The 288358-nt window shown below is 47.1% G+C and overlaps 4 protein-coding genes and 1 non-coding gene across 14 annotated transcripts in view; 2 read left to right on the top strand and 3 right to left on the bottom strand.

The window, feature by feature from the left end:
• The window catches only part of ACACA (acetyl-CoA carboxylase alpha), a 279886-nt gene extending 235424 nt beyond the window's left edge, over positions 1-44462 (top strand). For all 9 annotated transcript variants that reach the window (XM_032428663.1, XM_032428660.1, XM_032428658.1 and 6 more), the window contains 11 exons: positions 1509-1652; positions 2219-2339; positions 5493-5589; positions 8845-8941; positions 9810-9945; positions 16759-16936; positions 18820-18932; positions 31721-31875; positions 32559-32729; positions 39710-39846; positions 41551-44462. In XM_032428663.1, coding sequence (XP_032284554.1) covers positions 1509-1652; positions 2219-2339; positions 5493-5589; positions 8845-8941; positions 9810-9945; positions 16759-16936; positions 18820-18932; positions 31721-31875; positions 32559-32729; positions 39710-39846; positions 41551-41674 — 1473 coding nt within the window. In that variant the 3' untranslated portion in view covers positions 41675-44462. The remainder of the gene's footprint in view (positions 1-1508; positions 1653-2218; positions 2340-5492; positions 5590-8844; positions 8942-9809; positions 9946-16758; positions 16937-18819; positions 18933-31720; positions 31876-32558; positions 32730-39709; positions 39847-41550) is intronic.
• On the top strand, positions 24895-25086 carry LOC116647751. The gene has a single exon (XR_004302363.1). It is a non-coding gene; the product is annotated as a U2 spliceosomal RNA (small nuclear RNA).
• A 10185-nt stretch (positions 44463-54647) lies between the features above and the next one.
• On the bottom strand, positions 54648-55254 carry LOC116647251 (cytochrome c oxidase subunit 6C). The gene is given in 1 exon segment (XM_032428420.1): positions 54648-55254. A coding segment is annotated over 1 exon segment (228 nt). The 3' UTR covers positions 54648-55026.
• A 15710-nt stretch (positions 55255-70964) lies between these two features.
• On the bottom strand, positions 70965-170884 carry AATF (apoptosis antagonizing transcription factor). 2 transcript variants are annotated; one of them, XM_032428592.1, is made up of 12 exons: positions 170634-170884; positions 169491-169682; positions 166865-167296; positions 166283-166420; positions 138123-138237; positions 135891-136092; positions 134775-134939; positions 132956-133039; positions 105446-105513; positions 103515-103595; positions 94656-94727; positions 70965-71316 (listed from the first exon to the last, which is right to left on the bottom strand). In XM_032428592.1, exons 1-12 carry the CDS (start codon positions 170716-170718, stop codon positions 71253-71255), a joined length of 1698 nt encoding a protein of 565 aa, XP_032284483.1. In that variant the 5' UTR covers positions 170719-170884; the 3' UTR covers positions 70965-71252. The 2 variants fall into 2 exon arrangements, with proteins under 2 accessions (XP_032284483.1, XP_032284484.1); XM_032428593.1 differs by lacking the exons at positions 103515-103595; positions 105446-105513.
• Positions 170885-176730: 5846 nt separating this feature from the next.
• On the bottom strand, positions 176731-181685 carry LHX1 (LIM homeobox 1). The gene is made up of 5 exons (XM_032428424.1): positions 181516-181685; positions 179348-179574; positions 178974-179251; positions 177452-177617; positions 176731-177110 (listed from the first exon to the last, which is right to left on the bottom strand). The coding sequence occupies exons 1-5, from the start codon at positions 181683-181685 to the stop codon at positions 176731-176733; spliced, it is 1221 nt and encodes a 406-aa protein (XP_032284315.1).
• Positions 181686-288358: the final 106673 nt, after the last annotated feature.

Genomic DNA, 288358 nt, shown 5'->3' with positions numbered 1-288358 from the left:
GCCACAGTGCCTGGGCTGAGATTAAAGACAGACTGAGAGGAGGAGGGGGAGCCCAGTGGTCACCTACAGTCTCCCCTGTGCCTGGGGCTCCTTCAGAGCAGTTGCCGGCTTGTCGCTCAGCTCAGGGCTGTCTGCAAAGACTGGTTCTCTGCACTTCCTCACCAAGGAAGGCAGTTTTGCTTTCCATATTTCTTTCAGAAGAGTCTCTTCCTCCCTTCCTAGCTGAAGTTATGTGGAGCGAAGACCAGCTGGGTCACACTGAGGTGATGACTTTGGTCGCCAACTTCCTCGTCCTTTGCAGGGACTTGATGTGGGGGCTGATCCAGCATGGAGGCGAATATCTCAATGCTCCTAACAGGAAGGGGCAAGATGGGAATATACAGGTAGAACTTGCTGGCCTTCCCTTTATTAGGTTCTTCCCAGAGACTGAAAATGAATGAAAGTTACTAAGGAAGCAAATTTGTGTTGTGGTTATTTTCTGAAGGAGGAGGGGAGAGAGAAGAGAAAAGGCAAAACATAGTAAGCGCTCTACAACTGTTTAGAGCTCTCCAGGGCTACCCTAGATGACTGGCAATTACTACACACTCAGCAGTTTGCAATAGTCAGTGATCAGGCTGTCCGGCTTCCATTGCTGGGTTAGAAAACCTCCCTCCCCGAAAGAAATTATTAACTAGTCTTCTAAGGAAAAAGAAACCCTACAATTTCCAAGTCTACGAATATTTTTTCCTTCCTATTTTTTGTCCGTCTTTAAAGGAAACTTTGTGGTTTCCAATTGCAGGTGCCTTTCAACCTCACACGGGTTAAACTCCTCCAGGGACACACCAGGGATAGAGGCCCTCTGTATTCCCTGGAACCTTGGGAGAGAAGGACACAGGAGAGGTGGGCTTGGGTATAAATCACTGCCCTCCACCCAGCACACAAAGACAAATTTAGACTCAAGGGTTTATGTATGTATGAGTTGCTTCAGGATTTTGCCCGCCTTAGGACTTGTGTGTGGGGACCAGCTTGAAAAATCAAATGTAAGGGGAAAAGTAATCTTTAAAAAAAAATTAGGGACCCAAACCTCACAGCATTTAAGTGAGACTTGTCACTAAAGACTGTCAAGAGACAGGCATATTACCTCTTTGTGTATCTATGCAGCAGTCCACTGGCCTGCAGACGTAGGCATAGCCTGCACTTCCGGGTCACAGCCTCAACACCCCCCCCCCCCCGCCCCGGTTCTGGCTGAGTCGAAGCATGCTAACACCTGTCTGTGGCAGCTAGGAGAGAGAGGGAGATGCTTTTGCTGGTTTTTAAATTGCAATGGTATATATGATTGTTCACAAAAAGCCTTTTTGATTTTCTCAGCTTTCTTTTTAAGACAAAGGTCCAGAGAGTCCCTCTGAACAACCCACAGAGGCTGGAATCTGTCTGGTGGAGAAAAGAACCCATTTTAGTGAGAATCACAAAATAGACTTTGCCTTTATTTCTGTCAAGACAAATGTGTTTTCTCCTGCTTGTTTCTCCAGGTCCTTGGGCGGGAGGTATATACCTCCAATAACCAGCTTGGGGGCATCCAGATCATGCACAACAATGGGGTGACCCACAGCATCGTTTGCGATGACTTTGAAGGGGTTTTCACTGTCCTGCACTGGCTGTCTTACATGCCTAAGGTGAGCCCTTCCCACCCAGCAGACAAAGCCCACAGAACCCGGCCTTCCCACCACAGCTCACACGGCCTCTGTGTTTGAGGTCTCCTCTTTATGGTGGAGAAGCTGTTTTATGAAATATTCCTCTGGAAGTTACTGGTTTCTCTTTTTCTTGCAGCCATCTTTGGGCTTCTACCTTTAAAATGCCTTTGGATTTCATTGGTTAGGCCCCTTTCTGGTGTTTTCCTCAGTCACAGAAGCCTTCATGGCCTATCTGGGCTCAGGTCACTGTGGGTTTTCTCTTTCGTAATAGCCATCTATCCCCCCAGGAAGCTTCCCATAAAGTGTGGGTACACGGAAATCAAGAGTCAGAACGTACCTCTTTTTGCCAGGCTCCTACATGAGACTTGAGACCTGTGCATGTTCTCAGGGCTTGGCATACAGTTAGGATGCCTGTAGCTGATGACTGGGACAGATGGGTATGATTCTGTATTTGGTCCCTACTGTCTTTGTAACGATCGTGGCTGAGTCGGGATCATGGGCCTGCTGTTCACTGATTGCTGTGCTCTTTCCTCCCAACCACCTTTTAGAACGTGCGCAGTTCAGTTCCTCTCCTGAACTCCAAGGATCCTATAGATAGAATCATCGAGTTTGTTCCCACGAAGGCCCCATATGATCCTCGATGGATGCTAGCCGGCCGACCTCACCCAAGTAGGTATATATTTGAGGGTCCGGTAGTACCCTGGCCCTCAGGCTGTCAGTCTTCCTTTTAATCACTACCCAATTCCTGCACAATAGTATGTGGCATAACAGAGCTATTAAAGTAACTGTGGAAATGAGACAAATCTTTAAAATAGCTCTCTGAAGATCAAGGTGGAAAATCCTTCAAGAACAAATGAGAACCGAATGAAATTAGATGTATAAGTCAGTCACTGAGGCATACGCAGGGCAGTCACTAATACATTTCTTCTGTTAATTCTGTTCTTAAAGCTCTTATTACTTAATGGGTTCAAAGACTTCAGAACAGTTAAATCTAAGCAATAAAGTCATAGAATCTTTGACCGTCCAGTCTCTGTAAACAGAGATCAGTCAGATCAGTTTTAGAAAAGATATTTGACCCTTTAGTGTGGAACGTGACTACACTCTTCTCGTCAAGCTATTTCTGAGCATCCACCCTGCATTGTACCCTTCATTTCTTATGATATTGGTAAAAGTACTGGTACTTGCTTTAGTTATTAATTTAAGGTTACTTTGTAAGATCATTATTCATGAAGAGATTGTCCAGCACTCTTTAATTTTATAAATATATCAAGTGAGAACAAACCCTCACCCCATACTTATCTAATATATCCCTCTGTCTTATGGCTGATTTTACCTATCTTTAAAACAAAAACAAAACAGAAAAAAAGTGGTGGCTTCAGGTAAGGTTGAATGTACATTCTTGTTTGTCAGTCCATTAGGCTGTTTTAACAAACCTTACTTATCAGGAGGTTCTTTTGTGAAGCCCCAAATCCCCCAGCTACCTTTTGAATCTATTTTTTTTCAGGTTGTTTGAGAAGATGTTTGTTCTTTTTTGCATGTTTATTGCAACTATTTCAAAGAAAGCGAGTGCAGAAGATAATTCATTAAATTTAAGAGTCACTGTGATTTTGTTAAAAGAAAAAAGAGGTCTGCATAAGGAAGACTTAAACCTTTGTCAGTACCCACTCTGAGCTAGGTGGGACAGCAAAGCACTTCCATATACATTATCTTATTTGGGCTTACTACTTCTCAGAGATGAAAAGAAATTACCACTTTACAAGCTCAGAGAAGTTAAGTGATTTGTGCAAGGTCACACAGCTATTACTTAGAAATTAGGGCTAAATCTGCAGCCCAACTATAGATTGTATAGAAAAATCACCAGAGGAATTTTAATTTAAAATTTTACCTGTTGTCTTCAATGCCTTTTCTTGTTGCTCTTAATAAAACTAGTTTTTCTTACATAGCAGAAAAATCACCATAGTAATCTCCCTACCTCTCATTTGTATACCATGATTATGATAAGAACTATGAACCTAAGATATCTGTCAGCCTTAAAATCCAGGACTTTTCTGGGAGAATTCAGAACAAGACTCCATGAGTCCTCCTGGGAATCATGTGGGGAGGAGGGGGTTGCATCTTAGCTGGCTTCTAAGTTCTGCATCTGAACTGAACACAGCCTGCTCTTTGGGGGATTGGGGGGTGAAGCCTACCTACGCTAGCCATAGCCCACCAGTGAGTCCCCTCCCCCAATCAACATAAATAGCCAGGAGGGTTTTTAAAGAAGAAAGTCTTTCCATTTTGATGAATTCTGTTGTTCCAAATCATTGTTACTGAAGTAAGAATCCTAAAATGATCCAAGCATATGAGGTTAAAATTTCAGTATCCTGATGCACTTAGAAGTTTGATTTAGAACCTTCATCAAAATTTGAGCCCTCTTTCATGGGGTGAACAGATGTGTGTGTATGTAAGTGGGGCATTATCCTGGCTATTATTAATGCGACCCACAGAATAAAATGAAATTTGTGATAAACCAAGTTTTCTGTTTTTTGGATAATATTTTTTCATTGACTCCCTAGTAATTCATCCTGCTGTCTATGTGCAGCTAACACTCGCTCCCAAATCGAGTGACTTCAGATTTTAATTTAGTGGAAGCGTTAAAGAAAGCAGATGATTCCCTGTGATAAGTTAAAGCAGATATCTTCTAGGTGAAAAGTTAAAGTCATTTATTAGAGGAGATAGTGCTGTGATATTCTTCAAACTGACGCCCAACACGAGACCAGAATCTAAACGATCGGCTTTGGGCTCACGATAGAGAGATAATTTTGAAATGGATGATCACATTTTACACTGGGGCCATAGAGGCAAGGAATGTAGAACACAGTAATTACAAATTTAGTCTTGATAAAACACTCTCCATCCTGTTTAAGTCAGCAGAGGTTAGCTTGCTCGGATCTCCACTTTTAATTGGTTTTGGACTTGGGTTTTTAGGGGGCGGAGGGCCATGTTCAAATTAGAAGGATCACTGAGAAACCGTGAGCTGAGGGGCAAGCTAGGAAACAGTTATTTGCAGAAGCTTTTATGGGGCCTTGGTCAAACACGGATACCTGTGGAACAAAAGTTTTTTTCTTAACCTAAGATGTCAAAAGTTACCTGTCTTGCCAGTGAAGGAAATTCTGTGTGCAGGGGAGGTTAATGACATTAAGTGTGTGCATCTTAACCATTATATTTTTGCTATGTGTTAAGAGTATATGGGCATGGCCCTTTCTTGTAGAAAGATTATACTTTCTGAGCTGTAAGTAAAGTGGATGTATCTTGTTGCTTTTCTAGCAGAGAAGCCAAGTCCCTTTTCTTTTCCCCAAATTTGGGTCCTCATCTGGTCATTAGTACTTATCATTGGTGTCTTCAGCTTTCCATTAAAAAAAGTCAGTGGAATCAAACAAATTGTAAGCTAAGTTTTAAAATAGAAATAGACATTTTGAAAACACTTCAATGACTTGGCTGCCTTTTGACAAATGTTTGTAGTGTTTTGAAAAAAGCCAAGTTATTTATTTAAAAGCATGCAAACTCTCTGCTAGCTGAACCCCATCGTTTAACAATAAATGATGCTTTTGCTGATAAATGATTCTTTTTATGCAGACTAGCAAATGAAATAGGAGATGATGTCTGAAGGCAGATGAGCATTCAGCTGCCTAATGCGTGCATCTATTATAATATGGTTAAAAACAACAACAAACTCCCCAAAACAATCCCGCAAATCCAACCTTAAATTTGCCAATTCCAGTGCATTTTCAATGGATTGATGGTCTTTATTCTCTCTTTGTTCTCTTTCTTTCCCTTCTGTAGCCCAGAAAGGTCAGTGGTTGAGTGGATTTTTTGACTATGGATCTTTCTCAGAGATCATGCAACCTTGGGCACAGACTGTGGTGGTTGGCAGAGCCAGGTAAGAGCTCTTTTGTTTTGGAAGCTCTTCTTCCTCCCAACTAAAAATGAGAAAGGAAAGGGCCAGGGCTATAGAGATTTTGGGGGGTGGGGTGGTTTGGGGTTATTTTGTTTTGTTTTACCAATAATGCTCTCTTTGTCTAAACTTTCTAAGAATATTGGATTATAGTCATGCCCATGGCAGCATAACTAGAGCACTGGTTCCCAGTAGTCATTTACTGTGTCTCTCCAACGATGCGTTTAATCTGAAGTCTGGTTTTGACATTTCCTTTCTATAATACTGAAAGAAAAGCTCTTTGAGGGCTGTAAAGCCCAAATACAATAGCCGTAGCCCACCAGTGACCTTCCCCTTCCCCAAAGACCATTTTCTTCCCGAAGTAGGTGACAAATGAATCAGACTCATCTACTTTGCCATGTAACCCCAAAGATCTATGTAACCTAGAAGAAGTTCCTTCCTGGCATCAAGATTATTTAAGTATAACAAATGCACGATATTGGCTTATCATCAGCTTTGAATTGCAAAGAAAAAAGTTTACCTGAAACAGGAATGAGTAAAATAAACTGGAATAGATTTGCCGGGCTACCTATATTTTTCAAATGGGAAATTGAAGTTTCTATTAAATTTTAATACCCACTCTAAGAAGTGCTTCACTCAACAGCAAGCTCTGCACGAAATAATCTGTAGCGCTCACTATAACAAGCACCTGCCAAGGCTGATCTTAATCTCGTTCTGCACTGCAGAGACATGCTGCCTTAGGGACCCACATCTGGAGCTCACCTTCCTCTCGGGGGCAATCAGTTTTCCTTATCTTGGTGAAAAGTGGCACCTGCTCAAGATTCTCAAACATGCCACATTGGGTTGAGATTTAGATTCTAGCCTTGAAAATAATTCTAGGCTTTGTGGTTCTCTCAGTACAGGAGGTCAGCATGTCTCATGCTGCCAGTGACGAGGAGCCATCAGATGGCAAATCCAACAGACACGATCTTCCACTGTGACACTGAATAAGAGTCAGGCCTGGAGTCAGCCCAGACTGAAACTCACAGGGGCTAGCTCCCATTTTCTCTCACATCTCAGGTCTTCTACCCTCACCACAGGCTTCTGGGGCCCAGTGAGAACTATTCTTTGTGCCTGGTAAAATTCCTACTGGGGGATGCATTAGAGAGAGAGCCTTCCTACCCAGGATCTATCGGTTTGTTATGGAGGGCCTCACATCACACTCAGACCAACTTTTCTGAAAATTTGTCTGTTACCTATGCTGCTTCAGTCTTCCTGTCTGTTAAAAACATGACAGGCTTTAAGCCTCAGAAAGCGAAACCTTTGTTAAGGTCTTTAAGATCCTCCCACGGGAAACAAGAGAATAATGCTTTACACTTATGATTGGAAGAAAAGGGATTGTTCTGTGAGCAAGATCAGTCAAGCTTGGCTTTAGTTAGCTCTGCCATTGTTTATTGCAACACTCACTCTGACTTCTTCCTTTCTTTCCATCTGATGAGTTCTGGGCTTCTTTCTCCAAACACATACACATGCTCACAAGTATATAAAACACAAATGGAGCTAGCTTCTTTCAAAAGCAATGGCATTTCGAGAAATAAATATAAATGTATTCTTCTGGGATTGTTACTGTAAGTGCTGCCAAAACTCATCTTTGGTATGTATGTTTGGAATATGTGTGCTATTGGCTGTAAATTGTCTTTTATTATTCCATGGCACCTTGTCCAGGGACACACTATAAAACAAGATGTAGCATCTTCATGTGCTAGCCTGATAAAATTTATATGAAGTATAATAGAAAACAGAAGTTGTTCTGAGCTGTTTTCAAGTTCAATAAATAACTGTAATACTCGGATAAAGATGTTCTTTATTAGGTCACATGGGCCCTAATATATAAGTTATAAGTTACCGATTTAGGGTGGCTTTTGCAATTACAAGTTTCCAGTTGGATTGTTAATCATTGTGAACAGAAATATTTCTAAACCCTCCTGTGTACCTCCTGCTCGTTGTCTGGTTGTCTAGAGGGCTTTTGATTCTGATTCAGTGCAGGCAAGTGACAAGGGGGTGGGTGGTCCCCACTCAGGTCCCTGTCAGGCCTCTTGTGATGACAAGAATCCATTTTCAGTAGCCACTGTAACAACCAAAGACCATCCTTCATGGAAAAGTTTGTTATGGAGATGCTGGGGGAATGAGAGACTATAACCCATCCCAGCCTCGGCCCCAAGGCATGCAGCTGAGAAAGTGAAGATTGAATCACATTTTCCAGAGTAAGGACTCATCCTGTACCTGCAGCAGCTGCCACCCCTCCCCCCACTTTCACTCACCCTCTCTTTCTTCCTGATTTTTACCAGGACATCTTTGGAGGACGAAGTTGAGAGGGTATCATGCAGCCTAGATGCAGAGGCTTTGAGCTCCTGAAGAGTTTTTTTAAATTAACATATGTTGGAGATGAAATGCATACTTTCAATATAGATCGCCTATTTCACCAAGAGTAATGGCTGCAAGTTATCCCTGTGCCACTGCTCTTTTCCAGTGAAAGAGAAAGTTCAGGGCTTATTTAACCACCTCTGTACCCTTGGCACGTATTTTTCATCATTTCCATAACACACCTGCACATCCCACCCCCCCCAAAAAATACTCTGGACTTTTTATTAAAATAAAACTATTGTTGTGGTAATAGTATAGTGGTCTTTATCTTTCAGATACTGAAATATTTATAGACAAAATTATGCATTTAATATTTGCTTCAAAGTAACATGGGACTCATGGAGGAGAAACTAGATAGAAATGAAGATGAAACAAGACTGGCCAGGGGTTGATTATTGAAGATAGGTATTGGGTATATGGGATTCATTGTATTGCCCAGTGTAAATTTCAGGTGCCTCCTCCCTTTCAGACCTTTTCCCTCTGTCTTCACCAAAGACATGCTCTAGAGTGAGCTGAGAAATTTCATTTGGCATCCACAGAAAAAGGTGTGTGCGTGCGTGCCTATGTGTGCACACACACATCTAGACTGTTGTTGGGTCTAACTGCTGAGGCTCGCCTAGTACAACCCTTGGTTTGAATGTGGTAGAGAACAGGAGTGATTCTGAGAGCAGTCTTCTACCCCTAGAAGAGTCAGATTTCCCCCTGTTCTCTGTATTTGCAGTTTCCAGCCCCCCCTCCACACACACACTCCACAATCTTTTGATATGGGGCTGGAAAAGAAATGACTAACTGTACTATTTACATACATTGCGTTCTTCTTTGGCTCATTTTTATCAGGCTAGGAGGAATACCTGTGGGGGTAGTTGCCGTAGAAACCCGAACAGTGGAACTAAGTATCCCAGCCGATCCTGCAAACCTGGATTCTGAAGCCAAGGTTAGTAACCTCGAGTACCCTGTGCTCTTGTGCTCAGAGCTGGCTTTCCCTTCTGCAGAACCTGTAGAAATACTGGGGGCATTGCCAACCATCATGTGCTCACTTTTAAGATGACTCTAAATGGACTACAAGCTAAATTCTAATTGAAAAATTACTCAGGCCTTTAGAGTGGTCTTGTTGATGCTAGTAGAGAACGGTCTATGTTCGTTGGGGAGGTGGTCTTACAGAAAGGCAGCTGAGGGCTCTTTGGTCCCAGATTCTCTGAACACATACATGGATGAGCTATTACTAGAATTAAGAAGAAGTCTGCCCTAATGGCAAATGTGAACACCACCACTCACCTTTGTTTTAAAAGGGTAGATTATATTTTCACATCCGGACAAGAGTCAGAAAATGAGGGGTGGGAGAGGCCAGGGAAGAGGTTACTCATCAGTGTCACATCAAGTGTCTGTTGACCAACCATAGTACAGAGAAAGCTTGTACTAAGCACAGAGAGAGGACTGGGAACTATGTACAGTTGGCTTGTTGTGAGGACTAGTGTAGTCGAGTGGCTTAAAATTGCCTTCAGGAAGCCTATAGTGAGGATTCATTCCCAAGACGGCATTCTTCCATTAGAAGCAGTAAGGTTTCCTCCTTCTGACTGAGGAGTGGTGGTGTAATCAGGACTTAGGAATATTTAACAAAGTCAAAGATCCAGGATCCTTTCTTCTTTTTGAATTCAAAGATGATCCTCTTGATGAACAACAACAGTTTTTGTTTGTTTGGTTTGAGTTTTTAAAGTAAACAAGTAAAACCTTGTTCACCTTGCAGAAATTCCCCCTCAAACTCTGTTGTTAACTGTGTCTTCCTTTTTGACTTTCCCCAATAGATAATCCAGCAGGCTGGCCAGGTTTGGTTCCCAGACTCTGCATTTAAGACCTATCAGGCTATCAAGGACTTCAACCGTGAAGGGCTGCCTCTGATGGTCTTTGCGAACTGGAGAGGCTTCTCTGGTGGGATGAAAGGTGACTGGCCTGGCTCTGGGCTGGGGGGGCGTAACTGTTTCCCCAGAACTTTACAGCACAGGGAGGGAGGGTTTATACGGGGCAGAACCAATGGGTAGCCTTACAGTCCGTCACCCTAAGCTTTTTGGGGATTATACTTTCTCTGAAATATATCTTCTGAGTTGCAACTTGAGTGGAAAAATACTGTGTGGTTTTCAATTCTGTACAAAATTTCAGAATAGTCTACTAGTGTGATCTAGATGGGCTGCTGTTGTGGATCTGGCTTTCATAGGTGAATGATAGACTGTTCTGATGGTCCCGGGGAATTGTGATTGTGCTAGCTATCCTCTGTCTCTCTTTTCTGGGCATATTCTCTGTGGATGCTATGCTCAAACGCTCTATCATGCCTGAGGTAGATACCGAAATTAGCCTTCACCAGAAGAAAACCAACAAATTCTGTATCAGAAGCTGTTCTTTGTGGTAATTTGTGGTGTATTTTATTATTATCCAACAACAGCCCTGGTGGGCCCGTGGCTCCAGCGTATCAGGCCATTATTATACAGGCTCCGTTCTGTGCTATGGGAATCGCTTAGTGATGTAGGCAGCTAGTATCACCATTTACTGAGAATCCTCCCTGTGCAGAGCCACCATGGATGGTTCAAGAGAGCCAAAGGAAACTCGTTCTCCCTCTTATAGCAGCGAAGTTCTCTCTCCAATGACCAGAGATTCGTGGCCATGCTGAGACCAGAGACTCCTTACCAGGAGGGGATGAATACACTGGTCAAAGTCAACTTTGTTCACTGGGGGAGAACTCAGGGTTCTGAAGTAGTAGAATGAGTTAGGGGAATGGAAGGAGGGAGGAGTTGACAATGCTGGAGTAGAGTGGTGAGAGAGAAGGACATATAAATGTGAAACAGTGAACCCAGAAATAGCTTGGGGCAGGAGCATCTCTCCCTCTGAGGGAGGAAAAGCCTGAGACAGTTACCCTTTTATAGATTATCAGCTGTGTGTGAAGAGAGATTAGAGCCCCGTGCCAACAACTTTCCCTTAACCTGGCTCAGAAGAGCCCTGGACGGCCAGGCTTCCTTGGTGAAATATGGAAGACTAGGCTGGTTTTTCTTTTCTTTTTTTAAGCTGTAAAGTTCCCCTTTGCCCATATTTGCTGGAGAACTACCACATTTTGCACTTTTCTTGGGGGAGACTTGGACTGTACATGCAAATTAATGTTTGTATACTTTTATAGACTCTCAGGTGAATTATTTTATGACGAAGAGACTAAATCAGTGAAAATGCCGTGCGATGTTGAAAGTATAGGTTAAACAAGTCAATCCTGCACGTTTTTATTGAGTTCCTATGTGCAAGGAATTCTGCTAGCTACTTCTGAGAAAACAAAACTGAATCAGAGACAGACATTGCCTCAAGGAGTCAAGAAAAATGTCTTGAACAAAATACTACAGTGTTCAAAAGAGTATGATACTATACTGAAGTGGTTTTTTCTGGGGGAGGAGCCTGAAAGCCCTTTCATTCATATGTTTGAGGTTTATTTAGCATCCAGTTTCACTTGATCCCAGATTTCTTGGCTGTAAGATTTACATTAAGATGGCGCACCTGGGTGACTCAGTTAAGCGGCTGCCTTCGGCTCAGGTCATGATCCCAGGAGGGATGGAGCCCCTTATTGGGCTTCCCGCTCAGCAGGGAGTCTGCTTCTCCCTCTCTCGCTGCCCCTTCCCCCAACTTGAGCTCTCTCTTTCTCTCTTTCTCTCTCTCTCGCTCTGCTCTCAAATAAATAAGTAAAATCTTAAAAAAAAAAAAAAACAAAGAACAACAACAACAACAACAAAAAGATTTACATTAAGACTTAGATAAGGCAGTGCCAGTACTCCTTAGTTACCTCTCTCCCCAGGGGCCGTTGAGAATTCACTCTTCCTGACATTACTTAGGAGTAAGCCAGCCTGGCTCATTTGTCCTGAGGAGTTCAGAGTTCAGGAGTTTGCTGCTTGTAGGAAAAGCTTCAACTCTGCTGCATGTTCTGGCTCAGGCCCAGATTGGCTGCTAGCCGTGTAACAGTAAGAACAACAATTAAGATTTGTTGAGCTCCTTTCACCAGAAACCGTGCTAACCATTTTACATGCGTCATCGTACATAATCATCACAACAAGCACTTCTAAGGGGTAGGCTATATTATTTATCGGTGTTTTATACACATTGAGACTTAGGTTAAGTAAATTTCCCAAGATCATTTAGCTAAAAAAATGACAGAGCTGGGAGAGGAGCGCAGATCTGTCTGGCTTCCTGTAGCACAGTTGGGTGAGTTTAGAGCCTAGGACCAAGCCAGCTCTACTAGAACATCTCTAGAATAAACTGTGTAGATTCCTGAGAAAGTTATTAGCCACCTACCTGCCCTCTGCTTTGAAGTTGTCCTTGGTTATTATGACAAGAAATTTCAAGAGTTCAGATAGGAGTTGTATATTTTTTTATTGCAGCAAAATACACATAATATTTATCATTTTAACCATCTGTAAGTGTACAATTCAGTGGCATTAAATGTATACACAGCGTTATGTAACCGTCAGCACTAAATATACCCCAAACCTTTTCATCATCCCTGACATAAAATCTGTACTCATTAAACAATAATTTCCCCCATCCCCCTTGCCCCTGCCCTTGGTCAAAAATGAGTTACTGGCCTGACACAGACCAGGGCCAGTTCTGCCTTCTGAATTTTGGTGCTGCTGCATCCGTTCACACGTCACTTAAGGTAAATAAGCTTTAGGGAAGATAGAGATCAGTGTGAACATAGAGGGAAGAACATCGCCTTTCATATTTACATACAGGTCAGGATGTTTTCTACATATTATCTCATGTAAAGGGACCTAAGCTGAGAGTCATTCCATATCCCTTGGGGAGATGTTTGCAGTTTTGGTTTCAGTACTGGCTGGGGATTATGCAGGGAGGGAAAATAAACAATTATGCCATCCCTCAGTGCACACAAACACACAGCCAGGAGCCGACTGCACTGTGGGTAAAATGACTCCAAAATTGTGTGTAATGAGTAGGAAAAGATTAGAGACAGCTCTTGCTATGCTGAAAATTGACATTAGTGGAGGGAAAAAAAAAAACTCTTTACTAGTCAGCCTAGGAGGTCTAATTCGAGCAGTAAAAATATAAATAAATAAATAAAAGTATGTCAAGATGGTATTGGTGCTTTTTTCCCAGTGAGTTCTATCTGGCCGGAAGGCTATTCAGCATAATGCAAAATTAAATTATAAAAACTGGCTGAATATTTAGATGGAAGAGCCATTTGGAAGCAGTTTATTTAGACGAACCGGCAATGACCCACAACAGGGAGACATCAAGCGTGAAATTTACTAGAAATTAGCACCAGGGTCCCAGCCTCAGCATGAATAGCTTGATAGGATGCAAATCCCAGTGATACTAAGCTGCCTTTACTGCTGGTGCTACCAGGTCACTCTCAGTTGGCTTTTCATGTTATACTTATTATTTTTTCCTGGGACAGGTTATAAATAACAATAAAAAAACATTTATTGGAAACTTTAACTGGAATGAAAGTCTATTTTAAAGTCTCTGATTACTTGGTTGTCGAAATACTGTGTCAGCCGGCCCTAATGAACTGATGAGACACATTATGTATATGCAGCTTGTGTATGTCCAATGTTTACCTTCAGCTTCTAACAGATAATCTCGCCCCAAGCCAGTAGGATCTATTCCAGTTTCAAGAGAATGGGGCCCTGTGGAAACACCCTACCACCCTGCACCGTGGCTGCCACAGTTTATCCATGTTGTGTAACAATGAAGGCCCTAGGCAGGGTTGGTGCCTGGATGCTGAGAACACACTGGAAAGGCTGTGTGATCATATGCAGATGTGCTTTGCTCACGGTGCTTAGGAAGTGCCAAGCCCCCGCCTTTCCACTGAAGAACCTATCAGTATTTTCCATTCTCAGTTGCTTTTCTCATGGCCTGAGAATTGACAGTCAGCATATGCATAGCTTTAAAATTCCCTAGACTGATGTCTAGCCTAAACCCTTGGGAGTACACTCTCCCCTGCTACTCTTGGCTGTGCTTTTGCTCTGTCTCAGAAACGAAGGGATTTCAGACAAATGTATGTCAGACTGTTGCCAGGTGCTTCAACCTGCCTTTCAGAATGTGTGGTTTGGGGCTGCTGTGATTCATCATGAGCATGTTGTTTGTACGGTTTGTTTTGTGTGTGTCCGTTCACATTTTAATAGCCTTTGTTGCTTTTTGGGTGTTTTGATGGTTGGATTGTGGGTCTGTTGGTGTTGCAGGTTAGAGGGAGGCATTGTTTTCAGTCCCAAGCTTGTCAGCTTTAATGAAGCCTGATGCCCCTTCGTTACTCACAGTCATGGGGCCTGAAGATAATTGCTCGGCAGTCAGATCCAAGCCCTTCACATAGCTGGTAGTGTCATCAGTACAATTTCTGACTTTTCTGAACATAACAAAAAATCCAGGCAAAATTTACAAATCTTCATTTATTCCAGTCTCTTTTCTGGTTTTTGCTTTACTCAGCCATTGTGTCAGATGCTGGAAAGCAGGTTACCTTGGCCTCATGCTCTTTCCTCCCAGTAAGAACGAGGTCACAGAAAGCGGACTTCAGAGCCCTAAGGATCTGCGTTTGAATTTTACCTCTGCCATTTATTCACTTATTTAACTACCTCAATTTACTCACCTATAACATGGATGTAAGAACATGGTTTTCTGATGATTAAATGATTCATATGTGTGTGTATATATGAAATCATGCTCCGTGGTACACAGCAAACTAGCCATGGTGATGAAAAGGAGAGACCAAAGTTCATTTCAAAAACTGCACACACACTCCGCTTCCTCCCAAACAAACTGCATATCCTATGAACTTGAGTTTTTACAACTTAAATAAGTGGGCATACATTTTAAATACAGTCCTTCCTTTCTTTCTGGGGGCTGGATCTGTTCATCATAGGTAGTATGGGCAGATTTTAATATAGATAGATCTTTAACAAACAGAAGTGACACACTCTCTTCATTTACCTCTACCTTACTTTTTCCTCTTTCACATAGGATGACTGTGTGTGCTATTTTCTGCTGTTTCGCTTTCTCCTTTTATCCACCTTCCATTTCTTCTCTCCGCACGAGACCACCGAGGGCCACTCCTTTCTGTTACTTGTTCAGAGACTGAGACTGTACTCTTGGCAGCACTGAAAAATGTACTGCTAATTACACAATTATTTTATTATGTAGCACTAGTTGAAATACCCACTAAAGAATTAATTTAGTTAAAATAATTTGAACTGAGCAATTATTTTCATAACCACAGAATTAGCGTAAAGCGCTTAAAGTCCTTTATTCCCTGCTCTTCATACAGCAGTTGTGTAATTAGCAGTAAATTTTTTTGGTCTTTGCTTTCCTCCCAAAGGAATAAATGTCTTTGCTCTGATCATATATACAGAGTATGTGACTGTACACATTCCTCATAGAGTAGGGAGTTCTTCCTTGGAGCAACTTCTGAATTTTTGAAGTTTCTGAAATTGTCACAGAGTGGGCAGGCCCGGCAATGGAGAGAGGCATATACTTTGCAGTGAACTGTACTCACCGATGGTTTGTATAGAGAGAGCCATTTTTACTTTGGAGAAGGTGGCAGTTTAATTTGCCAGTAACTACAATGAAAGCAATTTCTATTTGGGTTTGCTCTTAACTTTCTGAAAAATGCTTCTTTGCTTTGGATTTCCAGAATTGATTTATTCCAAATTGAGATCCTTGCTTTGATAGGAAAGTTTGAACTCCGTTGAACCTGTTATTTGGTGTTTAGAAAGGATCCATTGTGGTTCCACTGAAGTGCTCATTAAATATCTGGAATCATAAACCTAAAACTTTGGCCATGTGTAGAATTCAGGGAGCTAGGAGATGGGAAGAAGTCCATAAATTGTTGGGAAACAAATAATAACTGATCCTACTTTCCAAGGACTTTATTTATGCACCAGGGTACCTTTTCTTCAGGCTGCTCCTGGCCTTGGGGGGATTACAAAGTGTGCTCTTTAGCAAAATGAAGAGGTAGCTCTTCTTTTTATGTGGCTGTGTGATATTTCCAATAACTACATATGCATTTTAAGCTTTTTCTCTCATTGATGCCCTGATAAAAATGCAACTGTTAAAGAATTTGTTGTTCTTTCTGGTTATGTTCTTTCCAAAGTGTGTATGTGCTCATCCATTCCTTCAGCAGACACTTACCGTGCACTAACTGTGTTCGAGGCACTGGACAAGACACTGGGGATACAAAGAGGAAAGATGCAGTTTTTGAAGATAAAATTTTTGAAGGCTCCATTTCCACTAGCTGCACATTTTAAGAGCTTATCATATTCTAAGTATCACGAGAAGACTTGAAAAGAGCTTGAATCGTTCCTTCCTTCAGAAAACTTAATGTAGTGAGAGAGATCACATATTGACATGAAAAATACTCAGCATTTGTAGAGCAAGTGTGAATTAATGTGATGAGACCTGAATCCAGCAATTCAGAAAGGCTATAAAATGGATAGGCAATCCACAGGGCTTGCACATTGTGTCTTGTAAAAGACCGTACACTTCTCTTGTGCTTTTGAAGATCCCCTGGAGTCTTGAACAGAATACAGGTGGAAATACCCATCCTCTCAGTCTTCAGGGTGGCCGGACAGGACCCGGGGTGGCTGAACCCCCAGGCCTGTCGCCTCTGGTAGGAGCAGCCTCCTCGTGGAGGCACAGTGTGTTATTTTCTGTGTGTGCCATGATGTGAACAATATTTGGAAGCACTGTTTCATGATTTCTCATTTGTCTCCTTCTCCACAGATATGTACGACCAAGTGCTGAAGTTCGGTGCTTACATCGTGGATAGCTTACGGGAGTGCTCCCAGCCGGTGCTGGTCTACATTCCTCCTCAGGCTGAGCTCCGGGGGGGCTCCTGGGTTGTGATCGATCCCACCATCAACCCCCGGCACATGGAGATGTACGCTGACCGAGAGAGCAGGTAGCATTCCTTCTTTATTTCCATTCACTGTCTCTAGGGGTGCGCTAGCTGTTGGTTTCCTCCTGGAGAACATTAGAACCAAGAGATCTTTATTTGAATCTGTCTATTCCCAGAGGGCTCCCAGGTCAGAAAAAGAGATTTTCTAGATAGTGTCTGCTAGGATGAGAAGGAAAGCAGGTGGGAGTCAGGCTTTCCCAGTGTGGCCCCCCAGCCCACATTCTTGTACCAAGAAGTCCGTCCTCTATTCCAGGCACTGGGAGAAACTTGGAGGGATTCTCTCGATTGTTGTGCAGATAGGCCTGTTCGCTCTCCCTTTCTTAGACGTGTGACAGAGGGAGCTCAAGGCGAGTTGGAGTGGAAGGACTAAATTCTTAGTCTGTGGAGTTCTAGGGTCTTCACCCAGCTCTGCCACTGGCTGGCGAGGAACCTGGAGCAGTCTTACTCTCCTTGAGCTGCTGCTGCTTGTTTGTGGGACGAGCTGCTGGTCACTGAGGTCACTGAGCAGCCCCCGCATTCTCTGATTCCAAGCCGGAGCTGCTCACTCTGGCATTCTGGGAGGCTTGGAGAACACCGTGCTCACGGCACCCAGAGAACCATAAGAGAATGTCCCAGGCTTTTGTCAGGAGGTGGTCCTTGAAAATACTTAAGTAAAACAGACCACATGCAGCTTCCTTTCATAACCTGTTTTCAACCCTTTCCAAAATAGGTAAATTTCACATTGTGTTTCCTTGACATTGCCCATGCCAATTCCTGCCTCCGATCATTCTACTAGAGTACCTGTTTCTCTCTCTCTCTCTTTTTTTTAAAGATTCTATTTATTTATTTGATAGAGACACAGCGAGAGAGGGAACACAAGCAGGGGGAGTGGGAGAGGGAGAAGTAGGCTTCTGCTGAGCAGGGAGTCCAATGCGGGGCTCCATCCCAGGACCCTGAGATCATGACCTGAGCTGAAGGCAGACGCTTAATGACTGAGCCACACAGGCGCCCCACCTGTTTCTCTCTTTCCCCAAGATTTTAGCTTCCTTCTTCAACAGCTGCTTGGGAGAGCCCCGTAGTTTTATTGCAAAATCAGTAGGCTAGCAGTCTGTACTGAGGGACTTATTATTTTTAAATCCAAATCTAGCCCCTGATCTGATAGCAGATCACAGACAATTCCTCTGCAGACCGTGGAACAAGACCACCTGGTTTCAGATGCAGCTCTTTCACTTGTTAGGCTTGGACAAGTCTCTTAATGCCCTGGACCTTAGCTTCCTCATCGGCAAGATGGGGGATAATAGTTCCTTCCCTCATAGGGGATGCAGACTGGGTATAGGATTGCTATGAAGCTTTATATGTAAGCACTTAGAACAGTGCCATGTATATAGGAAGTATTAGCTACAATTTTTTTTTAATGTAAAACGTGGCTGTTGTTTTTTAAGTTGTCCAGGGTAAAGTTCCTGGTACTAGAACATCATTAGTATGCACTAGAAACTAGAAATAACACTGAGACCTCCCCATAGCAGTAGGCAGAGTGTTTTCTCCCCTGCTTGGCCTGGCCTAGCGTGTGGGAGCCCCACCAGCGACTGACGGCTGTGTGTGGGACCGCTCGGCGTCGACCCCTCATTGCACCATTGTAGATGGTGGAATCTGTATTCCTCTTTTGAGATGGAAGTAGACTGGCGTGGTGGTAATGAGAATTATTTTAATTGCTTTTTGCCTGGCCTTCACACCCCACTTAGACACTTTCTGATGCCTGCTTCCCTCCCTGGGGTTACTTCTGTGAGCCATGGGTGGCCAAAACCATAATGAAGCTATTTCCTGGTCTGCAAATTGTAACCAGCCTCATTCTGTTGTCTCCTTCCTTTAAAGTGCCTCTATTTCTGTTTTGTTTCTCTCTGATCCAGGGGATCAGTTCTGGAGCCAGAGGGGACAGTAGAAATCAAATTCCGCAGAAAGGATCTGGTGAAAACCATGCGTCGGGTGGACCCCGTCTACATTCGCTTGGCTGAGCGATTGGGTATGTCTGCTTGTCCTCCTGGCAAATCAATGAGCCATTCAGCTGATTTGTAATGAGTGCATTCATAGGCCAGGGGAGGAAGCACTGAAGCATTTGATCAAATTCATGATAATCTTTATTTACTATCCTCTATATGGTAAGAGCCCTGGTAGAATGAAATAGTATATGTAATAGGAGGGAAAGTGGGACCTTAAAAAAAGCAAAAGTCACCCAAGTTTTCTTCTGGTATTTTCTTATAATTCACAAAGCCCATCTTTCTGGCCTTGTGGGTGTCCTTGTAAAGAATGATTAGCTAGAAGTTGCTGTTGGGGGGCAGGCTGATCAGGCAGAGAACATGCCAGGCTTCAGTGTCCTGTTTCTGTCTGTGTCTTTGGACAAGCCCGCCTCATTTCTGAGGAATGTGAGAGTCAGTGTCACGGGACAGAGAGGCTGGAGACCTACCCAAGGTGGTGTTCTGGGGCCATCCTGAGCTAGAGAAACAGAAGTAAAGACTGTGCACTGTGTGCTTCCACACAGAGGCCGTGGCAGCAGTTGTCCAGGCCCGGGAACATTTGAGCATGATGCTTCCAGCCACTACTCTGTTGCTCATTTGTTTTTGGAGCTTTTGGAAGGTGCTGCAGTTTGCACATAGGACTGAACCCTGGGAGCCCTGTGTTGAGTCCAGAGACCGAATGAGTTTCAGATCCGTTTAAAACACATCTTTCTGCCCAGATCTCCCATCGAGCCCCCTTGCTATGTTGGCGAGGATAATTGCTTGAGGTTCTTTTATTTGTTGGTTTGTTTTGGTTTTGTGTTCCTAAAGGAACACAGTGATTGTCTTTAAAAGGTAGTGAAACTTCATGAATGGAAGGCATAAAAAAGAGAGATGCTAGTTCATTTATGTTTCAAATAGTAACTTAATTAATAAAACACCATTTGTGGACTCTTTATATGCTCACCATCTAGAGACACAACCTTGCGAGTGCTTGTCTACACTCGAGAGACTGCACATCCTGGCAGTTTGGAGCCCTGAGCCAAACCCAGTGACTGGGGTTCTAATAAACCCTGTGTGCGTCCCATTGTTTGCCATCAGGTAACAACCGTCAATAACTCTAGCCCATCTCGGCCTGATCCTTTTATGGGAAGTGCACACATACAACAAGAATTGGCAAAGCTGTTTCTAAAATCTATTGCCACCCAGAATTGTTGAGGTGGTATTTTTCTCTTTCTTCTCCAAACAGGATAATTACTTCTGACCGACACTATACACTTTAATTAAAGTAACTGCAGCTCAAGAGCAAGTTACTCACAACTGTATAGAGAGAGAGCTCTAAAAGCTTCAGCCACTGATAAGCATCTCACTTAGATGGCTCATAATTGCTCCCAGCATCAGGCAGTCGTCGCTGCTGTTTTTACCACTAATTCTGTACAAAGGCAGCAGTACCACAATTGCAGGACACAGTGCATTGTGTAATTTTCTCTCCTTTTTTTTTTCTTTTTCTCTTCCTTTTTTTTTTTTTTTTTTTCTTTTTTGCTGGTTTTCTTTCTGGCCAATTTAAAATTTGTCAAAGTCAGTCTTCTTCTGGATCACTGCCCTTTGATATTTCGCGCACTCCATTTGCCACAAACAAGCCGCAGGGCCGCAGTTCATGCTGACTCTAGCAGAAGCAGAGAGAGCTCCATTTATCTTACACTGCCTGCTGAATTCCTACTCATTAACTGGGGGTTCACTGCCTCTTTTTAACCCCCCAATGGCTGTTATCATCCCTTCAGAGTAACTGGGTGGTAGAAAGAGGGATCCTCTCTGACATCTGTTTGCAGAACCACTGGATGGTGAGGGGTGTGGGGCTGAAGCTTTTTTCTCTTGAAGGAAAGTAATATCGTTCCCACCTTCACCCAGCACCTTTTAACTTTTGAAATACAGGAAGGGGAGAGGGAGGAGATTCCCAAGTGATGGCCGTTTAATCATTTGTTACAAATCATCTCATTATCAATTTCCTCTCCGCATTGAAGAAAACTATATTTATTTAACCTTGACCAAAATGGCACTAGAGAAAGAATCCTTAGTCTGCTAAATGGGAAGCAGGCTCTGGCCCAGGGCAGGTCGGGAACACGAGAGTGGATCTAGAATAGAAATAATCATGTACAAGTTTCGGTTAGGTTGCGTGCAGGTAAATTGTTTTAATTACTAGTTTGTAGACGTTAGCTTCTTCATCTAAAAGTGGGGATAACGCCCCCACTTAGCCACCATGAATATCAGGTGAATGTGCATTCGCTTTGAATCTATGAAGCATTTTTCAAGCATGGGGATTGGCGTCATTTCCTTTCCACATTAATCAGAAGAAGCAGACAGCCACATTTGGTTATCTCTGTGGCATAGGTCTACTTTTGGAACAAATGGTATAGGAAAAGAAATACGAAAGAAATAGAAGAAGTGGTCTTGTCCCTCAGGCAATTGCGGTTTTTCAGGGAGATCATACATACCAAGTGTATTTGTGGGGTCACAGGCCAGTGGGGATGTAACAAGACATGCTATGAACTCAGCTCCTCTGGGGTTTGCTTTGGCTTTTGGCTCCTTTCTCGATCAGTGCCTAGAATCAAAGACTGCCAAGATGCTTTTTCACAAAGTGGGTGAAAATGACCTCATTTTCCAGATTGAGAGATTAAGGCAAAAAAAGACTTAAGTCATCCAAGACACAAAATAATGGACGCCAGAGCCCAGAACGGAATTGCGGTTCCCTCTGTTGTACTTTTCTCAGGATTTCCCCAGATTTGACCTCAGCTGAATACTGAGCCTGATCACAATTAAACAGGAATTCTTTCCCTTTGTTATCTAAAGCCAATTTCACTGAAATAAATCTGATTTAGGAGAAAGCCTGTAGGAGTGGATGTCCCCTTATGTTCTCAATCTCTTCCCAGATTGCACCGGGGAGCACGCTGTCAGATCACTTAGACAAACCAGTGCACAACTGACTGACTGTTCAAAAACGTAATTAGGATTTATTCTCTAAGGATAATGAGTAGTAGTAATTTCTGAACAGCTAACTTCATCTTTTTCAGGTTTCTTATTTTTAAAAACTGACCTTTTGTCATTTTATATAGTTCGTTTGGTTAGAAGGTGAATTACTAGTTTGTAGTTCCGTGATTATCATCGAGCGTGAAAACAGCTATTGATTCCTGATAGAGGTAAAGAGAGAAAGAATGTGATCTGAGCCCAAATACCATGGTCCTGCACTGCCAGATTCTCAGAACAGGCTTGGTAGAGTCAGTGCAGGACAGATAACATCCTACCAGACTGACTGCCTTAAGGAAATTGAATTCCTTCTCTGGAAATAGAGCCCCAGCCCTCCACGGCCTCTTCATGTCTCCCTGACATCCTTCTGCCTCCTCAGAGAGCCAGGAGCAGGGAGTGGCTGTGGGGTAGGATGGCCTTCCTAGCCTGGCCTCTTGACGCCAAGACCTGACCTTTTTCTCCTGGATCCTTACCCTTGTCTTGTGCTCAGAGGGAGATGACAAATCAGTTAAGAGAGAGTGAGAGCTGCCCAGTCCAAGTGTGAAGCAATCATAAATTCCCCTCCATCCCTCTCCCTCAACACAAATAGTCTTTAGGCAAAGGAGCCACTTCGTGAAATGTTATCCTGCTCCAGACACACCTTTTGAATGTGGCCCTGTTCCCAGCCAGCCAGGCAGCCTGCCACGCGGCAACTCGGCTGTGCCCACGTGGAGCACGCCCTGAGAGGGACGGTATGACACAGGCAGGGGCAGCTCTAGCTGAACACTGCGGCTGGCCCGCGCCTGGCCCTTCCACCCAGCACCCTCTCTGCCCAAGGCATCCTGGGTGTAGAGGGAGTATTGTGGCTTCAGGTGAGGATAAATGTGTCTGTAGACATCTGCGGGAATGCCTTCCTCTCAAGCCTTCTCTTTAGCAGCCAGATGACAGGAAAAGGACACTTCCTTGGGTTAAGGGGATTCAGGGGTTAAGCTGGTTTTCTGGCAGAAGTGATCAAAGTATCTGAGCTGTGTGTGCTTTTTCCATCACTTGTGTCCATCTTCAAGATGTTGTAAGCTGAAAAGAGCTAGAGTTGCTTGTTTCAGTCAGAAAGCAGCATCCTTGGCCAGAAAGTTGGAAGGGAAAGAAGTTCTGGTTCTAATGCATGAGAAGTGGGCTCTTGCCCTGTCACCTCTTGTACACACGCAGTGTCCTCACTTAGCACCATGGCCGTCCAAGCACTGGGCTTTGGGGTAGGCAGGTGCCTTTTCCCTGAATTAGCAGTAGCTTACCACCCATCTCATCACACTGATTCAGCAGTTCTTTGGTTTGATGCAATATGGTGCAATAGTGACAGCATTTTCTGGGAAGGACAAGGGGCTGTTTTGGTCTGTTCCATTCATCTGGTTGTATTTATAAAAGCACCTGGGCTTGCCTCATTCCAGGAAGCAGTGATTCACAGTTCTGTCAGATGGAGAGACCTGGCTGGCATTTTGTTGGACTGAACCTAAGCTTCTGCCTGCCTGTGGGCTGTCATCAGAATATGTCTGAGAGACCCTGTGCCCCGCCTGGCCCCAGCTGACCCAGAGCCCCATCCCTTGACCCTCCAGACTGGGGGGCGAAGGGGCGGCGGGGGGAGCAACTAAGGAAAGGAAAATAGTAAAGACTTTGAGACTTAACTGCCTCAAGAATTCAGAGAATTCTGTGCGGCTTCCTGACTCTTGTGTGGACTGTTTGTGTGGGGGCACAGGGCTGCAGGGGGAGTAACAGATTCTTTGATTCCTATTTGGAAATCTCTGGGTGTACTGTATTGATTTTTAAAAATATGAACAGCGGAGCACTAACACAATTGCAAGGAACCTAGGGTTAAACATCCCTGAGAGGATTGCTATTAAAATCAATATGCAAATACAGTTGTATATTTAGATAGTTGTGGCCCCCTTTGAAGAAAAGCAGATATATGAAAATGGGATTTTAAAAAAACTAGATACATTGGGAGAAATTATTCCCATTACAAAAGGATTATTTGCTTTACCAAAGGATTCACTGCAGGGTTCCTTCTAAATAGCTCCCTTAAGGCATTTAAAACAGGATCTGATTTACGCAGTTTTTCCAGAATGCTTTTATGTAAAGAAAGGCACACCTGTGATGGATACAGAAATCGTTTTGCAAGGGTTTTTTTTTTTTTCCCACCCTATCTTACTATCTTTACAGAGAAATTTCTTTCAACATCGAAAATGTGATTACACAGATCTTTTAAACAGCTACTTATGTTTGTACTTCTGAATCTTAATAAGATTCCAGTCTTTTTTATGCTGATTTTTCAGTCTCAAGGTTGAGGTACGGGTGTGTGTTCTTGTATCTGAGATATTCTGGAGCTGAGTGAGGAGGGTGGTCTGGTCCTTTTCTTTAGCTTCATAAGTATTTAACCAATCAAAGCAAATTGCTTTCTTAAGAGAAGGAAGAAGGGCCCATAAAAGTTGAAATTGGGTTTAAATTTACATAGGCTTCTTAGTGTAACTAAAAAATAAAAAACACTTTAATATCACATTCTTTTATAAAACAGTTTCCCTCTTTGCCAGCTTAGGATTGTTGTTCCATAAACGAGAAACTGAGCACAGAAAAGAGATTTCTGCAAGGTCACCTAGTGCCTTTGGCTGAGTGGAGAATTTTCAGCCTACCAGTCTGATTTTTATTCTAAGCTTTGAAGGTCTCACCCCTCCCCCGAAATCCTCCACCATAGGATGTGATCTGCCCGTCCATAGGGTGAGGGTCCCCTCCTCCTGCTCTCCTTCAGTGTCATGGCTGGGTAAAAAACACCTCCTGCTACAGAAATCAGCTCTCTCCTCGGAAGCTTCTCTCCAGCTTTGACCCCATGGAGGAGAAATGTGGCTTTTCATTATGTCCTGGCCCCAGGAACACCTGACAGGCTGCTGCCCTGTGGACACTGGTGGGTCAATTTAACTTGTTTCATTTAAAGGGCATTGGCTCTATATCACTTCTCGGCCTTTTGGCTAAGATCAAGTATAGTATCTGTTCTTATCAGTTTAATATCTGATACGTCCTCTATCCGAGGACAATATATTAAATGGATTTTTGGAATTAGGAGACGGAATAGGAGCTTGCTCCCATCCACTGCACTCGTCGACTTGCTATTGCCGTACTTCCAGGAACCGTGCACCCACTCTGGGGGAAATTTTAAAAATAAAAACTGAATTTAAAAAGAGCATGGGCTCTGAAGCCAGAGTATCTAAGCCCAGATCCCAGCTCCGTGGTTTCCTAACTTCGCAGCCTTGGGCACGTTACTTCCCTTTTTTGTGAGTTGGTTTCCTCATCTGTAAGGTAGCCATCTTTGAGGGTGTTTGCCAGGATTAAAGGAGAGGAAAGGTACTTCAACATTTCTAGCACATAGCAGCACCACGGTAATGTTAGCTCTCCTTATTTGATCAGACTAGTACTGCCCCTTCTGGATTCAGCTCTTTATGTTAAAATATTTTTAACTCTAAGGTTGGATTTTTAGGAGTTCATGGGGACTTTTTATTTGGGGAAGGAAGAGATGGGAGTAATCTACCTTTCTTCTCCCATTTCAGCCTGTTCCTAAAGTAGGATTCTAGAAAAAGAATGACTTTCCTCCCTGTAGCATATTCTTAAACACCCTCACACACGCACACAACGACTTGCTTTCCTAAAAACCCTGAGGCCCTGCAATCTGGCTAGAAAAGAAAGAAAACCATTCCAAGATATTTAATTGTACAGGGAGCTTACAGGATTGATCGAGAGCTTAGCTTTTTACAATAGTCCAGTGAATAAGAAATGCTCCTGACAAACGATCAATGATAGGATAATCACTCTTTATCCCCCTCCTCATTCTTACCTTCTTTCTTTCAGGAGAACAGGGTTCAGAAGTCAAAAATCTTTATAGACACCGCTTTTAAATTAAGCAGAAAATAGACATTGACATATTTGTTAATCTCCCCTAAATCATTACCAGGGCTGGCTGCTTTGCTGTACAAGGAGAGAGGGGCCCTCGGTGTGCTACACAAGGGTCTAACTAGCTTAAGAGCAGCCTTTTATTTTTAGAAAATAAAATTTAGCAAACCTTTTCTCGCCCCCACTTAAAGCACACAAATCCTTGACTTTCTCTTTTGCATTTTAAAATACACACATCCTCTACTTCTGTCTGTTCCTTGCTTTGATGGTTTTCTGAGATAGGTCTTGAACTGTGATCAGAGGCATTAAGGAAGGAATCAAACAAGGCAACCTTTGGGGGAATTTCTGTGATCTTCCTAGTCTCAGGAGGGCCAGAGCATTGCAGGTGTTTATTCTGTTACTCTTTTAAAGCTCTGGAATAGCTTGACTGGGTAGACAAGACCTTTGTTAGTCCAGGAGGCAGCCTTCTCTGTCCCTCCAACTTGGTAAAGCCAACACCTTGTTTCCAGGATGCTGTACTCCTGAGCCCAGAAGTCCTCCCTCTCTGCACCCAGTGCTGAGCTGTGCTCTTAACTCCTTTCCTAACACAATGAACTAAACTCTCCAATTGATCTGCCCTTCTGTGGCCACTGCCGGGATTCCTGCTTGGCCGCTGTTGGTGCCATTTCATGTGGAAGAACACAAGCTTTGGAGATAGCCAGACCCAAGTGTAAATCCTGACTGCTACTTAAGAGTTGGATGCCATTGGGCAAGTAACTTTACATTTCAGAGCCGTGGTTTTTCTCATTTGTAAAATAGATGCACTGTCTGTAAGGTTCGGTTGTTATAAGGATTAGAGACAATGTACGTGAAGCAACTTGGAAAGCGCTCAGTGACATTGAGGTCTACAGCTTGGCAGCGGTGTTAACAGCTGACCCGACCTAGGTCTGAATTGTGCATGGTGACTTACGAGCTATGTGATCCTGAAAGCAGTGTGGTGCCTGGCACATAGTAAGTGCTCAGTAAATGGTACGTGTTCTATATGGTACAGGTGTACACATATATGTACACATACAGATATACACATATGCAAGCACAGTGTTGGTTATTTACCCAGAGGGAGGATGTTCTAAAGGTCTGGAACGTCCTATTCATCCATATCCTTGCTCCTGCCATCCCTTGTCCCTGGCAGGGCTGTGATTTTACCTGCTGTTGTATTAGTTCTTGATCTCACACTAACATGAGGAGCTACCCTTAAATCTTAGGCCTGCCCAGCAGGTTTCAGGGACTCTGGGGTTGGAGCATGAGTGGGGGGGGAGTGGATGCTCAGGGTGCTCAGGGCTGTGACTGCTTGCCAACCAGTACAGAAGTGTTGTAAGACTAAAGTCCCACGGTACAACCAGTCTCCGGCCTGAACATCACTGCGCCTGAGTGTGGCTCTGGACTAGCCTATTTCTACAACACAAGAGCAAACAACGTGCTCTCCCAAGCTCAGACTTACCGTTTGATTAAGGAGTAAAACATACAGTCAGGTGACTCACAGAGGATACTAAGCACTCTGCCCTTAGTGGGAAGTGTGCATAATTTCTAAGTCATGGGCAGCCTTAGACTGAAGAGTGGAAAACAGGGAGGGTAGGGGGGCAAGTGATGTAGAGAGAAAGGCCCAGTGCCTTCCAGGTCCCGTGTCACAGAAGCCATCTACATGAACTTTTAAACACTCCCCAACAGCATCAAGAGGACGAGTTCTTGGATCACTGTAATGAGCGAGTCTAAAGCCACTGCTTTCTTGTATGATGGGGAGATGGCTCCTGACTCACAGAGTGAAGGAAACATTTCTGTTTCACCCTGGCAATCAAGGAACCAGGTCTGGGCTGGTATTAAAACTTCACTTTGGGTGTTCTGAAACAGTGCAAACAAATGACACTGTGTTCATATCAACATGAAGGTGGGTGAGTGGAATGTAAAGAAAGTTGAAGGAGGAATATTTAGTGAGTAATGCTATGGGCCACACTCTGTCTTAGGGACGTGGGATATAAAGAAACAATACAACAAACATGGCTGATTCAGGAGATAATCTCATAAACAGATGTAATGTGGTAAATATGATGATCAGTGTTTACAAAAATATTAGGACAGGGGCGCCTGGGTGGCTCAGTTGTTAAGCATTTGCCTTAGGCTCAGGTCATGATCTCAGGGTCCTGGGATTGAGCCCCACTCAGCAGGCAGTCTTTTTGTCCCTCCGCCTCTGCCCCTACCCATGCTGTCTCTTCTCTCAGATAAATAAATAAAATCTTTTAAAATATTAGGACAAAGTTTAAAAAAAAAATCTTAGGCATGCCTAGGAAACCGTGTCTGACCTACAGAGCAGGAATTATTGGAGATGTTGTCTTGGTCTCAGTTATGGAATGGGGCTAAGACGGAACTTCAGCTGTATCAGCCAGGAGCCTGCCATCATCATTTAGCCTTTTCTGAAATGAACGAGATTCTGCTACTGAAGCACTTCCTTGTCTTCTGGCCCAAGTAAGCAAGAAGAGACAAGATAACATAGTGTCCCAAATCTCTGGGGGCCACGCTGCTGTATCTGAGACCTGGCTCTGCCCCTTGCTAGTTTTGTAACCTTGGTGAGTGACATAAATTCTCAGTGCCTCAGTCTGCTCACCTGTAAGATGAGGATAGTAAGAATACCAGCTTTAAGGTGGTTGTAAGGATTAAGCGAGTTAGTAGATACAAAGCACTTAGAATAGTGCCCCGTACCCCACAAATACTAACTTTGACTTCTGATTTTAGGCATCAGGGAGCCAGGAAAAACATTTTTTTAGCTTGGCTTATTTTTTAATTTTCCATTTGATATAATTTCACCAAACAAGTTACTAGAAGAGTACAAAGGACTTCTGATGCCTTTTTCTTAGATTTACCTGTTGGTAACATCTTGTCCCATTTGTTTTATCGTTTCCGCGTGCTCATGTACATGTGCTCACTTATGCACTCTCCACACACACACTGTTTCTGCGAACCATCTGACAGTCATTTGTAGACATCATGCTCCTTTATCCATAGATGTTTAGTGTGTGTTTCTAAGGACACAGACTTTCTCTTATGTAACCCAAGACACTTATCTACATCAGGAATTATAACATTGATACAATACTACTCTCTGATTCATGATTCATATCAAGATTTTACCAGTTGTCCCAATAATGTCCTTTATAGACTTTTTTCTTTTTTTGTGGTTCAGATCTGAGATCTAACCCTAGACCACACACTGCAGCCTGTTTTCAGTTATTTAGCCTGTCATCATCTTGACTTTTTTTTTTTTTTTTTTTAAATACAGACCATGTTTTTTTGGGGGGGGTAAGATTTTCTTTTTTTAAGATCTTATTTATTTATTTGACAGAGACAGAGAGAACACAAGCAGGGGGAGCAGCAGGGAGAGGGAGAAGCAGACTCTCTGCTGAGCAGGGAGCCTGATGTCCTCGATCCCAGAACCCTGGGATCATGACTTGAGCTGAAGGCAGATGCTTAACCAACTGAGCCACCCAGTTGGTTGTGGTAATCTCCACACCCAACATGGGGCTTGAACTCACGACCCTGAGATCACGAGTCACATGCTCCACCGACCAAGCCAGCCAGGCACCACAGGCCCCTTTCTTGTAGCATGTTTCTCAATCTGTGTTTGGTTTATATTTCCCCATGGTTAAATTCAGATAACGCATTTTTGCAGGAATATTGCAGAAGTGTTATTTATGATCAGGACATCATATCAGGAGGCATATGTCAGTTTTTCCTATTCTTGATGGTAATTGTGATTACTTGTTTAAGGTTTTGTTGGCTAATAGTAATTTGTGAGGGGATACTTTGAGACAATGTAAATATTCTGTTCTTCATCAAACTCTCACCCACTAGTTTTAGTATCCATTGATAATTCTTGGCAGAATCAGTTGCTGTGACAGTGGTAAAATGGTGGTTTTCTAATTCCATCATTCCTTCTACGTATATTAATTATTATTCTGCTGGAAGGGAGGACTTTCCCTTCCCTCTTCCCCTATTTAATTATTTATATTAGGATGGACTCACAGGTTATTTCATTCCATAAATATTCTGGTAATTAATATCATCCTATTTTTGATAAATTTGATGCTCAGACTGTCCCAGATTTGGCCAGTGGGAACACGTTCAACCCGGCTCCTATGTCCTTTTAACACGTCCCAATCACTTGAGCGTGGTCTTGCTTTTTATGACCGTATGTTCCAGGCTCATCTTCTGTTTTTCCTGCCCCAGCCCTGGAATCATCCACTGTTTCTCCAAGGAGTCTGGGTTCCTCTTACTAGAGAAGGAAAAATGTTTGCTTCCCTGTCTAGGGTGTTACAACTGAGATAATCTCACCTCAGAAGAAATCAGTTGGCTCTCTTCCCATCAATTCTTTAGGCAGAGCCGCCCCGGAATTGGATGGGCCTTCATCTCATCCCATAGCCCTGCTCTGCTTGGCGTGGAAAGAAGGCTGCTGAGTGTTAGGGCCCCAGTGTGATAGGTCAACGATTGCCCTCTGTGTGAGACCCCAAGAGGAGATAGCCGGCAGCTCTCTTCCTTGTGGTTTTCAAGTAGTGATGGGCTTAAAAAAAAAGGAGGTGGAGGTGGGCATCTGAAAAACCTCATAAAAATGAAACTGGGTCCTGTGGCTACATCCCTGTTCTATTAACATGTGTTTATCTATAATACTTACGGCTCACTCAGCAGCCCAAGGCTGTTTATGGCATATGATTCATAGTGGCATAAAAAGCAAGGCCTGTTTCCAGACAGACATGCCTGAAATAGACCTTTCTCTTCTGCAACCCATCACCCGTGGTCATGTATTTATTTGTCAGCTTTGGTGACAAAGCACTTCAGGTTGTCCCCAACACCAGGGGCTGTCACCTATTGCTCCTTCAGCTAGACTTACTCCTCTTTACTAGGCAGGCAGCTAAATTTTCAGTATTGATTACAAGTCCCTTCTGAGAGTAATTAGGAAGAAAAGCATAACATAGCACCTCTACTGGGACGCCACTGACTGAAGGCAGGGGTCGGCGGGGGGGGAGGGGGGGTGTCTGGGGAGGGGGCTCCTCCCTGTTACAAGGAATTCCAGATTTCTTACAGGAATCTGTTGAATGAGGGTACTGTGTGCTTAAAAGCTTAGTGATCCAAATGGGATTTGTAGACTGCCTTTCTCTTTTCCCTTCTTCCTTCACTTTTAGCCTAAGAACTAGAATGTCTTTCTCTCTCTGGTCAGGGGTTGGCTCTGGCAGTAGCAGCCCAGCTGTAGACTAGGAAGCTGGCTAATCTAACCTGTTGAGCTGGCAGAAGACACCCAGGTCTGGCTCTAATTAGAGTACATTCTACTGGTTTCAGGTTAAGAGTTTTCAGACCTGAGATTAGAAGCCGTGGCGTAACAGCAGCTTGCAACTTTAGGAGTCCTTGGGCGGGTGACTTGTGTGGACATGGGAGAAGGGGCTGCTGGTCTGGGCCTGGAGGCGTAGCGACTGCTCCCCACCCTGCCCCGCATGCACAGTAGTCAGGCCCGGGCCTGGTGTCTCGCCTGGGGAAGGAGGGGCCTGGCTGTGACTCAGTGAGAGACACAGGCCCCCGGCGGTTGTGTGCACCTGCTCAGAGAAGGACTTGGGGAAGGGGACTCCCATAGCTGCTTCTACAGTTGTGACCTCCACAGGGAAAGGAGGACATGGTAAGATAAGGACCAGTCTGGCATCTCATAGAGTTCTGTTACTCAGCAAAGAGGTGGTGAAGACAATGGAGAGCCAGGCCACAGGCGCGCGGGTCAGGTGGGGGGGATGTTTTTGAGCTTCCCATGACTATGGCTGCTTCTGTGCAGAGAGATTCCTGGTCGTCGCAGAGTGTGACGGGCAGGTTTACTTAATTGCAGGCACCCCAGAGCTAAGCCCAGCTGAGCGGAAGGAGCTGGAGAACAAGTTGAAGGAGCGGGAGGAGTTCCTAATTCCCATTTACCATCAGGTAGCCGTGCAGTTTGCTGACTTGCACGACACACCAGGCCGGATGCAGGAGAAGGGTGTTATTAACGTAAGTACAGCAGTTGCCACTTCCCCTGACTTGTCAGAGCCCTGCGAGCAGGCAAGCGAGCGTGTGTCTCGTGCACATAGGCTCACCAGCAGGAAGCTGTTAGGGTTGGACTGAGACAGCTTGTGCAGATCAAACCATTTTCAATTTTTTTGGAGAGACTTTTCCCTTTTTTGTGTATCCGTTGTCAGCCCAAAACGATTTCTGGTTTACATGGCCATGGACCCCTCAGAAGGCAAGCTCCATTTTACTGGTGGGAAACTGAGTCTCACATGCCTCCTCTGGGGAGAGCTGCGCGGGTGGTCCTCAGGCTGTGGATTCAGTGTCAGGGTTCCAGCAGCAGCCAGTTCACATCTGACCTGCGTGCAAGTTGTTTGAGCCATTCTGCTCCAAACCAGTTCCGCACTGTCTCATTACCTGGAGATTCACAGCCGCCCTGCCAGAACATCCCAGCCTCGGGTGGGGCTCGCATTGACGGGGCCATGGCCGGGCGCAGTGCCCTGGGCCGGGGGCTGTAGCTCCCACCTGGGGAGACGGCAGCAGGTGCTCGAGCGCCGGCCAGCTGTTAAGTCTCTGAGGGGCCTGCTAGAGAGGATGGGTTTTTGTGCCGGTGGAGCTCCCTCTGGACTGGGCACCGCGCAGGGCTTGGGGCTGCGGTGGCTGAGCGTGTTCCTGTGTGTACGTAGGACATCCTGGACTGGAGGACAGCCCGCACTTTCTTCTACTGGAGGCTGCGGCGTCTCCTGCTGGAGGACCTGGTCAAAAAGAAAATCCACAACGCCAACCCAGAGCTGACTGACGGCCAGATCCAGGCCATGTTACGGCGCTGGTTTGTAGAAGTGGAAGGGACCGTGAAGGTAGGTGGATGCCCTCAGAGGAGCCTTCGTGCTCTGCTCCTTATCCCCACCTGAGGATCCCCAGGCCTCTCAAGGCAGAAGTGGAAGGGAAGCCCACAGGCATCAGCCCTGTCTCCTCCCCATACAGAGAAATGTCATGATAGAGGTCCTAGGACATTTTTTGCTGCTCATTCTGTCCTTCAGCAAACCTTTTTGAAGACTTACTATGTACCAGACACTGCATTAGGCCCCGAAAGTGACAGAGGCAGATGTTCTTCCTATCCACACCGAGCCCACCGTCTCGAGGGAGAGATGGATTGACCAAGAGGTCATGTACAACAGTGTGGCTGATATCAAACATAGCACACCCAGGACATCATGGAGCACAGAGAAGGGCACCTGAGCCACTCTGCGGGAAGGAGGAGGAGAGTTAGGACTTCCAGAAGTGGTGTCTCAGCAGACCTGAAAACAAAGTAGGAATGAACTAGCAGAAAAGGTTGGGATGGGGGTGAGGAGTAGGGGGAAGGTAGGAGGAATGTTCCAGGAAGAAGGAATGACATGTTTCAAGGCCTGATAGCAAGAGTATCATGCATCCAAAGCACTGCAGATATTTCAAGATGGCAAGAGATCCCAAGAGATTGGGATTGTGCTGGGCCATGGAAGGTGTGCTGAGGGTTTGGACTGCGGTCTGTGGGGAGCCACTGAGGTATTTAAAGCAGCAGAGTGACGTGTTCTGATTTGTGTTGCAGAAGACCACTCAGGAGGCTGGATAGGGGGTGGAACTTCAAGGGTCAGGAACAAGAAGCCTAATCGGAGGTGATGGTTATGTAGGCAGGAGGTGCTGGAGCCTCAACTGAAGAGCTTCTGGTTTCAAATCTGAGCTGGAAGGAAATTTCCCCCCTGCCTGCAGGGAACCATGAATCCGGCATCTTCTTGGGATGATCTCATGGAGAGGACACAGGGCTTGGACCAGTGCCCCCACTGAGATGGTGTCCCTGGTGCTCTGGCCCCAGGGCTGGGCTGGGCTGGGTCTGAGCCCAGGTTGACGAGACACCAGCGTTTGCCCCTGGAATTGTGGGCTGCACAAGACAGTCCATAAAAGGGTGGGAAGAAAGAGTTGGAACTTTTATTTCTCTATTTACTTTTATTAAGAAAAAGAAATTGACCTTTATTGGTAGTTATTATATGGGTTAAAAGTAAATCATATGTCATATATCCATTTTATCAGAATATCGATAGTATATGCTGAAAATGTCTTTTCCTGATAGTTGTTTTGATCAGAACATTTGGTGCCTCCTGGGTTAGCGTGCTGAAGGAGGGCAAGCCCTTGAGCCTCTTCCTGCAAAGTGTTTCTTAACGTCTCTGTCGACTGTTCTCAGGAAGGAACTCCCAGGATTTGCCGTCATTGTTAAAGCCAGTGAATCTGGGTGCTTCTAAGATTCACCTCTGTGTTAAGCCTACCCATTTCTTTACGACTGAAAAGCTTCTTTAGATAAATATTTCAGATGTGCAGCGGGCGAGCGCAGCCTTATGCGACACCTGGTTCAGGTTAAGGTCAGTCTGTGGCATCATAATTGAGTGAGACAATTTTGTCAGTGGCTACTGGCAGCTTCTAGTGGAAGTTGGCATTGAAAGTCACGCAAGTGTAAAATAAGAGGTTGTTCTCCAGTTAAGAGTGGCCGGCTAGGTAAATGGAGTGTGTGTGTGTGGCCAGGAGCAGCCCGCACCGCCTTCCTACCACATTAGTCAGTAATGGACGTGCACGGCCTCAGTAAGCACAAGGATGAGGAGAAGGAATAGCTTCCCTCCGAGCATGAAGCGAGTGGATAGGCCCTTCAGTTGATCCTTAGCATCCTGTAGCCAGGGGACAGTGCGTCTGGAGAAGCAGGTCCTTGCTGTCTCGTAGAGCTGGAGGGAACAGTGGGCTGTCTATACACAGACCCAGCTGGAAATCGAGTGCAGGAGACAACCCCAGCCCCATAGGGCAGGAGGAGGCTGCCTGAGGCACTGGGAGCCAACTGTACCCAGGCATTTAGGCTGTTCCTTCCCTCCCTCCGTCTACAAAAGACCGCATTCTCTTGAGCTCTTTAGTCCAGGAGGACAGCTGAGGAGAGAAAGGAAGGGCAGGGATGCTGGGATGTGGCTTTGAAACCTCCTTCCATATTCTGTAGGCTCAGCAGGACTAGTTGAGTGTGGGGTGGCTGATAAAATCTGTCGCGCCCTTGAGAGAAGGAAGTGTTGCACAGGTCAGAAGCGGTCTGTGCTGCCTCTGAAGGGCTGGCATGGAATCAGCTCTGTATTGGGGAATGGCCTGAAACCTTAAAAATGTCACCCCTCCGCCCCCCACTGGTTCTTCAAACAGTGATAGATATTGTGCACTGGGTCTCAAGTGCAAACACCAGCCAAGTCTAGACCTTGGCTTTGCACCAGGAAGTGACCCTCTGATCCTCTGGTTACTGGCAGGGAATGGCATTTAGTGATAGGCATCTCTGAGCCGTGCTGTGTGTTCTTTTGTCCCAGAGAATTTTTTTTTTTTTATCTCCATCCTGAAGAAACAGATTGAGGGACAGAAAATTTGAAGACACTGTGATGTTATGTGACTTGGCAGGGCAATTCTTTTGTTTCCCATAGAGGAATCTGTTCCCGGGAGTCACGGGACTCTGTGGGAACCCACTGGAACATTCCTGCTGTAGGAAATAGTAAGGTTTATGGTTCAGGGCTTCACTGCAGAGAGAAGCAAAGCATCACTGCAGCTCCCTGAAAACAGTACCAAGAATTTCAGTTTAAATTGGGTCATAGGAATACAGTGCGTGTCTGTTGTGCAGGTAGGTTCTCTGTCTCGATTCTTAGATCCACAGTCTGAGGTATGTGGAATTTCAAAGACTGGTTTTTTTCCCCCCAAGCCCCAGTAGTAGAAACTGAGATGGGAACTGTGTGGGGCCATGAGCAGAACGTGGTCTTTGGAATCTCACAAACGTGGTGCATCCCAGCCCTGCTGGCTTGGACGTGGTATTTATTTAAGCCTCCGTCCCTTCCTGTGTAAAATAGAGAAGATGTTTCTTTCACGGGGTTCGGTGAGTTTTAAATGACATGATAAAGAAGATATGAAGCACAGTGCCTGGCACTCAGTAGACACTCGAGATGCCCGTTTGCTCCTCTTCTCTCAGCTCAGCACACGTCAGAGGGTAAACTAAGAGCTACAGACGTGTGACTTTGTGATCGTGGCAGGAGTCGTGAGCACGGTCTGTTCTCAGTGCGTGTGCTTTGATGTGGTTTGCTCTAACTTACCCGTAATCTAGGGTGCCAAAATTCGTTCTTATGATTCAGATCATTTACCACCCATTCACTGTACTCTGGATTTCCAGACGAGATGGTCAGTCAGTGGAGGCCGCTGTGAGGATGACAGAGGAAAAAGCACCAATGATAGGGTTATATGATTTCCCCTGTCCCCGAGGCCCGGCCTCGAGCTACCCCTGGACGAATCTCATGCACCACACTTTTGATTTTAGGCCAGGGAAGGAGGAGGGAAGGCAGAACCTAGAAAACATGTTTTTGGCCCTGGATGGGGCTGAGACTGGAGTAGCTCTGAGGAGACGGGGTCCGCAGGCCACCCCAGCTCACATGGCTATTTGCTATTTTACTCCAAAGCCTCAGAAAAAACTCACATTGCCGGAGGTGTCTCCAGATAGCTCCCAAGATGAGTGATTTACAGGGCATGGTAATCAGGACTCACATCCATCACACAGTGCCCTGGTCATTCTCTGGTCCTCCTGTACATTGAATAAGGAGGACTTAACAGCTATCCAATACTTAGAAAGGAAACTTTCTAAACAGGTCATTTAGATTTTGTGCGATAGACTAATTACTACATACAATTAGTGAGACTGCGTAGTGCCTGAGATACTTATCCACTGATGCAGAGAAAGATAAAGCATCCGCTGAACATTTATTGTAAGGCCTAGCGTTGTGATGTTTAATTATCAATACTTTATCAGTATTAAAATGTTCTGATTGGGATGAGTGTGAGACAGGTGACTTACGAGCCCAGGCCTGTCATGAGATTAACAGTCCAGCATTTCACACTTGCTTTTAAAATCCACATTGGAACACTGGGAATAATCAGCCACGTTTTCATAATTTTAAGGAGGGAAATGATAAGGGCTTTCTTTCTGGGAATAGGGTTGGCCTGTCCTTCTGGATGGCTAGGATGATGAGTCTTACATCTTTGTTCTAGGAGGGGCAGACAAGGAACCGTAGCCTCCCTAACTCTGTGGAAGGGAGCCTTGCTCTTTCCCGGTGATCTCAGGCCACAGCAGTACCTTAAACCCTCCCAGGCCCGTTAAGAACACCCTGTGGCACTCTAGGTGCTTATGTTTGTTTATTCTTGCTACAAATGCTATTGACTAGGATTTGCGACCCCTTCACCTTGGTGTATTCTGCTGTGATGGAAACTTTACTGAGGTTTGGCTTGGTGGTTGTCATCCAGTTCTATTTTGAGCGAACAGCAAGTCTTTCATACGTGGGGCCGTTTTTGAGAGCCTCAACTCCAAAACTTGGAATGTGTTGCCTTAATCCTGTCGCGGAACTTTTTAAATGTTTAATTTAAACACCTAGCATATTCTGTGGCTACGGGAGGGGAAGGCAGAAGAGTTTTCTCTAGAGGGTAGCTGGCTTTCCAGCATAGTGTCTAAGCATCGTTAGAAGCAGGCATCTCGTTAGCTAATACATTACACCAATCAAGGAGAGTTATCTTAAGCCACAATTAATCTGCTCCCTGGCATATGTTGATAGGGAAGCATCATGCTGTTTCTTAATTAAAAGCAAACGGATTAAAAATGATTAATAAGAGTATTAAATATTCTCCTAAACTAAAGGCTTTGGGATTCTTGGGTAAATCTAGTTGTTGTTTTTTTCCCATTCTGAAACCCAAGAAGCATTCACTGTTTTGTTTTTTCCAACCCCCAAAATCTGCATAAGTAAGGGCATGTGCATAAGTCCTCAAGCCATGGAGAAGTCTATAAATTACCAATGATAGAGATGGACATGTCCGAGTTCGGTGGCAGCGGGTAAGAGTCCCGGTGTATCCAGTCCCTATGTGTGGGGTGCACAGGGCTGGGATGCCAGAGAGACCACTGCATTGTGGGGAAAACAGCACCACCCACCCACTTTGTCAGGAGAGATTGATGTAGCACCTCCTTTCCTTCAGAACAAGACGCTTCCCTGCCCCTTGCCCCAGAGATGGCAGCAGAGTCCTGACCAAGGCTCGGGCTGACACCGGCTTGGCCATCCCACCCTGACGAGGAGAGTTGATCTTTGTAGCCGCTATTCCAAACAGAGTGGGCACGTTGGGGGCCAGAAAGAGAACTGCATAAAAGAACTAGGAAGGGTGCACTGCTGACCCTTAATCCTGGGCTCCTTAATCCTTCAACTGTGACGGACTCCATAAGAATTTTTAGAAATGTGGAAGTCAGTCACATGACGTAATAAATAAGCAGTCACAGCTAACTCACCAGCGAAGTTAGAGATGAGGAAGTGAGAGTCTGCAAGAAACCATTCTTTTTGAAGGCATGAAATAGAAAGTTAGAAAACCACACCACACAGCGCTCGGTTTCTAACTGCGTGCTGCCCTTGAAGGGTGGGAAGAAGACACTCCCTCTGTGCCTCGCGGGTCCTGGAGTGACAGCCTTGCTCTGGCGCCTTGCTTGTGTACAGGTTTCCTGAGCCACATCTCAAGCCTCAAAGCCTCCGAGAGTCCCTGATGCACCCACCTATTAAATTATAGCGCCAAACTCATTGTCATTCTGACTTTGACTTCGTTAGTGATAACAGAGAAGGATAGCGCACCTTTAAATGACGAGCTTTGTGTTTAATTACCCAAACAAAATGACATAAATATGAATGAGCCCTAATGGTGGTACTTGGTTTTCCGGAAACCATTAACAAAACGATTCCTAAATGATTTGTAAAGAAAATGAGAGGAGAAGAGAGCAAGGAGAAGGCTATTAGGTTTCTAACACACTCCTGAATTATTATGTAGTCAACTACCTAGGAAATACTCAGCTAAATGATCTCGAAAAAAAGGAGGCACAAGGTGGTTTGTTGAGACTTTCAGGGTTACAGACGCCTTGCCCCTGTGGAATATTCTCATAAAAAGTAAAATGGGGGGTAGGTTTCTGACCTAGTGGCTCTCCCCTAGCAGCAAGACTCCCCCTCCATGCCTCGTTGAAAGAGCCTCCCACAAGCAGGCAACTCATCTGCCAGCTTAAGAATTGTGGCTCACTTCCTCAGAAAAGACACATTTCATTTTAATCTTTTTTTTTTTAAGATTTTATTTATTTAGAGTGCACACGTAAACGGGGGTGGTGGGGGAGGGAGAGAGAGAATCTCAAGCAGGCTCTGCGCTGAGCATGGAGCTGGACGCCAGGCTCGATTTCACGACACTGAGATCATGACCTGAGCAGAAATCAAGAGTTAGATGCTCAACCAACTGAGCCACCCGGGCACCCCTTAATTTTTTTTTTTTTAAACAGACATGGACTTTTATTTTTTAAGTTAACTCTACACCCATGTGGGTCTTGAACTCACAACCACGAGATCAAGAGTCTCACGCTCTACTGTCTGAGCCAGGCAGGTGCCCCTCAATCAGCACTTGACTAAACAACAATTTGGGTTTTTAACTGTTTCTCTCAAGTCCAGCAGCTGATTACATTCTCTCAGTCTTTGTGGAATAGGTAGAGCCCTAGAATGATAGGACTTGAGTCAGTGTGAGCACTGAGGCCTCCAGGGGCCCAAGAGGCATCTTGTCCCAAAAGAAGGAAAGAGAATGAGGACAGCTCCTGTCCTGAGGCTTCTTTCCACTACAATGCCAACAATAGTGGAGAATCGTGAATAACTATTTTACAGTGAGCAAGCTGTTGGAGTGAACTTTACAGATCATGAACAATCAGGGTGTCCAGCCTGGCCTGGCCCCTGGTGTTTGACCAAGAGTTGTCTGTCTGCAGGCCTACGTTTGGGACAATAACAAGGATCTGGTGGAGTGGCTGGAGAAACAGCTGACCGAGGAAGATGGCGTTCGCTCAGTAATCGAGGAAAACATTAAATATATCAGCAGAGACTATGTTCTCAAGCAGATCCGCAGGTGAGACCCACAGTGGGGGATTTCTGTAGGAGAAATTGGGCTCGCTTCCTTGGAAGGAGCAAAGATTTAAGAACAAATCGTGAGGTGGTGCCTTACAATCTTTGTGGGTTTTTTTTTTTTCTGTTTGAGACCACTGTAGTTGACCCTCCGATAAAAATAGAACCCTGAAACACAATTCTTTCTCAGCTCCTGGTCCCAAGGCACTTAGTAATCTCCGCTAGATGAAGGCTTAGTTCATTGTGCCCAACTATTAGCTCAAAGTGCAGATCTTCTGACTGGATGAATGATTCTGTGAGAAAAGCTGACTCCATGGCAGCATCGTGGGAAACTACCTCCTCCCCTCCTGCAGCCAAGAGTTTTCAGTATTCTCCATCGGATGAGTGGTGGGGACGGCTGGGGACATTTGTAAATGTCAGTGCAGAAGACAAATTTGTACTCAGATGGACCCATTATTTACAGTTTACCCCATTTGCTTTATCACTTGTGAGTGTGCTTGCTTTCCCATAGATACATGTTCCCATATACCTACTAAGGATAAGTTACACAGATCATGGCCCATCACGGCCCTTTACCCTAAATATTAAAGTGTGTATTTGCTAATATGGATATTCTCTTACATAACCACAGTAGGATCAATTTTAGTACATTTAACATTGATAGAAGTTTTGTTTCTTTCTTGAGACAGAGAGCAGAGGAGAGGCAGAGGGAGAAGGAGAGAGAGAATCCCAAGCAGGATCATGCTCAGCACAGAGCCTAATGCAGGGCTCAATCTCATGACCTGAGCCAAAGTCAAGAGTCGGACACTTAACCGACTGAGCCACCCAGGCGCCCCAACATTGATAGAAGCTTATATCTAACCCACCATTTGTAAAACATTGCTCGTTTTGATTTTGTCTGATGTTTTCTCATGATTAGATTCAGGTTATACATTCTCCATATACATGAATATTACATACATGAAGGGGCCTTCACAGGGCACATCTGGAGACATGTCATCTGCCCCTCCTGATGTTAGAATCACCTGGTCAAGATGTTACTCAGTTTCTCCACTGCATAATTACTGATATCCCCCATTGCACCTAATAAGCAATCAGTCAGTCTGTGAGGAGACACTTGAAGGCCATGCAGATATCCTGTTCTTCAGCAGGATTTCCACCTAGATCTAGTATCCATGGAAGGCTCTTGTCTGATCCAGTCTTTACGGCGAGGTTGCAAAAGGATAACTTCCCAACTCTGTGTCCTCCACCATACCCATTCCAGTTCTCCTGTAAGCAAAAAGTCGTCTCTCTTCCTCTAGTCATGTATGTATTCATTAGTCTACATCGATCATGAATTTCTATTTTTTTAATAATTTGCAGTTCATTATTACACTCACTTGAATGTCCAAAATGTCCCAGATTTAGCCAGTGGAAGCACCTTTGTGTGGGTTCCACTTTCTTTGTGACATGCCCCCCATTGCTTTTGTTGGGGTGTTTTGTTTTTTAAGTAATTCCTTACTTTCTGACATAGCAAAACGTGTCAGGTCCATCTTGTACTTGCCTTGCTGCTGGGGACTTGTTTCATGTAGGAGAACAGATGAGGTGAGGTGGTGGCCGAAGTGTGTGCAGTGGGTTCTGTCAGCATGTTATCAGACGGCTCTTAAGCTTCCCTCATCTAGACGCTGCTGCCTCTCTCTTCTTCACCGTCCCCCATCTTCCTCTTCAGCTTGGTACAGGCCAATCCCGAGGTTGCCATGGACTCCATCGTCCACATGACTCAGCACATCTCACCCACACAGCGAGCAGAAGTCGTGCGGATCCTCTCCACGATGGACTCCCCTTCAACGTAGGAAGAGCCTCCTGCCCGTCCCCGCCCTGCCTCTGGAGAAAAGCTGCCTCTTACCGCCGAAGGCACCGGAGACCCAGCCCTGGAATCCAAGTGGCATTTTGCTTCCCCTTGAACGTTTTCAGGTTATGCATGACATACTGGGATATAGGGTCACAGAGCCCCCTGCGGTCACACCCATCCCATTCAGTATTTATTACCTTGTCTGTGACTACAGCCCTCTGCCCCTGCCAGGACCTGAGAAGGCAATGAAGGGTACAAGCCTGTACCATGAGGTCTCACTACACAAAAGCAGGGCTGCTGCTGGCCTGACAGCTCCTTGGTCCCAGTGCAGGGAAATGGGAGGTGTTTCCAGGCAGTCAGCAGCCCTCCCTCACCCCTGGCCCCATGAGCCTGCAGCCACAGGCAGCAGAGGAGGGCTCGGGCGAGGAGGAAGCCTCAAGTCCGTTGTTTTTTTTACCTCCACCTTCAGCCCGGTACGCACTAGATACAGGAGAGTTCCCAATTTAATCACACCAAGGGACCTGTTTCTTCTTCATGGAGTGTGAAATCTGCAAGCTCCGTGGGAACTCAAAGATGAGGGCAAAACCATGATCGAAGAAGCAGACCAAGTCAATGCTGGTGATTTAGGGGCCTCAACTGTGGGTTTGATTCTCTTAGAACAAATGGAAGGATGGTTGACCCACCACTATCTTGCGTGTCCCTGCTCACCCAGCTGGTGCACCTGCTGGGAGCCACATAGGCAGTGCAGTACCTGAGCAGGGGCCAAAAAGGAGCCTGGGGGAATGGCCCTTTCCGGCGCTGATGGCAAGTAGTTACTCATGCCACAGGGAGGGGGGCCGGATAGTCTCTCTCTTTTAGGACTTAACTATTAAGCCTGGAGCTTTGATAGTTATAAAAGGTTACTAGTGCCTACGGAGTCTCTCAGCTCTATTTCCAGGGCAACTCTCCTACTCCCTTTGGGTCTCATCTCTTCCTGGAGTGTCCACAAGCAGCAGGTACAGCTGGTCTCCCCACAGCTGTTGAAAGGATCCCTGGTGAAGTGTCTGCTGTCAGCACCGGGAACTGGCCTTCCCCCGTGTGAGCAGGCTTCCAGGGAACAGAGAATCCACATGACCTTAAGATTATCTACAACTCCATCGTGGTGCTCTGTCTTCCAGGCTCACTGGTCCCTCCCTGGCCGGCAGCAGGGGCCTCCTCACCAGTGGTGGAGATAGTTTATTTTCAACAACCCGTTTATTCAAGAAGGAAAGAGTTTACGGATTCCCCCATTGGTGTTCCTAAAGCAAGAGTGGCAGGTGATCAGGGCTGGTATAGCATCTAGTTCTTACGGTGCAGCTAATCGCATTTGTCCCTGATGACCAAGGAGGAAATAAATCACTAAGACATTTTAGTGCAGTGGTATGAATACTTTTGTACAAGCTACAGTTTTGAGCCTTAACGCTAGAGTACGCACACAAGAATGAGCCCCGCCTCCCTTCTTTGGGAACCGTGTGTGCAGACGGGCACCACGTAGCTGGATGCATCACTGACCGCCCGCTGGAGCTCGGAGCCTCGGCCATGCTGCCCTGGTGCAAGGTGCGGGCGTTCGGCACCATCAAAGAGGGCAGGAAGAGGTGGGGAACAATGTTCAGTCCAGAAAGAAGCATCCACTACCGCTGCTATCGGCTTAAGTAAAAATTGGATTCGTCTTGGACCAGGTGATTCTTTTCCGTAATTAGTAAAATTCCACATACCTGTAGGTGGTACAAACCCCTCTGCTCGCCCTGGTATTTCTTCAGAGGCAGGGCGGGTCACACTTGTTTCACCTCTCCCCCTTCGCCAGATTATGACACACTAAGTGAATACGGTTCCTCTCGAGAAGTCTGTTCGGCCTACTCCCCCCCACCCCCAGAGCGCCTCACTGCAGGTCTTCCCCCGGACAGGGATTTTTCATACAGAGAAGCCAGGAACAGCCATAGAACATGAGCAATCTGATATTCCCCCAGCCCATTAATACGCAAGGTTACTGAGCTAGGAGGAGTATAAATGATGTATTGACCAAGACTTGCTTGAGCAGAGATTGCCATATTCACTTCGTTCACAAAGCAGCCTTCACTTGTCTCATTGAGAATTCGATGGACACATACCCTGATGAGCAAGGAGCATCAGTCAAATGTATTTGTTGAAATAAACCTCCACATTTGTAGAAGAGTCACTGTTTGTCATTTCAACCCGTGCCCAGCTACCTCATTCGTGTTCCACTGAGCAGGGGGCTTTCAGCAGAGGTAGGGTGAGCCTCTCTCCGTTACAGGGACAGAACAGCATGCATGCATTGCTTTTGCAAAGTGACATCATTCAGAGACTTGGGGGTTTTTCAGATAACATATACCCTTGATGGCCTGGGCAGTTTCAGGGGTGTTCCTCTTGGTTTGCATGATTTTGTGAGATTTTCTGGGTCAAGTGAATAGTGAACCATTTTCAGAGCTCACCTCAGGCCAGCTTTATGGAAAGGTTATGTATTCTCTTAATTTAGCTGCTTAATGGATTTTGTTTGGGCACAAAAAGGCAATAGGGGCAGGAATCTCATGCTTGTGTGCCTTCAACCCTCTGCCTCAGTTTCTCTCTGTAAATCCACGTGGTCGAAGCAAAGAGCAAACACCAATCCCTAAACATTTGCAAAGAAAGGTAGAAGCCACAAGACAATAGGGAAGGGAAGCACCGGCCTTTGCTGATAATTAAGCTTCGTATGCTGTGTGTGTGTCTCTCTGGGATGTTTAGCAAAGCAGCGGGTGTTTTTTTTTTCTAAAATAAAATGTTTTGTTTTAAATGTTTTTTATATATTTATTTTATATGTCTATACAATATATTGTAAATATATATCCACTTGAATCACCTTAAGGTAGATGTTCTTAGAGTAATAAGAAGGGAGATGTGAGGGAAAATTACTACTCTTTGCCACCAGCTGCCGCACTCCATGGGCAGGGAGTCCTGTTCAGCATAGAGGCCTTGGACTTTCTTCCCTCCTCCCTAAGCAGGCAGATGAGAAGCAGACCCCAAAATGTGAACTTAAAGCTGTCCCTGCTCTCAGCCCACACCTGGTGGTGGTGCTGGGGAAGGTCAGCAAGACGAATGGGAAAAGATTCTGCTCCTGCCTCCGGGAACTTTCCTTACACATAGAGTGCTTTCTTCTGTTGGGGAGTGATATTTCTTTCATTGGTCTTTTTAATAAAAGAAAATTTAAAACCTTCACTAGTATTACCGGGATAATAAGAAAAGCTAGAACAGCAGGGATTCCGAGATCTAGTCCCAGGACCACCGACATTTCCCCAACTGAAAAACAAGGACACGGTGATGAATACAAGTGCCTAATTACCATCACAGGGAGGACCCCTTCTGTGCTCCTTCCAATGTGCTGGTCTTGGCGAGAAGCCTAGAGAGGAACTGGGCTGGGAGGTGAACTCAAATGCTGGCTCCTTGGCTGAGAACTGCAAGGCCAAAAGCTGAGCCCACCTGATCCATACAGTGAGGCAGAAAGTGGTAAGGGCCACGTGAGTGGTGCAGACAATTAAGGGCCAAAGCCTCCTGGCAAAGAGCAGTTTCCAGATAGGAAAGGAAGGCAAGGTGTCTCAAGTCAGAGCACTGACATTTGCAAAGTTCTCAAGGGACACTAGGAACTTTGGAGAGGAACACAAAAAGTGCTGTGGGGTAGGATGGACAATGATATCTGGAAAAAAGCAAGCAGGTAACGGATCATGGATCCTTTTAAGTGCTAGGCCCAGGAAGAAGATACATCCTGGAGAGAGTGGGAAACCTTTGGTGGTTTGGGGGCATAGGAAGACTGGGTACAAAAGTTTAGAAAGCAGCCTGAGGGAAAAGACCACCAGGGTGTGTGCCGAGAAATCCAGCTTCAAGCCCAGCTCCATGTGTGTGTCAGTGAGCTGGGGTCACCTAGGATAGTCAGCCCAGGCCACCCCAGGAGGCCTAGAGATAATAAGCAACTGTCAGCTATTTTCAATACTCCAGAAATCCTGTGTGTGCCTCAGGCAGGCAGCTAAGGCTCACCGTGCCACTGTCTTTCTGATGACAGTTTTGCCAACCCAAGTAGTGCTGGCCAGAAGTTCCAGTTCATGATAATAAATAATGGGAACAGGACATCTTCATAAATGCAGTGTTTGAGTAGGCAAAATCTTCAAAAACAAGATTCCCTGAGGTTGCAGGGGGCCAGGGGGGTGGGTCGGGAGAGGATAATTGTGTCTCAGCTCTGAGAGGACCTGGAACCAGCCAGTGGGCTCTGCCCATTGGGCACCTTAAGGAGGAAATAGACTGGAGCTCAGAAATGGCTGAATGATGGGCCTAATCCCAAACATTCTTATCTACAACTGGTCAGAGTGAGCAAGAAGGATTGGGGGTGAGGAGAGACAGAAAGGACTAAGGACATCCAGACCCTAACTTGGGAAAAAGCTAACAGAACACTCTTGTCCATGCGAACACAGGTGGGTATTTTCAGAGCCACTTAAACGAGCATAGACTTCGGAATAAGCCTGAACTGGGTTCAAATATCTGGTCCTTCATTCCTGTTCTTTGGAAAGTTCCTGCCTCCTTAATCTGTGAAATATGGATAATAAAGAAGAACTCAAAGGGGCTTTTTGAAAAATTACCTTAAGTTAGTTAACACAAATCAAGCGATGGACATTAGTAGCAAATTCTCAATATATGTTAGGGTTCTCCATGCTCTACCCCTTCCTCATGCTCACAAGATATGGGATCTGTCATCACTCTGGAGTGTCCTCATAAAGCTTTCAGAGAACCATCCACCTTACCTGAGCAGAAATCTAGGGACTGTCTCCAGACACTAGTTCCATGGACACAATGCAAAAATGTCAATGAGGACTGCTATGCTCTGTCCCCCAAAATTGATGTGTTGAAATCCTAGCCCCTGCCAGTGATATATTAGAAGGTGGGGCTTTTGGGTGGTGCTTAAGTCATAAGGATGAATCCTTCATGAATAGGATTAGTGCCTTAAAGAGGATCCAGACCAATCCCTTCCCTTTTTCATCATGTGAGGATACAACATGAAGTCAGGGGCCCCAGGAGAGAGCCCTCACCTGACCATGCTGGCATTCTAATCTCAGACTTCCATTTTGTTGTGGCAGTCCAAATGGACTAAGACAAAAAAAAATTGGACCACAAGGGTGCTGCTGTAACAAACCTAAAAATGTGGAAGCAGCTGGATATAGAGGGAAACGGACCTCAACATAATAAAAGGACATATAGGACAAGCCCACAGCTAACACCAAACTCAAAATGTAAAGCTGAAAGCTTTTCCTCTAAGATCCAAGATCAGAAAAAAAGATAAGGATGCCCATTCTTGCCACTTCTATTCAACATAGTACTGGAAGTCCTAGCCAGAGCAGTGAGGCAAAAAAGAAAATGCATCTAAATTGGAAAGAAAGAAGTAAACTGGAAAGGAAGAAGTAAAACTCTATTTGCAGATGACATATATATCATGTCAAAGCTAAAATAAACTATATATGTGTAAATATATAAAGATTCAACCAAGAAATTGTTAGAATGAGTTCAGTAAAGTTGTAGGATACAAAAATCAATATACAAAAATCAGTTGCATTTCTATACACTAATAACAAACTATTAGAGAAGTTAAGAAAATCCCATTTGTGAGTGAATAAAAAAAAAATACCTAGGAACCAATTTTACCGAGGAGATGAAAGATCCATACACTGAAAACTGTAAGACAGACACTGATGAAAGAAATTACAGAAGACACAAATAAATGAAAAGATACTCTATGTTCATCGACTAGAAGAATCAGTATTGTTAAAATATCCATACTCCCAAAGCAATCTACGGATTCAGTGCAATCCCCATCAAAATACTCTACCAAAATGACATTTTTCATAGAACTAGAACAAATAATTCTAAAATTTGCATGGAACCACAAAAGACCCCAAATAGCCAAAGTAATATTGAAAAAGATGAAGCTAGAGGCATCATACTTCTGATTTCAAACTATATTACAAAGTTACAGTCATCAAAACATTATGGTATTGGCATAAAAACAGACATAGATCAATAGAACAGAATAGAGAGCCCAGAAATAACCCCAGGCATACAAGGCCAATTAGTTTACGACAAAGGAGCCCAGAATATACAAGGGTGAAATGATAGTCTCTTCAATAAATGGTGTTGGGAAAACTGGACAGCCACATGCAAAAGAATTAAACCAGACCCTTATACCATACAAAAAAATCAACTCAAAATGGATCAGAAATTTGAGTGTAAAACCTGAAACCATAAACTCCTAGAAGAAAACACAGGGGCTAAGTTCCTTGACATCAGTCTTGACAATGATTTTTTGAATTTTACACCAAAAGCAAAGGCAACAGAAGCAAAAATAAACAAGTGGGGCTACATCAAATTAACATGCTTCTGCACAGCAAAGGAAACCATCAACAGAATGAATGAAAAGGCAACCTATGGGAGAAAATATTTGCAAATCATCTGATAAAGGGTTAATATCCTAAATATATAAAGAACTCATAACTCACTGGCAAAATAAATAATCTGATTTTAAAAAAAGAGGAACTGAACATTTTTCCAAAGATGACCAACAAATGGCCAACAAGTACATGAAAAGGTGTTCATCATTCATCATCAGGGAAATGCAAATCAAAACCACAATGAGATATCACCTCACACCAGTCAGAATGGCTAACATCAAAGACAAGAGATAACAAGTATTGGGGAGAATGTGAGAAAAAGGAACACTTGTGCACTATTGGTGGGAATGTAAATTGGTGCAGCCACTATGGAAAACAGTATGCAGTTTCCTTAAAAATTTAAAAGTAGAACTACCATGTGATCCAGCAATCCCACTTCCAGGTATATAGCCAAAGGAAATGAAAACAATGTTGATGAGATATCTGTACTCCCACATTACAGAATTATTCACAATAGCCACCATATGGAAACAAGCTAAGTGTCCATCAGCAGATGAATGGATAATGAAGATGTGAGATACACACATATATAATGGAATATTATTCAGCTGTGAGAAAGAAGGGAATCCTGACATTTGTGACAACACAGATGGACTTTAAGGACATTATGCTATATGAAATAAGCCAAACAGAGAAAGACAAATAGTATATGGTATCACTTGGATGTGGAATCTAAAAAATAATAATAATAATAATCCTCACACTCATACAAATAGAGGGGAAAAAGTGATTGCCAGAGGCTGGGGTGGGAGGCAGGGAAGGGAGAGGTTGGGGAAAGAGTACAAACTTTCAGCTATAAGATGAATAAGGTCTGAGGATCTAATGTACAAAATGGTGACTACGGTTGATAACACTGTATGGTGTAATGGAAATGTGTTTCGACAGTAGAAATTGTGTTCTCACACACACACAAAAACAATAGTGAGGTGATGGATGTGTTAAATGACTAAATGGAAGGAATCCTTCACAATGTAACCTGTGTAGCAAATCACCACAATATACACTTTAAATATCCTACAATTTTGTATGTCAGTTATGCCTCAATAAAGCTAAATTTTTTTAAAAATGGTACCAGGAGCAAGGAGCTGTAACAAATCTAAAAATGTACATGTGGCTTTGGAAGAGTTTGGAGGTTCGGAGAAAAAGCCTACATTGCCCTGAACAGACCTTTTTTTTTTTTTTTTTAAAGATTTTTTATTTATTTATTTGAGAGAGAGAGAATGAGAGAGAGCAAGCACATGAGAGGGGGAGGGTCAGAGGGAGAAGCAGACTCCCTGCCGAGCAGGGAGCCCGATGCGGGACTCGATCCAGGGACTCCAGGATCATGACCTGAGCCGAAGGCAGTCGCTTAACCAACTGAGCCACCCAGGCGCCCGCCCTGAACAGACCTTTAAATGTGATTTGGGTGAGAGCTCAGAAGAGGAAGAGAGCTGTAGAGAAAGCCTCCATCTGCTTAGAGAATCAGAAGTGATGGCAAACTGAATGTTGATAGAAATATGGATGCTAAAGGTCATTCTGATGGGGTTTCCAACAGAAATGAGGAACGTATTATTGGAAACTCGAGGAAAGGTGATCCTTGTTAAAAAGTGGCAAAGAACTTGGCTGAATTGTGTTCATGTTCCAGTGTTTTGTGGAAGGTATAACTTGTGAGCAATAAAATTGGATATTTGTTTGAAGCTGTTTCTAAGCAAAGTATTGAAGGTGCAGCTTGGCTTCTCTTGAGTTTTTCTAGTAAAATATGAGAAGAGAGGACTTAAAGACAGAATTGTGAAAAGAAGCAGAAACATAAGGTTTGAAAAATGCTCCATCTATCCCTATTGCAAAAAATGTGGAAGGATGTTCTGAAGAAAACACAAGGGTGTGGCCAAGTGACCCTTTGATATGGAGATTAGCGTAGGTATGAAGCGTGGACTTCAGGGAAAAGAGACTGGAAGGAAAGAAGGAAGATTGTTGTACTTTTTTTTTTTTTTAAGGTTTTATTTATTTATTTGACAGAGAGAGAGACAGCAAGAGAGGGAACACAACAGGGGGAGTGGGGGAGGGAGAAACAAGCTCTCTGCAGAGCAGGGAGCCCAATGGGGGGCTCGATCCCAGGACCCTGGGATCATGACCTGAGCCGAAGGCAGATGCCCAAGGACTGAGCCACCCAGGCGCCCCCCAGATTGTTGTACTTCTTAAACTTTACAGGATGGGATCACAGAACTACTCAACTTCTAACATGCTCTTTTCTTTAAGACAAGAGAAGAAGATTGGGGTGCCTGCCTCAGTTGGTAGAGCATGTGACTCTTGATCTAAGGGTCATGAATTTGAGCCCCACACCAGGCATATAGTCTACTTAAAAAAAAAAAAGAAGAAGAAGAAGGACCCCAAAGGCAATTCAGAGATCATCAGAGCTGCCTCAGTTTCAAAAGGCAGCGTTGGGGGGGGGGGGGACCACATTGCCTGGGTTTTAATAGGCCAGATATTGAGCCCCACCCAAATCTGTGGGCACCAGACTCTTGCCCAGCAGAGCCGTGGGGGTGGGGCCCCTCCTGAAGACTCCACAGTAGTGCTGCTGACATTTTATTCTAGCCCAGGAGAGCTGCTGTGTGGACTGTGTCCAGCAAAGCCATGGGGCAGGTATACCCCAGGGGGTCCAGTGTGTCTGAAAGACAAGACCTCTACTCAGTGTACCTGGAAGGTGGCAGAGCATCAAGTTAAAGATGGTTCTCAGCCTTAAGATTTAATATTTGCCTTGTTGGGTTTTGAACTGGGTTGGGACCTGTCACCCCTTCCTTCTCTATTTTTTTTTTAAGATTTTGTTTATTTATTTGTCAGAGAGAGAGAGCACAAGCAGGGGGGCAGCAGACAGAGGGAGAAGTAGGCTCCCCGCTGAGCAGGGAGTCCGATGCAGGACTCGATCCCAGGACCCTGGAATCATGACCTGAGCCCAACGCAGATACTTAACCAACTGAGCCACCCAGGTGTCCCTCTCTCTATTTCTTTTGGAGTGGTAATGTCTACCCTGTGCCTTCCTACCATTGTATTTTGGAAGTACATAATTTGTTTGATTTCACAGGTTCATAGCTGGAAGGGAATTTACCTCAGGATGAATCATACCTTGAGTCTCGCACATATCTGACTTGGATGCTATTTAGAGGAGACTTTGACTTTTAGACTTTTAAGTTGATGCTGGAATGAGTTAAGGCTTTTGGGGTTGTTGGGATGGAAAGGCTATTTTACATGTAATAAGAACATGAATGTTGAGAGCTAGAGACAGAATGCTATGGTCTGAATATTTATCCCCCCCCAATTTATGTTGAAATCCCAACTCCCATAGGTGATGGTATTAGTAGCTGGGGCCTTTGGGAGGTACTTAAGTCATGAGAACAGAGTCCTCCTGAATAGGCTCAGTGCCTTATAAAAGAGGATCCAGAGAGATCCCTTCTCCCTTCGGCCATGGGAGGATATAACAAGAAGTCTGTGACCTAGAAGAGAGCCCTCAGCCAACCATGTGGTACCCTAATTTTGGACTTCCAGCCTCCAGAACTGTTAGAAATAAATTTCTGTTGGGGCGCCTGGGTGGCTCAGTCAATTGAGTGACTGACTCTTGATTTCAGCTCAGGTCATGATCTCAGGGTCGTGGGATGAAGCCCCGCATTGGGCTCTGTGCTCAGTGGGGAGTCTGCTTGTCTCACTCATTCCCTCTGCTTCCCCCCACCCCCGGCTGCTTTCTCTCTCAAAAAAATAAATAAAACCTTTAAAATAAAAAAAAAATAAAATAAATTTCTGTTGTTTATAAGCTATCCAGTTTGTGGTATTTTGTTATAGCAGCCCAATGGACTAAGACAGAAAAGGCTGAGCTCTAAGTCTGGGTGTGCTTACAGTGGGGTCTTGAGCAGCTCAAGGGCCTTCTGGAGTCTTGGTTTCCCTAGAGTGCATAAGGAGAGACTGAATGAAAAAATCCCTAAGATCTCTTCTATATCTAGAAGGATTCTAATCTGGGATCATGGATGAAGCTAAAGTCTGGGTAAAAATATTCCATATCCAGTGGTGTTGTCAGTAACAGTATTAATCTCAGTGGGAAACAACAGACCAGCAGCCTAGCCAAAAATTTAACAGACATGAGAAATAAGACAGCCCTAGGGGGCCTTATAAGCTCTCCCTGAAGGAAAGACCAGACGGCCCAATCTATCCCCACATCACTAACTGGCTGTGAACTTATACACATGTCTAGAGGAGATGCAAGAGGGCCCATCAGAAGGCAAAAGCCAGAGCAGACTAAAAAACTGCCTAAATTTTTAATGTGCTCCCCAACACATACACACACGCATGCACACACAGACAATTAACAGAAGGTGGAAGCCTTAGTTGGCACAAGGTCTTTGAGCACAACATCTGCCCAAACCTTTGGCTGACCATTAGGTGACTGGCTGACCATTAGTCACAAAGGTGATACCTATGAAGCTAGGCTTAAAAATAAGAATGAGTGGGGCATCTGGCCGGCTCAGTCAGAGGCGCATGCAACTTGATCAAGCCTCACATTGAGTATAAAAATTACTTTAAAATAAATTTTAAAAAATAAAAACAAGAATTTTTTTAAAGAAAAGATTTTATTTATTTGAGGGAGAGACAAAGCACAAGCAGGGGGAGGGACAGAGGGAGGACAAACAGACTCCCCACTGAGTGGGGAGCTCAATGTGGGGCTTGATCCCAGGACCCTGAGATCATGACCTGAGCTAAAGTCAGACGCTTAACCAACTGAGTCACCTAGGCTCCCCGAAAACAAGCATTTTTATATATTTTTAAAATATTTTATTTATTTGACAGAAAGAGAGAGCGAACAAGCAGGCTAAGTGGCAGGCAGAGAGGGAGAAGCGGGCTCCCCGCTGAGCAGAGAGCCAGCTGCAGGGCTGGATCCCAGGACCCTGGGATTATGACCTGAGCTGAAGGCAGACGCTTAACCAACTGAGCCATCCAGGTGCACCAAAACAAGAATTTTTGAAAAGAAAAACTGAGCAGAGACTTTAGCTTCTGCATACCATAGGGGAAACAGAATCCACAGATTTAGTCTAGTCAGGTTATTAAAAAAAAAAACCAAAAACCTTTGGGGAGAAAGTCAGAATCCATAGTTGCTATATTATAAAAAATGTACAAAAAATTATGAGACATTCAAAGAAACAGGAAAGCATAACCCATCCTCAGCTCGGAAGAAAAAAAAAAAATAGACAATAGAAGCTGTTTCTGTGTAGGTCCAGATGTTAAACTTAACAGATAAAGACTTCAGCTATTATAGAAATTTTTAAAGTAAATTTTGAATAAAATTCTGATATATGCTATAATAGTGATAAGCCTTGAAGACATTTATGCTAAAGGACACATTACTCCAAACACAAAACAGGAAATATTGTATGATTCCACTTATATGAGGTATCTAGAATTGTCAAATTCACAGAGACAAAGTAGAAAAGTGCTTACCAGATGCTGAAGGGAGGAGAAAATGGGGAGTTACCATTTTAGGGGTACAGGGTTTCAGTTAGGGATAATGAAAAAGTTCTGGAGATGGATAGTGGGGATGGGTGCATAACAATGTGAATATACTTAATGCCACTGAACTCTACACTTAAAAACTGTTAAAATGGTAAAGTTTATGTTATGTTATATTTACCACAATTTTTAAAAATCTGGAGTTGAAAAGTACAATAACAGATGAAAAATTAACTAGTGGGACTAAATAGTAGATTCAAGAAGGCAGAAGAAATAATCTGTAAACTTGAAGATAGAGCAATAGAAATCAACCAATGTGAAGAACAGAGCCTCAGAGACCCATGCAACATCAGGTATGCCAATTTATGTGTGTTGAGAATGCCAGAAACAGAAGAGAGGAAAAGGGGCAGAAAAAAATATTTGAAGATATAATGGCTAAAAACTCCCCAAATATGATGGACAACAATCTGTAGATCTAAGAAGCTCAATAAATCCCAAGGAGGATAAATACAAAGAGAGCTATACCTAGATACATTATAGCCAACCTGTTGAAATACAAAGAGAAAATCTTGAAAGGAGCTAGGAGAACTCATCACATATAGAGGAACAACAAAACAAAAACCAACTGACAAATAACAGCAATGGAAACCAGAACGCAGTGGGCTGATATATTCAAAGTGTTACAAGGAAAAAAAAACAAAAACCCAAAACCTGTCAAACAAGAATCCTATATACAGCAAAACTATCCTTAAAACAAATATGAGTGTTGCCTGGCTGGCCCAGTCGGTAGAGCATGTGACTCTTGATCTCAGGGTTGTGAGTTCAAGCCTCACACTGGGTGTAGAGATTACTTTGAAAAATAACATCTTTTTTTTTTTTTCTAAGTAGGCTTCATGCTGGATGTGGAGCCCAACATGGGGCTTGAACTTACGATCCTGAGATCAAGACCTGAGGTGAGATCAAGAGTCAGATGCTTAACTGACTGAGCCACCCAAGCTCCCCAAAAATAAAATCTTAAAAAACAAAACAAAACAAAAAAACAAAGATGAAATAAAGACATTCCCAGGAAAAAGACCTCAAGAATTTATTGCTAGAAGACCTACCTTACAAGAAATATTAAAGGTAATCATTCAAGCTATAAAGAAATGATTCCAGACAGTAATTTGAATCTGCACAAAGAAATAAACAGGCATTTAAAAAGGTAAATATATGGATAAGATTGCATAAAACATATTGTATGTTAACTACAATTTTTTTTTAATTTGGTAGTTGTTTATTTATCAAGAGAAACTATTCCATAACACAATATTCATGTTTCATAGTTCAGGAACACAGGTCAGTGACAAACTTCAATGGAACTCAACCCAAAGAAATTCTTTACATTCCAAAATCACTTGGCACTCTGAAAGATACCAGCCTTCTTCATCTCCTCAAAATCTTTCATGGAATCATAATTTCTGTAGAAATCTGCATATGCCTTCTTTCTTGGTTTAGCCACAGCAAACTTATAGAAAGCTGCAACCCCCAGGGATACAGCAAACACTCCAACAGTATGAAATCACAATCACTTGGCCAGAGGGCCTCACATCTGAGGTTTCATCAAAGCACTGGAAGTCATGGTAGTTGTTGTCCTCAACACCAACCTCAAACCCAGCATCCTTCCTAACTGATACAGAAATGGACAGCCTAACTATACTTCAATTAAAAAAAAGAAAAACATAGTTGAATAAAAAAATAAAAGGATTGCATAAAGCAATAATTATATCTTTGTATTTGGGGGTTTGTGGCATATATAAATGTAATAAATATTACAACTACACAAAGTAAGGGGAAGAAAAAGTGATCTATATTAATCTCAAATATCCCTGATGGTCTAGTGGTTAGGATTCAGTGCTCTCAAATAGACTATAATCTAATCTCTAGAACCACCAAGAAAATGATCTAATGAAGGGTTAATATGCAGAATATATAAAGAACTTCTATAATTCAACAACAAAAACCCAAATAACTTGATTTTAAAATGGGTATATGACTTGAATAGATACTTCTCTGAAGATTATAGACAAAGGGCCAACAAGCATATGAAAAGATGCTCAACATCACTAATGATTAGAGAAATGCAGAGTGAACCACGAGATATCACCTCACAACTATTAGGATAACTTCTATCAAAAAAACAAAAACCAAGCAGAAAACAGTATTGATGAGGATGTGGAGAAATTAGAATCCTTGTGCATGGTTGGTGAGATTATAAATGGTGCAACCACTATGGAAAACAGTGTGGTAGTCCCTCAAAAAGATTAAAAATAGAATTACCATATAATCCAACAATCCCAAGTCTAGGTATATATTCAAAAGAATTAAAAGCAGGATCTTGAAGAGACATTGTACATCTATATTCATAGCAGCATTATTCACAATAGTCAAGATATGGAAGCAACCCAAATGTCCATTGACTGATGAATGGATAAACAAAATGTGGTATATACATACAATGGAGTATTCAGAAAAACTGTTACATGGATCCTGATACATGCTACAACATGGATGGACCTTGAGGACATTATGCTTAGTGAAATAAGTCACAAAAAGACAAATACTATATGATTTCATTTATATGAGATGTCTAAAGAAGTCAAATTCATGGAAAAGAATGTAGAATGGTGGTCACCAGGGGCTGGGAGAGGGGGAAGTAGGGAGTGCTTGCTTAATGAGTGTAGAGTTTCAGTTCTGATTAAAAAGCTCTGGTGAGGGCGCCTGGGTGGCTCAGTCGTTAAGCGTCTGCCTTCCGCTCAGGTCATGATTCCAGGTCCTGGGATCAAGCCCCACATCGGGCTCCCTGCTCAGTGGGAAGCCTGCTTCTCCCTCTCCCACTCCCCCTGCTTGTATTCCCTCTCTCGCTGTGTCTCTCTCTGTCAAATAAATAAATAAAATCTTTAAAAAAAAAAAAAAAGCTCTGGTGAGGGGCACCTGGGTGGCTCAGTTGGTTAAGCGACTGCCTTCGGCTCAGGTCATGATCCCAGGGTCCTGGGATCGAGCCCTGCATTGGGCTCCCCGCTCTGCGGGAAGCCTGCTTCTCCCTCTCCCACTCACCCTGCTTGTGTTCCCTCTCACACTGTCTCTCTCTGTCAATTAAATAAATAAATAAAATCTTTAAAAATATATAAATAAATAAATAAATAAAAAGCTCTGGTGATCTGTTAAGCACAGCAATCGGAATAGTCTTTTTTTTTTTTTTTTAAGTAGCCCAATGTGGGACTTGAACTCATGACCCCAAGATCAAAAGTTGCATGCTCTACTGACTGAGCCAGCCAGGCGCCCCAGAATATTCCTAACACTACTTAAAATGTACACTTAAAATGTACACTTAAAAATAGTTAAGATAGGGGGCGCCTGGGTGGCTCAGTCGTTAAGCGTCTGCCTTTGGCTCAGGTCATGATCCCAGGGTACTGGGATCGCGCCCCGCATCGGGGTCCCTGCTCCGCAGGAAGCCTGCTTCCCCCTCTCCTTCTGCCCCTGCTTGTGTTCCCTCTCTCGCTGTGTCTCTCTCTGTCAAATAAATAAATAAAATCTTAAAAAAAAAAAAAAAGTTAAGATAGAAATTTTATGTATTTTTACCATAATTTTTTCAAAAGAATAAATATATGGTAAAAACAACAGTGGAATTAAAATGGCTTACTAACACAAAAGAAGTCAGTAAAGGAGGAACAAATGGACAAATCCTTATCATTAATTACATTAGATTTGGAAGGACTAAACACTCTAATCAAAAAGCAGAGACTGGGATGCCTGGGTGGCTCAGTCGTTAAGCCCCTGCCTTTAGCTCAGGTCATGATCCCAGGGTCCTGGGATTGAGTCCGGCTTCGGGCTCCTTGCTCAGCGGGGAGCCTGCTTCTCCCTCTGCCTGCCGCTCCCCCTGCTTTTGTGGTCTTGTGCGGTCTTTCTCTGACAAATAAATAAATAAAATCTTAAAAAAAAAAGAGAGAGACTGTCAGAGTGGATAAAAAACAAAATCCAACTCTGTGTGGTCTAAGAAACACACTTTAGATTCAAAGACATAAATTGGGGGAAAAAAAGACAAATTGAGGGTGCCTGGGTGGCTTAGTCAGTTGGACATCCAACTCTTGATTTTGTTCTGCTCAGGTCGTGATCTCAGGGTCATGAGATCGAGCCCACCCCCCACCCCCCTTCCAGCTCTGCACTCAGCAAGGAGTTGGCTTGAGATTCTCCCTCTGCCCCTCCCACATTCACTCATGCTCTCTCTTTAAAATAAATAAATCTTTTTTTTTTTTAAGAGACATAAATAGGTTAAAGGTAAAAGTATGGGGTGCCTGCCTGGCTCAGTCAGTAGAGCATACAATTCTTGATCCTCTGGTTGTAAGTTCAAGCCCCACTTTGGGTATAGAGACTACTTTAAAAAAATAAAACTTAAAAAAAAAAAAGTAAAAGTATGGAAAAACATATACCATATAAATAGTAACCATAAGAGAGCTAGAGTGGCTGTATTAATATTGTTAAATATATACATTGAGATAAATATCACTAGAAACAAAGAGGAACATTTATAATTATTAACATATCAATTTGTCAGGAATTTGTCTAACTATTATTAATGTATACACACCTAAAAACAGCTCCCAAATACGTAAAGCAAAAATTGACAGAAGTAGGGAGGGGGGTGGAGTGATGGGTAAAATGAGTGAAAGGGATTAAGAGGTACAGATTTCCACTTATAAAATAAGTAGGTCATGAGGATAAAAAGCACAGCATAGGGAATATAGACAATAATGTGGTAATACACTTATTGTAGTGAGCATTTTGTAATGTATGTAATTCAATCATTGTGTATACAACTGGAACTAACTTAATATATGTCCACTATACTTCAATTAACTTTTTTTTTTTTTTTTTTTTTAAACCATGGAAATGTCCTGGTCAAACCAGGAGGGTTGATCACCCGAGCAAGAGAGCAGTTCCTAGAGGCCAGCATCCTGGGCATGATGAACATTACAGAGAGTGAACTTAGAGGAGAAGTCAGAAGATACACACTATGACGCCGTGGTAAATATTTATAAATTTGAATAAAGAACCATGATTAATTATCTTAAAAATTGACAGAAGTAAACAAAAGAAGAAATAGGTAAGTCAACAGAGTAACAGGTCAGGATCAATAACTTAAACTTCCATCCTAAGAAAGTGGAAAAAAAAGAACTAAACCCAAATCAAGCACACTGGAGTAAAAAATAAAGATGAGAGTGGTAACTAATGAAACAGAAAACAAAAAGCAATAAATAAAAATTAATAAAACCCTAAATTAGTTATTTGAAAAGATCAACAAAAATCGACAAGCAAGAGAGAAAACACAAATTTCCAAAATCAGGAATGAAAGAGATCTTGCTAGTGATCCTTCTGAAATTAAAAGAATTATAAAGGAATATTATAAACAACTTTATGCCAATAAGACAACTTAAATAAAATGAACAAATTCCTAGAAAGACACCATTTACAAAAACTGACTTGAGAAGAAACAGAAAATCTGAATAGACAATAACAAGTGAAGAAATCAAGCTAATAATTAAAAATCTTCCCACAAAGAAAAGCCCAGTCCTGGAAGTCTTCGTTGATGAATTTTCTTATCAATATCTGAAAGAAGAAATACCAGTCTTTCACAAACTCAGAAAACAGAAAACATTTTCCAAGTCTTTCTCTGAGGCCAGTATTATCCTGATACCAAAGCAAACAAAGACATCACAAGAAAGGAAAACTACAGACCAATATCCCTCATGAACACAGATGCAAAAATTCTTAGCAAATATTAGCAAACCAAATCCAGCAACATATTACAAAAAATTATACATCACAGCCAGGTGGGATTTGTCTCAGGAGTGCCAAGTTAGTTTACCATCTAAATCAATTAATGTAATATACCATATTAATAGAATAAAGGGCAAAACCCACATGATCATCTCAATAGATGCAGAAAAAAACATTTGGTAAAATTCAACACCCATTCTAAATAAAAATTCTCAAACTATGAAAAGAAAGGAATTTCCTCAACCTGATAAAGGGCATCTATAAAAAAAAAACCAAACTAACATCATACTTAATGGTGAAAGATTGAATACTTTTCCCTCCTAAAATCAGGAACAAGGCAAGAATGTTGACTCTTGCCATTCTACTCATACTGGAGGTTCTAGCCAGTGCAATAATTGCTAAATAAATATTATAGGCTTGTAGATTGGAAAGAATTAAAACTATCTTTATTCATAGAGGGCATGATCCTATGTGAGGAATGGGTTTTTAAAAACCAGAATAAACATATTCAGTAAAGTCACAGGGTTCAAAATCAATATACAAAAAAAATCAACTGTGTTTCTGTATACCAGCAAGGAGCGATCCAAAAATAAAACTATAGAAATAAGCATTGACAATAGCATCAATAATGGTAGAATACTAATGAAATTTTACAAAAGAAGTGCAAGATTTATACACTGAAAATTATAAAACACTGCAGAGAGAAATTGAATATAAGTAAACAAAGAGACATTCCATGTTCATGGATTGGAAGACTCAATGTTGTTAAGATCGCAATTCTCCCTAACTTGATCTATGGAGTCAATGTCATCCCTATCAAAATCCCATTAAGCATTTTTATAGAAATTAGCAAATTTATACTGAAATTTATATGGAATTGTAAAGAACCCAGAATAGCCAAAACAATTTTGGTAAAACTTTGGCAGACTTAAACTACCCATTTTCAAAACTTCTACCAGTATAAAAACAGGCAAATAGAATGGAACAAAATTAAGAGTCTAGAAATAAATCCTCATATTTATGGTCAATTGATTTTTTACAAAGGAGTCAAGGCAATTCAATGGGGGAGAAATAGTCCTTTTCAACCAATGGTACTGGGACAACTGGATATGCATATGCAAAATTATATTTTTAGACCCTCACACCATAGGCAAAAAATAACTCAAGATAGATTATAGACCTAAATGTAAGCTCTAGGGGCGCCTGGGTGGCTCAGTTGTTAAGCGTCTGCCTTTGGCTCAGGTCATGATCCCAGGGTCCTGGGATCGAGCCCCACATCAGGCTCCCCACTCAGCAGGGAGTCTGCTTCTCCCTCTCCCTTTGCCCCTGCTTGTGTTCCCTCTCTCGCTGTCTCTCTCTCTGTCAAATAAATAAATAAAATCTTTAAAAAAAAAATAAAAAAATGTAAGCTGTAAAACTTTACAAAACTTCTGGAAGAAAGCAGAGGAGAAAATCTTTGTGACCTTGGGTTGGGCAAAGATTTCTTAGATATGTCCCCCAAAACACCCACCCATAAAAGAAAAAAAATTGATAAATTACACCATCAAAATTAAAAACATTTGTGATTCAAAAGACAGCATTAAAAAAATAAGACTAGCAGAACTACTCTGGGAGAAAATATTTTGCAAGTCTTAGCTGATAAAGGATTTTTATTTAGAATATATAAAGAATTCTTATATGCGATAATACAAGCAAGCAACTCAATTAAAAATGAGCAAAAGAGGGGCACTTGGGTGGCTCAGTTGGTTAAGCATCTGACTCTTGATTTCAGCTCAGGTCGTGATCTCAGGGTTGTGAGTCCGAGCCCTGCATCAGGCTCTGCACTCAGTGGGGAGTCTGCCTGTCCCTCTCCCTTCCCTGCCCCCCTGCCCCCCACACTCTCTAAAATAAATACATCTTTAAAAAAAATAACAATAAAAATGAGCAAAAGATTTGAATAGACATTTCACCAAGGAAGGTAGATATATGGATGACTAATAAACACAAGATAGCCATCCCACATCATCCGACACTAGGGAAATATAAAGCCACAAGAAAGTCCATTGCTTACTAGAATGGCTAGAACCCAAAGACAGACAATAACAAGTATTAGCGGGGATGTGGAGTAACTGGAACACTCACACCTTGCTGGTGGGAATGCAATGTGGTGCAGCCACTTGGGAAGACAGTTTGGCAATTTCTTAAAAAGTAAAACATAAACTTACCATATGACCTAGCAATTCCATGCCTTGGTATCCATCCAAGAGAAGTGAAAAACATGTCCCACAGAGACTTGTGTTTGTTTGGATCAGCTTTACGCCTAATAGTGGAGATCTGGAAATAACTCAGATGTTCATAAATGGGTGAGCAGATAAGCCAAATGTGGTGGAGCCACACCACGGGGACTGCAGCGGTCCGGCGAAATAAATCAGCGATGTGGGCTGTGACGTGGATGAACCTTATGCTACGTGAGAGAGGCCAGACACAGAGCCTACACAGGGTAGGATTCTTCCCGGAAACACTGAGAGAGGACAGCTCCCGAGCTAGGGAAGGCAGATCAGCTACCGTGTGGAAGGGCACACCAGCATCGAGTTATGGATTGGGCTGATGGAAATGTTCTAGAAGTCAAGTGTGTTGATGGCAGCAGAAATTTACTAAAAACATCACAGAATGGTGCATTTACAGTGGGTGAACTTTATGGTATGTAAATCACACCCCACTATGAAAACTGTGAAAGTCCCGCAAAGGGTAGGAGTACACGAACCTCACTAGCAACACCCAAAGGCCTGCCTCCCGCCTTTGCACCCGTGTCCACCAGCAGCTCCTCTAACACCCACGGTTCTCCCTGCAGGGATCCTCCCCGACGCCCAGGGTGGTGTTCACATTTAGCTCATGGCCCTGCTCGGGAGAGGACTGCCTTCCTGCCTGTCCTCCCACACGACCCAACTCCTCGGCCGGATCTTGGGACCAGAGAAGCAGGACCACCTGTGTCGGAAGCTCCTTCCGCAGGCCCCCGTGAGCTCCCGCGGACGAATCGCGAAGTCTAAACTTCTATTGGGCAGCTAAGCCCAGAAATGGACCCCAGCACCTTTCTAAGTTAATTGAGTTACAAAATGATCCTTTTAGGACCAAAGTCATTAAAACAGCTGCTTCTATGACCCAATTTATTTATTATTACCTTTCGTCAAAATCTACTCTGGTCTGCCACCCTCTGGCCTAGCCCAACCACACCCCACCCTGTGCCGAGAAAGCCTGGCGCGGAGGGTGGGGGCTCGGTCACCGGCAAGCAACCTTCACGGCAACCATACCTGGTACCCACCCACACATTTCACAGTAACGGGGAGGAGGGCTCCTTGTTCCGGGGTCATGCACGGTTTGTGTGGCCTCCAGTCCCCGCAGTTCTTCCCGATAAGCCACAGCCCCGCTCCAGGCCCAGACTGGAATGATTTACCCAGCGGGCCTGTGAGCAATACTACATCACGGATGCTCCCTCAGGTTCAGAGGCTGGCTGAGCGCGGGGCAGACCCCGAAGTAGCAAGATCCAGCTTGGCCAGCGGTGAGCTCCCCTTGAACTCACCGCCAGCAGTGAGCAGCATGCCTAAGCCCCGTCACCACGGCACAGGCTCCCCCACGCTGCAGCTGGGCCCATCGCGGGCGGAGCACCGGACAAGGGCCACCGGGTGGGGATCCTGGTCACCTCCTGGTCACCGGCCCCTGCAGCAGCACCTCCTGCAGGGGTTGGGGGGAGGCGCCTTGCTGACCACACGGGCTCCGGGCTCTGCAGCGGGCTCCTGCCCAGGAGCTGGGATGCTTTGCACTGTCCGCTGCAGGCACCTACCTCCACGACTTTCTTCACTATTCAAAAGTCACACCCCCAAACCACGGCCAGGCACACACAGAAGCACAATTAAGGGAGGCGGAAAGTACTCAACTCCAGCAACGCATCCAAAACTCTACCCTAAAATATCTGCATATTAAACTACCAAGGACAGTTAAGCTTTCAAAGGGAGAAGATCAAAGTGCTGTCATCTTTTAATTTAATCCTTTTGTTGCATCAGTGGTCTTAAGAGGGATGAGAGAGATCAAAATAAAAATGGAAACAAACTATATCTTTGTGGCTGTTGTGTTTTAGTCTTTTTTTCCCTCAATTTGGGCCACAAAATAGGTCAGCTCCATTACTGATCAGCCTTCCCACAAATATTTAAAACAAATTGAATTGCACACCCAATACCCATCACAATTACACCAGGCACAATAACTAAATTAGCAATTCAACAAAATAATTGGAAATGCGATTCTCTCTATTCCACCAGTCTCCCTCGAGGGTTTAGCCGATCTATGGGGGAAAACTCAGCTTTCCTAATTCTGCAGCTAATTAGAGACACACTTGTAAATGAAGTTGTTTGTCTTAAAGTTGAAATTCTCATCTGGGGGGTGGGGGAGAGGGAAGGAGAGAGGAGAAAGTCCTTCCACTCTGGAGCAAGTGTATAAACAGGTAGAGAGAGCACACGCCTGGGTTCTAATTAGCAGCCATATCTGCAATTAATAAAACATGGCTATTTACCATCACTTCTCTGGAAAGGAACTTCAGAAGCGCCAGGCTGGCTGGAGAGAGGCGCGCACCGGCGGCGGCCCCGGAGCCCTGGGGTGGCGGGCTGTGTGAAGCTGTCTGCGGGGAGCGGCGGGCCCACCAGGACCACCGGAGGCCCGGAGTGCAGCCGGCTCCTGTGTGGGTCCCCCGGTTCGGACCAGGGAGCCCCGGGGCCTCTCCCAGCAGGAAGCGTAGGGGAGGCTCCCAGGCCAAACAGACCGTCCCCTCCGGTGGGCGCCCCCCAGACAGAGGTGACAGTCTACTTCGGCCCACTTGCTCAGGCCACTCTTGGAGAAGCAATCTTGAGGTTTCAGTTAGGCTGTCCTTGGCCTCTTTTTGCTCCTTCAGGAAGGAAAATCTCCATTTAATTATATAACGGAGAACTAGGGCTTCCTTTTGTCCCCTCTTACCCTCCTTCAGGAAGATCGGGATGTGACTCTAAAATGCACCCCCTCCACAGGGCTCCAAAGTCTTGAGACGCCGGTCATGGTCACGGGTCGGGGGAGCGGCTCGGTGCCCACGTGGCAGCCGGGAGCTGCTCTCCCAACGCGGGGCCTGCACCGCACCGTGCGCACACCTGGGTCGCGCACCCCCGCCGGGAACAAAGGCCTGACCTTAGTGGCAAGGTCAGCACATGAAACGGTGGCCCCGGGGCCTGGGAAAGCCTCCGTTCTGAGATCCTCCCAGAACATCACAGCACCTAGGTGGGGGGTGAGGCCGGCCAAGGAGCCTGCTAAAACGCTGATAAGTACATTCAAAAGCACCTGCTCCTTACTGCTTATCTCCTCAAACAATGTGAACTCGGGAGTTATCACATTTAAAGTGTTCCGTATTAGCCTTACATTTAGCTCTTAAAACCAAGTGCAGTGCGCTACAACTTTAAAGGACACAAGAGTCAAACTGGAGAATAAGCTGAAGGCCGCGGGATGGGTGGGGCCGGGCTAGCCTCCCAGGCGCCCCCTCAGCCACTCTGGGCACCCAGGCAGGAAGCCACTGCCTCCCCATCCCTTCTTTGTACCCCAGGTCACAGCCCAGCCACCCCAAAGTCTCAAGCAGGCCCTCCTGCTCACATACCTGGCGTGTGAAGGAAGACACTGCGCCTCGCTGCCCCATCTGTTGATCGCTGACTCCATTTTCAATGTTGGTGTTTGCTGTCACTTGCAAACGGTTGGGAAATATTTGTCTCGACCCGAGCCATCCGATCTAGTAAGCCGTTAGCCACGGCGCAAGTGCCCAAAGCCACACGTGGCTAGAGATGAGGGTGTGCAATAGCTCAGAATGACAGGATTCCATCCCCATCGTCCCAGAAAGTTCTACTGGACAGCACTGTCTAGATGTTCTGCACGCAGCTAGAGCTAGAAGAGGCTTCTCCTGGGCTCCGCAGAACTCCCCACGGGAGAGTGGAAGGGACGCTGGGAGCTCGACGCTGCCCAGGCTGTGGAGGGGCAGAAATGACAGAGCGGCGGGCTAATTGCTTGGGGCTCCGTATCAGCCACACCTGCCTGCTGACGCACCTGGCCGCCGAGGCAGGACCCTGGGCCCGACCGCGGAGCCCCGGGGAAGTGCCCTCCTGCCAGGCTGAGTTCTCACCTGGGGAACCGAACCTTGGAACGTGGTGCCAAGCTCGGAAAGGGGCTCGGAGCCCGGCCTCCCAGGAGTGCCCGTCAGGATTAACAAAGGCAGTTCCAGAGGAGGTAACGGCTTTGATCGGACCCAACTTGGAGCACACGGAACTCTCCAGTGCAGGGGAACAGACATGCACCCAGAGACTGGGTCACCTGCCCCCACAGCCCTTCGCCAAGCCTCCACCAGGGCCTGGCACACAGCGGGAGGTCGACAACATCTGCGTGAATGGACATGAACAACATCCTTGCGCCTCTGCTAAACCCAAGTCTACGGAGCTGCCTTTACTTGGACGCGGCTGCCTACAAGTGTTTAGCTGAGCCGCATCTTGCTAAGTAGGAGCCTGAGGCCCAAAGGTCAACCAGCTTCCCCAAGGTCAAACCCTAGCAGATTTCATTTCTAGTCCAGGATTCGTCCCGCTTCACCTTTCGTTCCTATCTGTGCTTTGCTCGGACACCACAGGCACCCATTCCAGGACTAAGCTGTGCCCCCAAGTCTCTGTAGGAGCCGGTACCCCCGGCCCTAGATAAACCCAGCAGCCCCTACCTTGGGGAAGGGCAGGCTGCCAGCCAGAGCGGCCCCAGCTCATTTCCAATCCAGTCACAAACAGGAAGGGGGGTGGGAGGAGGGTGGGCGGGGATCTTTATGTGTTACTGTCACCATGCCTGTTGGGGCCCTTATATTCTTCTTCTGCCCTATCAGTGATGCGGGATTGTTGGTGGCTGGTTGGTTGTTGGTTTGGGGTTTTTTTTTTACACTCTTTTAAATTTTCTTTCCCGAGAATTCAGTGTCCTTGACCTCGACAAATGAACAGAGAACCCTGAACCAGGGGAAATAAAAGTAGCAAACCACTCAGGAATAGCAATGCTGCTGTAGCAGCACCCTGGAAGGAGACCCCCCGAGGGGCGCCCCCTCTGCGCTCCCGCCGCCCCTCAACTTGGCCAGGACAGCTGTGCACAAACCGGAGAGATGCAAATCAGCAGGGCGACATGGACCCCGCGGGACCTGAGAGAGAATCAGTGAATGAACTTACCAAATTGCTGGCCATTATTTTGGAGATGTTGGGAAGAAAGAGAAAGTGAAGAAAGATGGAAAGAAAATGAGGTAGATGAGCTTTAAAAAAAATGACTAAGGCAAAAGCGTAATGTGACTCCTCACACAAGTGCCCCCACGACACAAGCACATACATACATTTAAAAAGTAAGAACAGGGGGCACCTGGGTGGCTCAGTTGTTAAGCATCTGCCTCCGGCTCAGGTCATGATCGATCCCAGGGTCCTGGGATCGAGCCCCGCATCAGGCTCCCTGCTCCACGGGAAGCCTGCTTCTCCCTCTCCCACTCCCCCTGCTTGTGTTCCCTCTCTCGCTGTGTCTCTCTCTGTCAAATAAATAAATTAAAATCTTAAATAAATAAATAAATCTGTCTGAGCCTCAATTTAAAAAAAAATAAAAATAAAAATAAAAAGTAAGAACATGTAGGAAACAAGGTTCATCTGCTAGAGACGAGGCTCACTGCTTGGATTTGCCTTTAGTAAGCACGGGGACACAGGGCCGCAGCGGCAGGGCCTGGCAGAGGGGTGGCCTGCAGCCCCGCCGTGACACCCCCGCGACCGCGGGCCTCCTGGCCTTTACCTCGGCTTGTCTGCAAAGTTTTGCTGAGACAGGTGCCTTATTTGTGAGTCTGGCCCAGGGAGACTTGGATCTTGGCATCACCGCATCCCATGGACACAGTGAGTGACTGCTACGTCCCTGGGGAGTGTGGTTCCAAAGTTGATGACGAATGTCACGTTTGGATTCATTCTGTGCCTCGAACTCAGCTCCCTCCTGATGAAACGGTAAGAGGTGAAGAGGCGGTGATCTTGGAGAGCTCTTAGCAAAGTCCACGGGGACCAGGAAAACCAACCTCTCAAAGGAAACGATGTTTCTAAGCGGGGGATGCGGAGCGTGGTGTGGACTGCTTGGAGTGGACTTTTCCCAGTGTTCTGTTGGTTCTCGGGGTTTCCGAATGATGCTCCTGACGGCGACCTGTGACCCACCAAGGGCCGGACAGAGTAGCGGGGAGGAACGCACAGCCGAGGGAGGCGAGGGAAACCCACCCGAGGGGTCCCCAGGATGAAGACCCTGAAAGCAGCAAGAACCTGAAAGCTGGAGGGGAGAGTGGAGAGCAAATTATATGCGATCCAGCAGCCAGAAAAAAAGATATGGGGGCCGAGGAGGGAGATGGTGGTGCCACTTTCTATTTATCCGCCATCTTTCATGGGAGCCTCTCCAAACACATTATAGGCAGCAGCTCTTTAATCCTCCCAGAGGGGGATGCCGATTTGCAGGGTTCCCTGGGAGGCAAGAAATAAACCCCAGGATCAGGCTCCTGGGCCAGTCTCCTCTCTGCCTCTCCACACCTTTTTTTGGGGAATGGACCGGCCTACAGCGAGTGAGCAGTGAACAGGGTGCTAAAATAAGCCTCCATAATACAAACCAAGAGCCTCCCAAATAGTTGGACTCTTTCTTTCCCTTGGCTCACTTTACTCCTCAAAATGTATGCCAAGGAAAAAAATTTGTTCTTTTTTAAGATTTTATTTGAGAGGGAGAGAGCGAGCACGCACACAAGTGGGGGAGGGGCAGAGGGAGAAGCAGACCCCCTGCTGAGCAGGGAGGCTGACGTGGGGCTCGATCCCAGGACCCTGGGATCATGACCTGAGCCAAAGGCAGACGCTTAACCAACTGAACCACCCAGGCGCCCTGAAAAAAATTATTTCCAAAAGACAATAAACGAGTTTATGTACAAATATTGGACAGTAACATTATTCATAATGGCAAATAATTGTTAACAATTAAATGTTCAACTACAGGGGATTTGGCTAAGTGCTGAAGATACAGCCCCAAATGGAATTATTAATTAGCAATTAAATGACTTAAAAGGTATCTGTAAAAACATGGAAATAATCTTTTACTGTACTATTTTATTTTTTTAAAAGATTTATTTTAGAGAGAGAGTGCAAGTGGGAGGAGGGCAGAGGGAGAGGGAGAGAGAATCTCAAGCAGACCCCCTGCTAAGCGCGGAGACTGACACGGGGCTTGATCCCAGGACCCTGAGATCCTGAACTGAGCTGAAATCCAGAATTGGACGCTTAACCAACTGAACCATCCGGGTGCCCCTAAAGATTTTAAGTAATCTCTATACCCAACGTGGGGCTCGAACTCACAACCTCGAGATCGAGTCACATGCCCCTCTTTTACTGTACTATTAACATGCAGGATACTATGTATGTACCAATGGTTCCCAACCGGGGGTGTGTGTGTGTTATGTGGACGGGGAGGTGTGGCCGCATGGATAGTTTTGTTAAGAGTGAGTAGAAAATTTCAGATAGTCTGAAGTAAAAACTAAGGCTCCCCCCGCCTCCCCCAGCTGTCCCCGGGGGAGAAGAGGGGACCACTCTACCTGGTGGTGCCCATCTAGGAAAGACGGCTCTGGAGTACAGAACTGTGAATACCGAGAGGTGGATATTTCTGGGTGGTAGGGTATCGGCCGAGACTTATTTGTCCCTTCTACTTCTCTGTAGTTAGTTGTTGGTGTAAATAATGTAAGGCAAGAAAGCAGCCTCCGTCCGCTGTCGTGAGGGGAGGGGCCCACTGCCCGCTTCGCAGCCCCGGCGGGGGCGCAAACCCGGCCGCCAGGCAGCGGGCCCCGCCGGGAGCAGCTCGCCGCCTCGCTGTTCTGCGAGCTCTCCGAGGTCTGTGGCTGTGCGTGTCGTGTGTGCGGTAGTCAGCTGGGCAAAAAGAAAGTAAGCAAACTCCACACAAAAGGGAGGAATGCTTCAGTCAACACTGAAAAAGGGCCCTGGATTGAAACTCGTGATAACAGTTCTCACCTCATTTGAAAATCAGCATTAGCTACCAAAATGTAAAGTATTAGTTTTATTAAAATGCAAATCAATCAACTAATCTGTCTTTCTAGTAACAGTTGAATTGCAGTATCCGTGTCAATTAAAATAGTTTCCAATTTATTCTTGGCTGGAAGGAGGGTGGTCTTCTGAATTTTAAAATGCAAGCCTCTCTCTACTGAAAATTCTGTCCTTTCTCATCTCTCTGGATTTTAATTCATTTTAATTAAACACGTTGGACTCTAAATATCTTGAAGTACCTGTTTAAATCTTTTTCTTCATCATGTCACCAGTGACTGTGACAAAGATTCGATCTCTTTAGGAAACGGAGGTCAGCATCAGGCTCCCCGGAAGTTCGGTATTAGGAGGTTACTTACTGCTGTTCTAATGTGCATGATCCGGACTCCTCAGGCTAGGCGGACAGGATTGGATGTTCTCTACTTTTAAAAAGTGATCATTCTGAAGGGAGTAAATGTGGGGGAACTCTATTCCTGTTGATCTTTTGGGTAACTGGAGACACACCGAAAATTAAACATTTCCCTGACAGTCAAGCCCAAGAGGTAACTACTGAGACAAAAGAAACAAATCACCACGTACCAAGGTCCAATTAATGTGAGGTGGAAAAACCCTCCTCCCCCCGTCCACCCCATCCTGAGCTCAGCAGGCACTCTGATGCCCGTACCACATGCAGGACTCACTTCATCCGGAGCCCAGCCTGTAGGCACGGTGCGTGGTCCCCAGACACCAGCAGTGTGACAGGCAGGATTCCCAGGCACCCAAATCTGTCACTTGGTTCTGACATTTCAAAACAGTATCGGAACCGGACGTTAACAACAGTGACTACTTATGCACTACAACTGAATGTACGTTTCTTCTCGAATTCCACAGCTCTACATAGAGATGTGGGCAAAGGAGCCGGGCCTGGTCAGTCGCAGACGCCGGGACGCACACATTACTTATGCAAGATAATCTTCATTGCATATTGACCACAGCAGGCCAATAAATCCCCCTTATGGGGATTTAATTTCCAGCTTTTGACCTCTAGATGAAAAACAAGTGAATCATTTCCCCCTGCTAGATTTACACCACAGCTCATTTCAATAAAGTGATTTAGGAATGGTGAGAATGGAAAAGGACTCTGGAAGAATCCATGGGGGGCAAAGAGGAAACGAGAAAGAAGTCAGGGATCTGTATTTGTGACACATGGGCAAATGCCTCCGAATTATAGAGTCTCCTGGGCACGGTTCAGAGGTTTCTGGGGATTCCCTGCTCCTCAGAGCCATGATCCATCGCCAAACATGATCCGCCCAGCAAGCAGCATCCTGGCTTCTGTGAACTTTGTATCGTGAGAGGAGTCTGTGTGACTAGAAAGTGAAAACCCTCCCCACAAACCTGTCCCCCCACCAGAGCTCTAAGCCAACTTACTCCATGCTGCTTAAGACATCACGCACGCACAGCAGTGGCCGTAAGAACATGGTTTATTTGTGACGGTGAACGAGTGTGGGGCGCGGGTCCCTGGCAGACTGAAGCGTGGGGGACATGCACACTTGACTCTAGGCTTCCCGGGGCTTATTAGGCACGTGCTCTGAACCCCACACCTTCCCAGGACTCCCCAACTAGCCCAAAGCCGTGGGCCGACGGCTTCCCGCATTTGGGGCTGGCCGAGGCGATGCGCGGCGTGTCGTGGGTCCGGAGGCTCTCGGGCCTGGAGCAAGAGCCGCGGGTGCGGTCAGTCCCTTTGGCCCTCGTCAGGAGGGCAGAGCTGCCCAAAAAGAGATCGATACAACTCGGTCCTAGAAGACAAACAAAACAAATTGGTAAACACACTGGTTCCCTTTTCAAGGTTCAACAAGAACTGAGAAGCCGGCAAATGCCCCCTCGGTTTCTTCAATGGCCAACACAGCCGTGTCATTAAAAATGCATCCCACAGCCCTAACTCACAGATACAAAGGAAGGAAGAACCTAGAAGCAGCCAATCAAATAGTAAAATATGTAAATAGTCCGGTGTGGCTGGATACCTGTCTCCAGGGAATGAGTTTTCTATAAGTTTGCCCTTTACAGACAGGCTCTTCAAATAAGAAAACAAGATTGAATATTTTAATAGGATGTATGAGACCACCGCACGATGAGGAGGATTCAATCAGACATGGGATGTAGGGGGATATGATTTAGTTTTCATACATTTTCTTGGACTTGGCAGTACTTGAAAAACAATGAAAATGACCCAGAAACAAGATTCCAATTACTACCACATGTGCAGCTGTTTGGTGGTAGGACCAAGGTTCTCCCCCACTCCCCTGGCCCCTTTTATCTAGTTTCAATCTAATAAATAATTCGATTGGCTTATTTATTTCTAGAGCGGGGCTTCGAAATTTAGAAAATGATAGTAGGCCGGGGTCTTGGGTCCCTGAAAATCAAGTATCCCTTCCAACCTCTGTTTCTGCTGTGAAATGCGGCACACACCCCCCCACCCAGCCAAAGTCCTCTGTCAAGGCCTGGAAATGCAAAAAGGGGTGGGCTGGGGTCTCTCCCGCCCTCGTCACCGGAGCTCCCGAACACGGTCCCAGGTGCACGGAGCGCAGGTTCTCCCTGCGGAGATGCGAGGAGGGTGGTGAGCCACGGAAGAGACACGGCGGCCGGAGCAGGCGACCCACAGCTGCCTCTGCATGAAGGTCAGGCCACTGAACCTCACGGAGGGAGGCCGGGCGCGCAGGGTACGGTCACGTGCCAGCCACGAACGACCCCACGGGAAAGCTGTGCCTGCTGCCTCATACTTTCAAGATCTAACCTGAAAAGACAGCCCGCCATCCTGGCTAAGAAAAACCCACCTGAGAGCCATCTTCAGCAAATCTGACTCTCCAAACAGAACAAAACACCAAACCACCACCCTTCAAACAGCTATTTTGGTTTAACAAGACTTCAACACAAAAACTTACGAGTCTGTGTTTGAAGTCATCCCGCGAGGGTGGTGCGCAGGAACAGAGGTTCCATCATTAGAAAGTCCAGCAATAAAGACAGCCTATTAAGACTTCTAAAAAAGGAAAAATCCTAAAGAAGAAACTGCAGTAGCCCCGAATGCAGCCTGACCCTATCGTGCTGGGGAGCGCAGGGCCGGCAGAGGGGCGCGGGGGGAGGGGAGACGGCGGGTCTCCTGTACTATGGCAGGGATGTGACCTAAGAATTTGCCAGCAGCCGCCCCTGAATCGTGGACCAGCTCGGCGGCCTCAAGACAAGAGCCACAGCCTTACCGGGAGCTGGGAGCTGTGCTCTTCCCTTCCCTCTTCCCTTCCCGCGCACACCTGCCCGCCCGCCAGTGCCAGCCCTGCGAGCACAGGTGGGGCGAAGGCGCCTCTGAGCAGATGCAGACGAGGGGCAGGCGGCTGGGCCTCACTTCCAGAGGCGGTGGCTTCCAGATCACCAGCTCCATCACCCGCAGGACAGGAGCTCCCGCAGCCCATTTGCCCATAAGCGCAAGTCTCTCCGGTCGTTTCCACACGCGAACTGGAACGGCACGGAGGGCAGAGGGGCCAGGGCAGAAAGGGCGGTGTGGCTTTAAGGCTGCGCGGGCCCATGAGAGGGCCCCGCTCGCTGGTCCAGGCCGCTCGGACCTCCCGCGAGCGCCGGATCGAGCCCGGGCCGCACCAGTTACTGGCCGCAGCGGGGACACACGTCACACACGTCAGGAGCGCCCAGTGAAACGCTGAAACCCATGTTTTGCTAGAACATCATTTCACACTCTGGTGGACAAAGCTGACAAACATATGCAGCTGTTGGTGGCAAAGCAACCTGGAAGGCTGAGGGTCTGGGATCTTAAAACAGTTTGAGACAGAGAGAGAGACACGAAGAGGAAGGGATGATTCCAGCGTCACTGTCTCAGTGTCACTGCAGCTCGGGGCCTTCCTCAGTGACCGGCTCTACCCTCACGGCATCTCAAACTCCCCGGGCCGCCCCCACGCCCGATTCCAGTCTCACCATCGCTGACCAAGAATAAGGTGGCAGCCTCGAACAGACTTTCCTGTTCCCCCCCCCCCCCCCCGCCCCCCCCCTGTTCCCCCCCCCCACGGGGCCCCCCCCCCCCCCGGGCCCCCCCCCGGGGGAGCCCCCCCCCCCCCCCCCCCAGCACCAACTGCTCTGCTCAGCGCGGCCCTGGCGCATCCTTCCCCGCAGAGGCTCTATGCGGTGGCCCATGGGGCGGGCGGTGCGGGGGTCTGTCTGCCCTCCTCCGGCAAGAGTTCTACAAAACCACGCAGCCCCCTCACACACGGAATTTTTCTCAATAAATTTAATAGTCACAAAGGACATAATTACCAGAATCTTGTGAACCCTACCTTTTGGAATAAAACTCGCACATTTCTTTTGTAAAGCACCCAATGGAATGTACGTGCCAGACTGACTTGATACCCATCATCATTCATTTAAATAACACATAAACATACTCTTAAACTTGGAAATTTTACAGCTTTCTCTCCTTTTTATTTATTTATTTTTTTTATTTTTTTTTTTAAAGATTTTATTTATTTATTTGAGAGAGAGACTGAGAGAGAGAGCACAAGAGGGGGGAGCGGGAGAGGGAGAAGCAGACTCCCCGCCGAGCAGGGAGCCTGATGCGGGACTCGATCCCGGGACTCCAGGATCATGACCTGAGCCGAAGGCAGTCGCTTAACCAACTGAGCCACCCAGGCGCCCTTTCTCTCCTTTTTAAACTTGTATTTCCATTTGATTTTTCCCTACAGATTTTTGTTCTAATTGTTTTATGCTTGAAAGTCTTTTATTGATCACCCTATTATACTTCTTGGCCACAAAAAATAAGTATGTAAATTGAAACACTTTGAAATTTCAGAAGTTGAAATGAAAATATTTTCATTTCTTGACGCCATAAGGCTCTAAGTAATTAAAAAAGTACTTCTGGATTGTGTCATTATTACACAATTATTATCAGGACACAATCAACATATACAACAATAGTATAATAAAACATATTATAATTTTGGTGAAAATTTATTACACCTAAGTGTGTAAAACGTTACTGGAACGGCATGTCTTCGTGATATGGATGGGGCCTGTCACGTGCCCGTGGTGAACAGCATTTATCACCGGAATGAAAGAGCGCTCAGCATCCAGGCTACTCCTGTCTGTTGGTGTTTGCAGACGCAAGCGCAGAGAAACCTCGTCACGTGAACAAGCAGACGGGGACAGGGGAGTTTTGTGACAGCAGTGTCCCCCAATTCTTTTGATTCCTTCTGAATTACATGCCCCCCAAAATCACATAGTGATCTACCACCAAAAATTTGTTTTAGAGATGTGCCAGCTGACAGCTCAATTAGGCTGTCCTGCAGCTTTGTTGGAAATAAAGCCCTGGAACTCTCTGAGCCCCGGGGCCTTGTTACCAGTTCTCAATCCCCGCATCATGCCGTGAGGCACGCTCCTTCTCGGGGCCCCAGAGGGGGAACCCTCCACGTCAGAGAGAGGAGGGGCGCGGCGGGCTGCGCAGCAGGTGGGGGGACCACGGTGACAGGTGAGACCAGAGATCCCAGCCCCGGCCCAGGTGCACTCTCCAGCTGCCCCACTCGGGCAAAGAGCACACATCTGGAAATCGATTCCCAAAAAATGTGTGTGTCCTTTCCCCTTGGGGAAGTCTCTGCACACCCCAGCGTGAAGACTCAGGGCCAGGGAGCACTGCGTCTCCCCCACAGGCACACACGCATGGGACGTGGTGCCAGGGCTGAGGGAAAGGGAAAGGCATCTTCAAAGAAAAGGAACCTGTCCATATCCCTTTCCCCATCCCAAGGAAAACAAAACTAAAAATAAAACTGAGTAATAAAAAGGCACCATGGGACAGAGGGTCAGGCTGCCTTCTGCCGCACGGAACATTTTCCCCTGCAGCATCTTTCCTAACCAGGATTTAGCCATGCGGAGAAGCTCGACTATCAATCCTTCAGGTTAACCTTGTCTCCATCTGATTCTCTAGGGTAAGTGTATAGTTTAATACTTGAGGTCCCCTTAAGGCTATGCATAATGAAGTTGGTTTAAAAAGAAAAAAAAAACACCTTAATTCCTGCTCCCTATCACTTCAAGAATCAAGATCTGAATCACTGAGCTGAAACGCCTTCCCCCCTCTTACCCTTGCCCCACACTCCCGGCCTCACTGGCCAGTGGGAACGTCCACTGTGGAAAATGTATTAATGTTCCTATCATGCAGGAGAATAACCTACGGAGTAATTAACAAGACTTGGACCTAAGGTAGAAGGTCGATAGCAGGGGCCCTTCCTTGAATTAAAATTTAACTTACCCTTTATTGCACCCTACAAAAGCAAGTAATGAGCACTAACATTTTTATTTCTTTTAAACTGTCATTTAGGCTGTAGAGGGGATAATTACCTATCTCTAGTGTAGTAAGGTTTTATAACCCTTAGTGAGGCATTTTCTAATTTAATATTTTTACTATATTATCACAAAACCTGTTTCTGGAAAAAAAATGATCATGGATTAGCAGCCATTTTCCATAAAGACAGAATGTGTGTGTGTGTGTGTGTGTGTGTGTGTGTTAGGATTCGGCTTCTTTATGACCTGATTCTTCTGAAGGGACTCGCAGTCCCGCAGCTGAGGGAGCCGTGGGGTGCAGAGGCCCGAGCGGCCCCTCAGGGCGCCGGGGGCGGGAGGCGCGCGGAAGCAGCCTGCAGCCCCCTGGCCCCCCCCCCCCCCCCCGCGCTCCTTTCAGTCCTCCACGTGCTCTTCCCGCGGACCGCAACGAACCCAGCGCCTTCCCCGCTGCTGCTGGGCCCGTGGGTACAGAGGGGCCGTCACACCTGCACGGCATCTGTGCGGGGCTCTCACCGCGCTAGGTCGGGGGCCTGCAGCACCGGGCCCGGCCGCCGCACTCCCCCTCCTTCGTCCCGGAAGCCCCGAGGCTGCCGAGCCATCCCTGAGCTCTCCCGGCCTGTCCCTGCGGCCAGAGGCCGGCGCAGAGCGGGAAGGAAGCAGCAAGGCCGCCGCTCCCCGAAGAAGCCGGCCCGGCGCCCAGAGCACGTGGCGTTCTCGGGGCAAGGGCTCCGCGCCCGGAGTTCAGAGCCAGTCCCCGCCACGGGCCGCGGGGACTGACGAGAATTATACCCAACGGTTTGCCCTTGATTCATCTGAACCTGTTCATTGGTTGCTTCATGGTGCGCGGGGGGCTCTTCCTAGACACACCGGACCCGTCGCAGAGTGCGTCGTGGCCCTTCCTGCTTTTCCATCGGCTCCCTCTGCCCGCACAGCCCGCGGCCCCCCGCGCGGCCCCCAGAGGTGGCGCAGCACCTGCTCCCGCTTCGCTCCGGCCCTGGCGGAGCCACGGAAGAAGCACGCAAAGGGAAAGAGAGGCGAAGGGTTCCTCCCGGCCCGCGCCTTCCTGATCCAACCCGAATCCTTAGGGGTCAGTGCAGGAAGCGCCGGAACAGCAATTCCCTGGCCGCCAGGCTCTCGGGGGCCAGACACGTGCTCTGGGGAACCACCGGTCACGTTCCTGGCGCCTGCGTTCCGAAAACAACGTACTTCCCGGGGCTGCGGAAGCTCGCGACAGGGTTGGGGCGGCCCCTGCTCCGTGCGCACCACGTGTGCGCGCCCGCGCGACCCTCGGCAGGTTCCGTGGAAGGCTGCGAGGGCCCGGCGACAGCAGAAGCTCCTCCTCACGCTGAACGCGACTCCGCCGTTCTGTGACCGCCACCCACGGGCCCCTGGCCCTCCGGAGCCCCCGACTGCCCTTCCCTGCGGCAGCATTTCAGTGATTTGAGGTCCTCCCCTAAGCACACCTGTTCTTGGCCAGGTGAAGAGAAACCGTTCCTTCCTGCTAGGAGGAAGCCTAGACCCCCCGACGCTCAGGCCCTCACGCCCTCCACGCCAATCCTGACACGCGGCCTCGCTGGTCCAAAGTGGGCAGAACGGGGCTCTCTTCCCTCCGCCGTTCTCAGCACACACCTCCCCTGCCTTCACGGAGCTTCGGCTCTCTTCCTAATAGTGACTGAACAAGATGTCTTGCCAATTACTGCCTGACACATACCAGTGACCCTAAACAAAGGGATCCTCCGGACCCCGACCCTCTGAATGCTTTGTGGTCAGCTCCCCAAAACATGAGACACAAAATGATACCTTCCTTTAATCTTTCATCCCTTCTGCTTCCTCTGACCCAGATCCATCCTACTCTGTACCAGTGACTTCACAGGTGAGAGAAAGCTGTGTGAGAAATGCTTCTGTGACCTAACAGGGGAAATATATCGATCCACATGGCAAGCGATTGCCCTGTGCTCTTTGGGGGCTGTGGCGGAGGGTAAACCCTAGCACGTCACAGGATTGAGGCAGAGACACGTGCTGGAACCCGTCTCCAAGACTGGATCGTTAGGGACGCGAACCAAGTGAAGAGACACATGCAGCTCTTTGGACAACATACAGAAATTATGACAGCAGAAAATTTAGGATTCCTGAAGGTAGCCAGGAGGTCAGCACTTAACGCTCCCTCACTCTCCTCCCAACATCCCCTGGCAACAAAAAGTGGATCACAGCCTCCTTCCCTGAAATCTCATCACAATTCCAGACCAAAACCCAACACACACACACATCCCCCCAAGAAATATGGTAAAAAGAAAAGAAAGCAACCTTCTCTTACCTAGGACTTATTTCTTAACAGGATCAAGTTAGCAAAGTAGCAACCAGGACTCCAAGGATGCCCACATCCACCACTAATTACCTAAATCTGGAGACAAGGCCGGTCTCCACGCAGCCGCCCGAACCGGCCACGAGGTGGCGGTACACGACGCGGTTCTCAGGACTCAGGCAGCGGTGTGGTTCCCAGCAAACTGCGCCCATAAATTACCTAGTGTGTCTGCTCTCATCACCATCCTCCCCGTGCTTGAAGGAGACTCTAGAAGGTCTGTTCCAATTCACTCTTTTGGTCGGGTCAGAACTAGGTCCTTCAAACCTCTGCAAATGCTTTTAGCCCCGCAGCTTTAAATTACAGATGGTGACACGTGGCCTCTGGCCTGACTCCCAAAGATCAGACAGACTTGAGATTTATAAATGTTCAGAGAAGCAGGTTGAGGGCCCAAACAAAGGAACTGAAAGGCTCGGGAAAGGAAGGAGAGGGAAGAGGGCCAGGGAGAGACGGAATGAGGGCCGAATCGGCACAGGGTTCCTCGCTCGAGCTCCTTCCTGGTTCCCAAGTCAGCTACACTCACTTTGCTTGAACAAAGGACGAAAAATATTTGAAACTTCTGTCATCCCTACTGCTAGCTTTGAGTCTCCCAAATTCTTCTAAAGAAAAATAATTTACCTTGGTGGATTAGCAAAAAAAACGGTCGTGGTGGCCAGGGGTGGAGGACGACACTGGCACTCTAGACAAAAGGGACGTGGCCTCCTTTCCTGTGCATTAATATTCCATATTCCTGGGATGATTTCCACTTTCACAGTTTGACTGTTTTATAACAGATTTGATGCGAGAGAAGACAAATGGCCTCGCTCAGGAAAGACGACAAATCATCTCACCGCTTTTAGCAGGGTTTTCTCTTTATTTTTATTTATTTTTATTCTGTGGCTGGGCTGCAGAGCTCTCTGCCTTGCTGGAGATGTTTAATATTAACGGCAGGACCCCGCGATCCTGGCAATAGAGTTGGCCGGTGTTGTGTTTACGGTTTGGTGACTGCTGGCTTCAGGAAGATGAAGCTCCTTGTTCAAACAGCAGCTCTTCTCACAGCTCCTGTTAAAAGCCTGGGGATGCTTCACTGCTTAGACGTGACTCACTTCCTCCGGCTGCACTGAAGGGGAGACTGACACACGAGTTACGTTTGTGTCCCTATCAAGGCTGCTGCCCAGCGACCCAAGGCCTGGGGGGCGGCATGTGCTGCATCTCTCAGCTCCAGTTTAACTCCTACTTTTGGGGGTCAGAACACACGGAAATTAGTGAGCGTGTTTACTGGCAACCCACAGAGTTTCAGCAAGGCTTTCTAGTACTCCTGGTAATCAGCGGGAGGACTCGTTTAACTAGGAGCCCAATACCACTCCAAACAAAAGCAGCGACCACAGAGCACACAAACGCCTGGCACCAACCCCACCGAGGCTGTCCTGAGGGCAGGGTGGAAGGTACCAGCGGGGCCCTCAGGGCCAGGCTCCTAGCTGCTGACCCCCAAGTCCTGACACTCTCCGCCCTGGGGTGAAAGGATCTTGTGGTCTCCTTTGCTCCTCCTCCCTCTTTGTCTTTTTCATATTCCTCCTGGCTAGGAGTGTAGACCTTCTCCCAGCTTCTGTTCTTGGCCCTCCTCTCTTGCCTCTCCCACCCTCCCCTGGCAACCTCATCCATGCTCTCAGCTCTAACAATCTCCAGGCCGGGCTCCGACGCCCTCACCTAGGCACTGTGCCCCTGGCAAGGCTACGCTGGCTGTCACCTGAACTACCGTCTGTTAATAATGGCAGCAAATTCTCTGTCATTCACGTCCCACACTTAGGTGCTTAATGGCAGGAAGCTCCAAAGTTACAGGTATCGATATCACATTTTCTGATTAAAAAATAAAATACACCCTGAGACAGAGCTCTGGCTTGGACAGTTTACTTATATTAACTGATAGAATGAAAACTGATGCCCTCCATCTGTCAATCTTCTTTGATTTTTAGTAGGATCCTTCAAAGAACTTCTTCCTCTTCTCTGTAAATTGGAAATTTGGGGAAAAAAAAGGCTTGTCCCAGACATCTGCCACGTCAACTTTCCCCAGGAGTAGCAACCGGGGCCCCGTAGCCTCCGGGTGTCCGCAACAGGGCATCTCCCCCAACCTGGGTCACCAACCAGCCGCTGAAGCCAGCAGTTTGATGACCCTGGCCAGCCAGAAGACTCGGTTTAAAAAGCCTCACTGCTAAGTGCAAAAGGAGTAGTTTGCATCCCTGCCCCTGGCAGCTGGGGGGGGATCTGTTCCGCTGCATGGCTGTGCCTCCTGGTAGGACTGGGAGGTAGGCGAGGAGACGGAGCGCTGCCAAGTGCGTGTAGGAGAAAATGTGTATCGATTTCTTCTTTCTTATAAAGGAGCACAAAGCGCTGAAGAACAATTGCGCGTCTCTGCAGCATTTCACATTCCACGTGAGACAAAGGCCCAACCCCCATCAGGCTGAGAAGCAGAAAGGGGAACCACACAGAGTGGCAGTCCCCTGGGTGTCAGCGGCCACCACGCTGTCCAGGTCCACTGCTGGGACTCCAAACACCTCAGGCCACTAACGCCTCCCGTGCCTTTGATCAAGTAATTTCCCTCACTGGGCTGACGCTGCCTCATCTATATGGGAGAAGAAAGAGCCTTCAGTCTTATTTACCTTTTAAGTGGAGGTGCCCAGAGGGCAAAAGAGTTAATGTTTATAAAGTGTTCTGCTCCCCAGAGGGAGACAATGGATAAAACACAAGGTGTGGTTATGGCTCATTCAAGACCTCATTTCCAGGGTAGTTAGTAATAGCTTCCCATTACAAATGCAGCGCTTCCCAGCACCTTGAACTCAAAGTACAATGAGGCAATGCCCCTTATCTAAATATCCGTTTTTGGTTTGACACTTACTACCAACACTAAAAATAACAAAAGGTAACCAGGGACTGTTACGCCTTGCTAATGCAGGTCCAGAATCCATTCCACACTGTTCTCTTCTTAAACCAAACAAATCCGAAAGCAGTCCAAAAAACTGACCTAAAGCTGTAACTGGTCATCACAAAGCTCTGTCTATATTCTCCATGTTTCCATAGTAACTAATAATTTGTAGGAGGGCCACCAGAAACCAAACCCCGTGTAGATCCCACAGCCAAGATGGACAGGAGGAAACCTCCTACAGAATACAAAGTTCATGGTGTGTGCTCTTGGAAGTGATAGAAATACAAGAGTGTTCTTGAAAGATCTTTCCCCAAGGTTCATCCTCCATAAAAATGACTTCAAAAACTCTCTAAGTAAAGGGCTGGGAACGAGAAGTCCCAGAGCTGGACTCTTCATTTCTGGGGATCTTCCAACACGGCCAAGAGTTAAGAACAAAATACAGAGCTGACGCTCACGTGTTGTGTTTTGGCTTGGAGACGGAACCCACAGCTAACTAGGGGCACGACCGGGGGGGGGGGGGGGCGCTGCTGGGAGTGGGACGTGAATGCAGTATGCCATCTGGACAGGTACAAAGTGCTAGGGGAGCCAGGGAAAGGATATTAAAGGAGTTAGAGGATTTGGAGATTTTGGTAAAAGAGGCAAAAATGTTTGTTCACCTATCTTATAGGACTGTTTGCAAAAATAGCCCTACCAGCAAATTGTAAACAGACTTATAAGCTGAAAGCCTTATTAAAGGCATTTCAGACGGAGACCTACAGCCAACTTTTTTCAGGTTTGCACAGAAATGGATATGTTTGTGCTGCAGGTAAAAGGACAATACAATATTTACCCACTTGAAAACATACATTTTCTTTATTTAGATAATTGTACAGATTACATTTAAAATAGTCCTTCTCAGAAACAAAAAATTTAAAAGAACATTTCGTTCTCAAGACTCTCATGAGCAAGGACTATTTTGGCTTTGTCAAGAAGGAGACGAAGCCACAGAGGGAAGCCTCCTCTGGGTCGTGCCGCATGAGCGCGGGGGCAAAACATGCTCAGGTGTCCTCCTGCATTAGTTCTCTAGCTTGGAGAGGCTGACATCAACTGGGAAAAGACATTATATGGCTTTGCAAATAATACCTGTGCTACAAAATGTTATACAATAAGGCAAGATAAAACTGGAATCAAGGGGCGCCTGGGTGGCTCAGTTGTTAAGCATCTGCCTTCGGCTCAGGTCATGATCCCAGGGTCCTGGGATCGAGCCCCACATCGGCCTCCCTGCTCCACGGGAGACCTGCTTCTTCCTCTCCCACTCCCCCTGCTTGTGTTCCCTCTTTCGCTGTCTCTCTCTCTGTCAAATAAATAAATAAATAAATAAAATCTTTAAAAAAAAATTAAAAATAAAAACTGGAATCAAAATATATTATTCCAAATGTATGAGCATAGAACTTTGATACAAAACCAAATACAAGATTACAGTAAACTTTGACTTACAAGTTAAGCATTCTTTTTTTTTTCTTTTTTTCTAAAGTTTACCTATTTAAGTGATCTCTACACCCAACATGAGGCTCGAACTCACAACCCTGAGATCAAGAGTCGCATGCTCTTCGACTGAGCCAGCCAGGCACCCCATAAGTTAAGTGTTCTAAGCAAGAAGAAAATCCCCATCAAGTGCTTTTGTGAGCTGTAATAAATAGCATTAAAGAACAAATAAAGTAGGGGTTAGTAGGGGTTCAAGGAAGATCAAGCCCCCCAGCTCAGTGTGGAAGGGGGATCATAAGTCTCCCTGGAAAGGCTGGTGTTGGTCAAAGACTATGAACATCCCAACGGGCAGGGACCAAGGTGGGGAAGGGGTGAAGAGACGCCCCGGGTTAAGTGAGCAGAATGAAGAGACAGGAGTGCAAGGAGTGGTTGGAGGTGGGGGGGTATTATGGGGACAGCACAAGGGTGTACATACTGAAACGTGATGAGGGGAGAAAGGGAGCAAGGCCTTGAGGGCCAGGGTCAAGAGTACCTGTTTGATTCTATAGGCAACGAGGACTAGCATGCTCCAAGCGGTATACTAGGAAGGTCTCATCTGGCAAGACACACAGCCCTGATTAGATCAGACAGGGTGGTTAAGAGACTGTTGGTACAATAGTCCATGTGGGAAGTATAAAAAAAGTCTGACTCAAAAAGAGACAGAGACGGACAGTAGAGGCCACTGAACATATTATCAACAGGCGAGCAAAATAAAAAATCTGCAAAAAATATGAAATATAGTATATAACCATAACAGATAGAATTCATACAAATGGCAAAGAAAAACTAAAACCCAAAAGAAAAATAATGAAAGGATAAAGCAGGAGTGTGAATGATTAATAAATACACAGACTCTTCAAGTTTACTATTAAATGAGAAAATAAACATTAATTATTTAATTCAGTGCCTAACACAGTGTAGGTCTGTAAAGTGTCACTTGTTATCAACTTATAAAAAAATAAATAACTTTTAGCAAATCAAAATAGAGAATACTTTTAAAACATAACCCTCCATATTACCAAAGGCGTAATGACAAACCTCAGCTGGTAAGGGAGCAGGGGCATGTAAATTAGTATGACCTATCAAGAATCATTAGAAAGTTACACCTCTGACCCAAGAATTAGCCTTCTAAGAATCTATTCTAAAGACACAGCAAGACTTAAAATATAGATTTCTGTACAAATATGTTCATTGCAGTATTACTTAAAGAGAAATAAAAATAATCAGAAACCTAAGTGTCCAACAGTATTTCATAATTGGATATTATAAAATTATTATAATGTCTTTTAAAAACTTAATGGTGTTAAAATGCTTACAAAGTTAACCAGAAAAAGGGATTCAAACATATATGCATATCTTTATAAAACACATACACAAAAAAATCTGCAAGAAAACCTATACAAGTATTAATGTTCAACTCTCATTAGCACATAACAGATGAATTTTTCTTTCTGTATTTCCAAATTTTCTTCCATACACATGTATTGTCTTTATTACAGGAAAAAAAAAAGATATTGTCCTAAGGAAAGTAGGTGACAAGCACCCGAATATGGAAGATGTAGAACTGTAAGGGCAAGCTGACTGAATACTCTAACTCAGGTTTCAAAGCTGATTATAAGATTTAGGGTCTTTGTAACCAGAATGCTATAAGCATAAGAGCAGGTCTGGAAATTCAGTGATTCATACTAAGATGTGAATGACTTGTTAGGCACTCCCCCCCACCCCAAAGCATCTCTATTTTAAAAGAAAAAAAGGAAAAGAAAAAATCATTTTAATCCAAACAAGTCTCCCCCGCCCACCCCCAAACAAGTTTTAAATTGAGAGAAAGGTTCTTATATGTATATTGAGGATGGGGAGAAGCAGCTTCCCTCTGGCACATCATTCCCAAACATTTCTAAAAGCTTGCTGATGCCCTGGAAATAACAGCAGGTTTGAATTCACATTCCTAAATGCACAGACCAGCTCAACTACTTACTTGCTATTTAACTTGGGCCAGTCACTTAATAGCTCTATGCCTCAATATTCTTTTTCATTTTTTTAAAGATCTTATTTATTTATTTGAGAGAGAGAGAGACAGAGATAGCGACAGACAGCACGAGCGGGGAGGAGAGAGGAGAAGCAGACTCCCTGCTAAGCAGGGAGCCCAACTCAGCGCTTGAACCCAGGGCCCCAGGATCATGACCTGAGCCGAAGGCAGATGCCCAACTGACTGAGCCACCCAGGTGCCCGTTTTTTTTTTTTTTTAGAAGGTGGTTCCACACCCAATATGGGGCTCGAACTCACAACCCCAAGATCAAGAGTCACATGCTCTACTGGCTGAGCCAGCCAGGCGCCCCTATGCCTCAGTATTCTTATAAAAGGCAGACAATGTCAAGCACTTCAGTGGTTTCTTTTAAGGACTGAATGAAAAGGTACATGAAGGGCTTAATGCAGTGTCTGGCACATAGTAAGTGGAATATGATGTTATTACTCTGTGTCATTTCATTGCCAATCAGAAACAGGGTAGCAGACTAAGGGCAGATAACTCAGCACAGGATGAATGCACTTAGAAACAGAAATGGTCTACATATCTTAGCAACCTAACGTTGGCTCAGTGATCATTGTGGGAAATGTAGGACTTAATCTAAATTAAGGTGAAAAACATTTAGCTATTGCCTACCCACTTGCAAGCTGTGATTAATACAATATTATAAGATACTGTATTTTAAAAGACAGTAATAATAAAATGCCAGAACTTAAAAACAGTAAGTCCTTAAGAGAAACATTCACATCCACTTTAAAGAATATGAAAGATCCCTTTGTGGGAAAAAAAGGATTCACAATCCTTTGAAGAAATGATAGGAATTTAACCGAAATGAGAACTATAGTCAAGAAGCCCCATTTTGAGGAAAGATTTATCTGTTCAACATCTACAATCTCTTTCTAGAAGATGCGCTTTTATCACTCTACATCCTGCTTGGAACCAAGGCTTCAATTTGAGAATGCAAATTCACTAGAATTGTATAAGACCGAACAGCAGCGAATCAGGAAAAACAGAAGAAAACAATCACAGTTCCTAATCCAGTTTTAAAACTCTGGCCCACGTCTCAGCTTTGAACTTGAGAATGTTTCCTTTGTCCTTTCTGACATTACCGGAGGAGGAAGGCCCCATGCCTCCTATCTCTGTGCTGGACGCCATCTTTAATGATGATATATGGGGGTCCTTTCCCTTCAGCACTGCTGGGGGGTCAAACGTGATGCCGCCCGCCAGAGTATCAACAAGCGAATTATAAACTGTGTCAATCCGAGTTAATGCAAAGCTGTAATCCTCTTTAACAAGAGATCAAATCACTGCTGTGAGTTATGTTCATTCTGTAATCTGATAAGGAAGAGAGGGAACCTCTAATAAAAGAGTAATGGGAGCCTTTAATGACGATGGTAAAAGGCAGCACCAGTGAAAATATTGCTCTCGTTCCTGCTGATTAGATCAATGTTGCATATTTGCCCGGGCTTGTTTCACCTGTCAGAATAACCTGTGTCTTTTTAAGAGATAAGAAGCCTCAGAGAAAGCATCTGTATCTTAACCATTCTTGCTTGCAAGTTTTTAACCAACGACAGATGCTCTGTGGAGGGTACTTCTGGGGTTATTAGCTGATGTGCTCTCAAATGCCGAGCAAACTACACCAGAATCCTTCACCATGACACAGTACACACTGCTATTAAATAAAGGGGTAAAGTAGGCAAATGGAGTAAAAAATGGCCTAAGTTAACCTCTGGGTTATCAACTGGGGGGAAAAAGAATATCATCAGGAGACTGGTAGAATGTGCCCACGTTTAGGGTGCAGACCCACACACAAAAATGGCAAGCCGAAGATAAATTGCCTGTACGAATTCTATTATACCAAGGCACCTCAAGAATAACGTGGCAGTGATGTTGACAAAGCACTTTACAGGGCTGGATTACCTTTGTACATTTCCTTTCTAAAACTCCAGATGTAAAACAATAATGTATTTGGTGCTTAGTGGTTATCATTAAAGGATCCTCTCCTTGTTCTTTTTTAACACCAGCAGCTTCATAGAAGGAGTGGGAAAAGTGGTTCTTTATTGTGGGGAAGAAAATGGGGGGCTAACATGGAAATTCTTACTATTTCTATTGAGAATTTCTTCAAGTTCTTTCCAAAGGAATGGGGTACCTATAAAGTGTTAATACTGCTATCATTTTTGTAATAAGGAACAAAGCTTCTCAGGAAAACTTAATAAGCTAGCCTCAAAACGGAGGGTCCCCGAACTGGGTTTATGTAAGAGCCGTGGTCTGAAGCAGCAGTGGGTGTAAGGTGGACACCACGTTTCTTTGGTGCGCTTCCGGCCGCTAGCTGCCGCGGAGACCCTTACCGGGCCGACAGCCAAAATGCTCTGGGGGGGGACATGTCCCCCCACCCCCCGACAGAGTGCGTGGTGCATGTGGATTCCCTTCCCAAATCAGAAGCAGTGGCCACCAGTTAGGAACATATTTTGACCTGTCTCAGGTCTTACTCAGAATTTGCTTCTCCTGCTTGTCACAACAGCATTTTATATCTGACCTACATCAACACAACAAATGAGGAAGAATTAACTTCTTTTTTTTTAAAAGATTTTATTTATTTATTTGACAGAGAGAGAGAGATAGCAAGGGCAGGAACACAAGCAGAGGGAGTGGGAGAGGGAGAAGCAGGCTTCCAGCCAAGCAGGGAGCCCGATGTGGGGCTCGATCCCAGGACCCCGGGATCATGACCTGAGCTGAAGGCAGATGCTTAACGACTGAGCCACCCAGGTGCCCCAAGAATTAACCTCTTTAAAAGTCTTGCCTCAGAGCGTCTTTCAAAAACAGGCAAAAAGGAGCACCTGGGTGGCTCAGCTGGTTGAGCGACTGCCTTCGGCTCAGGTCATGATCCTGGAGTCCCGCGATCGAGTCCCGCATCAGGCTCCCTGCTCAGCAGGGAGTCTGCTCCTCCCTCTGACCCTCCCCCCTCTCATGCTCTCTCTCTCTCTCATTCTCTCTCTCAAATAAATAAATAAAATCTTAAAAAAAAGAAACAGGCAAAAAACCCAGATGATTATTTCCACAACCTCCAAATTCTTCATTTGGTTAGAACCATAATAAGAAATCATCTGAATTACTTCAGACTTTCTCTGCTCTAATAGTACCCCAGGGGATTCACACCATGTAAAGTAAGTTCTGTTTCTAAAATGTTGATAAGCGGGGCACCTGGGTGGCTCAGTTGGTTAAGCGACTGCCTTCGGCTCAGGTCATGATCCTGGAGTCCCTGGATCGAGTCCCGCATCAGGCTCCCTGCTCGGCAGGGAGTCTGCTTCTCCCTCTGACCCTCCCCTCTCATGTGCTCTCTCTCATTCTCTCTCTCTCAAATAAATAAATAAAATCTTTAAAATAAAATAAAATGTTGATAAGCTTAGAATAACTTCAGTCCTGAGAGAAGCAAACAGCAATCCTCCTGTTAACCATGTAAATATCACACTGACCTGTTCTTGGTGGTAACAATATGCTTAGAGGGATTCTCTCCCAAAGAGACACCAAGCCTTTTCTCCCCCTTAGCCCACTAATAACCCTGTCTCTATAGTATCACACGACAGTTTGCCCTCTTAGCAAAGATGACCCCAAAGGGCAAACAGCAGCCACTCTGGAGCTGAGCTGCCACGTGCCAAGAGTATCAAGGGCTTGGCAGTCAGTGGTCATCTTTAGGCTCCTGGTAATCTCCTTCCTTGCATGCAAACATGTAACACATGGGCAAAGCAGGATTTCTTTGGTTTTCTCTCAATACTGGGGATGTTCAGCAGGCCTGCAACAGAAACCACCCGCCTACCTCCTAATGGAGTAAAGATCTACTGGCCCAGCACATATAAAGTATCAGGGGTTCCATGAGACTTTCACTAACATGGGCAACCTGAAAGCACATAAATTAGTATCCAAAGTGCCCCCAAAGGGAAATGTGGTAACATGGGGACACAAACTGGCTACTCTGCATGTAAAAGGTTTTTTAAAAAAATAGATCACTTGAAGAAAATTCCTAGCATGAGAAAAGAATATATATCAGCAGAAATTAAACAGATAACACTACACAGACCACATCACAAGAGAAACGAAATGAAGATGCCATTGCCTTTTTAAAGATCCTTTTAAAGATAGCACTTCTCTCTCTACTAAGGATATTTTAATACCCCATGTTAAAGATCTCTTCTATCCTCTCCCTTAATGAGCACTATGTTCCAGTTACAATTCAATTTGACCAAGTACAAATTTTTTTTAGCTCAAATTGGATGATTTTAGCTGGGGATTCAAGAATGAGTAAATAGCACTCAGATTCTGTCCCGCTTCTCCTCCAAAAAAACCCAAGCACTGGGGAATTTAGGCACGTGTAGAACAATACACTGGAACCAAGGAACAAAGAGAAAGGGTTCTTTCTCCAGACCTGGCTAAGGTAGGAACCACAGGTGGAGCTGCCGCTGGGAATAAGAAATCAAAAGTGCTAGAAAATGTATGTGTATTTTATCACGATTAAAAAAGGGGGCAGAGGGTAATGGGAAGAGACACTAGTTCGGTACTAAAAAGCCAGTTTTATCCATATGGTCCACAGGGCGGAAACCAAAAGGAAGACATCTTTCATTCATATACTTCAATATAGAAATAATCAGCACCTTCCCATTTCCTTGGTACATTATATATATAATTTTCAAATTGAAAACGTCCTTTTTTTTTCTGTTGATAAAAGGCAGTGTAAGCTAACTGTAGAAAAATTTCGAACACTATGGAAATACATAGACTAGAAAGTAAAATGTGTTTTCTATTCCCCTCCACCCAGCAACAAATATGTGGTGTTTGATGCCCATTGTTTCAGAGCTTCTTTTTAATGTAACTTTTTTTTTTAAATGTAACTTCTATGAATGCATTCTCATGGCAAAAGATTGGACCAAAATAAAAGCATAAAAAGTAAAACACTGAGTCTCCCTCACCCCCTCTCTCATGCCATTCCTTTCCCCACAGGTAAACATTGTAAATATTATGATGTGTGGTCTTCCCAGACACTTCCCTAACCACTGTAACATATACATACATATGTGTACATATATGCCTGTTTAATCTCTATCTTCAAAACATAAGTGGATCAAGTTACAAGCACGGTTTCTTTTTCTAGTTAACAAAATAACGTGGAAATCTGACAGTATAATCAATTTTTTAAGATTCTATTTATTTATTTAAAAGATTTTATTTATTTATTTGAGAGAGAGAATGAGAGAGAGAGAGAGAGAGCACATGAGAGGGGCGAGGGCCAGAGGGAGAAGCAGACTCCCTGCTGAGCAGGGAGCCCGATGCGGGACTCAATCCAGGGACTCCAGGATCATGACCTGAGCCGAAGGCAGTCGCTCAACCGAGCCACCCAGGCGCCCAGTATAATCGATTTTTTAAAGGTAACACTTTGGGCACCTGGATGACTCAGTCATTAGGCGTCTGCCTTCGGCTGAGGTCATGATCCCAGGGTCCTGGGATCGAGCCCCGCATCGGGCTCCCTGCTCCACGGGAAGCCTGCTTCTCCCTCTCCCACTATCCCTGCTTGTGTTCCCTCTCTTGCTGTGTCTCTCTCTGTCAAATAAATAAATAAAATCTTAAAAAAAATAAAGGTATCACTTTTTTTCCTATCATACATACCTATTTACTCAAAAGGTGGATTATAATATAGTATTTCGTAGCTGAACATTATGTTATACAGCACCACTTCATCCTTCAACAGCTGTTTATAATTTCATTGAATGAATTTACTGTGATTTATTTAACAAGTTGTTTATTGAAGGTCATTCAGATTGTTTATTTTCCCCCATTATAAACCATGTTGCAAAAGATTCTTGTTTTGTTCTATATTTCCTATTTACTTATTTATTTATTTTTAAATAGTTTTTTAAGATGTATTCATTTGGGGGGGGGGGAAGAGTGGGGGCAGGGCAGAGGGAGAGAATCCCTCAGGCAGACTCCCTGCTGAGCATGGAGCCGGATGTGGGGCTCAATCTCATAACCCACGAGATCATATTTATTTATTTTTTTACTGAAGTATAGTTGACACACACTATAAAGATTCTTAATACAAATATATTTGCTGACTTGCTATACTTCCTTAGGTCAATTCCTAGAAGTAGATTTTTCTAGGTCATCAGTTAAGTATACATTTAAAATTCTGACACACATTGCCAAATAGCCCTCCAAAATCATTTTGCCAAATACATTCCCAACAATGGTATATGGAAGTCTCTGTTTCCCCACACCATCAACACAGGAGGTTACCAATCTTTTAAGTTTTATAATTTAATAGGGAAAAAAATGAAATCTCATTTTAATTTGCATTTCTTTGATTAATGAGGTTGACAGTCTGTTTCTTAGCTATTTGAGACTTTTTTTTATGATTTCTAAGTTTACTTGTTGACATGCTTTGCCCATTATTTTTACTGGGATTCTCAGAGACTTGTAAAAACTCTTTACATAGTATTTTACATAGTAAAGAAAAATGTCATATATTGAACTTTCTCTTGTCAGTCTGTCATTTACCTACTTTTTTTTTTTAAAGATTTTATTTATTTATTTGTCAGAGAGCGCGAGCGAGCACAAGCAGGGGGAGCGGCAGGCAGAGGGAGAAGCAGGCTCCCCGCTGAGCAGGGAGCCCAATGTGGGACTAAATCTCAGCACCCTGGGATCATGACCTGAGCCGAAGGCAGCCACTTAACCGACTGAGCCACCCAGGCGTCCCTGTCATTTACTTATCACTTTGTTTTCGATGTCTTTTTCAGTGTGACTTTCAGGTAGTCAGATCTATTAATTATTTTTCCTTATGGCTTCTGGCCTTGGTGTCATGCTTACAAAGTCCTTCTCTATCTCAAAATCATAAAAAAATTCTCTATTCATACATGCATACCAAGAATGACATATCTGTAACTTAGCAAAACCAAAACTATTCATTTGAGGAAAAGTACTATACACTGATACTGATATTTTAACAACTATGAAAGTTTCCAATTCCTCAGTGATATTTTGTGGTACACAAAGTAGGAGACAAAATAGTACAGTAGCAGATTGTCACCAGTTATGGAATTACCTAAAGAAAAACGAAGTAAGTCAAGCTACGACTGCCTTCTTTTGCCCTGAGAATTTGGATACGAGAAGCAGAGAAAGCTAATGCCCAGTTCCTTTACCCACAGTTAATCTGGCTTATTCAGACTATGCAGCACGAGCAGTAATGTGGATAAATGCCTCTTCTCCTTAGGAAACACAATGGGAATAGAGTGCACTGTGGTAAAAACACATGCTCAGTTCTCCAGCTACAAGACTTTTATTAAATTCCTTGTTAATGGGCTAAACGAGCTGAAGAACAATGCTGATAATAAGCAATCAGTCTACAAGGGACAGCCTTATTCCCCCCCACAAACACTGAATGCCAGAAGGACTATTACCCAACAAACATTCCCAACCCCTTCTCCCTTGCCTGCTCTACCTGAAGCAGCAACGTAGCACAGTTCTAACTAATGAGATATAAGACGTTTGGAGGGGATTCTGGGGAAGCTTTTACTTTTCTGATAAACAAAAGCAGACAGATCTGACACCACTTCTTTCCTCTCTTCTTCCTGCCATGAACACGTTTGATGGCTAAAACTGCAGCTGCCATCTTGGGACCACAAGGGAAAGACTAAGAGAAACTGGCCCTTGTATCACTGAGAAGAGAAGGGAAAACCACTGCCAATAATTGCATGCTGCCCCTAAATTTTTTCTGTCAGAAACGTAAACTCATTTGCTTATGCCTCTGTAGGCAGGTTTTAAGATTCTTGCAGACCAAGTCCAACATAATCCTAAATAATACAGTCATTTTCAAATCATCTTTGGCTAGCATTTGGTAGCAACCCTCAGAAATTACAAGTGATAAATAAGATTCAGGAAAACTAAGTGCCCCTGGGATATTAGGTGATTCAAGAAAAATGCCAACTACGAAGGACAAAAAGTTGTTTCTAAATGATCTAGTAGTAATACTGTATTCAAAAGACGCCACTAATATTATACTGGGTTTCACACTTTATGCCTGGGGTAATAATGTTTCCGTAATGGGTTTGTTTTAGTTTTTGAGCATCTAGTTTTCCTTTCCTGTTGATACAATCTTCCACGTTGTCCCGACAGGAATTTTAAGTTGCACTCAATTTACTCTGTAATTTCAAAAAAACAGACTAGATCCAGAAATAAGTGGAAACAAACAAAAAACCCCAGCCAGACGAAGGCATTCACTTGCAAAGCACAGGAGAGCATGTGAAGTCACAAAGTTCTGAGTAGACTCAGAACTACATAAGAACTACATACATAAGCTCTTTTGTACTCAAAGTACTGAACAAAAGCAAACAAAAAGTAAGTAATAATTGTGTTCACCTCAATTTGCAGATCTACTACTTTTTAGGCCAGGATAGAAAATCTCATGAGGTTTAATAGCAAACAAAATACTCTCAAATAAAAAGGTTAAGTGTACTTTGAAACATAAAGCTGGCAAAACCCTTATGTGCTTACCCTAGGACCAATAATTTCGCTTGGTAAAGATTTATGGTTACAAATGTCTACCACAGCATTATTTACAATAATTAAAATCATTTAAATGTCCAACAATTAGTGAATGACTTAAATAAGCAATATAAAAATATTATACAGTCATTAAAAATTTTTGAATGTAGTATACAAAATATTTAAAGAAAAAATTCACAATAGAATATAATTTTAATTATATTCTAAAGAAAAACAAGAACATTCTCAAAGGAAACTCATAAAGACTAAAAGGAGGGGTGCCTGGCTGGCTCAGTCAGTGGAGCATGTGACCCTTGACCTCAGGGTCACGAGTTCGAGCTCCACGTTGGGTGCAAAGATTACGAATAAATAAATAAATAAATAAATAAAATGTTTAGGAAAATTGGGGGAAAAAAAGACTGAAAGGAAACATTCAGAGATGCTACACAAGTGGCTGTCTCCTACATGTGTATATATTTACACACACACATCTCCTAGCTCCCTACACTGAAGAGAGCCCAGGAACAGTGAAACCCAGTGACAATGAACACCCTTAGCACACAGATCTTGGTTTCTAAACACCACAATCCACAAAAAAGAATCAGGGCTCCTTGGAGGAAGACTGACTCTAGGGCTGGAACAAGGAAAGTTTAAGATAAGCCTAGAACACCCCATTATGCCAGAAAGTAAGAACATATTCAAGGAATGGGGACATCTCAAGAGGACAAAAGCCAGCTTGAAAGGGCTTCCATTAACGTGGAACAACTTCAAATAAAAAATAATGACAGTAATAGGTTATAATTCATTGGATAAAATAGGAAAGCATGAGTTCATACTGATATAAATGAATAAATGAATGGCAAATAAGTGAAAGGGAAGGAATATGGCTAAATAAGTAATATAGAAATACTACAATATAGTAGAACGCTAGCTAATATAGAAGGAATGAGTCTTTAAAAAATGGCTATCTATTAATTATAATATTATAAGGATACATTGTTTGCATACATTTCTATCTTGTTTCAGTTTATAAAATGAGCATGTACTTCTTTTATAAAAATACACACACACAAAAAATCCTCAACAGCAGCCTGAACAAACACAACATAATGCACATCTCTAGAGCAGTCTCTAAAGACATTTTTAAAAAGGAGAGAATACACACAAAACCCCCAGCCACAGAAAGCAAGCACATGTGCTGTCCTGACCCACCTTTCTGTTCTAGAGAAAAGCCCAGATGTGCTAGGCAAGTAGCTAAAGTTAAAAACAAAACAGGAAAAAAAAAAAAAAAACCCACCAGAGGCAGCACTGAAATTACAAAATTACGGAAATTTTGGTTTGGTTCTACAGTAATTATGGGGTGAAGAAATGTGACAAGGACCCTTGCTATGATGCCAATGACAAATGGTTAACTGATAAGAAGAAATGGACAGGCTGTAGAACAGGTCAATATCAGGCTGTCATGGAGCCATTTGAGACACATAATTAATCTATTACTCACCTGGCATCATCATTCATTGTAGTATGGTCAATAGGTGCCATGAAGCTCAGTAGCTTGCTGAGGACATGAAACCTAAATAAAGCAGGAAACAAACAGGCAGCGACATTAGTAACTATTAACCTAGAAAAGGAAACACATTCCATGAGTTAACAAACTCCAGAACTGATCACAGGAGCATGTGACTCCTGAGCGGAATGGAGAACAATTCATAGGCACACACTAATCACAAATGTATTTCCCTCTTTTTCCTTAATATTACAGGAAAAAAGTCTCATAACAATGCATTGTAAATGACAGTAGATCCATTTACATCATAGTCTCAAAAAAGAGTAGACACACTTGTGCCCTTGAGCAATATACTAACCCTTAAACACTACTCCAGACAGAAGAGGAGGACTTGAGTACCCCATTTTCCTCCTCTAAGTACATCTTAATCATTTTTCAGTGTCATTACTAGTAGGTAGTAAGCACAGTAGTGGTAGAAACCCAAATGAAATGCCTCACACCACCATCACTCATTAGCACTGGTTCCCTGAGTCAGAAAAGGCTTCTAGAATTCCACATCATCTCTATTCACTAGATCCAGTCTTTCATTTCACCCATCTTTAAATGAATGAGTACATCTGAGTACATAACAAGTTTGATCCTTAGTCATGGTGTTATGGAAATTTAAATTATATCACTTCCATTTCCCACCAACAGAAAAAAAAAGGGTATTTTTGTACAAAGTGCTTTGAGATCCTCTGATGAAAGGAGCTGAACAACTATATGACCTTATACAGACAAAATTATACCAAAGAGAATTCACAGGAGGTAGCCCTTTCTGTTCATTATAATAGAAGAGGCTGTATGACAATATGCATATTATAAAATTCTAACCAAAAAAACTCTACTGGGGGTCGCCTGGCTGGCTCAGTCAGAAGATCACGTGACTCTTGATCTCCCGGTTGTTAAGTTTGAGCCCCATGCTGAGGGCAGAGATTACTTAAAAAATAAATAAAATCTTTAAAAAAAAACCCACAAAATTCTACTTGGGCAAAACAAAACAAAAATATGGTATTTTCATGTACATAATACTAGCTTTACAGTATTACAAACATTTTTACACATATCGAGTAATTTGATTCCCTATGGTACCACCCAGAGCTAAGCCTCCCAAATTTCATTCTTTTTTTAACAAATGAATCTTACAATAATAATAGTGATGAGATTTTCCCCATTATAAGAGTAATGGAAAAAGTATAAATTCATTATAGAAAATATGGAAAAAAACCAACAAAGCACACACACAAAATGCATCGTCCCTCACCTACAGAGAGCTGTTAACATTGATTAGTTATGTCTGTGTTTCATAGTCATCCTGTTATTTACACACACACACACACACACACACACACACACAATTTTGTATTCTCTTTTTTTCACTTTGCATTGTAAGCATTGTCCCATAACAATATCTGGGTAGCTATATACAATCCCAGGAGCGGGAATACTATAATACATTTTTGAACATTTATTATTGCTTCCCATTCTTCATGTTTCATAACATGCAAAAACAAAATCTCTGTGCGTACTTGTTTTTTTAAATGTCTGCTACCTCCTAATTATAGAAAGTAATATATAATTCTTATAAAAATGATTCAAATACAAAAATGTATAGAAAACTGATAAGCCATCTGCAGTCTTATCCCCCAGAAATAATCACTGTTAACGAAAACTCTTAAGTGTGGCTGTAGCATTTTCCATATGTAAGACCAATATAAACAACACACTTTTCACATAAAAGGGAGACTGTAATATACTTAATATTCTACATTATACTTTTTCCCACTGAACCAAGTCATATTCTATTTTTTTCATAGTTGCAAAATATTCCATTGTGTCAATATATTATAATTTATTTAATCTATTAATGGGCATTTATATAGACTGCTCCCCTTTAAAAACCATACTAAACAGTGTTAAAGTGAAGATTCTTATACATAAATTATAGCATATTTGTTCACATATTTCTTCGGGATAAATTTTGAAATGTGAAATTGCTGGTGAATCAAAAGGCACACATATTGAAAATTGAAAGACTGAACCAAAATACCCTCTCAAAGGTTATGTTAATATATGAGAATATAAATATTCACATAACCTTCTTACTTAAGTATAAAACATAAATATTATTAATAAATGCATTTTAATGTCTTTAGGCTTCACCAAACTTTGGTGTCCATCTGAAAAAAGGAATACTATTCTTGGCTGTCTCCAAAGAGAGGTTTAATCCACTCTCTGGACAAAGACTATGAGCTCTACTCCACAGCTGTATTGTCCAATTCAGTAGTCACTGGCCACACGCGGTTACGTAAGCCCTTGAAACCGTGGCTGGTCTGACTGCTGCGGATGTGCCAAAATGAGAAGTGCACCAGATTTTGAAGACTCAAGATTAAAAAAAAGAATGTAAAATATACCATTAATAATTTTAAAATAATAAATTGTTGAAATATTGGGTAATAATATTTTTGATATATTGGGTTAAATAAAATATTTTTTCAAGATTTTATTTATTTATTTGAGAGAGAGAGAGTGAAAGAGGGATGATGAGCAGAGGGGGAAGGGTAGAGGGAGAAGCAGATTCCCCAAAGAGCAGGGGGTCTGATGCAGGGCTCGATCCCAGGACCCTGGGATCATGACCTGAGCCAAAGGCAGACACTTAACCGACTGAGCCACCCAGGCACCCCTAATGAAATATATTATTAAATCCACCTGATTCCTTTTACTTTTGAAATGTGGCCACTAGAACATTTAACATTACATATGTAATGCCTGTTTTTATTGGACGGTGCTGCTCTGTGGAATACCTTTACATTATAATACAATATATTCAATAACTATTAACAGCATGACAAAAGACAGACTTTTAAGAAGTAATCACATTAAAGACGATTTAGTAATGTGTATTTAATGCAATAGATTTCATCTAATCTCAGTGCTGCTGAGGATGGATGCATGTTTTAGTATTAAAATACCTTTTAACAACCATACTAAGAAAAGATAAATGTCATTTTGCTGCAGAAGAACAGACAAACACAGTAAGACATCCTGTGTAAAAGCCTGAATTTAATTCACTTACATTATGAATTCTGATTAAATCATGATCAAATCTACTTAAATATAATGCTGAGTAAAAATACTAATAATCAACAGTTATAATTATTTCCCCAAACCCAAATATTCCTTTTTTTAATTTATTTTTATTTATTTTTATTATTTTTTTTAAAGATTTTATTTATTTACTTGAGAGAGAGAGAGAGAGAGAGCACATGAGAAGGGGAGGGTCAGAGGGAGAAGCAGACTGCCCGCTGAGCAGGGAGCCCGATGCGGGACAATATTCCTTTTTTTTTAAATAAATTATTTTCAAGCATCCAACTAACAAGCTGCCATGTCCAGTCTGACCAGGCTGATGCCATTAACCTGCTATCATTTAAACTAACGTCATCTCTGCTATGACATTTCTGGAAACCTTTTTTCAACTCTATTGCAAACAAAGAGCAGAACTTGCTCACTAGTGGAACCCAGCATCGGTGATGACGGCTGGCATACCTACCAGCTCTTCTTGAGGTCTCACTTAAGGAAGTTATTTATAATATTTTCATCTAGCCTGGCCACTTGTTTAATCCTTTGGGGCAGAACACTAAAGTATGCAACATGTCATTCTGGGGCCTGCAGAGGCCAGTAAGTCCTGCCCAGAGAAACAAAAGAGGCCACAGGTCAGAAGCACGGGCTCTGCAATCAGACCAATTAGCTCAAATCCTAACTCTGTACAGGCTGTGTGAGTTACTTCTCTTCTCAAAGCACTTCACAGGAATCAGCTCATCTAATCTGATATCAACCCTCCGAGATGTGACTTTTATGAATATATGTGTTTCACAGCTGAGGAAACGGAAGCACAGACGTAAGCTACCTTGCCCAAGGTCTCCAGGTGGGTAAGTTAAAGAGTCAGGCTTCAAACCTAGACAGGGAAGCTCCAGAGTCTGTGGTTTTTGTTCTCTCTGCACGTAAACTGCTTAGCAGTGCCTGACAGTGAGAGTTTTATAAATGTTATCACTATTGCTATTAATAAAGATCACTCTCTGATTCTGACCACATCCCTCACATTCATGGTCACAGGAAAGCCAGGTGAATATGGACAACAAAACTGCAAAACAATGCAAAACATATGACCTTTTTTTAAAACTTTTTTTTTTTTTAATGTAGGCTCCAAGCCCAGTGTGGAGCCCCAAACTTTTTTTGGGGGGAGGGAGGGAGGGAGAGAGAGAGAGAGAGGGAGAATCCCAGGCAGGCTCCATGCTCAGCACACAGCCAATGTGGGGCTCCATCTCAAAACCCCGAGATCATGACCTGAGCCAAAATCAAGAGACACTCAACTGACTGAGCCACCCAGGCGCCCCAGGCCCAAACTTTTTAATTCAATAATTAATTTGTAGTAATTTTAGTCTCGTAGAACTGCATAAAAGAGAGAGTTCAGGGCGCCTGGGTGGCTTAGTTGGTTAAGCGACTGCCTTCGGCTCAGGTCATGATCCTGGAGTCCCAGGATCGAGTCCCACATCGGGCTCCCTGCTCAGCAGGGAGTCTGCTTCTCCCTCTGACCCTCCTCCCTCTCATGCTCTCTGTCTCTCATTCTCTCTCTCACAAATAAATAAAATCTTAAAAAAAAAAATTAAAAAAAAAAAAAGTTCATGCATACCCTTGCCCAGCTTCCTCAAAGTTAACAATTTACATAAACATAGCGCAATGATCAAAATCAGGAAATTAACCCCGGTACAATACTACTACCCAAATTATACAGCTTTCAAATTTCACCCGTTTTTACCCTAGTGTCCTTTTTCTTTTCCAAGATCCAATCTAGAACCCCAAACTGTACCTACTTGCGATGTCTCCTCAGTCTCCTTCACTCTGTGACAGTTCCTCAGTCTTCCTTTGTTTTTCCATAACTCACTACAGTCTACAAAATAAAGTCCAAATTCTTAGCATGGCCACGACCTAGCACTCACCTACCCATACAGCCTCATCTCCTGCCATTCCCCCATTCACTTTAAGTTTCTGCCAAAACAAATTAAATTACAGTTCCCAAAATGGCCATGTACACTCTCAAGTCTGTGTTTTTGCAAACGTTATTCTCTTTGGCCTTTCGCTGGGCTGACTCTCCTAGTCTGCTCAGTGTGGAGTGTGGATGGTGTCTTAGACGAAGTCTTCCTGAGCAGCCTGCACTCCCTCAAGGGCACTCAGGTGACCCCTCCACCAGGAGGACCTCCACCACAGCACTTCCCACACAGCATCACTGTCTGCTTATTGCTTGCTAGCCTCTCCTTTTTTTTTTTAAAGAGAAAGAGAGCACACATGGGCAAATGGGGAGGGGGCTGTAGAGGGAAAGGGAGAGAGAATCTTTTTTTTTTTTTTTTAAGAATTTGGCAGCTGTCCTCAGACCATTTTATTTTTTTTTTAAGATTTTATTTATTTATTTGACAGAGAGAGAGAGAGAGCGAAAGAGGGAACACAAGCAGGGGGACTGGGAGAGGGAGAAGCAGGCTTCCCACCGAGCAGGGAGCCCGATGCGGGGCTCGATCCCAGGACCCTGGGATCATGACCTGAGCCGAAGGCAGACGCTTAACGACTGAGCCACCCAGGCGCCCCAGGGAGAGAGAATCTTAAGCAAGATCCACACCTAGCATGGAGCCCAACATGGGGGTCCGATCTCACAACCTTGAGATCATGACCTGAGCCAAAGTCAAGAGTCTGACACTTAACCAACTGAGCACCCCAGGCGCCCACTGCCATCCTCTCCTGAGGACAATACTCCTCAAGGGCAGAGTGGGTCTTAACTGGCACCTAATACGGTTCCTAGAACTTCAGAAGATTGATTGATTTATCTGAGAGAGAGAGAATGAGCAGGGAGGAGGGGCAGAGGGGGAGAATCCCAAGCAGATTCCCCTCTGACCAGGGAGCCCGATTCGGGGCCCAATCCCACAACCCACGAGATCATGAGCCCAGCAGAAATCAAGAGTCAGAAGCTCAACTGACTAAGCCACCCAGGCGCCCCTCCTTTTTAAATTTTAATTAACCACATCTTACATTTTAATGTTTAGTCCCATTTAAATAGAATGTCTCTCACTTGCCTGTTGCCAGAATAAGACTTTAAATGCCTCTGGTTTTATGGGCATGTGTGAATCTAAATCACTATCAAAATGCTACAAAACCAGATGTATATACTTGCAGTGACCATACCTCTAATGAACAGTTTAATGAAGTTAGTTTAATAAATTAATATAAGAAAAACACTTGCTATTAAAACAAAATCCTGTTTTTTTTCTTTCAACTTAATAAATAATAACCATGATAAGTATATTTTGATTTGGGAAACAACAGACTCATGTCCTCCTAAGTTATCTGCCATGCTAGAAAAGTACTCACTTTTCCAACACTCACCCAGACTTCTAACACTGTTTTATGTTTAAGGTTATAGCCATTTCTCCTTACCTGGTGAGCATGTTAGTTTTAATGACATAATCATTCAAAAACATCTTCTGGCTGACTAATGTAAGGTTGGAATTGTCTTAAAAAATAAGGGAGCACAATTCTTGCCCTCCAGGGGCACACACATATAACTACTTGTCCCAAGACAAAATTCGTAACAATAATGTAGAAAAGGGATTTTCTCCTCTCTCAATTCTTTTGAAGATGGTATCTTTGCAACAGCAATACCAATAGGTAAACACAAGAGAAGCCAAGGAAATTAATACTTGCTTTTTTTTTTTCTTTTAAAGATTTTATTTATTTATTTGACAGAGACACAGTGAGAGAGGGAACACAAGCAGGGGGAGTGGGAGAGGGAGAAGCAGGCTTCCCGCTGAGCAGAGAGCCCGATGCGGGGCTCGATCCCAGGACCCTGGGATCATGTCCTGAGCCGAAGGCAGCCGCTTAACGACTGAGCCACCCAGGCGCCCCGGAAATTAATACTTTCGAATGCTTACTACGTACCAGACATTTACACATCATTTTAATCCTCAAACCAAATCTATCAAGTAGGGATTATTATCGCTACTTTGTAAATGAGAAAAGTGAGCTACAGAGATAAAAGAACAACCAAAATCATACAGCCAGACAGAGCCAGAATTTGAACCCAAGCCTCCCAGGATTCCAGGGTCCTCCCTCTAGAGAACATTTATCGTCTCATAAAGCCACAATTTTAAAAACACAGCACTGGAGAAAAATCATCTCAACATTAAAGAGTAAGTTTGGCTCTCAAGTCTATGCTCTTAACCATCCCACTAAAAACAAACCTGGAGAAGTATGAAGACTTGGAAATTCCAAATATGAAAAAAGTTAAACAAATTATAACAATTTAACCTGAGATTTAAGAAAGTGACTTTGCATAAAAATATGGTGAAAAGCTGCTTTGCACTTCTGCAAAGTTAAGAGAGAAATACACATTTCTTGGTGAGTTTGTTAAAAACAAAAACAGGTTAATTAAAGCAGTTGTGAAATCTGCTTCTCTGAAGTTACTTAAGTATGAGGCAGATCCACATTTGTCTAAAGGGAATTCAATGACAGGTAGGCTCTAATAGGATGTGGAATTAGCTATCCGTCTAAAGTGTCCTAACACAATGAGCTTAAGATTTTTTTTTTTTTCACGTGCACCTCAATTATAAGTAGTTTCTTTGACATGGAGGCTTTGTGCAAATGATATTACATAACAGACATATAATAAAATATTATCTATCTGTACACCACACATAATACTCACACAGGATTGAGGGTTTTCCTATAGTCAGAAATCTGTTTTCTCATAAAAATTATATTTCTCTGGGCGCCTGGCTGGCTCAGTCGGTGGAGTGTGCGACTCTTGATCTCGGGGTTGTAAGTTTGAGCCCCATGTTGGGTGAAGAGATTGCTTAAAAATAAAGTCTTAAAAAAAATTGTATTTCTCATCTCATTTAAGCACATTGTTAACATTCTCTGGAATCCTTCATTTATATCTTCTTAGCATAGCATGTACATGTATGGCCTCATGAAAATGGACCAATATAATCCTATTTTAAATAGGCATCCAAAGTAAAATTGTTATATTGTTCTGTAGAAATTGCTTTTTAAAACTAGGACGATTTCAGGGTTCCTGGGTAGCTCGGTCAGTTGAGCATCCGACTCTTGATTTCAGCTCAGGTTGTGGTCTCAGGGTCGTGAGATCGAGCCCAGCATCGGGCTCCAGGCTGGGCGTGGAGCCTGCTTAGCATTCTCTCTCCCTCTCCCTCCCCACTCCCACCTTCTCTCGCTCTAGGAAAAAAAAAACCAGAAAAAAAAAACTAAGACAATTTAAACCATCTTATTTTCTTCTTATTTCTCTTTCACGAAAATGCAGGTGTTATTTAACCCATCCTCTTACAACAGCAGAACAAAAAGGAACTGAAACTATAGTATTTCCATTTTAGAGTAAGAAAAATTGAGTCCCCCAAAAGCCACAGATATTATTATCGTTATTTTTCTGATCCTTAAAAAGAAAGATTTTTTTTTTTTTTTTAAGATTTTATTTATTTATTTGACAGAGAGAGCAAGAGAACACAAACTCGGGGAACAGTAGGAGGGTGAGGGAGAAGCAGGCTCCCCGCCAAGCAGGGAGCCCAATGTGGGGCTCGATCCCAGGACCCTGGAATCATGACCTGAGCCGAAGGCAGACGCTTAACCATGTGAGCCACCCAGGCGCCCCTATTTTTCTGATCCTTAAAAACAGAATCATCAGAAGAAATAGAGAATTGACATAACAGCCAAAATATAAGAGCTGTAACATGTTAAAATCTTTTCTAAAAAGTAACTCACCGGAGTTTCCTTCCTTTGCTGGCTTTCCTATCTACTTTCTTGTGGATTTTGCTTCGTAACTTCTGGATCGCAAGCCACTGCCTGGGAAATTCACAAGCAATGTTATGCATCATCACTAACAGAAATAGTTATACCTATTGACAAATTGGAATTTTTCTCACTAACAACCCTGCAGAAAGACATCATCAACCCACATCAAGTTCCTCAAGATAGTCTGGGGCCAAAGCGACTAATCAATTGAAAAGGATCTGTGCAATGGTAAAAAAAACAAATAGCAGCTGGGAAATTCTACAGCGAATTTGGTTAACAATGCTCCTTAGTATCTAGAGTTGCTGTGACAGGCACTAAATCTCGCAGTCCACAGGAAAAGCCAGCAAACTGAGTAGAGCTGTTTGGGTTTGCTTTCAACGTTTTAGCTGTGCAGGATGTTCTATTGTTAATATTAAAACTGCTGTTCGGTTTGAATACAGGATTCCTTCAATTTTCCCTTTGTTAACACCGAAGTGCTTTTTCTGGCACTTTCCAATGTTTGCTAATTTTTTATAATTATCCACTACTGACATTAGTTTTGCGGCCATTTTATTTATTTAATTTTCATTTCATCTGTAGTATTTAAGAATGTGCTGCTGAGAGGTAAGGGTTCTTTCCCAATATAGTCTCAATACGATTGTCACACCTACAAAAAAGTTACCAGTAATTCTTTACTACCAAATACTGAGTCAGTCTTCAAATTTCCCAGATCATCTCACTTTTACAGTTAGTTTGTTTGAATCAGGATCCAAACAAGATTCATATATTCTGCAGTCATTTTAGATGAAAAGGAATTAATTTTTCAAATAATGGATACTAGCTAAGAAAAATCTTCATAAATTCCTCATATGAACAAATGTGAAAAAAAGGAGAAACAGCAGCAGCTAGTCATCTTACCTGACTTAGACAACGAAAACTCAACATCAGAAAAAAAATAATCTAGGGAAATCCAATTACTGTAATCTTAATATAATCTTAATTACCATAATCTATTTTATTGTAAAGCCAGATAAATGTACAATATAATCACCACTTAAATGCAATTTGCTATATCACATTAAATTTATAGTGAACAGTTCTCTATTGCATTCCAGAGATACACAAAATATCAACAATATCCTATCCTAAAACCCAAATAATGTTTTACTCAAATAAAATTATTTCATCAACACAAATTTTTCATTGCGTTCTCAGAATGCCGCTTTGCCCGCAATCCCATTCTGGCACTTGCAGCTTTTGTTTCCTTTCATGCTTTTGCAAAGTATGGCTCATGGCTATTTACATGTACACTGTTCATTAGGTAGCACTCTAAATGCCCTTTTTATTTTCCAACCACAGGAGGAAGCATACACACAAGAGCCTTCCTTCACTACTTTACATTCTACCCTGACATCTGGGTAATGCTGCCACGTTCCACTTCTAATTGTGCCGAGGCTTTTACTGAAGGGGTGCAGGTCTAAATTAGGGCAGACTCAAACAAAGCAGATTCAACTATGAGCAAGGAACCTGTTGTGCCCCGTGCCACATTCGGACAGCTGAGAGACACATTGCGGTGGTTGCTTTTTATCCAGTGGTCAGAGATTGATACAGATACAATCATAGCCCAAATCAGAAAGCAAAGAGCATAAGAAGGACTTTGAAAAACAAACTCTAAAACAAAGACATAGAGGTGTTTTATAATCTCTTATTCAACTGCACTTAAGGCAAGGTGTAGGGTAAACAGTTAGGATTTCCATCACCTTGTCTTTCTAGCTCTTATTGTCTTAACTTTTTTTGTTGTTGTTGCTTAACTTTTATAATTACGGGACCAATCACTGCCTTTGAGGCAGAATTAAGGGGACTCAAAGGGAGAAATTATTATATAGGCTGCTTTCATGAAGAGAAAGCCATATCTAAATTACCTTCCCATGGCCACCTGATCATTGGGATCCAAGGAGCTGGTCTTCCGTTCTATGAGTTCTCGAAGGAGCTATGGGAAAAAGGAAAGCAACTGATTTATTTATCATCTCCCAGCACCAAGTGACTTTAAAAGGGCACAGGAGGAATTCTGAATGGCATAGTGACAGCTCTAAAACTACAATCAATAAGGGACAACCCAGTGACAAGAGCATGACTGAATTCCCATTAACCCTTTCATATTTATATATCTTTAAAAAGGTGGCTATAGCAATAGCTGAGAACAGAAGTCCATTTGGAAGACTTATTGTACTGCAGTTCATTTCAAATGGATCAATGAGTGTGCAACATTCCCTTCACTGTTTTTATGATTAGTTTTGTCCACCTCATCGATACCATTGGAGAATCTTTAAAAGGTCAGGTGGGAAAGGCTGTATGGCAAAAAGGAAAATGCATCAGCTTCTCACCAATAGGATAATGGTACATGGTTAACTTCTGACCTATAACCTCCAATTGTCAGGAAGGTCTTCCTCAGGCAAAAGCCTTTATTACATATAATTAAAAGTGTGAACTTCATTCTCTTGCTTTCCATGGCTGGTACTCCACCATGCTTACTATGAAGAGATTTAACCACGTATGACACCAACACATTCACAGCCACGACAATTTTAAAAGGGATCCTGACAGAAATCATATGTGTGTGCTGCAAATACAACAGAGAGAACCAGTCTCTCTTCCCATACAACGAACTCCATGGGCACTCTGAATTACTCTCCTACTCTCCTCTTAGTCCTGGGCGGTCCACTGCATACGACCAGAGTGTAAATCTATACCTTTTACACAGACTTAAGAATTTGCACTGGATCTTAAAGTCCTTGGTGAAGAGAAGTAATGTTTAGAAGTTAAACATTAGGTAGGGGTGCCTGGCTGGCTCAGTCGGTAGAGCATGTGACTCTTGATCTCAGGGTCGTGAGTTTGAGCCCCACGTTGGGTGTGGAGCCTGCTTAAAAATAAAGAAAGGTTAAACATTAAAGGAAGAGAGTTTTAAATTATGATAATAAAACTGGATACATCTCTCCCATACAAGTGCTTTGGGCAGGGAAATAGCAACAGAGATTAAAATCCCAAAAGTCTTCTGAGAGAACTCTAAGGGGAGACACTAAAATAATCCTGCTCATCATCTGTCAATAATACAGATTTGACTTTAAAACTTGTTTCTTCACAAAAAAAAGGTAATGATTTTGTAGGTGAGGCATGGTAGCAATCTGTATTGCTGTATTTCACCAAATTAAACAGCTGAAGTCTGTGGGAGAATAGAGAAGGAAGAATAAATTCCTATGAAAGTAGTTCACTCTCTAATTTTCATTTGTTTATGTAAGTAGGCACTGGAAGAACTACAACAAATTTACAGAAATGTTCATTTCCATATAAGATGAATCTTTATTGCAAAAGGGAAAAGGGTATCTCAATCGCAATTAAAAACCCTCCTATGATGTTTCTTCATTTGCTTATTTTGGACATTATTACTACAGCAATTACGTTTAAAAATGCGGGGACCAGAGGCCACTGGTTTATTATCACTAGAAAACAGCCAGCTATTTCTCTACCCTGTTTATCTGATTGATTCCCAACATCTTTCTGGCAGCCAATCTATCAGTTTATCTCTGCTACTTCATCACAGTCACTTCTGGCAGCTAAATACAAGATCCAAATCCAGTGTTACACAGACAAACAACACAGTAAACCCGTGTAGCCCTGCTCCTCTGTAAACAGCTGCCCTGAAGGCTGAGCCAAAATGGGCTCCTGGTTCCCAGTCAATGTTCTGTCAGAAGCATGGCGGGGGCCGGGGGGGGGGGGGGGGGGAGGGGGGAGAGGTGGAGAAGAAAAACAGAAGAAAGAGAAGAAAAAGAAAATACAAAAAGGGACGGGAAACAATGGAGTGGCTGCATCTCATTGCCCTTACCTTGTTCCAGCCACAGAAGAAATTGGAACAACAGTTCCTGGTTTTCCTAATCGTTTCTGATCCCTTGAGACTGGGGCTGTCAAGGCCACTGGGAGCAAGTGCTCACGGAAGGCTGCCCCAGCACAACAGGGGTGATCCTCTTCAAGAAAGCCCCATATGCCCTTCCGGAAGGCTGGAAACTGGAGCCGCACGACCACCGTGGGTCTGTTATGTTTGCAGTGGTCCCGCGATTCAAACACCGAGTTGGTGCAGCATTTACTTTCAAGCACTCTGTACTTTCCATATTCTGGGCTGCATTATCTTTTTTTTTTTTTTAAAGATTTTATTTATTTATTTGACAGAGAGAGAGACAGTGAGAGAGGGAACACAAGCAGGGGGAGTGGGAGAGGGAGAAGCAGGCTTCCCGCTGAACAGGGAGCCCAATGTGGGGCTCGATCCCAGGACCCCAGGATCATGACCTGAGCTGAAGGCAGATGCCCAACAACTGAGCCATCCAGGCACCCTGGGCTGCATTTTCACTACCCAAGTGCCCTGCACAGCTACTCTTAGTCATTCGTGACAAGGAAGATGGTTTTACTGGTCAATCTGGCCAAGTCTACTTTATTCAGTCGAGTGTTGCAGATCCTGTTGTATGTAAGGTAGGAATAAGAAAGTAGCCAGAAAATACAAGTAAAGAAACTATTCCTGTGGCTATTGCTATTTCCCACAGCTAACACAATCAGTGGGTTTTAAGTTAATTAGAAAAACTGCTTTCAAAAAAGTTACTAAAAAATTAAGCTTTAGGAATATTGCTGAAGAACTTAATTTTGCTTCTCGGTTCAATTTTTATAGCTTAACTTTATGAATAAACTTTTCCATTAAAATACAGGTTTCTGTTACACTTATTGGAGCTTTTTATTTTTCGACAATAATGACATAATATTTGTAATTTTCTTTGTGACTCGGAAAATGGAGACACGCATGAAATTTTTTTGTTCTAGTCTGTTTTAATTCCAGGGTCAGCTCACAAAAGCTTGATTGTTTCTCTAGTTCTAGGGGAAAATCATAGATGTTAGGTCTCCAGGTCAGCCCACAAAAACCTATCTAACCCGTAACAACATACATGAGGAATAGCCCTGATGGTACTGTTCAGCATCTAATCAGCATTTGTAATACTTTGTCTAGAAAAATGCATGCCAGAATCAGTTAAAAATGGCAGATTGAACACATTAGTTTATCTCTTCTCCCTTCCCAACCCCTCTAAAAGACAGGAGAGGAATAAAACAAATGTATTAACCCACGAGAAAGAAGAGCAAGGGAGAGTTAATGAGAGCAGATTTTCATAAATTTTTCAAAGACAGTCAGGAGATGGAAGAGTAAGAGGCAGTTATCACCCAAGTGCCCAGAGGGAATAAAGGTGAGGGGGGACCTAATTAGGCCCACAGAGTCCCTGTGAGGAGTGGCTCTGGCAGCGGCGGCTACCACCGAAAAGGGAGAAGTGGGAGGGACAGCGCCACTGGGCCTCTCCACTATCCCACCAGTGACCATCCCCCCCCCCCCCACCACCAGGAGAAAAGAAGTTTTCTTCTCTGGAAAAACTGAGCCCCAGAAGCTCCAGACAGAGGGCTAGGAGGCACAGAAGGCTGGGATGAGGCAGAAGGGAAAGGCGCCATGCCGATCTCTGGGAACTTCTGCCTCCTTCCCTTACCCTACCCACAGAATGCCAGCAGCCTGACACAAAATCTCCCAGGCAGGAGAGCAGAGGAGTCTCTCGGAGAAACTGCATGGTTGATCCCTCCACTCCCCGGAAAATATCTCCAAGTTCTGCCCTTTGAAGAGTATTCCAAATAAGACGTTAGTTCACAGCGCAGTTATAGTTAAAGGAGCCAAAAAGCTCTGCTCAGGTTTCAGAGATACTCCGAATATTTTACTACTAAATATGAAGAGAGTTAAGGATCACTGGCACCTGAGGAAAGGCTCAGACAGACCAAAGCAGACAGAAGAGGGGACCGCAGAAAGCAATGAGGAAAACAAAAGAAACCTAAGAAAAGAAAGAAAGAAGAATGGATACCCTTAGAGAAGTGAAAAGAAGATACACTCCCATAAGAACAGGAGGATGTGAGAAAAGAGTAAAACAAGAAATTAAACACAAAACAGAAAAAAAATTAAATTTCAACAGAACTGGAAAATAAATGTACAAAAATCCTTCAACCATAAAACAAAAAGGCAAAAAGATAACATGCCCTTGCTTATTTGTAAGAGAAGAAAAAAATCTAGAGGACAATCCAGAATGTCAAACATCCGACTAAGAAAGGCTAGGAGGACATAATTAGAGAAACAGTAATGAAAATCTCCCAAATAGAAGGACAGGAATGAGCCTACAAAAATCTAGTACAATGAATGAAAAAAGACCTTTCCCAAGACACATCAGCATGAAATGTGGAACACTGGAAGTACAGAGAAGATCCTAAATACTTACAGAAAAAATAGGTCACATATAAAGAGGGTGACCGTATGTCCCAGTTTACCCCAGAGAGTCCTGGTTTACGCCTGTTGTCCTAGTATTCTTTCAGGCTAGTACCTCAAATGTCCCAGTTTTGGCAAGAAATTACATAGTCACCCTGCATATTCAGAAATGAAAACTAAGCGGGACTAGACATTTCAATAGCAATAACAAGTAGCGGAGGACTGCAGGGCAACGCCTTCAAAATTCTGAAGAAAAGGACTTTCGACCTCAAATTCCATACACAAAGGATTAACCAAGTATGAGAGTTACATAGAGACATCTTCACACGTGTAAAGAGACTCAACGATTTACTTTCCACGTGCTCCTTCACAGGAAGCTGTGCCTCAGTAAAATGAGTGCATACAGCAAGAAGGAGAAAGACGTGAGATGTCAGAAAACAGGTCTAACTCAGGTAAGCAGCAAAGGCAGGTCCCAAGACTACTGATGGCAGAAGCCCAGAGAGCAACTGTTCCAAAAAGGAACAGAGTCGAGAGCCCTAGAAATAAGGTCACCAGGGGAAAAAGGCAGAGGGAGGGGGTAAATGATAGGTTAGTTTATGTATTCAAGGCATTCGGTGTGTGTGTGGGAAAAAAATAGCAGGAGGTACATAGAACACTAAGCATATCTTTTGAAAACAGGCATTATTCGCTCTAGGAAAAAACAAGCGTGTAAGGAAATATAATCATAGTCCATTTACTTAGTCATAATATTATAAACACTGACTTTTCACAAAACTGTGACAATAAGTACACCAGAAGAACGGAGAACAGAAGTGTGGAGACAGAAAGTACAAAACGGCTAGCACCTCACTGCCGTTAAGGGAAGTCAAGAGATGATTTGATAAATGACTGAAATTGATACAATAGTAATATAAACATACTACTTGAAACCTAAATAAAGTACTGGAAGTTTTTGCCCTCCAAAACTTCTCAGCAACATAATACTTTACCATTTCTTAGATACTGCATGACCCAAGAATTGGTCAGGATTTATTTGGCAATGTCCAGAGTATACCGTAGTCCCCGCCTTATCCCCGGTTTTAGTTACCCGCCGCCAACCGCGGTGCAGAAGCAGATGACCCTCCTTCTGACGGATCATCAGAAGATCCACAGGAGCCTGACGCTATGTCACATGCCTGTGTCATTCCCCTCACTACGTCTCATCACATAGGCATCTTTTTTTTTTTTTTTTAAGATTTAATTTATTTATTTGACAGAGAGAGACACAGCGGGAGAGGGAACACAGGCAGGGGGAGTGGGAGAGGGAGAAGCAGGCTTCCCGCGAGCAGGGAGCCCGATGTGGGGCTCGATCCCAGGACCCTGGGATCATGACCTGAGCCGAAGACAGACGCTCAATGACTGAGCCACCCAGGCATCTTATCATCTCACATCATCACAAGAAGGGGGAGTACAGCACAATAAGACAGAGACCACATTCACATTTTTATTACAGTATATTGTTATAATTGTTCTATTTCATTATTAGCTATTGTTATTATTCTCTTATTGAGCCTACTTCATAAATTAAACTTTATCATAGTATGTATTTGCAGGAAAAATATGTATTTTGGGTTTGGTACTATCCATGGCTTCAGTGATCCACTGGGAGTTTTGGATCATATACCCTGTAGATGGGGGGGGGGGGGGGGCGGACCACTATAGGTATTCTGAAAAATCTTGCCAGTCTGCAAATTCACACTGAGAAATTTTGTAATTCCCACAGGGGAAAAAGGAGGATCAAGGATATATTGATTAAAGCCCTTATGAATATTTTTCTGCTCCCGAAAACAAAATATGGCAACACACTAGAAATAATACCAAGAACACTTATTTTGATTTGCTGATAATGTCAAGCAATTGTTAACAACTTTATTGAGATATACTTCACTTACTATATAATTCACCCATGCAAAATGTATATAATTCAGTGTATTTTGGTCAATTCACAGAGTTGTGCAATCACCACCATTTAATCTTAGAACATTTTCATTCCACCGAAAAGAAACCCCAAACCTATTAGTTACCATCCCCAGTAAACCCCACCCACATACTCCCATAGCCCTAAGCAATCATTAATCTTCCTGTCTTTATGATATGCCCCTTCCTGACATTTCATATAAATGCAATCATACAATTTACGGTCTTTTATGACTAGCTTATTTCACTTAACATGTGTTCTAAGGTTTATCCATGTTATAGTATATATCAGTACTTCCTTCTTTTTTACAGCTGAATGATATTCCATTGTATAGATACATATTTTACCTATTCATTAATTGAGGCATATCTGAGTTATTTCCACCTCATGGTTATTATGAATAATGCTGGTATGGATATTCATGACCAAATTTTTGTGCAGACGTGTACTTTCATTTCTCTCGGGTAAATATCTATGAGTGGAATTGCTAGGTCACATAGTAACTTTATGTTTGACATCTTGAGGAACTGCCAGCCTGTTTTCCAAAACAGGTGCACCACTTTACATTCCCACCAGCAGTGTTGGACAGGTCTGATTTTTCTACATCCTCGTCAGCACTTGTTATTATCTGACTTTTTGATTATAGCCATCCTACTGGGTATGAAATATTATTTCATTGTGGTTCTGATTTGCATTTCCCTGATGGCTAATGAGGCTGAGCATCCTCTTGTGCTTACTGATCATTTGTGTATCTTCTTTGGAGAAATGCCTATTCAGATGCCTTGGCCATTCTTTAATTAGGCTGTCTTTTTATTATTGAGCTGTAAGAGTTCTTTATATATTCTAGATACCAGTCCCTTATCAATGCCCATTCTGTGTGTTGTCTTTTCACCCTCTTGATGGTATCATTTGCAGTAGAAGAGTTTTGAATTTTGACATAGTCCAATTTTTCCTTTTGTCATTTGTGCTTTTGGGGTTGTATCTAAGAAATCATTCATGATCCACGGCCATGAATATTTACTTCTGTGTTTTCTTCTAAGAGTTTTATAACTTTAGCTCTTATATTATGATCCACTTTAAGTTAACTTTTGTGCATGCTGTGAAGTAGTGATCCAACTTCATTCTTTTGCATGTGGATATCCAATTGCACCATTTGCTGAAAGACTATTCTTTTTCCCATTGAACTGTTCTGGCACTCTTGCCAAAAAAACCAAGTAATTTTTTTTTTTTTTTTAAAGATTTTATTTATTTATTTGACAGAGAGAGAGAGAGACAGTGAGAGAGGGAACACAAGCAGGGGAAGTGGGAGAGGGAGAAGCAGGCTTCCCGCCGAGCAGGGAGCCCGATGCGGGGCTCGATCCCAGGACTCTGGGATCATGACCTGAGCCGAAGGCAGACGCTTAACGACTGAGCCACCCAGGTGCCCCAAAACCAAGTAATTTTTAAAGCATTTGGTTTTACGGCCACATATTCCCTGGCTTTCTGAATTTGTGACCTATAGTTATTGATTCCTAACCTTTCAGTCTTCCATGGTTCATAGCCACAAATGCTTGAGATGGAAAAAAGATTGGGGCAACCCTCTATTTAACTTACTTATTATTAGTCTAGCTGAGTCAGAATTTTTCAAACTCCCTCCCCAATACATAGACCGCATGGGAAGCAAGTGCAGTCAACTTCTCTTACATGTGTTTCAGTCCCTCTGTCACTGAGATACGAAAAGCAGACTCACAAGGCTTGGGTTTACTCTTCCTTCAGCTTCCTCTCTAGCTCCCACAAGAAATCCTCGTGAAGGGGTGCCTGGGTGGCTCAGTGGTTAAGCGTCTGCCTTCAGCTCAGGTCATGATCCCAGGGTCCTGGGATCGAGCCCCGCATCGGGCTCCCTGCTCGGCGGGAAGCCTGCTTCTCCCTCTCCCACTCCCCCTGCTTGTGTTCCCTCTCTCGCTGTGTCTCTGTCAAATAAATAAAATCTTTAAAAAAAAAAAAAAAAAGAAAAATCCTTGTGAAAATATATCTTTCTGCTCTGCCTCCTGCTTTACCACATTTTTTTTCTTCTCAGCTTCCCAGTCTTTCAAATTAACCCCCAAAAGAGTCACTTTCAATTTTTATATACTATATTTAAAGTATGTAAAAAAATAAATCTACATACAGTATAATTTCAAATAGTTGGGAAGGAGTTACTATAAATGCCTATAGTATAAAATTGCCATAAAGTAATCCACTCCCCATAGGTAACTAATTTTTCTGTTTTCTTTCCACATTGCCTATTCACTCCTCAACCAACTCTATAACACTAAAATTTTTGCCTCCATTGTTCTACTGAAACAACTCAAGCCAAGGTCTCAAGATCTCCATGTCTAATGGACATGTGTCATGACTCATCCTACTAGATTTCTTGAAGCAGCAAGTGACACTAGACATTCTCACCTCCCTAAAACACTTTCTTGGCATCTTTGAGGCATCTCCCTGGTTTTATTCCACAATCAGCCATCTTCTCTGCCCAAAATTACATGCTAACATTCCTCAAGACTCAGTTCTAAGCTGCCTTTTCTTCTCACTCCATATGCTTTCTCCAAGAGTTTCATTCTGTTCTCAAGACTTCAATGACCTAAGGGTTATCGCTGGAATTACTTTTCCTTTACATTCCATATCTAATCTGTCTCCAAGTCCTGTGTATGTGATCCACTCATTCATGAATCTGTCCATTTTTATCTATCTCCACTGCCTATATCCTACTATAGGCTAACATCATCTTCGTTCATTCCATAAATATGTATTGAGTACGCTGGGAAAATAATGAAAAATAAAACAGACATGGTCTCACCTGACTTAGTATGATTTCCATATATTTACTCTTGCCCCTCTTCCATTTTGCTCTCCTAATTATAGTCAGAGTAATATTTTTATTTTTATTTTTTGAGGGAGAGAGCACACGCACAAGAGTTGGGGGGTGGGGCAGAGGGAGTGAGAATCTTAAGTAGGCTCTACGCCCAGCGTGGAGCTCGATCTCACGATCCTGAGATCAGAACCTGAGTTGAAATTAAGAGTCATAGGCTTAGCTGACTGAGCCTCCCAGGCGCCCTGGTCAGAGTAATATTTTTAAAAATGCAGATACACCAGAGGATAAAATTCTTATTGCAGCCCCAAGGCTCAACAGTCTTGTCTGGTCCCTTATCTACCCTCTCCAGGCTAACCTTCCATCTCTGTGCTCCAGTCTCAACAGTCTTCTCTCTGCACCTGAAACGCTCCCAGACCTACTCCCATCACAGAACCCTTGTGCACAGGCGCTGCTGGGGGCATGCTTCCCTAACCATTTACCTGCTTGCACCCCACATCCTTCTCTACTCATTTGTTAATCTCAGTTTAATCATCTCTTCTTTAGGGAAATCTTTCTTAACTGCACCCTACACACACACACACACACACACACACACACACACACACACACACGGCTTTTGTTGTATTTAATTTACATGTTGTTAGTGGATTACCTGATTAATGCCTATCTCCTCCTCTAACCCAGAGTACCACAATCTACCTAAGCAACTGATGTCATTACCATTATCAGCAAACCTCCTTCCCAAACAATACTCTCCTTCTCACATGTTTTAGTAGGGCCCAGAGAAGTGGGTGGTTTGTTTTAAGTGGGTGAGAATTACCCTTTTTTTCTCCTTCATTTAATATATTGTTCTTGACTTATTCATTGATTTATTAATAACAGTCAACGTGCATGAATTAGGAAAATAAAACCAAGATCCTTGAAGATATGAATACATCCATGAGAGTTTATTTCCTACAGAGCTACAGAACTAGCTTTCTTTGTGCAATGCACCTCAGCATTGCAAATATGAATTGATCCATTTCCTTGCATCATCTCAAGAATTACCCTTTTTGGGGCACCTGGGTGCTTCAGTCAGTTAAGCGTCTGCCTTCAACTTAGGTCATGATTCCAGGGTCCTGGGATCGAGCCCTGTGTTGGGCTCCCTGCTCAGCAGGGAGCCTTCTTCTCCCTCTGCTTCTGCCCCTCCCCCCTGCTTGTGTGCACATGTGCATTCTCTAATAAATAAATAAAATCTTAAAAAAAAAAAAGAATTACCCTTTTTTAAAACCATCCCAAGAGTACTTGAATTAAAAAAACAAAAACAGAGTGCCTGGGTGGCTCAGTTGGTTGAGTGTCTGACTTTTTTTTTTCATTTTTAAATTTAAATTCAATTAATTATCATATAATGTATTATTGGTTTTAAAGGTAGAGGTCAGTGATTCATCAGTCTTATATAATACCCAGTGCTCATTACATCATGTGTCCTCCTTAATGTCTATCACCCAATTACCCCATCCCCTCACCCCCCTCCCCTCCAGCAACCCTCAGTTTGTTTCCTATGATTAAGAATCTCTTATGGTTTATCTCCCTCTTTGGTTTCGTCTTGTTTTATTTTTTCCTCTCTTCCTCTATGATCCTCTGTTTTGTTTCTTAAATTCCACATATCAGTGAGACCATATGATAACTGTCTTTCTCTGATGGACTTATTTTGCTTAGCATAATACCCTCTAGTTCCATCCACGTTGTTGCAAATGGCAAGATTTCATTTTTGATGGCTGAGTAGTATTCCACTTTATATATATACACCACATCTTCTTTACGAGTGTCTGACTCTTGATTTTTGGCTCCAGTCATGATCTCAGGATCATGAGATTGAGCCCTGCGTCAGGCTCTGCACTCAGTGGGGAGTCTGCTTGGGATTCTCTCTCTCTCCCCTTCCCAGTCCCTCTGCCCCTCCCCCTCTCACACTCCCCCACTAAAATAAATAAATATTTATTTTTAAAAAATATTTTATTTATTTGTTTGACAGAGAGAGACACAGCGAGAGCAGGAACACAAGCAGGGGGAGTGGGAGAGGGAGAAGCAGGCTTCCTGCAGAGCAGGGAGCCTGATGCGGGGCTCGATCCCAGGACCCTGGGATCACGACCTGAGCCGAAGGCAGACACTTAACGACTGAGCCACCCAGGCGCCCCAATAAATAAATCTTTAAAACAAAAACAAAAAATTAATGCAAATGAATTAAAAGATCTTCAATCACTTTTCATTCTTTTAATGTTAAAATGATGTAGATCTGTCCTCCCTCTTGGATCTCATTTCTCAAAGGAAAAAGCTGGTTCTTCTCAGAAAAAGAAGAGAGGGAACAGATCTTTTGTGCTTCCTCTAATCCATCTATACCCTCTTTCTGCAGTCTCTTTGAGATGGTCCTTTTATTGCAAAAAAAGGTGTCTTGACATCTTTATTATAAAAATCTGAATTAATTTCAATATAGTGTTTTTTATTTAAACATCTTTTATTTACAAAATACGTTTTTCAAATTCCAAATCTCGGATTTTCATCTCCCATTTTCTAAAATGCAATGATTCTAGATACGAGCTTTCATTATGTGAATATGTGTGCTGCATAATTCAGTATAAATGTAAATATCTGCTCATGAGTCAGTATAACACCATGGCCTTGGAGTCTGACAGATCTGGGTTCTGAATCCCAGCTATGCCCCTTACTAGCTGTGTAATCTGGGAGAAGTTATTTGACCTCTCCAGAGATTCAGTTTCCTCAACCATAAGGAAGTAATAATTTTATCTCATAAAAGCTGATTTGGTATTTTAGAAGATGATAAAGGTAATGCACTTAAGCAAAATTTAAGTATTCAATAAATAGAGATATTGTCAACATCAGATAACAATAATAACCCCCAAACCCCATTTGGGCAAAAAAATTCAACACCTTCCATAGCTAAATCACCACCACCACAGATGCTAACAATGAACAAGTACAATTATTCAGTTTTCCTTTCTACTGATTTTTGACAGTAGATTAGATATAAAATGAAGGAAAAGCAGAATGAAGAAAATGTAAAAGCACAGAAAATTCACAGAAATGGTAAGTCAATACTTGAGAAGTATGCTCTTGGTTGTAGGACTTTTCCAAACTGGACCATGATAAATTAGAGCAAAAGTGACCCTTTCCTTTATCATTTATTCCATTTGAACAACTAACTGCTATTCCCTTTCCATGACCTGCAACTCTGGCCACTATCCTCTGATCAGAAGATCCCTTCCACCTAGTAGCCCCACCCCACCCCAGTCTCACTCTATTAATGCGCTGTCCACCCTTCTTTGAAGGTCCGGATCAAATGCCATCTCCTTCTCCCTGCAGCCTTCTCGAACTCCCCCAAACTGTTATTTCTCTCTCTTCTGAATTCTTTCATACCCCCTCACCAAGCATGCTGGTTGTTTATATTTCTGTCATCTCCTGTGCCTGGCTGTAAGCTTCCCGAAGGCAGGGTATAGTCTGACTCAAATGCTCACCTCCCCCAGAACTCTGCACGCTGCGGTGCACACAGCGGTTATTCAATACCATTTCTAAAATGACAGTTATGTAGCAAGCATTCTTCTAGATCTGGTGATCAGGGATGAACAGCATCTAGCTTCTGCAATGGAAAGTACAATAATTACAGGAAGAGTAGTATAGAGAAGAATGGAGAGAAATCAGGATGTGTGAATAAAATCCAAGAAGCATCTTAATACTGACGTTACAAATAACCCACCTTTGGTTACTAAAATAAGAAAACGTATAGCTAGAGGCTACCATTGAAAGTCAGCCTGACTCTGCCTCGCTGCCCTTGGTCTTTAAGGATTTGATTAGTTTTTCCACTTTCTGATTCAGTGCTGCATCATGCCTCCACTCCAGAGCAAGAGCCAAGTAAGGCCTATGATTTGGAAGGGATGATAAATTCATTCACTGAATAAAGTAACACTGTTTTCTCAGCACAAGTTCTAAAATATTTCAAAGGCCATAATATTTCACTAGGCTTGGCCATTTGGATTAAAATTTATTAGTCAAAACAGAAAACTTTCTCATCAGATCCCATATATTCCATTAGGCATGATATATAATGTCTCCCAATGTCTAATTATTAACTGGGAGTGTAAGTAAATCACTATCAGTATTAGGCCCTGATATGTGCAGACAGGGTAAGAATTAAGCAATTCGAATGCTAAAGAACTTCTTTTTTTGACAGTTTGCTTTTCCTTTCTTTTTCTTACAAATAAAAAAAACAATTTTACAAGAATCAAGTGACAGATTTAGCCATTCGTCCTAATCCATACCAAACTAACAATGTACAGAGAGTTCTATTGTTCAGAATTTCCAGCAGTCCTCATTTCCAGTATTCTGCCCCTTGAACACCAGATGGTTATCCTGGTGTGTTTCTTTTTTTTTTCTTCTATCTTTAATAAAGGTGGGAAGAAGGCTTATATATCCTCTGGGACCCCAGCTCAGTCACTGACTATTTCTGGGCATTCCTGGGCAAAGTTTTTTTTAATGGCATCAAACAATATATCTTTTGTATTGGAAGAATAAGGAGGAAGTCATTCAGAACTAGAGAAAATTTTACTAAAAGGATGCACAAGGAAGAAACTGGAAGGGTAGTACTAACCTGTGCTCTGTAATGATGTCCTTAAGGGATGAAAAGCCCAGCTGAAACAAACTTCTCCCTGACTTTCCAACATTCTCCTTCTAGCATTTAGACTCCAATAATTCTTCGGCCCCACCAGGATCAATAACCCATTGATCCTGGCACCTTTGCAGCATCCTGCTTCTTCTCCTCATGTGCTTACTCTCCTCCTTCCTCAGGTGGAAGTGACTCCACAGTCCATCAGGATAATCACTCCTGGTATACACTCTCAACTCCCTTGCATGATGTGATATCTCTTTGTCAAACAGATTCATGATCCTTTGGGGACTGATGGGTCTTGGAATTCAGAATTTTGAGGATTTTAGGAGGATAAGACAGAGTATAAAACACAAATGCCGGGGCACCTGGGTGGCTCAGTCGGTTAAGCCGCTGCCTTCGGCTCAGGTCATGATCCCAGGGTCCTGGGATCGAGCCCCACATCGGGCTCACTGCTCAGCAGGGAGCCTGCTTCTCCCTCTGCCTCTGCCTGCCTCTCTGCCTACTTGTTCTCTCTCTCTCTCTGTCAAATAAATAAATAAAATCTTTAAAAAAATTTAAAAAAAATAAAATAAAACACAAATGCCCCAGCAGAGTCTGGGACAGCACCCTAAAGTCAAACACATGAATATTGCTGCAGCAAAATATATGAATCTTCCCCACTAGGTGGGATAAATAAAGCCTTACAGGTTTATAATAGCTTCGTGACCTTCCAGATCAGATGTTGCCACCACAAAAGTTTGCCAAACTTACCAAAACAAAACAAAAAACTGTGAGTTTTCAGAACTTTTTAAACTTCAGAAATGCAGTAAAGGGATTATGTACCTGTACTCCTTTGGCAAAACCCCCAACCATGTTAAATCTCAGTACCTGCATCCATGCAGGGCTGGAGAAAAAGACAAGACCATGGGAACTGGTGTCCCCCACTGTAAGTCATTAGCACTGACCTCACGTGGATTGACTTCAGTGCTACCTGACAATTCCCCAGTGGGTTTCTGCTCCACTCATTCTCCCACTCTGTCAGGGGACTCTGCCATACCTCCTCTTTTCTCAAACTTCCAGCCCCTGCCACATCTTCTCACTCACAGCTTCTTAATTCATAAAGTACAATGAAACAAGACAAAAGCACCCAGATGAGAATTTCCACATGCTTCCACTGTATCTACTTGCAAATGTACCCATATACTCTGCCTTCCCTCTAATACGTATGGATGAAGTGTCCGTCAGACCAAGCCCTCTTGACCTGAATACTCCCCAGCAATTCTTGCCTCTCTTCTGAAACATCCACTTTCCCTCACTGAGCCATTTCCATCAGCATACAAAGTACATCTCCTATCTTAAAACAAAACAAAACAAAACAAAACAATACAGTCTCTCCCAAACCTCCCCTCCCCCCTCCAGCTGCTCTATTTCTCTATTCTCGTTACAGCAACCCCCCCTGGACAGCTGTCTATATGCAGTATCTCCGATTTTTCTTTCATTCTTTCTTGAACCCATTCCATCATTCTACCAAAACAGTTCTTGTCAAGGTCACCATGACTCCCACATGCTGACACCAATGGTCAATTCTCAGTCTGTATGTCACTTGATCTGCAGCAACTGACATAGGTCACACTCTTCTTTTAAAAAGAAAGTTTTATTCAGATATAATTCACAAACTGGTACAATTCACCAATTTAAACTATATGATTCAATGGTTTTGTATATTCACAGAGTTGTGCAACCATCACCACAATCAGTTTTAGAATATATTCATCACTCCCAAAAGAAACCCATTACCCGTTACTTGTCACTTCCCATTTCCCTCCTATGACCCCCAACCCTAGGCAACCATTATTCCACTTTCTCTCTATACAGATGTGTCTATTCTGGATATCTCCTATATATGGAATCATAAAATATGTAGTCTTCTGTGACTGGATCTTTCACTTAGCATAATGTTTTCAAGGCTTATTCATGTTGTAGCAATTATCAGTACTTCGTTCCTTTTTATAGCTGAATAATACTCTATTGCATGGATACACCACATTTTGTTTATCCATTTATCAGTTAAGGGAGATTCGGACTGTTCTCTTTGTGGCTATTATGAATAATGCTGTGAATATTCATGTACGATGGGTGGGCATATGCTTTCATTTCTCTTGGATATACACTTAAGAGTGAAATTACCAGGTCATATGGGAACTCTAAGTTTAATGTTTTGAGGAACTGCCAAACTGTTTTCCACAGAGGCTGCACCAATTTATATTCCCACCAGCAATATTTTCCATATCCTTGTCAATACTTGTTATATCATCTTTTTGATTATAGCCATCTTAGTAGTGTAAGGTGGCATTCATTGTGCTTTTGATATGTATTTCCCTAAAGACTAATAATGTTGAGCATCTTTTTACTGGTCATTTAAATATCTTCTTTGGAGGGGTGCCTGGGTGGCTCAGCCAGTTAAGCGTCTGCCTTTGGCACAGGTCATGATCTCAGGGTCCTGGGATAGAGCCCCGCGTTGGGCTCCCTGTTCAGTAGGGAGTCTGCTTCTCCCTCTCTCTCTGCCCCTCCCCACCATGCTCACTCTCTCTCTCAAATAAATAAAATCTTGAAAAAAAATCTTCTTTAGAGAAATGTTTATTCAGATCCTTTGCCATTTAAAAAAAATTATTTATTTTTGAGAGACAGGGAGAGCAGGGAGACAGAGGCAGAGGAGAGAGAGAATCAGACACCCCACTGAGCGTGGAGCCTGACACAGGGCTCGTTCTCACAACCCCAAGATCATGATGTGAGCTGAAGTTAAAAGTCCGAGAACACTTAACCAACTGAGCCACCCAGGTGCCCCTGCCATTTTTTATTAGGTTATTTATCTTTTATTATTACACTGTAAGAGTGCTTTATATATTCTAGATACCAGTCTCTTACCAGATACATGATTTGCAAGTATTTTCTCCCACAAATATTTGTGGGTCTTTTCACTTTCCTGTTTTGCAGCACCAAAGTTTTTTATTTCAATTTAGTCAAATTTATCTATTTTTTCTTTTGTCACTTGTGCTTTTGAGGTCCTAAGAACCCATTTCCTAACCAAAGCTCATGAAGATTTACTCCTATGCGTTCTTCTAAGTTTTATAGTTTTAGCTTTTACATTTAGGTATGTGATCCATTTTGAATTATTTTTTGTGTAGGTGTGAGGGAGGGCACCAACTTCATTCTTTTGCATGTGGATATCCATTTGTCCCAGCACTATTTGTTGAAAAGACGGTTCGCTTCCCATTGCATTGTCTTGGCACCCTTGTTGAATGCCAACTGACCATAAATGTAAAGGTTTAGTTCTGTATTCTCGATTGTATTCCATTGATCTATACACCTAACTCTATGCCAGTACCACAAGATCTTGATTATTGTAGGTTGGTAGTAAGCTTTGAAATTAGGAAGTATGAGTCTTCCAATTGTTCTTTTTCAAGATGGTTTTGGCTCTTCTGGGTCCCTTGCATTTCCATATGAATTTTAGGATCAGTTTATCAATTTCTACAAAGAGGCAGCTGGGATTTTGATAGAGATTGTGTTGAATCTGAAGATCAGTTTGGGGAGTACTGCCACCTTAAGAATATTAACTCATCTACTCTATGAACATGGGATGACTTTCCATTTATTCAGGTCTTTTAAAATTTCTTTCAACAGTGTTTATAGTTTTCAGTGTACAAATCTTTCACCTCCCTGGTTAAATTTATTACCAGGTATTTTATTCTTTTGGATACTATTATAAATGGAATAGTTTTTCTTTTCAGATTGTTCACAGCTGGTGTACAGAAACACAACTGAATTTTTTTGTGTACATCTTGTATCCTGCAATTTTGCTGAATTCGTTTATTAGCTGATAGTTCTTTGGTGGCTTCTTTGGGATTTTCTTTTTTTTTTTTTTTTTTTTTTAAGATTTTATTTATTTATTCATGAGAGAGAGAGAGAAGCAGAGGCAGAGGGAGAGGCAGGCGCCCTGCTGAGCAGGAAGCCCGATGCGGGACTCAGTCCCAGGACCCTGGGATCATGACCTGAGCCAAAGGCAGATGCTTAATCATATGAGCCACCCAGGCGCCGTCTTTGGGATTTTCTATATATAGGATATATATATAGGATCATGCCATCTGCACATAAGAGATAGTTTTACTTCTTCCACTCCAATTTGATGCCTTTATTTCTTTTTCTTGCCTAGCTGTTCTGTCTAGGACCTCCAGTACAATGTTGAGTGTTAGTGGCAAGAGCAGACATGTTTGCCGTGTTCCTAATCTTAGAGGAAAGCATTCAGTCTTTCAGCATTGAGTAGGTAAAAGTGGGTTTTCACAGATGTTCTTTATCAAGTAAAAAAGTTCCCTTCTATCCCCAGTTTGTTTTTTATTTTTGTTTTTGTTAGCTGTGTGTTTTTATCATGAAAGGGCTAAATGTTTTTTTCTGCATCTACTGAGGTGATCATGTGGTTTTTGTCCTTATTCTATTGATATGGCGTATTACATTAATTGATTTTTGATGTTAAATGAACCTTGTGTTCCTGGGCTGAATCCCACTTGGTTATGGTACATAATCTTTTTTATGTGTTGCTGGATTGAGTCTGCTAGGACTCTTGCATCTATATTCATAAGAGATATTGGTCTGTAATTTTCTTTCCTGTGTTGCTTTTGTCTGGTTTTGGTATCAGGATGATACTGTATCTCCTCCTTCTTGAAACATTTTTATATGGAACCTGGGAAATCACTCTTCCCTCACTCTCTTAGCTTACCAGTTGCTCCTTCTCACTCACCTTTGCTGGTTGCCCTTCATCTGCCCAACCTCTAAATGTCTGAATGTCCCAGGACTCGGGGTTTGAATCAATTCTTTTTTTCTCTTGCTTCATTCTCTAGGTAATCTTGTTCAGTCTCATGGTATTAAATACAATCTATATGCTGATGGCTCTCAAATTGAGTCAAGCCCAAACTTTTCCATGAACTCCAAAATTATAGCTGTAACTACCTCTTCAACAACTCCATATGAATGTTTTGGAGGTAACCTAAACTTAATATAATTGATCAAAATCATTAAAGCTAAGACAGGTCCATGGAGGGGAAAAAAAGCTTAATAAAACCAAAACTAAGTTCCAGATTTCTCCTCCAAATTAGCTTCTCTCATTGTTTTTCCCCATCTCAGTAAATGGCAATTTTGTCCTTCCAATTGCTCAGGCCAAAAACCTTAAAGTCATCCCGGACTCCTCTCTTTCCATGCCCCATATGAAATCCAACAGCAAATCCTGTCAGTTCACCTTGAACATAAACTCAGAATCCAACCACTTAGCACTCTACAAAACCACCCTAGTCCCAGTTACCACCATCTCTTACCTGATTATCACTAGACTCTCTTAGTTAGTTTCCTGTTTGCCACCCTACCCCCTACAGTTTATTCTCAACATGAATCAGCAGAGAGATTCTTTTGAAATATTAGACCAATCATGGAACTCCTCTGTTCAAAACCCTTTAGTGGTTTCCCATCTCAGTCACAATCAAAGCCAAAGTGCTGTAAGTAGCTTACAAAGTCCTACAGTACCTGGCCCTCCATTACCTCTCTTTCCTCTTCTCCTATCACTCTTTCTTGCCTACTCCACCCCAATGACACTGGCCTCCTTGAATTTCCTAGAACATGCTAGCCACCACTGTGCCTCAGAGCCTCTGCACTTGCCATTCCCTTTGCCCCATGAACTCTTCCTCCAGATACCTCCATGGCTGTTATTTATTGTCTTCAGGTCTCTGCTCAAATACAGCCTTATCCCCTGAACCTCCTACATAAAAATAGTAACCATCCCCTCCCTACCCTAGTATTCCCTTCACCCATACCTGGTTTTAGAATTTCCTATTGTACAGTCACAATACATCTCCCCTAGCTCTAAGCTAGAATGGATGCTCACAACGACAGAACTTTGCTTTGTTGCAGCCCCTAACAGAGCTCCAAGAGAACTTTCTAGGATGAGGAGAAGTTCTATATTTGCACTGTCCAGGGGCGCAGCCACTAGCACATGTGGCCACGCAGCACTTGAGATGTGGCCGGTATGACTGAGGAACTGAATTTTTAACTTTAATCTATTTTAATTAATTTAAATTTAAATAGCTACATGTGGCTAGCAGCTACTGCATTAGACAGCAGAGCACAGCCTGAAACAGCAGTTACTCAAAAAGACAGGAGGTATGCAAATATTTATTGAATGAATGATGCAAGGAAGAAAGAAATCTGAAGGCTTTTTTTCTCCTTAACTTTCTATCATAGAAAATTTCAGAAATACACAAAAGTAGGCCATAGCTAAATGAACCCTCCAATACCTATCACCAACATGAAGGCTCCTCTAACCTGAAATAAGTTTCAGTAGATATCGGCATCTCAATCCAGCTTGTAACAATTACTACATTCTTGGAAAATAGGGATTTTATATTATCCAGAGTTTATATCAAACAGCATCTCTTAGGGTCTTTTATTTAATTTTATTTTTTAAAGATTTATTTATTTGAGAGCGCACGCGCATGGGCGCATATGCACCTGCACACACAAGCTGGGGGTGGGACAGAGAGAGGGGGAGACAAGCAGACTCCCCGCTGAGTGCAGAGCGCCATGAAGGGCTCCATCCCAGGATGCTGAGATCATGACCTGAGCCAAAACCAAGAGTCAGACGCTCAACCGATTGAGCCACCAAGGCACCCCTCTTAGGGTCTTTTAGAAGTTATACAAAAATGACTTTAGGAATCAGATCAGGTATATGTTGGGGGGAAAAACTGGTATGCAAATCAGTGCTTGAGGCAGACACCAGAAAACTACATGTATGTTTTTGTATCAAGGACCGATTACTCTCTTTCACCATTGACTTTCCCCACACGAATTTTAATGAAGTCACACTCTTAAGGAGAAACTATGTGACCACACAAATTAAGAGAGAATCTCACTCCTGTTGGATGACACAAATTCCTTGGGCAGGGATTCCGTCTTCTTAGTCTTTATAAACCTAGCATCTGGTATAATAAATGTTAATTGAATGAAGTTCATAATTGCATAAAAGCGATACATATGAATTGTCAGAGTGCAAACAGACATACTCACTGGACCTCCAATTTCCTAAACAGATATATTCTGAAAAGGAAATTTTCAAATGGATTTTCAAACATGCCAGATCAAAGGGCAGCTTAATATGCTGGAAAGAAAATCAAACCGGGAGCAAGAATTCTTGGATTTCAATGTCCTGACTCACTAAGTGGGGTGATCCTATACTAGTCATGTACTTGCTTTAGGCTCCAGTTGGTAAAAAGACAGTTTGGCCTTGATGTTCTTCAAAGATGCTATCTAACTTTAAAGCAATTATGTTCTATTCTAGATCCACAATACACAAAATTTTTTAAAGATGCTTATTAACTTACCCTTTCTATGCCAAATCATCTTCCCTATAATTTACTTTAAAGGAGCTATACATTGAGTATGATTTAATAAGAAGAGATCATATTTACTTTAGGGAACAGGTAGTGTTCCCCATTTCCTGAGAAGTACCAAATTCTTCACTTGGGGCCACTAAAATACTGCTGGGGTCCTATGTTTGATTTATACTCAGCTGGCTGACACTGTGCTTATTAGTATAGAAAAGGCCATTTTGGCCACATATTTGCCTAGTAAATTCCTAAGGTACCACTTGTGTTTGAAAAAGTTTCTTCAACAGTTCTAAGCCAATTCTTGTCTCTTTCCTAGCTGGCTCCATAAAATGTACTGTTTCAGGCTTTGTTCTGAGGTTTTACCTTTATTAAACGAGGTAGTAGTACTGAAGTCATGCTCTGATGTTTTTTAAAGCAAAGAAACGGAAACAAATGCGGGCCAGCTGCACGTACTTTCCCTCGGACACTACTGTTAGATGAAATTTCTGGACCTTGCATTTAAAATGTGGCTTTGGGCCTCCTGTCCTATGCAGCCTCCCAACAGCAAGCCCATGCTAGCAATCAAATGCCAATACTGATGCTGAATTTGGGTCTAAACATTGACAGATCAACAATGGCAGCACAGAAGCTAGAATGTACCTCAAATAAAATTCTTACACATGGTACACAAAATAATCTTGTAATTATTAAAACTGGAGTTTAATTGGACATTGGTATTTGGTGTGGGTTGTTGTTGTTTTGCATTTATTTATTTGGAATTTATTTATTTATTTGAAAGGGCGGAGAGAGAGAGAATGCGTGGGGGGGGGGGGAGCGGCAGAGGGAGAGGGAGAATCCCAAGCAGACTCCTGCCTGAGCGCGAAACCTGACGCTTGATCTCACGACCCTGAGATCATGACTTGAGCCAAAATCAAGGGTCGGACACTCAACCAACTAAGACACCCAGGTGCCCCAGGTTGTTTTGTTGGTTTTTTTTAAACCTATACTACGCCTCAAGAAACCTAACTGATTAATTCTCTGCTGTATTTTTGCCATAATTCCAATTTTCAAGTTTATGTACTTCATATATATATATATATCTCCTCTCTAAAATCATCATATAGGTCTATGTGTAATAAGTTTCATCAAATTTTTAAGAAACACAACCCACATCTCAAATAACAGTAACATTTAAAAGTAAAACTAAAAATGAAATACTGCTCTGAACCAGAAGGTACCTGTTTTTTGACAACGAATTAAAAGGAACAAGCTCAAATCAAACTTTAAAATATATTATTAACCATCAACTGAACCACTGGAGAGACATATGCCAACAGTAAGAATACTGTATTGTCATTAACCACAGGAATGGCTTGAAACATCTTATTCACACTAAGATCTAAGTGTATGCAATTAAAGCCAGCACATCAACTGTCCATATTAATCACTCACCAATTTAATTAAGGTAAACCATCTTGTCAGAAAGCTTGCCTCTTCCCAATTTCTTAACATTATCGACTTTTAATAGTTCACCGAATTAGTAATTACTTGTTTATGGCATTATCAAATATCTAAGTCCAGCATGTGGCAAGGTCAGTTATAGACATGCCCTGATGGCATGTGAAAGGAGAAATTTAACCCATCAAAGTGGTCATCGAAAGAGCAAAACCTATTATCCCTTTCTCTAGACACTCCTGGTTAAATTCAAAGTGACAGGACAAACCAGATCAAAACTAAACAGAGCTAGAAGCAACATACAAAATCCTAATGAACCCTTAGAACCCAGGTATCGATTTGTCAATATCTAAGCTCAATTAGTCCTTTCAGAACAAAGTACCTCATGAAGTGACAAGAAACTAGTTTGAGGTCTGGGATATGAAAAGAATAAAAGCAGTCACTTTATATTGCTCATTGCTAAGTGCAGTCATATCTCAACCTGGAGATCTTGTGGGGATTAAATAAAGATGTATGTCAAATACCGATCTACTAAGCCAAGGAGCTGACACATAACTAGTATTCAGTAAACGTTAGTCCTTCCTCAAATCTTTAAGAATACAGGCTTATCAAGTCAAACATCAACTGATGGTTTAAAAAAGCAAGTCAAGGGGCGCCTGGGTGGCTCAGTCGTTAAGCGTCTGCCTTCGGCTCAGGTCATGATCCCAGGATCCTGGGATCGAGCCCCGCATCGGGCTCCCCGCTCAGCGGGTGGCCTGCTTCTCCCTCTCCCACTGCCCCCTGCTTGTGTTCCCTCTCTCGCTGTCTATCTCTCTGTCAAATAAATAAATAAAATCTCTAAAAAATTTTAAAAAATTAAAAAAAAATAAAAAAGCAAGTTAAAACAAAAGAAAAACCTTACATGGTGATACAGATAACACATCTCACAGAACTCAGCAAACAGGATAATGAAAAGGAAAAACAGATACTGAAAACATTTCTCAATGGCTCATCCTTTGTGGTCATTTACAACCTTCCTGTTTTGTGAAATTGTCTTTAGGGATGAGCTTTGACAAGAAACAGGCCAAACACAAACTAATTCCACTTGAGAGGGAAACTCAGAAATGCCTACAGCAGGTGAACAGTTTCTCTTATAAAATCTTCCCACTGGGTATACTTCAAGCTTTCAGCAATTCCAGTTTCCAAACAAACCGGTAGCACACCTATAAAGCTAATTTTTACATTAGAATTGTTAAGTAACAGGAGTTCAATAAATCATTTGCCTTCTAAGAAAAAAAAATGACTTTTTTTTTTTTTAAAGATTTTATTTATTTATTTGACAGAGAGATAGAGAGAGAGAACAAGTAGGCAGAGAGGCAGGCAGAGGGAGAGGGAGAAACAGGCTCCCCGCCAAGCAGGGAGCCCGATGCGGGGCTCGATCCCAGCACCCTGGGACCATGACCTGAGCCGAAGGCAGCTGCCCAACCAACTGAGCCACCCAGGCGCCCCAAAAATGACTTTCTAACAAATAATATTTCTTCCGGTTCTAAGAAAATAAAGCTTATTTACAAACTGAAAGGTGTGTAATACCATAGTGAAGTCTTTTTATGGCTCAAGAATGAAATATTTAAGAAATAGAGGTGCAGAAAGAACAGGACTTGGTCTAAAAAGTCTTAAGATCAAGTACTTGTGTTGCCATTTACTATATGGCTTCCAGGAAGTTACTTAACTTCTCAGGGATGCAGTTTCTTGTAAGATTCTTTTCAACCCAAAAATGATATGATTACTTATGATATCTGATACCCCTCAGTGCCCCCTCTCTATGTATATGTGCACACATGTACATACCTATACATATGTACCTTTATTAAATAATACAGATATATTTTCAAAGTTGTAGTAATTTAAGGGCCATTATGAAACAAAGGGAGAGAGAGAGAGGGAGAATGTATGTGTATGTTGGGTATTCTGACCCTGAACATCATTCTCAGTAGTTAGGGCATTTACACAGCCTGAATTAACCAAGTAAGCCTTTAAACCCTTACAATGAAACATTAAAATTCAATGTGGCTATAATCTCTTCCTTACAAAACATGGACCCAAAGAATCTGGCTTCAAGTATGGTTTAAAAAAAAAAAAGGCGAAGTGTATTATATTCACCACCCAGCTCTTCCATATGACCACATTAAAAAAACACAAATGAAAACTCACAGGCCCATTGTAATACATTGTACCACTTCTGAATGCAACACTTAGCTCAGGCTTACTACTCTGACAAATAAAGGAAAGCACTTTATGAAGCCAATTTAATTGGGAGGTGACAGAAAACATACAGCCATTTTCTTTAGCCTTATCATTGAATTGGCTTCAGCTCCAATCTCGGGCAAATCCCACTCAACAGAAGAAATTAACCAGGTCAGCAGAACAGGTGCTGCGCTCTGTCTGTCAAGGGCCTGGCATCACCACAATTACTTGCACACAATGAAGCAGTAATCTTTACAGATCATCTCTCCCAAGAAGTATATTGGGGTGGGAGAGGAAAACTGAAGGGAGGCAGGGGGAAAGTGGGAAGAAGAAGAGGCAAAGAGAAAAGGCAAGAAAAGAAAATGAATGTGCAGCTGCCTTGCGGCTCAGCAGATGTCGGGATGTGATGTACGAGGCTCGGATAAGCTGTCGTAGCCCGCTGCCAAAGAGCGGTAAGTGATTAAAGCCTGCACAGTTCTAAGCACCATATTTAGAATCTGCGGGGTTTCAAGACTTGCACCCATTCCTTGCTGTGCTGCCAGATGTTGGCAACTGGTCCACTTCCTACTGACTGTGCATGGATGGCAGCAGTTGGTACAGCAGCAAGGCAATCTGGAATGCTTCCGGAGATGCTGTACATTAACAAGTGTCACCCATCATTCACCTTTACAGAAGGCTGAAACAACTCCAATTTGCTGCCACTTCCCTCTTGGGAAACAGCCAAGATAAAGTTGCGCCTGGCAGCCCCATTTGTTTCACTCAGGTGTTTCAGCTGCCTTGCTGACCTCTATTAGTTTAAGTTTTAATTTAGATTAACCCCAGCACCCCAATTAACCAGCAAGGGGAAAAGCTAAGATGTGACTAGTCATAACTCTGAAATCAGAATTTATCGAAGGTAAAATTATTAATTGGGATGAAGGGCCAATCAAGTAATGCTATTTCTTTTTAAACAGACCTCCAGGCAAAAAAAAAAAAGGTAAAAAAATAAAAAAATCTTTCAGACTAAGATTGCCAGTGGAAGCAACTTCTCAGTAATTTCAGTTTATTTTATTAAGCCTATTTAATTTATGATGCACTTTCCATCAAACAATGTACACTTCAATTAATGAAGACTGGAGCATTTCTGATTGTCTCCCATGATCTCACACAATTATACAGCATTAATATCCCATATCAGGTACTTCCTTAGACACTCTAGAACAAAATAGAGTTCCCTACTCTTCTGACAAATGGATATAATAAGAGAAGAAAAGGAAAAAAGAATCAGGGCCTCTGACTAGGAACACCTGAGGACACACCAATCCTCTTTCCTATACCCTCTCATCATTACTTTTAAGGCTCACTTATGGCAATAATTTCATTGAACATTCCAGAGTGAATAGAGAGATTATTATTTCTCTTCTTAGGGCAAAGACTCAGAGCTATCCCCTTTACATAATCACCTGTTCTACTGGCCTCGTAGTGTAATTGTCCCACGTTCCTTCCTTCATATTCCAAATACATAATATAGTCATCATGGCTAAACCTTCAAGAAGCAGTTGCAAATTCCTTGGCAAAAGTTAACACGCTAAAAATTCAGCAGAGGAAAAAAAAGAATATCTCGATAAATAATGGCTCAACAAAAGCTGGTGTATCACTGTTGAACAGCATCCTTGATTCTCCAGAGCTAGAAAGGGGACATCCTAAAGCACATTTCATTAAGTATGACTTATCAGGAGACCCAGGATTACAGGAAATTATTTTAGTTCTTTAGAACAGCCCAAATGTTTAGTCTCCCTTTACAGTCACTAGCATCATTAAAAAGAGCAGCATGCCAGCAGATAATAATGTCAGCGAAAGAACTGGGGGACATTCGGGAGAGATTTCAAGAACTGGGCCATATTTCAACTTCTACCAATTCTGTCCATCTTCAAAACACTACATTATTATTATAATCAACAGTAGCAGACAATCTCGATATATACTTAACTGATTTGAAGAGACACGCATGTGCGCGCGCACACTCCCCGCCCCCAAAGACGAGACACTTAATGGGCAATAGAACCAGAAGTGCAATTCAAGGACTCTGGGATCCCAGCCCTTTAGCTCCATATCCCAATCTAATAGCAGTAGGACAAGAAACCAAATAACTAACAAATGTCCTCTATTAACATTAACAAAAATGGCTGAGAAAGAATAAACCACCTGACTCAAAGAAGTTGCAGCTATTTTACAGATACTTTATACTCTGCAGCAACTAACAAAGTAGTTGTAGTCATTTTCATTTCAAAAGGGAAAATACAACATAGAAGCAGAACAACAGGGGCACCTGGCTGGCTCAGTTGGTAGAGCATGAGACTCTCGACCTCCAGGTTGTGAATTCGAGCTCCACACAGGGTGTAGAGATTACTTTAAAAAATTAACTCTTAAAAACAACAACAACAACAAAAACACAGACTCAGAACTACATAGTAAGTCAATTCTATAGACAGCAGTTTTAACTCCCTGATTCTATCCTCCTTGCAAAGTAAGCTACCTTTTGGTCAGAGAATTCTATGAGGTGTTTTAAAATGCTAAAACCTGATCTGTAACAAAAGAAAAGAGTGTAAAAATCACACCTGGTGGTAAAAGTCATCATCATCAAAGATTTCACCATCCAAGTCCTTCAGGTGGGCATTGGCAGGGGCTTGAGGAAGGATCTCCTATATCAAGGAGAAAAAAGGAAGGAGTGAATCCAAAAGGGTTATCGAAGTAATGTAGCTACTATAAATAATGTGTGTAACAGTCAAAGCAGTTTTCCTTAAGATATAAAGAGCTCTTAAAATTAAACAACAAAAACATTCCAATAAAAAAGTGGACAAAGACATTAATTAGGCATGTGACATGAAAAGAACCACAAATCGTCAATAATCATATATGTTTAACCTCATTCTAAATACATGAAAATTAAAATGAGAAGACACGGTGTCCATCTTTCAGCTCTAAAACTGGCAACATTCAGTGCCAGAAAACAGAGCTGGTGGAAATGGAAATTAATGCAACCTTTTGGGAGGCAGTCAGTAACATCTATCAGGATTTAAAATGTGTATTCTCTTTGATGTGACATTTCCACTTTGAGAAATATGTTCACACAAATACACGTATTATAAATGCTCATGAATGTTTCCTATAGCACTGTGTCTAAAGCTGGAGACAACATAAATATCCACTTTTGAATAAATTATAGTACACACCCACACAATGGAATACCCCGTAGCCTAATATTAGGAAAAATGAGATAAATCTCTATGTAATGATTTGGAAAAGTGCCTAGGAAAAATTAAATTTAAAAAATTATAAGATTTTATATAGAGTGTATAACATTTTATGTATATATAAACACATATATCCATCCCATTTAGTTAAAAAAAATAGAACCATGTTTTTATATACGTACATATAGTTATATGAATAGAAAATGCCTTGTTATAATTATGAACACTGGTTCAATCAGAGAAGCAGAATTTTACTTTTCATTTTATTTTTTTATTTTTTTATTTTTTTAAAGATTTTATTTATTTATTTGAGAGAGAGAATGAGATAGAGCATGAGAAGGGGGAGGGTCAGAGGGAGAAGCAGACTCCCCGCTGAGCAGGGAGCCCGATGCGGGACTCGATCCCGGGACTCCGGGATCATGACCTGAGCCGAAGGCAGTTGCTTAACCAACTGAGCCACCCAGGCGCCCTACTTTTCATTTTACATTCTTCTGAACTTTGAAAAAAATTATTAAGTATATATTTCTATAAGTAAAAGTTTCCTTTAAACAAAAGAATGTGTTCCAATTACGGATCCTTTTCTATAGTATCTAAACGTTGGACATAAAGCCAAAGGACACACTTCTTTCAGTACTGACATTTCTAGAGAAGCAGCTTTAAAATTGAATTTTTATTTATTTATTTATTTATTTTTAAAGATTTTATTTATTTATTTGAGAGAGAGAATGAGAGAGAGAGAGAGAGAGCATGAGATGGGGCAGGGTCAGAGGGAGAAGCAGACCCCCTGCAGAGCAGGGAGTCCGATGCGGGACTTGATCCTGGGACTCCAGGATCACAACCTGAGCCGAAGGCAGTGGCTTAACCAACTGAGCCACCCAGGCGCCCTAAAATTGAATTTTTAAAAATTGGATTACAAATGCTTCCATTACCAAACTCATGTCAAACTCAAAAATAAGAGAAGACTACACACAAGTTAATAATAGCTCCATTTTAACAGAACTTTCTCCTCCCATAAACTCTGTTTCTAGTAAATTTACAATCTAGTAAAGTAGTGCTTTTTTCCCTTTCTTTCACTAACTTCTTATACCAAGAGTAATACCTACAAGCAGGTGATCAGATTTTTCAGCTAATTAGCCTCACAGAAACTGCTCCCTGTAATCACCCAGCATCCCAGAGCTCTTACCGGTTGTCCTGGCAAACTCTCTGGGAGAGGGTGCGTTGCCGGTTCAGGTTTGCCAAGAACTCGGTAGACAGAGCGCTTGGTCTGTGTCCTTCGAAGTAATCTTTCTTTGTCCATCAGAATATGATCGATCTGAGTCAAGATGGAGCGTTCAAAGGCACCAAAACCCTGCAACAACATTTACCAGTGTCAGATAATACAGAAAGTCTATGCTGAAGGCAGCTACGTTGGTTTCTCTATCTTTCTGTGTCAGCAGAGAAACAGACAATCCTCCTTTCAGAGGGACTTCGTGCTACAGACTGAGTTTGTGAATGGCTGTAATTGTTCTCAGGGAAAAAAAAAAATTAGTCTAAGGCAGGTCTGTTACTTTCCTATACCCAGAGATTAACTTCCACACCTTTCGTAACTGTTGAAAAATCCATTTCTTTCAGTATTTTGTATTCCCAAACATTTGAACACTTACAAGGCCACAATTTCTAGAACAAAATATTCTTTTTTTTAAGACGTTATTTATTTATTTGAGAGAGAGGGGGCACGTGTGAGAGAGCGCTCGAGCAGGGGGAGGGGCAGAGGGAGAGAGAATCCCAAGCAGATTCCATGCTGAGTATGGAGCCTGACACGGGGCTCGATCTCATGACCCTGAGATCATGACCTGAGCTGAAATCAAGAGTCAGAGGCTTAACCGACTGACTCACCCAGGGGCCCCCAAAATATTCTTTCTAATAAAATTAAAATCCCAGGTCTGAATGGCAGGAGCTCAGTAAATTTTTCTGTGGAAATGACTGATTACTATTACATCATGACATTATCCATATCAATGAGATGTAGTTCCAATTTCTTTTTTTTCTTTTTAAGATTTTATTTATTTTTTTGACAGAGAGAGACACAGCGAGAGAGGGAACACAAGCAGGGGGAGTGGGAGAGGGAGAAGCAGACTCCCCACTGAGCAGGGAGCCCGATGCGGGGCTCGATCCCAGAACCCTGGGATCGTGACCTGAGCTGAAGGCAGGTGCTTAACCGTGAGCCACCCAGACGCCCCTGTAGTTCCAATTTCTTTTTAGGTTGCCCCAAACTCTGTTACACACATGCACACACACACATACACACACACACACTTGCCTTCCCCAGTTTTCCAGAAGCCAGCTTGGTTTTATCATGCCACTGCTGAAGTGTGCGGTTCCTGTAGACTGTAAAGTCAGAGAAACGCTTTGCCATGAAGCTGGGATAGTCCTCCATTTCCAGCTTCCTCTTTGCTGGGGCCCTTCTCTGCTGCTTCTTCTCTTCTACTAGCTCTTCATCTTCACTGGAAATCTCCTCCTCACTAAAAAGCCAGTAAGAACATTCAGTTCAATGGGCACAAACACTACCCAAGTAAAAAGCTAGGCTCACATGAAGTCGAGAGTATTTAGGCCTTCCCTATTCTGTCTACATTTTAAAAAACACCATAGATGTGAGGGTGGCTTTTTTTGTTTGAAAAGAATGTTCGTGAGGTCAATCAAAAACTCTTGTAACTTTTCAAATAAATATAAAAACTACTAGCTTAGAGATATTTTTTTAAAAGGTAAGCAAACCGTAAAAATAAATGAGGTTGTAAAACATTATTAGAAATGCATATGAACCAGGCCTATACTGTTACAAGATGGTCTTTAAAAATTAAACACATAATCATACTTTTATGACCTTAATCCCCAAATCAATAAGGGAAATGTGTCTCCCTGTAACCAATTGTTCAGGAAAGCCGAATAATATTAGTTGAATCAAAGGAAGAGAGCTGAATGTGAAGAAAACTCAAAGCGGTGGGCAACAGAATGGGAACTAAATTGCAATAAAGGCAACTGCCCAGAGAAAGTAATACAGCCTCTCTCAAGCCACGTATACTCCCTGGACTACTGACCCCAACACATTGTAGGTGCTCAATAAATTTGAGCTTACTTGTTGTCCTTCCAACTAATTCAGTAAAAAAGAATGGAGTAAAGGATAAGCCCAAAGGAAAAAAATGCAAGCAGGTACCATATACAGCAGGTTCAAACAACGGGTGGGGGGCGAGGGGGCTGTGGAAATCCTTCGTCAAATGTGACAACTTCAGAAAAAGTAAACAGGTTTATTCCATGCTTTTCTGAAAATTTTCCACCCTTCAAAATAACTCCTTTCCTCACTGAAAAGGAGATGGCTGTGACCAGCAATTCCATGGTATTGGCACAAAGTGCTTCACAAACATTAATTAAGAATTAAAATTAAGGGACGCCTGGGTGGCTCAGTCAGTTAAGCGGCTGCCTTCGGCTCAGGGCATGACCCCAGGGTCCTGGGATAGAACCCCACATCGGGCTCTTTGCTCAGCAGAGAGCCTACTTCTCCCTCTGCCTGCCGCTCCCCAATGCTTGTGCTCTCTCTCTCTCTCCTTCCCCCACCGACAAATTAAATAAAATCTTAAAAAAAAAAAAAAAAAGGAAGGAAGGAAGAAAAAGAAAGAAAGAAAGAAAGAAAAAGAAGAAAAAAATAAAGGGGCTCCTGGGTGGCTCAGCTGGTTAAGCATCTGCTTTCGGCTCAGGTCATGATCCCAGGGTCCTGGGATCGGGTCCCTGCATCGGGCCCCTTACTCAGTAGGGAGCCTGCTTCTCCCTCTCCCTCTGCCTGCTTGTGCTGCTGTGCTCTCTGTCAAATAAATAAAATCTTAAAAAAAACCAAAAGAATTAAAATTAAGGGGCGCCTGGGTGGCTCAGTCGGTTAAGTGCTTGCTTTCGACTCAAGTCATGATCTCAGGGTCCTGGGATCGAGTCCCACATCTGGCTGCCTGCTCAGAGGGGAGTTTGCTTCTCCCTCTCCCTCTGCCCACCCCCCATGCGCTCACTCTCTTAACAAAATCTTAAAAAAAAAAAAGATTTAAAATGACAAAATGTGCTTTCATCTCCTAATTTCTTTTTTAAAGATTTATTTATTTATTTATTTGAGGTGGGGAGGGGCAGAGGAGAGAGAGTTTCAAGCCAACTCCATGCTGAGTGCAAAGCCTGACACGGGGCTCGATCTCACCACCCTGAGATCACAACCTGAGCCAAAGCCAGGAGTCGGGACACTCAACCGACTGCGCCACCCAGGCACCCCTCATCCCCTAATTTCAATAGGTCTAAAGAAAAGGCAAGCCTTTTACGGAAGCCCACAAACAAAAGCAGGCACAAGTAAATATAAAAATGGAAAACCTAATTCCCAATTTATGTGCCATCCTGGCCACCAGTTAAATGTAAGAAGGTCTTTCTGTTTACTGAGTCTGCAGAAGATTTGGCTTTCTTTTTCAAAAAATGATGGGAAACTACTCAGATTAAAATAAGCAACCCCACAGCTCCATTCCTTCCTTACCTTTCTGCTTTGGGCTTTGTCCCATCTACTAAATATCTAGTGTCTGGGTACTGGAAAAGTAACTCTTCCTGAAGATCTGCCAATGACCTCAATAATGCTTTAAGGGCCTTGTGACCTGGGAAATAGAGCACAGAGAAGGAACAATCAATTATCTACAATTCTCCAAAGTAGGCAATGCCTGTAACTCAGGACTCCCGAGCAGTTCTGGCCGGGGTAGGGGGGCAGGCAAAGGGCAGCTGGGGACTAAGAACTCTCTGAAACACAGAATTCTTGAAAGGAGACAATGCCAGTGCCTCCTTCACAGGCTTGTTGTGGGGAACAAGTGAGGTAACACATGTAAGGTGTGTAGGAAAGGGTCTGCAATATACTGTGAGTTCTCAAATTTAGTAAGACTGACAAACTCCTTCCCTGCCTGTCATCATAACCAATCGTTTTTCCCTATGGTGCTAGTTCGTACAGGTAACCCACCGACCTCCTGGATTATCCCTCTATCAATCAACTCCTTAAGCAATTCCTCCTCTTCTCAAGAGCACAACTTTGTCCTGGGCTCCCTACTGCCATCACTGCTGCCGCCCTCCCTCAGGAGATCTCATTGGCCTCTGGTTTGAGCTGCCACCTCATACACACAATCTCCCCGCACACATGCCTACGAAAAGTTCTTGTTCACGTATGAAAACCCAAGTTAATGACTTACTATTTGCAGTACTGTATTGTGTATTAAAATTTTGCACATCGAGAACATGTTCTTACCTGGTTCTCCACATAGGCGACAGGATGCATTTGTAATAAAGCTAGTCAGGATTAAGTATACAATCTACCGCTAAGAACTTTCCGGATAAAAACTGGCCCTCTGAGAACTGAACTCTTACCTTCTTTATCAGCCTAATCCTGTTAAAGGGGCTAACTAGACACTGATAATCACTATTTATGCGTTGGTAGCTCAGACATTTCTCCTATTATCGAGCTTCCACATTTCCACTAACTGCAAGAAAATCTTCGCATGGATGCTCCATCACTCCTCCAAATATACCATGTCAGAAGCAGAACTTTGTTCTTCCTACCTAATATTTCTCCCTTGTCTGATTTTCTCTGTTTAATGTGTTTTCTTAGGCGATCACTGACATTTTGGTGCCCTTATTCTATATATTTAATCCATTGCTAAATCGTGTGATTTTCCATTCTTATTATCAGTAATGGCTGTCCATTCATCCCTGGCCATGCTTCTCTCACACCTTCCCTCTTTCCCTTAAATAAATGTAACCTCACAAGCACCCCTACTTTCATTTAGCAATCCCTACACTCATTGTTACTTTATATTCCATAGGGACTTCAGCCCACACAAACTTCAGTTAGCATTAACCATGGTTTTTAGTGCCTTTTCTAGAAAAGGTTATATCTTAAGAGACAGAGCCCATGTTTTCCAAAGTGAAACCACAAACCAATTTTGCATTTGCAAAGTAGTTTTCAAAATTCCCAAGACCTAACCTTGAAAATCTTATGCTAAGTGAAATAAGCCAGTTGCAAAAGCCCAAGTACTGTGTGATTCCACTTACACGAGGGACCTAGAACAGTCAAATTCACAGAAGCAGAAAGCGGAACGGTGGCGGTCGGGGGTCCAGGGAGAAGGGAATGGACACCTATTCCTGTTCAACGGATACGGAGTTTCAGATTGAGATGATGAAAAAGTTCTGGAGATGGATGATGGGGATGTTGGGACAGCCATGTGAATGTACTTAACTGATACTGAACTATATATCTATAAATGGTTAAGCTGGTAAATTTTATGTCATGTATATTTTAACACGATTGAAAAAAAAACCCTTTAAATGTTCCCAAAGTAGGGCATAATGAATAATTCTACCATCCCAGTTCATCTCTGTACAGAAAAAAATCATCTATAGCCCTTCAATCTTGAGCCTAGTCAAAAGAACAGGAAAAAAAACAATGGAATATTATTCAGCCTTTAAAAAGAAAGAAATTCTGACTCAGGCTACAACACATGGATGAACCTTGGGGACATTATGCTGAGTGCAATAAGCTAGCCATAAAAAGGTACTATATCATTCCACTTATAGGAGGTACCTAGAGTAGTCAAATTCATAGAGACAGAAAGTAGGATGGGGGTTACCAGGGCTTGGGGGAGAGGGGAATGGAGACTTGTTTAACAGCTATGGAGTTCTAGACTTACAAGACGGAAAAGTTCTGGAGATTGGTAACACAACAGTGTGAATATACTTAACACTACGGAACTGTACACTTAGAAATGGTTAGGGCAAATTTTTGAATTCCTATATTGTACACCTGAAACTAATATAACACTGTATGTTAACTATACAGGAAAGAAATTTTATCTTAGGTAAATTTTAAGTTACGTGTTTTTTCTCACAATAAAAAATTTAAAAGAACAAGAAAAGCAGGTGCCTGTCCCTTACTTCCTATAGGTACCATGTGTCCATGATGTAAAATAGGAAATCAGGAACCATGCAGGGGGGAAGCTGCAGAGCAGTCTGTAATGTTCATAGCTGCTTGCCCCCAGCAAGCAAGTCATAATGTGACTCTCACATGTAGCATAACCAAGAACTGTGAAAACATCCAACGAAAAGACTACTACTTTTAAGGGCCACTTTCAAGTAGCTATACAAGCCTTTTTATTTTGTTCAAGTCAGTTTAAAAAAATCCATTGCAGATATATTAGACAGCATATCAATCCAACAAGAAAGCAGAGAGCCAATATCAGTAAATCAAAGTGTGCCTTTCTGTTAATACTCTCTCATATGTTCTCATTTTATACACCCCTTCACCCAGTCAGAAAGTAGCCCTGAAGTATTTAAGCTCCATTCAGGGATAGCACCACCATGCATCAAAGTGTCAAGAGACCCACCAGAGATGAAATCTGCAATTCTGTGCTTCTAACCACAAAAAAAAAAAAAAAGAAGAAGAAGAAGAAGAAGAAATAAAGAAAAAGAAAAAAAGTGTTTATCAAAGTAAAGCCACCAGTGACCAACACATGGACAGTTTCCTGTAAAGAGATATAGAAGAAAGAACCCAATTCTCATTTCTTTGCAATATTAGGGCCACACTTCCTTCCACTAAGATTTTATGTAAAATCTGAAGAGACTAGACAATCCTTTGCTGGGGTACAACAGGCCACATCTGATAAGAGTGAGGAAAGACTCTCTCCAACAGTGGATTCTTCCCAGCCAAAATACAAAACCAAACCAAAGCCAACCTTCTTTTTATCACTCATATAGGACCAAATTCTATTTGTTCAACCTTATGAAAAATGAAGAGAATGGAACCAATGGTTTCTAATTCACCTTTTATATTTCTCCTAATTACTGTCAGAGTTACAAAAGTTAAAAAAAGCAGCAGAGAGGCATATACTTTCTTCTCTCTCCGTCTTGGCACGTGGCCACAAAACAAATGGAGACTGTCAAGGATATATATGTTTATTTTGTCCTACATGGTCCATTTCCGAGGCCTTTCCCTTAAGAGGAGATTACGAAGGACATAGGCCTCACCGTATTATCAAGATACAACCTCAGCATCTGGGCACCAGCTTTAGGAATAATTTTCCAACTAGACAATCAATGGAAAGAGGGCTTTACTAAGGGTCAGAAGCCCTGTATTCTGACACTACTACGAACTAGTCATTTTATACTGAGCAGACCAATTTAATCTTTGAGTCGCAATTTTCTCATCTGTAAAATGTAGATAATCCTGTGCCTGTGTATCGCACAGAATTTAGGTGAAAAATAATAAACGTGTTTTTTACATATCAAGGCATTTCATAAATTTTTAAATGCTGTGGATATAGAAAGTTTATCATGATCAAAAAAATCATCATCTTTCACGTGGTGAAAATCCCAAGTTCTGCCTGCACTGATCGACAGTGCTAGGACTGACCTAGTATTCATAGATTCCTGTATTAAGTATTCATTTACACGCTACCCATATGCAAGCATTCTATATATAAAATGTCACCAATCTAAAAACCATTTTCACCTAACAGCTTTATTTTTCTCCCTGATTCATCTTGGCTGTTCAACATAAACAAAATTGTAGGCAGAGAATAAGTCTGGACATAGGCACAGTTCATTAATTAGATTATAAACCAATAAGTACAACTTCTGGCAAGGGGATTGGAGGGGGAATGCAGACAGTGAATTTATAACTAAAATAAAGCTTACCTTATCAGTTTTTAAATATCTGTACAGTTATCTTTAAAATAAACATGAAAACATACAATAATTTATGTACAAGTATACATAAATTCCCACATTCCTATTACGCCAGATAAATACTAGACTAGAATGTATGGATTACAAGAGCATTTTTTTTCTCCTTCAAAAGTAACTCTAGAACCAGAGCTAAACTATAGGTCAAAATGACACACGATATATTGGCCTGAGAACAATACTTTTCATTCAAACCCACACAAGCCTGCCACTTGCACTAGTCATCCCCGGCAATTAATCCCCCAAGAAAGACGTTTGATTAAATCTTTTCAAGCAAATCCTTTGCTTTGCTTTTGTTAGTTCACTTCTTGTCAACATCTATTAAAATATGCCTTTAATTCTCCCACAATCTTAAAAAACACCGATTCCACTGTCTTCAACTTTAATCAACTGTATGGCCGGCATTTTTCATTTCATAATAATGTGCTGCTTGGAATTCAAGAGGCAGGCTCAGCATCAATCATCTGGTAAGAATTTTTCCACTGCAATAAATATGCAAATGAGGAGAGCCAGTCAGTCGTATTTCAGGCCCGACTTGCTAGTGTTTTAAAAAAGACACAAATTTATTAATTGCCGGTGGCCAGAGGAATCCTATTACTTTGGGCATTGATTACAAAGCTGTGTGAGTGATTATTGTGCAACTCGCGGGCTACCCAGGCATGAGGAAAAATTATTAAAGCAAGGCAGAGATTATCAACTCAGAATAACAATAAGCCTTAACATTTAGGCCCTAACTTCTTCAACAAAGAATTACGTGAAGGCTCCACTGTATCATAATTCCGAATTCTGTCAGTATTACTGTTTGGGCTTGTTCCATATTCCCCAAGCAGAATGGCGTTACCAGTAAGAAAGTACTGCAGGTTACAAATTCCTGAACACCAACCATATGGATGAGTTGCCATCACCTCCAATGTGTGTCCAACTGGAATTTTTATATATCCACGTATGTACACACATATACAGGTGTGTGCACACATGTATTCCCAGATCTGGATAAGTGGATGTGTTATTATGAGGACTGTGGTTTTAACTGGAACAGGATAAGGAGTTCTACCTCCGTGTGTTGGTTGGTTGGTTCCGCGGACCGAAAGCAGAATTTTTTTAATGGTACAAAATAACCACCAGGATAACTTTTCAAAGCAGAGCATGGGGACTGATATTCTAAAGTCATGATGGCTAAAGCCAAAAGCAGCCTTGGGTTTCCATACCTCAGGGGGCACCACAGTAGAGGCGTGCAGTCTGTGGAGGAGCCCATGGAGGAAACGGTTTGATAGGCTAATTCTGAATGCAAAGTGTTTTTGTGAGAAACATTCAACCCAAGACATATTAAATCAAGTAAGAAAGAGGACTCGGTGGACAAAACTTATTTTTTTCTCTTAAGAGAATGATGTGGGGAATTGGGGGGGTAAGTGGAAGTTGGAATAAGGGAAAGATGAAGAGACATATGATAAAATATGTTGGGTGAGCCCCCTCACAGAGAGAAGCAAAAAGCAAAAAGCAAAAAAAAAAAATCCTTAACATTTTACATTACTGCCACACTAAGTAACATGATAGATAGTGTGCATTTGAGTTCTGTGAAGGGACATCCCACTCAAGCTGTAATTTCTGACCAGGCATGAATTTATAAGGAAGGGAAAAGAACTGCAGAACTTCTTAGGTTTCCCTGAATACTCCCTCAAATACCTTGATGAAGTGTGTCAATAAATCCTTAAAAAGCCCTATAGGACACAGCAATCTAACTGATCAATGTACTTCCCAAAATCCACTACAGTTCCCTTCCACTTCACAGGCCCCAGACAACCTCCATTGCTCCACAGTACTTCCCTAAAAAGGGAAATGTTTTTTTCCCCTTTGAACAGAAAGAATAAATGCTCAGAATATGAAGTGCTTAAAACCCAAGCTTATTTACAAGTAATTGTTTAAACTGTCTAACAAGAGTTACCCAGGGAGAGAAGAGATACTTTCATTTTTATCTGATATACTTTTGAACGGTTTGAATATAAGCATATATTACTTTTATAATTTAAAATATTACTAAAATTTAAAGTAAACTTTGAAGAAAACCTACTCAAAATAAAATTAGAACCACAACCCAAGTAACCCTCTCTATTTCATATAAGACAGCCTGATCCTTTCTTGTTAAAAAGCCTTTAAACAAACAGCCTCTTAGGCAATGTGAAACTACTCCTAACCTAAATGCCCCAATTCTCTCTATAGTATGGGTCTGAAAAATGGGGATTCCCATGCAGAATCGATCACTCCTTTCTCAGCATCATTCACATCACTGCTATAGCACTTGTCATATTGTACTGAGTCTGATTTCGCTATGTTGTAACAAGCTACTTGAGAGCACAGACCTCATCCTGTCACTCTGGCATCCAACACATCCCCTAGGCCCTAAAAGGTATTCTACAAATATAGGTTCGTTCCAGAGAAATGATGCCTCAGCCACATGGCAGAACATCTAATTACACTATCATTTCCAAACGTAAATGCTGACAAGCAAACAAAATGTGAACTACATATTCGCTAACTTCAACAAGTATGTATCCTCAACAAACTGACTTTTGTTAACAAAAGCAAAGTAATCAAACTTAACTTTTTCCTGTAACTGTTATGATGTATAGGCTACTCCTAAGAGTCTCAAAACCATCTTACCAGATTAAGAACTTACAAACATTACAATGCATTCACATGAAGACATAATAATCATTACCACTTAGATGGATAAAAGAGGCTCAGAAAATAAGATTGTTTTTGTGTTTCTTTTAATATTAGTAAGACTAAGCATTATTCATTTGCCAACCCGAAATGAAAACACTTTGGGAGGTTGCTTTCATGTAAAAACACTTAAATATTTATGCCTTGGAAGTGGTTTACCTTTCTCCACACCTTACTATGAGCTCCTTGAGACAGGGATTGTGAACAATTCGCCTTGGTATGCCTGGTGTTAGCAAATGGCAGGTTGTTGAATGAGTAACTGAATAAAAACGGCATCCTAATAATTTTCTTGGCTTCACAGGAAAGTGAGGTTTACTCCCCGGAAACTCTGTTGCATCCTCACCACACAATGTCAAGGAGGGGGCAGCTCTGTGGACAGAGGTGCCTTTCAAGTCTTCAAAGAAGTAACTGCAAGTATAGTATTGGTATTCATTTACATACATTACATAACCCTTTTAAGAATGGGGAAACAGATACTGCGGCCATAGAGCTACAGCCTAAGAGAAGACCATACTATCACTATTAACAGTGATATCAGGAAGAACCCACGAAGTGGCAGGCCCTAGCCTAGGCACTTTATATGTATTACATAACTCATTTAAACCTTCTCAATAACCCTTGGAGGTGGGTACTATTATACTGCCATCATACCGATGAAGAAAATTAAACACTACTACAAGCTTTAAAAAGAACTACACATTGTTCATTTTCTCCATCAATGTATCCTTAAATAGTCATGTATCAAAACAATCTGGAAAGCAAAGTATAATGACATTTCCAGTTATAAGAAATGACAAAACACGGGTGCCTGGGTGGCTCAGTTGGTTAAACGTCTGCCTTCAGCTCAGGTCATGATCCCAGGGTCCTGGGATCGAGTCCCGCATCGGGATCCCTGCTCAGCGGGGTGTCTGCTTCTCCCTCTCCCTCTGCCCCTGCCCCCTGCTCATGCTCTCTCTCTGTCCCACGCTCTCTCTCTCTCTCTCTCTCGCTCTCAAATGAATAAATAATATCTTAAAAAAAAAAAGGAATGACAAAACTGCCCTCCCTCCCTAATACCACTACATGATAAAAACAAAAAACACAATACTAGTCAGACTGTTAAAATGCTATGTTCAAATTTGGTTCCCACACTAGGAAAAACAAAGTGGAGAAAATAAAGGAAGCCCAAATCTATATGGACAGAAGGCAGGCCTGGTAAGGCAAAATGAAGGGATATTTGCTTAAGATGAAAAAAAAAGAATGGTAAGAAATGATTTAATAGTCTCCAAAATTCAAATGGCCAAACACATCAGAACAGATGTTTGGCCTCACTTAAGGAAAAGAAAAAAAAAGAAAAAGAAACCTAAAACAATGTGATATTTTTCTGATATTACCTGATGCTGGCAAGAATGTGAGGAAAGGGGCACGCTCCATATACAACCGGTAAGAGTTTAATTAGCACGACATATCCAGAAAGCAATCTGGAAAATGTATCAAAGGTTTGCACATGCATATCACCTGACCCTACAATTCCATTTCTAGAAATTAATCCTAACGAAATCATCAGATAAGAAAGCAAAGAGGCAGGTACAAAAACATTATTTTTAGCATTGTTTATAACTGGTAAAAATTGCAAACATATTAAGTGCCCATTTATAGGTGATTGGTTAAATGAATTTATTTTAGCCAGATAACTTTCTGTGCAGCTGTTGGAAAGGGTAATTATAAACAGAACTTGTTTTGAATAAACTAAACTATAAAATACTTTTTGGGATAACTCAAGTAATTGGAATATGGAGTGGACATATCATTAGGATTATTAGGAAGTATTAATTTGGTTAGGTGAGATGACAGTGTTTACGTAAAGAAATATTCTCATTTTTTAAGTGCCATTTACAGAAGTATTTAGAGGCAAACTGGCATGATGATTGTAATTTACTTTAAAATACTTCGGGAGGGGTGCCTGGGTGGCTCAGTTGGTTAAGCGACTGCCTTGGGCTCAGGTCATGATCCTGGAGTCCCGGTATCAAGTCCCGCATCGGGCTCCCTGCTCAGTGGGGAGCCTGCTTCTCCCTCTGACTCTCCTCCATCTCATGCTCTCTCTCTCCTTCTCTCTCTCTAATAAATAAAATCTTAAAAATAAAGTAAAATAAAATACTTCAGGAAAAAGAAAAAGAAAACGAAGATAGCCAAGTTTTTTGTTTTTTTTTTTAAGAAAGAAGAGGTAAATTTATATTCATTAACATGGGAAGATGTAAAGTGGGATGCCATTTACCGTTTTAAAAAAGTTTAAACTGACAAAGTATCCGGAAGGATATATACCAACTTGCTACAAATGGTTATTTACGGGAGGGAAAAAGAAGACTTTCACAATCCAGGTTACATTTCAGCACTGTTGGGGAGGAGGGGAAACAATACTGTTCAGAAAAAAAAAAAAAATTTACTGCAAACACATTTTACTTTTATGACTATCAAAAAAAGTAATTAAGATTAAATATATACAATAATACAAAGAGGTCTTCTGAGGTAGAATTCTGCCTGTCGACAGAAAATCAAACAAGGAGAAACAGATTAAAACAAAGGCAGGAGAGGGTGCCTGGGTGGCTCAGTTGGTTAAGCGACTGCCTTCAGCTCAGGTCATGATCCCAGGGTCCTGGGATCGAGTCCCACATCGGGCCCCCTGCTCTGTGGGGAGCCTGCTTCTCCCTCTGCCTCTGCCTGCCACTCCCCTGCTTGTGCTCTCTCTCTCTCTCTCTCTCTCTCTGTCAAATAAATAAATAAAATCTTAAAAAAAAAAAAAAAAACAAAGGCAGGAGAAATTAGAGGTGGCCATAAGTTTGACTGATAAGGAGATCATCTATCCCTAGAGCTAGTTTAAAATTTCCCCTGTGTGATTCACAAAAGAAATGCCACGGACCAATAAATGTAAGGGAAAGAATGTTTACCCTCATTAAACACTGGGAAGTGTAAATTTAAAAAAATGTAAACCAAAATAAGCAGAAACCATTTTCCATTTATCAAAGTGACAAAGATGAAACAAAATTATAAAGTCCGGTGTTGACAAGGATAAGGGAAACTGACATTCATATAAAGAAGGTCAGAATGTAAAGTGATACAACCTTCCTGGAGGGCGATTTGGTGATACAGATCAAAAGCCTTAAAATTTCACATATCCTTAGAACACATACTAATTCCACATCTAGAAATTTATTTTACTCAACAAAGTAATCATGGATGTAAGTAAAGATTTAATAACAATGATGTTTATTACATTATTTATAAAAATGAAAACATGGAAACAATCCAAATGTCCAACAATAAAGAACTGGTTAAACTATCCCTATGATGGAAAGTCTATGCTGCCATTAAAAATAATCCTATAGAACAGTATTTAATGACATGTAAAAACATTCATAATCTTTGTTACGTGGGAAAAAAAACAGACTGCAAAACAGAATATAGAATATGGTTCCACTTTAGTTCTAACTATGTGCCCATGGTGGGGAAAAAACTTGGAAAAGATATATACTGGGGTCGGGCTCCGCGCTCAGTGGGACATCTGCTTGGGACTCTCTCTCTCCCTCTGCCCCTCCCCCTGACTCATGTGAGCTCTCTCTCAAATAAATAAATAAATCTTAAAAAAACAAAAACCCAAAACCCAACAGACAAGAGTTCAACTGCATGCACAGTGCTTGGGTGGTGTGGCCAAGAGCAGAGGTTATGAAGCGCAGCAGACCCCAGTTTCCACACTGACTTTGCCTCTGTGACCTTAAGCAAGTTCCTTAACCCTCTCCAAGGCTTCACGTCTTCCTATGTCCGGCACATTCAATTAGTGGCACCTATTTCATAGGCTACTGTGGGGACTAAACGAGACATTTGTAAAGAACTTAACACAGTGCCTGGACAGTAGCGCACAAGTACCAAATTGGAGCTATTTTTATTAGTTATTAAGTATAAGGGCATCCGACAATGTACTTGCACAATGAAAATACCGAGATAGAAGTAAATTGATAATTGATCATCTCGGTTTTCAAATTGTCACATTTAATTTCTTTTCACTCATATTCTTTTATCTTATGAGTCTTACTGAGGACACCAGAAATGCTTTCTAATTAGAACTTGAGTTAGAATGTCTGTCTCTGCCCTTCCCCCCAACCCTCACCACATAACATTCATGTACCTTCTTGAGAATGTAAGAATCTTTAAGATTGTCTAAATAGCTTGTCTACACATAAAAATTTTCCTTGTATGGGGGCACCTGGCTGGCTTAGTTGGTAGAGTGTGCAACTCTTGATCTTGGGGTCATGAGTTTGAGCCCCACATTGGGCAGAGATTCCTTAAAAAATAATAATAATAATAAATTAAAAAATTTTCCTTGTATGAAATAGTATGAATAGCTAGTAAGAACTCTTCTCAAAATAGTAGCATTTCGGGTATTATCCAGAGGCAAATTTATCCAACTGCCTCAAGAAAAACAGACTGTGATAGATCTGAAACTAAACACCAAGCAAAACAATCAATATTATATGAAAGTTAATTAAAAATGACCAAAGAAGTGAAGCTAAATTCAAGTGCAGTCCAACTATAACAAACTTTCAAAGCTAATCATATGGATAAACTTATTTGGGGTCAGGTTATAAATATAATAATTATAATAACAGAGAATTATGTCTTAAAGGTATCATGATATTCAAATTTTCTCTAATATAATTCTCAAGCAACCTTATAGCCTATTTTTTTTTCCTCAAACTGGTCTTCCCATCCCCTCATCAAGCTTCCACTAAAACTTAATGGAAAAAAATATATACATATTAAAATGTCTGGGATAATCCACTTCATATTGTTTTCTCTGAGAAGAAGGTACAGGGATTTGGGAAAGTGAGAGAAATTTTACTTTTTCCTTTACATACATTGATACTGTATATATATTTTTACAGTGAATATTATATACACACACTTATATAAAAATATATATGGATTTTATACATCTATATCTATATATATAGTAGCAGAAGAACATAAGGACAAATTAAGTCCCACAAAATCCCTAGCAAATTTCATAAATATCAGAGAAAAAATGTCTCCACTCTTGAAAATGCTTTGCAGCTTCTCATAGTATTTTTTTTTAAAGATTTTATTTATTTATTTGACAGAAGAGAGACAGCGAGAGAGGGAACACAAGCAGGGGGAGTGGGAGAGGGAGAAGCAGGCTTCCCGCTGAGCAGAGAGCCCAATGCGGGGCTCGATCCCAGGATCCTGGGATCATGACCTGAGCTGAAGGCAGACGCTTAACGACTGAGCCACCCAGGCGGCCCTCTCATAGTATTTTTAAAGACAGACTAGCTACTACTAGGAAAATGCATTAGGAACAGATAAGCATTAGCCATGGCTGAGACCAGAAAGGAGGAACCTGCTGAACCAGTGATCTGATTTCATGTTTCCAACTGCTTTTTACACCCTCTTACACAACCTCTGCCTTAGACTAAGCTTCCAAAAGAAATGGTAACGGAACCCAAACACTCTGGAAAGTGATTCCATGAAAAAGCAACTAAAAATAGGAATATTGTGAAACAGCTTACTTGACATAAGCATAGGAGCATGTTTGTCTAAATCTCTGGGGTCATTTGGGTTCTGAAAGGCAATTTCATTTATCAGTACAACTACTATTATGGAGAAGAAAAAAATCTGGAAAATCAGAGTAAACAGAATTACAACTCAACACCATTATGCCTCCTACATTCAGCCAAGTGCAACAACCAACAAAAACCAAACACATAAATTCTCTATGTCTTCCAGGGGGATTTTCCCCTTTTAAACAAAGGATTTACTTTCTACTCTTCCACTGTAGCCTCCTCATTTGGATCACTTGTTCCTATTTTGGTCCAATGTATCCCTTAGGAGTTTCAATGAGTTGTGAATTAATTGTTATTCACAAGCAAAAAAGAAAAAAAAGAAGAAGAAAGAAAGAGAAAAAGCAGGATTAACTGCAATTGCCACTACAACTGGGAAGCGTGCATCTTGCACTTTCACCGTGTAAATAATGCACAGATCCTGCGGGAACATGCCAAACACCAGGATCCTTAATTAATGGAGCTCTTTAATGTGCAAATCAGGAACAAATTGCAAGTTCTGACTTGCATTGATTATGAAAACATTAATTGAATGAGCAAGACCCTAAAAAAAAAAAAAAGACAGAATCCTAAGTCCTCGAAGAGACCAAAAGAATACAAAGCTCTGGAAGCCAGACAAGTCTGACCAATGTCTAAAATGCAAACCTACAACTGAGTGCCGCTCACTAGCACACAATGTGTTTAAAAACAAGAAACAGAAAACCAACAGTTTGATCAGAAAGCAATCACTATAAAAGCGTCTAGTCTACCAATGCTTTGCATTAAGCAGAAAAATGAAGGCTTACTCTGGAAGCTCACAGACACTGCTTTAAGAGAAAAAAATCACTTTATATATATACACGCTTATATGTATATAGGTATAACAAAACAATGCTGTCTCTTTAAAAAGAAATTCATCCTATATAAATTACAGCCATAAACTTTTCCTGCAGTGCAGCCTAATTAATTCTTGTTCTATACACAAAGGGAAATGCTGGGTGACAAATGGGTGTGAAGCCAGAAAGCTGCCAGGTCTGCAAAACATTTTCTACTTCAATTTATAAGCAATTTTGCAGTAAATCATCAACCAGAACCTGGAATCTCAGGAATCTCTAAGTGTCCAAACCACATTATATCACTTATCAAAGAGAGAAGGAAAAAGAGTTTAAAGACATCTCATTTTTCAGTTCTAACCCACATCAAAATCTAGAAGCTCTGTGCAATCTATTATTCTCTTCTGGGTAAGGTTTTAGTGCCAAAGATATATTTTTCAAGCAAAAAAATGACACTATAGGTTGATGTAGCCCATTCCTCCATCCCCTAGAAGTACTGTATCATGTATCCATTACCACAAGAAATATTCCCAGACTTATCCGGGAATAAGCACACAACTATTTCCCCCCACCCCCTCAATCCAAGCAAAATGTCCACAATCAAGCCAAGCTGTTAGGGTTCAGTGGTGAACCACTGTGGAAAAACAGGTGGGAAACACTCCAAGGAAATCAGGCTACTGAAGAGGAAAATAGAAACTTCCAGGAACAGAGAGCAGGGCTGTCCCTCTCCAGTCAGACCCCTCATCCACCCCTAACCTCTGCCAGCCCCTGATGTGTTCTCCATCCTTGTAGTTTTACCTTTCCCAGAATGGCAACATAAATTGAACTGTGAAGTATATAATCTTTTGAGACTGGCATCTTTCACTTAGCATAAGACCTCTGAGATTCATCCATGTTTTTGAATTTATCAAGTCTGTTCCTTTTTATTGCTGAATAAGGTTCCACAATTTATCTATTTGCCTACTAAAGGGCATTTGGGCTGTTTCCATTTTTTGATGATTATGAATAAAGCTGCTATAAACATGCATGTACAAGTCTTTGTATGCAGATACGCTTTCATTTCTCTATTGTAAACATCTAAGTCATTCTGCTAGACATCTGGTAAATATATGTTTAACTTAATAAAAAACCACTCAACTCTTACCCGAAGTGGCTGTCCTCCTTTGCATTCCCACCAGTAATGCCTGAAAAGTTTGACTGCTCTGCATCCTAAGTGTGACTTGGTGTTGTCAGGTGTTTGTTTCTAGTCATTCTAATAGGTATGCAGTGGCATTTCATTGTGGTTTTAATCTGTATTTCCCTCAACACTGATTATGTTAAACATCCTTTCATGTACTTCTTTGCCAGTATATATCTTCCTTGGCTAAGTTCTTGTCCAAATCTTTTGTCCTCTTTTTTTATTGTTCAGTTTTGAGAATTCTTTATATATTCTGGACATAAATCCTTTGTCAGATGTGTCCAATTTGCAAATATTTTCTCTAGGTCTGTAACGTGTCTTTTCATTCCGTGAACACATCTTTTGCAGAGCAGAAGATTTTAATTCTGAGTTAGCCCAACTATCAATTTGTTCTTTTATGGATTATGCTTTTGATGTCATATCTAAAAGCTCTCTGTCTAACCCAGGGTCATGAAGCTTTTTCTCCCATGTTTTCTTCAAAACACCTTATAGTTCTGCTTCATTTTTAAGTCACTGATCTATTTTGTGTTAATTTTTGTATAAAGTGTGAGCTACAGGTTGGAGTTCATTCTTTTGCAAATAAATGTGCTACTGGTGTAGCACCATTTGTTGAAAAGACTATCCTTTCTCCATTGAACTGACTTTGCACCTTTATAAAAAGTCAATTGTCCGTATCTGTGTCAATCTATTTCTGACTCTATTCTATTCCATTGATTAAAGTAACTTTTTTTTTTTTAAAGATTTTATTTATTTATTTGACAGAGACACAGCAAGAGAAGGAACACAAGCAGGGGGAGTGGGAGGGGGAGAAGCAGGCTTCCCGCCGGGCAGGGAGCCCGATGCGGGGCTCGATCCCAGGACCCTGGGATCATGACCTGAGCTGAAGGCAGACGCTTAACGACTGAGCCACCCAGGCGCCCCGATTAAAGTAACTTTTAAGGGAATAAACCTACAAAGAAAGGACAAAGTATGAGAGAGATGATAGCAACTCAGTTTCTTAAGCTAAAAAGTCAATGAACTATATAGTTATTAGAACTATATATTATTATTATTATTATAATTATATAGTTATTAGGCATCTGGGTGGCTCAGTCGGTTGAGTGTCTGATCCTTGGTTTCGACTCAGGTCATGGGATGGAGCCCTGAGTCCGGCTCCACACTCAGCATGGAATCTGCTTGAGATTCTCTCTCTTTCTCTCCCTCCCTGTCTGTCCCTTCCCTTGCTTGTGCTCTCTTGCACACATTCACTCTCTTCCAAATAAATAAATAAAACCTAAAAAAAAAAAAAAAAAAAAAAGAATACCTAAAATTAAAAAGACTGACCACACCAAGTGTTTACTAGGATGTGGAGCAACTGGAACTCTTACACACTGCTGGTGGGATTATAAAATGGTATAACCACTTTGGAGAACAGCTTAGCAGTTTCTTTAAAAGTTAAACATATACTAGAGTGTCTGGTTGGCTCAGTCAGTACAGTATGCAATTCCTGATGTCAAGGTTGTGAGTTTGAGCCCCATACTGAGTGCAGAGATTACTTAAAAAACAAAAAGAATTAAAAAAAAAAAAAGTTGGGGTGCCTGGGTGGCTCAGTCGTTACGCATCTGCCTTCAGCTCAGGTCATGGTCCCAGGGTCCTGGGATCGAGCCCCACATCGGGCTCCCTGCTCCACAGGAAGCCTGCTCCTCCCTCTCCCACTCCCCCTGCTTGTGTTCCCTCTCTCACTGTGTCTCTGTCAAATAAATAAATAAAATCTTAAAAAAAAAAAAAAAAGTTAAACATATACTAACCATGTGACTCAGCCATTCCATTCTTAGGAGAAATGAAAGTACATGCATATAAAAACATGCACGCAAATGTTCACGGCAACTTTATTTGTAATAGCCGAAAACCAGGACCAAAACAAACTGTGTATATCCACCTAATGAAGTATCACTCAGCAATAATAGGCAATGAACTATTGACATATGCAAAAACATGTATGAATCTCAAAATAATTACACTGAGTGAAAGACAGATAAAAAAAGAATACAACTGTAGGATTCCATTTATATAAAATTCCAGAAAACACAAACTCATCTATAGTGACAGAAAACAGATTAGTGGTTGCTTAGGGACAGGGAGAAGCAGGAAGGAAAGATTACAAAGAAGCTGAATAAACTTCTGGGGATAAGGAATATGTTCATTGTCTTCATTGTGATCATGGTTTCATGGGTGTATACATGTCAAATTGTACAAATGCTGACAGGTTAAGTAAGCTGAGGATTAAGAACTGACCATTTCATTTAGCAATCTGGGGGGTCATCTGTGACCCTAGCGAGCAGTTTGGGTAGAATGGTAGATACAGGCTTGACTGGAACGGGTTCATAAGAGAATAGGAAAAAGGGATCTGAGATAATGAATACAGACAACTCTTTCTAGGGATGTGGCTTTAAAGGGGAGCAGAGAGATGGGACCCATATACAGTTTACTATATGTCAACTACACCGCAATAAACCAGGTTTTAAAAAGCAGACAGATTAATAACTGACGTAACAAACCTCAGCAGGTTGACTCTTGTGTTAGCAGTGAAGAAGAATGAGAAGCAGTCCCCTACAGTCCATGAACAAAACCCCAGAAGATTCAGGAACTGGCAGTGTTGGGCACCTCTAGAAGAGGAGAGCAAGACAGGGCTAAAAGCAGTCAGTATACCAGATCCTTCCCCACAGGCCGAAGCTAAGAGCTTTATCCTCTGAAGAGAGGTAAACATAGTGTCTCTAGACAGGAGGACACCAGACATAGTGGAGGGCAAAGGCCATAATATTAAAAACAGAGGAAATAAATTGAAGTTCAGAGATTGAATGCTCAGATCCCCAGCCTGCCCGCCTGCCCACCTGCTAGAAGGCTGGCATTCCTCTAGCAACTATGATCCCATAAAGTGCAAAGATCTAAAGATATTGACACTGGGGTTCCCCAAATATGGCCCACATAGACCACTTCACAATGGAAAACACAGAAAAGAGCCCTATCTAAACATACAAAACTTCTAATCAACTTTTTGGTACCCTACTTTTTTTTTAGGTAGGAGGAACAAGAGCTAAATCCTCATTTTCATAATGAAGCACCAATAGATAATGCCTAAAACTGAAAAATCAAGTAGAAACAAAACTTGTTTATTAGAGATAAGGACAGAAATCCATGGATTCCAAAAAAAAAATACAACAAAATAATTAAAAATATAACTGCTGCTTTAGGGGCACCTGGGTGGCACAGTCAGTTGAATGTCCAACTCCTGACTTCAGCTCAGGTCATGATCTCAGGGTCCTGAGATCGAGCCCCAGGTCAGAGTCCACACTCAGTGCAGAGTCTGCTTGAGATTCCCTCTCCCTCCCTTTCCCTCTGCCCCTCTCCCCTCCGCATGCTCACTCATGCTCTCCCTCTCTCCAAAAAATAAATAAATCTTAAATATATACATAAAATTGTTGCTTTGGATAGTAGGTCCTGGCAAGGGAGTGGTGGTACACAGGCAGCAGATACTGGTTTTCCAATAATGCTTTATAAAATTATTTGACTCTTTAAATTATTACATATAAAACTTGGGTAAAAATTTAAAAGAAGAAAGGGGGTGGCTCAGCAGGGGGAGGAGCAGAGGGAGAGGGAAAAGGACAGAATCTCATGCAGACTCCACGCTGAGCACAGAGCCCAAGGCAGGGCTTGATCCCAAGACCCTGAGATCATGACCCAAGCCAAAACCAAGAGTCGGATGCTCAACCGACTGTACCACGCAGTCGCCCCCTGATGCAGGGTTATTAATAAAAGATCTACTGGAACCAGGAACTAGGAACTTGAACTACACTAAGAACATTCTCTGTTTAGTGGCCCAGGAACCATGACTCTGAACACAGAGGAAAGAAGTGTAAGTCTCCAGTTCTTCCCCATCCTGCTATTATACCTTATTTACATAGTAATAACACTGTGTAAATGCAGTTTATAGGTTTTCAACTCCTGGGGTCAACACAGGGGTAAGGCCCTGGGTTCCTGGTCAGTAGTGGCAGGGCAGGCTAAAACGGCAGCAGAAAGAAGATGGGATGACTACCTCGTACGTCTTCCTCAAAATTCTGCTATCTCATCCCCTATTCCTCATTCACAATTTATGACCTTGGTTTCTATTTCAAAGAAAATAGAACTATCAAAAGAGAATTTTCACAGGCTCCTACCTATTGGTGTCTATTTATACACTACCTTCCCAGCTGTCATGACAGTTAAATTGTCCACACTGCTATCGAAGGCCACCCTTCTTGTCCCATGTCCACTTACCTACCCAAGCACATTGCTACAGCAGATGATCATTCTTAACATACAAACACACAGCTTACTCCTTGCGTCTCAAAATAATCAAAACACTTCTCTCTGACTCCACATCCTTCTCCATCTAATGTCCCATCTCTCTGCTCCCCTTTAAAGCCACATCCTTACAAAGAGTTGTCTACACTCACGATCTCAAATCCCTTTTTCCCATCCTCATCCAAACCCATTCCTGCCCAGCCTATATCCCACTCCACCAAAACTGTTCACCAAGGTCACAGCTGACCACCACGTTGCTAAATTAAATGGTCAATTCTCAGCTTACTTAGCCTGTCAGGAGCATTCCCATCTTTCATACCAAAGAATCAATGAGTCAAAAAACAGATATAAACAAGCTACCTACAATTATAGAAGTAAAACAGAAATAGAATGAGACTAACTGTAAGGCAAAGGATTACTGCTGTCTCCTTGAATGCTTCGGTGCTACTTATTATATTCCTGTATGATATTAAAAAAATGATTTAAGCACAGGTTTTAAGACATGAATAACAGTAATAAAGGAGAGTAGTATCTTACGCAGTGGTTAGGTTCTCAAGCCTGAGCATAAAGCAAAAATCAAGTTCTGACGAAACTTAAAAATCCCTAAAACTTCCTATAAAGTTCAGCACTGTACTGTCTCTCCCCAAGTTGGACCCAGGCAGTTCCTCCCCTCAAACTCCAGAGCACACAGCTAGTTCAACCATTAAACACTGCTGCAAATTACCACAGTTAGGGCCTATGCCGTAAGTTTAAACACCAGATCCAGTCTGTCTGATGAGATGCTCCCCAGAGCCACTACAGCTCCTGCCCACCACCTCAGGCAGGCTTCCTCGGGGGCCCTCGCTCACTGAATACAATGGCAGGCAGAAGTTCTGCACTACTGAAGCGGTTTCTCTCTCCCTCTTCTTTTTTTGGCCAGGCACCTATAGTTAAAGGTGGGTTAATTAAATATATAAATATATAAATATATTTAATATATAAATATATTAAAAAATATATAATGAGGCGCCAACATAACAATGATGCGCACAGCTTCCCCACGAACACAACAGGTTGAGTAATCTTATTAGGGAACCACTACTATTACCAGCTACTCCAAGTCAGGGCTGCGTCCTGCTTCTGTAGCCCCAGACATGCCTAATTCCTAAGAAACCCAAACCAATAAAACAAATTTTCTGACTAAACTGGTTTCAGTTGTTTTCATGCTTCCACAACTCTGTTGACCTAGGGTTCATCTCTTCAAGGTAGGTGGAATCACAGCATGACAATCTGACACTCTCCTCCTGTCCTACCACTTAGTTACTTTGGGAAAGCACTTGCTCTGTGATCCAGTTTTACTCTCTTCATAGTAGAAATGCCTAATTAACCAGGTTGGACAAATTAAGTAGCTCAACAGGGACCAAAAGTCTTCCTACACAAAACTCATCCTCTAACAAACAGACAAAACAAAGCATATATTTCAATGCTAAATCAACAGGTATTATGTAAATATCAAACAGAAAGTTATCAAAAAATGACTGTCTTCATTTCCCACCTACAGTTTAGGAAAAATAAGAGATCAATAATGCTCTAAGGTAGCAGGAGAGTAGGAAAACAACAGTCACAGATGAGAATTTCAATTGTTACAATTCTTCTAAGGACCAATTTGGCAATATATTCCGAAAGTCTTAAAAAAAAAAAAAAAGGCACAATCCCTTTTTCCCAGCAATTGCATTTCCAGGAGATAGAGATCTGTGCTGTCCAATACAGTATCCACTAGCCATATGTGGCTATTAGCAGTCGAAGTGTGGTTAGTCCAAATTGAGATGAGCTGTAAACATAGGATATATCCTGGGCTTCAAAGATTCAACATGAAAAAAAGATATATAATATACCTCACTAATATTTGTATATTGACTAAACGTTAAAATATTTTTGATACATGGGGTTTAAAATATATTACAAGTTAATTTTACGTGTTTTCTTGGACTTTTTCTCATGTAGTTAATACAAAATTTTAAATTACCTGTGTGGCTTACATTATATTTCTATCAAAGGGCTACTTTTATTTTTTTTTTTTTTTTTATTTTTTTTTTTTTATTTTTTTTTTTTTTATTTTTTTTTTTAAAGATTTTATTTATTATTTATTTGAGAGAGAGAATGAGATAGAGAGAGAACATGAGAGGGGGGAGGGTCAGAGGGAGAAGCAGACTCCCCGCTGAGCAGGGAGCCCGATGTGGGACTCGATCATGACCTGAGCCGAAGGCAGTCGCTTAACCAACTGAGCCACCCAGGCGCCCCTCAAAGGGCTACTTTTAGACAAATTGCACAAATATGTATGTACAAGGATGTTTATCAAAGCATGCTTTATAAAAGTGAAAAGCTAGAATAAACCTAAGCATCCATCAATACAGATTGGTTAAATAAATTGCAGTAAATCTATAAAATGGAATATTCTGTAGCCACTGAAAATGCTGTGTACATCTAAATATACTGACATGAAATGATATATTAAGTAGAAAATATAAGTTTAAAAATAGTACATATTTATAAGATTCCTTTTTTTTTTCAAAAGGAGCACGTTTGTGTGTGTGTGTGTGTGTGTGTGTGTGTGTTTGTAAGCACAGAAAAAGGTCTGAAAGGTTATTCATCAAAATGACAACTGTGGTTACCTCTGGGCAGTAGGACTGCAGGTAATCCTTATTTTCTTCTTTATGCCTTTATGTATTTTCTGAATTTCTGAAGTAAGCATGACATAATTTTATAATTAAAATAGTAAAGATATTCTTAAAAATGAGACATCAGCTAAAACAAAAAGATCAATCTTATATCACTTTTGCTAGATGAAGTCTATAGTAACAAGTGTCCTTAATCCTACACTAGGAGAAGCTTGCAAATACCTGTCCCAAGCTATACTTAAACTTATCCCAAGTAATTAAGAATGTTTCCAGGTTCTACATATCATTTGTGAAAACTCTGCCATGAACCCATAAGGTATTAAATGAGAGAACACAGAAATAGATGTTCATGCATTTGTCACCTAAGGCAGCTAAGTAATTTAAAAAGGGGAGCATTTCACTGATAATACTAGTTGTCTATGGAATAGGGAACTGGTGGCAGTTCCTGAGTAGCACAAGGGGAGGAAACAAAATTTTCTCTATATAAGAGTTTGGTATCTTTTGCATTTTGAGCCCTGTGAATCTACTGCCTACTTTAAAAAAAAATTTTAAAAACAAAACAGAAACATCATCTATAAACACTCCATGATTGCCCATGACTTACTCAAAATTTAAGAAGTTATTCTTAAGGGACACCTGGGTGACTCAGTCAGTTAAGTGTCCAACTCTTGATTTTGGCTCAGGTCACGGATCTAAGGGTCAGGAGATCGAGCCCCACGTTGGGCTCCATGCTCAGTGTGAGGTCTGCTTGAGATTCTCTCTCTCCCTCTGCCCTTCCCCCTGCTGGCACTCTCTAAATAAATAAATAAATAAATAATCAAAAAAAGAAAAGAAAAGTCACTCTTAAGATGTTTACTGGTGCTGAAATCAAATTAGCATTAAAAACTGTAGTCTAGAGGTGCCTGGGTGGCTCAGTTGGTTGGGCGTCTGCCTTTGGCTCGGGTCACGATCTCACGGTCCCGGGATCGAGCCACACGTCGGGTTCCCTGCTCAGCAGGGAGCCTGTTTCTCCCTTTCCCTCTGCAGCTCCCCCCACTTGTGCTCGCTCTCTCTCAAAAAAAATAAATAAAATCTTTTAAAAAAACCCAAAAAAGTCAAAATAGTTGAAGGGCTGGGGGAAGGGCCAAAGAATGAGGCGAGGGTGAATATAAGCTAGAAGTGGGAAGATGGAGGGGAGCAAATACAATGTAATTTATTAATAGTGGAATTTGTTTTTATACTCGTAGGCAAGTAAAGAATCTCAACACTTCCTCTATATTTATATTACATTATACTGTGTTCTTGGGTTCTTTTGCTTATGGGAAATAGCAAAATGTCAACCATTGTTTCTATTAAAGGTCTTTAATGATATTGCATTTTAGACCTGTAATGAAACATGGGTGCTCACTGCAGTCTGTAATGCATCTCATTAAATACATTAATAACATGCATTTCACTGAAAGGTCAACTTATTATGGCTGAAATTTGGCTTTCCTTTAATCACTTCATTTAAAGCTATAGAGCAAACTCTGAAAAAGATAGTAGAGAGTGCCTGTTACAGAAATGCTCTCTCAATTCTCCCATCCATTAACATCAGTTACGCTTATCAAGAAATCACCGTTAATGTTTTTACGTGAATAACAATATTGTGATTTTTTTCTTTTTCTTTTTTAAAGATTTATTTATTTGAGACAGAGAGAGAGAGTATACATGCACACATAAGCGGGGGTAGGGGTAGGGGGAGAGGATCCCAAGTAGACTCACTGCTGAGCAGGGAGCCTGAGACCCTGAGATCATGACCTGAACCGAAATCAAGAATCAGATACTTAACTGACTGAGCCATCCAGGTGCCCCAGTATTGTGATTTTTTAAGAAACCCTTTTAGAGATACATGCTGATTTACTGATAAAATGACAGAATGTCTACTCCAAACTCCTAGCTCCAAACTAATCCAGAAATAGAGGGAGAGCTAGTATAAATACAGATGAAATAAGATTGGCCAGGAATTGATGACTGCTTAGCTGGTAAAGGTATGTGGGTTCAAATTCTCCATGCTTTTATATAAGTTTGATATACTCAGGTTTCCTTAAGTAACTTGCCTTCTTCCTTATACATTGCTGCCTCCTAAATCTGTAGAACTTTTTAAAAAGAAAATCAGAGAGGAAAAGGTAACCTCTTTAGAGAAATGCTTTTGGCACAGAAAAATCCCTTAATTTTGCTAAGGTTACTTTATGACTTACCAATTATGCAACTACTAAAATATCAAAAAATGTCTGAAACTACTTAACACTTCAAGAGTTATAATTACCAACACGTAACACCAAGGTGACTGGAGACTTAAGTGCACGTGTGTTGGGGAAGGAAGGAGATAACGTAGTTTCTGAAAAACAGAGTTTAGGGTGCTGACGTTAGAATGGCATGCTGCTCATCAGTTTACTGTGGTTAAAATCTGCTGCTCTAGAGGCTATTTTAGGACTATTAGACTAAACAGCAGTGACAAGAGAGAACGTATCAAGAAAACGCAACCTGAGAACAGGATCCCACACACAATGAAACTGAAGTTGAGAGGGTAAAAGGTGTCCGAAACCAGAAGAAATCAGAAAGGCAGGAGAACCCAAATAGCTTTCATAGTGTCACCAAAGCCAAAGGCAATATTTCAAGGAAAAAGGTTGAATGCTTCAAGGAGGTAACAGCTGGCTTTGGTGGCAAAGAAATCTCTGGTCATCTTTTCATAGTTACAAGACAAAAGCTGAATTATAGGGGCGCCTGGGTGGCTCAGTTGGTTAAGCGACTGCCTTCAGCTCAGGTCATGATCCTGGAGTCCCGGGATCGAGTCCCGCATCGGGCTCCCTGCTCAGCAGGGAGTCTGCTTCTCCCTCTGACCCTCCCCCCTCTCATGCTCTCTATCTCATTCTCTCTCAAATGAATAAATAAAATAAAAAATCTTTAAAAAAAAAAAAAAAAAAAAAAGCTGAATTATAAGCATTAAAGAAGAAAGTAACACTACACTTTCCAGAATGAATGCTTAATTTAAGTTATATGGGACATCTGAATACTAATAAAAGTCAAAAAATACTGAAGACCGTGGGGATGATGGTCATTACATTGATGGCCATCATTCACATGGCTGATTATTACCAAACGCCTCTTTCAGCAGAAAAATACCCACACCTAACATCTGTGGGGCACTGTGTGCCAGCCACTGTGCCAATGCTTTATACTGACCATGTCCTTCAATCCTCACAACCATACTATCGCCCTCTTGCTGTGAAGTTAAGTAACCTGCCCAAGGTCACAGAGGTAAATCCACTGCTGAGATGGAATCTAAAGCCAGGCGATCTAACTTTAACTCCTTTAAGACCCAGTGAACTGACAAGAGATTTAATTAAAGACAGTAAGTTCCAGTGCCTGTTCTGGGGTCAGTATAAATTCAGCCTAGGTTCCACACCAGCCAGAGAGCACAGTATTAATGGTGCATCCAGAGTAATGCAGCCCAGTTTTTCTTAAACTATTTACCAACACAGGGAGGTATACAATATATTATGTCATATTGTCATAAGAAGATTGAAAACAAACAAAAAGTAGCCACCCTGGGGTGCCTGGCTGGTTCAGTTGGTAGAGCATGCAACTCTTAATCTTGGGGTTATGAGTTCTGAGCCCCTTGTTCGGTACAGAGATGACTTAAAAATAAAACCTCAGGGGCACCTGGATGGCACAGTTGGTCAAGTGTCTGACTCTTGGTTTCCACTCAGGCCATGATCTCGGGGTCGTGAGATTGGGCTCTGTGCTCAGCGCAGAGTCTGCTTGGGACCCTCTTTCCCTCTCCCTCTGCCCCTCCACCCCATGCTTTCTCTCTCAAATAAATAAATCTTTAAAAAGAAATCTGAAAAGGGGCGCCTGGGTGGCTCAGTTGGTTAAGCGGCTGCCTTCGGCTCAGGACATGATCCCAGGGTCCTGGGATCGAGCCCCGCATCGGGCTCTCTGCTCAGCGGGAAGCCTGCTTCTCCCTCTCCCACTCCCCCTGCTCATGTTCCCTCTCTCGCTGTATTTCTCTCTGTCAAATAAATAAATAAATAAAATCTTAAAAAAAAAAAATTAGCCACCCTTCAGATGTGCAGAAATCCTACTTATTAGAATACTCTCCACTCTCCCATCTTAGAATATGTGACACTAAACAAACATGCCTTTCTTCTCCCTCCTCCACTGCAACCCACCCTGTCAGATTGTAACAGACATCTGTCACATTAACTAGAATTTACCCATGAGACAAAGAGGAAATTGGTTAAGTACAAAAAAAGATTAAGAAGATCAGAACACTTGCAAATAATATTAAAGTAGCTAAAGAAACTAGTACCCAAGAATAAGAATGTGTCAACCTGACATGGACTAACCCTTAAAATAGCAGTATTTTAAGATGAATCCAAAAAAGGGTGCCTGGGTGGCTCAGTCGTTAGGCGTCTGCCTTCGGCTCAGGTCATGATCTCAGGGTCCTGGGATCGAGCCCCGCATCGGACTTCCTGCTCAGCGGGGAGCCTGCTTCTCCCTCTCCCACTCCCCGTGCTTGTGTTCCCTCTCTCGCTGTGTCTCTCTCTGTCAAATAAATAAATAAAATCTTAAAAAAAAAAAAAAAAATGAATCCAAAAAAGAAGGAAAGGATCAAGCAAGAAGAGTAATAAATAACAAAATGGGAAAGGTCTCATGAAACACTTCAGACATTTAACCTAGAGCAGTGTAGGTCTCTCCAAAGCATACCAAGAATTAGGGTACCAGGGCATTAAAAACAGCAGAGAAAGGGGGCACCTGGCCCGCTCAGTCGGTAGGGCATGCAACTCTTGATCTTGGCTTCGTGAGTTCAAGCCCCATGTTGGGCAAAGAATTTACTTAAAAAGAAAAAGAAAATAGCAGGTAAGTGCTCCAAAAATCTCAAAAATTTTGAAAACTGCCAACCATCATTTATTTAAGGGAAGAAGGGGAGAAATCTAATAGAGGGGATATAAAAGTTCTACCCTCACAATATCTGCAGGGTTCCTGACTTCAAGTATGGCAGGACATAAAATCTACAGGCTGGACCCTAAGAAGCAATTCCTAATTAAAGCAGGTATTCTGGTGCCCCTGGCTGGCTGAGTCAGTAGAGCATGTGACTCTTGATCTCTGGGTTGTGAGTTCAAGCGCCATGTGCGGCATAGAGTTCATGTAAAAAAAAAAAAAAAAAAAAAAAAGCAGGTATTTTCCCACAAGAAAGGTTTGCAGAATCCCCCACCCTAGAAATCCTACATATTTACTTTGAAGTTTGAGGTGATTCTACCTGGAGGCAGATGTCCTCCTCAGGGCCCTTCCAATTCTAACTCCACAACACTATAAAAACAAGTTTTGGGGCGCCTGGGTGGCTCAGTCGGTTAAGCGTCTGCCTTCAGCTTGGATCATGCATGCTCCCAGAGTCCTGGGATGGAGCCCCACGTCGGGCTCCCTGCTCAGCAGAGTCTGCTTCTCCCTCTACCTCTGCCCCTCCTACCCCCGCTTGTGCACTCTCTCTCTCTCAAATAAATAAATAAAATCTTAAAAAAAAAAACAAAAAACAAGTTTTAAAGAGTAAATGCAAACACTTAGGTCTCAGCATGCAAATAGGAATAGCAGTTCCAACCACAGTGCACTAAGCCCAAATCTCCCTCTGCCCCCATCCTTTGGTGCCCTTGGGCACACAGCACACAGCCCACAGCGAGTAAGGCGGTGCAGAAGGAAGACTTCTCAACAGTAAGGCAGGAAAGCCGGAGTTTGGTCTGCTGTGCATGAGCAAGCTCTATAACTTTGGGCAACTCATTCTCTCTGGGCCCTGGTTTTTCATCTGTAAAATGAGGGGACTGCAAACCAAATAATTTCTAAATCCCTCTTCTACAATTCTTGGGCTTTATAGCTCAGCAATTCTCTCCCAAAACTTTCCTCACTCTGCAGTCATCACCTTTCCTCACTCTATGCAACCCAAAGAAATATAAATAAGACTGCCTTAGCATGTTTTCTAGAAACCTCCCAACAAAGAAAAGCATCTTGTAAGCATGATACTACCAAAATGAACAGGGATCAGCCATTCATTGTCTCTCTTCTGTTCTATACCAGCGGGTTTGCAAATAGAATCCTCTGAGCATTAAAGAAGTAACTCAGAAAGCCAAGGGAAGGAGGAGGATGGAAGTGAAGGCAGGTAAGAGAAAAGTGGAACAGGGGCACCTGGGTGGCTCAGTCAGTTGAGCGTCTGACTCTTGATTTCAGCTCAGGTCATGATCTTGGGGTCCTGGGATCAGGCCCCGTGATGGGCTCCATGCGCAGCAGGGAGTCTGCTTGTCCCTCTCCCTCTGCTCCTCCCCCCGCTTCCTCTCTCTCTCAAATAAATACATAAATAGAATCTTCAAAAAAAAAAAAGAAAGAAGAGTGGAATAGACATGACGCAAGTACCCAATCCATTTCAATCAAAGTTGTCCTCATTTGATAAGAGTTATATTGTTTTTTTAAAAAAAGGTAAATACCATTCTGTACCATATTATCACTAAAATCAAATCTTCCCTTCCTCAACTCGGTGGTGCTACAAATACAATCCCAGTGTATCCCAATGTACCCCAGTGGCTCTAAGTATCCCCAGATGGTATAAGTACTCTTACTATTTTTTAGAGCGCTGGCAAATTCTGGGCCACCTTTGTTCTTGAAAATAGGGAAAACATCTGGTTGAGGAAGTTGATTGGTGGTCAACAGAGCTTTTTGTAGCTTGATCCTTCCTTCCAAGAGCTGGTCCCACAGTGCTGAGAAAGAAAAAAGAATTTCATTCCTCAGTTACAAAATCTTCCTGGTTGGGGGTGGGGGGGATAGGAAATCACAGCAGTCTCTACGAAGCACGGCTTTATCACAGCTTCTTGCCATGAAAATACTTGCCATTATAAGAAATAAATTCAGTATCTTGGAAGCAAATATTTGCTATATGAGAGAGGGAATGCTAAAGTCCAAAGAAAAAACTGTTTTCTCTTTAATATCCCATAGCTGTGAAAGGACTAGAACAGAACCAGCTAAGCAGCTCAGTGTAGAAATGACTGGCTAAGCAGAGAAGAATGGGGCTTTAAGCCTCTAGGTAGGTGAGGCATATCACAAATTAACTGGAATGACACAGGAGCGAGGGGACAGCCAAAACAAACAGGAGATCCAATGCAGACACTGTGAAAAATAAGCCAACAGCAAAACCGTGTACAAACCTATCTGGTTCTTCACAGCTCTTCCTTTCTCCACTTCCTCAGAAACTCTGGCACCGGAGAAGGTCATCACTACACCGTCATCTTCACTATTCCTGTCTTCAGCCCTGTCTTCCTCACTCTCACCCTCGGAGTCTTCCTCCCCATCCCCTTCTTCCATGCCACTTTCCTCCTCCTCTTCATCTTCCTCCTCCTCACTGCTACCAAGGTCATCCATTCCCTCGGTGAATTTTTCAAAGTCACTGATGCTCTGGACACTAAAACCTGGTGTTTTCCCAGGGCGGCTTCGGCTCTTCTTCCAGGCCGGATTACCGTCCTTGTCATTATCACACTCCTCTTGCTCAGCAGCACTCACGACATCCTCATCAGATCCCTCCAGACCCAGCCCGTCTGAATCTCCATCTCTAGACTCTTCCTCATCACATATCTCCTTGTCTAAACAAGAGACGAAAGAAGGAAAAAAGAGATGTCACTCTGAGACAAATACTAGGGTGTATCTTTCATTTCGAATAAAGGACTACAGTATCCATCCAAAAAATAAAATGTATTATTGTACTCAATTCAATTCAAATATTTATTGCACATCTACTGTCTCTCAAATGCTAAAGGGAGAAGCAAAGATGAACAAAACACGGGTCTTACCCTAACGAAAGGTTCTAGTGGGAAAAACAGACCCTTTGAAACTGTAACACAGACAAGACTTGACAAAGTTTTATAACCCAGAGAAGGGAGAAATTTTAAGTGTGGGGCAAGTGGATTTAAACAAGGCTTTTAAGAAAGAGGTAGCCTTTGGTCTGGACCTTGGAGAATGGTAAGATTTTTGGGTAACTGGGAATTAAGTTTTCCCAAACCCACATCTGAAAAAATATAATTTAACATTAACTATCCCAAATGTACAATCTCCATCACACCAGTGTACCCTATTTTTTAAATACTTATTAAGTATCTATTATGAGCCAGGTATAGATAAAAGCTAAGAAATGACAAGTAGAATGTAATACCTGTGGGGAGGGGTCCATAGCCTGGTGGGAGTGGTAGATATGCATGCCAACATTCATATCATTATTATTATTATAGTGTCATTAGTACACAGTGTATGGAAAAGGATCCATCTAACTCTCCTGAAAGGGTGAGGAATTGGCTTCATGTGAAGGAGACATAATTTTCCTGATTAAACTTATGTTTCCATAAGTAACAACTCATGTGATAGGTCTTCAATACTTCTTTAAAGAACTACATATAAACTCAAGACATGGAGAGGGCTGTCAAAATATAAATACAAAAACTAAGTGCAAAAATAGTAAGCAGAATTAATCATTTAAGTTCTTTAAATGTGTGCCATTTCTCAGATTAAGGTATATTCATAGAGTAGTAGTTAGGAGTATAGATCTTGGAATCAGACTGCCTTATTTGAATCCTGGCTCTTCTGCTTACTAGCTATATGACCTTGAGCAAGTTACATAACCAATCTGTCCCTCAATTTCCTTACCTGTAAAATGGGGATAAATACTACCAATTTCATAAACTATTGGGAGTGTCAAATGAAATGATACATGTAATGATAACAGTAACAACATCTTTTGAAGACTTATTGTGTTCCAGTCTCTTAGCACTTAAAGAACTTACCACAATGCCTGACATATGCTGAAAGCCCAATAAATATAACATTTGTCTCATGACTGGTCCCTTTATCACTCTCTAGGCAAAGAATGTGAAATGAACTTATCAGGAGCCCCCAGAACTATATCAAGGGCCAAATCATAGTGATGAATGATAGTTTCTTTTATAGTTATTTGTGGATTCTCAACATGGAACCTCTCTAAAGGAAAAAAAAAGATGGCATCCACTCAGTAATCACCATATCCAGCCCCTCCCTTTTTTCACTGAGAAACTTACAATGTTTTAAAACTATAAGCTCATGTCCTCACATCCTCCTAAGGCTCTTGCAGGGGAGAGGGAAGGATTATGCTATTTTTACAATGGCAAGCTCATTTTGAGCTTCACAAATTACTGTTATACAGTGACCCAATGCAAGACTTGAAAAACCAAAAGAAAAGGGTCAAAATCCATGAGTAGCATGTTCATCAGATGCAATTCTTTTCCAACACATAGCCCTCTCCAATATCCAATATGCATTGCCTTTCCTCTCCATTTTAGGGTGAACCATTAGGCTAAATATAAGGATTATAGAAACTTAATAATCTGAGCTTTAGATTGCTTATGAACTGAAATTAAGTACCTCTTAAGGTCCTTTCTAATGCCAAAATCATGGTCTCTTCTGAGACAGTAAGTGGGGCACACACACAGACTAGCCTTGCAGAGATAATCCAAAAAAACAAAAAACACCCCACAAAGAAACACAACTTTAACCTTAAAAAAGTAGGAAAGTCAGGGCGCCTGGGTGGCTCAGTCGTTAAGCATCTGCCTTCTGCTCAGGTCATGATCCCAGGGTCCTGGGATCGAACCCCGCATTGGGCTCCCTGCTCAGCGGGAAGCCTGCTTCTCCCTCTCCCATTCCCCCTGCTTGTGTTCCCCCTCTCGCTGTGTCTCTCTCTGTCAAATAAATAAATAAAATCTTAAAAAAAAAAAAAAGTAGGAAAGAAAAAGTACCATGCAAATGTCTACTCACCAGATGAACCTGGCAGAGTCTGCTCCCAATGGTCCTCCTTCCAAGCTTTTCTAGAGGTAGCCTTGCCAGAATACCTTTTGTCTGTGTCCAAGAGGGAGGCTGATACCAGTTTTCTAATGCTACCCACCGCCAGGAAATGACCTTCCCCATCTTCCCCTTCATCAAACCTGTCAATCACTCTGGCAGCAGTGGCTGCAGGGGAGGGGGGAAAGTAATCAGAATCGCCAGGTTAGAAGGAACTTTAATGGTAACCCTCTCCAACCCTTTTAACTCATACTCTACAAAACCCCAACCAACTTCCAGGAAGAGGAAACTCATTACCTCTCAAGATAGACCACTACCTTACTGCTGTTCCTGAACAGAAAGCTGACCTCTGCACTACTAGTAGGACATATTTCTATGCCTTGGATCATAAAAACGAGCCTAATTCCTCTTCATTTGTGACAGTCACTCAAATATTGTAAGTCAGCCATCTATCCTCACTCCATCCCATCCCTAAGGGAGTTTGCTTATCCTGGCTCAACAGCCCCAGCTCCTTCAACTGATATTCCTAAGACACGATCCAGCACTCATATTTATCCTTCCTTATTCTTCCTTCCTCACACTTCTCTGATTCAAGTCTAAAGCAGGATTACTCCCAACTAGACCTTGAACACCAGCTTACAGAGCAGCAGTCTCATTCAGTCAGCCCCTGAGCAAGTGTCTTGAGGCCTAAGGGGGCTTAAACAGCACCTCGGAAACCCACTTCTTCCTTCAATCTCCAAGTAAGTTCTTAGGGGCAGGCCGACTTAAAAAACGGCTGAGACTTCCTTCTCATTTCTAACTCAATACCAGTCAGGGCATCCTGAAAGATAACTTCCAGCCAGCTACCAGACCCGAGCTCCCTGCAACAGCCCTGGAAGACTGAGTGGCCGGGATGCTCCGCCCACCCGAGCACCAAGTCTAGCGTGCGGGTCAGGAAGAAGCCGAAGCCCTCCTCCCGAGCCCGAGGCAACCCTGCCGGGAGGCTGTTCTCCTCCCCGCCAGGGCGAGCCGAGTAGGCCAGGCGCCGAGGCCTGGCTGCCGACCCCGCTCGCGCCGCCAGGGTCTGCCCTGGGCCGGACCCACCGCTCCGCACGTGGCCTTTTCCCAGTCAGGCCTCACCCTCCTCTGGGTCGGCCTCAGGATCTGCCTCGCGCGGGCGCGGGTTCAACAACTGTTCCAGCTGCAGCGCCAGCGGCCCCGCCATCGTCACCAGGTCTCGCTCCGCGCCGCGCTCGTCAGTGTGCAGCCCCCGCCCGGACGCTCTCTCCCAGCCGGGCCCTGCCGCCGGGAGACTACCTCTCAGAACAGCCAGGGACCGCGCAGTACCCTGCTCTCGCTCGGGGCCGGCCACTTCCGGGAGGTGCGTGGGAGGGGGCGGGGCCTGCGTGTCTCTACGGGCGTTGCTAGGAAGAAGGCGGAAGCGCGCGGAAGGCTGTAGGGATTGTCGCGGTCCCGGCGCGCGTGCGCGTGCGTGGAGGGGGTGTGTGGGGCGGTCCGGGAGCGCGCGAGGGCACGTGGCCGCCGTTGGCGCGGAACAGACGTTGCAGTGCGCGCGGCCCTTGTCCCCTTGCATAGAATATGCTTCAAGATTTGTCCGAGATTCGCTTAGAAATAAAGTGTGGTGTGGCCGTGGCCTATGGTGGCTGATTTGAAAAAGAAGGGGGAGTAAAGGGTAAGCATCTCCAGCCTCAGGTGCGCTTTCGGGCACTCACAGACTGGGACCAAGACAGGTTTGGCATTTAACAATTTGGAGGAGTCTGGGGGCCGGGCACACGCTTGTGACCCCGTGGTGTTCAGGATTTAAGAATCCCACGTCAGGGCTGTGCATGTGTAAGTGTGCGGCGGACTCTTGGCGTCGTTATTAATGGGAATAATTAGAAGTCGCTCCGACTGTTCATAAATAAAGATCGATTCTGTAGTTTCTCCAAGTAGCCTTGAATTAGGGAAAAGGGGGTGGTGATGATTACTTCATACCCTCGTTATTGATATCTATTCAAAGGGGAAGGCATACTCAGACACTTGAAACTGGTGCACAAATGCAGAAAAACTCACGCCTACGTTAGAGGGGTACAGGTAGACTCAGAATATAAAGACTTAATAGGATCAATTTAATTACACCCAGTCACATGGAAAGATACAATCCCTTTATATTCTCTTTCCTTCATGAAGCATTCCCTAACTGCCCGCTGTGTGGCAGGCACTGCTAGATGAGATACAAAGATGAGTAAGTTAAATTCTCTCCTGAAGGTGATCAGCCCCGGAGGGGGGGGGAGGGGGGCGGCGTGCAGACAAACTTGTAAACAGAAATGGCAATAAGGGATGATAAGGGTGAGTTCAAAATGGTCTATCCTTCCAGTATCTGTTTGAGATTACCTGTAGAAACCTAGAACCCCGTAAACAGAAACTGCATCAAAAGAGTCCAGAAGAGTGTTAAGGGTTCCAGGCCAGTTGGATCCCACAGCTGAACAGCCTAGGAACCCTCAGCTCACCAGTGTTTCCTGTGGAACTTAAGAGAAGTGAGGGTCCCCGACTTTCACAGTCTTAATACGCCCTCAGGGTCAAGAGCAATGAGAGGCCATCCCTTTAGTGAGGCTTGTTTCATGTCCCCTTCCTAGGTGACTGCAGAGGGGAAGGAGAACCTATCGTAGGGTAGACCCCCTCAAACATGAAAGGGAAAGAATGCCAGGCTAGGAAAGGAGCACCCTAGGCAGGGGACTAAGGCAAAAGAAAACTGCTTTTTACCAGCAGCAAGAGAATTCAGGCTAGAAAACAGCGTTGTTTGTTTTTGTTAACATATCCCCTGCAATTGCAGTCTGGTGCGGGGCGTCTTGGGCCTCCAGGACAAAAGCCTGCCCCTCAGGCTGCAACGGGGAGCCATCACCTTGGGCTTCAAAAGGACAAAAATGTTTCCACATTTAGGAAACTACCTCCCCCAATCCTCTTCCCTTCCTATTTGAACAATAGTGCTTAGAATCCTTGCCTTCAGGGTAAAGAAAAAGGAGAAAAGGGGGAGGGAGGCAAGATAGGTTCAGAGACCACCTCTAAACTGTCATACAAACAGGACACTGGTGGATGATTCTGGGCAGAAAATGCCCGAGTTCTGCTTACCTACTATCCCTTCTCTGTCCTGGTCCCCACTGACTCGGGAAGCCTTTGGAGGAAAGAATCAAGACTACTCGACTCCAGTCACATACATCCCAGGGCCCCCAAAATGCTCCTCCTGCTTTCTTACCCCATACTGAAGGTAGGGAGGGGAGGCAAGAGGAAAGAATTCTAAGACTTAACATACAGCTGAGAGAAGTTGAGGCACAGCACGGGGCAGGGGAGCACCCTCCTAAATGCTCTCTCTAGGGGGCCCTTCCTGCTTGCATTCTAGTGTCTTGAGAAGGGAGGAGGGGTTTCCTGTTGGGAATGGGTCTGGAGATGGAGGGTGGACTACAAGAGAGGATATTTCAAAGACTATACCTCCTAGAAGAAACTTAAGCCTCTGACTGCTCTAGGAGATGTGAGCAGATTTGATGACCAAAGGGATGGGAATAAATGGGAGCATTCTTCAAAAAGAACAGTCCTCTCCAGAGGAGGTCAGAGGGTCTCCTGGTTCACAGTTCTCTGCTGCTGCCCAAGGGCTGCAAAGTGTCAGACAGATGTAGGAATAGCAGAAGATGGGCAGGGGTGACATTAGATTACCACCCCTCCCATTGTCCCAATCAACTATTCCTATGACCAGGAATCCTGCCTCTCTTCTCAGATGCCATCAATCCCCAGGTCCCAGGTCCCTGCCAATGCCTGTCCTGGCTCTCCATGCCTAGTTCTCCCCGACCTTGTCTAGCCCTAAAGCAGCCCCCAGTCTCCCCCAGCCTGGGGAAGTTGGGTGGGTGAGCTTCGGCTCCCTAGCCCAGGGCAGGCTGGAACCCTGAAGGCAGATGGCCAGAGGCACAGAGGTGGCAGCTTTAAGATGGCCGCAGGGAGAAAGCTAACTGCCAAGCCTAACTGGAGAGGAGACTGCCCTCCTAGGAAGGAGGGGAACGCCGTGGTGCTCCCCGTGGCCCTTGAGCCTCTCCTGGGAGCTCCCAGGCGGCCACCTGCGGATGGTGCAGCGCTTCTCTGCACCTTAGGGCCAGAGGTGGACAGTGCTGCTCTGATGGGAAGGAGAATAGTCCCTGATATTTCTAGACCTCCTCCTCTCAGGCGCCTCCCAATTTGACTGCTACGCTTTGCCACCTGTTCAGGTATTTTTAGGGTTCAGTATACAGAGCCAGGAGGGAAAGACTGCCCTGCTGCCATGGAGTCAGAGAGAGGAAATAAGTCCACACTGAGCGCCCAACTCAAACCCCTTCTTAACAAGTACCCGATTCCACAATAAAGCTGCTAAATAATTCAGCAGCCCTGATAGGAAAATGCAGCTTCCCATGAGCGTACGTTCAGTTAAATGAATGTCTTTAAAGGGGGGGTGGCTATAATGAATAAGTTGGCTGTGATTTAATGTATATAAACGCTAAAAGGGCAAAAACAGCCGATCCAGGGATTGCATACAAAGCAGATAAAGAATTGTGCTGCATGCAGAGGCTAGGAGTTTCAAAAGTCTCCGTATTTCATAAATTTGGATTTCTGAAAGAACACTGTCAGGTTCCTCCCTGATAGTCCTCCCCATCAGACAAACCGTCATATGGATGCAGTGAAATATTGCTTATTTTAAAGCTTTCCCTGCAGGAAAGATACACTTGGTTGTGTCTTAACAAAATATGAAAACGACAATGGAAATTACATACCATTTAATGTAAAACCTTTGATTTTTAAAACGAAATAAATAATCCAGACTGGAATCTAGGTGATATAGAAAAGAAATTCTGGAATTCTAATGGCATCTAATATTAAAAACACACACGTATTCCATAGTAGATAAATATTTAAATTCCTTCCATGTTTAATGAAGGCTTGGAAGGGACTGAAGTACTTTTCAGAACATATTGGCAATCCCCAGGTGAAATTTGATTTCTATATCGGTTATTCTTTGCTCATCTTTCAGAAAAAGGTAGTATGTATCTTGTGCAAGGCAAAATAGTTTTCCCTCTAGGAAACTTCAAATGTAACAAACACTATAAAACAACTACTTCACGTCGGTTCTCTGAAAGGGATTAAAGTATTTAATTTCTAGCTGTACTACTGTACATTCATTTTACATTATCTTTTAAACCGCCAAATTAGAGAGCAGGATTATCTATGGGAAGTGAATTGAAACTGAAAAGGACCGCCTCTAACTATATATTTACAGGTAACTGACTTTCACAAGTGCAGTTTCATGTGTGCGGAATGGGGGATAGAGAAAGTGCATGGGATCGCATGCCTAATCATACTGGGAGCACTCATTTTTAGCCCTGGATTTGATTTCTATTTCAAATTCTATATTAACTTGTCAGCAAATATCTCTTCAACTATATCACTTAAACCCACAGAATGCAAATCTGTGGTTAATAACGGCAGGAAGCCACGGAGAAAAGCTAGTCTGGCATTAGCAAGGGGATTCAGCCACAGTCAAGGTAAAAAGATACCCCAGTCCTGCCTCTCTTCCTCCTGGCTTCTGAGGGACCATTCAGCTCCCCATCAGGTCTCCCCTCTACTTGTTAAAACATCAAATAACACACCAATTATCTAAACATCAGATTTTCTATTTTTATTAAAAACTCACAAATTTATTCAACATGTTTTCTTTCATACAGTGAATGGTCTAATATGCACTGGAGGTCACACAAGCTTAGGTTTATCAGAACAATAAAAGACATATGAGAAATTTAATATATAAAGAAAAAAGTAGCAGCTGTTGACTGCATATTTGACCATAAAATTTAAATATTTTGGACTTTTATTTTAAAGACACAAAAATAAAACCTGTGTGGGTCTATATAAGTCATATTAACAATTCCATGAATGTTCAACAGGACTAAAAATTAGCAAAGATGTTTTTTTTTTTAAACCTTGTAACACTTTTTTTTTTTTTTTTTAACACTTTCTCAGGTTGTGGTGCTAGGCACCTTTACAGTATTTGTGCTATAATTATTCTATTTGGCAAGTGTCTGAATATCATGTTTTCTCTTTGCCTTGTGTAAACAACACCTTTTTACATACTAGCACAGTGAGCTGCGAGCCCTGCAAATCTGTCAGAACATCTACAGGAAAAGAAAATGAACAATTTTGGTTGATTGCTCAAAACATTTTGTTTTTGAACAAGAGGTTTCAAAACAGGATATATTAATAAAACACTGAACTCCTGAATTTAACATTATACGTAAACAGTTGACTGTTTTTAGTTCAATAGTCTTTTTTTAAAACTTTTTTTTTTTTTTGTATGTGTGAAGGTAGAATACTTTCTTGTACAGTTGATGTTCAAGTCATTTTACTGAGAGGTCTGGCTGGAGACCATCCTATCCAGGGTGTCTGCATGTATCTGTGTGTGTGTGTGTATGTGTGTATATGTATGTGTGTGCGTGTGCGTGTGCGTGTGTGTGTGTGCGTGTGTAGAGCTTTGTGAAGGTAGAAGAGTTGATACTGAGGGCTTTACATTTAGAATTTTGCAATTTTGGCAAAAACAAAAACCAAAAACCCAGATAGACAAAAAATATATATATATATAGTCCCACCTGATGCACAGCAGGTCGGCGTTTCTGAAGCTATAAGAGTTTGTTGTCGCTGTTCCTGAACACTGAGACAACACTAGTGAGAGATTTCCCAGAGCCAGAACCCTCCTGGCTGGCCCGGGAGCGCCCCGGGCTGCTTCTCCTCCCTCGCCCGGCTGTGCCTCTCGGCCTCCCTCCCTGCGGCTCCTGGCGTCACCACCGGCTGTGCGCCCCCGCGGCCGCTGTGGGCGTTCCTGTGCCGCCCTCTGGCCGGGCGCGCACGCTCGTGGAGTCTGTCCCCGCATCCGGGTCCAGGTGGAAGATGGGGAGAGGTCTGCATTTCCCTTCGGGAGCCCCAGTTCTGCACCTCGCCAGCCAGCGCACGGATCCCAGTTCTACCTCCAGGCGGATTTGGATCCTGTTTCTTGTCCCCCTTTCCCATCCGGACTCCCCAGACGGAAAATGGTCCCCGAGGCTGAAGAAGTGTGTGTGTGTGTTGGGGGGGTGACTTGCTTTTTATGTTTTTTTTCTTCTTTTTTCTATTTTTCTTAAATAAAGGTTCATTTCTGTACAACCACGCACTCCGCGGACCGTGCGAGATCCCGCTACCACACGGCCGCCTCGTTCATTTCGGGGGGGTGAGACAGGTGGTTCCCATAGCTCGCCCCGCCGTTGACCGACAGCGATGAGAAGGGCGGGCTGGGCCCGAAGACCTCAGCGGACATTGAGTGTAGAGGCCCGGGCAGGCTGGGCTCAGGGCTGGGCGAGTCCCCGGGGGGATGCGCCAGGATGTCAGTGAACCGCTGCGCCTCGCTCGACGGGTGGTGGCCGGGCAGCGGGTGCTCCAGGCCGCCCAGAGGCGTCCCGGAGGGCCCGGACGACGGCACGAAGGGCAGGTCCACTGGCGTCTGAGCCTGCGAGGACGGGGGGCCTTGCGGGAAGAAGTCGTAGTTGCCCCCGGGCCCATAGTACTCGCTCTGGTAATCTGCGGAGCAGCGGGGAGGAGGAGGTCAGGGCGGAGGAGGAAGGACGAGAAAGGCAACTCGGGGAACTCGCTGTTGGGGGGCTCCCCCGCGGGGCTGGCTGCGGAGGGAAGCCTGGTGCAAACACTGGAGCTGCTCCCTACCAGCCCACCCGCCTCGTTCACCGTCGGGAATTCGGCCCTCGGTCTCGACTACCGACCCTTGATTGACTCCCCAGCCTTTTCCATCTCTCCCCCACTCGCCACTTCTCTAAAGAAAACCAGGAGCGCCTCCTGCGCTGCCACCCGCTTCCAACGAAGCCAACCCCGGCTGGCCGCGCCCTGCCACTCGGCAGCACACTCACCTCCGTAGAAGGAGAAGGGCCCGTTGGGGATGAGCTCGCCCGGCTCCAGGCGGTCCACGAGCGGCCGCATCCGGCGCGGACTGCGGAAGAAAGCGTGGCGCCGGGCGCCCAGCGCGCTCAGCTGCTTCATCCTCCGTTCCTTGGAGCGTCTGTTCTGGAACCAGACCTGAAGCACACACGCGGCGAGGTGAGGCCCCGACGATCCTCCCCACTCCCCCATCCCCCACTTCGGGTGCGTGGCTGATCGGCCCCTAACCCCTCCAACCGCTAGCTCGGCTCAGGGCTCCGAGTGTGTGTGTGTTGTGTTGTGTTGTGTTGTGTTGTGTTGTGTTGTGTTGTGTTGTGTTGTGGGGGTGTGTCTCTGAGTAGGGCCGCGCAGGGCGGCCCTTGGAGCCAATGATCTACGGGATTCTCGACTGGGGACCTGGGCAAGCCTCCCTGCCCGACGTGAGGCAGTTGGAGTTGTTTCCAACAGTCACACTATCACAATTACAGCTCCTGGGGCCTCTCCACACACAGACGCTCAACCTCCCCCAATAGTGTGCGACACAGGCAGATTCCAATTCACTGTCCCTGGCAGCACCCTCCTGGCATGATTGTGACAGAGAACTAAACAGCCTCCTGTTGACACTCAGTCTACCAAGGATAGTGACACCAAAACCCACAATCTCCTTTTCACATCCACGCAAATCTCCCAGTGCCAAATATACTTATCCACAGCCTCTCGCTGACAAGGACACAGACATGCAAGCTTCCATTCACAAAGCACACGTCGGCACGGCCCCCCGGGTGCTGCAAGGCCTCCCGTGGAGGTCAGCCTGCATATGTGTACCCATGCACACTCAGCCTCCCAGGCACAGCCACCACATCCTCGAAGAGCCCCCGCAGGTGAACCTAACCTTGGGCGGGAGACTCAGGCCCAAATCACACGCAGCCCCAAGTCCTCACAACACACTGGCACAGATGCTCAGATGTCCACCTCCCCTCCCTATCCCACTCTAGACCACCAGAGGCTGAGCTGACTCCAGCCCGCACCTTTTCCCCCTCAAACCAGGATGCCCTATCTCTCTTTGGAGAAGACGTCTCTGCTCTGGGGCTTGTCTAACTGAGGCAAGAGATCCACAAAGTAGGGAGATCTATGTTGTGGAGAAGCCGGTGAAATTGATTAATTCTGGCATGCTCAGAGACCTCTGGGCTCCTTCCAAACAAGGTGCGTGGTGCAGAAGAAAGGGTCCCAACTCCCTAGCGGTGTCCAACAATGTCCCCTCCTCCAGCCTCATGCTGAACTCCCCATCCCTCCCCCTCTGCCACTACCGTCACCAGCTTCCAATTGGGAAATGGAGGGAGCCTAGGGATTTCCAGATGCCCTATAAAATGGGGCAATATAGCACAGGTCACCCTCCCAGGACTCAGTCCCCTCCTTGAGGCTGGGTTTCCCCAGCTTGGCCTGGGTGCCTGCTTAAAGGAGCCATGTCGGTCTGGATGGGGGGCGGGGGGATGAGTGGCATGCCCAGGCCCTGACCTGGATGACACGCATGTTGAGGCCAGTCTCCTGAGCCAGCTGCTCGCGGATATGGCGCGTGGGCTTGGGAGTAGCAGCGAAGGCCGCCTTCAGAGTTTCCAGTTGCTTCGCCTTGATGGTGGTACGCGGGCCCCGCCGCTTGGCGCCTAGGTTCTGGTCGTCATTCTCATTGCTGCCCCCTTCCTTGTCCGATACGTTGGCACTCTCTGAGTCCTTGGCATCATCCTGTGACGGGTCTTGGGAGTCTGGAGACAAACTGGGGTCACTGCCTGTGGTGGCTGGGGAGAGGGAAGGGACAGATGAGCAGTGGCCTCAGTGGGCCTTCTTCCCCCAGGACCCGCCCGCCCCTACCGAGCTGGGAATTGGGGCCTCACCCGAGTGGAGGCTGTTCTCTTTGGCGACACTGCTGTTGCTTAGGTAATCCTCTTTGCAGACAAATTTGTTCTCGTCGATGATATAGAGCTCCTCGCCAGTGGAGAGCTGCTTGTTACACATCATGCAGGTGAAGCAGTTTAGATGAAACACTTTGCTCCGCGCTCTCCGCACCAGGTCGCTAGGGGAGATGCCCTGCGCGCAGCCTGCGCATTTGGTACCGAAACATCTGCGGGATGGGAGAGGATGGGTTGGTGAGGGGCAAGGGGAGAACGGAGGCCAGGAAAAAGACGATAGAGAAAGAGAGAAATAGAAAGTGGAGGAAGAAGAGGAGGAAGAGAGAAAAGAAGAGAGACAGCCAAAAAGAGGCAGAATGCCGACTGAGCAGTCAAGAAGGCAGGAGAGGACGTGGGGCACCAGTGAAAAGTCAGTGAGGAGATACACACTGTTAGAATGAGAGAGCGAGGGGCCCGAGCTGCGCCCCCCCCCCCCCCAGCCTCATGCCCAGTGTTGTCCCAGAGGAAAAGAGCGCCTGCGGAAGAAGGCGGCAAGGCGGCGATTGGAAGGGGGAGGGAGGCAACTATTTTCCTATTAGATTCAGAGAACAGTCGAATTCTAATTAGAGCTCCACGTAAACGCGTCCCGAGCACCGCTTTTCTCTCCTAGTGTCGCCTTTCACTGCAGAAAAGGGCGCTTAAGCCGAGGGTTGGCAAGGTCCAGTCCTGCCGCGGGTAAAGAAACAGCCGCGGAGCGCGCAGACGGCTGCAGCTGGGCCGCCGCCACGTTCAAGCCCAAAGCCCGGCAGGTTGGCGCAAGCTAGAACCACCGCGGGGCTCTAGGTGCCGGGCTGCGCTTTGCGGGAGCCAGGCCACTGGGGCCCACTGGCAGCTAGGCACCGTTCGCCGTTCTCCAGTTCGGCTCCAGCCAGTATTGGGGACACCAGGCGCGGCCGGCCGGGGTTCAGAGGCTCAGCCTGCGTTTGCTCTCGGCGATACCAGCCTGCACAGCGCTTTTCTCCATGGTTCCCGGCAATCAGAGACACGCTTCCGGGGGCAGCGTTGGGGACAGCGCGTTCTGGGCCTCCAAGCAAAGCGACCCGGATGGCTTCGCACCCCCACCCCCGGCTCCCAGTTTGATCTGTCACCAAAAACTCAGAGGAGAGCAGAGACCAAGTCAACCGAGTAAACTGGGAGATTTCAAACCAGTACAGAGGAATTAAAATTCGCATTTGCTCCTGTTCTTCTCGGTTGACTTTTGTGTTTGTGTGGATTTCATGGCAAGATAGTGTGTTTAAGAGAATAAATTAAAATGCTAAACGAAGGAGGGAGCGTCTGGAGAAGTCTCCCGGCTCAGAAGAGCCGGGCCTGGTTTTTCCCGGTTTCGGCAAGGAGGTGGGACAAGGGGATGGCGGGCAGTGCCTGGGAGAGCTCCGAGCGGAGCCTGCGCCACAAAGCCGAGGTTCGTGTTGGGCGGAGGCCGATCCTCCCGCCAACCCAGGCAGCCGGGAAGCGGAGGGGAAAGGTCGTCCCGGAGGCTGGAGCCTTGGGGCATTTCACAGGCAGGCGCGGTTTGCCCAGGCCGGCGCTTGGAGGCAGGCCGGTCGGGGTTTCAGGAACACCCTGGAATGTGCACCATAGGCATTAGGGCAGAGTTTTTCCCTTTCGCCGCCAAGGCAAGGGACTCAAACACTCCACGCAAAAGCCTCGGCGGTTCCCGCCAAGACCTTTTGGAGACGAAAAGGCAGTGGCAGGGATCTAGCCCGGGCTTCTAAGCTCAGCCTGGAGAGCGAGCAACCTAAGAGGCTCGGAGAATGCCGTTGCTGGAGAGCTCTGTGCAGGGAGGGAAAGACAGGAGCTGGGATTACAACGCCCCGGGCTGTGCTGCCTCCTTCTAAGCTTGGAGGGGCTTCTGGGCTCAAGCGCACTCACACCCTTTCTTCCCAGGCACGTGCAGCTAAGCCGGGACCCACAATTTCCAGGGCGCAAGCAGGGCCGCGTCAGGGGCGCCCAGAGCGCCAGCTGGCGAAGAGGCGGGTGCCCGTGGGACTTGGCTGCCCTCTCCAAGGCTGCTCCTACCGCGGTTGCTTCGGCCACGCTGACCTCTGATCCGAAGCTGGCGGGGAAAAGCCCGCAGGGAGGAAGCAGCAGAGGCGCGCCAGGGAAGTACTCACCGGAAAAAGTCGTTCTTGCAGTAGAGCTTGCCTTCCCGGGAGAAGCACTTCTCGGTCAGGTTGCATTTACATTCACAGCACTGGACGCACTTGACATGCCAGGCCCTGTCCAGCACGTTCAAGAGGAAGCGGTCCAGGATGGGCCTTTTGCAGCCGGCACAGTGCACCATGGTCTTTGGTTTGGTCGGGTGAGGCCGGGAGAGAGAAGAGCAGGTAGAGCCTAGGGAATGACTCCCGAAGACGTCAGCAAGAGCTCCCCAGCCCCTCCAAAAAGAGGAGACACACAGGGGGTGCAAGCCAAAACCCCCACCAGGAAATCAAAAAGGGGTGAAAATGAGGCTGATGGGGAGCGGAGGGCACCTCGATGGAGTGTGCAGCCTGGGAGTCCCAGGGCCCTGGGGCACAGCAGCGCCGCTGCAGCTCCTGGGGCTAGGAAGAGTCTCAGGCGGCAAGAAAGCGGCTCTTCTGCCCAGAGCACGCGGAGGAGTGAAGGTCACCGAGAACGGCGACGGGAACAGAAATAAATAAAACGGAGTCGGAGAAGGAAGAGGAGGACGCAGCGAGCTCAGGTTGCAGGGAAAGCGCCGTGGAGTTCTCTTGGGCTTGAGGTAGAGCTGTCAGAAGTCAAAGTGCATCTGCTTTTGTCGGGGTATGAGGGGGGGGGTGTGTGTGCCGGGCGCCCTGCCCCCCCCCGGGTTTTCCCCCCCTTTTTTTTTTTTTTTTTTTTTTTTTTAAGAAAAGAACAAAACGAGTGGAGAAGCTTTGGATCCTAAACTGCCCGCATCGCGCAGCGGGTCCGGACGGGCAGGGCGCCCGCCGTGGGCCTGGGGGGAGGGGGCGGGGGCAGGCCAAGGGAAGAGGGAGGGAGGGAGGGAGGGGAAGGCAGGAGGAAGATCTCGTTGTTGATTGTTGTTGCTGCTTAGATTCCCCCCGTTTGGAGAAGTGTTTGTGTCAATCGTGAACGCAGAGGGACAACTCCAGGCGGATGCAGCCAGGTGCGCTTGCTTGCTCCCCACCGCCCCAGACCCGTCACCTCGGCCCGTGGCCTGCCTGGCGGCCTCCGTGTTTTCGGGACGGCCCTCCCTGCTCCCGGACTCCTTCGGGGAGGTGATACGGTCTGGCTCCTCACCGCGCCTGGCCGTGCATCGTGGCTCCAGTCACAACTCGCGGCCGCCCCGGCGCGCAGCCCCGCATCGCTCGGCCCGCGCTCCGGCTGCCTGCGTCCAACCCCACAGTCGCTTGACTTTCTTTTCCTTTTCCCCCTTTTTTCGTTGTGGTGGCAAATCTGGATTTCCTTTCTAGCCTCTTTCCTTCCTTCCTTCCTTTTTTTTTTTTTTTCTTTTGCAGCGGGAGGAGTCGGGGGGAGGGGGAGTAGCTTGGAGAGCTTTGAAAAAACGTCCTGGTGCAGCAGCTACAGTTCTGCGCGGCTGGAACAGCTCAGCAAGGGCCGCTGCTGTCGCCGCCCAGGCCGCAGTTCGTTGCTGGCTGTCCCCGGACAAGCGTCCCTCTGTCCCTGGTCTCCTGGCCCAGTCCGCCGCCCTGGCGCGTCTCTCCCCAGCTCCGGCGGCTCGGTCACTGCTCCTGGCTGTTGGCTGAGCTCTGGAAGCCCCCTCGCCTTAATGCAGCGCCCGCCGACGTCACCGCGGCCTGCGACCAATCAGCGGCTCGCGGTCCCTCTGTAAACCATTCTGCATCCCCCGGCCGGGGAGAGTGCCGGGAGACCGCGTTTAGAGGATCAGTGGCGGCCGCATCCGCGGCCCCGCGCGGTGCGGGCGGCGGGCAGCAAGGTGCCCGAGCCCCTCCTGCTCCGGTAAGGCCTCGGTTTCGATGGGAAGGACTGAGAGAGCGTGGGAGTAGGCGCAGGCGGAGGGCAGAGTACTGTTGGAAGGTGGGATTAATCCAAGGTGGAGCCTTGTTGAAGGTTGGGGTGCAGAAGGGTCCGGGAACCCCGGCGGCCCTGGTGAACTGTTTGACTTTGCAATTCAGCGGGTGTTGGGCTTTTTCTTTTTTCTTTTTTTCCTTTTTCCCTTCCTCGTGCTTTCTTGGCCTAGAAGTTGGTCCCGAGCACAGCGCGCGTTTTAGCGGGAGTGGAGGAGGGAGGGCCACAGAATCTTCCTCCTCTGGTCCCTCTCTCTGCCTCCTCCCCCAGTCCATCCAAAGTCCACAGGGTCTCGGTCTCCGGGAGATCTGGGTGTCTGTTCCCCGCAGCGCGGTCTTGGAAAGTTGATTCCGGCGGTTTCCTGGTGGGGGCGGGGGAGACCGGAGGCGCGGCGCCGGGGAGGGGGAAAGGAGTGGGTGGGGAAGCGCCTCGGGTGAGGAGTTGCAACCCAGGCGAGAAGTTGTGAGAAAACTGTGATCCGGAGACACCTTTTACATACAAAAACAAACGACTAGGCGGGAAACGAGGGGGCTTCAGTGGCGGCTGGCGGGTGGTGGTAGTGGCAGTGGGGAGCAGGGACGTCTGGGGCTCCACAGAGAGGCTGCAATGGATTCGGGTGTGCAGCGCACGGGCTGAGTGGGCCCGGCTTCTCCTCCTCCCCTGTTCCAGGCTCCGGGCTAGCAACAGCTTCCCGAGACAACCTCAGACCACACCCCCTGTAGTTCACCCCTCAGGGAGCCCTTACCTCCCTAATTCCGAATAAAACCTCGGGACCGCTGCCTGGAGGCAGATTATTCCAAACGTGGGGTTCAGGTCCGGGTCCTGAGAACCCTAGCCTCGAAGAGTCACTCTGGTTTCCTGGCTTACGCCAGTCAAATACCAAATTCCGTTTTGATAGCACCATTTCTGTGCCAAACTGGGATTTCTCGTGAGGTCTGAAGGTGGCAGGGCTGGCCAGTCCTGTTTTTGCTCCTCGTTTTTTGTTTTTTTTTTTGGGGGGGGGGATGCTAAGAAGGCGCATTCAACCCTAGTGTGGAAGAAAATAAGGATGGGCAGCTAGCCGGGTCTAGCTGGTATTTTGGAATTGGCCTTTCGATCCCACTCATGGTGCGGGACTCAGACATCCCACACAAGGGCCCGGGACCAAGTTGGGGAAAATGCGTGCTGAAACGCAATTGCAATGAACCTGAGCCGGCCCGGGATCCAGGTCTCTGCAAATGGAATACCCTCTTCGGACGAACCGGGAAGCTGCTACAGAAAATTTGGTTTGCGCTCTGCGGGAGTGGAGTTTTAGGGCTCTGCCAACGCCCCTTTCCTTCCTTCAAGCTTCTGTCCGCACCACCCTGCAACCCCGAGGCCGCCGGCAGCCTCCACCTTGCCTCCCGCGTCACCTTTTCATTGGAAGCCAAAGCCGAGGTCCGGCGTGCACCCCTTTGGCGCTCCGCCCATCCTGACCTCTAAATGCGGGGCCTCTAACATCTTCTCCGCACCCTCTCCAAAAACACCTGGGCTGGGGTTCCCGCTGCGAGGAGGGCGGAGTGTTGGGGCTAGGTATCTCTCTCGCATCAGCCCCCTCCATGGGCCTCTCTCAGGGCCCGCTCAGGTCAGGAGTAAGATGGGGAGGGCGGTTCTCCAACCCAGCAGGCCGGCTTCGTGAGATCCGACTAGGTTTTTGTGTTCCTCCTGCCGACCCGACGCTCTCAGGAACGAGCGGATCCGTAGCCAGTACTCCAGCTCCCGCGGATGCGCTAGGAGCTGCTTGGCTCAGGGGACCCCATCTCCTCCACCCGGAGCCCGAGGTGCCTCCCCAGCCCTCTGCATTGGGTGAGACCCGCGGGGAGGGGCTGGTCCAGTCGAGCGGTCCCCCACGCTCCCCCCCTCCCCCAGCTGTCCTGGTTCTCGCCGCTAGCGCCCTCGACCCAACCGCCCCTTTCTGGAATCTAAAGCCGTCAGAGTCCCGAGTGGCTCAACCCCCGCCCCTGTCCCAGCTGGGCTCCTTCTCATGCAAAGCAGAGGGGCCGCGGGGGTGGAGGGCGGTCGGCGGAGACCTACGGGGCGACAGCTGGACCCGGCTGCCGGCCCTTCCTGAACCCAAGGCCCCCTGTCTTCTTTCGGGTGGAGAGGAGGGGGCTGCTCCACCCGTTTGGGGGTGCTGTGATCTTGGGACCTCGACGCGGGGGAAAGAGGGCCCCTCCCTGCGGGCGGACCAACGGGATAGGGGAGTTGAGGACGAGAACGGGCCGGGGGCTCTGGGGCATCAGGCTCTGCTTGTCCCTGTGTCCAGATGGTTCAGTAAATAGGTCTGCGGGAATCAACCCCAGCGTCTACCAGGGAGTCCCGGAGCGCAGCTCTAGGCGCGCCTCTTAGCTCCTGATTCTAGGTTTAAAGTCCAGACTGAACGCCTCCACGGGGACAGCACACCATATTAATGTGTTTTTTTTTTTTTTTTCGTTTCCATTGAGCTTTTATTTTAAAATATATTTGGTCGCACAGTCATGGAGAGAAAACTGACCCAGCTTTCCAAATTAGCCGTCTCTGAAGGCTCTCAGCCCAGCTCTGCATTTAAACCAATGGCTGCTCGGCGAAGAGCACCAACATTCCCTTCTTACCCTCACCGCCACACTTACTGCCAGCGGCCTGAAGTACACAGCGCTTCCCTACGCAAGGACCTCCAAGTAGCGCAGGCCCACAACCACGCACACCGCCCCCAGGGCGCGGAAGCTCTAGGCGCGGTGCTGTGAGGGTCAATTTCGCTGCCAAGTCTTCGCTCAGTGGCCGCGGAATTCTTTCCACCGCATCCCCAGGTTCTCTTGGAAAAGGCCCCAGGGGCCAGGCAGCGGCTTTCACAGTACGAGCTTTCCTCCAGAGAAGCGCCTTGAGGGTCCCGAGAGGCGGGACCCCGCTGGGGAACTGGGGACGGAGCGGGTTCTGCTAGTCCTCCCCAGACGCCCTGCAGGTTGGGGGGATTGATGGCGCCCTCTCCTGCATCCGCTTTCCTCCCGTGAGCTCCGTGGTTCCCAGCCCCAGATCGCCTTGCTTCCTAACGTTCCCGAGCGGCTCGCGTGGCCCAAGGACCCGAGCCGGCCCGGCACCGTCAGCTGCTGTAGATGCGAGAGTGGCGACAGCCCCTGGCGGCTCCCCTCCTCGCCCAGCGCGCTCCCGTGCAGCCCGACACCCCCAGAAAAGCGCGGTGAGGCGGTGAAAAGAGGCGCTTGCGGAGGAGCGGACTCTAGGAGGTTAACAGCGCAGGGTTTCTGGCCTGGGGCGCAACCAGCCTCGCAGGGTCAGGCAGAGGAAGGAGGGAGCGAGCGGGTCTTCTGGAGGGGTCCGAGAGGCCGCACAAACTCCGCACGGACTCGGCAGGACGCCGCAGATGCGACGGCGGAAACTTTGGCCTGGGGCCCTTGGATCTGATCCTAAGTCTCCCGCTCTCTTCTTTCCCTCTCGCTCTCGCCTTTGCTCCTGACTCAGGTTGCCTTAATCTCACTCCATCACTCACTCCTGGAAATGACCTACTTGTGTGCACCATTTTACAGTTTATATCACTATCTCCCCTGAACCACATAGTGGGGGAGGGGGGATTAGTCTTAACTCCTTTTTCCCGGGAAAGAAACCCAAGTTAGGAGGTTGGCCCGAGATCCCTGGGCCAGTGCACTATGGAAGGTGAGAAATTTGGGGTGGGGGCTTGTCACCTTGCACCGCTGTGTACTTTGCCCCAGCGGTAGTTTCCAAGTTGGGGATGAGAGGGGATGGGGGACGGCGAGGCCGGGAAAGGGCAGCATCCGGCCGGGGCTTCACGGTGTGCGCTCGGGCTGGGTAAACAAGGCTGGCTTCCCATGGGGACTGGGGGCGGGGGGAGGACTCTGGGCTTGGAAGGGGGGGAAGGTCAAGCGTGGCAATCTCAAATGCAAGGCAGCGCTGCGGAGCGGAGACCGGTGGTGGGTAATCGTGGAAAGGAGAGGGTGAGTGGAGGAGGCAGGAGAGAGACGAAATCGAGGGGAGAGGGACAGGGAAAGGGAATAAGGACAGAAAACCAGGGGAAAGAAAAGGAATGCAGAAAAGTAAGCAGGGATAAAAGGAGGGAAGATGCATTGGGGGAAAGGAGTGGAGGAATAGAGGAAAAGAAACAGAAGAGACCCAGAAAGACACTCAGCGACATAAGAGGCGGTGGGAGAGGCGCGCAGCCAGGCACCCTGCAGGTGCAGGGGGGACATCCGGCGGGACTGGAGGGTGCGAGGGTGTGTGACAGTCGCCTTCGTAGGCGGGAGAAAAGGAGGCGGCGTGTTTGGTGGGCGACTCAGCGCCCGTGGAAAAGCATGTGAGCGGCTCTGGGCAGGAATCCAACAAATAAATAAAACGTCTAAGACGGCGTGACAACAATGTGTATTTGGGTGCGTGCCCGTGTTCCTCTGTCTGAACACACACTCACACCCGGTAAGGAAGACAAACGGGGCTCGTGCCTCAGAGTAATTAATCCTCTCACTAATTGACTCTCCCCTTACCTAATGGTAGTGGTCACTGCAGATATCTGGTGAGATATCAAAGATGGGGGGAGAGACCCCCAAAGCTAACCACGTTTGGGACTGGGATTGAGTTCTTTCTGGACTTGGCAGTTCTAAGCCCCTCTCTCCTTTTAGGGGGTGCAGAATTCAATAGATGTTGCTGCCTCACCAGCCTCTCCATGTTTGCATTTATAAAGATCTCCTCATATTAGGGGTGCCCAGGAGCTGTCCACATATACACTGAAGCCTTTCATCAATCTCAGAGGCTGAAAGCCACCCACTGCCCCTCTGCAGGACGTTTCCTACCTTCAGGCAACACCAAAGTTCCCCCTCCCCTGCTGTTCCCCTGGGAGCCCAGTCCCTGCACCCCCTTCTTTTAGTCATGACTTAGTCTTCCCAGGGCCTGGGATGTCTTGCAGCCCCTAGTAGGGCAGGTGAAGTTTTGAATGGGCTGGGAAGCAGCCTTGGGTAGATGGAGGGAGAACAGTGGAAGGGATGAGGCCAGGGCAAGGATGGGAAGAAGCTTCTAGAAACAAACCCACTCAGACACAGGTGGAGAGATACAGAAGCACAGAGGAGCGCCGTGCACCTGGCAAGAGTGAGGCCTCCGGGGACAGAGGAGAAAAAAGGTAGACACTGTGCAGGGTGGGAGAGAGTGTCAAGTGTGCAGGAAGGCAGGCAGATGACCGCGTCTCAGTGACTGTGAGGGGGACAGTGCAAGCATGGGGAGAGGCCCCTCTTACTTTCTCCCACAGCACCCTCAGTTCTCAGGAGTGGAGAAAGAGGCAGGGGAGAGGGTGTTAGACTTGGATCAACTCCTTGGTAGCTGAGCTGGCCAGAAGGGGCCCAAGGCCCACAGTTGGTTTGATGATGCAGCTTTGAGGCTTGGGTTTGGGAGGTGAATGTCAACTCTCACCCGTTTGAGGTGGCAACTCTGCACTGTTGCCCTCCTCAGAGGCTAAATAAATAATTGCTGAGATCTGGGCGCCTGGGTGGCTCAGTCATTAAGCGTCTGCCTTCGGCTCAGGTCGTGATCCCAGGGTCCTGGGATCGAGCCCCGCATCAGGCTCCCTGCTCTGCGGGAAGCCTGCTTCTCCCTCTTCCCTCCCCCTGCTTGTGTTCCCTCTCTCGCTGTGTCTCTCTCTGTCAAATAAATAAATAAAATCTTAAAAAAAAAAATAATTGCTGAGATCCATAAACTGCTTAGCGTAGGGAGAAGAAGGAGCAGGGAAGGGCGGCTCCCCAGAAAAAAAATCATCCACTTCCCTCCCACCCCCCACTAAACACATTCTTAATTGTCCCTTGGGAACATTTGTACATTTAACCAAAGCAAATCCCCAAGCAGTAACAACAAAATTCGTCATAGGGGCTGGCAGTCCTGAGAGAGCTAGGGGTTTGGGAAGGGGGAGGCGGGGAGACATGGAGGGCATGTCTGAGAAGCTGAGAAACTTGGCTCTTCTCTCCCTGTCTCTGTCACGCTGTAGAGAGAAAGTGAACGAGAGGAATAAAGTTCCAGAGGAAAGAAAGAGAAGGACATATAAAAGGCAAATCCAAACCAGAAAGGAAAGAAAGTGAAGAAGAAAGAAAAAGGCAGGGAGAGGTTGGGGGGGTGGGGAGAGACGCGCTAATAAAAAAGGGTGAAGGCGGCCCCAGGAGGCTGGGCCTCGTCCCAAACCATCGGTCTTCATTGTCTCCGTGTGTGCAAAGGCAACTCCAGCATAAGGAAAAGCCACTATTGGAGCCGCGGCTTTATTTTATATCCTATACATCAGGAGGGAGGCAAAGCTTTATTTTCGCCAAGAGACAGATATTTTATTTCTCTCTTACGGTTTTATGTGTGAGAGATGTCAGGTTGCCACAATGGATGGCTAATGCATAGGCAAGAGGAGGCCGTGTTGGCATGCTGTGTGTCATGGGGTCTTGGGGGGGTGAGCGGGCCTGGGATTTAGGGCTGATGGGACACTCTGGGGGATTTCTGCTAAAACATCTCTCTTCATAAATCCAGAAGCATGGTCAGCTCAACAGGGAGAAGAAGGAGTTTTAGAGGGAAAAGAGTTGGGCTTAGAAATAAATGAACACACAAAGGAGCCGCTTCCCTTCCGACAGGCTGGGGCAACGGGTTGGGTGGGGCAAGGTGGCCCTGTGGAAAAGCGGAGACCCACATCCAAACACACGGGCACCTTGGCGGGGAAGTGTTTTCCTATAGAATCCACTCTCATTGTGCTTCCTTTCCCCGTTTTATATTTTTCCACCCTTTTCTTCCCTCTCTTCACCAGAAATCTTTTTTTTTCACCTCCTCAGAGCCTTGGGGGGAAAGAGCTATTAATTTGCAAATCATCTGATCTGTGAAAAGGATCAAGAAGCCTGTTTTTCACCGCTAAATCCAATGTCTTGGGTGGACACACATATGCACACGCGAGCCCATCATGCTGAGAATCCTGGGAGTGGAGGTGCCAGATTGGAATCCGAGAAACGCGCCCCACTCCCCACTTCCCTCTGGGACCTACGACCGAATTAAGCCTTAGATCCCAAACTGCATAATGTTCATATTTTTGAACCCAGAGAGAAGGGGGAGATGAGGGGACAAAGAGAGAGAGGGAAGTGTGTTAATTGATGTGTGCCGTTCAGGACTTGGACTAGTCTCCCTACTCCCAACCCCACAAACCATTTCTTCCAAGAGTTCCAAGAGTTGTATTTATTCTCAGGTCCTCCTCTTCTAAGTTGTGATTTCTTGGTCTATAACCACTGTGGACCAAAAAGGTGATTCTGCTCTTTTCCTCCTTCCAGGGGATGAGAGGCGGCACTGGATCTCTAGACAATGAACATGGGGGGGAACCAACCACACTGTCCTTAGCTGTGGCCTCTGGGGAAGTCATTTAACCTTCCTGGGCCTCAGTTTCCCCATCCGTATTGGGCTAAGTGATTGCTAAGGTCCCTTCCAGCTCCAACCGAATGAGATAATGTGTGAAAACATTTTGTAAACGCTAAAGCCGGACGAATGCCAAGGATTATTATTACGATTCTAATCAATCCTCTTTTCTCCACATGGATCTTGGCTGTTTAGCACCAGCAAGCAGGCTAAAGAGGGCTGAAAGCGAGAGAGCTTAGCAGAGATGGAAAAGCTCTGTGGTGTGGACAGAAAAAACCCCTGCATCTCCAGAAACATTCTGTCTCTGTGTGCTCCCCGGGGCCTGGTGGAAAGGGGTAAGGAAGAAGAGGAGGCCTGTCTTGGTACGCCCTGTTGCAGTCTACATGGAGGCAGAGAGTATATTTCTTCTCAAGCATCATTTGTCTCCAAGTGACTGACATAGGAACCTGATGTGAAGGCGATCTGCGATTGTTTTTTTTCCAGGAAGAAAGGAAAGAGCAAGGTGTAGCTGATTAGCAAGTTAATTATTTCAGTCTCCCAAGGGTGCCAGTGTGGTGGTAAGTTGTCCAGCCCTGGTGTAATTTCACAGTCCGTGCATTTCCTGGTGAGCACCTGGGGTGCCTGGGTCTGTCTCTCTCTCCATCCACCTGCCTCATGTCTTCTTGATACACCTGGGGAGGTGGGCAGGGCTGGGGAGGGAGATGACACAGTGCACACGTTTGGCCTAGGCTGCAGGTGGGGGGCCCAGCAAGACAACAGAGTGGAGGAATCCTCCTACCGCCACTGAGTGTTTAATTATCTGGCCTTTCCTTTTTTTTTTTTAATCTTTTGTTTAATAAATATTAATGAAGCAGATTATCAGAAAGTGGAGGAGCTCTGAGGTCATTTTCCCCACACTCAGTGCACAGAGCCATTTGGGTACGAGGGGTCCTTTTGCCTCTTCTCTCCTCCTAGCCCCGGCCCATCTCTCCAGCACTCAGGTTTGCTTTCTCAACTCTGGCCACCACTTGGTCTGTGGTGGCCTCTTCCAGTCTGACTTCAAGATCTGAATTCCCCTTGGGGGAGGGGAGGGAGGATTGTGTGGTCAAACAGACGCCCCGCTCCGAGAGATAAGTTGGGGATGGGAACACGAGCCCCAGAACCAGCAGCTTCTGCTGCTTTCTGCTGTCCGGGCTGGTAGGGCCAGCCCCCTGCTGCTCCTCCTGAGGTGGACCAAGGGAGGGCTCTGCCGTTTACTTAAGACTGGTCCCATCTGCTCAGACTGGCCTTTCATAAGGGGAGGGATTTATGCAGTGTCCTTGTGTACAGACCTGGGATTTGCCTGAAAACCTCGGGCCTCCGAGAATATTGTTGAACGCTAAAATGTTCAGCCACGGAGATGATTCATGATTTGTGTGTATGGACAGGGTGTGTGTGTGTGTGTGTGTGTGTGTGTGTGTTGGGGAGAGGCACAAACATTGATGGGTGCTTTTCACCATTCCTACTTCTAAATCCAAACATTAGGAAACTTCTTTTTCTGTCTGTACTCAGGAGGTAGCCCACGGCACCAGGCTGCAGAGACCCAGCTTCCTGACCTCAGCGGTGTGAAGATGGCCCAATCCTTTCTGATGCTGGCATGCAGCTGCCCCCAAGCAGGTCGGCTGAGATCCCTGCTGGTGGAAAGGGGCCGGGGGGGGGCTGTCTGGAAATGTAGTTCTGATGGCGGCTTCACTGTGCGTGGCAGAGGATTTGGGGAACAGGGCTGCGTGAATAGCTGTTCCAACTGCTTTTGGCTGTCTTTACCTTATAGGCCTTAGGGATCTCAGTACAGGAGAAGTTAAAGAAACTTAGGACACAGGAAAGCAGGTGTAGGGCGTTCCTTGGCTCAATCTTGGTGCCACGCCAAAATGAAGCCCAGGGATGATAAGCAGAGATCCTATAGAGCAGGGCTTATAGGTCCCACGTGGGATCTTGGCTCTGGGTTCCTGGGAGATTAAGAAGGCCTTTGCAAGTTGTGGAAAGACCTACAAATTCCATTTATTCATCAGCTTTGGGAAGTAAATGCAACCTCTTTTCACCGCCTAGTGGCTGGGAAGACGCCTTTTTGTCCTCTATGAGCCTCATTTGTGGTTCTACCATTTTCTTGCTCATGTTCCAGTTTGGACTTCCCAGGTCTTGAGTTTTGTTTTCCCTCAGGCCATTCATAATTCAGCCAACAGCCTAGGCCAGGGGGCGGCACACATTTTGAAAGGTGAGCTTGGCAGGCCTGTAACTACTGTTTTCATTTGGGCTCAAGGGATGATAGCGGCTTCCCCTTAAAAAAGAAGCATTTCTGTGACTCTTTTAATGAAGAATTTACTACTAATTTGATAAGTTCAACGCTCTTTTTTATTCATTCTGAACGAAAGACTTTGTCAGTCAACCCCGAGGGTCTGCAGAACCTATAAAAATGCTTCCTTTGGTCTCCCGGTTTTAACACATGCTGGGGCTTGGGGCTGCCTCTGACAGACCGGGGAGGAGCAGAAACATTCCAGAGACCTGGTCTTAGAGCGTTATCTCTTCGCCTACCCCAAATCCTCACCCTCCATGCTATCTGTCTTTACGGCACATGCAGAGACCTCCTAGGGAAGTGTGAAGGGCTGGGTCTTAATCAGGTTTGGGGAAAGAAAGGGAATAAGTTGAGCTCAAAAGAAAGATGGGGCAGTCGGAATGTTAGAGGACCCTCCTCTGTGGTACTTCTTGCGTGTTGTATATGACGGCCCACAAATTACGCATCGGTTGTAGTCATCTACTGTGTATAGGTCGGCATTTGCCAAATGCCGCTCGGCCAAAACAGTGTTAAATAAAATTGTAAGAAATGCTACCAGGGCTTGCATGGGTTATTTAATTCTATCAATGATAAACAATATTAATGTGTAGCATCTCAGCTGGCAGAATATCATGTTTCATTTATATATGCCGAGATATATTTAAGCATGAAAGATAGAGTTTTCCAACGCATATATTTCCCAGTGATTACTCAGAAGAAATGTGATGGAAGGAGCAGAAACCTCTTCTCTCGCCGCATAAACTTGCCCCCCGCGCCCACAGGCTGCCAGTCGTACATATTTCCAGGGCCGGCCAGCCACACACGTACTGTCACAAGCGGGCCTGCACTGGGAGATGTCAACGTCGCTGCTGTAAGTGTAGATCCAGCTTTCTGCCCTTGTGCACAACTACTCATACACACATATGCCCACATTTTAGGGTCTTTGGTGCATTCGGCCACAGGGTCTCCCACCCTGCCGCATAAACGGATGCCCCTGTGAACACGCACACCGTCCCACAGGTGGATATTTATATGCACATATGTAAGTATTCTCATGCAAGCGCCCCCATGCACGAGCCTCCGACATAAGTGTGCATTTATGTACACGTGCACCTTTGTACACACGTCCTCCCACGCCCTTGCTCTGGGGTGTCCGCCGACAACACTTCATATGGCCACGGTGTCACAGCTGCCCCGTTGTTCTCGGAGGCTCCAGACCTGGGGGACAGTATTTGAATTGGGTGTTTGCCCTGTATGAGCCCTGAGGCCTCCAGAATGGAAGGCCAGAAGGAACGGGGTCAAGATGCCAGGCTGCCTGGCTTCTGATGAAAATAACCTGAAACTGGGGGGGATGAGATGAGGGGTTGGGTAGCTGGTCTCTGCAGCTAGGGATGCCTCCAAAAGAAGATCAATCTTTTATTTGCTCATTTAAACGTCAGGATACCCGAGTGGCTTTTGTGATCCTGTTTCTGCTGTCACTTGTCTGTGTGAGCCTAGGTAACCTGCTCTCTGGACTTCACTTTCTGCCTCTGTAAAATGAAGCACTGACCCAGACCTGTGGTTCTCAGCCCTGGGTACACAGAATCATCTGGGGAGCTTTTTTAAAAAACACAGACACCTGGGCTCCATCCCAGACCAATTAGATCAGACTCTCTGGAGGTGGGTGCCCAGCATCTTATTTTTTTAAAAGCACCCCGGGTGATTCTATATTCAACCGATGTTGAGACCCACTGGCCTAGATACTCTCCAAGGCCCTTCCAGCCCTAAAACTCTGTGCTCCGGAGGACCTTTTATATATAAAGCACCATGCTGGGCACCAGGGCACTCTGCTGGAAGTTCTGATTTACCGGCTTAAGATCCTACGAAGCCACTAAAATCATTCTTCTTTCAGTTTAGGAAGAGGATAATTTTTGCACAAACTATATGTATCCTGGAAAAACTCATGCCTGTGTTCCCAGTTGTCTCTTTGTTTCCTTCTATCTTTGTTCCAATCCGCCATCTCTCAGACTCTCACTCATCAAACATTAATTATATGCCATATATGCAAATGCTATAGGCGGGTGCCTGATCACTGTGATAGAAACCTTGCTACCTGCCCATATTTTATGTCTAGCTCCCCACCCAACCTGGCGGGTGGCAGAGTATTTTCAGTAGGGTAAATGATAAGGCACATTCCCCCCACCCCGGGGGGGGGGAATGTTTTCTCCCTCCCCCAGCTCTGAGTCAGGGAGCAGCCCCTCGGCCCATGCCCCAGTTCTGGAAGCTGGAGAGGTGGCTGAAGAAAGCCTTGAGCTGCGTGTCCTAGAAAGCTGCTGTCAGACTTGGGCCTTTGGGAATCCTACCTTAATATTCTCCAACAACCATTCCCCAGACAGAGCCAGTCCCCCTTGAAAACAAATCGGCTCATGGCCCTGCACCTGCCAGAGGAGGCTGAGCCCAGCTGGGGCTCCTCATCCACGTGGCAGGTGGAAGTCAGAGCCAGGACGAGTGGGCTGCCCGCCTGTGGGCCCCTTCTCCAGCTGGGGATGCTGATGAGAGTAGGGGCAGGGGTTCTGCCTTCCACCTGGGGGGTGGTGGAGGACGAGGGTTCATTCTAGATGGAGGGCTTCCACTTCTGCCTCCGTGCTATCACTCCCCAGAGTTGATGTTTGGGGTGCCTCCCCCCCAGAGAAACTCAGCACTGGCCTGTTCTCTCTCTCTCCCACACTCTCTCTCTCTCCTCAGCTCCACTGGCCGGCTGACAAGATAGGCTCGGCTGGGTTGATTTTCTCCTGAAGGGTTTGGACTAGTTTTCTTTTTTTCTTTTTTTTAAAGGTTTTATTTATATATTTGAGAGTGAGAGCAGGAGCAGAGGGAGAGGGAGAAGCGGACTCCCTGCTGAGCAGGGAGCCCGATGCAGGGCTCGATCCCAGGACCCCGGGATCGTGACCTGAGCAAAGGCAGATGCTTAACCGACTGAGCCCCCCGGGCGCCCCTGGACTAGTTTTCTTTAGGGAAGTTGCTCTAATGTACCAGGCGGGCACTGGAGCTCGTGATGGGGCCCAAGGCCTCTGTGGTTTCAGCCCTACGTCTCCCGTCCATGCGTGCTATTTCTCCATTTGCCTCTTGATTTTTTCCCCCTCTCTTTCATTTTGTCCCCTGCGCCCCTGATGACATGCCAAGTCAGGTCTTGGCCCCCAGGGAGGCCTGCACATAGGGCACGAAAGGTTGCTGATCACAGCGGCCACCTCGGGCCGGGCTACCATTCCTCCTTCCCCCTCATTTCTCCTGCACAGGGGCAGGCCTGTTGCTAGGAGCCCCAGACACCACATAAGATCCTCCGATTCTAAATCTAGATCCAGAGCCCAGCTTCCCACGCCTGCACCCCTTCCCAGGGCCTACCTCCCCTTGGGCCTGGGGAGCATCACACCCCAGGACGTGATGGATTCCCCAGGCACCTTCAAAGGGCTTCACATTTGTTTGCAATGCAGACCTTGAATCCTGCTCTGGTCATAAATGTTGTTTATTTTGACTAGGACCTACTGAAAGGGGATTGGGGGTTAGGGAGGGCACAGAGAGGATGCCTAGGGAAGATCATAAAACCATTAGCAGGACAGGGCTTTTAGGGGTCACGGGATCATAGAATTTTCTGGCTGGAAGGAACATAGGCCATTAGGAAGGTCAGAGATGACCCTCTGTCAGGAAGAGGTCTCTAGGTGCCACATGGAGCTAGGGTGGGGAGCTTTGGGCCTCTTTCTAGAAAGGGGACACAGGGTGTGGGGGCATGACCCCCCAATAACCTTACACGGGGTGGGGCAATAGTTTGCTGAACATGATGGATTTGCCCTCCCAGTGGGAAGAACCAGTTGCTTGAATGTGCAGTGGAGCTTCTTGTTCTGGGGAGTGGGCACAGCTCTGGGTAAAGGAAATACAATTCTCCTTCCACCATTATTTGGAGCAGGTAGGAGATACCAGGTGCAAAGCCTGATGCTCTTCCAGTACCTTCAAAGCAATTTTGAAAGAGATGTTATCTCCACTTTGCAAATAGGATAAACTGAAGCTCAGAGAGGGGAGGTGGTTTGCCCAAGACCACACAGCAAGTTACTGGTAAGGCTGGGACTAGACCTTAAGACTTTGGATTCTTTAAATGTAATCTCCTTCCTGCCTCCTCTCGCCTCCCCCCCTGCTTTGGTCTGGTCCTGAGCAACCAAATGGGAGCTGGGCTTCCTTCCCTCGAAAGCTCATGGTGGGGGCTCAGGAAAGCTCAGGAGCAAACCCCCTTCTAGTAAGAACATCAGAGTCTAGGGCTCCTTCCAGCCCCAGGCATAGACCTGGCTGACTTTGCAGAGACATGCTCCCATAAATCCTGCCATAGTCAGGAAATCATCTCGGTTGCCCTTTATTAGCTGTGTGACTCAGAGCAAGTCACTTCCCCTCTCTGAGCCACACCCTCGGGATCCATCTCCAGACCTGAGGTCTTCATGGAAGGTGAGGCTTGGTGGGGGTGGTGGCAAGGTGGTCCCTTTTGAGCTCCTTCGTGGTGTCATAGCTCTGGGGATAAGAGGAGATGAGACTTGGTTTTGCCCTCAAGGCTGACTCAGACCACGAAAAAGATACCTCAAAAGCAGGCAAGGCTAGGCTGGCTAAGATCCCTGCTGAGAACAGGAGGCTGAGAGCCAGGGCAGGGGCTGGGCTGTGAAGACACAGCTTAGGCAGCAAGTTATTCCCTGATCCCCTGACTGTGTAATCCAGTTGCTTGGAGAATGGAGAATCCGCTTCTCCTCACCCCCCCACCCCCTCCCCAATAAAGGCCTCCTAATAGGCCTGCCAGCCTTGGGGTGCTAATCTTCCCAGGCATCACTCTGGGAACAGGTTGCCAGGGGTCCCAATCCCACCCGTCCCTCAGTGGAAGATGGGGAAGGCTGGGAGGGGGCAGGGGTCTGGGGACTTGTGTGTGTGTGTGTGTGGGGGGGGTGTCTCCTGCTCTCTGGCCTACCCAAAGGATTGGGGACACTGATGGGCCTCTGTGCTAAGGGAAACTTCAGGGCTGGGGACAGGGGCAGGAGGGCTGGGTCTTAGGGCAGAGGTGCCTTGCGCAGGGCTTATTATTAAACAGCCCCATTATTTCATCCAGCATGTTCCTTTCATTTTTATTTGAAGACGGCTCCCTCCCCAGCACCTTCGCCTCCCCACCCCCTACACTTTCACTCATCCGTCTCAGGAGTCCCTGACAGCTGCCCTGCGGGTGAACTCCTGATCCTCCTGCGGCTGGAGAGACCCCGGGGGGGGGGGGTCGGTCAGGCCAGAGCGTGCCCCCTTCCAGCTCCCCAGCCCTCCACATAGTCACTCCCTCACGACAGCTGCACCTCTGTTCCAGGAATGAGACCTAGAGGGAAGAAAATGAAGAAGGAAGGAGCAGGCAGGAGAACCAGGAGGAGGAGGAGGATGAGAATGGAAGAAATGAAGGGGGGGTAGGGAGAAGAGGATGGAAAAATAAAACCAAGAAGCAGCATTGGAGAGGAAAAGAGGGGCCATGGGGAAGGAGAAGGGAGAGGAAGGAAAGGAGGAGGGAGGGCTGGGGCCAGAGGATCGGGAGATACTTAAGGGGTGGGGGGAGCCAGACCGGGCTGGGGGCTGGGGGAGGGGGGGCTGCACCTGCTACAGGGAAGCCCAGGTTTCTCCAGGTGTGTGGGATGCTGGAGGGGGGGCTCCTGCCCACCTAGCTCTCCCTCTGGGAACGCAGCCCTTCCTCTGGCTGAAGGGTAAGCACTAGGAGGCCACAGACCCAGACCGGTGCCCTGGGCTGTAATCAGGGGGTTTCTTGCTTGTGGTGGTCGGGGCTGCCAGTGGTCGGCACCTTCCCAGAATGGTGACTGCTTCTTCCTGGCCCACATGCCCATGCCCACCTCAGCTGGCCTCACGGCGGGCAGCCTCTGTCCTGCCTGCCCCTCCTTGGCTCCAGTGCCCATTGGGAATTGGTCCTAATTGTTGGGTGATGATGTGATGTTGGACAGGGCCTTAAAGATCAAGTATTTTCCACCCCTTCACATTACAGATGGGGAACTGAGGCCTAGAGACGGGAAGAAACTTGCTCACAGTCACATTGTGAGTTAATGGGGAGCCCTGCCTTTTTTTTTTTTAATTTTATTTTATTATGTTAATCACCATACATTACATCATTAGTTTTTGATGTAGTGTTCCGTGATCCATTGTTTGCGTATAAAGGAGCCCTGCCTTTCTAATATCACAGGTTAACATGGAAACAATAGCCAAAGAGGAGTGGGGGCAGCCTGGTGTCTCTCTTGAGAGGGCCAACATTTGATCCCCCCTGCTGGGAACACTGCCACGGTGTTTTGTATCTTAGTGGAGGGAAAATATTTGTGATTACAATAGTTAACCACATTCTGAGTGTATGCCAGGAACTTTGACATATATTATTCTCAATAACTCCTCACACATATCCTGTCTGGGGGATATTCTATGACCTGCATTTACAGAGACATAAATCAAGGCCCAGAGATGTTAAGTAATTTGCCCAAAGTCACACAGCTAGGAGTTCGAGCTGGGATTTGCTCATGCCATATTCTCTCTTGGATGATGATAGACAATGCTCTCCACCCCTCACTCTATTCTCTACCCCCTCCCCCCATGCTCCAGGGATTAGATCAGAGTCACACACACACCACCACCCCATGCTGTACAGGACTGATATTGTCAGGGAGAACCCAGCTGGGTGGAATCCTCTGACCATGACCCACTGACTCCCACCAAAGACCCCACAAGGACAAGGGTAAGGTCCCCTGAGACTCTGTGTGATTTATCTGGTGATATTGTTATTTTATGGGATGGGCCAAAGAGGTGTCAGGAAGCAAGTTTGCTGTAAATCTCTTCTCTCTGCCCCTTTTCCCTCTGCATGTCCCCTCCTGGGATTTATGGTGGAAAATGTCCAGAGCTAGGGACTTGGGGCTTGGGTTCAGGCTTGGGGTGGGAAGGCAAGGGACAATACATCTTCTTCCTCTGAGATCTGCTAAACGTGCGAGTGTGTGTGTGTGCGCGGGCACTAGCCATGCTCCATCGCAAGGCCGCAGTGTATAGACCACAAAATCTTTCTTAAGACCTCCACGGCACTTGAATGGCTCTGCGACACAGTGTATTGCCTGCACTCGAGCTGTGCGATGGGGAGCAACCCAGAGGCTGGTGCCCCCTGTGTGCTTCCCTTACTGGTGGGTGTGAATTTCAGAATCAAGCCAGGAACCTGGGAGCAGAGCCGTCCTGGGAGATGTGTGACCCATATGCAACCTTCGTAGATGGGAAGAAGCAGGGGGCTCCCCATGGGGCATGGGGCAGTTGGAAAGGAACCTGCTTCTGGGTACTTTTTGCGATTGGGGAGGCAGGTAGCAGGACAGTTTAAAGTTTGCCTTTAAGAGACACCAAGGCTCCTGTCCCTGGGTAAAGGAGGCCCCAGTTGGGGAAGTTGTCTTGGCCTGCACTGTGGGTGCTGGGCTCCAGCCGGCTCCCTGGAGTGATGGAGGAAGAAGCTGCAAATCCAACTCCCTATGTGTAAAGAGCCCAGAGTGTGGCCATCTCCTTGCTGTAGGGTCTGTCCCAGGAGGTGAGCACGAGGTCACACTGGTGCACCGTCTCCCCTTTCACACCTCTCCCCCCATCGTGAGATTTCAGGGCTGTGAATGCTAGGTTGTTTGCTCCCAGCTGAGCTATAGCCAGACGTCTAGAGACAGCTCAACCCAAAGAGGGACGAGGACCAAGAAGGAGAGGGAAGAAGAGCTAAGTAGGGGAGGGGAAGAAGGGGAGAAGCTAGGGAAAACCTTTCCTGACTTGTCCCACCACTCCCTTCCCCAGAGGCCTCTTCTTTCTGTTGAACCCCTTTCCCATCCCCGAGCTCCTTACACAGGTTCTGATGGTCTCCACTTCTGGTCCCCTCCATTGCAGGGGAATTTCTCCAGAGTCTGTGGCGGTCTGGAGGACACAGCTGGGGCACTCCACAACTCGCCACAGTCCCACATCCAGGGTGCAGGACCTTAGGGAGCACTCAGTGAATCCTGCCAAATGAATCCAGGAGAAAAGCCGAGACGTCACCCTTCGTGTTAATACCAGGTTACTCTCCCACCCCATTTTTTCCCCTGCTCCTCTCCTGGCTGCCCAGAGCAGGGCTGTGCTGTGTCTCTGGTTAAATATATGGAATTATCTATTACAATACTTCAATATTTATTACATTGATTTCACTTTAAATGCTTTGTAAATCATAGCAAAAAATAATGGCCTTCCAACAGAGAGTCATATACCGTAATCAACTGGAAGAAAGTCGGCATTGTAATTTAAAATTAAAAAAATCCTTATGTGAGTCTCTCGTTTAAATTAAGAGACAGGACGTGATTCAAATAATAAGACCCCAGTGAGGCTGGTTTTTCTTGGCAAATTAGTAGAGGTTTTAACTGGAACTGAAAAGGTGTTAAGGTGGAACACTGACCTTATTAGACCTTAATTATTTTCTGTTGTTACATTCCTGGAGCAGAGGGTTTTGGGTCTTTTTTTTTTCTTCCCCAAAGTGGCCATGTTAAGCCTCATCGCAGGAGCTTTGGCTTTAGAGAGATATCACTTCTCAAGAGGTATTAGTGGGATAAAGAGCAGATGCTGTGCCTGGGTCCCTTTGCTTCAGCCCAGAGTTTCCGGGGCTCCCACAACTCTGCTTTGGAGGCCACCTTCTTGTCCTTGAAAGCCGAGAATTCACCTCACCTCGCTCTACCTCTGGCTTCTTACATCCGAACTTCTAGCGTCAGCCTCCTCCCCTGGGACTATATCCTCCGTTGGCTCCTGAACCTGCATCCACCTGGCGGAGAGAGAGGAGGGGTCTGTGCGCGTGCCTGTGTGCGTGCCGCGCCTCCCCCCCCCCCCCCCCGCAAGGGCTGTGGGGACACAGCCGGCTGCACTTTCCTTAGCTTTCACTGCAACCTTCCTGCTCTGCCTTTCGTGGCCAGATTTGGCTGATCACTGGTCCCAAAGCTAGCCGGACCCCGCCCAAGATGCTCACGGCACCTGGAGATGCACTCAGAGCAAATGCCCTCCTCTCTAAGTGCCGATAATTTGAGTAAATGACCTAGCGCTGTGCCGGGCACAGGGTGGGCATCCAATAGTGCTGCTTTTATTTTTTGCTGGAAGGAAGGGCAGTCAGAAAAAGGCCTTTTCCATGGCACCTGGGTGGCTCAGCCATTAAGCGTCTGCCTTCGGCTCAGGTCATGATCCCGGGGTCCTGGGATCGAGCCCCGCATCGGGCTCCCTGCTCCTCTGCTCCCCCGCTCCGTGGGAAGCCTGCTTCTCCCTCTCCCACTCCCCTTGCTTGTGTTTCCTCTCTCGCTGTATCTCTCTCTGTCAAATAAATAAAATTAAAAAAAAAAAAAGGCCTTTCCACTTGCTTCCAGAGCGCCCCCTCCCCCGGAACTCCTCCCCGCAACATACCCCCCTGGCCCTGGGGTGGGGTGCAGTGGTAGGAAAGACATACTGAGCCCCAGGAAGCCCCAGTGCAGATTTCCATTTCCACACACTCCTCCCGGAAGATAACCCAGCTGAGCTCTTTTTATTAAACTCAATCAGTTGCATTCCTCCCACTGGCCTCCAAATTGACATCAGATTTGATCAGAGAGAAGGAGAACTTTTTCCGAGGCCTGGTGTCTTGGGGACAATGTCTGGTGGTTCATCACTATGCAGGAGAAGGTTGGGGTGGAGGTGGAGGATGATGGAGAGTGATGGCAAAGGCCTGGGGGTGGGGGGCCCATTAGGCCATTACAGGTGAGAGGGACCCCAAAGGAAGCGGGAAATCACGGCTTGTTTGGTTGCCCATCAGCTGTGAGTGTCAGGGCACAGGCTGTAGACGTGGGACCTATATTCTTCAGAGGATATCCAGAATCCTAGAACAGCAGGTCTGCAAGGGTTTTAGAGCCTATCTAGGCAGACTCTCTGGCTTTATAAAGGGGATCCTGAGGCAATATGAAATGATCAAACACCCTGCCTGAGAATCCATGGGGGTGCAGAGTCGAGATCGTGAGGGAGGGAGCACAAAAGCTGCAGGTGCTGCGGTCTCTGGGCCGGTGTGTGTGTGGCGGGGGGACTGGCCGAGCTGGAGGGCTGGGGCCTGGATGTACAGGCTTGTCCCGGCAGGACAGCTGGAGTGACCCTTTCTGGGCCCCATTCGTGTCTCTCATCACTCAGAAAGGTCATGGATAAAGGACATTATGCCAAAGGAGCCAAGGGTCTGGGCTGCAGTCTCAGCAGCAACATCTGACCCAGGAAGCTCTTCCCCTATCTGAACCCGTTTCTTTCCTGCCCGGGGGGGGGGCTGTAAGCTGTGATGTCCTATGCACAGGTGGGAGGGACTATTGTCTGGGTGTAGAGATCCAGATGTAGAGAAAACTTAATCAGACTTGGATTTGTAGGCTCAGATTGAGTTTTGCTTCCCTCTCTCCTACCTTCCTTGTGGCTCAACTCCAAATTCTGCCCCCACCCCACCAAGATGGGACAAGGGAGGAAGCTTAATTTCCTAATAACATGACCGCAAGATAGGCGATAGGTATTCTTCTACCCATGTTACAGAGAAATAAACTGAGGCACAGATAGATTAACCACCCAGCCCTCCCCTCTCCCCAGCTGCTGAGAGGCAGAACTGGGATCGGAACCCAGGTGTGTCTGACCCTGGATCCATCAAAATCCCAAGTGAAAGGGTGATAATACACAGCAGAATATGGGCTCTCCAAGGGGCAGGGATTTGTAGATGCTTTGTTCACTGCTGTATCCCCAGCCCCTGGAATAGTGCCCGGTACACAGCGACGAATAAATATTGTTAAATGATGAACGTCAACTTGAAGGGAAAGTTTGGTGTAGCAAAAGCGAGTTAGCAATAAACAACTTACTGGGGGCTTTATCTTACGTCACAGTTTCACAGAAGGCTCTGCACGGTGGAGAATTTGGGGTAGCATTTCATTGTTCACGGGAGCCCCTTCTGGCTGTTTTTTTTTAATATTTTTTTTTTAAGATTTTATTTATTTATTTGAGAGAAAGAGAGAATGAGAGACAGTGAGCATGAGAAGGAGGAGGGTCAGAGGGAGAAGCAGACTCCCTGCCAAGCAGGAAGCCCGATGGGGGACTCGATCCCGGGACTCCAGGATCATGACCTGAGCCGAAGGCAGTCGCTTAACCAACTGAGCCACCCAGGTGCCCTCTGGCTGTTTTTATATCCAGTTACCACCGTGCCAGAGGTTGGGGCCTCAGTGGTTAAGGAAAAAGGAAATAAAATGTGGAAATGGCAACACTGGCGTTAGAGTAATAACTCTGTAGACATTCAAGTGACGTCACAGAGGGAAATACCATCTTGCTCCTTGGGAGAGCCCCTGGGAAGACCTTATGGAGAAGAGAGCTCTGCACATTTTCCTAATCAATTCATCCTTTAATTTTACGACTAAAGATATCGGCCCCTGATGCAAAGCACCCAACCTTTCCTTCAGCCAATTTTTACTGAGCACCTACTATAGGCCGTGCACTGGGTTAGGTCCCGGCAGGTGCAGGGAGGCCCAAGGCATGGCCCATGGCCTCAGGAGCACGCTCAGTGCCTCAGGAGCCAGGCTTGTCCCGCGGCTTGCTTGGCTCTTCCTTCTCTCCTCCGTGGGTCGCAGAGAGTCAGCATCTTGCTCCAGGTCAGCCTGAGGGTCTCTCTCTCCACTCCCACCCTCACTTCTCACCCTCCACCCCCAGCTCCCTAGCTGACTGAAAAGGTGCAAAAGGGAATCTGAGAGATTCTGTGCTGTTTGTTTTGGGTTCAATGGAATCTCATTTACACGTGTTAATTGCAACTAATTGGCACTAATTGGATGAACAGGAAACCCTCTGGGAACACTCATACCTTTAATTTGTAGTAAATATCATTAATTAACATATGCTAATTAGAACCAATTAACATTGATTAAGGGTTTCCAGCTACTTGGAAAGTACAACTCTGTGTCCTCCTCCCTTGGTTGCCTGAAGTCAGTGCAAAATACACCATGTGAAGTCTGGACAGAGAGGACTCCCCTTCTGGGGACAGCCCGCCCCCAAGCTGGGTGCTTGGAGGATGGCACTCTGTCCTCTCCTGCCCCAGGGCAGAGGGGTATGCAGGGGTCAGGGCTGTGAGGTTAGCACTTCTCAGGGAGTGAGAGAGTCTGACTGTTGGGAGGTTCTCTGGGCCTGGCTCCCAGCGTGGGTTGAGAGGGCACACTAGAGGTCAGCCTAGCCGGGAGGGTGCGGCTGCTGAGACCAAGCAGTGTTCAGCCTCCTCCTTCAAAGATGCTGGAGGGTGACACACCCATCAGCCTGAGTCCTATTTGGTGCACACACACACACACACACACACACACACCTCCTCCATCTGACAAAGCTATGTCGATGTTGACCTCCTCTATCTGACATTGATGTGCGAAGGGGGATACCTCCGTGGTCTGACAGATGCATGGATGGTGGGACCATCTCAGTCAGAGATCTCCTTTGCCCATCTTAGGATGTTTCTCACTGAAGACAGGGATGCTCTTCAAATTATCCAGAGGATGTGTGTCAGATCAAAAAAAAAAAATCATGGGGCGCCTGGGTGGCTCAGTCATTGGGCACCTGTCTTCGGCTCGGGTCATGGTCCCGGGGTCCTGGGATCGAGCCCCGCATTGGGCTCCCTGCTCAGCGGGAGGCCTGCTTCTCCCTCTCCCACTTCCCCTGCTTGTGTTCCCTCTCTCACTGTGTCTCTCTCTGTCAAATGAATAAATAAATAAAATCTTTAAAAAAATAATCATTTCCCTGGGAACCAGAAGACTTCTCGGTCTACTTTCAGTTCTGTTACTAGCTAGCCTTGGGACTCTTGGATTCATTAAAATATCTATATAAATTATTTTTAGTCCAATTACAAAAAATTAAATGTTTACTGCAGACTGCCCCTCTCCCCCCACATCTAAGATTCCAAGGCCCTGCCTTTCCTTTTCTGCAATATTCACCTTACTACATCATGTCTGATGTCCATCTTCCTCAACAAGCCACAATTTCCCTGAAAGCAGGGTTTGAGGCTGGCTTGTTCACTCTGGCACCTCAAGGGCACTGAAAAAGCTGCTGCTGAGTTAAATAATATATGGGAGGAAAAAAATTGGTTGAACGAATGAATGAACACATACAACAAAGCCATCTTTAATTTCAACCACCACAGAGGAAACAACATTTGTGTGGTATGTGTTTGTGTGTGTATACTTACATTTATATATAAATAAAATATGTTATATATATCAAATGCACACACGTAACATGAATATCTATCCCAAAAAGCTTAATGCTGTTTTTGCTCTAATAACTTCAAAAGTATAAGTGTTCCAAACTTTGAAAAACCAAAGAAATCACTTAAAACTTTTTTTACATCCCTTGTGCCTTAATTTAATTTTGTGAATTTTGAATAATACTTTTTAAATTTTAAATGTCTGTTTCAGTCCCTCTGAATGGCAGTAGCAAACAGTGACTCAAAAATTAAAACCAGAAGTTTATTATTAAAAATTCACGAGACTAAATATGTGTATTTCTGCCAGCACTGAGAACTGTTCTTCTCTTTCAACCACCAGGTACGTCCTGAAGCCAATTTTCTCATCTGTGCAATGTGGCTACGGGTACTTACACTAACTCTCCAGGCTTCTCATGTGGGAAGTGTGGGTGATTTTGTAACCCCAGGAAAGGAGTATTCTCCAGGCCACTTGAGAAGAAAAGGCTCTCTAGCTCCCAGATCCTAGCTATTGGCTCTGATGGAAAGAGATGGGGGCCTGAATGGGGCAGAACCTCGCAGAATCCTCACCTCCCAGGGGACCTGGGTGGTAGATCCTTCCTTACCTGAACAGAGAAACAGGATTGCCCTGGGAAGCTGGGGGGGGCGTTTTGGGATTCGGGACAATGCAAATGCAAGGTTGGAAAGATTGCCCTGTGAGGGCTTGCCCCCACACAGGGAAAAGTGAATTAAAAGCCTTTGGGTACATACATTCATTCACTTAATTCTCCTATAACCCAATGATACGGGCACAATTATTAGCCCCATTTCACAGATGAGGGAACTGAGGCTCAGAGAAGTCAAGTATGTGTCCTTGCTCACACAGCCAAGTGGCAGGACTACAATCTGAACTGAACTTCGGCTGCTCAGTGCCGCCCCTTCCTCCCACCGGCATTTTTGGTGCCCATAGAATGGCTCCACGAGGCTGTAGCCCCTGGGGTGCTGTCCCCAGGGCAGGGAGCTCCTGGCCCTGCTTCAGTCTCAGCAGCGTTGCTGAGTGGACCCCTCATTCCCAGCTCCCTCCCCGTGGAAATCTGAGGTCTGAGGGAGGGCTGCTGACAAGGTTCACAGCAGCTTAATTACCAAAGTAATTTCAATTTGTTTTTGTTAATTGAAATCTCATTAAGCAAGTAATTTACTCCAACACAGCTCAGGAGTCCACAATTCTACGGGTGAGGAGGCTAAAGGGGTTTTTAGAACTCGCCTTAATCTGGGGAGTGTGCTTCTCGCTTTGTCCTGTGGCCTGTGTGTGTGTCTGAGTGTGCACGTGAGTGGGTGTGCACATGAGTGGGTGTGCACGTGTGCCCCCTGTGGAAGGGCCCCTCCAGCTGACCAGGGGCACCCTTTCTCCTTCTAGGCCTATACTCCCCTGTCCCACCACCGCAGGGCCCTGGAGCCCACCTGCCTTGCCCCGTACCCTGGGATGATGAGAAAAAAGGAACCCAGGCCACACCCCCTGGGTGCGTGCAGCCGGGCCTGCGGTATAGACATGTGCACAGAGACACCATTTGTTATGCCGGGCACTGCTCGAGGCACAAACTGGAGACCCTGGGGGCATGGATGGCACCTTTTGAAGGACGTCTTTTCTGAGCCCTGGACTTTGTGAGTTCACCTGCTAGACGCCCCGAGTCGTCTTTCCTGACTCATAGCTCATGCACAGCAAGCCCCTTGCGAAGGTTGTGCTTCCCCGACTGTAAACTCCTAGAAGGCGGGGGCCCTTCTTCTTCCTCAGGGCTGTGGCCCTGGCTTAGCTGTGGGGCTTCCTAACTGGGTCTGGGGTGGGCCAATTCTTTATTGAATGGGACGCTACTGGGAGGTGCAAGCATTTTTAGCATTCCTGGCTTGCTTATCTAATACCAGGAGCCCATCTCCAAATAACTGTGACAACCCAAACAAGCCCTTCACCTGTTTCCAACCTCCTCCAAGTGCAAGGGTCCACACACTGCCTGGCACGTGGTAGGTGTTCCGTGAGCATCTGTTGAGTGGTGACTGAGCGTGGAGGAGTGGTGTCTCTGATCTGGTCCATGCTTGTCCACGATGTGTGTGTGTGTGTGTGAGAGAGAGAGAGAGAGAGAGAGAGAGACTGAGCACTGCAGGAGCAGCTCCTCCGGCCTGTGCCCCTGGGTGTGCCGGGCCAGCAGTGGGTTCTGGGCCCTACTGCAGCCTGGGGGTCCCAGTTCTCCAGAGCTCGGACTGCACCCGGCGTCTTCCCTCCCTCTCCCCATGGCCTCGTTCCCTGGCTGCCTCTCCAAGGCCCCCGCCACCCAGCTGCCTTCTCCTTTTGCCCCCGACTATGGCCACTTGGTAGTTTCCCAGGCCTGACATTTCCAACATGCAATGCCATATGTATTACCACTCTCAGGTAATTATCACGTAAAATTAAGCTAGTCTTGTACATGAAACCAGCAATTAGCCAGGGATTGAAGGTCAGGGAGAGCTCGTTTATAGAGTCGCTAACAAAATGTTAAGTGGAAGTGTGTGTCAGATGGGCCAGGAGGCTGGATTAGCCGGGGTCGCAGCGGTGGGACTGGAGAGCCATGGAGACTCCCGGCTCTGCAGCGCTGGGCACAGCAGGAGGAGGTGGGGATTTATGGCTCACACTTTTCTCTTCCAGCTCTCAATCTGGGGCACGGCTTTGGGAAAGAAGGTTGCTAAGCCTGCTAAATCCTGTGCACACCAACACCCCATTCATCTGGAAACCTGGTAGGTCCTGCCTAAAAGCCTGGATGTCAATTCCACCTCCTGCCTGGCTGCCCACCACCCCGGTATTTTGCACTCAAGCCCTTCTGATCTGTTTTGGGTATCTGAAGACAGGAAGATCTTCCAAGACTCAGAAACTTTGCATATGCCATTCCCTTCGCTTGGAACACCTTTCCCTCTCTCCCAACTCCCTTATCATCAGCCTGAAAAATTTCTTTTTTCTTTTCTTTTTTTTAGAGAGAGAGAGAGCATGTGTGCATGCTCAAGCTGGGGGGAGGAGCAGAGAGAGAAAGAATCAAGTGTGGAGCCTGACGCTGGGCTCGATCTCACAACCCTGAGATCATGACCTGAGTCGAAATCAGGGCCACCCAGGTGCCCCAGCTTGGAAGTTTTCTATTTCCCTTCCTGCAATTTCAGTCCTCGCTTCTCCAGGAGCCTTCCCAGAGCATCCCCACCCCCCCAACTTTATTTCAGAAGGGGCTATCTTTGCTTTTGTACCGTGAGCATGTTTCCACTATGGTGCTTATACTCTATGGCAATTTATTGGTGATTTGTCTGTCTCTACTACTGGACTGTGAATTACTCATCTCTTCCTGGCAACCTGGAGCTGCTCAATAAATGTGTGTGGAATGAATATAGAGATTATTCTCTGTTTGCTTTGTTCTTTTACATATCCTTCAAGGTCCTGCTCAAATACCACCTCCTCTGGGCAGCTTTCCTGAATTCTTTCCCTGGTAGAAGAAATCATTCCTTCTGTATTCCCATAGCACTTTGTGTACATTTTTATTACTGCACTTACAAATTGTCTCATATTTCATTATAGGGCTACTTAGGGCTACCACGTCGCACAACTCCAGAGGGTGCCATTCACATTGAGCCAGGTAAGGCAGAGATGGTGCCTGTACTTGCCCACGAGGCAGTGACCGTTAGCGGGGCAAAGATCCGATGCCTTTGCTAACAGCCTGCATATAGTGTGCTCTCATTGGCCACATTAGTGTCAGTTCAGAGGAGGTAAGCAATAGACATGCAATAAACATGTGCTTAGTTATTGAACAGGAACAGATGGTTCAGCAGAGAGAGCTCTGATTTCGAAACTGGGGAACTGCGTTCCAGTTCAGGCTCCGCCACTAGATTGCTGTGTAGCCATAAGTGAATCACTCAACCTCTCTGGTCCTTATCCTTTAAAATCAGGTTGTATGTGTCAAAGTGCCCGAGACAAAGCCAGTGCTCACTGCACGTTAGTTTCCCACCTCCCTTTTTTCATCTGCAAAATGGGAATTTTAAGATTCCTTGTGGTGTGGACAATTATGGGCTCTTAGGATTAGAAGAAGTTTTGACAGACATCTGATTTAACCCCTGGCATCTCCGGGAGGTGGTCATCCAGTTCTGGTTTGTACATCTCTAATGCCAAGAAGCTCCCTTACTCACAATGTAGGCCATTCTATTTTCAGACAGCTCTGCCTTAAACGAGAGCCCCAGTATCTGACACTTGGCTGCCCAGAGATTCCTTTACAGGGCCTGGTTCTGCATCATGTGGCCAGGCCCATGACCCAAGATGATATTCATAGATGATGATCTGCTTCAGGCCCCAAGACACAGTCCCATCACCATCCCTCATGTGACTTAATTTCAAGCCTATTCACCCTCTTTGTTACCCTCCTCTGCACTTGTTCCCCTTTGTCCAAAGACCTCTTGAGATGGGGCATCAGAGCAGGATAGGACTATCACCTTCCTTTGCCTAGAACCTGTACTTCTATTAAGAATCCAGGTTGGATGGGCACCTGGTTGGCTCAGTCGTTAAGTGTCTGCCTTCGGCTCAGGTCATGATCCCGGGGTCCTGGGATCGAGCCCCATGTCAGGCTCTCTGCTCGGCGGGGATCCTGCTTCCCCCTCTCCCACTCCCCCTGTTTGTGTTCACTCTCTTGCTGTCTCTCTCTCTGTCAAATAAATAAATAAAATCTTTAAAAAAAAAAAAAAAAGAATCCAGGTTGGAATCCAAGATCAGTTTTTTGGGACCCATAGCTCAACCCTAGCAAACATTTTACCATGGGAGACAAAGCTGGGAATGAGCAAAATTGTTCTTAAATTCTATTTTACATTTTAAAAAAAGTCTGCCAAGGGGCATCTGGGTAGCTCAGTCGGTTGTGTCCGACTCTTGACTTCAGCTCAGGTTATAATCTTGGGGTCATGAGATCGAGCCCCGAGTCGGGCTCTGTGCTGAGCATGGAGCCTGCTTGGGATTCTCTCTCTCCCTCTCTCTCTGCCCCTCCTCCTGCTTGCACACACTCTCTCAAAAAAGGAAAAAAAGTCTACCCAGAAAACACTACTATAAACACAAATGACAAACTAGGGAAAAATTATTTGTAACTCATATCATAGGCTAATTACCTTAATAGATAAAGAGAATCCACAAATCAATATGAGAAAGATCTACAACCTAAAAGAAATAGGAGCAAAGGATAGCAGGAAATTGACAGAAAAGGACCTGAAAATTGTTCCTAAATGTATGAAAAGATGTTTAACTTCATTCATCATAAGAGAAATGCAAATTTTTCACCTGTCACATTACACTGGCAAAGATAAAAAAGTGTGATAATATTTTGTTGGTAAAGGATGAGGAAACAGACACTCTCCTACATTGCAGGGCTAAACTGGGACACCTCTCTAGGGGGGAAATGTGGCTTTATCTACTAAAATTTAAACATGCAGAGACATTTTGATTCGGGATTCCACCTCTAGGAATGTATCCTGCAGACTGACTTACACATGCACTTCGGCAGCTGTGCTGGACGAGGGCAGAAACTTTTGCTTGTTTTGTTCACTGCTCTCTCTCTGCCACCTGGATTGCTGCTCAGGACATAGTAGGTACTCAAAGAATGTCTACTGGATGAATGAAAGAAAATGGAAAATGACACATATTCAAGGTTATTTATTGCAAAATTTTTGGTAAGAGCCAAAACCCAGAAATAATGTAGGTGTCCAACTATCATGGAATAGTATACTGGTGTTAAGAAGATCAGGGCAGGGGCGCCTGGGTGACTCAGTCCGTTAAGCGTCTGTCTTCGGCTCAGGTCATGATCCCAGGGTCCTGGGATGGAGCCCCATGTCGGCTCTCTGCTCAGCAGGGGTCTGCTTCTCCTTCTCCCTCTGTCTGCCACTCCCCCTGTTGTGTTCTCTCTCTCTCTCTGCCAAATAAATAAAAAAAAATCTTAAAAAAAAAAAAAAAAAAAAGAAGAAGAAGAAGATCAGGGCAGCTCTCCATGTACCAATGTATAAGGACCGCCAAGATGTTAATCTTGTTAAGTGAGAAAAGCAGGGTGCAGAAAAATGTGTGTAATAAGAGCTCATCTAGATATTTGCTTGTCTAGGTAAGAACATCTCTGGAAGGAAGGTCCCAAAGCGACCACTGTGCTTGCTTCTCGGTAGAGGAACTAGGGTTGTGGAGGATGGCGTTGGGAGTAGCTTTACTTTTCAGTGTATTCCCTTAGATTCCTTTGAATTGTAGGTCATGTGAATGTACTACCTATTCAAATAAACAAATACAATTCACAATTTAAAAGGAGCTGGGGGGCGCCTGGGTGGCTCAGTTGGTTAAGCGTCCGCCTTCAGCCCAGGTCATGATCCCAGGGTCCTGGGATCGAGCCCCATGTCGGGCTCCCTGCTCAGTGGGGAGCCTGTCTCTCCCTCTCCTCCTCTCTCTTGCTATCTCTGTCGCTATCTCTGTCTCTGTCTCAAATAAATAAAATCTTAAAAAAAAATAAAAGGAGCTGGGCTCAGGAATTAATCGTGTGATTTTGGGCCCATCCACTTGCGTACACACATATGCGCACATCTCCCGGGATGTCCATGTCCATGTATGCATGCATACGTGGATGATTCCAATTTACTTTGCTCACGATTGCAGTTTCGCTTTCCTAAATGAACCTAGTTCCTGAGGCCTTCCTCCCCACCCCTCAATAATCTTTGACAGCTCCCTATTAAGTCCAAACTCCCCGTCCCGGGTCTCAGGATCTCCTGTCATCTGACCTCAGTCCACCCCACCACTCTTTTCTCATGGTCTTTACCACAGAAAAATGGAGCTACTTGCTCTCCCCCTGCCAATGTCCTGGCTGTGCCTTGGACTGTGCTTCTTGGGAAATCGAGAACCGCTCTCCTCTGCTGCCACAAGTCATCCCCACTCTTTAAGACTCATCACACACCTCTTCCTCCAGGAGGGCATCCTTGATGCTTCAAGCTGGAAGTGGTCTCTCACTTTTTATCTGCAGCTCTCTTACAGCATGTAGGTTTCTTTGAACCCTATAGTAAAGCTGTTTCCACATCTGAAAACTGTTCTCCTAAGCTATTGGAAGGAAGGCAGAGTTCAAGTTTGATTCCTGTTTGTATTGTGCTCAGAGCCCCGGGAAATGTCAGACACATAATAGGTATTCGAGAAATGCTAAAGGAATGCATAGGCCTGAGTCCAGTGGTGGGTAAGTCTGTCTGGTCTTTGTATCATCTGAGCCATCATTATCAGCCTCCTCATCAGCGGGGAAAAGACTTTCGCAGGCCTACTTGTGCACAGCCTATGTGGGGCCTTCTGGAGAGTGGCTCAGCACGAGCCCACGGCAGCCCATCCACGCCCACCAGCCTGGGCCGCAGAAGAGGGGCCCAGACGTGACCAGACGGTGAGGCAGCCACATTCCAGACGGATGAGGCACGCCTGGGAAGTCACATGTCTGGCTCACCAACCCACCTGCAGGCACTCAAGCTTTACAAACCCTCAGGCCGACCTGGGGTTCGAGTCCTCCCTCACGCTGTGTGACCACACAAATGGCAAGTCCCTGAGTGTCAGGGACATCACCTATGCTAGGGGAACGGCCAGACCTGCCTCACGTGTCGCCCTGAGGATGGAGGAGAGCGGCCGGTAGGTGCCTTGCTGTGGGCCTGGCATCTGGCAGGTTCTCCAGGGCTGATTACCCAGAACCCGGGCCTGCCAAGCCACAGACATTCAGGAAGTCACATCAGCCCAAGCTAAACCTAGAAAGGTAAATGTATTGCCAAAAACCCCATATGCCAAGCAGCTCTTTATTGCAAAGCCAAACAGATTTTTTTTGGCTCAACCATTGTTTGAGATTGTTTTGCCACAGTTAACGCTCTGTTGGTGAGAACCCGCGAGACCTACCCAGGGTGTGGTGTATATGATGGATACACGTGTGAACGGACTGTGCCTGTGTACACAGACATGGATGTGTGTGCTTATCGCGAGCGGCGTGCACGTCCGCTCCCATGCCTGTGGACTCCCCAGTGGTCACGCCTGTGAGTGTCCATGTGACTGTCCACGTGTTCACACGTGGACGTGTCTGCATAGGGCCATTCATACAGTAGTGTCAGCGTGGTGACCTGGGTCGGTGAGAATGCGCCGTCAGAGGGAAGAAAGGCTGGGTAGAGAGATGATAAGAAAAGATAGGGCCAAAAGGAAAAAGCCATGTAAAGACTAAAAATGTGCGGGAGGGGTAAAAGGCGGTAGGGTGAGGGGGCTAAGCATGAACTTGAACCTCTCCTGGGTTGAACCCTCCCTCGGCCGATGCCCAGCTCGTGAACTTGGGGTGGTCAGCCCCTCCACCTGTCTCTGCCTCAGTTGCTCATCTGTAAGGTGGGGCCGAGAGCAACAGCGTGGCTCATCAGGACCATCGCGAGGACTGAGTGAACACAGGTAAAGCGCTCCGTGGAGCCGGGCACAAAGCAAAAGCGGGCCGGACACACGGTGGTGAGGGGCGTAGCACCCACCGGGCCTCTCTCCTCATCTCCCAGCTTCTGTCGCTCCTCCTCCCTCTCTGCCCCATTGTGCTCCCTCCGCACCCCACACCCCACGGCATCCTGGTCTTTGCCAGAGCCAGGCTGGGAGCAGGCAGTGCGTGCCATAGGCGGGGGAAGAAAGCCAAAGGGAACAGGAGGAGGTGGGGACGCCGGCTCTGAAAGGTGGCTTCTTTCTTTCCCCTGTCCCTAGCCATGCTCCCAGAGGCGGGAGGTTTGGGGGTGGGGGTGGGGGGGTGGGGCAGAGGGACGGCTCCAAAGAACAGACAATCCCAGCTATTCCCTGGTGGGCTGGGGGTCAGGCCCCCTCCTCGCTCCATCTGCCTTTGCCGCAGCCTGTGCCATCCGGCTTGCCAGCCCGGCCCGGCCCAGCCCAGCCCAGCAGGCTGGGATCGCAGGCTGTGCCAGCCCTGGCCCGGCCAGGGGTGGGAGTGGGCTGCAGCCCGCGGTCTGCGAAGGGTTCTGCCGCTTTGCCTTATCTTCCCATATCCCCTCTTTGCTTTCAGAGCCCCAGTCTTTCCCAGCCCTGGGGCTCTGACTCGGGTCTGTGCCAGTCTCTGGCTGTCTCGTCCATCCTTGCATCTCTGCCACCACCTGCCCGGGGGCCTCTGCCAGCTCTGGGCTCAGGAAGCATCAGGCCCTGTCGCCCTCGGCTCCCGCACCCACCCCGCCCCGCCCCCTGGCTGAAGGCTGGCGGCCCCAGCATCAGGAGGGGCTGGCTCTCTGCTCCCGCTGCCCTGCGCCCAGGGTCCCCAACCCTGCTCCCCACCTCTCCTCCCCTCTTCCTCTCTCCCCAGCGACTAGAGTCTTCTTCCCACCCCTCTGCCTCCCCCCTGCCCGGGACAGCTTGCTTCCCTCCAGGCCTTGGCTGGAGGCTCACAATGAAACTACCTCCCCCCACAGACTGGGAGGTGGAGAATCACCATGGCAACCAAGAAAGCCTCTCCTCCCTCCCCTCCCCTTCCTTTCCTGGCTTCACTGAAGGGGCTAGAGGTCTGGTGGGGAGTCCAAGCTCTCAGGGATACAGGATGGAGAATGACAGGCAGACAGGAGTGGATGATGGGAATGTTTGTGAGAGAGCTGGCCAATTGTGGGACCACAACTCTTGAGGAACAGGGGCCAAGTTGTGACGAGTGTGGCCTCGGCCACCAGTTGAGTTCCCCCAACACGGCTGCGATTCATCTGGGCAGCTGGGTAAATAAGGAGCCTCCGGCACCATGTGAGATCTACTCAAGCCCAATCTCCAGAGTTGGGTCCTCAGAACCTGTATTTTAGAAATTCTCCCCAGGCGATTCCTACACATCCCGCAGTGGAAGACCCACCAGTATCCAAAAGGCTGGAATACATGGACCTCTGTTTATTATTATTATTTTTAAAGATTTTATTTTTAAGAATTCTCTACATTCAATGTGAGGCTCAAACTGACAACGCCGAGATCAAGAGTCGCACGCTCCCCAGACTGAGCCGGCCAGGCGCCCCAGCCCTGTGTATAAATCCTAGCTTGCTCACGCAAAGTCAGATGGCAAGTCTTGCAATCTCTCCAAAGCTCAGTTTTCACTTCTGTAAAATGGGATTACGGGATCAGCTCCAAAGGGTGTTTGAGAATTGGCCCTCCCGGATAAAGCACCTTCCACAGAGCTTGACCTCTGCTGTCTCCTGCACCAGGCTCTGCCATCTCCAGGGGGAGGGGTAGGAGCTGGGGGAGGGGGCGGGAAGTGTGACCCCCTCCCACCAGGGCCTGCCCAGTCCTGGGCCTTCTCTGCCATTATGTGTTACAAGACACTGAAAATTCTCCACACCAGAGCAACACGAAATCATTAAGGCAAAACAATAAATAAAGGCCCAGAAGTTATTACAGGGCTGACAAGCACACAATGCCGTCCTGCAAAGCAAATATGAATTATTTCAGAACATTTTAAGATGAAAAATCCTCTCTTCTTCCTGCCTGGCTCTGTAATCCATTAACTCCTCTTTTCACCCCCTTTTCCGGAGGGGGGGCGGGGAGAGTGGCCAGGCCGGGGGGGTCCCAGAACAGGGCTTCCTGTGCCCTGGGCGGGCCTGTTCCTGCTGCCAAGTCAGCCTGGAAGCCAGCCTGCTGCTTCCTTGGCCTTGAACACCTTCTGGTTCGCTCCAAGCATCTCCCTGTTCCTTGTCTCCACTTGGAATCAGTGCACAAACAGGACCGAGAACTTCTCCTACCTCTCTGTGGTTCCCAGTTGACAGAGAAGCCCCCAACAGCTCCTGGAAGAGGGGCTATGTTCTTCCCCATTTAGAGACGGGGAAACAGGGTCAGAGGGTTCAGTGAGGGCCCCTGGGCTGGTAAATCACAGAGTTGGGACTCAAACCTGAGTCTTCTGATTCTAGGTGTAAATGAGACAATGTATGCAGAGTACTTGCATGGCATACTCGGAACTATTATTACTCTTGTCGTTGTTATTATTATTTCTAAGTACTCTTTCCAATAGGCCCCAGCTGTCCGGTCCTGTGGTGGTCCTGCTGTGGCCATCTGTCAGTTTCGACTGCTCAGCATCCCTTCCCCGTTCTGTGGTAACAGCACCCCTTGCCTTTGGAGTCCGGCCCCCTCCTTTCCACGTCACTTGATGAGCTGTCAGGCCTGTGCTGGGCCCTCTCCTGCTCCCCGGCATGGATGGGAGGTCCAGACTTATTCAGCCATACTGCCCCAGCCTTCAGACCCCAGGGATCAGACCTGAGCGGGAACCATCAGAACATTGAGCTGGGATTTTCCATACAGGTGCGGAGAGAGGCCAGGTTCCCCCTCCTTCCCTCACCAGTTTCGTGGGCTGCGCCTAGCCCCTTTCCACCCACCCCACCCCCACCTGACGTGGAAGAGGCCTGTCAGGAGGAGGTGAGCATGTGGTCGGCACCTAGAGCTAGGCAGCAGGGAAGGGCTCGGTGAGACTGCTTGAGTGCCGGAAGCCAGCGACATACGGAGGCAGCCGTACCTGCCCCGCCCAGTGACACAGGCCATTCACCTGCCCTTTGGGATTAAGTGAGACGCACTTGGGTTTCAGCCGCTTGCTCCGATGGGTCTGGGGGCTGTGTGTGCCTGAACTCAGTACATGTCCTTTAGCAGTGGCCCGAGTGAGGTGGTCTCATCACCTCCTGACCCCTCCAGGCGTATAGAAGACCGAGTGCGCCCGGGACCAGGAGATCATGCCTGGAGGTATAACCCCAGCAGAGCCTCCGGGTGGTTTGGAGTAAGCCCCGCTTCTCTGGACCTCAGCTTCCTCATTTGTCAAGTGGAGGTTAGGACTATATTATCTCAAAGGGGTCTTGTACTGATAATGTTCTAGAATTCACTCTGTATGCCGATGTGCAGTAGGCATGGGCCACACGGTCTTCCACATTCCCACTCCTGTCGGCCTCTTCCCTTCCATCTCCCATGATTCCCCCCACCCCCCACCTCACCCTTTGTACTCTACACACCTCTGCAGCCCTACATTCTCATTTACTTGTAGCTCCTGGAACAAGTCATCTGTCCATCCATCCATCCACCCATCTATCCATCCATCCATCCATCCATCCATATGATCAATCCACCCACCCACCCAGCGAGCTCCTGAAATGTATCAGGCACCATCTCTGATGCTATTGGGACCACAAGTCCTTGCCCTCATGGAGCGAACAAGTGAACACAGTGTGCAGAGAACTAGGAAAGGGGAGACATAGGATACTATGGCAGCATCTAGAAGGGGGCTGTAGCTCTCACAGAGGAAGGGATAGTTCTTTAAGGCAAGGCTCGAAGGTTGAATAAAGAATAGTCATGGGAAGGAGAGGAAGAACATTTCAGGCCATTGGAACAGCACAAAGAGTGCTGGGGTAACAGAAACTCCTAACGGAAAGTGCGTAGTCAGCAAAATGATGAGAAGTGCAATGTGTGGCCAGAGATGGCAGGAGGCGGGCAATCATGATGATCTCTTTGCCTTTCTGTCTACTTGGCAAACTCCTATTCATCCTTAAAAACCCTGCTGAGAAAGTGCCCTCCTTTGACCCTGGAGTTAATTGCTGTTTCCTCTGTACCTTATACTCCTGTAAGTGCACCTGTTCCCCTGCCCTCTCATGACCTCTTTCCACATTTGTCCCTCCGCTTAATGTTCCTTCAGGCCTTGAAGCTATTTGTCATTGCAGCGCCTGGCACATCTAAGCGCTCAATAAATGCTTTTGGACGGAATTGAATCACACAGTGTGTGTGTTGCCATGAGATAACTATGTTTGTGTTTGGGGAAGGGGCAGGAGGAGTGACACGCATGTACGTGGCTATCTCTGTGTTTGGATTTAAATTCAACAATGTTTCCAGAGAGCTGTTTGGAGTCAGTGGACTGTGACAAGCTGCTGACCATTTTCTCAACACTAAGAAAACTCGCTGGGCTGGGGTGGGGGGGTGGGTGAAGCCAGTTGGGTTTGAGGCTGACCTGCCCGCCCCTCCACTCCCCCACCCCTCCTTGCTTTCCTTCCCCTTCCCTACACACTCCTGCCTACTTGGTGCCCTCAACCCTTCAGGGCTCTGTGTGGGGGTGAGGCAGTAGACTGAGGCTGCGGCCCCCACCTGGGTGCCCACTGGCTGCTGGCCGAGCTGGTTTCTTTGCCAAAGAAGCTGATCAATGGGGGCCCCAGCTGATCAATGTGGGTCAGATTGCTGTCTGTGTTGGTGATGGGGAGCCCGGGTCCTGTTCCCGGTGATCTGTGGGGGGAGCAGAGGAACAGCCTGACACAGGGGGACAGGCATTTAACCAGAGGAGCTCCTCCAGGAAAGTGCTGCCCCAATGTTCTCGATCATCTTTATCTGCTTCAACTCTAAGGGGCCGGGTACTTGCCTGGGGCAAGAGAGGGAGCCGGTGGGGAAGGAAGAGGAAAAATGAGCTATTGCCCCCTCACCCCACCATGTCACCTACAAGCCAGGCCGAGACCCGAGGCCCTTTACAGTCCCTGCAACCCTGAGATGTGGTTCTCCCCCTCCAGCCACGTCCATCCATCAGTTCGCATGTAGCCTACCCCGTGATTTTGGGGTGGGAGGAAGCTGCCGGCATTTGGGGAAGATCTACCATGTTCAGGCTCCTGGTGCAGTCACATTTAATTCTCTCAACAATCTTGGGCAGACACTATCATCTCCTTTAGGAGATGGGAAAACTGAGGCTCTAAGAAGCTCAGAAGCATGGCCGAGAGCCCAGAGCTTCGGCTCTCTTCTCTCCTGTTCTTCTGCCCTAAGGCACTGCTGGCTGACCTCAGGAGGCCACCCCATCAAGGAAGGAGATAAGACACACCTGAACGTGTAACCAGCCACAGCCTCCACTTCTGAGCATGTGACCACGGGCACCACCTGCCCGCCGTGCTCCTCAGCCAGGACTGCCTGCCCTTCTCTCTGCTTCTAAGGATGCCTGGGTCCTCTTCTTCCTCTTCCTCTCCTTTTGGCCACTGACCCCCAGAAAGCCATTTATTCTGCTGTGGTCTTGGTGTAAGACCGAGGGCACAAGGCCCCCTGCTCCGCTATCATTGTGGGGTGGGAGGGAAGAGAGGGGCATGGATCCTGTGCCTGGAGGCTAAGGTTGGAACTAGAATGACCTTTCCCTTAGCTTTCTCAAGGTGACAGTGACCGTGAGCAGATCATTTAAGCTCTCTGTTTCCTCACTTGTAAAATGAGGCTACACCTTGCAGAATTTTATAAAGGAGATGAAATGAGATCATGTGTCTATTGCTATGTTGCTGGCACTCAAGGAAGGTTTGAAAATAAAAATGGTGAGTTGGAGGGTGGCTGGACAGGACAGAGAACAGAGCTGGTATGTGCGGAGGAGTGCGTTGAGGAAGGAGGAGTACAGTGGCGTGGCGGGCTGGGGGGGACCAGGAGGCTGCATCCCAGGAGTGAGGCTGGGCAGGGAGAGGTTGGGGAGGGTTCTGAATGCCAAGCTGACTTTGGACTTTGTCCTAGGGATTAACTGTCTTCACACCTGGAGTCCTTTGTTCAAATGAGGTCCTGTTTGGAAGTCTAACAGGGTAAGCAGATAATTAGTTAGACGGAGAACGGGAGGTTCCAGAGTCCTGCTTTTCAACCTCTGTCCGTATCACCCCTGGTCCTAGGAAGGGCTCCGCAGAACCCACTGAGCGACACTGAGCAGGTCTGTAAAGCCTCCACAGTGGAGAATGATCTGAGTAGAACCAGAAGGCCTGAGCAAGGAGAGTGGGAGGGAGGGCTCGGTGTCCTTCTCCTCGGTCCTCCTTGTGAGCCCCCTCCCCCTCATCCTGTAGACACGTTGATTGTGGCACCTGCTGGGAAGGCTGGGTCCAGCTTTTAGTTCTCTCCTGGGTCCGGGTGACGGAGTGCAGTAGGTCTGGCATGAAGGCTCCAGAGCAAGCGCCTTATGGGTGTCCCACCACATGGTCAAGGGCCCATTCCGTCCCCTCCAGCATTTACCCCACTCAGGCGGGGGTTGGGCACATCCTTTCTTCCGCTCTGCTTCTCTACTTGGCCAACTCCTCCTTGTCGTCAGGCCTCAGCTGGGACGCGGCTCCCTCCAGAAAGCCTTCCTTCTCCCCCTGCACACTGGATCGGATGCCCCCGCTCCGTGCCCCCACTGCCGGGGGCTAGCCTCTCGTAGCAAGAGTCCCCGAGTGCTGTCATCGTCTGCCCATTTATCCCGCTTCTCTGCTGGGTTTTAAGTTTGAAGGCGGGGATCCTATTGCCAGAGCTCTAACGCCGTAGGCTCTGCCGGAAGCAAAGTAGGTGCTTAATAAATGCTGGTAGAGCATGGGTGCAGGGAGAGCCCCAACGGGGGTGTGAGCTCTTGACAGATGAGGGCTGACCTTCCGAAGAAGGGGTGAAGGCTGGGAGGAGAACCCAGGCACCGGGGTCCGGGGCTGGGGGTGGCACTGTCCCACTAGGCATGTCTCCCTCTTTTCTGTCCCGTGTCTTTCCTGCAGGGGGCTTGCCCTCTGTGCTGTCCAGTTGCCCCCCGCTGTGCGCGCCCACCTGTGCGGGCGTGCAAATGCTCAGGTGTATTCGCTAGATCTTTGCGTCCCTGGGCCTGAAGGAATATGAGCGGGTGCAGAGCTGCCTGGCTGTGTGTGCATGCGTGTGTGTGTTTGTGTGTGTACACACACGCACGGCAACAGTAAGTTTGGTGTGCGCATGCGTCTTTGCGAGTCCAGGTACAGGTGTGACCCCTTTGCGCGCCCAGCTCTGCACGCGGAACGTGTGCAGGTGTGTTTTTGTATCTGCGAGCATGTGTGTGCTTTGCCCAGATAGAAGCGTGACGACCACTGGGGCTGGTAGGGCCAGGTGCGTTCTGTCACAGCGCCCTGATTAGCCTTGGCTTGCAAGCATTTAGGGGACAATTTACAGCTGCACCTGACCCTGGCCTCTCTGCCCTGGCCCGTGTGTGCCGCTGCGGCTGGCCCCTGGCCCCCCGCCCACCCCCTGCCCCCCTGGCCACATGCCTGTGATTTACGGCCGGCCTGTGGGGAGGGGCCCCCAGCCCACCGCCCACCTCTCCGCAGCTCCTGCACCAGATGGGCTGCCTGCTGCCCCCCGAGAAGCTCCACCAGGGAGGGTGAGGCGAGAGGACCCCCGCCCGGCGCGGCTCGGACCCCTCCCTCGCCCACTGCCCACCTGCTTGCCGGCAGCCCCTGGCATCCTGTCTTGGGCTTGTTCGTGGCTATTGGAATTGCGAGCTGAGGTGGGAGGTCAGAGTCGGTGACATAGAACAGAAACTGCCCCGGTCTTCCCGGCCTGTCCGCCGCAGACGCAGATGGCCAGATGGACGGACACGCACAGATGAAGGCATCGATAGGTCCTCCTACGGGGACGCTCAGAGGGTCAAGTCTGACACATGCACGTGTACACACACACACACACACACACAGTGAGTGTTCGTGGGGGATCTGCCTATGTGTGGGGGCCGGGAAGGGAGCCAGGCTCCCCCCCGCAGCCAGGCCAAGCCTCCCCCACTCCCTGCTGGGTCCCCGCCTCTCTGCCCCTGCGTCTACACTCCCCGATGCCAAAGGCTATCTTCTCCAGCTCGTGCCAATCCATTATGAAGGTCCACTCAACCAGCAAGGGCATTTCTGGGGGGCATCCCGAGGTGGGCCCTTGGGGGCCGGGGCCCAACCCCGGGCTCCCGGGCTCCCAGGCCGGCGTCGCTGGGTGCAGGGGGTGCTAGAGAGACCCTGGGCTGTGTCAGGCTGAAGGTGAGCGCTGGAAACAAAAAGATTGGAGTAAATTATTATTCCCCCCATGGCTTTCCCAAGGAAAGTGGAAGCAGCAGCCTGAGGCCCGTTTTCCTATTTGATGGGGAATCAGATAAATGGCAGGCAGCTTGCTCTGATAAGGCCTTGCTCTGGGCACCACCTCTCTCTCTGAAACCCTCTTACTATGCATAGAGGAAGGCTATCTGTGCGGCTGCACCTTGACATAAATATATCTGCACCCGAGATGAAGCAATTCCCCCAGAAATTACAGCAGGGGGATTGCATCTGAGGAGGGGGCCCTGGGGAGGGCTGGGGGCTGCATGGGAGGGGGGGGAAGAGGGGGAGGCAGGAGAAGCCTGCGCAGGCAGGGAGGAGAAGAGGGAGGCGGCCGGGAGATCGGGAGCGGGGAGGAAGAGGTCAAGAGGACTGCACCAGGGAGGGGCCCAGAAGCATCTCCGTATAAAATTTATACATTTCCCCCCCCTCCAAGCGGCTTTCGCGGAAATATTCTCCTCCTGTATCATCTTCTTAATAGGGCAACCCCTCACCACCCCCTTTCCCCACTGCCCTTACCACACTCTCCTCTGCCCATAGAATTAAAAAAAATATATATGTGGACGATAAAATAGATTTTACAATTAGTTGCCTAAATGGAGGAGTCTCGGCTGCCTTAACATTTTTCTTTCCAGAGGGGGCGTGGGTGGTAACGCAACTTAAATAAATACACAAATAAATAAATGTTTTTGAAAACATGGAGAGCGCAGGGTTCTGAGTGTTCGGGCATTTGAAACAGTTTTCCAACGTGTCACAGGGCTCTGTGCGCGCACACGTGTGTGTATGGGTGCAAAGATGTGCGTGAACACTCCCGTGTGTTCGTCTGGGTGTGTTCTCATAGGGGTAACTCCTACTCTCGCGGACACACACAACTCCCGGCTCTTTTTGCTTAGTCTCACAATGCACCGCACTCTCCCTCTCTCCCCCCTACCATCAGGGTCTGCCCATCTCTTCGAGCCCGTGTTTCTGGGCTCCACCCTCCTGGGTCTGAAGAATGGAGCCTCCAGCCTCCTAGGAGGTCTCTGGGAAGCCCTCTGGCCCCAGTAAGAAAAGCTTAAGTGAGAGACATCCCATCAGGCACAAGGGTCCCGTCTCCTGCCAGACACCCCCCCGCCCCGAGCTCCTCCTTGGCTGGGCAAAGGTGCCCAAGGGCGCTGACAGCAGGCTCGGCAGGACACGTACACGGGGGAAGGGCAGTGGGGCCATGTGGGACGGGGGTCCTGTCCCCAAAGCCCTGGGTCTTAGAGGCGCAGGGTGGGCTTCCTAGGGTGGGATAGGCAACAGGAGGCATTGCATGTGCAGGGGTGTGTGGGAGAGGAGAAGTGGGGTGTGAGTGCTTGCGTCGGTGTCCCCTCCCTCCCCAAACTGGCACCTGCCTTGGGTCTGACTGTTGAGCAGCTGCGAGACACAAGAGTCGGCCGACAGATGCCACGGCCAGGCTTTTGTCTGAGCGAGAGAAAAATCACACCCTCCCCTTAAGCCCCTGCGGCGGCTGAGGCTGGGGGGCTTATGCATCTCACCCTCTGGCTCCATCTCCAACTCTGGAAAGCAACAGCGGCCTTCATCCTGCCCCCCCTCACCCAGCTTTTGGGAATTGGAGGGTGATGGGGAAGATGTAGGAAAGTGAAGGTTTGGGTGGGGGGGATGCTTTCAACCCCTTTGCCCAAATTGTGTGATAAACTCCCAGAGCCCACCTATGGCAGGGGGTGGTGGTGTTGGCAGGGGATGGGGGGGACTCCGTCACATCACCCTGATGTAGCTAGAAAAGGGCTGAGCTGGTAGGCAGGAAATCAAGCTTCTAGTTCTATCTCTGCCACTTCTCTGTGGCCTCACTTTTCTCATCTGTTAAATGGGGGAAGCAATCATTCAAATGTCAGGTATAACGTTAAATAACATGGATAACGGGGTTTTTGACACACATCAGACCAATGAGGCCAGAACGGACTGGTTGTGACTGCATCTCATCTGCTACGGGTTTGGGCTCAGCCCTGGGGAACCCAAGGCCTGGTCTCCCTGCGGGAAATAATCCTCTTCTGGGCTGGAATTCTCTGGATGTACTTGCAAGCTGGCTCTGGAGACAGGTTAGGGAACAGGAGTCCTCCAAGGAGAACTGCTGTGGGCAACCAGACTGGGCCAAGTTGCAGGCAGAACACTGACCCCATCCCCAATTTTTCTGCAGTGGAGGACTTAGCCAGGAAGGTGAAAGGGCCAGGGAGTTCTGGGAACTGTAACTTCAGATCAAATAAGAGAAGGAAAAGCCACCTGGGCAAGGGGGCTTGGATAGGTTCTGTTTTCCATATTGGCAAGCTGGTGTGCACACTGGGACATGAACCCCCATCCATTCCTGTAGCGGGATTTGGGCTATCATTGATCTCAGCTGGGACATTGACTGTCACACCCATTGTTGTATATCATTGCCTGCATTGATCCTCATACTGGGACATTGATTCCCTTTAACCAACTCTGAACTGGGGCATTGATCTCGACATTGGGAGGCTGATTCCCTTACCCATTTCTATGGCAGGACGTCGATTCCTCTCAACCAACTCTACTGGGACATTGATTCCCGCAGGGGACCCTGATTACCAGATTACATTGATCAACCAAATCTTCACTGGGGTATTGATCCCTACATTGGAATGTGGACTCCTTTCCCATCCAACTCTGGATTGAGACATTGATCCCACATTGGGTCATTGATTGATTCTTCTCTCTCAGTATCTGGATATTCTCTACCACCTGACCCTGAATAAAGACACTGATTTTTATTTTAGGGCTTTGGTCCATTCAGTCCATCAATCATTCATTTGTTCCATCTACTGTGTGTCAGTTTTTGTGCTAATGGTTAGGATATCTGTTTTTCTTTCTCTTCCTGCCATCAGCCTCCATGTGAAGACCCCAATTCCCCTTTAGGATTCATGGTCGAAGACTGACCCACCTTCTTGCATCCCCCACCCCACTCTTTTGCCCCCAGTGACCTCAGTTCAGCTCTATGGCCATCAGTCAGGTGACGAGAACCTAATGAAGTTGGGGGCCGTAGGGAGCATAGTGGAAAGAGGAGAGACTCTGGAGTCATTAGTTGGAATCCTGGGCTTCACCAAATACCTCAGTTTCCTCATCTTTCAAGTCGGGATAAGAACACCTACTTTTCAGGTTTCATGTGCAGATTAAAGGCAAGAATATAGATGGGAGCCCTCAATGGGACCCGGAGCATAGAGCCCACAGTACTTCATAACAAGGCTTTCCTTCCCCTCCCCCTTGCCCCCCAGCCCAAGGAGATGGCTCTTAAGTTCACACATCCTTGTGCACCCCCCATACACCTGATGCAGCTGAGACCCTCCCTTTCCCCAAATCCACCACAGGCAGCGTCCCCCGTGAAGTAGAGTCCTCACAAAATTCCAGAGTCTCCCTCATTTAAAAAAAATCCATATTCTATAGATAGCGAAGAGGAGAGGAACTTTTCTACCCCGAGCCTGTATGTAATTACATATTTTGGCTGCATGCTGGGCCTGGGATAAATCTGTATGGTAATGCAGGCCAGGGGCTTACGATGTAGGCACACATGCTAATTTTTAAACCACAAAATCGCGGCTGTTTTTCATTTTCATTTCCAACAACACTGGCAGAGATTAGGTCCTATTAAGCACCATGGGGCCTGTCCTCCCCCTGGCCACCTGCAGGGCTCCTCATGGCTTTCGTGGGCTTTTTGGGCCTGGCGCTGAGGCAAACACAGCCTTCCTAATTGGAGGGCAAAGCTCTGCCCAGGAGAAGGTGTCCAGGTTGGCAGACCAAGGCCGTCTACTCCCCTCACTCCCACCGGGGCTATGGCTAGGTCTCACTCCACCCGGGGAGGGAGGATTCGGAGTCCCCAGGGCCCATGAGGCTTGAGATTTCCAGGCTGAGGCCTCTCCTCACGGGAAAGGCAAGTCAGCACCCCCCCCCCCGCCCCCGCCCAGCAAAGCCCTGGAGGCTGTCCTCAGGACCCTGAAGAGCGAGGGCTTGGGTCACTGACCCCGTCAGTCCAAGCCCAGCCTCCTCTGGATGTGTGACCTTGTGCAAGTCACTTCCCTTCACTGGCCCTCCGATTTCCACGTGTCCAACCCATGCAAGTGCAAATGAGGCGATCTGGACCATTCCTTCCAGCCCTGACGTTCTGCATCCGAGCGCCCTCTTTCCTGCTAAAAGGCAAATGGAGCAGGGATGACGGCAGCTAACACGGGTTACCTGTGGACCAGGTGCTGCACCGTAAGCGTTCACTATGTCATTTAATCTTCCCCTTGATTCCCTGAGGGAGCAGCAGGGTAAACAGCAAATCCCACATTCATCTCTCGCTGGTCGGGGCATCTGTTTTCTCATCCCTACAATGAGAACGTAACTGACCCAGTACCACTGACAAGGTACTCCTGAGATCAAATGAATTGGCACACAGTACACAAGACACTTAGAACAGGGCCAGGCACACGGTCGGCATCATCTATATGCTGGGCGTTACTATTATTTGACAGACAAGGAGACGGAAGCTCAGAAAAGGCTAAGTGGCTCACTCAAGCTCACACTATTGGAACTCCAGCTGGATCCCAGGCCCCTGTTAGCTCCCCGACTGATGTTTTTGTCCCATTCAGAAATAAGTAAAGAAGAAGCAGGGGTAGATTCTCTGCCTCCCCTTAGTCCCCATTCCTGGGCACCGGGCAAAAATGGCAGCAGAGATGCTGAGATAAGCAGAAGGGTCCAAGAGGCCCCCTGAATGGGGTTCTGGCCTGATCACCACCCCCAGCCCTGACTCTCTGGGGTCCGTGGGCACAAGGGAGCCAGCCCAGGCTTCAGTCTAACACTGGGGTCTGGCAGACCCTCTGCTTGTGTGAAGAAAGAGGAGGGCGGGGAGGGCCTGGGGAGGACCTGGCTCAGCCCCCTTCCATTCTCCCTCCATCTGCACCCAGAAGCAGCCGAGCGTGGCACGGGCCACCCCTCCCACTCCCACCCCCTCGGCATTCTCCCCTCCTGGGCGAGGGCTGCCCTGTCTCTGGGGGGACCCTGGTCTGTGCTCAATTTCATGCCACTTAATTCCCACGTCTGCCCGTGAAAATGGCGACAAATCGGCCGCAACTGCCCAAATGTCCCATCCCATCTCCGACGGCTCTCTGCACCCCCCCCTCTGCCAGTCCCTCACCCATCAGACTGGAGAGGGAGCTGAGAGGGCCTTACCGCTGCCCCAGACTCGCAGGGGGCTCTCTTCCCTGACCCCCCTCACACATCCTTTCTCCACCAGGGCCAAAGCCAGAGGCGACCCATTGCAGGCTCCTCAAGCTCACGGTCAATGTCCGGGCACTGTTTTACTTTGAAACTTAATGTTACTGCGTAATGCTTTATTCTTTTACTTATTTGTGTATTCTCCTTTAAGAACAATTTATGTTTTGAATAGCTAACACATTCACATGATCAAATTTCATAAAGCAAAAAAAGGACAGTGAAATGGCTCCCTCCCACGCTTGCACCCATTCCCCGTGGGCTGCCATCCCAAGGGTGACTAACATCCCCAGATGCTTGGGTATTCTTGGGTATCTGTTCTGCAGAAATAAGCAAACACATATAGTCTTTCTTGCCTTTTCCACAAATGGTGGTACCTGCTGATCTGCACGTGTTTACTACGCCTCAGTGGCCAGTCTCCATCCTTACCTCCCCCCCACAGGGTATATTTGAACTTCTCCTCGCCCTCCACCTGCCCACCATAAAGGTTTTGAAGCCATGCAGACCAGAGTCCAATCCTACCTATGCCAATTACTCTCTGGGTGACCTTGACAAGATCAATTTCTTCATGGACCTCCATCTCCAAATCAGTAAAATGGGAATATTCGTGTACACCCACCTCACAAGACTACTGGGGGTGGGCGGGTAAGAAAGAAGATAAAGTGCCAGGTGAAACATAACTGCCCGTTCCTTTCCCCTTTCTCTCCATCCTCCCACCGAATGAATGCCCACTCATCCTTGAGCTGATCTGGGGGATAGGGACAGATATGGAGGTGAAGAAGCTTCCCACCCAAAAAGAGCATAAAGTCTTCAGTGGCAAAAGCGGGATCAGAACAGAATTGATCCAGGGGCACCTGGGCGGCTCAGTCGGTTAAGCATCTGCCTTCGGCTCAGGTCGTGATTCCAGAGTCCAGGGATGGAGCCCTGCATCAAACTCCGCATTGAGCCTTGCATCCGGCTCCCTGCTGGCAGAGAGTCTGCTTTTCCCCCTTCCTCCGCCCCTCCCCCGACTCATGCTCTCTCGCTCACTCTCTCTCTCAAATAAATAAATAAAATCTTTAAAAAAAAAGAATAGAATTGATCCAGTTGGCAAGTGGAGGTGGCAAAAGGAAGTAGAGCTAGAATTTTAGGAAAGACAAAGGAGAAAGGGAAAAGGGGTGTGAGAATACAGTGACCTATTAGACTTTGGGGAAAGACAGAACTAAAGATGATTGTAAGAGAGCTTTTTTTTTTTTTGAAGATTTTAAGTAATCTCTACACCCAACGTGGGGCTCGAACTCACAACACCGAGATCAAGAGCTGCATGCTCCACTGACTGAGGCAGCCCGGCGCCCCGATTTTGAGAGAGTTTTGCTGTCTGTTGTGCCATGTAATTTCCTTCCCCACTTTGCTGCTTGTCCAAGAAAGTTCAGTAAAGCCTTCCTAGCAAATCAGTGCTTTCTGGAGCTCTTAGGGTTTCTTTTGGATGTGACCTGGGCTGATTTATTTAGATTGCATTGTACAATCTCTAGGCCAGGCTTAGCACAAGTATGGAATGATAGAAAATTGAGAGGGATAGGTGGAGGGAGGAAGGGAGAGTGCACACAGGCTGTGGCTCTCAGTCCTTTCTCTGGGCAGCCCACGTGATGGACAATGATATGTGTTCATAACATGTCTCCTAGGGAGCCCCCAGATTTTGGTGAACCACCTCCCCAGCCCCTGCTCTCCAAATTTGTACATAAATACCCCTAAGGTTTGTAACTGGCATAACTACTAAGGACATCTCAGAAATACTCCCTCTCAATGGTTGTGGCACAGACAAGAGGGGGTGGGTGTTGGTGTGATTCTCTACCAGTCTTTTTCTTTCTCCACCTCTCAAGAAAGCTATCAGGAAATAGGTGAGCTAGATACTCCTAGATAACCATTGCCTCATTTTATTCCTTTCAGCAATCTTATGAGGTGGGATTGACGTCCCCATTTTTTAAAAGATTTTATTTATTTATTTGAGAGAGAGAGTGAGTGAGAAAGAGAGACAGATCATGAACCGGGGGCAGGGGGGCAGGGAGAGAGAGAAGTAGACTCCCTGTTGAGCAGGGAGCCGGATGTGGGGCTTGATCCCAGGACCCTGGAGTCGTGACCTGAGCCGAAGACAGATGCTTAACTGACTGAGCCACCCAGGCACTCCTGACATCCCCATTTTAATTTCAATTTCCAATTGTTTATTGTTAGCATGTAGAAATATAATTTATTTTTTTAAGTTGACCTTGTATCCATCAACTTTACTAAACCTATTAGTTCTAGTAGCTTTTTTTGTGGGGGAGGGTTGATTCTTTGGGTTTTCTGTGAAGATGATCATGTCTGTGAATAAAGATGGTTTTTCTTTTTCCTTTCCAATCTATAGGTCTTTTATTTCTTCTTCTTGTCTTATTGCACTGGCCAGGATCTCCGGTACAGTGTGGAATAGGAGTGGTAAGAGCAGAAATCCTTGCCTCGTTCCCGATCTTAGGGATGAAAATTGTTCAGTTCTTTAGTTGAGAAGATCGAGTCACAGATGTTCAGTAACAAGCCCAAGGACCTGTCACTAGTCAGTGATAGTGCCAGAGCTCAGATCTGTCTGGCTCCAAAGCCTATGCTCTTTCTACTGCTCTAAGCTTTGTGAACACTAGTAAAGTGCTGTACACATATATGGAGTTATCTTAAGTTCCTCTTTATAGCCCCCAGTTACCTGCCCAGTGAACATAGCCACTGCTTGGTGGAAATTTGCTGTCTAATTGGAAGCGAGGCACAAACAGCAACATGGAGTGACCCCCCACCTTGACTGTGGGTACACAGGGGCGTTGGGGGTGGGGGAATTTCCATTCCTCTCTAGAGGCTCACTTCAAGAGGAATGGTCCCCTTGGGTGGGAAGAGAAGATGTTTCTTGGAGACAAATGAGGGATGCCGTATAGAAGACTCAGGGGCAAAAGAGGGTGTGGGGGTACAGCTGGATCTTTGAAGAACTGGTGGTGGACAAAAAATGAAGACTGTGGAGACAAGACTTCCTAGGCTTGAAGCCCACTTTCACCACCTGCCAGCCACGTGACCTTGGGTAAGTCACTCAGCCTCTCTGTGCTTTCATCTCATCCGTGGAACAGATAATTGCATTTGTACCTCATAAACTCAGCGTGAGGGTTACATGAGCTCATACACCGTAAATGCCCTTGGTAAGTGCTACACGAGGGTGAACAACCCTTATTCTTATTGAGTCACTGGACTGTTGGAGGGAGGACCTCCAGAAGCCACCAGAAACTGTCATCTTCCCTCTTTGGAAACACACACACACACAACACACCACATGCACGCACACATCTTGCTTCATATCACCACACACAACTGTATTTGGAGAGAGCTGTGTCACAGCTAGCCAAGTTGCTTAACCTCTCTGAGCCTGTTTCATCAGGTACAGAATGTACGCTGTGACAGGACAGCCAGCCAAGGCATGGTAAAGCCCTGTAAACATTTGGTAATGGCCACTTCCAAGGGCCTCCTCTCTCTGAGGCAACCGCGAGCACTTAATCTGTGTTCTCACTTCTCGCAACGCCCCTGTGAGGTCCACGGGGTTGTCCCATTTTCCACATGAGGAAACCAAGCCCTAGAGGTCAAATGACATAAGGGCCTTCAGCCGGGATTGAACCCAGGTAGGCCCACTTCCAAAGTCTGGATCTTTTATTATTTTGGCACAGTTCTCCTCCTGGGACCAAGGGGCCCGAGCACAGCATCTGGGTACAGGTGCCCCCTCCCCCTGGCCTCTCCCCCCGCCCCCGGGCCCTCCCCTGGGCGAGGGGCTGCCCTTCGCTCACTCGCTTGTCCAGCCAAATGCAGGCGGGCGGCGGGCGGCTTTGGTGCATGAGGCAGATGGGACCTTCACAAAAGCCCCGCACCTCTCCAAGCTGGTCCCCCCCACACGCCTGATTACCCCCCAATACCCAAGTTACCATTGATACAGTGGTGCTGGGTGATTCAATTAGTGCAGCCCGCATGAAGGCAACAGCACAAAGAGCTGGGGTAGTTAGAAACTCATTTTCTTTTGATTATTATAGCATCTCACACGTGGAAGCAGAAAATTATAGGCTCATGTGTCTTTGCTTAATATCCTCTGGGGCCAGATTTGTCGTCATGTTGAAGTTAGCTGTCAGAATTGACAAAATCATGTGGAGTTGATGGATTTACAGGGCCTGGGCCCAGCCATGCTGGAGAGGTGCAGACCCACGCAGACACACAGACAGACAGACTTGCCCACGGACGCTCAGCGACGCACACACACACACTCACGCTCACACACACGGACACAGCCCACTCCGACACAAAGATACACACCCCCTGCATTCCAGATGCCCATAAGCAGACACTCTCACGGCGACTCATGCACGGATATACACACTCCCTGCACACTGAAAAACACAGAGCTACATACACACCCCAAATCCTGATACATGTACACAGACACACACAAATACACGTATCCCACACACTGCTATACACTCACCCAGTCTCACATAGGATATACACTGCCTCAGCCCACCCAAACACGTACACACACACACACACACACACACTCTCACACCCTACTCCACATAAACTGCTAAGCAGACACACTTGGCGATATGCACGCACACATCCTCCAAGCCGATAATTCCACCCAGGCACACACCCAAATATTCACACCCTCCCACACACTGGTACACGCCTACCCAGACACACACAGATACTTAGAACCATGCACACTGATATGCACCCACACACTTACACCCATACACCTTGATACACACCCAAACAGACGCATACACAGACACACATACACACATGCTGATTCACCCCCGTCAGATAATCTTCCTCCACACCAGGACACACCCACGTGGACCCACATGCAGATCTTCACCCCACACTGATGTGCACCCATGCAGACACACACACTTACACCCATACATAATGACACACACTCATCCAAATACACACACACACACATCCCTACACTATGCACTCCCCTTCAGACGTACATGTACACAGAGCACCCCTGACTCACACACACATACCCAGACTCAGACATCAGAGACAGGTAGGCACACACAGAGCAACAGACACACAGACATCTACAACACACACAAGTCACAGTGATACACAGACACACATACACGGGGGCCAGACAAGTACCCGACACGCATGGACAGGAGACAGAAGGAGGACCATACAGACTGACAGACACATAAACGGAGAAGCAAATTCACAGAGGCTCGTGACCATGAACACAGCAGGCGGCTTCCGGCTTCGACCACTGCAGACACCTTCCCTTCCCTTTCTCTCTCTGCCTCTCCCCACACCCATCCTTGCTTGCCTTGGCTGGCCGGGAGAGATCCTGGGGAGCAAGATGGAGATAGAAACATGGGGTAAGGACTGGGGCACCCCTCCACTTCTGGTTGGTGAGTAGATCAGGGACTGAATTTCAGCCCCATCTGGCCCCCCATGTAGGGTGCAATCCGAGGCAAATTCCTGGGGGAGCAAAAGAAGGCTGCCTGGTGCTGGAAGTTTCCCTGGAGATGACTCAGGTCCACTGCCTCCCTTTCCAGAGGGAAATTCAAGGGCCCCGCCTGTGCTCACCAACAGGTGATGGGGCACCTGCTATGGGAGGGGTACCGGGGGCCACACCCCCGGTCTCCTTGGGAAGGGCAGAGGAGATCTGCCCTGGTGGGGCCCTGGGGCAGAGGGTCCAGTCCCAGCCATCTGTGTTGTGGTTAGAAGCCTGGACTCGGCCCAGACAGGCCTGGGTCGGGCCCTGACACATTACTTGGGAAGCACCAGGTTAATGTTGGCATTGGAGTCACGTCGACAGAGTGGGGAGAAGAGCCTGTGGTCACTTGGCCAAGGCTCTGGGCTCCTGAAGGTGGAAGTAAAGAGTCACAAGTTCTAGAATCTTTGAGCCTTGGCTCAGCCAGCTTCCATCCCCTCGCAAGGGGAAAACTTCCCCTGTCTGAACTCCAGGCCAGACGCGTGCCACCTGACCTCATCTCCTTCTCTTGGCAACCCCGGAAGCTTATCCTCCCTACTTGGCCCAAGAGAAGGAACAGGACTTGCCCAAAGTCACAGAGTTCATGAAACAGGATCTGAACCCAGGGTGGCCTGGTTCCCAAGCCCTTGCTCAAGCCCCTCCACCAGGTGAGGTCGGCAAGGAAGGACTCCCAGCCTTGAGCAGGCATTAGGGCCCAGGGTCCAGCCATTAACTTTCTTGGATGAGGTCACTCAGGGGCTGGGGGGCAATGGCTAGGTGGAGAGCCTGGGCTTTGGGGCTTAGCCCAAGCTGGGTTTGAATCTTGACTCAACTTTGGGAAAATCATTTTGCCTCTCTGAACCTAACTTCCTAACTGGCAGGTGGAAAGGATAATATCTCTCCACCTAAGGCCTGGGGAGAATCTGTATACAGGGCTGAGATCTAGGAAGAGCTGTTCTCAGCAGTTACCATCAAGGCCCCCCAGCAGTCCCAGGGCAGTGTCCTGGGCCCATTCCCACTTTGGGTTACTCATGCCATCTTCTGTCCCTCCTCACCTCTTCCACGGTCCCCACCCTGACTCCTGCCCAGGTCTGTGGCTTCTGGGTGCCCTGGAGACTTGGAATGGCTCCACAGACTTCTCAAGACCCCAGGCATCATTCAGGCCAGAGATTCTCAACGCTGTCTACATGTTAGAATCATCACTAGAACCACTGCACTGGGCCCTCTAAAGAGTGGCCTGTGGACCAGCAGGATCAGCGTCACCTGGGAGCTTGTCAGGAGGGCAGAAGCTCACCCAAGACCCACTGATTCAGAATCAGCATCTTAGGAGGATCTCCAGGTGATCTGTACTCACCATGAAGTTTGAGAAGCCCTGCTCAGGGGCACTCTCTTGTTTGAGAGAAGAACCAGGCGAGGTCCAGGGAGTTGCAATGGACACAGCAGGATCAAGGCTCCCATTAAGGTCTTCACTGACCGGCGCTTCACTGACAAAACCTCTTTTCCAGAAAAGGCCATCAGGGAGCAGACATCTCGGCCCAACTCCTCCTGGTGGGACTCCTGGTCAACCCGTCCCCAAGTGCCCATTGCTGGGTCCTCGCCTCTTCCAACTCAGTCTGGTCTTGAAGATATGCTAATCAGCATGGGGGGGTCCCCCTTGCACAGAATTATCATACATGAGCCGCTCTTCATCTCAGGATAATTTTCTCATCTGCATAATCGTATTTGACTTCCTTAAGGATGTAAAAACCCCCTTACCTTGGGCGAGTTAATCTTCATTGATTGAATATCAAATTCATTCGAATGTGGGAGAAGAGGCTTTTCGTTCTCAGCAGCAGAGCTGGGCTGAAAGCCTGGCTCAGCTGGGGGCCGGGGTGGGGGGGTGAGCTTTGTCTCTGTCCTCACCCAGCTGCTTGAGGGACCCTTCCCTTCCGACCCACTTTCTCTGTGGCGGCATCTTTCCAGCTTCTGATGATTTTCCTTCTTTCTCGTTCTTTCTGGGTTTTGTCTCCATTTTTGTATCTGTGGTGTCCTTTAGTGTCTCAATCTTTTGGTTCTGGGGTTCCCCCCATCTTGCCTCATTTTCCTATCCTTACTGGCTTCTCTCTTTCTCTTCTCTTCCCTCCCCTCCCCCTTTCCTGCTTCTCTAAGTCTCAGAGTCTCCCTTGACCTGAAACCCCAAGTGTCTCTGCTATGTCCTCACCCGCAATTTGGTGGAAGAAAAAAAAAATCCCACCCAACAAGGTATATTCCAGATGTTCACAACAATCCTGTGGTTTGGGTAGTATTTTCCCCTTCTACATACATGGACATGGCAACATGCCCAGGTCCCACAGTAGAGGTGGGAGCAGGATTTGATCCCAGGCCCACTTGACCCTGCAGGCAGCCCATGGTGATCCAGGAAAAGGCTGGCCCACCTGACCCTGCAGGCAGCCCACGGTGATCCAGGAAAAGGCTGGCCCACCTGACCCTGCAGGCAGCCCATGGTGATCCAGGAAAAGGCTGAAGCCACAGGCCTTCTGCTCCCAGTAAGCCTGGAAGCAGGTGAATGAATCAGCTTAATGAGTCTACAGCTTGTCACTTCTCCTCAAGCTGGTGTTATTTGGAGTGCTTAACAAACCATTTGGTACATAGAAAGTACCCAGCACACGCTAGATAGCTATCACCATCATCGTTATGGTTATTCAAATTCAGGCCAGGGTTCAAATTCTCGCTCAGGTGCATGAAATCGGTGTGACCTCTACTACTATAAGGACTAGAGCTCCGCATACAAAACACCCAGCTCCATGCCAAGTACATAGTAGGAGCTCAGGAAATGTTAGCAATGACTTTCACTTTACTACTGTCATTAACATTGCTATTATCACTGGTGTTACTCTCATCATCATTCTTATCTCTGAATGCCTAGCACCTAGTAGGTGCTTGGTAAATATCAGTGAATGAATGACCTTCTGTAGAAGCCCCTTTTATACCTTCACTACAGTTCCTGACTCTCTGACTTCATTTCTCCTATATATTTTGCAGGGTAATGGTTAAGAGCTGGGCTCTGGAGTGAACAAGACATGGTTGAGCATCCCAGCTCTGCCACCTGCTATGAGCCTCTCTGAGTCTCTGTCCTTCTGTCTGCAGGAAGAGGCGATCAACAGCACACACCTCATTGGGCAGTGGGAGGCATAGCTAAGATGGGGAAGGAGGTGGGAAGAGGTAGGAGCAGAGGTATCTTACAGGAGCAGAGAGAGAAAGTGGGACCAAGCTGTGAAGGCCTTGAATGCCAGTCCAGGTGCTTCCAAACTGGGCCTCGCTTCCTCTTTCCCGGGCTGCTGGAAAGGGACCCTGGTCTGAGGGCTCTGCCTGCAGACCCTTAAGACAAAGCCAGGATACAGGCATTCTGCCCCGCCAGGAATGCATCTTCCCTGGACTCCTCACTCTCAGTTCTAACTGGAGCTGGAGCGGTGGGGAAGGGAAGGCCACTTGCATTTCAGACCTGGGGCGGGTGGGAGGGCTTCTTGGGGCACGGGTGGAGTCAGCTGCCTCACTTCTCACATCCTGACCCCAGACCTGCCTTTTCCGGCCACTGCCCCTCGGAGTATGACCCAGACTCTGACCTGTACCCAACGCTACTTTACATAAGCTAACTGATAATCATAGGAGGGACATACCATCACTATAGATTATATAGATAAGGGAAATGAGGCCCAGAGAGGCAAAGCAACTCGCCCAAGGTCACACAGCAGTCCGTAGCAGAGCCGGCATCCACACCAGACCTCCTGACTGCAGAGCCTACTTTCTTACTCACGTATCACACCGCCTAAAACTCCCACCCAGTTGCAACCCTTCCACCTTCTGCCCCAAAGCCCTGGGAGGATATTGTATGAAGTGCACTCAACCCACTTTGCTGAGTTTCTACTGTGAACCAGACCAGAGGGCACATCCCACCGCCTTCAAAGCCCATGCAGCTCTCTGGGGCTGCGAGGCCTCCTTAGCAGACAGGTCATGGGGCTCGGGCCCCTCAGACTCTGGGCCTCCCAGAACCTCTGGATCATCACAGGGGACCCTGGTGATCCAGGAAGTGACCGGGCAGGGCAGGTGCAGAGACTCCCAGACAGGTGACCCCCGGACTCCTGGTTAACCAGTCTGGGATAACACAGCTCAGACTGCTGGGGGCCCCTGACTCCCTCTGCCTTTCCACAAACACAGAGGAAGTACTAGGGGTGAAGCACCTTCCCACACATGCTCATCACCGCCCTCCAGCCAGCCTGGGGTCCCGGGGAGGCAGGCCCCGTTGGCTCCGTCTTCTAAAAGAGAAAATGGCTATTCCAACAAGGCTCTTAGCCAGTCTTTGCTCCTTGATGGAGAAAAAGGTCCACCCTCCTTCCCTTTCCCTCCCTTTCCTCTCCTTGATCCCTGGGGGGAAATGGGTGGGTGGGGTGCAAACTCCTTCACCGGGAGGGCCATTTCCCCTCCAAGGGGCTTCTATGCTGATGAAGTCATTCATCCAGGTGGGAGGCAAAGCGAGAATGAGTGAACGGAGCTGGATGGCTCTGGACAGACCCTCCCTGCCGAAGCCCCCCTGTGGCCCTCCCAGCTGTGTGACCTCGTGCAAGCCACATTCTCTCCGCCACCAGCTGCCTCACCCATGCAATGGGCAAAGGAGATTTCCTCCTCCCCAGGATTAGCCAAGCCAATCAGCTAGCTTAATGAACGAATGCTCCAACCACTGCCCCCCAACAAGCTCTTGGTTCCCTAGCAGAGCCTGTCGGCCTCCCTCGTGACCTCTGACCCCTCCTCCTCCTCTCCTCAAATCCTTCTCAGCGGGGGCTGTGAGTCCCTCCCCCCACCTCCCCCAACGAGGCCCAGGGGGCCCGGAGAAATTAGACCGAATCAAAGCAGAAAATGAGTTTTCATTCATCTTGGAATGATGCGAGAGGTTCCGGGCAAGACAAATAGCAGCCTCCCTCCTTCCTTTATCACTGTCACCGCAATTAATAGGCTGTGGCCTTCGTTACCCGGGCCTCTGCTAAGGAGGGCGCAGGCCCCTGGGCGACACTAACGAGGGAGAGGAAGCAGACCCGTCTCCCGCCACGTTCTGTCATGAGGCCATATGCTCGCCTGGCCCTTCGGTCTTGCCATCAGGGCTCGGATGTGCCAGGAGTGTGCTCAGCAGCACACGGGGCAGCCCCATGGGGCCACACGTCAGCCTCGGGGAGAGGGCGGCCTCCGTCCCAGATAGCCCCGGGTGGGCTGGCTGGGCTGTGTGTTTGACCATGGGCTGTGCCTCTTGAGAGAATCCAGTGTGGTGGTGACGAGGCACGCATGGTTCCACTTACGCAACACCCTGCGAGCAAGGCACCTGATCTCTGAGTTTTCTGATGGGGGATACTGGGACTCAGAGAGGTCCAGCTACTCATTTGAGGTCACACAGGATTTTGGAAGGGCACCAGGATTTGAATGAACCCAGGCCTGCTTGACCCCCAAGCTTGGGTTCCTCACTATCACGTTTGGTCATCCCACAACACGGAGGGAGCGAGGACTGGGAGATGGGTTCCTGAACCCCACCCTGGCCCAGTCCTGTGGTCCTCAGACCATGGCGGGACCTTGAAGTCATGGCAGTCCTTAGCCTAAAGCAAGTCTTTCTCATGCACCACAACGAAGGCCCTTTTTCCAAGTGGGAGTAGATACCATTGAGATGATTTTTAAAAGGATTCCTGTAAAGGGTTACTGAAAGCCTAGGAGGTTTGGCTCATTGGATATTTGCTTCACGAAGACCACATTACTTGTCTATTGCTGTGAACAAATCCCCCCCCCCCCCCCCCCGCCCCAGATGAGTAGCTTACAATCATAACAAACTTTTAGTATCGTTCACAGTTTCTATGGGTCAGGAATTCAGGAGTGGCTTGGCTAGCAGTTCTGGCTTAGGTCTCTCCTGAGGCTACGATCATATGTTGGCCTGGCCTGCAGCCATCTGAAGGCTTAACTGGAGTTGGAAGATCTGTTTCCAAGATGGTGCACTCCAATGGCTGGCACCTTGGTGCTGGCTGTGGATGGGAGGCCTCGGTTCCTCTTCATGTGGAGCTCTCCGCAAGATGGCTCACAACATGGCAGCTAGTTTCCTCTGAGCTAGGAGATCCGATGGAGCAAGGGAGAAGCCACAATGCCCTTTATGACGTAGTCTCAGAAGCCATACACCGTCACCTCTGCTATACAGTATCGGTCACAAAGAACACCCTGATTCAGGGTGGGAGGGGACTACACAAGAGTGTGAATACCAGCAAACCAGCACCGTTGGGGGTAATCTTGGAGACCGGCTACCACAAATACTTTTGAAATCAAAAGAGCATCCTGTAGAGGTTGAAAAGGGATCCTTGAGGTTAAAAAAAAAAAAACAGGTAAAACTTAACCTACAGTGTGAAAAATGAGGAGAATCTTTACCTTTGGGGCAGACAAGAACGGAGAAGAGCCCCAGGGGAACATCTGGGGAGCTGACAATGTTTTATTTCTTGATCGGGGTGCTGGTCATATGAACACGTTTACTTTGTGAAAAATCCTTGGATATGATGTGTGTCCTTTTTTGTATGCACACGATGCTTCAATAAAAACATTTTGGAAGAGATGCTCATACTTGAAAAGGCTTGGAGTGATCTGTGTGTTCAAATCGTCTCATTTTATAGGAGAGGAAACACTGGGGCTCAGAGAGGGAAGGTGACTTGCTCACGCGCCCTTGGCGGGTGGGTCGGGGGTGAGGTCTTGGGCTGGCCATGAGCCTTCTGGCTCCTGGGGAATGGGCCTTTGCAGGCTCTGTTTGCACGAGCTGCTGCCATCAGCAGGCTGGGGAGGTGGGCGGGGGGGGGGGGGCTCCCCATCCTGTGCTTTCGCTGCCCTTCCTCTCCCTGGCTTCCCCAGAGATGCTCCAGAACTGGTGGGAGACTGTGTCAGGGTCTAGCCCACACAGCCCCCTCCCAGCTCGTCCTCCCTGGGGCCGATGGTGGCACTCCCTGCCCACAGACCGGCAGTCTAGAACGTTCAGAGAAAGAGTGAGTTTCTCGAGAGGGCTGTGTCCTGAGGTGGGGAGGGGACAGGTGTTGGGGTGCTGCTTCCTCCGTAAGTGCCTCTGTTAGAACGTGCCTCTCACTCAGATGACGAAGTCCCTCTCCTGAGGCTGGACTCGGCGGCTTTTCAGGGCAGGGACTCAGCCTGATTTCAGCTCTGCGTGTCTTGTATCCACCAGTTCATCCAGCCATCCACCCATTTGGCCAATGTTTTCCGAGCACCCAGTAGAGGCACTGGAGCTCTGACGATGAACAGAACTGGCAAAATCCCTGCCCTCGGGGAACTAACACTCTAGTAAGGGCAGACACCATAAGTGAGATATAGATACATATGGGGGATGGGGCATAGGAGTGTGCGTGTGCGTACACACACACGCTCAGTTGTATCAGGAAAGACTTTAGTGCGAAAATGACATCTGAGCAAAGGCTTGAAGGAGGTGAGGGGGTGAGCCTAAGGTTATCAGCAGGAAGAGTATTCCAGGCAGAGGGAACAGCATGTACAAAGGCTCAGAGGCGAGGGCACGCCTGGTGTGCTAAGAACGAGCCAGGAGGCCGGTGAGGCCTGAGCGAGGTGAGCAAGGAGGAAGCAGCTGGTAGAGATCCCGCAGCTCAGGGGCCTGTCAGACCTGGGTTTAAGCCGTGGTCCTGCGTCCCCTAACTGGAGGACCTGAGGGCTCTTGGTTGTAATCAGGAGAATACCTTCTACCTCGAAGGGCCTTTGGAGGCTTAAACTCAGCCCTGCCTTTAGTGAATGTCCACGAAGTTTGAACAGGATAGACAGTCCTGCTGTACCCCCCTCCCCTGGAACATGGGCTTCACGAAGCCCAGGGATTTTGTCCGTTTTGTTCACCACTAAATCCCCAGACCCAGAATATGTCCTCCACAAGGGCCCTCACAGACCTTACAGTTAAACAAACAATGACCATACACCGTGAGGAGACATATCTTGAAGAAGAAATGCAGGGAGCCAAGGGAGCTCTTAGTAAGAAAGCCTAATACGGACCTAGAGAATGGCAGGGAGGGCTTCCTGGAGGAAGTTATGGCTGAGCCGTACTGACAAGTAGGAGTTAGCCCAGGGGTGTTCCAGGCAGAGGGAACAGCACGTGTGAAAGCCCAGAGGCTGGAGAGAGCCAATTATTTTGAAGGATTTCAGTACTAGAAGAGAGCATCAGGAGAGATAAAGGGGCAGTATGGCATGGGGTTGTGGGGCCAGAGGGAGGGGCGGCTGGATGGCAGAGTGCCAGGGCTGTGGAAGACCTAAGGGCTGTGGAAGACCCCGGGAGCCATTCCGTATGTGACACAGTTCCTGGCACATCAAAGTGAGATGGAGGAGGGGTGAGGGGTGGAAGAAGAAAGGGAGGAAAGAAAATCTGAGCCAGCCATAGTCTAGCCTCCCGGAGTTTTCCGCAGCAGCTGTGGCTAGAGCTCCCGCACAGGCCCGTGTCTCCGGCTCTGAGGGACTCGCTGGCCAGGCCAACAGACCCCGGGGCCTCCCAGGACGGGGTGTGCCCCACTTGCGTCCCTCTCTCTGCGCTCCTGGCCAGGCAGGGCAGGGTGGGACAGGTGGGCCCCGGGGTCTCAGCAGTGGACACAACATTCTGGTTCAGTGGAAGGACCTTAAACTCTGAGACAAGGACACAGCAGTAAAGGATGATGTGGCCGAACACCCCGGTTCTGTGGTGAGCAGACCCCAGGTGTGTGATCGGGAGCAGTTAAATTTCATCATTACCCTTTCTCCGATGGTGTTTTTTATAGTCTTTTTTACTGCTGGCACTAAAGGTTCTGGACTCATCCTGGCGGAGTGGAGGACATCACTCGTAGGGCTGACTGCTCCATGATATAAAAAAATGACAAGTCCCAGCTTAATCTTTCTGATAACTGTGTTCTGCGCCCCCATCCGTCTCCACCAAGGGGTTTGGGCGAAGCTGGAAGACAAGAGCATCCCAGCATTTAAGAATGAAAAATTCAGTGCCCTTTTTAAGCCCCTGCGTGAAGCTCCCTGGCTTGGTGCGATTCTGGAGGTGGGGGGTGGGCAGGGATGGGGGGCAAGGAGTGAGAACCTCTGGGGTCTGGGGTGGGGGAGGTGGACAGTGGGTCCCACACAGTGTTGGGGAGATGTATCCTTGGAAGTGTGTGCGAGTCCTGTGCCCATCTGGACGGTCCTGGTCTTGTGCTTCCAAGTCTCTAGGTTCCTGAGGGTCTGTGGCTATGTTGTGTGTGAGTATTTGGACCTGGTTGTGAGTGTCTAATATGGGAGAATGGAAATAGTCCCTCACTACAGATCGATTCCATTCCCAGTTCTACTTGAATGACCCTTGTAGCCCTTTGTAAGTCATTCCAAGGTGGAATTTGGGGCCTCTGGTGAGTTAGGACCACATGATGCCAAAGTCATCAAACTGAGCCCTTGCTAGCTGGACGACCCTGGGCACATCACACCTCTCCCCTTTGCTTCCATCTCCCCATCGGTTCTGTGAGACCCTTGCTCTGGATGACCTCCAAGGCCCAAGATGCGAAGACCCAAGATGTTGGTGGGGGGAGGCCAGAAAGACTCCTTCGGGCCCAGGCAACCCTGGCCCAAAGCTAGATTCTAGCTGTGGCTCAGACTTTTCTGCTTGTGCCTAGGAGAACGGCCACCCGTTTCCTCTCCGAGCTCCAGAAATGGCCAGCCACAGGCACGGGCTTCGGGAACAGGCTAGAGAGGGCAAGAGCACAGGGTTTGGAGCCTTCAGACCTGGTCTTTGATTCCAGCTTTATGTACCAGTTGCGTCCGTGACCTTCTGAGGCTCAGTTACCCTACTTGTGAAATGCAAACAAAGGAGACAATAGGCCTTTCCCCTTGGGTCCAATAAGCCATATAAAACACGATGAGCAAATGCTGGTTGGTGTCGGGGTCTCTCTGACAAGGGCACCCACTCCCTGCCTTCAGAACCACACAGACCCCCAAACAGAGCTTGCCTGTTTGTCCCTGCCTCATCCTGTCTCGGCCCCCTTCCTCTCTTCCTGTGGAAGTCCAACAAAGGGGACAAATGGCCCTCTCGCAGAGGGATGCAAGAGCTGGAGGGAGGGGAAGCTGAGCAGGGGGACTGGCTGAGATCGGCCGCCAGAGGACTGGTTTGTCCCGGAAGGAGCCAAACATTTGTTGTTAATAAGAGTGGGGGCGGGGCGGTGCAGAAAAACTTGCGAGAAGCTCCCACCTGGGCCGGGCAGATGCAGCCCCACACAATCCCTTTATCACCAGCAACGTGGTTTTAGAGAACAAGATGACAGGCTGATAGGCCTTGGTTATCTGGGGCAGGCGGCGTTTATCTGGGAAGCTTCCGCGAGCCAGGATCCCCACCGGTGTGTGTGTTATCTGGGCCGCAGCGGCTGGGGACTTGGGGCCCCCTCCCCGATAGGGCAGCCGCAGGATGGCAAGGGACGGGGGGCAAGGAGGATCTCTTGCGAGGCTGGGAAGATTTATGGTTAAGAATGGCCAGGGCCCTTGGGCATCTGGGGCTGGGGCGAACTTGACCCAGTGATTTGGGGCCACCCCCACAGCCACGGGTGTCAGTGCAGGACCCCTGTCAGGCATAGACAGTGATCTCATTCACCCTGTGGGCAGGAGTGTCCATCCCGTTTTCCAGACACTGAGGCCTGGATGGGTTATGTCACTTGCCTAAAGGTGCCTGGCCAGAAAATGGCAGAATCAGAAGTTGAGCCCTGGTCTGCCTGATTCCAAAAGCACGAGCCCCTAGAACAAATCCTATGACCAGGGCCCAGTGGACCTCAACCCCTGGCAAAAGAGTGACACTTCTTCTCAGAGATGGTTTGGGTCTATTCGTTCCATTGATCCCACCCTGGCCCCGGGGGATGGAGAGCTGGAGTCTTATGCTCGTTGCCATTTTACGGACAAGGAAACTGAGGCCCAGAGAGATACAGAGCTTTGGCCAACGGCACCCATGTTAGGGCACAGTTGGGACTTTAAGCCCAGTCCCCTGGCTCCGAGGGCTACCATTCTCAAGGCCCCAGCAAGGAGGGTGCTCCCTTTCCCCTGACCTACTGAGGCAATTGGTATGGGCACCACCGTGTGGCCCTTAATCCTTTACCACCCTCGCAAACAGCCTTGGTCAAAGTAAGTCCTGACTCGGACAGATCCGGCCTTGTGTTGCTGCCATGGTCGTGCCCGTGGCCCGGAAAGCCCCAGAGGGCCAGAACCAGGTGGCTGTCTATTTCTGTGTCTTCCCTCCTGACGTGCGGAGGATGTTTGGTGAGCAAATGCTCAAACTTGGGCCTGATGCTTGGAACACGGGGCAGGAAAGAAGCTCTGGGGATCGACATAGCAAGGGGGACTTGGCACCTCACACACTCTCGGACCAAAGTTAATCCCAGGGTCTACTCCATCCCCATCGGTCCACCCGGCCCAGGCCCTGCTGTCCCATACTTGGTGACCGGCAATACAGCCAGGACTTGGCCAAGCAGACACCTGACTGTCCCCCTCGGCACTTCCTACCCCTTCGCCCTACCGACCAGTCATTGCCAAGTCCTGTTAATTTTGCATCGCATTTTACACATTTTTTTTTTTTTTAGATCGGGGCACCAGGGCTACCCTCCTAGACTACTGTAACAGCCTCCAACAGGCCTCCCTGCCTCCAGTCTGCTCTCCGGATGCAATCAGAGTGGTCTTCTTCCAATACAGACTTGAGCTTGTCCCTCTTCTGCTTAAACTTTCCCGGCCCTCCAAGGTCTTCAACATGAAGTTCCAATGTCTTAATTCCCCTGTGACCTGGCTCCGCCCACCACTCCCTGCCTTACCCCCAGCCACTCCTGGCCACCCTGAATTCTGGGCTCCTCAGGATGCCCCTCCTCGCCGTGCCCCCGGCCTTTGCCAGTGCCCATTTCTGTCAGGAACATTCCTCCTTGCCCTGGCTCCTTTCGTGGCCAGCCCCTCCTCATCCTCCAGGTCTGTTTGGTGTTGCTTTCTCCAGGGAGCCTCCCCTGACCTCTACCCCTACAAGTTAGGGGACTGCTTGTCCAAGCAAGCTTCTGCCCACAACTGTCATAGCCATTACAACATGGACTGGGAATGGCCTGGAAACTTGCCTTCTGTCTGTCTCTTCCATTATACTGTAAGCTCTATGAAGGCAAGGCCAGGGTTCCATTTTTTTTTTAAGATTTATTTATTTATTTGAGGCGGGGGAGGCGAGGAGCAGAGGGAGAGGGAGAATCCCAAGCAGGCTCCACGCTCAGTGGGGCTCGATCTCACAACCCTGAGATCATAACCTGAGCTGAAAACAAGAGTCGGACGCCTAATCGACGGCGCCACCCAGGCGCCCCTGTGTTCCAGTTTTCTGACGCTAGTTCTCAGTGAATATAAGGAAGCAAGTGCTTGACAACATCCTCTCTCTTCCTGGATTCCTTTAACTCCTCAGAGCGACTTGGGCAGAGAGCCGCTGGGATAGGGAACGGAGGTCATGGAGCCCATCCTGTTGTTCTTTTTTTTTTTTTAAACTTGGTCCTTTGCCTTTTAATGTTTGTGATATATTTGATACACGTTTTAAAACTTAACTTTTAGTTTAAAAATGAAATATATGTGTACAAAAATGCAAAGAATATACATATACTGTGTGAATAATAATAATAATACAGTAAACCTGTACTCACATCTGATTCAAGAATAATATATTTCCAGAACTTCCGAAGCTTGTGTGAGCTCCTACCCACACCACATTTCCCCTTCTCTCCAGAGGTAACCAAGTTCCTTAATCTTGTTCTTATTTTCTTTATCGTTTCGTCACATATGGACAAGTCCTAAACAACATATCATTTGATTTCGTATATTTTTGAACTATGTACAACGGGAATCATGCCTTGTGAATTCTTTTGTGACTTCCTTTTTTTTTTAAACTGAATATTATCTACCAAGAGTCACTCATGTTGATACATCCTTTTTAAAGCATGCGTGGTACTCTACTGTATGGCCCCATCACGATTTATATATTCATTCTTCGCTTGTTTCTAGTTTTTTGCTATTTCGACCTGGCTTGTTCTTAATGATTATCTTCCCCACCCATTCCTGGGGTCTGTCCTGTCCTGTGCACACACACACACACACCCTCCTGCGGCCACATTGCAGCCTCTACCCTTGGAGATGGGGAGTGGGGGATGAAGCTGCCCCTCATCCGGGCTGCCTCTGTAGAAACCCTAAAGTCACCCACCAGTCAGGGCATCCTTGCCTAAGTCCCGGTGGCCTCCCGGGAGAGGCCTGGGGCTGTGGGGCTGGCCGAGTGCTCACCAGGCCTCCTCTTCCCAGCATGCCCTGCCCCCAGCCTCATGAGCTGCCCCACTGGGCCCCCTGGCAGTGGCCTGGGCCGGGGCCCTCCCGGCCCTCTCCACCTGCTGGGCCCTGGCAGAGGGCGTGGGACCGTGCATCCTGGGGTGTGTATCCACCTGTTGCTCGCCGCAGCTGGCTGCCTCGGACTCTGCCCTCCTCCTCCCCCACTCCATTTAATGCCTGAGATTGGAAGAGGCTGAGGTTCCCGGCTGGGGACAGGACATGTTTGTTCAGTTCTGGGCCCAGACTGATGGCGTCCCCTCCTCCCTTCTTTCTTGAATTCCTGAGCCCCAGCTCCTCCGGCTGTCTTCACTCAGGACCCTGGGAGGTGGCACCCATCCCCCTTCTGGAGTCCCTGTATTCTCTTCCCGACCACGAGATGTAGGCTGCTTCAGAAGGCTCTCACCTCCTGGGGAAAGGCCCTGACAGGCCAGAGAGGGTGTCCGCACTCCACTGAGCAGGCCCAGGGAGTCGTGGGAAAGGCTGGTGGGGGGCCAGGACCCGAAGCACTGGAGGCATATGCTTGAGGAGATTATGCCTGAGCTGGGTGGCTGCAGGGAGGAGGCTGTGGGAAAAGTCTAGAGGGGTGGGAAGCACAGAGCGCCTGCCCAGGCTGCAGTGCGAGCCACCCCTCCCTGAGGCAGGGCGAGGGTCGGGGGGCTCCCTCTGGCCCAGCCAAGGGCACCGTCCAGGAACCGGCGGGGCTGAGGCCCTCCACGTGGGCAGCCCGGGCCCGGCACAGGCCACTTGTCTGCTCAACAAACCAACAAGCATCCACCGCCGGCCTCCGACGCACTGGGAAGAGGCAGGCCTCCACCCTGGCTGCCAGAGAGTCCCGCACGGTAACAGAACCCGCCCCCGGGAAGGAGGAACGGATAGGCCCACCGACAAGGAAGGCCTGCATGCCACGCCCCGGCCTGCACTTCGCAGGGATGAACTCACTTTTAACCTTCCCAGCACCCTTGCGAGGCAGGTCCTATGGTCATCAGCCCCATTTTATAGATAAGGAGAGTCTGTCTCCTCAAACCCCCTTCTCCACATCCTGCAGGCAAAGGGGAGCGGAGCTCGGAGCGGTTGAAGCAACTTGCCCACCAGAATCCGATCCCAGGTGGATGGGACTTTAAGGCCCTATGTAACTGCTGTTCTTCCAGTAACCAGGACATGCCCTGCCATTTATGACCTCAAGGTCAGGGGGAAAGGTTTCTTCGGGAGGGGCAAGTTTTCTCTGGCCAAAGCTTCCTGAGCCAGCTGGGCCAAAGTTACCAAGAAACACAGAGAACGCATATGTGTGTGGGAGCGCTGCGCATACGACCGTGTGTACGTACCGCACGCAGTTCGGGGCAACGGAGAGCCGGCAACCAGGAGCCCCGGGTAAGGGGGAGACAGGCTTAAACAGAGAGCACTGGACTACAGCGGCTGAGAATGCTGTCAGACTGCTACTTCCATGGTCACAAGACTTTGGGCAAGAGGCTTCACTTGTCTGAAAAATGGAAAAAACAACAACAAAACATAGCACCTACTTGACAGGGCACAAAGTAAGGATCCAATACTATTTTGTTTAATCCTCACAACACCCTCTGAGGTCCCATGCATCATTAGTCCATTTACAGACGGAAAACAAAGCACAGAGAGGTTAAGTCCCTTGCCCAAGGTCACACAGCTGAAAAGTGGTAGAGTCAAGATGTGAACTCAGGTTGTCTGACCCCTGAGGCCACAGTTTCAACCTCTTCTCTGTTGTGAAATAACCACAAGAACCCACCCACTGAGGGCTTACTGTGCTCCAGGAGTCAGGCTCCTGGTTGTACCAGGGTTATCAGATAAATCATCTAGGGCAACCCCCTCTTTTCCAGATGAGGAACAGACTCAGAGAAGGGAAGGGACCCGCCTGGGGACTCCTGACTCTTCTGGCCCCCACATGGGGAAGTCGTGAAGCCCAGCTCTGTTGTGCGGAGGGGGCTGTCCCCGACCTGCCCCAGGCATCCCATGCTAGGAACAGACACAAGGCCATCTGTCCTAAGACCTGGGTGCCCAGCTCCCGTAGCCTGGCCTAACCCTCCCCACCCCGCCCCCATGGCCCAGCCTCTGCTGGTGCCATCTGCTGGGTGGCAAGGTGCCCACCCCTGGGGGGTGGGTGCCAGGGGCCAAAGGGGGAGCAGCTGGGAGGCTGGGCGGATCCCATGAGCAGCAGCCCAGCCCCAGGGGCTCTGTCTGGGGAGCTGCAGCAGGGTCAGTGCACCTCCCAACCCCTGAGACTCCGTGAGGGTCTTCCACTACCCTGCCTGCCACGTCACGTGGCCTCAAAACACCGAGAAAGAGCTTGAACTTTTTACCATCAGGAATTCCCATCTCTGGAGACGCACCCTGAGTCAGTACTCACGCCAGTGAAGGAACACGGGGTCCAAAAGCTTCCCAAACGCCCTAACCCCGAGCACCAGCTCACCACACTGCCAAGTCTGTTGAGCAACAATAGTCCACACTTGTGCAGCTTTACCACGTGCCAGGCTCTGTTCTAATCCCTTTACGTCAATTAACTCATTTATCCTTTACACGACCCTACAAGGCAGGTGCAATTATTGTCCCCATTTCACAGATGGGGACAATGAGCTACCAAGTGGTTAAGTAACTTGCCCAAGGTCACACTGCTGATAAATGGCAGAGCCGGGCCTAGAACCGGAGCAGTCTAAATCCTTAACATTGCTTTTGTGCTTCCTATAGGCCAGGCATTGTCCGGAGTGTTTCATATGGATTAGCTCATTTAATCCTCACAATGCTGTTATTATCACCCCCATTTTACAGATGAGGAAAGTGGGGGCACAGCGAGGTTCTGTAGCTTGCCTAAGGCCACATAGCTAAGAGGAAGTGGTGGGATTTGAACCCAGGCAGTCTGGCTGATCCCAAGGATCCCGAGGTTTGTCGGTGGAGGGCCCAGGAAAGTGTTGTAAGAATAAACAGAGGTGGGCTCCTCCCTGCCCTCTCCAGCCCAGCAGCCTCCTTCTGCATCCCCGCCTGTCTCCCCTCGTCCCGCCGTCCCACGCTCAGTGGTCACAGCCAGGGAGACAAGGCCCAGGGACGAGAGAGCATGTGCGAGCCGGGCGGGCAGGCGGGTGCGGGCAGAGCCTGCACGTGCTCAAGACGTCTCTTCTGTGGCCAATTAAACAAATTGCAGCAAAACAGCATTTTATTAGTATTTGCCCATAGCAGTCTGGGGCTGCAATAAATTTCTCGTGGCTGCAGTGCTGGAGAGGCAGGGAGGGGTGTGTGCATTGGGGGGATCGGTGCCATTGGGGGGGTGTGGGGAGTAGGGTGTGTGACAAAGAGCGGGCATATTGAGCAGTGGATGGTGGAGGAGAAACATCGGGAATGGCCCTGGGGGCTGTTGGGTATCAGAGTGGCTGTCTTCCCAAACAACCGCTCCGCTTCATCATAAACACGGTGAGTTATGAGGCGCCACTGCGCCCCACACCGGCAGCAGTGCCAACGAAGCTGCCTGTCCGGGTCGGGCTGGGGGTGGGCACGTGGGGGTGGGCACATGGGGGTGGGCGTGGGAGCCCAGCGCCTGCAGCAGGTCCCAGCCGGCTGCTGGCACCTGCCGGCGTTCGGTCCTCACCAGGGATACCTCGGTTGCTGAAACGGCCTCCTCACTGGTTCTTCTTCCTCCACGCTTCATTCATTCATTCATTCATTCATTCATTCATTCATTCATCCATCCATTCATTCAAGAAGTCTTTATTAAATGCCTGCTGTTTGCCAGGTCCTGGAGTGAACTGTCTGCAAAACATGTCATTCTTCTATTTTAAAAAATCTCTAGGGGCGCCTGGGTGGCTCAGTCAGTTAAGCGTCCGACTCTTGATCTCAGCTTAGGTCTTGATCTCAGGGTCGTGAGTTCAAGTCCCGCCTAGTGTGGAGCTTATGTTAAAAAAAAAAAAAAATCTGTCATGCTCCCCCGCTGCTTTCAGGAACAATCCCAAGCTTCTGGACCCAATAGTTAAGACTCTCATGAACAGCCTTCTGCTTTCCTTTGCAGCCTCCTCTGTGACCACCTCTCTCCACTTCTCCAGCAGCTACCATATATCGAGTATAAAGTACCAGCGCTCTGTGTAAAGGGCTTTCCCTGTATGAACTTGTGGGTCCATCACAACCCCGTCAGCTCAGGCTAAGCTATGCTGTGGTAACAAACAGCTCCCAAGCCTCAGCAACTTCAACAACCAAGGTTCATGTCTTGTTGAAGCTATGCATCCAGTGTGCGTCGTCGACTTAGTCCACTGGGGAGACCCGGGGATAGTCACATCACAATCTTGGTGGGCACTGCACTGTGCTAGAAGAGAGAGACAGAGCGCTCTGGAGGCTCTCCCACTAACATTCAGGCCTGGCATTGACACTGTGCTCACAGTTCATTGGCCTGGACTAGTCACATGACCCTACCTAACCTCAGGAGCAGCAGAACATGCAGTCCTACCTGTGCCTGGAAGGGGAGACAGCCGAAAGTGTTTGGCAAGTAGCATTAATGATTACTACAACGACTATCAGCACCTGTTAGCGGATGAGGACATGGAGGCACAGAGAGGTTAAGCAAACTGCCCAAAGGCACACAGCCAAAAAGTGAAGCTGGATTCAACCATGGGCATTCTGGCTCCACTCCTGTACAGTGGCCTCATGGTTTCTCACACCCAGCTCCCTTCCTCCCTGCATGCTTGGCTCATGCTTGTCTCTGCCAAGAATGCCCTCCCACCACTTCTCTGCCTGGCAAACTCCTACTCAACCATCAAGACCCTGCCTGATACCACCCCTCCTCTCCCTAGTCCCAGGGAGGGGGAACTGTTCTTGTCTCTGAGCCTACAGCGTATCTGCAGACACGATCACCACAGCACCGCTCATCCTGTCTTGAGCAGTTTCTGTGCCCCGCTGAGGGCCACAGGAGCAGACCTACTTAATTGTCCCTGCGGTCATGGTGCCTCATGCTGGCACTGAACTGGCATGGGGCTCCCTGGCAGAGGTCGGGGACAGTAGACATTAAGGTCTAGGTGGGCACGTGTAGTGAGAATTCACCCCCTCCCATTCTGGAAGTCCCTGGGCCGAGGTCCTCTCTCTGAGACCCCAGACTTAGTAGCCTCATGAGACAGGAGGCTGGAGGAAGAGAGAAGACATAGAGCTCTGGAGGCCGGCCTGGGGAGGGAGCAGCAGCTTCCCCCACCAGCCCAAAGCCTTCCTCAGAGCACAGAAGGGCTGCCGGATCCTGGGAACTGCCTGTCACTCTACCTGCTGGTTTGGGGCCCAGCCATCAGTCTGTCCGAGTCATGAACTCTCGGCCACAAAGGGATATGCTTTTAACCTAAACCACATTCCCTCTTCTTCTCACCTACCTCCAGGCCCAGAGGGGCTAACTCAGATCAAACCGGCATTTCCCCTGTCTCCCCGACCAGCATCACTGGGTTTCAGGAGCCCACCAGCGGTCTTCCAGCGGCTAGACCAGCTTCCACTTGGAGAAGATCAGCGAAGGGAATGGGAAGCGGGTTAGGGAGGGTTAGGGAGGTTGAGTCCAGGCCCTGCCCACACTCACTGTTCCCCCCCTTCCCCCCTCTCTGTGGAGGGGGAGTGCGGGGCGGGGAGTTTGAGGGTCCTGGCTATACTGTTCTCCCACTCTGGGGAAGAGCCAGCCACTCAGCCTCTAGTCAGCTGTCCTGACTTTTTAATAGTTCCTTCATTTTGCCGCCCTTCCCACTCCTGGAGGCTGGCACATGGTGGGAATTTAGTGAGTATCTGCCAAGTGCATGGATAAATGAAAAAAATTCCATTCAGAAGAGACAACGTATCATTTTCTACCCCCAGAAAAGAAACAGGGCCTGAGAGTCTCCATCTTCATCTCACCATTGAAAGGGCTGTTGTTTTGCTGACATGGAGTCATCCCACCCCACATCTTAATTTCTGAACCTCTAGTGGTATCTAAATCCTCTTGGCCCTCCAAGAGCAAGGCAACTATATCCCTCCTGTTCTCAGCAGGATTATACCAAAGTCCAAGGAATTATGCCCTCACTTGTTGGCCGACATGTCCCGAGCACCTACTGTGTGCAGGGCACAGTGCTGGGGGGTACAGAGCCTGGAGGCCCCATTGCTGCCCCCCGCTGCTCGTGAGCTGGGAGTGGAGCTGAGCCGGGGTGGGGGGGGGTCTCCCGCACGGCCGGGGCTGGAGCATCGAAGAGGTGGGGGCTGAGGGGAAGGGGAGGAGGCCAAGGGCATTTCTTCCTTTCTTTTTCTGTACATTCCTGTGTTTCAAGTTTCCTAAGGAGCATGTTTTGCTCTTGTAAGTCTTCAAACAATATTGCATTTCTTTTAACCAGGAAGGCACGGTGCCCATTTGCAAGAGGCTTAGGAGAAGGTAGGGTGGAGGCCTGCTCCCTCTCCCAGACCCAATTTCAGTAGTCTTGGGGGCATGGGGCTATCAGGCAGCAAGGTGGGGAAGCCAGGTTCAAGGCCTTGGATGACAGGGTGTGGGTGGAGGTGATGGGCCAGGGCCGCTGGGCAGGGAGAACAGAGCTGGAAGCTGCATCCTGGCCTAGCTTGGTGAGGGGCCCCCAGGGATGGCTTGAATCAGTGGGAAAAGAGCCTTCATTGTCCAGTGAATCAAGTCTAGCAAGTCTTAGGTAGACTCTGGCATTGACAAAGGGCCTGGGGCTAGGGTGGGCTGGGGGATGATGGCCATAGGACTGGGTGAGAGCCCTGTGTTGGCCTGGAGGGAGGCAGGGATATATAAACCCGTGTTATCACGGGTGTGGCCCACCACGTTGGCAGAGTACTTTCACATTCCTCAAGACTTGTCACCAACCGCTCAGTGAGATGTTATCCCCATTTTACAGATGAGAATCTTGAGGCTCAGAGAAGGGAATTTGCCAGAGCTCACATGAGTGAGGAATCTTACAGCCAAGCCTTCCAATTACAAAGTGTCTTTTTCTATGATGCCAATTTGTCAGAGTCCTGGGTCGTGAGGGGGACAAAGGAACAGCCCCAGCCTCGTCCTGCAGCTAGCTGTTGGGGCAGAGCAGGGAGAAAGCCAGGCCCCTGTGAATCTGGTGGTCCTGCTGCGGCACTTCCCGCTCCCGGCTCTCCTGCAGGACACACTGATTCACAGCCCCGAACAGCAACGGCACTCTGGGGCATCCATGATGCCCTCTGGGGCTTCTTGTTAGCCTTAAAATGTACAAAATGCTGAGAGGGGCATGGCTGGTAAGACTGTCCACGTTGAAGACGCTGAAACTCAGAGAGGCAGAACAATTGGCCCAACGTAACACAGCAAGCAACGGTCTGAGCTAGGACTGGAACCGAGAGGGTAATTCGGAGACCCTTGCTCTGGGGGTCCTCTCTGTGTCACCATCTAGCTTTCTGCCTCCCTGCCACCCCTCTTCCAGGGTCTGGAGGTGGCGGCTTCTGGGCAGCGCACGCCCTCCCCCAGAGAGCTGGGCCTTGATAGAGAATCCCCAACCTCTTCTCCGGAGAGAACCTCCAGGGGTCTGGCACAGGCCCCGAGTGCAAGGCCGCGGCTGGGAGTTTGGGCCAGAAGTAGCAGCTTTCTTGAAAGACCCACCGGGGCTCCCAATCTCACCTCCCTCCCCGCGTGAATAACAGTGGGATCCTGGGCCCTGCGGTGGACACAGGCCCCTGCTGGGTGTGCCATTCGGAGGAGGTAACAATGCGGGCCCCTGGCGGGGTGACTGACAGTAGCAGGCCCCCGGGGAGGACCATGAAGATAACCACTCTTGACAGATGAAGACGCAGCCCAGGCAAAAGCTACATCCTATTTGGCTTTTAATTTGGAGGCCCCGAGAGTGAATTCTGAAGCTCCCGCTCTCGACCTTACGTGCAAAGTGGATCTGACTTTCAGGAAATGACCTGAAGTGAAGCCACATTACTTATCAGCGTGTCTCTGGGATTCACAGCCCTCACGCTCCCGCCCCTGCTTCCCCGCAGGGATCGGGGCTTCCCGCCTGTGTCCCCTCACACACACACACCTCTGTCTTATCGCGGGCGCGGCTGATGTGGCCCCGGGGGCCCCAGGGACCTCAGGGGCATGTGGGTGCAGAGCTGTGTTCAGCGTCGAGCTAGCAATTGGGAAACCACCAACCTTCAGATTTCATCTGAATCAGGAATCTGCAAAGGCCAGCTTCTAAGCCAAATCTAGCTGGCCCACCCCGTTTTTCTACGGTCCCTAGCAAAGAATGACTTTTAGAAGGCTGAAGAAGTCAACAGAAGAAAGTCTGTGACGCGTGAAAATCACAGGAAGTTGGAACCCCAGCGTCTGTAACTACAGGGTCATCGAGCGCAGCCCTGCCCGCTCAATTAGCCACTTGTCTGCCAGGCTTTCGCACTATGACATCTGAGACGGTGCGGCCCGCCCAGCTCAAAATATTTATGCTCTGGCCCTTCATAGAAAAAGTTTGCCAACTCCTGATCTGGACTCTCATTTTGCCCAACTGAAAACATTTGAGTCAACGGGTGGTGGTGGGGGAAGAGAGGAGGCATTGTCCCGAAGCCCCCCAGCAACAGGCAAGATGAGGGATTGTCTGCGACCTCTTCCCACATCCACACATCTCAGACAGAAATGTGCTCAAAGCGCAGTTACCAGAGTTAAGCACTAACTAATCGGGCCCTTGATAGGGAGTAGAGATAGAAAGAGACTAAGTCCTGCTTCCTACAGTCTGACTGCCCACCTCGTGCTGGATTAAGCCCCAGACGACAATGGCGAGTGCCCCTTGTCCCTACACTCAGGGTGTTCACAGTCTGGGGCGGGAGGTCTAGACAGATAGGTAAACAGAAAACCACCGTGGGGTAGGGGTGACTCGTGGACCTACGCCCCAGGGAGCAGAGGAGACAGAGAGGGGGGGTACCTCCCCCAGCCAGGGACCTTAGGAAAAGCTTCCGGGGCAAGAGAGCTTCACCCCGGCCACACTTGAGAATCACCAAGAGGGCTTTGAAAACCAAGCCCATATCTGAGCTGCCCCACCCCACCCCGAGAATCCAGTTCCATCTAGCCCAAGTGGGTCCTGGGGACGGGTGTTTGAAGTCTCCCAGGTGATCTGAATGTTCAACCCTGGCTGTCAACCCTCTAGAGGAGGAATAGGAATTGCCTGGGTGAAGTGGGCAGGAGGTGGTCCAGGCAGGGATTCCCTGCACGGATGTGCAAGCTGCCCAGGCCTGCAGGCCACTGGGACCCTCCCCACAGCGTGTCCCTCCCCCCCACCTCAGGTCCTTAGGGGGCCCTTCTCCCCCCACAAAGTACTTCCCCCATCCTGATAACCCCCTTATCTCTTTAGGAAAAGTGCTGATCTGATCTGACTCATTCACAAACTGAGCCAATTCCCTGGGCTCAGGAAAAAGAATGTCCCTCGGTGCTAAGATAAGGGAGGAAATGGTAATCCACACATCATTAAGTCAGGTGCCCCCCCCAGCCCCCCACCCCAGGTGGGAAGACTTGAGCCTCCATTTCCCCTTCTCCCTGACCCCTTGGAGTGCCCTCCGGAATGAAGCCTGAAAGAGAGGGGCAGGGATGGGGGGGCTACCCAGGGCTCCCCCCTCTGGCCCGTCCAGCCCAGCCTGGGACCTCCGGGTGCTGACTCACGCCGTCCTATCTTTGATCGCTCAGGTAATGGCCTGGCCTGCTCTCCGCGGAGGCAGGGAATAGAGTTAGCACCCACGCTCTGGGAGCCCTGACAGCCCCTTTAACAAGGTGTCCAACATCCCATTTCCTCTGCACTTCCTCTCGCCTTAATCCTTTTATGCGAAACTCACTCAGGAGCAAGCCCTGTGAAATTGAGGCCTCTCCGTACATGCAGCCTGGCCCGCTCCCTGCCCTCCCACCGCAGCCCCCTCCCAGCCCAGGCAGCTGGGAAAAAGAGGGTTGGGCATGGGGAGGGGACCTGGGTGCCTCAGAGGGTCACCCCCAAACACTGCGGGGTGGGGTACAGACCGGTACTCTAGAGATGGCTTGGAGTAGCCAGCCCGCGGGGCGCTGGGGGGCTTCTAGAGCTGCAGCTCAGGCCTGACACCCAGGCCACCATGGGATCCCTCCTCCTCCTGGGCTGGGGGCCCTCGGGCCCTGCGCCAAAATTGGAAGGAGGAACAGGAAACTCCTGGTGGCTCCAAGGACACCTCAGACCCCAGGCCCAAGCCCTTCTAAGAAAAACAAATCGTTAAGCTTCTAGCATTAACACCCAGGGGTGGAAGCTGAGCATCCTCCAGGCCATCAGCCAGGGTGCAGATAAGAGCCGTGTTATCTTGGATGAAGGTGGTGGGGAATAGAAAATGTTAATACTCGAGGAGAGGCCAGTGGAAAAGGCAGGCAGCCCAGTCCTCCACCTTCTCTGGCTTGGCTTCCTTCTTGTCCTACAAGCCAGCCACTCTTCCTGTCGAGGCTCTGCCTGGATGCCACTCGCCTGCCGTGTGACACGGGGCAAGTGCCTCAGTTTCCCCTGGGCAAAATGGGGACAAGACTCCTTCACTAATTGTGGGGAGAGCACCTGCATCCTGTAAACACACCATCAATGCTCGTGCTTCCAACCGTTTCCCATTCCTCCCTCCTTTTGGCAAAGATTCTTTGCTGGACCAAACTTTAGTCAGGTTCCTGCACCTTCTTTTAGGCCCATCTGTGTGCTTCATTGTAAAATCCCGTTTCAGCAAGAACCCTGCCAAGTCCATTCGGCAAGAGCCACCCCTGATATCTGATCAGGTGCCCCCCACCCCAGGTGATGTCTGATCCCCTTGGCCTGTCTTCAAGCAAGAATCCCGTGAGGTTGGTTTAGCCAGAACCCCACCCCCCTCACCCCTGAGGTTCCTTCTCAGTCATTTTCCATCCACTGTCTGCCTTGGTTATAAAGTCCCACTTGCTGATGCTGTATTTGGAGCTGAGCCCCAAATCCCTGCAAAATCCCATAGCAATGGTCCCTATATGCATTGTGATGGTTCTGAATCAAGTCTGCCTTATCATCTTTAACAAGTGTCATGAATATATATATATATATATATATATATATATACACACACACACACACACACACTCCTTCCAGGCCAGTTCCTGCCATCTACTCACTCCGAGGTCTGCTGGTGTGGTGTGGCTGGGGGCTGGCGGGTGTCAGGACCAAGTTCCTTCTCCTTTTGGCCCTCAAACCTGCCTTTGCTGCGGACACAGGACAGGTGAGAGCCACACCTGGACGGTCAGCCATGATGGGAAAGGCAGCTTTGGCTTGGGGAGGGGGTGGCAGGGGGTGCATGTGGCAGCAGGGGACCTGTGGCCTGCAGGCTGTCTCCACCCCTTTCCCTCCCTGGGGCTCAGGGCCTGGCAGGCTAGCCCAGAGTGTGTCTTCCTCAGGAGGGGCCCATCCCCCTTTTGCACCAACCTCACTGCCTCAGGTACAGCTTGGAAGGGGGTTTTGTAGCTAAGCCCTTGGCCCTGACAATCTCTAGGTTTGATATGTTCTGGTGGATTGTGGGTGACGCACTAGGGCAGGCCAAGCGCATGCCGAGAGCACCAACAAAGTGGGGCCACTTAAACACAGTTTTGGAAAGAATTGGAAAAGCATATAAGTGCTATGGGGGACTCGGACATCTGCTGGCCTTCCTTACATCTATTGATCACTGAGTTGTTGGGTTTTAAAATTATATTTGGGGAGGGGCAGCTAAAAGTCTTATGCCCACCCCATCAAAGGCAGTGCTGGGCCATCCCCCTCCTGGGCCTTCCTTTGCTAAAGGCATCCCCTTTCCCAAACAGCCTCAGGGTCCTCACCACCTTGAGGACAATCACACCTGTCCTTCCTACCTCTTCAGTCTTCAAAATGGCATTTATGGAGGAGGAGACAGAGGTTCAGAGACTTCCCGTGATTTGGTCAAAGAAGACACACAGCATGGACAGATGCTCTGCCAATGTAGCCTTGCCCACTGCTCTCTCTGCTCCCCCCCACCACCGACCCCCCAGCCTGCCTGAGGTTCTGAGAGGGGCTGCCTGTTGTCAGCAAGCTGGTGAGCAGGGCAGAGAAAGACGGTGAGGGGTTCCCAGGAACTGAAAAATGCACAGACAGAGACAGACAGGGCCCCGGAAAAGGGGAGTGAGCTGCGAAGGGAGACGGAGGGAACAGGGAAAGGAGGGTAAGACAGAAACTGAGCGAGAGGAAGATGGAGCTGCCTGCGAGGAATCCTGATCTTTAAAGCTGACTGATAAAAAGCTTGTTCCAAAGACAAATTCTTTCAAACCAACAGCTCCAATGAGACTTTCCGTCATTCTCCCTATCACAGCCTGGCCCCTTCTCTCCAGGAAGAAGATGAAAGAACATCTTCATCTCCTCCGCCTCCTGTCCTCCCTCCCTCCCTCCCTGCTCCTTCTCCTCTTCCAGCACTTGCCAGAAACAAACCTTCCAGCCCCCTGTCCTGCACCCCCCTTGCCCCTGCTGTCCCACCACCCACTCTCTCCCCATACTTTTCTGTTCTCTGGATGGGGAGCATCTCCAGCAACCAACTCTCTTTCTCTTCCCCTCTTCTGTTTTTTACCTCTTCATTGTCATTACTTCTGACACGGTCCCTATTCCCCCATGATGGCTCATGAGTTAAGGCCCCGGGCTTTCTCTCCTAGGTTTCTGAAGCAATCATATCAACCAAAGCTTCTTGGCTGGGGAAACTGGGGCCAGGAGGGCCCCACCTCTCATCCTTGCTATCCTGGCCCCTCTGAAAATCTGGGAACTAGGTGTGTTCCCTGGCCCTGGGGACCTAAGCCAGGTCTCCTTTTGGGGTTAGGGAGTGAGCATTCTGTTCCTCTTCTGCCTCCCTTTCCCAGCTATGGCTGAGGCCAGGCACCTCCTCTCCCCACTGGCCACTGGCCTCAACCTCCCCTTGCCCCCCACAATGAGATCTGCCTAGTGCCCACATTTGGGAAATACCTCCCAGATGGATCCATCCCATCCTACATCTAAGAACATCTTGGTCCAAGATCCAGAAAAGAATTCCACCTCTTTTTGTTACCATGCTGTGTCTCTCTTCCATCAAAATCTCCACTCCCTTCAAATTCTCTCCCTCTTTCTCTGGAACAACCCCTACTTATTCTTCAAGAACCCATTCAATTGCCACCTCCTCTGGGAAGGCTTCCTGATTCACCCAACTGCCACTTCTAAGCTCATTTTGCAATGTAACAACGTGTACGTGGGTCCGTCCCTGCTGAGATTGTGAATCACTTGATAGCATCGACTTCATCATTTTATTTAGCGAACATTTGTTGAGCACCTACTGTGTGCTGGGCTGGGGATATAATGGTGGCCCAAAGAGACACAATTCTTCTCCCCTTGGGGCTTACACTCTAGTAGGGGATGCAGACCCCCAAGAGAGTTATCATGGGCGATGGTAAGCAATGTGGCAGAGGGAAGGGAAGGGCACTCTGGATCCCCAAGGAAGGCGCCTTATCCAGCACGGAGAGTTGGAAAGGCTTCCGAAGGAGATGTATTCAGGTGAAGAAGAGGGGAGAGGAGGTCCTGGGCTGAACGCACTGAAATTCTTGAGCAAGCATGGTTCAGATGGGGACCCGAAGAAGTAGGTAAGACAGGAGACTTTGGCGGGAGTGTTGGGTGGGTAGAGATGAGGAACCATGCCCCAATCATCATCTTTCTCCTTGTGTTGTGTGGCCTGTGTGGGCAGCCCAGAACAGGAACCAGGTAAATTTCTTGACGTTGAGTGGATGGAGTCCAGCTAACACACACTAATCAAGTGTCTACCATATGCAGGGCCCTGGGGCTTGGGATGGAAGACAAGATCTCCAAGGATCGTAACAACCAGCAATAGCTCACATATATTAAGGTGCTCCCCTACTGTGTGCTGGGCACTGAGCCATGTGTTTTTACAGGTGTCATCTCCTCTATTCCCCCTGGCAGCCCTCGATGGGGGTGCTAATGAGGATCCCTGCAGCCCGATAAGTGCACTAAGGCTCAGAGAGGTAAAGTGAATTTTCCAAGGTCACACTGGAGCCAGTATTTGACCCCTGGCTTAACCATGACAGAGTAGTCTCACCCCAGACAGAAAAGGGGTTGGCCTTGCCAAGTTTGCTGACCATATCTTGCGGAAACCCCGTCACCCCAGCCCTCTGAACTGCTACCTCTCCTCCCCCGGAGTCAGTCTTCCCGAGAAACCCATCGCATCCTTCCTCCCTCCTGCTTTCCTCTGCCCCCACAGCCCGGGTACTTCCATTCCTCCCTGGCCTGCCCCCTCCCCACAAAAAGAGAAAAAATGGAGAGAAAATGGATCTTTAAAGATACATGTATCCATCACTATTATTTACATTCTAATGTGCGTCTGTGGCTCAGCTCCAGTGGGGGAAATGTAAATCAGGTGGACACTGCTCCCGAAAGCCCTAAAGAGCTTGGCTCCCCCAAATTAGAATAGAAAATGCTCTTTTAAAATGCACCTTTAATATGTAAAAGCCCGCCAACCTGGGCTCTAAATAAACCAAACTTGAACCAGATGCCAAATAGAGTAGATGAAGGACAGGTGCACCGAGGGTCCTGGGCTGGGGAATGAGGCCTAAACAGCTATTTATATTAATGCAAAGAAAGTTCAACATTCTTCCCCTTGATATATGCTGCAGTGGGAGGTGGTTTTTGTCCCACCAGCAAGAATAAAACGTACAGCTCATGATGGGCAGGGTCACATGTGCGAGATAAAAAGCTCTGGGTATAATATATGTCTCCACCGCGTATTCTCGGCAGGGTTTGCGTTAGATCTGCAGATGACAACAAGAAAACACTTACTCAAGGTTAGACTCTGCTCACCAGGCTCCCAATCACAGCTCCCCACCCTGAGGGAATGCAGCTGCCTCAAAATGGGCCCAGCAGAGCCCCAGGCTGGGAGCCCGGGGGGGGGGGGGGGCCCCCCCCGCCTTGGTGTGGGGCCCCCAGGGGGGCCCCTGCTGGGGCTGGAAGTCTCCAGGGACCAGGAATGCCTGTGTTTGTTGGTTGGGGTGGATGAACCTGTCCTTCCCCCTGGGGACACCCCAAGGGCCTCTCCCCCGCCACCGACCGTCCATAGACTCCTTGCAGACAAGTTCACAGCTGCCTGGGCAGATTACAAAGCAGTACAGATGACTGGTGAGGAGGTGTGCTTTCTTCTTGGTGTACGCGTCAGAATTCACTTATTCATTCACTCACTTCATGCGAGCAACATTCATTCATTCAACCGAGTATTACTGAGGAAGCGCAGGACCATGAGGGGAGGCCTAGAATGTAAAATGAAGATAACCACAGGATTGTTCAGAGAGCTCAGCTAGGTGTGGTGTGTAGCCCGGGGCAGAGCAGTGGTAAGCAATCAAAAAATGCTGGCTTCAGGGGCGCCTGGGTGGCTCCGTCCGTGAAGCGTCTGCCTTTGGCTCAGGTCATGATCCCGGCGTCCTGGGATCGAGTCCCGCGTCGGGCTCCCTGCTCAGTGGGGAGCCTGCTTCTCCCTCTAACCCTCCCCCTGCTTGTGCTCTCTCTCAAATAAATCTTTTTTCTTTTTTTTTTTTTAAATGCTGGCCTCATTGTAGTTGTCAGGCAACGTGTTTTTGTCCACGTGAGAGGAGAGACCAAATGATGAATGAGATGCTGGCTGTGTCAGGAGAACCTTGCAGTCTAGGGAGGTGGAGCATACAGACAGATAAGCAAGTAAGTACAAGTTCACATGATAAGTCTATGACAGACGTCCTGCAGAGTGCTGTGAGGGGCACGGATCAGGATCGACCAGGGAAGACTTAAAAGAACTGGTAATATTTGGCCTGGTGCTTTCAGAGTCAGTAGAATCTCCTCGGGAGGAAATGTGAGTGGAAGAGCATTTTAGGCAAAGGGAACAGCATGTATAAAGCAATGGCTTGTGCCAGGGCTTGATATGACGAAGGCATGAGGAGAAGCCCTGTGTCTCTGGGTCTGAGACATGTGACAGGGTTGGGAGCAGCAGGAAATGTGATTGGAGAGGTAGGCAGGGGTCGGCCCACGAAGGGCCTTGCATTTGCACTTAACAAAATAAGTTAAACATTTATTCTGTTAAGTATGGAAAACTTATAATTGAAGAACTGTTTTCCCTAATTTGGACAGGGGATGTGGTTGACCCAAAGGCAACTAATCCCACACTGGCTCTATTCATGGCCTGGCCTGGGCACAAAGATTCGCTGGACCAGCCAGAGGCTCTTCCTCCATGGATTAGTCAGGACAGGCTAGGCTATGGTGTAGTAACAAGCATCCCCAGGTTCCAGTCGCTTAACACAACCAAGATCTAGCTTTTGCTCATGCAAATTCCTCACTGGGTCTGGGGAACTCTCCAGAGCTGCTGCCACCACACGGGGGTGAGCATTCCAGGCCATTTCCACCACAGCACCTACATACCAGCTTCCGTGCTTCCATGGGGATCAGGGAAGGCGGTGTGCAGGACCATGCATCAGCTCTTAGCTACTTCAACCTGGAAGTGACCCATACCGCTTCTGCTCCCATTTCATCGGCCCAAATAAGCCATACAGCCTCACCTAACCTCAGTGGGGCAGGGAGTTCCTGGGTGCCCACAGGCGCGCAAACCCAAAATACTGTTGAGCACGCGTAACCTCTACTGCGTTTTGGAACTAGAGAGCAAGAGCTAGTTCTCCCTGAGAAGGAAGCTGAGAAAGAGATGGAGAAGGGAAGGAGCCCCAGACCCCACAGTGGCCGTGAACCAGAGATGGTCACAGTGGTTGGCTGCTGGGCAAGCAGATCTTTCTGTTCCTGGCTTCTGCCTTGGTGTGGCATCCAGTCGCTCTTTTGAAGCGCTCCTCCCAGTCCAACACCTCAGGGATTGTGAGATTTCACAGAAGCCTCGTGATCTCAGGGAGTGGGGAGGAGGTGCTGACAGTGTGGAGGAAGGGGAAGGGGGTCCCAGACAGAAGTCAGTCCTCCTCGACCCAGAATTGCAGCCAACCTTGCAAAAAGGGTTGGATTGTGCCAGTAGACCTGAGGAGTTGCCCCTTCAGGCTCCACATCAAGATCTTCCAGGAGGTCTGGATTCGTAAGTTAATCAGCTCTGGCTGGCAGAAAAGGAAGGCTTGGGTGGAAGATATAAGGGAAGAGGTACGTTTAGAAAGCCTGAAACCAAAGACCTAATTCCTGTACGTCCACAGTATGGGGGTAGGGTGTGTCTGGGGGGTGCAAGGATGGGGAGCAGGGTGCTCCAACCGCCTTGGGTCCCCAGGGAGGCCCTGGCAGATGAGTGAAAGGCCAACACAGACCCTCTGAGGGGCACTTGGCCAGCAGGGCAAACCCCACAGCCCTTTGCTTTGCCTCCCACTTCCCCTTTCCTCAGAGGAATGGAGGGAGTGGGGTCATAACCCCTGCCCCTCATTCCCTCAAACACCTCCCGACTGCTCTGGGGTTTGGCTCCCAAGGCGTGTAGCTGATGTCACAAATCATGGAGGTGGCAGGTCAGGCGAGGTGACCTCTGAGGTCCCTCACAGCATGGATGGGAATGGCCAAGCCAAGAGCTGGGTCCTGCGGGAGGGCAGGGGAGGGGAAACGGCCCTGGGCACCCAGCCCGCTGCTGCTACCGAGGGATCATGGGAAAGGCTCAGAGGAGCCTGGTGCTGTGGCCCCGGGGAGCGACAAGTGGGGAGGGGAAGGGGAAATCAGGGAAAGGAGATGGAGGGGAAGAGAGAGAGGAAAGCAGCAAAGGTTAAGGAGGAGGAAGGAGATAAGGAAAAAGAAGGGGATCAAAAGGGGAAGAGAAGAAAGTAGCAAAGAGAAGGATGAACCAGCGGGGTGGGGGGGGGGAGGAGAAATAAGGGGGAAGTAACACCAAAGAAGAGGAGAAAGGAGAGAGCTGGGCCCTGGAAGCCAAACTCAGGGCACCCCGTCTGTGTGGAGGGGCGCCCCGGGCAGGTGGCCCTCCCGCCATAAAGGAGAGCACAGTAGGCCGCTAGGAAGATCTATCGGGCCCTGCAGTGCCATTGTCTTCAGAAGGAATTAAAAACAAATTGCTGAGGGCCAGCACATAATTTAAAGACTCACGGCAATTTTATGACTTGCTAATGTTCCTAATTACATGCCCGTGAAAGGCTTAATTAATTGGGGGATGTAGCAAAAAGTGGGGCCTGTGTTTGTTATCATGGTTCCACTGCATTGATTTTAGTGCCTATGGAGAATTTAGGGCCTCTTTATTTGCACAAAGAAAATGCAAGTCTCTCGAAAAAATGCACATTAAGATCAACCCCTCGCTGCTATCTAATATACTTTCCTCTACTTAACCAAAGCGCTTGTAATCATATTTTGTAAATGTTGGTGCTGTTAATTGCATCGTGAGGGAAAATAGGTTCCGCTTGGCTGGTTGTGGAGAATTTTATAAAGTTTGCTCCCCGCACCCCATTCTGGGGGACTCTTCCCAGGGAACTTGTAGAGAAGTTGGGACGCCAGCGTGGGAAGTTGGAGAGGCTGCCCTGGGTTTCCCTGCTCCTGGCCAGAGCTTGGCTGGCTGTCTCACTGCCAGAGCCGTGTAGGTGAACAGAGGGCAGGTGGGCTCAGGCAGGCCTGGGAGTGAGGGCAGTGGGCCCGGGGGAAGGCCACACATGGACATTCTTCTCAGAAGCCCTGGAACGGAGCACCTAGTACCAGGGTGGTCTCAGCTACACTTTACCTGTGAGGCCTTTAGACAAGGCACTTGGTTTCACTGAGCCTCAGTTTCTTCATCTGTGAAATGGGGGTAATGATTCCTGCCCTGCTGACATCAACAAGGGAATGGACATGAAGGAGGCCCAGATCTAAGGCTCACGGCCAGTGTCATTAGCCTTTGTCTCCTCTCTTCCTTCCTCAGGGCCCACAGGGACGTTCTTCCTCCAACTGGGGGCTCCCAGTGAGAGAGGAACAACCACCCTATGCTCTGCCTTTTACAGAAAGAAGTGCAAGAAGTCTCAGCTGGAGACACAGCGGGTCCTGGGAGAGAGAGCGAAGGAACCTTTCATGTCACCTCCTCTAAGAAACTACTCCTGACACTGTCCCTCCCTGAGGACAGGCTCTCACCCTGTCTCTGTGTCCCAGAGGCTCTTGCTGGCCCAGAACCTTCCCCCATGGGCAACCATTGTCTACTCACTGCAAACTCCTTCAGGGCAGAGGCCGACCTCTCAGCTCCCCATCCACAGGGGTGACCTAGTCCCTGGCCCACTCAATAGCATTTTACTGAATCAATGAATCAATAGATTAAGTCATTAATTTGGGCAATGGGGCTTGGTCAGACTGGGCTATCCAGGCTCAGCAACCTCTTTCTGCTTCTTTGGCTGAGTTCACTGCTCAACAGTCCCCATCAAACCCTGCCCACCTCCTCTCACACACTTAATCCCCATATACTCCTCTGGGACCCCTCCTTGGCTGATGATTAGAGTTGGAATCTTAGGCTCTAACATGGACCCTGTCACCATCATTTCCCTACATGGTGACCAAAGTGATCTTTTAAAAGTGCAAATCTGAGCCTGTCAAGCTCCTGTTTAAAGTCTGAAGGCTTCCATCTGCTCCTGAATAGAAGCCAAACTCCTCCCCAGGGCCCGCAGAGCACGCCCAGCCCCACGATCCTGTATCACGCTCCCTCAAGTGCACCTCAGCAGTACACTGGTCCTTTGTAGCTCAACAGGCCAAGTTCAGTCCTGTCTTGGGGCCTTTGCACTTGCTGTTTCCTCTGCCTGGGATGCTCTTCTCCATCATCTTTGCATGGCCGGCTCCCTCTCCTCATTCAAGTCTTATCTGAGGAAAAGTCTTTTCCTCAAACACTCCACCAATCCAGTGTCACCTTCTTTAGTCATACTTAATTCCCTCTTATATCTCTTTAAACATGTTAAATGTACACATATTTTTGGTTCTCTGTTTGATAACCCCATGAGATGAAATTTACAGGAACCTGAATCTGGTGCTCATGGTTTTGGCAGACTCTCACTCATGGTTGCTTACTTCCTTGTGGGATGCATAGTTTTGGAATATGGCCTCATGTTTGAAGAGCTTTAAAATTTTTAAAAGATTTTATTTATGGGGCACCCGGGTGGCTCAGTCATTAAGCGTCTGCCTTTGGCTCAGGTCGTGATCCCAGGGTCCTGGGATGGAGCCCTGCATCGGGCTCCCTGCTCGACGGGAAGCCTGCTTCTCCCTCTCCCACTCCCCCTGCTTGTGTTCCCTCTCTCGCTGTGTCTCTGTCAAATAAATAAATAAAATTTTTAAAAATTATTTATTTGAGAGAGAGAGAGAGAGAGCATGAGCAGGGGGAGGGGCAGAGAGAGAGGGAGAAGTAGACTCCCTACTGAGCAGGGAGCTTGACATGGGACTTGATCCCAGGACCCTGAGATCATGACCTGAGCTGCAGGCAGATGCTTAACTGGCTGAGCCATCCAGAGGCCCCCGATTTATATTTTTTAAAGAAATGAAACATTATAGATACAATGGGAACCCCCTGGTCTACTCCTCCCAAGGCTCATTCTCCTCCCTCCCTTCCCAGAGGAATCCACCCAACTGAATTTAGGGCTTATTCTTTCCATGCAACTTCTAAGGACACATTATAAATACATAAGCACTGTATCCTATGGGTTTCCATGCTTCTAAACTTCATACAAATCGCACCCTGTGTGTAAACTTCCGCACCATGGGGTTTTGTTCAGCATGTTTTGATTTTATCCTCATTGTTACATGTAGCTCTGTGCCACACTCACTGAAGGATGGGTCTATGCCTCAATTTAGCCTTCACTTACTGATAGAGGCTGCAATTAGCACCCTTGTACATACCTCCAAGCACACGTGTGCAAGGTTTTCTCAGGGGCACATAACCAGGAAAGGAATTGTTCCTGACGGGTCTGTTTTCTGTTGCGGTGGCATAAACCACCCCAAAACTTAGTGGCTTAAGACAACATTCTTTCTATTTGCTCACAATTCCATGGATTAGGAATTCACGTAGGGCACAGTGGTGACAGCTTATCTATTTCTACAAGGTCTGGGTCTCAGCCTGGGCAGCTTGAACATCTGGGACAGTTCAATGGGGGCCATATGTGTGGTGCTGTTAGATACGTTCCTCAGTTTTCTTCCACTTAGCCTCTCCCTGTGGGCTTCCCCTCAGCTTGGAGGTCTCAGGATTCCAAAGGACAAGCCATATTGTGCTTATTAAGCTGCTGCTTGCCTCACTCCTCCTAATAACCCATAGGCCAAAGCAAGTCACATGGCCAGGCTGAGTGCTCAATGTGGGAGTGGGTGGGTATTGGGAGGTAGGATTCACTGGGGTCTAATGATAGAACACTCTACCACAATAGGGCATAGCATCATCGATTTTATGAGATATTACCAAATAGCTGCCCAAAGGTAGTATCAATTTATAACCTCCCAACTCTTGTACAGTCCCCCCAAAGGCATCTGGATTATTCTACATCCCACATCAATACATGAGTATTGCCAGACTTTTAACTTTTGCCAATCTAATGGATGTGAAATGATGTTGCACTATTAATTACATTGTCCTGATCACTAGTGGGGTTGAATATATTTTTTTCTCCAGGCTTTGAGATATATTTATGTATAACATTATATAAGCAAAGTGTACGACATGTCAAGAGTTGATTATTTTTCTTGTTTGTCAATTATTTACCTGGGTCTTCTCTTCTGTGAATTACCTGTTCCTATCTTTTGCCCATCTTTCCGTCAAGTTCTTTTTCTTTGTCATACTAACTTGTAGTTGTTTGTATTTTCTGTTCCCCATCCTTGCATGTTTAACCTGACGTGTTGGGAATGTGTTCTCACTCTCACTCTTCTGGAATAGAAGGCTGTTACTGAGGACCCTGGGGCAGGAACTCAGGTGGGGAGTTTGGGATGCTAAGAGTCTTTCAGCTGTGATTCTAAATGGCCTCAGCATCCATCCCGCCCTCCAGGTGTCTTTGCCAGAGATAGGGTGCAGATGGGGAGACCTGGGCTGAGCCCACAACCACTTGGCTTCCCTCCTTGCTTCTCCTTTCCCTTCCCATCACTTCAGATGGACCCCTTCCTCCGGCACACAAGTCTACCATAGCCCCCTCAGAAAACTGGATAATGACAGCCTATAACAAGGTGAGAGAGACCGTAGCTCAGGGGACTGGGAAGCCTTTGTGTCCTGCTAAGCCTCTATACAACCTGTGCACTAGACATTGACTATGGACATGGACACTGAATATTGATCCTGATATACTGACCCATACCCTGTGTTTCCTGCTCCTGTGTCTTTGCTTCTGTGGCTCCCACGGCCTCCGAGGTCTACCTCAGTGCCCCTTCATGAAACTCTCCCTCAAGTGGTCCTCCTACCCCCATACTGGATGAAATCTATCCCTCTTCTGACAGCCCACAGAATCACAGAATTTTCTTTGTACCATTTGTCGCCTTTTACAGACCCAAATTTGTGTTCTAGGTAGGGCAAGATTACTCAACAGACAGAATGAGTGGTTTAGGGTGCTCCTAAAACAAAACCCAAATACAAAAGTTGAGCTTTGATGAACTTACCCAGAATTTTCCAAGCAAAAAATCTAGAAAGCGGTGGAAACTCTGAGTTGTCCAATTCAACAGCCAGTAGCCACACATAGCTATTTCGATGTGAATGTAGATCCATTTAAATTAAATTCGATTAAAAGTTCATCTCCTCAGTCACACTAGCCACAATTCGAATGCTTAACAGTCACATGTGGCCACTGGCTGCCATGCTGGACAGCACAAATACAGAACATTTTCATCACTGCAGAAAGTTCTAGTGGGCACGTGCTAATTTTCAATAGCTCTATGTTTTACAGTTTCATGTTGCTTCTATTTTGAAACACCTGTGCCAGGGGAGAAACAAAATCTCTCCATTATTTAGCCTTCCAAAGGTCTAAATATTGCCCTGGTCCCAACTTGGCCACTAATTCTCTGTGTGACCTCAGGAAAGTCCCCCTCTCTCTAAGCATCAGCCTGCTCAGCTGTAAAATGAGGGAGCTGATGGGGAAGGCCCTTCCCTCTCTGACCCAGTCTGGTTCCACCTCAGGAAATGGATATTTGTGTCCTGGCAGGAAGAGCAGAGGTAAGGGTGAGGAGGGGAAACAGAGGAAGGAGGAGGAGGAGGAGATCATTACCGGCTTCCAGATTCTTGCCTTTGATCAGGTAGTCTGGAGTGAGATGAGGGGCCGGGAGGGAGGGTGATGGGAGGAAGGAGGAAGCAGAGGGCCAGGTGAGTGGTCAGGTAAGAGAGGCAGCTGCTGAGCTGGAGTGGGGTGTGTGTGTGTGTGTGTGTGTGTGTGTGTGAGAGAGAGAGAGAGAGAGAGAGAGAGAGAAAGAGAGAGAAAGAGAGAGAGAGGGAGTTGGAATGGAATGGGGTGGGGTGGGCGGTCCTTCCACCCGCCTCTCTCCATCAGAGAGAGAGCTGAGTCTCTGCCTAGGGCCGCCCCTCCTACCCCCCCCATTATTCTAAGGGGGCGTTCAGTGGTGAGACTGGGTAGCCCTGCTCAGCCCCACCAGCAGCTCTCCAGCCCCAGTGGCCATACAGCCAATACAAAGGCAAAGTGAGGGCTGATGTGCCCGGCGGAGAAGGGAAGTTGGGTTCCCTGGCGGAGCCCTGGCTGCCTGTCTATCCGGCCTGTGCAGGTGGCAGAAGAAGGCAAAGGGCCCACTGAAATGGGCACACTTTGAAACTGGGAGGAGGCAGCCCTTTGTGAGCTATTGGCTTTGGGGGCTGAAGCATACAACAAACGGGGCTGGTGAGCGGGAACTGAATGTGACCTTCATCTTTGGGATAGGGTATAGGAGTTCCCAGTGGGGAGAGAGTCCTGGATTTGGGCTCCGTGAATAAGTTTATTTAACTTCTCGAAGAAGTCTCTGTGAGATGGGACCCGGAACACAGTAACTGTAAGGAAGAGAGGAGGTTCATCGTGTGTGTAGAGACCTTGACAGGTGTTTAGGAGCATCTGGGGTCTGGAGTTCTGTGAAATCTGAGCTTGAACTCCTGTGGGGCACCCCATGCATCCCACCCTGACGGGCACTCCCAACCCAGGGCTCAAACTGCACAGCAGGGAGAAAGCCAGGCCCCTTTGATCTCGAAGGTTGGAAGCCCAGCAGCATCTCCGGGGGGCTGGGCACGGGAAGCGGCTGGGCCTGCTTGGCTCAGACCCAAGAGTCCAGGTTTCAAAGGCGTGCTTCAAAGGCAAGGCTGTGTTCCTGTGGCTTCTTTTGTACCTGCTCAAGGAAGGCAAACAAGCCAGTGCCCCCTCCTGCCCCAGGATGGCAGCTCAGATCCCAGGAGAAACGCCCTGCCCCCTTCACGCCCCAATACAGTCCGTTTGACCTCTCCATCCGCAGAATTCTGTCTCATCAAAGCAGTGATGAAGGAATTGATTAGGGTGGGCCCTGCCCTGGCTCACCTGTGGCCTGGCCACCCTGGGGGTTATGGTGACAAGCTGCAGGGATGGGGAGCGAGGAGGGAAGCAGGCCAGGAACTGCTGCTTTAATGGGAGGGGGGCAGCGCAGTGAAGCGGAGCGTGGGGAGAGGGTTGAGAACCAGGAAATTGGCTGGGAGTGCCAGAAGAAAGGTGCCTGCTGGGGCCTGCAGGTGGGGGAGGCTGAGAGGGGCCTCCCTTCCCCCACTTCCCTCCTCCAGCCCCCATAGGAGGCCCCTTCCCTGTTACCAGACCTGAGAGGTCCCTCCCTTCCTCTCTCTTCCCTGGCTAGACCTCACCCTGGTCTGCACAGGAAGGGGGCCCTTGCTCAGCTCCCCCACCCCAGGGGCCAGGAGCTAGCATCTGGGTGACCCCATAGGTGCCCTGGCTGGGCTCCAGCGGGGGAGAGGGGTAAAGAGAAGGTGAGCATCCCAGCCCCTCCCACAAGGGAAGCGGAGCCACTCCAGTGGAACAGAGCTGGGGCGGGAGGTGGCTGGCAGATGGATGAGGTACTTACTCTTCTGTCAAGTTACCCACACCTTGGCCTGAAATCCTGGGGCCTCCACCATGGGCTTCAACCCTGCCCCTCGAAGGAAAGCCTCCCACGGCCTGGTCCCCTGCCTCCACCTCACCCAGGAGAACTTCCAAAGGTTCTGGAACCTTGGACAACCAGGATTCTCTTGAATTGGTTTGCAGATCTTAGGTGACGAAGTGGACTGCCCCATGCCTCGCCCTAGGAACGGCCCAAGTGTCCATTCATCCATTTAGCCGGCAACATCGGATTGAACACCTCCGTGGGCCAGGCATCCTCAACACAATCTGTAATGTAGGCACGAGGATCCCCCTCTTACAGGTGAGGAAGCAGACGGAGAGGTCGGGCAGCTTGCCCGGGGTCCCACAGCTGCGAGGTTAGCAGGCCCGTTAGTGCTCAGAGCCCACTGCATGGCCTGGGATGTTCCAGGCGTGATTCTGCTGTGGACCTGGAACGAGCCCTTCTCTTGGGCCGCAGTTGGGCTACTGTTACCACCTCCCTGGTAAAGTGAGGCCGATGCACCCGCTCAGAGGTTCTTTTGACCCTGGCTGCACACCAGTCAGTATTTTAAAAATACTGATGCCTCCTACCCGACCCCTCACCTAGCCCAAGAAATTCTGCTTTAACTTGCTCAGGCTGGGCAGCTCCCTATGTGATCCAAGTGTATGTCAGGGCTGGGAACCCCTGGGCACGATGACAGCCAGTCCGCAGGGGCAAAGGGTAGAACTCAGCCTGTTCCCCAGGCTCGGAGACCACTTGGGGTGCTTACTTGGCTAAGAAGCGCAGAGCAGCTGTCTCTTTAAGGAGCCGGTGCCCGGGGAGCCGGCAGAGGGCCCAGCACTGTGGGCCAGGTGGCCTGGAGAACGCTGTGAGGGGCAGGTGTCTCAGCCAGAGCCTGGGAGGCCAACGTCCAAAGGCAGGCAGAGATCGAGGGGAACTGCTTCAGGCCAGCAGCAGCGGGGAGCCGAGGCCCGAGGCCCGAGATCCCCCCCTTTTCTGGAAAGAAGCAGCTCCTTGGTCTGACCCTCTGGGGCCAGCTCTGGGAGTACAGGACCGGCCATGGAAACAGTGGTGCCTTTGGGGAAGGTGAACCCAGTGGCCTTGGCCACCTGCCCCGGCGTGCCTGAACACTGCATTCTTACACTCAGTCCCCATGTGGGAGGGGAGGGAACTAGGGGCACCTTGACTCTCCTTCCAGAAAGATCTGCTGACTGAGACTAACTCCCCCACCCCCACCCTCTCTGGCTGTGGCCGGGAGGCACCTTCAGCAGTTGAGGTAGGGGAGGGCCTCCTCCCTCCCTTCTTCCCAGGACCCAGGGCCCCACACTGTCAGGCTTCAGCAATCCTAGAGTCTGTGTGAGTGGCTCAGGACTTGGGGGTCCAGGGCAGGGGAAGACGGGGGCCCTTGAGACCTGGGCTGCCCGTCCTCCGTTCTGATTTTAGCTAGAGCAGGGCTTCCCAAACGGCAGTGGGCAGATGCATCACCGCCGCCTCTGGTTAAAATACACATTCTGATTGGGTAGGTAGGGTCAGACCCTGCATTCCTGACAGACTCTCAGGTGATGCTGCTGGTCTGTGGACCACACTTGGAGCAGCAAAAATCTAGAACACCCCCATGGCTGTTCTCTGAGCCCAGCCCTTGGCCATGCCCGTAAACCACTGGCACTCACCAGGGTAGAACCAGGCTGGGCCAGGCTGGGCAGACGGCCACCAGCCCCTGGTGCCCCTAAGGGACAAGTGGTCCTCACCAGCCTGGAGCATGGCACCACTGAGGGTTCAGTGCCCAGAACCAGGAAAACATAAAATCTCATTTCAAGCCCCGATGATGGTTTGGTTCAGCTTTCCTAGCTTTTTAAGGAACTTAATGCCATGCATTTTTCTTAAATGCAAGGCTGCAAGGCACCTGCTTAAAATGATTTTTTTTCCCCTCTACATTTGAGCAGAGACAGGCAAAGGAAAGCAAATGCTTCTCCTCCCCCTTTTCAGGTCTCTGCTTCACAGACCTGAGTTTGAGTCCTTCTTTTGCCAGAGTGGATTAGGGCTGTGACTTTGGGCGAGTCTTTTAACTTCTCCAAGCCTCAGTTTCTTCATCTCTAAAATGGGCTCATTAATAGGTGCTTCAGAGAGTAGTTGTGAATATTTTTATAAAGATCATCAACATCAAAACACCTTGTGAAATGGAAAAGATTGGCCAGTGACATATGATCATTAGACACACGATCATGACCATTAGTTTAAGAACACAGGGGCTGGAGCCCGTGTCTGGAATGGGATCCCGACTTCCCCAGTTATTATCTGTGCAGTCTTGGCTGAGCCACCTCACCGCTCTGAGCCTCAATTTCCATATTTGTAAGAAAAAAAATATTATCACCCCCCACAGGCTTAGGAGGAGGAGGAAGCAAGACGAGATGTGGATGGCGCTCAGCACCAAGGTCTGACATAGTCTTACGCACGGACTTCTAAATTGGCCTTGCACTGTTGGCATCCTGATTTCCCCCCCTTGATGTCCTAGGAGGTCCCATCCTGATGTCCCCGTGTTCTTATGTGTTATTGGTGGCCTCCTAATAGTCCATCATACAAACGTATGGAATGTTAAATCCTAAATCCTTTCTTGTGGGTCGTTATGGTTGTTGAGCTGAGGGTCTAGAGAAGGAGGGCCTAATAACCATTTCCTTTCCTTTTTTTTTCAGCCCCCCTGCCCCGGGATGAAAGGCCACTCCCTGGCCCAGGGGCCCCTCACGTAAAGCTTTGACCAGCTGGCCTCATCACTCGGTACCTCCTGCTAGTCAGGAAGCACCGCATCTTTTTCTTCCTTGGGGTTCCTTTGCTGTGCTGGGAGGATAGCAACTATCATTCGCCCAGTGCTGTCAGAATTGGACAAGTGACCCAACAGCAACACTCAAGATACACAGGCGCACAGGGGAGCAAGCAGCGGAGGCCTTCCTGGCGCTGAGAAAACCAGTGCGGGCAGGGCTGAGACATGGGGGTGCCCAGGGGCTGCAGGCCCTCCTTCTGTTTCTGTTTCTGCTGGAGGAGGATTTCCTGGAGGTGGAGGTGGTCTCTGGGGCAATAGGGTGAGCCCAGCTGAGTGAGCAAGATGCGATTTTTTTCCCCCACCCTCTCTGCAAGTTCCACCACTTGTGGTGGGACCTGGGAAAAGACCCGAACTTGTGGGAGCCTCAGTTTTGTCATCTGCTAAAGGGGGATAAAAGGGCACCTGCTTCCTGGGGCAGTTGGGATGATTTTATGAAAACATGCCTGTGAAACAGCACACGACCCCTAGTGAGGTTCTAAGAAGGTAACCACCACTGCTGTTATAAACTCTCCTTCCCAGCACCTCATTGTCACCAACGCTTTTCCTAAACTTGGGCTCTCCCATGGGACACATTATGAAGAGGCGGGACTTCCGCTGGAATTGTGTAAAGAGCCACCACAAACGGAGCCCTGGTGTGAGGCACCCTCCCTCCCCCCATCCCTGCTGGAGCGGTGTGTCTAGAAGCCATGGGGAAGTGCGGTGGGGGGGTGGGCAGGAAGGACATAGGTTCCGGGGGACAGGGTCCCAGCACTTGCAGATTCTCCAGCTTCAAGAACACCACCTTTGTCGTCCGTAGAGCTGCTTCACGAAGGGCCATACCCAGCAGCCTTCCATATCCCCTGAAGACCCAGCAAGAGTCAGCGGATTAAGTTAAAGCAGCAGAGATTTGAGCAGGATACAAGGAAGGCTCTCTTGACAGCCTGCGAGAACCCGCAGGCGAGGCCGAGGGAAGAAGCCTGTGCTGCCCTATTCCAGGAGGGAAGTCTGCCCTGGGTGAGCGCGGAGAGTGGACCCCTGTTCTCCGGGGATGCTGGTCCACTGGGTCAGCTGCAGGCAGGAGAGGAGGGCGGGGTACCTCGTCTTGCCGGGTCTAGAATTCACTAATCTAATTTTGGTATAATACCTAAATTTCCTTTAAGCTTAAAGAAAAAATCATCTCTATGAGCTTGAACGTGGCATTCAACAAAGGCCTTCACGGACAGGGGCCCCCACCCTCACTCTCCAAGCTTCCTGAAGGCACGTCTGGGCTAAGAGGCGAAGTTCGAGGTGTGAAACCCAACTGTCGATATAGCCGCTCTCAGCAATCAGGCAGAATTAATTGTGTGAACACCATTGATCAAACCACTTAATACTTACAGGGCCCGAGAAAGAGCTGGAATGTAATTTCATTACCAACCTGCTCACCTCTAATGAAACTCCTAATAACTCCCTAATTTTTCTTTCAGATAAGGGCTGATAGGTGGAAATGGGGGGAGCAGGGATGGGGGGGAGGGACATGGAAACTTATTTTCTCTTCTGTGCTTGACTCTATCTAGAGAGATCCAAGCGAAATACCTAGTCGCAGGAGCATCTTGTCAAAAGTCACTTCAAAAGGCTGTGGTCATCCCTGAGGTTCAGGCCTGGGATGGGGCGGAGGAGGGGTACAGAGAACCCCAAACAGCAAGTGAGGTTAACAAAAATCAATTCTAATTTGCCCGAGAGTGATTATTCAGTGATTTAAGGGCAGGTGATAGCTTTTCAGGCTGAAACAAAACACACGTGGGTTCTCTGGACCCACAGCATGGGGTGGGGGGTGGGGTGCCAGCAAAAGTCGTCACAGGTTCCAAATATCAGAGGATAATAATTGTGAGAGCTGGTTGGGAATGGTCATGGGGAGTATAATCCCAAGGTAGTATGAATCCGGGCTCAAGTCCCGAGTGCACAGAAGCAAGTTCCCTTTCAGGGCCCCGCGTTCACAGACATGAGCATGTACTGCATGCCCACGTGCACGCACATATAGACACGGGCCATACAAGGCCCATGAAGACAGAAACATGGTCATGCCTGCTCTTTTCTCCTGTGCCTCATACTGCGTTTGAAATGGGGCAAGCACTCAATAGATAGAGGGAGGGGCGCCTGGGTGGCTCAGCTTGTTGAGTGTCCGACTCTTGGTTTCGGCTCAGGTCATGATCTCACGGTTGTGAGATCGAGCCCCGCGTCGGGCTCTGCGCCGAGCTGAGTGTGGAGTCTGCTCAGGATTCTCTCTCTCTCCTCTCCCTCTGCCCTTCCCTCCCTGCTCACGCTCTCTCTCTCCCTCTCTCAAAAAAATAAAAAAATAGATATTTAGAAAATATGCACAAATAGCACAAGCATATACACATGCATGAGCTGCGTACACACGAGTGCACTCACAGTCTCCCACCCTTTCGTTCTCTGCGAGGGCAGGGAACCTGCTGCTCTTATTTGCCATCTTAGCTCTCGCACATAGCCCTGGCACTTGGAAACGTCCGGATCAAGAAGACGCCCTCTTGGTGCTGAGAAATCCACTTCTTCTGGCAAAGCTCATCTACTGCCATGGTTGGATCATCCCTTAATTCAAAGCCCTGCTCAAGAAGACCCTCTTCGTCCAGGAGGCCTTTCCTGCTCTGTTGTGTTCTCAAGGAGTGCCCACTCACCAGCAGGATAGCTGTTTACCCTGGATGCTATGAACACCTCCCTCATCAGACTTCTGTCTTCCCAGGCCACCCCCTGCTGCCCCCTCTACATCAGACCAGGAACTTCTTGAGTGAAGGGATCCTCTCTCCCATCAGAGTGGGAGCTGCCAGACCGCACTTCGCTCCCCCATCAGACTGGACATTCTCCCACTGCTCTGAGCCCCAGAGGGGACAAATCTTCCTCCCTAGATTTTGGAAGAGGTCCCTCCATTTGTTCGCACTAGTGACATGACCCCTCCTTTTTGTTTGGCTCTCTGCTGGCCCCCCTGAAGCCCGCCAGTGCCCAACAGATTCCAGAAGGCATGCCCCGCCCGTGCTCAGGTTCCAGGGTTGAGCTCCCAGGGTGGGTATATAGGCAGATTAGGGGTGGACAGCATAAACGACTGGCCTGCAGGAGTGCCCGGGCGTGGGATGCGGGTGGGTCCTGCCTTCCCAGTCTGAGCCAGGCCAGGTGGTAAAATCCAGGTTTCTATGACCCAGCCCCCATGCTCACCATGCTCTGCCCAGGACTCCTCGCAGCCCACCTGAGCCCCTAGACTTTCTCGGCCTTTGTGGGGCAGGGATGGAGGCAAGGCATTCCCCCCCCCATCCCGGGCTTCACCCCTAATCTCTGGCCCTGGTTCTCTTTACCTGGCTTCTGAGGGCTGGGAAGGAGGGAAGGAGGGAAGGAGGGGCAGGGTGAGAGGTAGGGGCAGTGAGGGTAGTTATTTACAAAGCCTGTGCCCTGGGGACCCTTGTCCTGGACAACAATTACAGCCCCTTAATTAACTGAAGTGCAGTCTGCCTGTCGGTGGAGGCATGTCCCCCACTGGCATTGGCTACGCCCGCCGCTGTCTAGTACTGGTTAATGAATATAAATCAGATAGTTTATAGTTAGCAAGCAGGGAACAGGCTGGCAAGGGCCTGAACTCCAATGTGGAATGCCCGAGGATAGGAACGTGCCCTCCGCGACAGAGGCCAGGGCACCCGTGGGGGCAGCACTGGCAGGCCAGGGGCGGGGTAAGCCTGCACAGCCCCCTCTCGGGCTCTGCGTGCGTGCGCAGGTGCATGTGCCACCCGTGAACGTAAGGAACACGCAGCACGGGCACCGTTTGCACACGCAATGCTGCGTACGCACAGCAGTGAATCCCACCAGCATGGCGCACGCCCTCTACAAGACACGTGGAAACACTGAAGAAGCCCAGCCCCCCAGGAAACCAGATGCCAGAGCCCGTGCCCACTGACCCCTGTCAAAGCCAGATCCAATCCTGTCCCCAGGCCAGCTTCCCCCGATTCTGGGGGGGTCAGCACAGGTCCAGGGTTTTGCTGACCCAGTTTCCCCTCCCAGGGCTGGAGTTGCTGGGCGGACTGCACCTAGCAGGGGCTGTGGTGGGGTCACCGTGGCTATAGAACTCTGACTCTAGGCAGAGAGGCTTCTAGAATGTGTGTGGGGGCTTTCCCCAAGGCCTTCACAGCTGCAGAGGAAGTAGACTGACATGGTCCTAGTCCAGGGCTGGGCCTGGTTCATGGGCAGTGATGTGTGCACTGGGCCCTGCACTTAGAAGCTTTAATGGCTTGATGCTTTTCTGTCGCCATCTTGGAAGGCTTCATAATTTTGAACAAGGGGCTCTGCATTTTCCTTTTGCACTAGGCACCCCAAACAATGTGGCAGGTCGTGTTCTGGCCATTGATCTAGAGCCAGTAGGACAAGGCTGTGTACAAAGTGTAAGTTTGGGGCTCTGGACAGAGCTCTAGCGATAGGGGTCACTTATGGAAAGTACATTTTACCCGGACCTGGGGCTCTGTCCTGCTGTCTTTGTCACCTGGGCAAGTCACCTTACTTCTCTGGGTCCCAAGTTCAGGCTTCCAAGGAGATGACCTCTTAGCTCCTTTCTAGCTCAGCCACTTCTCCCTGGGGAAGAGGCCAAACCTCTTGGAATCTTGGTGCTCGTGCGCCCGCGCGCGCACACACACACACACACACACACACACACACACACGCACAGCCCAGGTGGAACCTCAACATGGAGCTACAGTATTGCCCCTGGAGAGATGGAGTGGGGTGCATCTCCAGGCCTAGGCAAGTCTCCACAAGCTGCTTCTAAAATCCAGAGACCAGCCAACACCCTTCCCAGACTTGTTTACTTCTCTCCTAGGGGGTGGGGGACTCTGGCTGCAGTGGGTGGTGGTAGTTATGGCCTGGGGAGGGGGACAGATAACGGAATTGGCATCCAGGGCTGGATGACACCCTCCCGTTCTGCCTGGCTGGTCGAGGCTGGGAGGGGCGACAATTATTTACTCCTCCTGGGCTCCCCTGCTGGGAGAGCTATGGGGAGGAGCGAGCTGATCTGCAGGTTCTGGAGACAAAGGAAAATGATCCTATGACCGCAGCATGTGGGGGTGGCGCAGGGACTGGAGAGCTCAGGGTGACATGGGGCCAGGGTGGCCAGGGCTGCGGGCAGTGGCGGTGCAGAAGGTATGCGAGCCGACGGTCCTGGGCCAGAGCGCCCACGGAGCCAAGGCGGCGGGAGGAAAGGGGGCCTGCCTCCCCTGGGGCCCACCCCCTTCGCCGTTGCCCTTGAGTTGGGTTCTAGTGCCCCACCCCACCCTGCGGGGTGGGCTGCCTCTCCTGGGGGCTGCAGGTCTGGGGGAGGCTCTCATATCCCCTGCTGGCGCCGGGAGCCTTGCAACCTGCTGGTCTGGGGGTAGAGCTGGAAGGGTATCCCCAGCTTCTGCCCTGTCCAACAGTCCAGTAGAGGGGCAGTTGCTTGTCCAGATTGCTTTTTTTTTTTTTTTCCAGTGGAGCCAAATGGGGAGGTAGGGGGTGGTACTCAGCTGTGCCAGGGCCTCAAGCTTTCACAGAAGCCTCTCTAATCCTGGCTAAGCTACTGTCAACACACCCATTCCACAGATGGAAAAGTGGAGTTCTGCAGCAGCATGGACGGTGGTAAAGCTCAAGTGACTTCTCCCTGATTCCCCATTGGGGCCCTCGAAGGAAGTCAGCACCCCATCAGCCCTAATCCCTCCCCCACACGCACATCACATACACCCAGAGGTGGATAGGAACTCCGGGTTCCCCTCAGACTTGGGAGAGGAGAGCCTCCTCCTGGGGGCTCCAGTGTTCTGACAAGGGGCCCCCAAACAATGTGTCCTAATAAACCCTTTCACGGGCAGGGAACATTGGCTGATCTTCACATCCCCTGAGGTGAGGAAGATAGGGAGCGCGTCAGGAAGAGAATTCACAAAGACTGAAACCAGAGAAGGTGCCAAAAGAGGTTTGCGCTGTGACTCATTTGGAGTTGAAATCCATCTTGACTCCTGGCCCAGAGCACCCATACACATACCTGGCACTCAAATGATGCCTCATCCTAGGAAACTGGGCTCCCAGAGTTGGGGTGGGGTGGGCAGAGGGAGGAGGAATTGTTTTGTTTTGTCTGGAATCCAAACAGGATCTCCCACCCCTGAGAGACTTGGTGCTCAATTGGAGGCATCACATAAAATGAATCTCTAAGATGGTCTCCGATGCCAAGGACTCTGTGATCTTAGGGGAAGCTTCCCAAGGGAGGCAAAACCGAGGGATGCTTTGAACAGGGCAAGAAGGACCAGCCGCCAAGATAGGCGACCCGTGCCCGAGCGGACCAGCCCCTCCCTGCTGCCCAGTCTCTGGACTCAACAGGCATCAGGAATGGAACAGCCCTTCATTCTGAGGAGAAGTGAGGAATCAGGGCCTCAGGAAACGGGTTTCTGCTAGAGGATCGCGGATGTCACCCCACTGGGCAGAGAGACGGATGGCAGGGGGAGGTCCTCTCAGCTCCCGACTGGCCAAGCACTGCCAGTCAGGGTGCCTTGGACCCTGAATCAGGGCGCACTGGCCCCCCCCGGCCAGGGGAGACGGGGAGAAGGCAGCTGTAGTCTGGGATTTTCCATTCCACTCAGGAGCCGTGGTCAGAGCTCATGTTTTCTGGGGGGCCTCCTCAGACTGACCCCAACATGGCCCCTACTCACAAATGTGTCCCTCTCACCTCCTCCTCCCAGGATTCCTCTAACCAACATGGCAGAGTCGAGAGAGAGAGGAGCAAAGACACTTTGTCCACTCTTGGATTGCCAGTTTGAGCTCTAGAAGCCACATTATCACCTGGGGGGAGGGGATGGATCCTTAGCATCACCCCAGGGGCTTAAAAATAAGGAAGCCTGCTGCAAGTGGGGACGGGGGTGCTTGGCTGGCTCAGTCAGTAGAGCACGCGACTCTTGATCTCGGGTCATGAGTTCCAGCCCCATGTTGGGCCTCGAGCTTACTTAAAAAATAATAATAAGGAATCCTACGTCTGAGTCCTATCTCTAAATTCACTGGGTGAACTCCCAGATTCCTTCACCCCGGGGAAAACCAGTAAACTCGGGGCTCTGTGGGCTATAGGTGCTATTGGGCTGGGAGAGAGGGTGACATGGGTAGGGCTGGGTCTTGTTCTGGGATTTTCTCGAGTGTCCTCAGGCTAGTCCCTTTCCCCTGGACTCTCCAGCTCAGCCATGCTCCAACTTGGAGAAAGCTCCATGACCTCTAGTAGCCCTCAGTTTGCCCCCCTTGCGCTCCCCCTGCAAAGGATATTGGGAGACAGAGATAATCTGGGTGTAAAGCTTGGCCAACAGGCCCTGGTTTATTATTAATTATTATTTTTCACGACCAAGCTAAGCATATGCTTATACGTGACTACAGAGAGGGAGGTCCTTCGGCAGCCCCTGTGTAGGCCCAGAATGTTTTATTTGTCTCCCCACTTGCCAGATATGATAAAAACCTCCGCCAGCCCAGCCCACGCTGGGGAATGTGTGTTTGGAGAGAGGCAAGGAAAGCGAGGGAAAGGTTGACTGCTTCCCACCCCCCCACCCCCCTTAGCGTGGGTGACACCGGCGAGAAGCGAGCAGCTGACCCGGGTTTGAATTTAGAGTGTTCATTAATACGATATTATGCCATATGCTCTCGCACACTGTCTCCCTCTAATGCAGCCACCAATTTGCTGAGCAGCCCTAATTAGTAATGGTATAATGAGAGTATTCAGAGGGTAATGTGGTGGGTGGGGATGAGAGTGATGGGGTTGCTCTTGGCCCGTGGGGGAGGGACAGGAGTCGGCTGCAGAGGGTTGCGGCTGGGGGCTCCGGGTCCGCGGCAGGGGTCATCTGGACCCAGGGCTGGCTGAGGCCCAGGAGGCAAGGTGCCTTCCTCCCCATCCCCCCTAACTCCAATTCCTTAGGGAGCAGAGGTTCAAGGTTGTGGAGTGGCGTGGCGGCAGGGAGAAGAGAGAGTCCCGGGGTGAAGAAGGAGGGAACGAGTGGTCCTTTGTTTTCTGGCTGGAGGTAGATGCTAGAGGAACCGTAATGGTGGTACTGTGTGGGGGAGGGGGGAGGCGGGGGGGTGTGGGTTGGTGTGTGTGCCAGGCACTCTGCTCACCCCTCAGAATCGCCCTGCCGGGTCACGTGACTGACACCATTTTTCAGATGGGGAAACTGAGGCCCAGAGAGGTTCAGAGATCACCACTGGTGAAGGAACAGAGGACTGGCAGCCGGGACGATCAGACTCCAGCACAGGAGCAGCTCAGCTGACCGTCCCTGTGGGGATGGGGATGCTGTGGTCAAGGCCGAGGGAAGAACACGATGGAGGGGTTAGGGACGGAGGGGCTCAGGATGGGCATGGCACAGGAGAGACTGGCTGCTCATGTTCCTTGTTCTGCCCTACTGCTCAGTGTTTTATCTGTACCCTCCTTCCTTGCCCAGCCTCAGTCCCTGGGATGAGATCATTTGCAGGATCCTAGTTCAGAAGCTACTATATAGGACGACCAGGACAGACTCCACACCTTTGGCCATTGCCATGCTAGTGGAACTTTCGGGCTGAGCAACTTGAGCCTCTGAGCTTCTGGCAAAGTCTGCCCTGGCCAGAGGTGAACTCCAAGAAAGGGCTGGGAGCTCCAGGCAGCGTGAGGTATCTGGACCCCAGATTCAGGACTGCCCTACCTGCTCTGAGCCTCCCAATGCCAACGGTGTCTCCAGGAGCAGGTGGGTGAGCCCTGGAATCTGCATCTTTGAGACACCCTTCCCATTGCCAGTGTCCCCCCCCCCCCAATCCCTCCCAGGGCCTCTCCTTCCCAGGCACGGCTGGGCAGCGCTCCCTCCCTGGGTGATCACAGCTCTCCCGCAAAACCACGCTCAGGAGATGAAATATTCATCACGTACATATTGGCTCCTCCAGCGGCTTTTAGGGAAAGCAAATGAGACTGACTCCAGGAAGGAAATGAGTGTGAGGCACAGGCGGGGGGCTGGGGGCACACAATGGTGAGGACAAGGGTGGGGGGGCACCTCCTTGCTTCAGCCTCTCTTGGATCCAGCTTCTGGTAGCAGGCTGCACCTTCTATTCCAGGTGTCCCCTCCCTGCCATACACCTGCCCCCAACCACCCTTACCTCTTCACCGGCCCCAGAGCCCCCACCTCTCCTCCTAGAAGATGAGAGTTCACAGTTTCACTTTCTAACACATCTGGGCAGCGCAACAAAGCATAGATCTATCTTACCACTGGCTGCTCCTAGCCGGGCGCTGGGCCTGCAGGGCGGCAAGGTTCCTGCCATCATGGAACACACAGATGTAGAAGGCTATTTCACATGGTGTAGGAGGAAAATAAAAAGCCTACTTTAGTTTGGGTGGGCAAGGAAGGCCTCTGTGAGAAGGTGACATTACTGCTGAGACCTGGATGATGAGGATGAACTTTCCAGGCCAAGAGAATGGCAAGTTTAAAGGCCCAGAGGTAGGAATGAGCTTAGAGTGTCCAGGAAGCAGCCAGAAGGTCAGTGTGGCTCCAGCTCAGCAGGGAATGAGCCTGGAGAGGGTCACAGGGGCCTCCTGGGCCACAGAGACCTTGGGGGTTATTCTAAGAAGGCAGAAAGAGCACTGGATTTGGAGCCAAGAGCTGGGGTGTGAGGCCTGAGCAGGTAACTTAGTCTTCTAGCCTCACCTTCCTTATCTGTGAAATGGGCACAAGAAAGTCTGCTCACAGGGCAGCTGTAAGGGTTAAATAACAACACATGCACGAAAGCGTGTTACTCCTTAATGTTAGTATCATAACATTCCCCTCTGCCTATCCCTGGGTGAGCCCCCAAAGGCCCGCCTGGACAATACTGATGCTCAGAACCTTGGAAACCTGACATGAAGGTCATTCAATGAGTATTTACTGAGCATCTACTGTATGCCTGGCAACTATACTTGGTGCCAGGATGTAGCCGTGAACACGACAGACTCAGTCTGGACTGAAGAGAGCTGGACCAGCCCAGTTCATAGACAGAGGATGGCAGAGTCAAGGCCACACAGTGCCCAACTGTGAGGATGAGAGCCGAGGTCCCGTGACAGCAGTCCAACGTCCTTCCCTGGATTCAGACAATGGGCAGCACTTCCCTCCGCTAGCTGACAGGTTCTCCCACCCCAGAGCCAGTTTGGGAGGGCATGTGGGGCCCTCTGCGCAGTGGCTCTGTTTGGAATGAGGAGTTCTCCTTCTGAAGGGCGATCAGGAAGCTTTCTCGTGTGGCTGGGATGAGCCTTGCAGGATAGACTGGATTTGGCCATAAGGAATGCAGGGACGTTGGTAGAAGGGATCATAAAGGACTGGAGAGACTGGAAATCGTGGGATGCGTACGTTAAAAACAGAGGTGGGTCTGTAAGAGAGCTAAGAAGAGGAGCAGGGCTGGATGGACTCGGAGCGGTGCTTGATGCCATTTCCCCCACCCCAGCAGCAGGGAGCCACGGGAGCTGGAGAGTGGCACTCTCAGGGCTGCTCCGTAGAAAGCTCTAGCAGCTCTGTGCTGACAGCATGAGAGGGGGAAATGGAGGCAGGGAGATCTGTGAGCAGACTACTGCAGTGGTCCAAGTAAGCATTCATGAGGGACTCTCCTGGAGCGCTGGCGGAGGCAAAGAAGTAAAAGGAACAGTCTGAGAGACTTTATGGAGAAGGATGCAGGAGTTGGCCCCTGACAGAGTGTGGGGAGCAGGAGGGAGGGAGGGGACAAAGAGCTCTCAGAAGATGGGAGATTTAGCTGTACTTTATTGATTCCACGAACATTTCCTGAGCACCTGCGGAGGGTCAGGCCCTGTGCCATTCAGGCAGGAAATTGAGCAAAATTGCGCAAAACTCAAAGTCTCGTGATTTGTGCTCTTGTTGGGATGGGGGATGGGAACATGGGGGCAAGGGGTCGTCAGGCTCGGGTGGCCCTCTCAGAGCCTCCATTTTGCTCTCTGTAAAATGGAGGCATTTCAAAGGACAGCTCTCCCCCCGCCCCTGCCAAAGAGCTCCCAGGGGCAGGAAAACACCATCTGGGGGCTTCCGGAAGCTGCTTCTGGACAGATACTCCAGAATTTTGGTCATTCAAGCATGTGGAAATGAGGAGGGCATGGGGAAAGGAGATGGGCTCTCCTGTGAGGCTGGGGAGGCAGAACCATGTGGGGAAGCTTGGAGACCTGTCAGGACTGTGTTCCTCTCAGGGCTGTGGGGATGGGGTCCCAGGGCTTCCTACTTCCCATCTGGGGAAAGAGGCTCTTCGGGAGCAGGGACTGTGGCTTCCTTCAACAATGGCAGCTGCTGATGTTTCCCCGAGTCCTCGGCTAGTAGCTTTACATGCATACTGGTAGTATCCCCATTTTCCAGATGAGGACACTGAGACCCAGATTTCTGAGACCATTCACAGAGCCAGAAGTGGCTGCCTGACTCCCACATCCAGCACTTAACCTCTTCTCCGATCCCTTCTTCTGATAACTCACCCAGGACCTGGAGCCCACCTGCCCTGCCATCCCGCCTACCAAGGGCCCTCCCCACCCCACTGCAGTGTCGGGGCAGCAGAATCCAGAAACATCCCAGAAGAGGACTGGGAAGGAGAGGTCAAATTTGGACAAATTTGATTCCCAGTGGCCATACTGGATTCCTTGGACATTGCCAAGATGGGGGAGGGAAAGGCATTACCAGAGTCTTGGCACCAGCAAAGGTTAGGTGGTCCCTATAATGTTCCTGTGCTGGAGCTGGGGGACTGAGCCCTGGGGCCCCCTTTGTCCCTATCCCATTACCAGTTTTCCAGGAAGTTTGGAGTCTCCCCCTGCCCTCCCCCACCCACCAGGATGAAGGTTTGTGGGGAATGTTCTCCCGCAGAACTCGGCACGAAATAAATTCCATTCTTACTCTGCAAATGACACTGCACATAAATATTCAGTAAATTAGCAGCACGCTTTTATAGATTTATCAGTCATTGCAGGCACAAAATGACAGGCAATGTTGTAGCTGAAATATTAATGCTGACAAATTAATGATTTCTGAGTAAATGATGTCATTTTTGCACCATTTCATTAAAATTTACTCACTTCTGCTTCATTTCTGGACCTAAAAAAAATTAAAATCATTTCTTTCTCTCTTTCTTCTTTCTTTTTAGTGTGGGATTGGTTCCCAAACCTGAGAGGGACATAAATTTTCCCCAGCAGCACCCCGGAAATGGAGGTGGGGAGCAGGGCAGGGCTAGCCTCCCCTCCCGCTGGCCTCGGGAAGGGGCTAGGGAGAGACCTCCTGGGTCCCAGAGCCAGTTCCTGGGCCTCTGCCCTTAGTCTAGCTGAATGGAACACAGGAAAGTGTTTTCTCTGGGTCAAGCCTGGAGTGAGGGTGGGGACCCTAGGGGAAAGTGAGGAGGGATCTTGGGGGGGGCACGTGGGGGCAGAAGGAGTAAGAGGAAGTCATTACCCTATCCCCTTTGGAAACTGAGGGCCTCCATTGCCCTCCACCCCATCTCACATGGCCTCCTCTCTTGCAATAAATTTGGGGAATAACTAATTCCCGGGACTTTTGTAGTAGAAAATAGCCACTGTGTAAATATGCCTGACCCACCCCTCACCAGGGCTCTTGGGATGGACAGATCTGAGTCCAAACCCTGGCCAGACCACTTATGCGCAGCGTGACCTTGGGCTAGTATCCTTGCCTCTCTGAGCCTCAGTTTCCTTTTCTCTGCTCCTCGCTGCTCTGGGTTCTTGGGAAGATTAAATGGGATGGCGTGTATGAGGCCCCGCACAGGGCCAGGTTCCCCGGGAGGGGGAGAGGGGCTGCGGGGACAGCAGCAGCGCGGCTCCAGGGTGACCTTGCCTGGCCCTGCGGGGGTGGGAGCCCGCGTCGCCGCCCGCCTGGGTCTGGAAGACGCGGCCAAATGCAAACAAACCTGCGGCCGGCGGCGCAGCGGGAGCGGAGGGCGGCGAGGCCGGCGAGGCCGGCGAGGGCGGGCGGACACAAAGGACCGCGAGGGAGGCGAGCGCGCGGCCACCGGAGCCGGGCCGAGCCTATCGAGCAATCTCCGGGCTAATTCGTGTCGGGGCCGGTCTCCTATCTCCTGCCCGGCTCCCCGGCAGCTGATAAAATTGAAGTGGAAATGAAGTTGGATGCTCGGGAGGATCCGCGCCGCTGGGGTGGGGGTGGCGCTCTCCGCCCGGGGAAGCTGCTCCCTGGGCGGCCGCCCTTGGCGCTGCCCTTGGACAGGCCGGACGGATGGGGACGCGGGGCGAGGGGGGAGGGACACCCCCGCGGAGGCCCCTAACCAGCGGCTACCGACCCTGTCCTGTCCTGGTTACCATTTACCCAGCCCCGGTACTTGGGTAGAAATAACACCCACGTTTATCCAGTGGCTATTATGTGCCAGGCTCAATGCCAGGTGCTTAAAAGGAGTTATTCTCATACTTAGCACCACCCCTCCCCCCTTGAGCTGGCT

This window comes from Phoca vitulina, unplaced genomic scaffold (genome assembly GCF_004348235.1).
Source record: "Phoca vitulina isolate PV1807 unplaced genomic scaffold, GSC_HSeal_1.0 scaffold40, whole genome shotgun sequence".
NCBI classification, from domain to species: Eukaryota; Metazoa; Chordata; class Mammalia; order Carnivora; family Phocidae; genus Phoca; species Phoca vitulina.
Note: the sequence above shows the minus strand (reverse complement) of the source record. Positions and strands in the feature narration are given on the sequence as shown.

Excerpts from the sequence above, each read along its gene's own strand:
- AATF (XM_032428592.1), bottom strand. The coding sequence starts at position 170,718 with ATGGCGGGGCCGCTGGCGCTGCAGCTGGAACAGTTGTTGAACCCGCGC. Across the intron at positions 167,297-169,490 it reads GACTCTGCCAGGTTCATCTG|ACAAGGAGATATGTGATGAG; the intron begins GTGAGTAGACAT and ends TCTCTTGTTTAG. Across the intron at positions 105,514-132,955 it reads ATGATGACTTTTACCACCAG|CTCCTTCGAGAACTCATAGA; the intron begins GTGTGATTTTTA and ends TTTTTCCCATAG.
- LHX1 (XM_032428424.1), bottom strand. The coding sequence starts at position 181,685 with ATGGTGCACTGTGCCGGCTGCAAAAGGCCCATCCTGGACCGCTTCCTC. Across the intron at positions 179,575-181,515 it reads TGCAAGAACGACTTTTTCCG|ATGTTTCGGTACCAAATGCG; the intron begins GTGAGTACTTCC and ends CCCATCCCGCAG. Across the intron at positions 177,111-177,451 it reads GCCCTTCTCCTTCTACGGAG|ATTACCAGAGCGAGTACTAT; the intron begins GTGAGTGTGCTG and ends GCTGCTCCGCAG.